Source organism: Bos indicus x Bos taurus, chromosome 2 (genome assembly GCF_003369695.1).
Source record: "Bos indicus x Bos taurus breed Angus x Brahman F1 hybrid chromosome 2, Bos_hybrid_MaternalHap_v2.0, whole genome shotgun sequence".
Classification (NCBI taxonomy): domain Eukaryota; kingdom Metazoa; phylum Chordata; class Mammalia; order Artiodactyla; family Bovidae; genus Bos; species Bos indicus x Bos taurus.
The window spans coordinates 89125934-89376306 of NC_040077.1; the positions used below are offsets into that span (position 1 = coordinate 89125934).

Genomic DNA, 250373 nt, shown 5'->3' on the forward strand with positions numbered 1-250373 from the left:
GGGCCTGATACAAAGCTTAAAGAAGTTTTCCACCCAATTATTATCTCTCTTGAAAGGATTTTGGAATTATTTATAGAGATTAACACAAAAGATGTGCTCTGTTTTTATTATAACAAGGTCCTTATGTTACAGATGGTTCTGCTAAAGAAAGCTGAGGCTACTTGCCACTAACCAAATCACAGGATCATGAAGATGGGAGAAATTATATTTTGTAGTGTAATGCTCAACTACATCTGATCTTTCAAAAATTCAGAAAATCCTGCTAAAGACTGTACCTTGTCTCTAGAGACTCAACTTTCTGCATAGAGCCGTGGCTCGACAGATGTCTGTTGATTCACCCAGAAATTCATCCAGCTGTCCTAACTACTTTCATTATTCAAGGAGTGCTCTGTCGGTGGTTTCTTCCCTCCGGCAGCAGATGAGAGCAGCCATGACATTCTCTGCTAAACAGCCCATGGCGTTTTCACAGTCCACAGTAGTCACCAGGCACGTCCTCAGTTTTCCTTTCTCCAAGCAGCCTGTCCCAAAGGTATCCAACAAGGAGAGGCTTTTTATTATTATTATTATTACTATTTAGAACTCAGTTCTTTTTTTAAGTGACAGAGCAATAAAGAATCTCCCAGCCATGATATGTGGCAGAAACTAACACAATTCTGTAAAGCAAGTATCTTTCAATTAAAAAATAAGTTAAAAAAAAAAAGAATCTGCCAGCCAATGCAAGAGACACAAGAGATGCAGGTTCAATCCCCAGGTCAGGAAGATCCCTGGAGAAGGAAATGGCAACCCACTCCAGTATTCTTGCCTGGAGAATCCCATGGACAGAGGAGCCTGGTGGGCTACAGTCCATGGGGTCACAAAGAGTTGGACACATCTGAACACAAAACAGAACTCAATTCTTTTTTTTTTTTTTTTAGGACTCAATTCTTTAGACTGATATTACTCTGTAAAAAGTACAGGTAAATAAAATCATTTAAAACATTCATTAGTCTATCAATTTTATAGTTATTAAGCACTTACCATCTGTCAGGCATTGGGCTATATGCTGGTAAATCAAGTCTACTGAAAAAGACACGATTTCTTCTCTAGGATTCATCATATGGTGGGAAAGATAGATGGAGAAAAAAGTAATTACACAGTGATGTAGTAAGTATGATACCCTTTGGCTGCACCACGTAACTTGTGGGATCTTAGATCCTCCACCAGGGATTGAACCTGAGCTCTAGGCAGTGAAAGTGCAGAATCCTAATCACTGAACTGCCAGGGAATTCCCAACATTTTCTTTTTCATCAGTGGAATCTTCCTCTACAATCTAAGAAGTGCTTTGAAAATTGTTATGTTTCTGGATTAGTCCAGTTACGATGATTTTTAAATTTTAGTCAAGGAGAATTTGGGGATTTTTAAGTAAGGAAAAGAGAAGAATAAATATCATTTAAAACACTGCATGCATATGAAACAGAAACAGACCCAAGGACATAGAGAACAGACTGTAGTTGCCAAGGAGGAGTGGGGTGGAGATGGGATGGAGTGGGAAGTCAGGGTTAGCAAATGTAAGCTATTATGTATGGAATGGATAAACAACAAGGAACTACTGTACAGCACAGAGAGCTATATAAAGTATCCTGTGATAAACCACAATGGAAAAGAATATATATATATATATTCATTGTATATGTATGTATGAGTGAAAGTTGCTCAGTCATGTCTGACTCTTTGTGACCCCATGGGCTGTAGCCCACCAGGCTCCTCTGTCCCTGGAATTCTCCAAGCAAGAATACTGGAGTAGGTTGCCATTCCCTTCTCCAGGGAATCTTCCCTCCCCAGGGATGGAACCTGGGTCTCCCACATTGCAGGCAGATTCTTTACCATCTGAACTACCAGGGAAGCCCATGTATATGTATAACTGAATCAATCATTGCTATACAGAAGAAAATAACACAACACTGGAAATCAACTACCTGTCAATTTTTAAAAAACAGAAAAAAACATCATATACATTAATTTTAAAGCTAGATACAGAGTTGCAAGCACTAGTTTAAAATAAACAGCCTGTGTTTTTTATGTTCTCAACATTTTTCTCTCAATTTCCTATAACAAATCTGTTTGACTTCGCTAATGCAAAAATAGAATGTTTTTAAGTGTTGTTTTCAATCTTGTAGAAATGAGATTAGAATGCAGAATTACTAATCAGACATGTATGATAAGGAAAATTCTGCCTCATATGCCTTTTCTGTCATTTTTTTTTTTTTTTTTTGGGATCAAACCATTTTATTGAGGGGCTTCGGGGGAAGATCGAAAAGCTGGGAGGACAATGACATCCGACGTCCTTCTCGAGCCATCCAGCTCTGATTCAGCAGCTGACTTCTGTCATTATTATAGTCTTCCGGAAAACAGAAAATTGTAGATCACATGCACAAAACCCCATCTGTTAGTGTTGCTGGGTTCACCTGTGGCTTCAGAATTGCTGAGTCACCTTCATGGTTCTGGTTCTTCATCTAAGAGATTAGTTCATTCTCTCAACCTTTATTTATTCTGCTTTTGACCTTGGCTCATGTGGTAGTAAACATTCTTTGAAGTCTAAATAAATATCTGTTTCATAATTTCAAAGGGCAGAGACCTCAACAAGCATGCATTCAGTGCCAAATCACAGTCATGTTCAGTTCAGTTCAGTTCAGTTCAGTTGCTCAATCGTGTCCGACTCTTTGTGACCCCATGAATTGCAGCATGCCAGGCCTCCCTGTCCATCACCAACTCCCAAAGTTTACTCAAACTTATGTCCATCAAGTCGGTGATGCCATCCAGCCATCTCATCCTCTGTCGTCCCCTTCTCTTCCTGCCCCCAATCCCTCCCAGCATCAGGGTCTTTTCCAATGAGTCAACTCTTCTCATGAGGTGGCCAAAGTATTCAGCATCAGTCCTTTCAATGAACACCCAGGACTGATCTCCTTTAGGATAGACTGGTTGGATCTCCTTGCTGTCCAAGGGACTCTCAAGAGTCTTCTCCAACACCACAGTTCAAAAGCATCAATTCTTCGGCGCTCCGCTATCTTCACAGGCCAACTCTCACATCCATACATGACCACAGGAAAAACCATAGCCTTGACTAGACGGACCTTTGTTGGCAAAGTAATGTCTCTGCTTTTGAAAATGCTATCTAGGTTGGTCATAACTCTCCTTCCAAGGAGTAAGCGTCTTTTAATTTCATGGCTGTGATCACCATCTGCAGTGATTTTGGAGCCCAGAAAAATAAAGGCTGACACTGTTTCCACTGTTTCCCCATCTATTTGCCATGAAGTGATGGGACTTGATGCCATGATCTTAGTTTTCTGAATGTTGAGCTTTAAGCCAACTTTTTCACTCCCCTCTTTCACTTTCATCAAGAGGCTTTTTAGTTCCTCTTCACTTGCTGCCATAAGGGTGGTGTCATCTGTATGTCTGAGGTTATTGATATTTCTCCCGGCAATCTTGATTCCAGCTTGTGTTTCATCCAGCCCAGCATTTCTCATTATGTACTCTGCATATAAGTTAAATAAGCAGGGTGACAATATACAACCTTGACGTATTCCTTTTCCTATTTGGAACCAATCTGTTGTTTCATGTCCAGTTCTAACTGTTGCTTCCTGACCTGCATGTAGGTTTCTCAAGAGGTAGATCAGGTGGTCTGGTATTCCATCTCTTCCAGAATTTTCCACAGTTTATTGTGATCCACACAGTCAAAGGCTTTGGCATAGTCAATAAAGCAGAACTAGATGTTTTTCTGGAACTCTCTTGCTTTTTTGATGATTCAGCAGATGTTGGCAATTTGATCTCTGGTTCCTCTGCCTTTTCTAAAACCAGCTCTAACATCTGGAAGTTCACGGTTCATGTATTGCTGAAGCCTGGCTTGGAGAATTTTGAGCATTACTTTACTGGCGTGTGAGATGAGTGCAATTGTGTGGTAGTTTGAGCATTCTTTGTCATTGCCTTTGGGATTGGCATGAAAACTGACCTTTTCCAGTCCTGTGGCCACTGCTGAGTTTTCCAAATTTGCTGGCATATTGAGTGCAGCACTTTCACAGCATCATCTTTCAGGATTTGAAATAGCTCAGCTGGAATTCCATCACCTCCACTAGCTTTGTTCATAGTGATGCTTTCTAAGGCCCACCGAGAGTGCCAGGCTGTAACGGCGCAGGAGCGGCTGAGAGGAACTATCCCACGTCTGAGATCAGGGGCAGCAGCCAAGAGGAACTACCCCACAGTCATGTTAGAGCAAGTCAAATAAGTCCCTGCTCTTCAGAGTGCATTTTAGCACAAAGGTGGACTAGTGGACCACCGTCTTTTTTCTAGATGAATCCTTGGTCTGCTGACCTGGGAGACCTGTTCCAAGTTAGCCTATTTGACCTGTAAGATAGAACCTTATTAAAGAAAAGTCTACCCCGAAATAAATTCATCAGTCACATCTATTTACGTATGTAATCAGATGGTCTTAGCTCCAAGAAGTACTCAAAGAAAACTAACTAGAGTTGCAGTGTTTACTTCTTTTTAAAGAAACTTATTTTTTAAAGAAACTTGCCAGTTTCCCAAAATTAAAGCATGAGCTCCCTCTGCTGAGTGAACGAATATATGAGACAGAATCTAAAACTTTTGTGCCATGCCTGTGATGCCAGTAACTTCTTAGAAACATAAGCGATTATGAAGTGTAAGAAATATTTTACTTTTTAAAATCCATGACTATAATATGGGGTAGAATGGAAAGGTAGAGGAGAGTCATTTACAAGATTAGTTAGATTTTTCATTAGTTGAGATTTTACCCCTATGCCTGACTTCTGCATGATACTTTGTAACCACCACTGATGGGGGCACCAGGAAGTGTATATACACCCACCCTATTACCTGGCTTTGATCCTTCATAGCACTGATCATATCTGATTTTATTGTACTTATTTATTCATTGATCTGGTGATGACTGTCTGTCCCTGCTAAAATGTTGGCTTCCTATTAGAGAAGACCTTGTCTGCGCTCAGCCCCTAGAACAGTGCCAGGCATACAGTAGGTGCCCACAGTAGGAATATTTGTTTACTGGGTGGAGGAAGTAAGGGAGGCAGGGAGTCAGGTCAGCATTTGCTGAAAGTGTCCCCTAGGAATATGATTCCATTAGAGGACAATTCAGTGCCAGTCATGCAGGACTGGACACAAATTAGTAGGAAATGAGAGAAAGAGAGAATCACTGAAGGCATAGCGAAGTGGGGTAGATCTCAAGCTCCACCTTAAAGATGGGGAGGGTTTGGTCAAGTTAGACAAGGAAACAAGCACTGTGCACAGCACTGGGATGCGATAGTCTTTACACAAATGCATAGGCCCCACCCTAAGGAAATCTACAGTCTAAGAGTGCAGACAGATGGAAAACAAATAATCACACAAACTAAAATTTCAACCGGACAAGTGCTCCAAAGCAGAGGTGCACAATGCTAGAGGAGCAGACAGCAGGACGGTCAGTTTTATAGGGGAGTTAGGGAAGGCTTTTCCCAGCTGAATCGAAGGCTGTGTGCATGCATGCCAAGTTGCTTCAGCCGTGTCCAACTCTGTGACCCCATGGACCGTAGCCCACCAGGATCCTCTGTCCGTGGGAGTCTCCAAGCAAGAATACTGGAGCGGGTTGCCATGCCTTCCTCCAGGGGATCTTTCCAACCCAGGGATCGAACCTGCTTCTCTCCTATATTGGCAGATGCGTTCTTTACCACTAGCACCACCTGGGAAGCCCAGTCAGAGGCTAAGTGGGGATAATCAGGAAATGAAGATGTGCTGTGTTTGCTAAGTCGCTTCAGTCATGTCCTACTCTTTGCGACCCCATGGACAGTAGCCCACCAGGCTATTTTGTCCATGGAATTCTCCAGGCAAGAATACTGGAGTGGGTTGTGATTTCCTTCTCCAGAGGATCTTTCTGATTCAGGAGTCTAACCTGCATCTCCGGCAGTGGCAGGCGGTTCCTTACCACTGGCACCGCCTAGTGCCACACATTTCAAGGGGTGGAGATGGAAAACAGTGCCGCTGCAGGACCACGAGGGGAGAGGCTAGAGAGGGACACAGCACCGAGGAGGAAGGGCCCTCTTTGTCCAGAGAGAAGGAAGGGCTCTAATGGCTTCCATAGTTTTTCAGGGATTCTAAGCTATTTTGACTTTCTTTTTCCACAACAAGTGGGCTTCCCAGCTGGCTCAGTGGTAAAGAATCCGATGCCAATGCGGGAGACAGAAGAGATGCAGGTTCCGTCCCTGGGTCTGGAAGATCCCTTGTTGGAAGAAATGGCAACCTACTCCTGTATTCTTGCCTGGAAAATCCTATGGATAGAGGAGTCTGGCAGGTCACAGTCCGTGGAGTTGCAAAGAATTGGACACAACTGAGCACACACACACACATCACAACAAGTATGTGTTACTTTAATTTTTTTTTAAAAAGGGACATTAAAAAAAGGGGGGGGGACATTTATGAAAGAGAAAATGTCACCATATGCCCACTGGAGCTTCTTTTGCAACTTGCCTTCTTCCTCTCCAGGCCTACAGCAGCTGATGAAGAGATCTCGCTGTCAGGCAGGAGAGCCTGCCAGGGGCCACCACACAGTTCCTGGAGTGGGAGGTCGGGGGCAGGGAAGTGAGATGCAGGCGCCACCCACTTAAGGACCTGGACTGCACAGAAGATAATGGCTCTGTGCTCTCTTGGCCTCCCTTCCGAGTGTGGGTACCTTAGTGAGGAAAGGTTGTTTCATTCAGTACTGCTGCTCTTTCCCACTACATCCATCTGTGCTTTCCACGTGGCCAGGCTTCTTAATTTCTGATCTTTGTGGCATAAGTCACTTAAATGACCAGGTTTTAAAGGGGGAGGGGGGCACGACCTTCATGGTCTCCCCATGCAGGCCCCAAATCTTCATCTGCCATTTTCTTGGGGGGGACGTCTATCCTGTTCTGAAAGTCAGTATCAACAGCCCCCAAAGGGGATTGGGAAGATCCCCTGGAGGAGGGCATGGCAACCCACTCCAGTATTTTTGCCTGCAGAATCCCCAGGGACAGAGGAGCCTGGTGGGCTGCAGTCCATGGGGTAGCAAAGAGTCAGACATGAGTGAGTGACTAAGCACACAAAGAGGATCTTTAACTTGTTGCCTTAAAAGGACAACTAGAGGGATTATTGAGATCTGGCAATAAGTATCAGTGAGAATGACATAACTCATTCAAACTTTTAGGGTAATTCTATACTATAGTAACTACAATATATCATATATAGCTACAAAATATTAACTATGAAATATAATCTGCATGTGAATAACGTACTGCAGAATTACCCTTGTTACCCCTCCATGCTTCGGTAGGAAAGAATTATTGGGTTGTGTCTGCAGCCCAGTCTAAACCTTCCTCTTTGAATGCTGGGGCTTTGCATTTCTGTAGGCTCCCTCTAGAGCCTATTCTGTTCACATTCTACCTGCCTGAGTTAGACTGTCTGTCTCTGTGAGGGCCTTTAACTGCTGATGGTAATCCCAGTCTATCTGCAATCCACTGTTTAAAGTGAATTCCTCAAAGAAGGAATCCTCACCCCTGGCCTTCCCTGGGGTGCAGCTTCCCCAGAAGGAAAGTTGTGACTGTGTGTTGCTCACAGGCCATGATTTTCCACCCCCATTCACATCTGACCCCCTTAGTCGTTATTAGCTCTGTGCTGCCTGCATCTGCACTGCAGCCACAGGGAGGGTTCACAGTGTCTTGCTGGGAAAAGTTTTACTATAGTAGAATCCCCAGAAAAGGATTCATGAGGATCACAAGACATCTTACCTGGTGTCAAGAGCCTTCTTGTTGTTGTTCAGTCACTAAGTTGTGTCCGACTCTTTGCAAATCCATGGACTGCAGCATGCCAGGCTCCTCTGTCCTCCACTGTCTCCCTCAGTGTGCTCAGATCTATGTCCATTGAGTCAGTAATGCTCTCTAACCATCTCATTCTCTGCCATCTTTCTCCTTTTGTCTTCACTCTTTCCCATCACCAGGGTCTTTTCCAATGAGTCGTCTCTTCACAACAGGTGGCCAAAGTATTAGGAGCTTCAGGTTCAGCATCAGTCCTTCCAGTGAATATTCAGGGATTTTTTTTTGTTTTTGTTTTAGGATTAGCCATTTTGATCTTACAGTCCAACGGATTCTCAAGAGTCTTCTCCAGCACCACAATTCGAAAGCATTCTTCAGTGCTCAGCCTTATTTATAGTCCAACTTTCACATCTGTACTTGACTACCGGAAAAACCATAGCTTTGGCAATATGGACCTTTGTCAACAAAGTGATGTCTCTGCTTTTTAATACACTGTCTAGGTTTGTCATAGCTTTCCTTACATGGAGCAGCTATCTTTTAATTTCATGACTGCAGTAACTGTCTGCAGTTATTTTGGAGCCCAAGAAAATAAAATCTGTCACTGCTTTCACTTTTTCCCCATCTGTTTGCCATGAAGTGATGGGACTAGATGCCACGAGCTTAGTTCGTTTAATGTTAAGTTTCAAGCCAGCTTTGTGACTCTCCTCTTTCACCCTCATCAAGAGGCTCTTCCATTCCTTTTCACTTTCTGCCATTAAAGTGGTAACATCTGCATATCTGAGGTTGTTAATACTTCTCCTGGCAATCTTTATTCCACCTTGTGATTCATCCAGCCTGGCATTTCACATGAGGTACTCTGCATGTAAGTTAAATAAGCAGGGTGACAATATATAGGCTTGACGTACTCCTTTCCCAATCTTGAACCAGTCAGTTGTTCCATGTCCAGTTCTAACTGTTGCTTCTTGGCCCTCATCAGGTCTCTCAGGAGACAGGTAAGGTGGTCTGGTACTCCTATCTCTTGAAGAATTTTCCACAGTTTGTTGTGATCCACACAGTCAAAGGCTTTAGTGTAGTCATCAAAGCAGATGTTTTTCTGAAACTCCCCTGCTTTCTTGATGATCCAACAAATGTTGGCAATTTGGTCTCTGGTTCCTCTGCCTCTTTGAAACCCAGCTTGTATATCTGGAAGTTCTCGGGTCACTTACTGCTGAAGTCTAGCTTAAAGGATTTTGAGCATTACTTTGCTAGCTGAGAAATGAGCACTATTGTGTGGTAGTCTGAACATTCTTTGGCATTGCCCTTCCTTAAGATTGGAATGAAAAATGACCTCTTCCAGTCCTGTGGCCACTGCTGAGTTTTCCAGATCTGCAGGAGTCAAGAGCCTATTGAATATAAAATACCTAGTTTTATACCAACCTTGTCAGGTAAATTAATTGGAAAAGAAAGTTCCCACAGAACCAGCCTGTGATGAAACTGAAGGCAAAACATAGCACATCTTGTTACAAACTACACAAGAAAAATTGGTCTCTTTTCACTTGACTTTTAACCAAAAAATATTTTAGCCAATCTTATCCATCAAGCTGGCTTTTGAATGTCTTTTACCTCTTACCATAGATCAAACCCCCTTTGAAGGATAAAAATTTATTGCCACAAAAGCCACGGGTTTTGAAAGAACATCCCCCACAAAGGTCTCCCCAAATGTCTTGAGGAGGACAGCACTGCTGAGATAAATGTGTGGTCTCTGCGTGGAGACTACTTCAGGGAACCTAACATTTAGTAGCCCGTCTGTGGTTCAGGATTTGGGCTGAAAATAATCACTTGCCTTCATAACTGTCTTTCTCTGATTGATGCTATTTATCATCGTTATTGTATTTCCTTTGTTCTCATCACCGCTCTCATAAGTAACACACCTGTGTTTACCACTGACCCTCTTGAGATATTTCAACTCTTCCAGCTCACCCACATGCTCTCGCCCTCAACGTACCATCTGTCTGCCACGGTCGCGTTGCCTCTGTGACTCAGACTGTTCTGCCTGCTAACTCAGCCCCTGTGCCTCAGTAGAGTGCTTCCCAGAAGCTGGCTGAGTCCTGCTCTGTTAGCACAGGTGGAAGGCTGCTTCTCCAAGGCAGGGCCCCAGGATACCTCTGGTGGCAACTGCATCAGTGGAGAGCCAGCATGCTAGGTGTGGTCATTTTCAATTCCATTTTCACTTCAGAATGCCTTTTTATCCTAAGATTACCACTGGTTAATAAGGTGTAAAGCTGTTTCAGTAGTAGACTCCTCTGTCCATGGGATTCTCCAGGCAAAAATCCTGAAGTGGGTTGCCATTTCCTTCTCCAAGGGATCTTCCCAACCCAGGGATGGAACCTGGGTCTCTTGGACTGCAGGCAGATTCTTTACTGTCTGAGCCACCAGGGAAGGCCTTTCAAAGTATACAGTGCCTTTAAATGAATGCTTCTCCCTCAACCCCACCATGGAAGGAACACAGCAAATTCCTTTAAATAATCATTTTCTTGCTAGAGCAATACATGCAAGCCTTAAGCCAGGTCGAATCTAGTTCTGTTTTCATTCCTGTCTTTTACAAGGTGCGAGATTATTAGGTTTATCCATTTTCATCTGTCTTGGTTGCTTTATCTTGAACTGGATTCAACATAATAAAAATAGTGTTTGCAGTAGATATTTTATACATACTTAGGTGAAAACAATAACAGATTAGATCTACATCATTCGAGAGTTCCAGATCATTGCACTATTTTCTTATACGTTTTCTTTCAAAGTTCCAAAAATGTAGAAGTCTTAGCATCACAAATCACATTATTGAAAGAGACTAATAAACCTATGATATAGGTGAAGAGAGTTAAGGTCCAGAGAAATGTAATTATTTCAACAAGTTCTCATAGTGAATGGGTGGCAGAGCCAAGACCCAAATTCTCAAATAATAAAAATATTGAAACCGAGTAGCATATTCTTAAATGTTTGAAATAAAATATTTGGGGTTAGCAGAAGCCCACCAACAGAGGGCAGCAGAGACCTTCTCTCCCACCTCTGTGAATTTTATGCTCTAGTTTGAGAAAAGTGGCTTTTTCTCCAATGTGACTTCTGTGGTGACAGAACCAAAGTAGCAGATATGTTGTCAGTCCCTGCCTTAGTGACAATGAGGAATCAGGTGGTGGCTGGCCAGATGCTGTCTCCAAGTCAGAATGTCTTCTACCCATCAGAGCCCAGTGGATGACAGCACCTCAGCTCATAGGTGGTTGTTGAGGGGGGCAGCCGTCTAAGCAGGAAGACAGCATTTAAAGCGCTGGTGCTTGAATCTGGAGTTTCTCACTAAGAATTATTTTCAATAGTCAATAAATTAGAGCAAAGGAGAGCAATGAAACTAAGAAACTGCCCGAAATTCTTATTTGCATTTTCTAAGCAAATACTGGGGCCTCCCTGGTGGCTCTCACAGTAAAGAATCTGCCTGCAATGCAGGAGACCTGGGTTTGATCCCTTGGTCAGGAAGATCCCCTAGAGTAGGAAATGGCAACCCATTCCACTATTCTTGCCTGGAGAATTCCATGGACAGAGGAGCCTGGCGGGCTATAGTCTATGGGGTCACAAGGAGTCGGATACCACTGAGCGACTAACACTTTCAAGCAAATACCAGCAACTAGAGCTACATCAGCTGCATGATTTAGGGGGTTGGAATGAAGTGAGACTGGGAGGGGAAGATAAAAGATAAATTCAGAAGGTAGAGGTAAAGGACTAGGCTGAATCAGCTCCCTTCCCAGCTTCCAGGGTTTCCACCAGCTCCCCCTCCAGTCAGCTGCCTCCAGTTCTTTCCCATGCTGGCTGCCTTTCCTCCTCGTGTCCTCTCTGCCCTCCCCTGGGTCTCCATTTCAGACCTTCATGTGCTTCCCAGTCCCTCACTCAGGACTCAGACTCCAGCTTCCATCAGTGAAGTAGGGGGGTGAGGGGACTGGAAGGTGGGGGGACTGTACATGTGCCTATTCAGACACTTGTCCTCAACTCCCACTAAAGCAGTTAGTCCTACAACCAACTCAGCTGACAGTGGAGACAGATTTTATTAACCTACCTGTGCTTCCTCAGCAACACAGATTAGTGTTCTGGGAGCATTGTTGTTTATCTCAGTGCCTGTACACATGGCACTTCAAGTCATGTTCAACTCTTTTGAGACCCCGTGAACTGTAGCCCACCAGGCTCCTCTGTCCATGGAATTTCCCATGGCAAGAATACTGGAGTGGGTTGCCATTTCCTTCTCCAGGGGATCTTCCTGACCCAGGAATTGAAACCACATCTCCTGCATTGCAGGCAGATTCTTTTACCACTCAGCCACCCGGGAAGCCCCTTTAGGGGCATAATAATACCTTTTCTTATCCATCCCCTGGAGTCAGAAGCTGCTGTGTCAGTGGCTCAGACTGTAAAGAACCTGCCTGCAGTGCAGGAGACCCAGGTTTGATCCCTGGGTCAGGAAGATCCCCTGGAGAAGGGAATGGCAACCCACTCCAGTATTCTTGCCTGGAGAATTCCATGGACAGAGGAGCCTGGTGGGTTACAGTCCATGGGGTTGCAAAGAGTCGGACACAACTGAGCAACTAACAACTTCACTTTCAGATGCAAAACCACTTTAAAAATCCTCAGGGAGGTAGGCCCTTCCCTGGGTATAGGGCCAGGAAAACTATGGACTGAAAAATCAACTTAGAATGTATGTGTCTGCATATGCACATACATTTTGTGCTTTCTTTTTATAAAAGTAAGACATGCCCTTTCACATTTGACAAATATGAAAGGACATAAGGAAGAATACTGAAATCTCTTGTAAACCTACCACCTATATACAGCCACGGTCAAAGTATTTTGAAAATATTAAACTCTTAATTCTCTTACAGATCTAAACTAAGCACACAGGAAAAATGTATTGAACTCGTTACTGAGGGAACCAGCAAAATGATAAAACTGAATGAAAGTGAATTGGAGAGACCATGTGTACAGGCACTGAGATAACAAGGAAGGAAGACTGCTAGATACAAAGATGGTTCATATCTTGCAGAGAATAAAATCGTAATCTTTAAGAGCAGATATAACTCGATTAGCTACTGGGGGAAAAATCCACATGTTGTCATGTAACTTCAGAGTTCAGGCTCTAATCAGTAGTAAATACAGTTGTTCTGCTTATCTGCAGTTTCACTTTTCCAGTTGCCCCTGCTCACCCACACTAGGGAAATGTTACATGGAAGTTTCCAGAAATAAGCAATTTGTAGGTTTTAAAGTGCACCAATTTGAGGAGCATGATGAAATATCTTGGAGTCCCACTCCATCCTGGCAGGGACAGGAGTTAGCCCTCAGCTCAGCATTTCCTTCCTGTTAGTTACTTACTAGCTTTATCATACGTACGTAAGTATTGGAAGAAAACAATATGCTATTATTCAGTACTATCCACAGTTTCAGGCAACCGCTGGGGTATCTTGGAACATATTCCCTTCAGATGAGAGAGAACAACTATATTAACTTAAACATGGGAATATTTCCCTAGAGAATCAGATAATCATTGGGCAAATCTGCTAGACTGTTCTGATGACATGGAAAGGACATACAGTCCTGCTTTTTTCCAAGTTTTGCATAGTTTTTCTTAATACATCATTATGATTTTAATAGATTTCCTCTAGTTTTAAAAGTTTTTATAGTGTATATAAATACGTGAATAAATAAAACACATTTTTTCCAAGTAATGATGTTGTGTATATAATCATACCTGTTTCTTATTCTCACTTTACAGTGTACCATGGACATTTTTCCATGTCACTAAATATTTTTCAAAAACAATTTTAATGGCTATGTTTTTTTATTCAGATGTGCTGCAATTTATATAACCAATCCCTTACTGTTGAGAACAAGTGGTATTTTAATGAATATTCTAGTACACAAATCCTTGCATTCATTCCCACTTATGTCCAATTCCAATTAGTTCCTAGAAGTGAAGTTTCTGTCCACTTTTTAGGTCCTTAATACTTATTGTCTTTAGAAAGATTATTTCCACTTACACTTTCAGCAACTGAGTATGATTACATTTATTTCATCACCCCTTACCAACATTGGGGACATATAATTTTGTTACCTCCCACAGGATATAATGCAACACAGGTCATTCATCAGGCCTGAAAAAAAAAAACAACAAGAGAACAAGGAAGCATGCAGGAGGCACTTCAGTCATTGATCAAGTCATTGAAGATCAATTCTTAAGTCCCTCTTCATCATGAAAGTTTTGAAGATACTGATGCTGTTTTAACTGTTGATGCCACCTCTATAGAGCTTGGGTACAATCGACATCTTAATTCTTCTCATGCAAGTTAGTAAAGAGATGGACTACCCAGAACATCAGACTCAGAGAGGAGTGTGGAGTTTTATGAAGGACCTTGAGTCCTTGGTCAAAAATACTACTGGTTCCACAGACCATGGTAGACATTTGAGAGTCTGAATAGGAAGGTGATAGGATCAAAATTTCCCTTTAGTGAACCAGGCAGTGCAGTTTGGATTAAGTGTCCACTAGAAACAAGGTCAAAGGTCCTTATAATATGCCAAGTGAGAGATGGTGGCTGGTACCTTGGAGTAGAGAGGAGAATATAGGTACAAGTCATTGACTAAGAGTAAACAAGAATCAAAGAAAACCTTGAAATTAGAGGTTGGCAAGAGATGAGGGTTCAAGGGGCCAGTAAGGTATTTGGGGTACTGTCCCCCCAAATTAGAAGTCAGTTAGAAGGAAATTCTGGTGCTTTTGTTACCGAAAGGTATGGGGTCTGGGCGCTCCATGCTCAAAAGCCAATAAATATGCCAAGTTCATGGAAAGGAAAGTTTGCTTTATTTCAGATGTTGGCAACTGGTGGGGTGGGGACTATATGCAGAAACAGCACAGTCATCTCTGAAAGTCATCTTCGAAGTGGTCATCAGTGGTCTGACCAGCGTCATCTTGGTTGTTTTAGGTACAGTTAATCTTCAGTTCCAGGATCCGTTTGTTTCCATTTCTTTGAGGCCAGTTCTTGGAATTGTAGCAGCTTATGTCATGGGTACAGTCTGGTCATCACGTAGTTAACTTCTCCACCTGGTGTTTTAGTATGTATAAGAGAGCTCACAGGATATGGCTCAGAATAATATCTATAGCCCTTGAGAAATAAACGTCCTTGACTATGCTTAATGAGTGCACTGATATTATTTGGTCTTCTTTATTTGGACTATTTTCCTTTTTTTATGCATTTCTCATTTCTCTGATTAAACTTATTTTTCAACTAAAGTTTTCCATAGACAAAAAGCAGGCAAAGGACATGGGGGGAGTGGGGGCAAGGACCATAGAGTCTTGCTCTGTTTCACTCTGAGAAATGCTAAGGGTGGAGATGTGGTTTTGGGAGAAGCCACATGAGTGAATGATGTCACCAAAGGAGAGACTAATATCTGAAAATCAATTTTTAAAACATATATCTCACCCCCCTCAGAAACTTTCAAGTAAAGAGACAAATACTTTAAGACCAGAATCTGAAGTAAAGGTGTGGGGAGAAAGGGAATTGGTCCTGTGATGATTAATGAAAATTATAGCCATCAAACTCATGGAGATGAGATGGAGAAAGAGAGAGAATGAGAGGCCTGAAGACAGAATCTTTGGCACCACTTTTCATTGGAGTTACTGTTAGAGTCACAGTCTTCTATCACAGGAAGAACTAAAATTGGAGAACCTAATAATTTTAGGGCTTCCCTGGTGGATCAGTGGTAAAGAATCTGCCTCCCAATGCAGGAGACACAAATTCAATCCCTGGGTCTGGAAGATACCCTGAAGGAGGAAATGGCGCCTTACTCCAGTATTCTTACCTGGGAAATCTCATGGACAGAAGAGCATGGTGGGCTACAGTCCATAGGGTCACAGAAGAGTTGGACACGACTGAATGACTAAAACAACAATAATGATAATCCCAGGATACCCATCCTAGACATTCTGGGGTATGAATTCAAAAGCTGCCCATTTAGAAATATTTCTGATACCAGGTCAGTTTAAAGATCATGTTGATGAGTTGATCACTAAATGATTTTCCTATTGCCCTGATACTTTTCTGTACCATCTCCACCTTCTTGAAGGCAAAAAAAAATTTAAATTTCTAATATTTGTGATTAATTATAGATTCCTGAAGTTTTTACTTTCCACTTCAGTGAAATTTAGAAAAAAAAGATTTTATCCTCCACCCCTTCCCTCTCCCCTCCCTTCACATACCACATCTATTCTCAGAGCTGAGGCCCCTGTACATTTTAAAGAGGCCTCTTTCTTATTTTAAAATAGCTTTTATTTATTTTTTTACTTTTCACTGAAGTATAGTTGAATTACAATGTTGCATTAATTACTGCTGTACAGAAAAGTGACTCAGGTATACATATACATTCTTTTTCCTATTCTTTCCACTATGGTTTATCACAGGGTATTGAATATAATTCCCTGTGGTATAAAGTAGGACCTTGTTGTTTATCCATTCTGTATATACCAGTTTGCATCTGCTGACACCAAACTCCCAATCTAACCTATCGGGGTCCAGCCCCAGTTGGATCCAGGGATTCCCTCAGGAGGACGGCGCTGGTGAAAGGATAGATAAAAGGAGAAAGAGATAAGGAAAGAATTTTGCAGTTAAGAAAATAGAGGAGAGAAAAGAGGCTGATATTCCTTGGTTTATGCAGAAAGCCAATAAAGCCCCAGCACTGGACTTGCTGTGTTCATGTAGGCCGCAGGCACCCTCTCGAATCACGGAAGGTGCCCCACCTTAGGCACCTTCTCGAGTGGGTCTTAGAAGCCCAGGCAGGAAAGTGAACGCAGAGAGCCCCTGTGCTCCATGGAATCAGCCTGAATAGGAAAAGGAAAGAGAAAGAACGACATGGGGAGACCAAGCTTCGGTGAGCAAGGCCTGCACTTTATTTTCCAAAGTAGTTTTTATACCTTAAATTGTGCCTAGAGGATAATGGGGGAAGGGGTAGAGTCATGCAAGGTCAGCAGTCCTTGATCCTTATCGAAGCCAGGCTTTCTTTCTGCAAACTTATCATATGCAAAAGCTCTAGGTGATTTACATCATCTTCTGGCCAGGAGGCCTGTTAACCTTTTATGACCCTTTCTTCAGAAAACTTATTTTTCTCTAAAGGTGATTATTCTAAAGTCAGGTGCCACCCTCCGAAAGCATTAGATAAAGTTGCTTTCCTATAGGGCCAAAGTGTGGTGGGCTATAACAAGAAAAGAATTAACTCAAGGGTCCAAGGTTACAAACATTAAAGCTACTACTTACATTTCTATACACCAACTATATTAATCAATACACTCCCAGGGACACAGCAGGTAAGAGATATGGAAACTTGGCAGCAAGCATTAGCTCAACAAAGAAATCTTCTACTAGTTCTATTCTAACAATTTTAACTCTGAGAAGCTCTGCATTGTTAGAATATCTTAAGCTTCTCGTGCCTCTTGTGGTTGGGAGGCTGTGAATCTGAACAAACCTGCCAGGCAAGCTAGAAAGTCATCAGAGGGGTTTGAATTGAAACACTCCTATTATGCCCAGGAGACTTATTAACTAGAGTTTTAAGTTGATTTTCTTACAGAGAAGGGTGGTCGGGGATAGCCCCCTGTTAAGGTCAGAAGAGTTGGTGAAAGTCGTAAAATAGTAAAACAGACAGATTTTGGTTTTGGGGTAGATGCTCGGGCAGGTCCAGGGGGGCCCCTTGAGCCCTGACTCGCCTTTGCATATCAGGCCTCTCTGAATGACCTTTGTCATGGGTGGGGACTCCCGTGCTGGCTCCCGGCACTAACCCTTCCCCACCACCCCCGCTTGGCAACCACTAGTCTATTTCCTGTGTCCCCGCTTCTATTCTGTTTCACAGATAGGTCCATCCGTGTCATATTTTAGATTCCACATAGAAGTGATATCGTATGGTATTTGTCTTTCTCTGACTTCACTTAGTATGATTATCTCTAGGTCCATCTATGTTGTTGCACAAGATATTATTTCATAATTTTCTAAAGTTGAGTAGTGTTCCATTTGTATATGCACCACATCTTCGTTATTCACTCATCTGTCAATGGACATTCAGGTTGCTTCCATATCTTGGCTATTGTGAATAGAGTCGAGTTGGTGATGGACAGGGAGGCCTGGCGTGCTGCAATTCATGGGGTCGAAAGGAGTCGGACATGACTGAGCGACTGATCTGACCTGATCTGATGAACACAGGGTTACATGTATCTTTTTGAATTATAGTTTTGTCTGGGATATAGGCCTGGGGGTAGAATTGCTGGATCATGTGGTAATTCTAGTTTTAGTTTTCTAAGGAACCTCCATACTGTTTTCCACAGTGGCTATATCAACTTACCCTCCCACCAACAGTGTAGGAGGGCTCCCTTTTCTCCACACCTAAAAGGCCACACCCTTTCAATGGGAGCTGGTTGTGGTTTGGGGTGGGTTGAATCTTTCTAGTAAATGGATGGAAGATGAACAACTGGTAGGTGTGACTGCTAAAGTGCAAGTTTTTATGGGCTGGGTAAAGCCACACCTGCCTCCCTGACCGTTTCATTGTAGAAGTGGATTCATGCTTAGGCGAGAATTATTATTAGGTGAGAATTATTCTTATCTAATGACTAGTTATCTAGTTCTTGAGAACACACCAATGAAACCAGGTAGGGAAATGGAGCCAAATGTGTGGGTGTTTTTTCAACTGCACATAATTGCTCAGTTGTCACGTGTATAATAATAGCTGCCTGTGAGAACTTCATCAAATTAAAATGACTCTTTGTGATCAAAACAGGAAACCAAATGTTTCTCCCATGACCTAGAAGAAAACAATATTAACACTTAGGGCTTCCCAGGTGGTGCTAGTGGTAAAGAATCCACCTGCCAATACAGGAGATGTCAGAGACACGGGTTCGATCCCTGGGTCAGAAAGATCCCCTGGAGAAGGGCACAGCAACCCACTCCAGTGTTCTTGCCTGGAGAATCCCTTGGACAAGCGGAGCCTGGTGGGTGACAGTCCATAGGGTCACAGAGTTGGACACAGCTGATGCGACTTAGCATGCAAAATGTACTATATTCAGTTTTGAATATATTTAAATTAACTGTTTCTAAAAATAAGACCCTCTGGGAATTGCCTGGCCATCCAGTGGTTAGGACTCTGTGCTCTCACTGCCAAGGGCCAGAGTTGGATCCTTTGTTGGGAAACTAAGATCCCTCACGCCCCATGGCATGGCCAAAATCAAAAGACTGTTTTTAAATAAATAAATAAATAAAATAAAAGACTTTTTAATTTAAAAGTAAGACTCTCATCTGCTTGCTGTGTTTAGCAAGGGAAACACACTTTGGAGGATGGAAACATTTTTACATGGTGCTGAAGCAGAGGATAAAGAAGTGGACATACATCTGTCAAGCCAGCATGCAGCATTTACACAGGTGAGTACCTTGCTAGTCATGACTTTGAGGTCACAATGCATTTCTAAATGAGGTATTGTCATTTTCTTGATTTATAGCTGTGGAACCCAGGTATAAGAGCTAGTGGTTAGTCAAATGTTAAACATCAAAATAAAGGCAAAGCCCAGTCCCAATTTGTACTCATCTCTTCTAGTCTCCTCGAAAAGTCCTCCTCCCCTTCTTCCCTAGCTGCCTCTTCTTTAAAAAAAAAAAAAAAAAGTGATAATAATAATAATTGAGGTCATCAGATAAGAACTGCCCCAACCCTGTCTCCCCACCCCAACCCCCATCACGCACATGATCTTGGATGGTGAGGGGTCCTCCCTCCTTTCCAGGGTCGGTGTTGACACTGGCTCCTTGTCCCTCTCACTCTCCACAATTATCCCTTCAATGTTCCATACCTTTAACTTCTCTTCACTATCTCATTCTGATAATCTCAGGTCTGTCCCATCCTTAAAAGCGACCTCTCTTGATTCTGCTTCCTCCTCTAGCTATTGCTTCTTTCTCCTTCCCTTCAAAGACCAGTTTTTACAACAGTTTCCTACATTCTCTACTTCCTTACCTCACTGCTCTGCCAAGGCCACGAGTGGCTTACTAGTTCTCCAGTCTGAGACTCTTCAGCTCTTTCTGGGCATTCCTGCTGCCTTCTACACTGTGGACCATTTGGTCCTTGCAAATCTACTCTCCTGGCTTCTCTGACATTAATCTCTCAAGTTTCTCCTTATGCCTCTTTTCTCCTTCTCTGGCTCTTGCACCTCTGCCTAATCCTATTATCCTTCTGGAAACCCAGACCCCTTAGAGTATAAAGGTATAGACCTTTCTCCCAGATAAACTATGTCCTATATAAGTTTGAAGGTGGGAGGAGAAGGGGACGACAGAGGATGAGATGGTTGGATGGCATCGCCAACTAAATGGACATGAGTTTGAGTAAACTCCAAGAGTTGGTAATAAACAGGGAGGCCTGGTGTGCTGCAGTCCATGGGGTCACAGAGTCAGACATGACTGAGCAACTGAACTGAACTGAACCAACTTCAACAAACCCCAAATCTTCATGGATTAGCACAACCAAGGTTGATTTCTTGATTTGGGCAAGTCAATGTGAATGTTCTCCTAGGTAGCTCTCCTCCAAGTGTGATTCAAGGATCCATCCTCCAACATTATGTGGCTCAGCCATGTTGGAGTTTTAAGCTTCCAGTTGCACAGATGGGAAGTCAGGACAAGTGAAAGATGCATATGATTCTGCCCCCATTCCATTGATCAGAGCTGGGTCACATGATGTCACCTAGAAGCTAGGTGCTTCTAGGCAGGGGAAGCAGCCTGCCTCCATTCCAGGAGAACCTGAGAAAAGTAGCTAGCTATACATATAGAAGGGGCCTCCATAGTGGTGCTAGTGCTAAAGAATCTGCCTGCCGATGCAACAGATGCAAGGGATGCAGGTTCGATCCCCGAGTCTGGAAGATCCCCTGGAGGCGGACACAGCAACCCACTCCAGTATTTTTGCCTGGAGAATCAGAGGAGCCTAGCAATCTACAGTTCATAGGGTCGCATAGAGTCAGACAAGACTGAAGCAACTTAGCATGCATGCATACACATAGAAATGATGCAGACTGGATACTGGCAAACACCACAGAACTGTTTTAAATGTTAGGATTCCTCTGGATCCAACAGTTCATTGCTCTTCTCATTCTTTAAGGTCTCACTGATGCGCTCATTGTCTCTCATCATTTCTCCACCCTCTCCATGCTAGTAATTAAGCACTTCAGCTGAACTTTCCCATGAAGATCTGACTTCTGTCTCCAACATATTTCATTTGGTTGGGTCATGGACACTTTAAAATCAACAAGATCAAAAGTCAACTAATCATCTCCCTCTTTAAACCAATCTCTTATTCTGTTTTGACCTTAAAGAATGACCTTATCATTTACCTACTCACCTAAGGCAGGAAGCTAAGTGGCATTCTCAATCTCTCACCTTCACTTTCTGCAGAAAATCCTCCCAATAACCTCTTACATGTTCTTTTAAGACTATTTAACATGCTTCTTGGAGAAGGCAATGGCACCCCACTCCAGTACTCTTGCCTGGAAAATCCCATGGACGGAGGAGCCTGGTAGGCTGCAGTCCATGGGTCGTTAAGAGTCAGACACGACTGAGCGACTTCACTTTCACTTTTCACTTTCATGCATTGGAGAAGGAAATGGCAACCCACTCCAGTGTTCTTGCCTGGAGAATCCCAGGGACGGGGGAGCCCGGTGGGCTGCCCTCTATGGGGTCGCACAGAGTTGGACACAACTGAAGTGACTTAGCAGCAGCAACATACTTCTATTAAGTTTGACTAAATTTTTTTTGAAAAATTTCAATCATTTGGGAAAATGAACACCTGTATGTTCCTTCCCTAGATTCACCAATGATTTAATATTATTATTTAGCTGTATTGGGATTTGCTCTCTCTCTCGCTCCCCTCTCCTCCCTCCACCCTATTCTATCAGTGTTTATTCTTTGAATGGTTGAAAATTTTCAAACTAAAAAATTAATAGTAAAACATTAGAAGAAAATAAAATGTTAAATACACACATATATTCCTATGGTATTTTCCTTCATAATTACAACACAATCATTCTTGGGAAATTTAACATTATATAATACTATTTCTCTCATGAAAGTGAAAGTCACTCATTCATGTCCGACTCTTTGTGACCCCATGGACTATACAGTCCATGGAATTCTCCAGGCCAGAATGCTGGAGTGGGTAGCCTTTCCCTTCTCCAAATGATCTTCCCAACCCAGGGACTGAACCAAGGTCTCCTACATTGCAGGCAGATTCTTACCAGCTGAGCCACAAGAGAAGCCCATTTCTCTCATTTATAATTCATGATCAAATTTCTCCAGTTGACTCAATAATGTCCTGGGATTTTGTTTGTTTGTTTTTTCTGGTCTAGGATTGAATCCAGCATCATACATTGCATGTCTTTTTTATATCTTGTATTCTAAGACAATCTCACTTTTTTTTTTTAATGGCATGGATATTTGTGAAGAGCCAGGAGGGTTGTTCAGCAGAAGATCCCTTTGTTTGGATTTGATGGTTGTTCCCTCCTGACTGGATTCAGGGTAAACATTTTTGGGAGGAACATCAAGTATGTCTTTTGAGCACAACTAATCTGGAGTCATAAGACCATAATGTGGTCCATTACCAGTGATGTTAAATTTGATCATTTCATTAAAGTGGTACTTCCAAATTTACCTAGGCAAAGTAATGTTTCCCCTTTGTAATGAATAAGCTATTTGTGGAGTGACAGTTCAAGACTGAGTGAATATTTCGTTCCCCTCAAATCTTTCACCCATTTGTCTAATATCACTGATGACTCTTGCCTGGTGATTTACCTTTATTACATATTAGAGAAATGTATTTTTATATCAATATGGACTTTAAAAAATTAATATGTGAAAATTCATTTCAATCATATGTTTTCTGATACTCAAACTGTCCCAGATTTGGCCAGTACAAGCTGCTTTTGGTAGACTTTTGACATAAATCCATCAGTTTTTGAGCACATTCTTACTTTCTAACTCAACAAGACTGAATGCCCCAAATCTGGAATTGACCTTTCTCCAAGGAACCCTGGTCACCTTTAGTGGGAAATGGTATTTAGAAACCAGATCTGCTGTTAGGTATGTTTGTTGCTACTGGAATGTCTTTATTCTTGGACTCTTTGAGTGGAAAACACAAATTTTTCAGCTAGGAAAAACACACTTTATGAAGAAAATATGTATTTGAAAATAAATTTTCAATCCAGCACTGCAGAATTCCTCCTGACTTTCTCCCATTCCATATTTTTATCCCCCTCATCCACAGTGAGAACTCTGGTTCCCAAAAATATACATGTATGTATTCATTTGCTCAGTCCTGCAAACACCCACACCAAATAGATTCAAAATCACTACACTCAACACTACAAACCACAAACTCACTAAGTTGAAGCTTTCTTTTTATCCTAACAATTGACCCCAGTGAGAATGTATAGCCTGAAAATCAAGTTCAAAATCTACTTGGATTAATGTTTTGTGGTAATAGTATCAGGTCTACATACAGTTAAATTATTTGCTTCGGCTTATATATTCAATTTTAGAGAATTTTTCCCATCTCCATTTATGTAATTTTTATTATACAAAACATCCTCATGACTATTAATGGCTGTATATAGTGCTTCAGTTGTTGATATTTCACTAACAAGGTGTTAGGGAAATTAAAATGGAGGAAGTCTTGTTCAGATTTCAGAAGCAGGAGAGCAGGCTTCTGACCTTGCCTCTGATCTGCCTGGATACTGTCGAGATTCCATGCCTGCCTGCCAGTGCAGCAGGTCAGGTGGCACTTTAGATAAGAAAGGAAGTGGGTCTTAGAATTCTTGAGTCCCTGGAGGTCTGGTCAACCATTCGGGGTATAATGAAATCCTATGATTCACAAGATAAAACAAACAGCATTGTAAAAAGGTTAAAGGAAAACGAGAGTTGAATTTTTGCATGCAACCAATGATGATATCAGTTTGTGGGCTAGGATTACAAGTGGGAAACCCTGAAACTGCAATCTGAAGTCTCACCCATATTTGGACACACCATTCAGGACCTTTTCCCAACTGGAAATTCAGATTGCTGTTAAAAAGGGACTTTACAGAATGTTGTTTAAGTCTGGATCTTGGTTGGTCCAATTTGGTGATGTATGTGTTGTGACTCCTTTATTGTTTTTATTTCTTTTCTTTTAATGATTGAATATTGAACTAAGTTAATTCTCTATTAAATATTGAAACTGTGTAACTAATGATTTGTTTTGTAAATGAATCTTTCAAATCTGAAACAAAAGTAATAAAACTTTTGGCAAAACACAAGGTATTTGGACTTAACTTCACCTAGAGCCAGACATCCTGGAACGTGAAGTTAAGTGGGCCTTAGGAAACATCATTACAAACAAAGCTAGTGGAGGTTATGGAATTCCAGTTGAGCTATTTCAAATCCTAAAAGATGATGCTGTGAAAGTGCTGTACTCCATATGTCAGCAAATTTGGAGAACTCAGCAGAGGCCACAGGACTGGAAAAGGTCAGTTTTCATGCCAATCCCAAAGAAAGGCAATGCCAAAGAATGCTCAAACTACCACACAGTTGCACTCATCTCACACACTAGTAAAGTAACGCTCAAAATTCTCCAAGCCAGGCTTCAGCAATATGTGAACTGTGAAATTCCAGATGTTCAAGCTGGTTTTAGAAAAGGCAGAGGAACCAGAAATCAAATGGCCAACATCCACTGGATCATGGAAAAAGCAAGAGAGTTCCAGAAAAAATCTATTTCTGCTTTATTGACTATGCCAAAGCCTTTGACTGTGTGGATCACAATAAACTATGGAAAATTCTGGAAGAGATAGGAATACCAGACCACCTGACCTGCCTCTTGAGAAACCTGTATGCAGGTCAGGAAGCAACAGTTAGAACTGGTCATGGAACAACAGACTGGTTCCAAATAGGAAAAGGAGTACATCAAGGCTGTATATTGTCACCCTGCTTATTTAACTTATATGCAGAGCACATCATGAGAAACGCTGGGCTAGATGAAGCACAAGCTGGAATCAAGATGGCTGGGAGAAATATCAATAACCTGAGATATGCAAATGACACCACCCTCTTGGCAGAAAGTGAAGAAGAACTAAAGAGCCTCTTGATGAAAATGAAAGAGGAGAGTGGAAAAGTTGGCTTAAAACTCAACATTCAGAAAACTAAGATCATGGCATCCGGTCCCATCACTTCATGGCAAATAGATGGGGAAACAGTGGCTAACTTTATTTTTGGGGGCTCCAAAATCACTGCAGATGGTGACTGCAGCCATGAAATTAAAAGACGCTTACTCCTTGGAAGGAAAGTTATGACCAACCTAGATAGCGTATTAAAAAGCAGAGACATTACTTTGTCAACAACAGTCCGTCTAGTCAAGGCTATGGTTTTTCCAGTGGTCATGTATGGATGTGAGAGTTGGACTATAAAGAAAGCGGAGTGCTGAAGAATTGATGCTTTTGAACTGTGGTGTTGGAGAAGAGTCCCTTGTTGAGAGTCCCTTGGACTGCAAGGAGATCCAACCAGTCTATCCTAAAGGAGATCAGTCCTGGGTGTTCATTGGAAGGACTGATGTTGAAGCTGAAGCTCCAATATTTGGCCACCTGATGCGAAGAGCAGACTCATTTGAAAAGACCCTGATGTTGGGAAAGATTGAAGACAGAAGGAAAAGGGGACGACAGAGGACGAGATGGTTACATGGCATCACCGACTCAATGGACATGAGTTTGGGTAAACTCCAGGAGTTGGTGATGGACAGGGAGGCCTGGAGTGCTCCAGTTTATGGGGTCGCAAAGATCAGACACGACTGAGCGACTGAACTGAACTAACCATTACTTCTCAAAGTCTTCTCTAACCTGTAGTACCTGTCCTGCACCACACACTTTTGATTCTTACCTGATTACAGTCGCACAATGTCAAAATTATCATGTTCCCTTTAGCATTTCTCTCTCCAGGCTTATAAGCTCAGCCCTTATCTTAGTCATCTCTTTATCCCTTTGCTTAGCACAAGGCATTATTATTGTCTGAATAGAACTATATAGATGGTTGGATGAATGGATGATGGACGGTTAAATGCATTGTTACATAAATAAGGTGAAACACTGTTTGTGGGTATTAGGTCTTCTTTTGTAATTTTTTTGAAATTACTACTTCTAGAAAAATAAGATGGATTGTACAGTCCATCTTACAAAGACACAGTGGAATAATTAGAAAACTACAGAGAAGATACCAGCATTTCGGTCAACAATTTGTTGCTGTTGTCTGTAGATTTCCCAAAGAATATATCCCATCTTGGCAGTGTGGAAGTTGAAGCTAATAATAAACCTTTTAAAATCAGTGCCATTGAAATCTAGGTAAGACAGATCCCTGAAAGGCAATGTTAACAGTGGGATTTTAGAACCATTTTAGATTTATAGTATTGCACTAAATTATTGGGGAAAAGATAAGGCTATATAAACATTTCTACAGGGAATGCCCATGGGCTCCCAGTTTAATAGGTAAGACTCTATGAGACACTTACCATGCTTCCAGCAATGGCTTTCCCACAGCTGACCCTGGGAAAGGGAGCAACTCTGATAAGTTATATCACCCCAAACTGGGTCATGTGTTTATTTCAGCAATTCTATTTTGCCACTGGATGATTTGGAAACATAATCTCTACTTTGTAAACAGAGACTTCTTTCAGTAATCTTGTGGTTGTAGGTCACCAGGGAAGACAATGACTAGGTTAATTGGCTTTTTTCTAAATTAATGTATATGTATATTTATTAACATGCCCAGATGCTGCCTAAGTCTGACCTGCTTTTTAATCACACCTGGTCTCCCAGAACTTTATTTACCCCTCACACAATCCACCTGACCAGGATTCTGCTTGCTTGAGAGAAAATAACCTAAGATTATAGATTTAAATATTACACTCACCTGCTAAAATCTGTATTTTAATGAGGGGTTTCTAGAGTAGTGCCTCCCTAAATCTCCATGTTTCCCTCAGTTTAGGGGCCTGTGACTCCATTCAAGGCCCCATTGAAAAATGCTTGAAGAGAGGATGTCAAGTATCTTTCACACCCAACCACACAGATGGGTGCTGAACATCACTTCTTCAAAGAAAAATTGTTAACATATATATATTTTGTGGGGATTCCTAAGTACCACTAGTGGTAAAGAAGAACCTGCCTGCCAATGCAGGTGACAGAAGAGATTCGGGTTCAATCCCTGGGTTGGAAAGATTCCCTGGAGGTGGACATGGCAACCTGCTCCAGCATTCCTACTTAGAGAATCCCCATGACAGAGGAGCCTGGAGGTCTACAGTCCATAGGGTCACACAGAGTCGGACATGACTGAAGCAACTTAGCACACACACACACATACATTTTAGTGGCCAAAATTTTTTCCTAATGAAAATAACTTTTATTGCATTTATTTGTAATTATATAATATGTGCTTATTATTATTATAAAACATTTTAATAAACAGTAATGTCCTCTCCTACATTTCTTTATGCATATTTACATGTCTATATACCCTTGGGATCACTTTGTACGTGCTGTGTTTAGTTGTAACACATTTTAAAAATGTTTTTCCTTTTTTGTTTTGCTATATTTGGTTGGGGGGTGGGAATGTTGCCTCCTCCAGCACCACTTCCCCCAGGTTCAGTTCAGTTCAGTTCAGTCGCTCAGTCGTGTCCGACTCTTTGCGACCCCATGAATCGCAGCATGCCAGGCCTCCCTGTCCATCACCAACTCCGGGAGTTCACTCAGACTCATGTCCATTGAGTCGGTGATGCCATCCAGCCATCTCATCCTCTGTCATCCCCTTCTCCTCCTGCCCCCAATCCCTCCCAGCATCAGAGTCTTTTCCAATGAGTCAACTCTTTGCATGAGGTGGCCAAAGTACTGGACTTTCAGCTTTAGCATCATTCCTTCCAAAGAAATCCCAGGGCTGATATCCTTCAGAATGGACTGGTTAGATCTCCTTGCAGTCCAAAGGGCTCTCAAGAGTCTTCTCCAACACCACAGTTCAAAAGCATCAATTCTTCGGCACTCAGCCTTCTTCACAGTCCAACTCTCATATTCATACGTGACCACAGGAAAAACCGTAGCCTTGACTAGACGAACCTTTGTTGGTAACCAATGCTAATAGTCTTGTGTCCATCCTTCCATTTCTTTCTCCATGTTCATATAATAAGTAAACATTTATACACACATATGGAGTTTGGGGTGCAACATCTTAATGTCTTTACATGAAAATGTTCCTCTCATCTCCCATTTACTATCATTTCTCCTCCCCTAGAGAATAAGTTGAAATTTAGTGTTCACCTGAATGAAAAAGTAGTAGCCACAAGGGAACTTTCTTGATTCAGAAAAGATTGAGATGACTAGAGAGGCAACATACAAATAGAATCCAAGGGAGGCAGAGAGTCTTTAGCACGCCAACCCCACCCCTCACCTCATTGTAGTTCCCTTGTAGCTACACCCCAAACTCCGTCAGTTCAGTTCAGTCGCTCAGTCGTGTCTGACTCTTTGCAACCCCATGAATCGCAGCACACCAGACCTCCCTGTCCATTACCAACTCCCAGAGTTCACTCATACTCATGTCCATCGAGTCGGTGATGCCATCCAGCCATCTCATCCTCTGTCGTCCCCTTCTCCTCCTGCCCCCAATCCCTCCCAGCATCAGAGTCTTTTCCAATGAGTCAACTCTTTGCATGAGGTGGCCAAAGTACTGGAGTTTCAGCTTTAGCATCATTCCTTCCAAAGAAATCCCAGGGCTGATCTCCTTCAGAATGGACTGGTTGGATCTCCTTGCAGTCCAAGGTACTCTCAAGAGTCTTCTCCAACTCCATATGTGTGTATAAATGTTTACTTATTATATGAACGTGGAGAAAGAAATGGAAAGATGGACACAAGACTATTGGCATTGGTTACCTTGAGGGAGTGGTGCTGGAGGAGGCAACATTCTCCCCTCCCCAAATATAGCAAAACAAAAAAGGAAAAACATTTTTTAAAATGTGTTACAACTAAATACAGCATGTACAAAGAGAGGATGAGAATGGTTGGATGGCTTCACTGACTCAATGGACATGAGTTTGAGTAAGCTCAGGGAGTTGCTGATGGACAGGGAGGCCTGGCGTGCTGCAGTCCATGGGGTCACAAAGAGTTGGACAGGACTGAGCGACTGAACTGAACTGAATGCCTATGCCACTGGACTGCATTCTAAGTAGCAAGAGCGGAGGCAGCACACCTATAACCATATCAGATACAGATCAGCAACACACCTCGCAACCAGCTTTTACAGAACAGAAATATCTGATTCATCTGATACCTTTTCACACCTGGAGAAGCAGTTCAGAGGTGTTAAATGCTGTTCTCATTGAAATGTACCTTAGTGGGTGTAAGGCGAGTGCAGAGAAGAGAGCAAGCTGGGCAGTCAGGCAAAAGGGAAGTTTAATAGAGGGAAATGAGAGGTGACTGGCCCTTAAGGAGAACCAGTGTCCTTCCTTTCTGACAGGATCTTTCTTATACCCTGACAATGAAAAATTCTCTGAAGGGATAGTTAATTTTTAGCCTGTAGTTGAGTCCTGTGGTACGTAGCCAGAGGTCTGGAATCTGGTGGTCTCATAGCTTTGAGAAGGTAGGCACCAGTGAGAAAAGAGAATGTTGTTTGGGCAATTTGGTCAGTCTCAAGGGTTACTGTGATTTTATTCTTTGTTTGCGAGGTCCACATAATGAGCCATTTCAGCCATAAGCCCCCATGTAACCCCTATCAGTATTCTCTTTGCCCACTTCCCTTTCCTTTTCTTTTCCCCAGTCACTGTGGTGTCTCCTGAGAGAGAGCATCTGGTCCCTCCAGCTCAGCGCATGGCCCAGCTCACTACCTTTACCTTCCACTCCCTCTGCTAGAAAAGTCATGCTGGCTCACAGCCTTTTCCTTCTTATTGGGAATACCATTTTGCTGAGTGAACAGAAAATAGAACAAGGAGACACTGAGTCAGTGAGTGAGGAGACAGAGTCACTGTTTCAGTGAACTGACTGAAAAACAATTGTTAAAGTACTGAAGGTCAAGGTCTCCAGTGGATGTTGAAATGCAGGAACCCCAAGCAAAATTGTCCTGTCCTCATTCCTGGGCCTAGGGTGGAGCTATAATTCTGGGCTAAGTTAGAAATATACATAGTATAATTCTAAATTCAAAGGATCACAGTGATAAAAAGGGGTAACTTTGGAAGATCTCTTGTGTCGCTGCCAGTGTGTCCATCCATCCCTGCTCATGGGGCCCCATGTAGCCCCACGTATTTCCCCTATCAGGAAAAGCAATACTTTTCCCTGTAGATTCTTTTTTTTGTTGTTAATTTATTCTTTAATTGGAGGATACAGGAAATTCTTGCATAGAGAAGCTACTAAGTTGGATCATGTTTTGAAAAACATCTTCAACTAATTAACAAATATGTGTTACTTTCCACACGCATGTTTTACACTTTCATGGGAAAACTGGATAGGTATTCCCTGGGTGGTAGTTCTTGCTCTTCTTTCAGGAATAAAATTTTCAAATTCCAAAATGACCCAGATTTGAAACTTGAGGGAGGCCGAGGTTCTGCAAAGCCACATGAGTGCTTAATTAGTGCTGTTTCAAAGTGACTCTGATGCTTCAGGTGAGGCCCTCAGGGAGCAGGGACGGACGGACACACTGGCAACGACACAAGTGATCTTCCGAAGTTACCCATTTTTATCACTGTGATCCTTTGAATTTAGAATTATACTATGTATATTTCTAACTATAGCCCAGAATTATAGCTCCACCCTAGGCCCAGGAATGAGGACAGGACAATTTTGCTTGGGGTTCCTGCATTTCAACGTCCACTGGAGACTTTGACCTTCAGCACTTTAACAATTGTTTTTCAGTCAGTTCACTGAAACAGTGACTCTGTCTCCTCACCCACTGACTCAGTGTCTCCTTGTTCTATTTTCTGTTCACTCAGCAAAATGATATTCCCAATAAGAAGGAAAAGGCTGTGAGCCAGCATGACTTTTCTAGCAGAGGGAGTGGAAGGTGAAGGTAGTGAGCTGGGCCATGCACTGAGCTGGAGGGACCAGATGCTCTCTCTCAGGAGACACCACAGTGATTGGGGAAAAGAAAAGGAAAGGGAAGTGGGCAAAGAGAACCGAAGAAAAACGTCTTCTGTTCGCTGCCCCAGGAGGCAAGAGGAGTCTGTCCAAGGACCCCTGGGACTCATCCACTGGAGGACCTGCCTACTGGGCATGGGGACACCCAAAGCCCCACATGCTAGGCTCTGCTGTCACCTTTGCCTTTTTTTTTTTTTAAATATACTTTTCTATCTCAGCAATTAATTAGTTCTGGTAAGAGAAACCAAAAACTTTTGCTATACCATCACTTCTGGAAAACAGAAGGAAGGCCCTTAATTATCTATCAGATGGTTAAAGTCAAAATAATCAAATCCTTGCCTAAATGAGAAATTTACTACTTCAAATGCAGCGACAGAGGCACCTTTCATCAAACAGCATGAAAAATCGGGGTAATATGGTATCACAAAAAGAAAAAGGCAATTTTCTAGCAAGTGAACCAAAGACATGGAATACTGTCATCTAACTGATAATTTTAAGTAGCTATTATGAAGAAATTCAATGAGCTACAAGAAAATTCAGGAAGATAATATGATGATCTCGGGAATAAGATTAGTGAACAGAAGAACTACTTTACCAAAGAAGTTGTAATCTGAAAAAGAACCAAACAAAAATTTGGGAACCCAATAAATAAGTTGAAGAATACATTATAATATGCTGGAGATAGAGCAGATCATATGGAAGAAAAGATTAGTGATCTCAAGACAGGAATATAGAAATGACTCAAGTGGAAGAGGAGAGAGAACTAAGATTTTTAAAAAGTGGAGAAACCTTATGAGAACAATCTGATTACATTAGAAAAACCAACATAAGAATAATTGGCCTCCAAGAAGGAGAAGAAAGAGACAAAGGAGCAAAAAACACATTTAAAGGAATAATAGCTGACAGCTTCTCAAACCTGGGGAAGGAATTGAATACAAATCTACAAAGCTAACAGAACACCTTATTATTGCAACACAAAAGACTTTCCCCAAGACACATTATATTAAAATTGTCAAAAGTCAATGACTTTCAAAGGCAGACAGGGGAAAAATGCATTACCCTATAAATGTATCTTGATTGAGCTATCAGCTGATTTCTCAGTAGAAATTCTATAGGCCAGAGACAATGGAATTAAATATTTTAAACAATGAAATATAGGGACATCTCTGGTGGTCCAGTGGTTAAGAATCTGCCTTCCAATGCAGGGGATGTGAGTTCAATCCCTGGTCAGGGAACTAAGATCATATATGCTGCAGGGCAACCAAGGCCCAGGGTCACAATAACTGAGCCCGTGCACTCTAGTGTCCATGCTCCACAACAAGAGAAGCCTGTGTGCCGCAAGTGGAGAAGCCCCCTGTGCTGCAACTAGATGCCTGCCTGCTGCAACAAGGAACCCAAGCGCCACAACAAAGACCCAGAGCAGCCAAAAAAAACCTAGTGAAAGACAAAAAGTATCAGCCAAGAATACTTTTTGGCAGTTATCCTTCAGATATGAAGGAAAAGTAAAATCTTTCCCAGACAAACAAAAGCTAAGAGAGGTCACACGACTGAACCTGCCAAGAAATGTTGAAAGGAGCTATTCAAGCTGAAACAAGAAGTACCCAGAACTCTGATTAAGGTGATAAATAGAATTAGAGCACTGTAACTTGTTTTTAGAATACTATATTAGACTGTTACCTACAGCACAAAAGTTAAAAATCACTAAAGACAACTTATAGCTATTACATTTTGGTAGTGAAATTACAGCCTAAAAAGAGACAATTTGTGATATCAAGATATAAAAAGGGAAAAGTTAAAGGATGAAACTTTAATAGGAGCATGAAAGCAAAATTCTATCAGAAGAAAAAGGACTACTATGAGATGTTTTCTGTAAACCTCATGATAACTACAAAACAAAAATCTAGAGTAGAGACATGAAATATTTTCTAAAAAGGAGACTGAGCAAATCATCATGGAAAACCACCAACTTCAAAGGTAAACAGAAACAGAAGGACAAGGAAACAGTGGAGAGACAGACTAATCATTCCCTGCCTATCCTGTCAATGCTGATATTCCACAGGGGGGGTGGCTGACAAATATTTGTAAATAGTGATGACATGGAATCCTAAACTCCCTGACCCCTGCCTTTAAAGTCCAAGACACTGATGTACACATAAGTTTATTTTCCTTTCAATCTTTATTCCCAAGCCCTGATGTAGAATGCTGGGAGCTACATTGGCATACACAAGGAAATTCCTTTGCACTAACTGGAGGTAAAAGTTTCTCCATAAAATCTAGAGTTTAATCCCCACCCCAGGCCTTCTGGCATTTGGAGAGCTCCCTCAAGGGCAATGCCCCCAGTTCTCATTCCTTTACCTAATGAGAGGAAAAGTCATGGGTGCAAAGAAGAACCAGAGAGGAAAAGAGAGCACACCTTCCCAGGAAAGGAGGGGATTAAGACCTGGGGCCCCTTTTTAATATGCATGGAGCTTAGGGGCTTCCAGCCCCTGGAGAATGTAGTCTTCCACTTGATTTTTCATTTTTTTCTAATTTTTAAAGACTGACATGGCAAGATCAACATCCTTATCCTGATCTCAGTTATGACCCTGGATATAATTAGCCCAAAGAAGCTAGGTTTATCACCCTTTTAATAACAACACCTTTCAATCAAAGAATTGGTTATTGTTTGTGATGTGACATCAGCCCACACATGGGGTGTTGAAATAGAAAATTTGATAGAGCCAAAGTGATGTTTCTCAGAGCTTATCATTTCAACAGTCATCACCTCTGAATAGCATTTCACTAAAACTGATTTATAGGCTTCCCTTGTGGCTCAACTGGTAAAGAATCCACCTGTAGTGTGCGAGACCTGGGTTTGATCCCTGGGTTGGGAAGATTCCCTGGAAAAGGGAAAGGCTACCCACACCAGTATTCTGGCCTGGAGAATTCCATGAACTGTATGGGTTCACAAAGAGTTGGACACGACTGAGAGACCCACTTTTCAACCCTATAATTTGGCCTCCACTCTCACCACACTACTAAAATAGCTTTCCCCAAATTCCCCAATATCCTCTGTGCTACTTTAGCGCTTAATCTTGACCTCTTAGCAGATACATCATGGTTGGCCCCTCCCACTCCCTCCTTCTTAAAACATTCTCCTGCCTTGGTTCCTGTGATGCTTCACCCTCCTGGTGTTCCTGTTCCTTCTCAGGCTCTTCCTTCTCTGTTCACTTTTTGTCTGTTTTTGCACATTCCCATTTCTCTGCCCATCCTGTCAATGTTGATGTTCCTCAGGACTCCATCCTGGGCTTCTTCAGTTTCACTCTGTGGGTGTTCCCTAGACTGCCTTATCTACTAGTCAGTAGCTAGGGCATCTTAAGGCCAAGATCTATGTCACTCATCTATATCCTCAGTCCCAGACACTCTGCAGGCCTGTGAATATGACCCATGATTCTCAACTTCTACCTCCTCCAGAGGGTTTACGAGAGAAAAAACTAAGAATATATTACAGGTCCTAAAAATAAAAGTGGAGAAGAATCTCCTTTCCAATGGTGATGATCATCTGAAGTCCTGCAATAGATATATCTGGTACATGGGGACCGGTCACCTTGTGCAGTTTCAGAACCACAAATGGAAAAGGCCATAATGATGCATCACAGTTCTCTTTCAGTGTGCTTTTTCAAACATGACATAAAGGTTATGAGAAGCCTCTTAACCCAACACAACGAACACTGTTGTCTCCCAGTTTCCCCCTCCGCTCAACATCATACCCATCTAGGCCATATGTCAGACAGTAGGGAACCTCACTGGAGAGCTGGAACTATCAACCTATTGTGAAGACCTTGCCTCCTGCCCTGAGGAGCATGTGCATCTCTTCCCTGAGAGATCTTGACCCCTTGCAACTTTTCATTCAGAGGTGCAGGTAGACTAGGCTTCATTACCTGTGTTAGGTGTTGAGTTTCTCCCCTAGTCCAGCACCCAGAGGGATAAACAACTAAATTACATAGCTGCCACATGACAATCAGGAGAAATGCGAAAGCCCTCTAAGGAAATAAGGAAAGCTCTGTGCAATAAGGGCAGTGGGCATCTGTAATATCATTTGATGCAGAGTGCCAGAAAATGAGATGGGGGAAATCCCCACATAACCTGGAAAACTCAGCCCTCTCAGCAAACATGACCACACTGCAGATGAAATAGTATTCCCATATCAAAGAAGAGTGTGTCCATAGAAGAGGCGAGTTATGATCAACTAGAGCAAAAGAGTCTCTCAAAGGAAAGACTGTAGATGCAGTCTTATTGAGGGGAGAGTGAGGCTAGATCACAGCACTACACAGCAAAGGTTCTGAAGTGCGACTGAATTGAGTCCAGTCCTGGCTCCCTCACTTCCTAGCTCTGGGGCCTTGGGCAGTTAGTTACCTAACTGCTCTGAGTCCCAGTTTCCTCATCTAAAATGGGAATGATGGCACTGCCTGCCCCACAGAACTGTTGTGAGCATGAAGGGCTGCAACCCACGCAAAGTGCTGGGCAGGTGCCTGCAAAAGGTCAACTGACAATAAGAGTTAGCTGCAAGTGTTACTTCGGAGAAGGCGGTGGCACCCTACTCCAGTACTCTTGCCTGGAAAATCCCATGGACGGAGGAGCCTGGTAGGCTGCAGTCCATGGGGTCACTAAGAGTTGGACTTGACTGAGCGACTTCACTTTCACTTTCACGCATTGGAGAAGGAAATGGCAACCCACTCCAGTGTTCTTGCCTGGAGAATCCCAGGGACTGGGGAGCCTGGTGGGCTGCCCTCTATGGGGTCGCACAGAGTCGGACATGACTGAAGTGACTTAGCAGCAGCAGCAGCAAGTGTTACTTATGTTATTGTTAATGCTAATAAGCCGCTTGTCCTAGACAGGTGTTTAATCATATTTATTCATTTATATCAAGCACCTGTTATATGGGAGTTCAGACCACAAACATGACCTGCACGGTCCCTGTTTTTGACTGAGATGGTGCATTGTTCATCAAGCTTCTCAATGGCTAGAGTGAAATATCACTCAAATATTTCTGCCCCATGTTAAGTTGTTTTGATCCAAGTTTGACTTCCCCTTTACATTTGCCTGCAGGAAGAGTGCACTGGTCCAACACTGTACAGAATGATTTCTCCTTGTAAATTAGTGTAATGAGTCTGCACTCTAAAGCAGTCCCTGGGGAGTCTGAGCTTACTTCTAGGGGCCACTCAACAGTCTGGAGCTCTGATTCAGTTAGGTGTCTGGTGGGTTAAGCAACCAACCCCAGGTTATAATGAATGTCACCCTCCAGCATCCTGTTTCCCCCCATGTCTTTTCACCCGATGAAACTTCCCAGCCCTGGACACTGCCCAGTGAGCTGGCATCTGCCTGTTTTCATGTGCAGACAGCTGAGGCATGGGGCAGCAAAAGCCCTAAGCTTGGACTCTGAAAGTCACTCAGTCATGTCCAACTCTTTGCAACCCCATGGACTGTAGTCTGCCAGGATCCTCTTTCTCCATGGAATTCTCCAGGCAAGAATACTGGAGTGGGTAGCTTTTCCCTTCTCCAGGGGATTTTCCCAACCCAGGGATCGAACCCAGGTCTCCCTCATTGCAGGCAGATTCTTTACCATCTGAGCCATCAGGGAAGCCCAAGAATACTGATATGGGTAGCCTATCTCTTCTCCAGGGGATCTTCCCAACCCAGGAATTGAACTGGGGTCTCCTGCATTGCAGGCAGATTCTTTACCATCTGAGCCACCAGGGAAGCCCTGAGGAACTCCAACTGAGCCCCAACTCCACCACACCTAGCTGCCTGACTCTGGGCAGGGCACTCAGATGCAGGGACCTCATTCCCCAGGGCAGTTGACAGGATTCGATAGTAGAATGTATGTGAAAAGGCACTGGTGGCATCACACAGAAGGTAGGTCACAACGATGGGATCCCTGCCACCTCCCTGGAGCACTCTCGCTTACCCAGACTGAGGGAGGGGAGACCTGAGTCCCTCCAGCTTCAGGGAAGAGCTGACCGCTGGTGAGGACAGAGATGCTCCATGGTCATTGCTGCAGGCCCCGATTGAACCAGTATAGGTGGGGTAGTAAGCCACCTGTTGATGTCATATGAAGGCCCTTGAAGCTTTCTTGAGCAAAAAGAACTCCCTCACCTGCCTGTTAACTCCTAGGGTTAGTCACTCACTACTTGAGAGATATCTTAGGTGTATTATATGAATTAAGGTATAACTGATCTGTTAGGCCACAGATTAGCTATAGAATACATGAATAGAGAGAAAGCTGTGTAATTCACAGTGGAAACCCTTTGATGGTTTCTGCTGCTGCTGCTGCTAAGTCGCTTCAGTTGTGTCTGACTCTGTGCGACCCCAGAGACAGCAGCCCACCAGGCTCCCCCGTCCCTGGGATTCTCCAGGCAAGAACACTGGAGTGGGTTGCCATTTCCTTCTCCAATGCATGAAAGTGAAAAGTGAAAGTGAAGTTGCTCAGTCGTGTCCGACTCTTCTCGACCCCATGGACTGCAGCCTACCAGGCTCCTCCGTCCATGGGATTTTCTAGGCAAGAGTAATGGAGTGGGGTGTCATCGCCTGATGGTTTCTATTGATAATAAATTACACAATTCTTAATGCGATTTCCAAAGCCTTGCATGGTCTGTCCTGCCAACCTTTCTCAAGGATCTTTGTGCCACAATTACTGCACTAGGACCACGTGGCCTTCAACTCCTTGAATGGACCCAGTTTTTCCTCCCTCAAAGCCTTTGCACATGCCATCAGCATCAGTCAGGGTGCATACACATGTGCGTGCTGTGCTAAGTCACTTCAGTCATGTCCGACTCTTTGTGACCCTATGGACTGTAGCTCGCCAGGCTTCTCTGTCCATTGGATTCTCCAGACCAGAATCCTGGAGTGGGTTGCCATTTCCTTCTCCAGGGATCTTCCCAACCCACAGATTGAAGCCAGGTCTCCTGCATTATAGGTGGATTCTTTACCACTGCACCACATGGGAAGCCTACATGTGTATGTGTAGGTATGCATACACATACATACATAAACATGCATACACATACCTATATAGATATGCCTGTATACATGTATTGGAGAAGGAAACGGCAACCCACTCCAGTACTCTTGCCTAGAGAATTTCGTGGACAGAGGAGCCTGGTGGGCTGCTGTCCATGGGTTCGCACAGAGTTGGACATGACTGAAGCGACTTAGCAGCAGCAGCAGCATATATATATACACATATACCTATATACACATATCCATACATACAAACATACACACATATATGCACAAAAAAAAATTCTTTTAAGAGACTGGCTCATTCAGTTGCGCAGGCTGTGAAAAGTCCAAACTCTGTAGGGGAGCAACCTAGAAAACAGGATTTCTGTTACAGTTTTGAGACAGAATAATTTCTTCCTCTTTAGGAAACCTCAGTTTCTGCTCTTAAAGCCTTCAGCTGATTTTGAGGCTCACACAGTGTCAAAGGCTCTCTCCTTTCCTTGAATTCAGCTGATGTTAACCACATGTACAAAATATCTTTACAGCAACACCTAGACTGGTGTTGGACTGAACAATGGGCGCCATCACCTCGCCGAGCTGATACACAGGGCAACCATCACACTGCCCCTCTGTATGGGATTTCACCTCCCTCCCTCACCTGACTGGCACCTTCTTGCCTCCTGGTGTCAATTTAAGTATCACTTCTTCGGGAAACCAATTCTTCCCATCACCGTATGTCACAGTTGTTCTGTCTCTTAACACTTTTCACTTTAGTCCTCTGTTGCCCTGATCCAGTTCTAAGTATACCTTTGAGTCTGCTTATTTCCTCACTGTATCTCCCCACCTGATCCTAGCTCCATTAGGGCAAGGCCACGTAGGTTCTGGTCGCCTGAAGGCTGCTCTAGCCCATACAGCTTTGTCAGGTACCTTCAAAAAGGCTCCCTTCCTTCAGGTGGCTGTGCCCCTCACTGGTCAGGGCCTGGGGAGCAAACTGGGCTTCCACTGCCTGAAAGCCCCTATGCAGGAGTCAAGCCATGCAGCCAGGCAGAATGGAAGACAGTGCCTGCATGAGGAGATAGGATGAATGAGTGTCCCTGACACAGTTGAACAGGGCACATGTTCTGGGATGCTTAGTCTCAACTTGAGAAAAAGACATGTAAAATCATAAGGATCTTGGAGGTGAGGGAGCAGGATTTAGGGTTGTGTGTGGGAAGGGAGTTGGGATTCAGGCAGCAGGAGGGGCTTAGACTAAAGGGTGAGAGAAATACATCAAAGAGGAGGACCACGAGGAGGAAGGAAGGACAGAGTGGGGGTGTCAGTGGCAACTGGCAATTGGAAAGGACACAGAAACATACCCCGTCAAAATTAGAATAAATGCCCGGGGATACCTAATCCCAGAAACCCTCAATGGCAGGCACTGTCCAACAAGAGGACACACTAGAATCCCCAAGAAGGGGCATACTTACTTCATAAAAACACTGACTCGTTATCATAGTATTCCAAGTTATTCTTTGAGGAAAGCTTTTAAAAACTTCTTATTTTCTGAATTCAAAATACAAAGCATAAATCTTTACATGGGCCTTAGGGGGAGTGTCACTTAAAGCCATGCTGACTTACTGGAAAAGGCTGCATGATATAGTGGCTTTAAAATCAGATTTTTGTTGTTCAGTCGCTTAGGTCATGTCTGATTCTTTGTGACCCCATGGGCTGTAGAATGCCAGGCTCCTTTGTCCATGGGGTTTTCCAGGTAAGAATACTGGAGTGGGTTGCCACTTCCTTCTCCATTAAAATCAGACAACTGGGATCAAATTCCAGCTCTGCCACTTAAACTACCTGTAACTGTTTGTTAGCCTTGGGCAAGCTTTTGACGTATCGATGCCTCTGCTCCGAATTTGTTATATAGAGAAAAAATGGTGGCTACCCAGGAGAGGCCCTGCATGAAATTAGCTGAGCTGTAAAAGTGTTTAACAGATTCTGACACCTATTAACAGCTTAATAAGTGCTAGCGATGGATATTATCATGATGATTATAACTCCTACCCAACCAGTCCTTTGTTTCCAGCCTTATGTTTTCTGATTTCTCTAGCCCAAAACATCACAATGGAGATGTGAGCAAAGAAAGGTTTTTTTGACTAGGTCATAGAAGGGGAAGAATATTGATATCTGAGGTTTGGCAGGAGTGCTATAAATACTAACCCATTATTCCAACTTAGTGTCAGCTGAAATTTCCTTTACGCACCAGGGCATATCCAAACCTGACCTGATTAAACAACAATACATTTTTTAAATGCCTGTGAAAAAAATGTAGTATATTTTGAGAGGGTAACAGGCAGGAAGGCCAGGGGTCTCCAAACAGAGGAAATAGGCTGCAAGTGTCAGACATTTTTTAATCTCTCTAAGAGGCAGGAGGAAACAAACTAGTGATATATAGTTTCCCCTTCTCTATACAAACTTAAAAGGAGGTTCCTCTTAAAATACTGTGTTGCCGTAATGACACCTGGTTTCACCTGAAGTTAACTATTCTCAAACCTTGAGTTAACCAATGCATTTTTCTTACGGAAATGTTTGTCTTAAGCTACGTTAATGTACTGGAAATGTTTGTCTTAAGCTACGTTAATGTACTGTGCATTTACCCCAGACTCTGTCTTCAAGTCGGTTCTGCCTAATGGCTCAGAACCGACTTGACAAACCAGTATGTTATACTCAGACATTGTTCCCCTAATCTATGTAAATGAAACTATTCGTATGGTGATGTGCCCTTCTACAGGATTCGAGTCAATCGTTTTATGGCCCAGGATGACTTGTCTGGTGCCAAGATTATCCCAAAATACATCTTATGGTTGAGGGGCCTGGTGCCATTCTCTGAGTTTTAAGACATTTCTTTCTTTCATTAACAGACTGCTAGTGACTATATCGGAGAAGGCAATGGCAACCCACTCCAGTACTCTTGCCTGGAAAATCCCATGAACAGAGGAGTCTGGTAGGCTGCAGTCCATGGGGTCGCGAAGAGTTGGACACGACTGAGCAACGTCACTTTCACTTTTCACTTTCATGCATTGGAGAAGGAAATGGCAACCCACTCCAGTGTTCTTGCCTGGAGAATCCCAGGGACAGGGGAGCCTGGTGGGCTGCCGTCTATGGGGTCACACAGAGTTGGACACGACTGAAGCGACTTAGTAGTAGTAGTAGTGACTATATACCTGGCCTGCCTCTTGAGAAACCTGTATGCAGGTCAGGAAGCAACAGTTAGAACTGGACATGGAACAACAGACTGGTTCCAAATAGGAAAAGGAGTACGTCAAGGCTGTATATTGTCACTCTGCTTATTAAACTTCTATGCAGAGTACATCATGAGAAACACTGAGCTAGAAGAAGCACAAGCCGGAATCAAGATTGCCGGGAGAAAGATCAATAACCTCAGATATGCAGATGACACCACCCTTATGGCAGAAGGTAAAGAGGAACTCAAAAGCCTCTTGATGAAAGTGAAAGTGGAGAGTGAAAAAGTTGGCTTAAAACTCAATATTCAGAAAATGAAGATCATGGCATCTGGTCCCATCACTTCATGGGAAATAGATGAGGAAACAGTGGAAACAGTGTCAGACTTTATTTTGGGGGGCCCCAAAATCACTGCAGATGGTGATCACAGCCATGAAATTAAAAGATGCTTACTCCTTGGAAGGAAAATTATGACCAACCTAGATAGCATATTCAAAAGCAGAGACATTACTTTGCCAACAAAGGTTCGTCTAGTCAAGGCTATGGTTTTTCCAGTGGTCATGTATGGATGAGAGAGTTGGACTGTGAAGAAAGCTGAGCACCGAAGAATTGATGCTTTTGAACTGTGGTGTTGGAGAAGACTCTTGAGAGTCCCTTGGACTGCAAGGAGATCCAACCAGTCCATTCTAAAGGAGATCAGCCCTGGGATTTCTTTGGAAGGAACGACACTAAAGCTGAAACTCCAGTACTTTGGCCACCTCATGCGAAGAGTTGACTCATTGGAAAAGACTCTGATGCTGGGAGGGATTGGGGGCAAGAGGAGAAGGGGACGACGGAGGATGAGATGGCTGGATGGCATCACTGACTTGATGTACATGAGTCTGAGTGAACTCCAGGAGTTGGTGATGGACAGGGAGGCCTGGCGTGCTGCGATTCATGGGGTCGCAAAGAGTCGGACACGACTGAGCAACTGAACTGACTGACTGAGTGACTATTATAACATCCAGCTAAAAACTAGCAGGGGGGTATTCTTTCTGCCCCCTTCTGATGTCTATGTCAGAAGCTTTCTCTTTCTCCATTATACTTTAATAAAACTTTATTACACAAAAGCTCTGAGCAATCAAGCCTCATCTCTAGACCAGGATTCAATTCTTCTCTTCCGGAGGCCAAGAATCCTGGCATCCTTTCATGGTTCAGCAACAACCTTTCAATTTCTGCATGCAAAAGGCATCCGGCAACCAGTCAATAATTGTATTGCAGTATTTGTGGCTGAAATTGTTAGGCTCACTCCTCTTCAGGAGCTAAAGCAAAAGAGGGAGCAGAGAGCAGGCTGAGATACATTACCATTCTTTTTACTTTTCAACAAATTTTTATGAAGCCCCTAAAAACTCATAGCCAAGCATGTCCAGAATGGAGAAAATAAATCAGAGATCTGACCTCTTGGAGTTTATAATTTAACTACATGTGAGTCTATGATGAAATTAACAAAATAGTAGAAAACATTATGCCAAATATGACCCAAATAAAGTTGCATGGTAAGGGAAGAGGAATGATATGAAGCTATTGTTGGTAAAATCTAGACAACTGGCCTTAAAAGAAAAGGAATTCCAGCTGGAGAAAAATGCAAAAGCAAAAACATGAGGGTCAGAAAAGTATCAGGTACATATCAGGATACATAAAAATTGGTTTGACTGGAGGGAAATCTGGAGATAAACTTAGAAAACCAGTCTAGAACAAATCACAGAGATTCTAAATATAGGCTAAAAGTTCAGATTTTATTATGTCAACAGTGCAGACCTTTGAAGGTTTTATGAAAGAATAGTATAAGGCAGGTTTGCTCTGACAGATTGTGTAACATTAATTAGCCTGGAAGACAACAGCTAGAATGCTAAGACAAAGACGCTGATGCTGGGAAAGATTGAAGGCAAGAGGAGAAGGGGATGACAGAAGATGAGATTGTTTGATCTCATTGAGTCATCACTGACTCAATGCACATAAGTTTGAGCCAACTCAGAGAGATAGTGAAGGACAGGGAAGCCTGGGGTATTGCAGTTCATGGGGTTGCAGAGAGTTGGACATGACTTAGCAACTGAACAAGTTAGCCAAGGGATTTACCTAACAGGCAGTCAATTCAGGATTGGCAAGAGGTCTGGGCTGGGCTGCAGACAGATTTATGAGTCAGTGCAATTAGAAACTGGATCTGTTGCAGGAAAGGGGACCCATTCCAGGGCCTGAAACTGTTGTAGGAAGGCGAACCCCTTCCAGGGCCCGAAACTGGGCTTTTGTCTAACACTTGGAAATGAACTGTCCAAGGAGACACATCTGCTGACAAAGCAAGAGATTTTATTGGGAAAGGGCACCCGGGTGGAGAGCAGTAGGGTAAGAGAACCCAGGAGAACTGCTCTGCCATGTGGCTCGCAGTCTCGGGTTTTATGGTGATGGGATTAGTTTCTGGGTGGTCTTTGACCAATCATTCTGACTCAGAGTCTTTCCTGGTGGAGCAGGCCTTGTTCAGCCAAGATGGATGCCAGAGAGGATTCTGGGAGGTGGTCGGATATGTGGTGTCTCCTTTTGACCTTTCCTGAACTCTTCCGGTTGGTGGTGGCTTCTTAGTTCCGTGTTCCTTAGCAGGACCTCCTGTCATAAAACAGCTCATGCAAATGCTTACTATGGTGCCTGGCCAGGATGGGTGGTTTCAATCAGTGTGCTTTCCCTAAACAGATACAGGAAACAGCACAAAACTCACTGGAAGGTAAAACTGCAGATGCGGAAGAAAGAAGAAACTGTAGAAGAGGAGGAGAGAGAGGGAAAAAGAAGTAAAACTGAAGGAGAAAGAGAAGAAAGGATAAACCAAGGATGGCTCCCATGGGAAAGGTAGATCTAAGAGGCAGAAGTAGAGGGCAGGAAGTGCTGAACCTCTTGAAAGAAGTGGGGCATGCTGGAGTCTGGGCACACACTGGGGGTGTTAGCAAATCACAACTCTGTGTGCCTGACACACAATGAGGCCAATCAACACTAAAACATCAGAGTTTGGAACAGAGAAAGGTTTATTACAGATTCATACAAGAAGTGTGGCTCATGCCCTAAGAACCCTAAAATTACTGAAAGCTTTCAGCAAAGGCTCTTTAAAAGCAAAAGGTGAGGGAGGGGCGTGGTTAGTTGTTACAAACTTCTTAGTGTCAGATCCTCTGTTCTTAAGGTCAGGTCATGATCAGGTAGCAATGTTTCTATAAATCTCTACCATACAAATGTTATTCTGTCTTGACAAGAAAGGACAAGGTCCCAAGGCACAATTTTCACCCTTCAAGGTCCCAGTCTTGGCCCAGTGGAGGCAGATTTTGGTTGGCAGCTGTTTCAGGCCCAGATTCCAACACCCTGCCCAGCTGTCATCTCTGAAAGAGCCAGGCACTTCAACCCAAATGTGTTCTCAGGCCATAAAAATGGGATAGACCAGATCTCACAGACTGCGACCCAGGCAGATGGCCACTGCTAATAGGATTCAGAGATAGGGAGGAGGGAGAGGTTCACCACTGCTTCAAGGACAGGGCCAAGGCTAATATAGGGCCTTAGTGAGGGCTCAGGAATCTTATAGGACATAGTCCCCAGTCTGTTCCCAGGGCCCTCTATCTTACCTGCTGGCCCAAGGCTGGGTGAGCTGGAGGGTCTCCAGGAGAAGGCCTGAATCTGCCTATTACCTCACTTTCCACCTGATGACCATCACATCACTGACACTTCCCTAATGGTCCCTCATTGACAGTTACTTGTGAGCAGGGCACACTGTGGTGCTGACCAATAGCTAAGCATGACAACGAAAGGTGGCTCACTGACAGTTAAATGCTTGTGGGCAGGGCCCACTGAGGCACCTGAGCAATGGCTGAGCAAGACCAGTTGGCCACCTGCTAAAGGCTGTGCTCATCCTGCTCTGTTATAGAAGCAGGAGCATACCCTTGGATAGAGCCAGTGCCTGCCACCTGCCCAGGGGAGGAGGTGACCACCAGACAGCAAGACTTTAGAGGCCCTAAAAGTCCCCCACTTTATGCCCCCTACACACCTACACATCACAATAAACTGTGAAAAATTCTGAAAGAGATGGGAATACCAGACCACCTGACTTGCCTTTTGAGAAACCTGTATGCAGGTCAGGAAACAACAGTTAGAACTGGTCATGGAACAACAGACTGGTTCCAAATAGGAAAAGGAGTACGTCAAGGCTGTATATTGTCACCCTGCTTATTTAACTTATATGCAGAGTACATCATGAGAAATGCTGGGCTGGAGGAAGCACAAGCTGGAATCAAGATTGCCGGGAGAAATATCAATAACCTCAGATATGCAGATACCACCCTTATGGCAGAAAGTGAAGAAGAACTAAAGAGCCTCTTAATGAAAGTGAAAGTGGAGAGTGAAAAAGTTGGCTTAAAGCTCAACATTCAGAAAACTAAGATCATAGCATCCAGTCCCATCACTTCATGGCAAATAGATGGGGAAACGGTGTCAGACTTTATTTTGGGGGCTCCAAAATCACTGCAGATGGTGATCACAGCCATGAAATTAAAAGACGCTTGCTCCTTGGAAGGAAAGTTATGACCAACCTAGACAGCATATTAAAAAGCAGAGACATTACTTTGTCCACAAAGGTCCGTCCAGTCAAGACTATGGTTTTTCCAGTGGTCATGTATGGATGAGAGAGTTGGACTGTGAAGAAAGCTGAGCACCGAAGAATTGATGCTTTTGAACTGTGGTGTTGGAGAAGACTCTTGAGAGTCCCTTGGACTGCAAAGAGATCCAACCAGTCCATGCTAAAGGAGATCAGTCCTGGGTGTTCATTGGAAGGACTGATGTTGAAGCTGAAACTCCAATACTTTGCCCACCTGACGCGAAGAGCTGACTCATTTGAAAAGACCCTGATACTGGGAAGGACTGGGGGCAGGAGCAGAAGGGGATGACAGAGGATGAGATGGCTGGATGGCATCACTGATTGCATGGACATGCGTTTTGGTGGACTCCAGGAGTTGGTGATGGACAGGGAGGCCTGGCGTGCTGTGGTTCAGGGGTCGCAAAGAGTCAGACATGACTGAGCAACTGAACTGAACTGAACACACCTACTTAAAACAGAGTATTCTCCACTGGTCTGAAAAGCACAAGCTCATAACCCTGACATGGATGAAGGCAGCCTAAACCCCAGAAAGCCTCGATTAATGTGTCCCTAAATCCAGGGGGTGGGCTGTGAAGTTCTCAAGACTTGGGTAAAGAGCCATGGAGTCTGGTCTGCAGGCTTCTGGGAAAATATAATCTGGCAGTGGCATGGATGAGGCCACCCACGTGGGACCTCGTGCCGAAGTGTGACAGAGACTGCAGGGCAAGGTCTTTATGGGACATGAGGAAGGGGAGGTCACAGGAAATGACCCATGGGAACGTCTGGTGATTTGCAGGGAAAACATGCACAGACTCAGACCATTTACGGCCTAGGAGGCATTTGGTGATGTGCAGCTAACCCAGCCTGGGTCTGAATTCACTGGCCATTCTGACTAGCCGCTCCCGGTGCCCAAATACCCATGTCTCCATGAATCTGAGCCCTCAAAGGCCCGGGTACCTTACCTTGAAAGTTGTTCAGTTGTGTCCAACTCTTTGAGAACCCATAGACTGTAGCCCTCCAGGCTCCTCTGTCCGTGGAATTCTCCAGGCAAGAATACTGGAGTGGGTAGCCGTTCCCTTCTCCAGCGGATCTTCCCAACCCAGGAATCCAACCCAGGCCTCTCTCATTACAGGCAGATTATTTACTGTCTGAGCCACTAGGGAAGCCCACAGGCGTGGCAAGGGCCCCGCCAAAATGCGAAGCGCCTGGTGATGAGGGAGCGCTGAATGAAAGTTACCAATTCAACCTACAGTTTCCCGCTTCCCACCATCACGAATGCTTTGATTTTCCAGATAAATGTCAATGGAGAGCACGACCCTACCCTCCCATCAGGCCCCGCGCGGCCGAGCTTCTGGGATGCGGAGACCCCGGGCGCGGGGGGGCGGGGTGCTGGGTGGGTCTTGACGCGCATGCACAGAGGCCAGGCGTCTTCAACGTCTGTCCTGGGGGGGCGTGGGGCCAGTGCAGCGGTTGAGCCATTGACCCCCAGGTGTGGGGAGGACCAGGACCTAGAGAAGCCAGTGAGCACCACCAGAACCCCACTCGCAGGGACCTAGGAACAGTGACCAAGCCAGCAGCTGCTGCTGCTAAGTCGCTTCAGCCGTGTCCAACTCTGTGCGACCCCACAGACGGCCGCCCACCAGGCTCCAGCCATCCTCAATTGTACATCCAGGACGTCCTTGTAAAAAGCGCACCCGGTGTCTTGAGGACCCATGACCACAAGGCGACAGTGGTGGCTTTTATCGTCGTGCTCTGGAGCAAAGAGAATTTTAGGCAGAACAGTTTGTCTGTTTTCTGCAGTAGATTCAGTGCTTCTTGGAAAATACTTTGGTAAGAAACAGACTGAAAACCATACTTGACAAGAGCCGAAGGAAAACTGTTCTGGAAAGAGAAGTGCTTCAAATAGTAATAGCTGCAGATACCTTGATGCTTCTGAAACCCACTTGTCAAGCTTTGCAAAAACTAGGAGTAAATCTCACCAGACGATTCATCTCTGTTGTATCAACCCAAGTACAAATGGATGTATATTCTTTTTTCAAGTGGATTTTTCTTCACCTAGTGCCTTCTGCATGCAGGGAAAAGAGTTTAATTGAAGCAGACACCTAGTTTCCCGAGTGTAGGGAAGATAAATTTCCTTCCTTAAAACAGCAAGGACAAAAACGTGCCAGCATTTATTTGAGGATTTTATCACCAGTATAATGGCCTCCCTGAGAATACTAGGCAAAGTATTTCATTATTGCAGGAGGGTTGTCCTCTTTTTCAGAGAGTGGGCTTACTATGCTCTGGAAAGAACCATGTAGTGGGCTGGACCTGGGAAATCGGTAAAGAACATGGAGGGAATAGCCTGAGATGTGGGAGGCCCAGGATGGTGAGTATAACTGGTGTACACTGACTGACCCAATTTGTTACTTAAATTGTTAGCATTATTGTTCTAGCTGGAGACACTGATGAGCCATTTGATTGATCTGTGTGCTTACCGCCCTGAAGAAGCAACATGCAGATTATATTGACTCTTTTTCCACAGCAGCGGGTATTGAACTTAGCAAAATTCTGATCTTTGTGTGTCTACTATAACTTCCTGTGTGTATAAGTCACCAGAAAACTGCAAATGATTGTCAGCTACAAAATACAGAAAGCGGAGTCTCATCAGCTGGAAATTTACAAATTTGTTTTGCCTCCTTTATATTTTAAGGACTTCACTAAACTAATTAAGCTAAAGTTACTAATAGTGAAAAAGTTATGTTTGAATGTCTTCTCTTTATCATGCTCCTTTGCATATGTAAAGAGAAAAGATTTAAATCCAAGAAAATGTCTTTTAAAGTAGAGCACGTGTATACCTGTGGCAGATTCATTTTGATATTTGGCAAAACTAATACAATTTTGTAAAGTTTAAAAATAAAATAAAATTGTAGTTGGAAAAAAAAATAAAGTAATTGTGTTATAAAGACGGTATCTTGTGCTTTTGGTTTATCATTAACAAACAGGTACTGAAGAATTTGGGAAATAGTATACTGTGCAATAAATACTATACAAATTTTCATTTTAGATAAATTTTGACCCTACCAAATATTAGTGAATTCTAGTTATCTTTATGTAAATGTTCTCTTATTTAGATAAAATGTTGTTAAAGAAAGAATTTTATAGTCTAAATATAAAGTCTGTTTTACTTGGTGAGTTTAGCCTTTTGTTCTTACTACATACTGAATCTCCTCAGTTTTCCATATCCCTCCAGTAGGTTCTTGTTTTTAAAAATTACATAACTTATGTAATTTTTTTACATAAGAAATGTTTTTAAAAATTACATAATTTCTTAAATTTTTATCAGTTTAAGATAGTTTTATGCTTGTTTGACTTTTTATTTTAGCTTTAGATGGCATTTCATTCTTTTTATGACCGAGTAATGTTTTATTGTATGTATATACACCACATCTCCTCAATCCAGTCATCTGTTGGTGGGCATTTGGGTTGCTTCTGTATCTTGATTATTGTAAATAGTGCTGTTGTGAACATTAGTTAGTTCAGTCACTCAGTCATGTCCGACTCTTTGCGACCCCATGAATCGCAGCACGCCAGGCCTCCCTGTCCATCACCAACTCCTGGAGTTTACCCAAACTCATGTCTGTTCAGTTGGTGATGCCATCCAGCCATCTCATCCTCTGTCGTCCCCTTCTCCTCCTGCCCCCAATCCCTCCCAGCATCAGAGTCTTTTCCAATGAGTCAACTCTTCGCATGAGGTGGCCAAAGTACTGGAGTTTCAGCTTTACCATCATTCCTTCCAAAGAACACCCAGGGCTGATCTCCTTTAGAATGGACTGGTTGGATCTCCTTGCAGTCCAAGGGACTCTCATTGGGGTACATATATCTTTTCAAATTAGTGCTTTCATTTTTCCTGGATATATGTCCAGGAGTAAAATTGCTAAATCATATGGTAGTTCTTATTTGTTGTTTTTTAAGGAACCTCCATACTGTTTTCTATAGTGGCTACACTAATTTACATTCCCACCAACAGTGTATGAAGGTTTCCTTTTCTCCACATTCTCCAACATTTGTTCTTGGTAGATTTTTTTGATGATAACCATCTGACAGATGTGATACCTCATTGTGGTTTTGATTCTCATTTCTCTAATAATTAGCGCTGTTGAGCATCTTTTCATGTGCCTGTTATCCATCTATATATGTTCTAGAAGAATATTTTAAATAAGAACATTTGTCATTATTTGATATGTTGATTCCCTATGTTACTGCTCTATTGAAAAAGTTTTTTTTCTTTTTAGCTAGAGTAAAAATTGTGTACATTTAGTCTCTGCTCTGGTATGTGAAAGAATTAGGGATCCTTTCAGTTTATCCACAAAAATAATGAAAGAGAGAAAACAAGCTTATACAAGTTAAAAAATTCTTAAAGAATAAATTAAATGTTCAAAAAAGAAACTATTTTGCAGCAAATTATAGTTAGTAGTTTTAAATTTTCTTACTGTTTTTAAATCATATTCCTTGTCTGCTGAATTCTCCTTTTAGATTCCGTTTACTGATTCTAAATGCTGTTATCTAAAGTGTGGGGCTTGAGAACACAAGTTGATTTTCTGAATGATTTAAAGACTTGGCAGATCATTAGCATACACCTCTTCATCTAAAATACATAAGATGCTATCAGTTCAGTTCAATCGCCCAGTCATATCCAACTCTTTGCAACCCCATGGACTGCAGCATGCCAGGCCTACCTGTCCATCACCAACTCCCGGAGTTCACTTAATCATGTCCATCGAGTCGCTGATGCCATCCAACCATCTCATCCTCTGTCGTCCCCTTTTCCTCCTGCCTTCAGTCTTTCCCAGCATCAGGGTCTTTTTCAGTGAGTCAGTTCTTCACATCAAGTGGCCAGAGTATTGGAGTTTCAGCTTTAGCATCAGCCCTTTCAATGAATATTCAGAACTGATTTCTTTTAGAATTGAATGGTTTGATCTCCTTGCAGTCCAAGGGACTCTCAAGAGTCTTCTCCAACACCACAGTTCAAAAGCATCAATTCTTCAGTGCTCAGCTTTCTTTATAGTCCAACTCTCACATCCATACATGACTACTGGAAAAACCATAGCTTTGACTAGACAGACCTTTGTCGGCAAAGTAATGTATTTGCTTTTTAATATGCTGTTTAGGGTGGTCATAGCTTTTCTTCCAAGGAGCAAGCATCTTTTAATTTCATGTCTGTAGTCACCATCTGCAGTGGTTTTGGAGCCCAGAAAAATAAAGTCAGCCACCGTTCCCAGTGTTTCCCCATCTATTTGCCATGAAGTGATGGAACTGAATGCCGTGATCTTAATTTTTTCCCTTTCCTCTTTCACTTTCATCAAGAGGCTTTTTAGTTCCTCTTCACTTTCTGCCCTAAGGGTGGTGTCATCTGCATATCTGAGGTTATTGATGTTTCTCCCAGCAATCTTGATTCCAGCTTGTGCTTCATAGTCTGGCATTTCACATGATACTCTGCATATAAGTTAAATAAACAGGGTGACAATATACAACCTTGACATACTCCCTTCCCAGTTTGGAACCAGTCTGTTGCTACATGTCTGGTTCTAACTGTTGCTTCTTGACCTGCATACAGATTTCTCAGCAGGCAGGTCAGGTGATCTGGTATTCCCATCTCTTGAAGAATTCTCCAGTTTGTTGTGTTCCACACAGTCAAAGGCTTTGGCATATTCAAAAAAGCAGAAGTGGATGTTTTTCTGGAACTCTCTTGCTTTTTCAGTGATCCAACAGATGTTGGCAATTTGATCTCTGGTTCCTCTGCCTTTTCTAAATCCAGCTTGAACATCTGGAAGTTCTTGGTTCATGTACAAGATGCTATGCCTAAAAGTTATTTTTATTCAGCTTTTATCAGTCTATATTAAACATGACAGTATGATAAATGATAGTCCATAATGATTGTGAAAGCAAATACTCATTTATTTTAATGCACACGTTTGTTGGCAGCTTGCTTGACTTTCTAAGGCTCTCAGTTATCAAAGAATTATTAATTCACTCAATAAAATGTGAGGTAAAGCAGAGTCACCTTCTAAAATGAAAGGGAATTGTCACGCGAGTGTATGTTCCTTGGCTCTTTGTCTCTTCACAACAAAGATTTGGAGTGACATTAAAGCCTCCTCAGCGTGTCACAGCTCTCAGGTCTTGGATAGACCGTGTTATAGCTCTCAGGTCTCAAATGGACCGTGTTATAGCTCTTAGACAAATCAGTGTTACAGCTCAGTGTTACAGCTCTATTTTATTTAGAAGATAACAGGAAAATCCATCTTCGAGGCGTGAGGGCACGTCGATCCAAAGACGCGAGAAGAGCACCCCAGCACGCGCGGGAGAGAGAGAGCTAGCTTTGGCTCCTCTGTTTGTATGTTTATTTCTCCCTGGGCCTGTCCTATGTAAATTGGGCCAGCCAGGAGTGTTGTTTGTTTTACCTGAGGTCTTCACTCAGGTCCTCGGACCTTCCTTTGTTCTATTTTCGCGGGCTTTTCCCTTCTCTGTCTTTTAGCCACCACCATTTTGGACTCCTTTTCCCTATTCTACCTACCTAACAGGAATTTAAGAGAACTATAGAAATAATTCCATAAAATCTGTGGAAATATTTGCCACCATAACTTCAACAAAGTAATTCTATTCATTGACTCTTTTTCCCCTGTGTGTGTGCTCAAAAATGAATATTGGTTGTATTCACTACTAAAACAGATCTACTGTGTTAATATGAGAGTGACCAAAATACTTGCAGCCAGTATTCTTATAGGTTATGTTCAAAAGGCATAAACACTCAATATTTTTAATAACCAAAGCATATTTAAAAATTCTGCAGTCTGTAGTATTCTAACCTAAATGTTCAAATACTGAATAATGCCTAGTATCAAACATTATTCTGTAAAATTTTTGTAATTTATACAAACAAGCTGATTTTCCTCATGGCATCACCATAAATCCATTCAGCTCAATAAATCCTCTTTGAATTCTCACTCATTTCCTTTCACTTTTTTCTTTTGAGATTCACTCTTTTGCATCCATTTTCAAAAACTAGAGCTGCCATCTGAGGGTCATGTGAAGAGTGAAGAGGGTGGCAGGCTAAGCATGAGTTTGAAATTAGGGAGGCAATTTATATACAGCGCAGGTAGTCAGGAGTTTTGTTGAAACTATAGCAAAGAAAATAATAACTACAATAATTATAGCCAATATTTGCATGTTACTGTCAAATTTACAGAGTGTTTTCATATGTCTCACCCACGTTAAGCCTTATAGTTTGCCTCTGGGTACTTAATAAGACTCACTTTGTAATTTTTACTAAATCATTCATTATATCCAGCTGTCACTTTGTGGGAAATGACTGTCTTATATTTCATGAAAATACACACACACCCTCTGAAAATATATGTTCTTAAGGTGATTAGCAAGTGCTTAAGAGCTTCATGTGGAAGATTTGCTGGATTTTGTGATGAAAGGGTGTTAAGGACACGAGTGACATCATCAGAGAGAACTAACTATAGGAAAATCTGTGGTGAGTGGGCCAAAGTAAGGAGATTGGACACAGGGAGGCCAGGAAGAGGAGAGAAGACTCCAGGAATTCTCCTTGGAAAGATTAATCCTGGACCAAAGTCCTTCATTATTTTTAATGGCTAAATTGTTTTCCATAATATCTATATTTCATAATCAACTATTTTTTCCATTGAAGTGCATTTGTCCTACTACATTGAGGAGCATGTGGACTAAATTTTTTATAACATAAGCAATGCAGATTTTTAGGCATGAAGCTGAATATAATGGTTATATCCTAGTTCTTATTCCTAATTCTGTTTATTTGAATCATCTCATTTTTTCCCTTGAGCAGACTTGTTAAATATTTAATTACTAGGTTTTCACAAAAAGTTTTTCATTTATCATTTCAACACTTTTCACATTTTCTAAATATTTTTTCTGCATTTATCTTTGTTATATCTTTCTCTTTTTTTTTTGGATTTATGTTTATTTTTCTACCTTTTTGAGTTGAAAGATTAGTGCTTTTATTTTCAATCATTCTAGGTTAAAAATAAAACATTTCAAGTTATAGAATTTTCCTCCAATACAGTTTTAGTCACATCTCATTGGTTTTGACATATAACTTTTTCATTGTCATTTATTGTTATGTCTTTATTTTCTGTTTTTAGTCCTTCTTTGAACCTAAGTATTAAGAATTTAATTTTAAAATTTATCTGTGGTTAGATGGTTTTTGTCTTTTTATCATTAATTTCCAATTTGATTGCATTGTGATCACTAATGACTGTTGACAGGGAAAATAAATAGAAAAGGAAATAAGAAACAAACTGAAATGGGGGGATGGGGAGCATATGCATGAGACATAGCATTAAAGAGTAAAAGAAAAATAATGAGAACAAAGCACAAATAGGAAGAGGAAGTAAAAGGGCCCAAATGACTGGACAGATTAGAGGACTGAGTCTGTCAGTTACTACCTTGGCAGGAGGTTTGGATTGTTGAACAGGGTACATGATTCAAGTCAGCGTTAGGAGAACAGAATGACATAGAGAGGGAGAGTAAATGCACAGGCAACACAGTCCTGCAAGAAAACCCAGCTACTCTTTGGTTGTGAAGGTTCTTTGAAGACTAGCAAGAAATGCCTTACTTGATCTGCTCTGATGATAATCTTTTTCTGCCATCATCCCTTGACATATTAGCTTCTTGGGTAGACTTACTATTTCTTTATCTTCCACTAAATTGGAAGATTTCAATATAGAAAACTGAGGAACCCATCCCACTCATACTATTTTCTTCATCCAACAGTCATTTTTCAGTTCCTATTATGACCAGTACTGTAAAGGATTATCCACTTCTAAACATCTAACATTTACAGCCCATGTATGCATTCCAGTTCTCTTTTTGCCAAGCCAAGAGAAGCTGCTCCTACTTGAGAAAGAGTGATTGGCCAAGGTTGCAGTTATTTCACAGCCAAAAGAAAATTCCATATACCCACTATCTACCTGCAAGACCCAGTCACTGGGGGAGTGGGAGAGGAGACAGATTCCCCAAGCCACTCCCTAATTATTTATTTTAGTGAAGAAATAATGAAGCTGCCCAGAAATGTCATGGTATCCACAAGTCGTTAGGGAGGAATTGGTGGTGAATACTCCTGCCTCAATTTTTCAGACCCATAAGTGGGGATTGTAATAATCCTTATCTAATTGTTTTGAGAATTAAATGAGCTAATGCTTTAGAACAGTGTCTGGCACATAGTGAGCACTCAATAAAATGAACTCTTATTGTTATCCCAGAATGCAGGTACCCTCACCAGTGCACAGTCATGAAGTCATTGCCAGTCCTGCAGAGAGAATGAAGCTACCAAAAAGAACACAGATAAAAGGATGCTGAAATTAAACAAAGCCACAGCACCATGCAGGCCTTTTCAGTAAAGAATTAAACAGCCGTACAGAAAGTTGTGAAGCAAACTGGAGAGAAGCCAAGATTTCAGCAGACATCACTGAAAGGGATTTTATACTTAAAGACTTTTCTTTGGGCAACTTAGGACCTGTCTGTGATGAGCACTGAGAGCCCTGAAAAAAGACTTCTAGCAGGACAAGAACACCTTAGATCATCCAGAAAAAGGTCCAAAAAGAACTTAGATTATTCTTTGAGCCACACTGCATAGGCTTATTATCAGTTCTTTAGTAAGAAAGAATAGGACAGTAGTCCACTCTAAAATCTTTATCATAAAGCTCACCACAGTATGGATTTAGTCCTTCTTTTTACAAAAGTATCCTTTGTCTTTATAAAGTCATAGATGAGCTGGGCTTTGTGCTAGACATTGGAAACACATGGTGAACAAGACAGACCCACATGAGTTTATGATTCAATAGGAGAGACTGACATTGACCAAGTAATCACACAAATGTCATTGCAGGGTTGATAAGTGCCCAGAAGAAATATAAAGTAGTCAATGAAGATAATATCTGGGACTTTGAGACTTGGGGGTCCGACAGTTTTCTGACAGTTTTCTTTTCCAGACAGTGGCCCCTTATCCTGAGGGTGTGGCAACAGCATTGCCACACCCTCAGGATAAGGGGGCACTGTCTGGGCAAGAACTGTAGCAGATGGTGCCAGGGAATAGAGAGTGTGCTTGAAGGCTCTGGGGTGGGGCTCTGGCTGTGGGCCAGCAACTGGAAGAAGGCTTGTGCAAGGAGCATGTCAGCAGGATAGAGAGCCTGCCAGGCAGGGCCAGGTTAGCATCTTTGCTTTCTTCCAAATACAGGGTAGGTCATTGAAGGGTTTAGGCACACACAGTTGATGGTGACATATTTAGATTTGTGTTTTCAATGGATCCTTCCAACTGCAGTGTGGAAAGGAGTTTGAGGGACTAAAATGGAAAAGAGAAGTCCATTTTGGGAGACTTTCAACCTGGCCATTAGAACCAAGATTATGGTGAGCACAACCAAACACAAAGACCCCTTTACTGAATCAGATCCCAAAAGGCTCATACCTGAATGGATGCTCCATGTGCTGGAGAGACACCCAAACTGTAAGAGTCCAGGTGACCACAGTGAAACTGTTATTTGGGTAAATTTAGTTGAATCAGAAAGTGTCAAGAATAACACTTAGCCATATAGAAGTTCATGAAAATAATGGGCTTGACCCAGCAAAATAAGTAGCTGGGAATGTGAGACTGAAATGATTAGCCAACATACTGGGGTTTTGAACAGGCCACCTGGATTCAGAGCAGCTTAAAAACAAGAGAAATTAGACAGATGAAGATCAAATTACTCCACCAGTTTTATTAAAAGCAGAGTTGAAGAATTTGGCTTAGGTCTATGGGCAAGCCATGTTGCAAAAATTTCACTTCTAAATTCACACTCTGCCTCTCAGAGTGTGCCCTGTAACTGAGGGAGGAGGTGCAGGATAGAGCCTGTTTGGGGAACTTTTGCCTTTTGTGGGCTCCTTCCATAAGCAAACATTAGAAATTATATTTTACAGCTGCATTGGTACAGAACTATAAGCCAGGGTGGTTTATATTCACTTTCTCTTCTGATTTTAAAAGAAAAAAACTTTTTTTGTGGCCCTCTAAACCAGGATGCATCAGCCCAGCACAGGGCAGAATCCTGGTGTTGCAGGTACATTGGTCCTGAGATGCAGGAAAGGGGACTTAAGCTGAAAGTGCCCATGATGGACAGTGCTAACCTTCATGGGATCTGCCTATGGAACATGACTGGTTGTCCCGCCAACAAACTACACTAGGATCCAAAGACATGTTCTGGTCCTGGATGACCAAATTTCTGTACCAGCAGATTCTGGTTCCCTCAGTTCCACATACCAAGTGGCATTAAATACAGTCTTGGGACTTCCCTGGCAGTCCAGTCGTTAAGACCACACTTACAATGCAGGGGGCATAAGTTTGATCCCTGGTAGAGCAGACATTACTTTGCCAACAAAGGTCCATCTAGTCAAGGCTATGGTTTTTCCAGTGGTCATGTATGGATGTGAGAGTTGGATGGTGAAGAAAGCTGAGCGCCGAAGAATTTATGCTTTTGAACTGCGGTGTTGGAGAAGACTCTTGAGAGTCCCTTGGCCTGCAAGGAGATCCAACCAGTCCATCCTAAAGGAGATCAGTCCTGGGTGTTCACTGGAAGGACTGATGCTGAAGCTGAAACTCCAATACTTTGGTCACCTCATGTGAAGAGTTGACTCATTTGAAAAGACCCTGATGCTGGGAAGGATTGGGGGCAGGAGGAGAAGGGGACAACAGAGGATGAGATGGCTGGATGGCATCACTGACTCGATGGACATGGGTTTGGGTAGACTCCGGGAGTTGGTGATGGGCAGGGGGGCCTGGCATGCTACAGTTCATGGGGTTGCAAAGAGTCGGACACAACTGAGCAACTGAACTGAACTGAAGAGGAGCTAAGATTCTACATGTCGTGTGCTGTGTGGCCAAGAAATAAAAATAGTCTAGTAGCCAAAAATAATGTGTTTTCCAGTCTTTGTGTCTCTTGGAGAATGTTAATTAAAATCTGTAACTCGTCACAACACATCCAGAAAGACTGTTCCTTCCTAATTCTGTCAAGCCCTGCAACTGACTGCCCTTACAGCAAACCCACCTATCTGACCCTAGTCTGGCTTATCGGTTTCTGTCTGGGTGTTTGAGTTGTTGCACTTGGACAAGTGGCACATGTGTGTTTCAACAGCTGGTGCTTTCAAACTCCAGAGAGGGGTTCCATGATGAAGTTTCCAGGCCTGTGATGCAGCCCAGCTCCCAACATGACCTGCATTTCCAGGGAGGATAAGTAGGCCATAGTCTTACATCTTTGACTAAACAAGATCCATGCCTTCTGATAAGGCAAGAGCTTAAGAAATAACTAACTCCAATGTGTAACTGCCTGTTTTCACATGATGGGAGAAACCACATCTCTGTATTATTACAAGCTTAAGTAGGCTCTGGGAGTGACTCTGTGCTATTAAATCTTTAAGAACAGTTGGTGTTCTATATATGCAAATTTCTACTCACCAGGCAGACACTGCAGCTCCGTTTGCTTGAAAAAGATGGCAGAATAGCCTGGACCTAGACTTCCCAATACATCTCAGGAGGCTGAGTCTGGGTCTTCCTACCATGCTCCATCAGTGGTGAAACTAAGCCAACCCAGCCAGGGGCTGGAATGCACCTGCTGTCAGATGCCCCTACAGTTCTTAAAATTTTGATGAATAAAAGCTAGGGGGTAAATTGCCCTGGCATTTAAAAGCTCCAGTAGTTTCTATTTCACAGGCAGTGAAAACTGTGTTACTTTGTTAGGGTAAAGTGGTACCAGCCTTCCAGGGAAACCAAAACATGTGAAATTATAAGTAGGAATTTCATAGGGCACAGACTCACCTGTACAAAGCATGTTAACTGTCTTTCTTTGGGTGCCTCAGATCCTCATTTGTAAAATGGAAACTATTCCTACCTTAAAGTTTATCACAAAGATTAAATGAACTAATACAGGGAAGCTTTTCATTCAGCATATACTTGAATACTGAACAAAGGTTAGCTATTACACAACTGTAATATATTTTATATACTCACTTACTCAAAAAATACATATGTATATATATTTAAATTCTATCTCAAGCACTGTTCCAGCTGGCAGCAAAAACTCGGTCCCACAGAGAGGAAACCCAGCAGTACAAAGTCCCTGTAGAAGATTTGAGCCAGTGGCATTAGGAAAGGACACTTTCCTTGACATCCCTGTCTTTGTTCCTGGCATTTCTGCATTTGTCTTTGCTTCCTGATGTGAGAACCCCACTCGGAAGCCTGGGAGTGTGGCATGGCCTCCCCAACACCTGAAAGTGGGAAAAGGAGTGGCAAGGGGGAAGCATGTCAGCTGATATTTCCTGCTGCAATAGAAATACTCTACAGTTCCCATGTAGCTTGTGTTTATCATCCATGAGCTGATAGTCTCCAGTCTGGATGAGTCCTCTGACTTCTAGATTTCTGTACCCAACGGACATGTGCACTTGCAAGTCAAATAAGTGGCTCACATTGAACAGACCCAAGAAAAGACTCTTGGCTCCCTTGCCCTCCTCCCCAGTGTTATAAACCCAGTCCTGCTATCTCAGCAAATGGCCCCATGGTTCACCCAGCTGCTCAAGCCAGAAACCTAGGACTGATCTTTGAGACCTCTCCTTTACCCCCACCCATATCTCATCTATCCAGTAGATTCTGCCTCAGGAATTCATACCAATTCTGTCCTTGTCTGTCCATCTCTGATGCCACCACCCTACACCCTAGTCTGATCCTCCATCAGCCCCATCAATAGCTTCAGATATCGTCTCCATGCTGCCCTCTTAGCAGTAATAACTCATTTCTCTATACAGTGGAATGATCTAATATAAACCATATTATATCCCAGCTCAAAACTCTCAATGGTATCCCTTCCCACATAGAAATGTACAAATTTCTCCCCCTGGCCATGTCATCTTTCTGACCTTCTCTTATGCCATCTTCCTCCTGCTCTCTGCACACACCCACGCTGGCCTTCTTTCTGCTTTTCAACATGACAAATTAATTTCTTCCTTGAGGTCACATGGGACTCTTTTTCTTGTGCCTTCTCTCAGTGGGTTGGCTTTTTGGACTCAATTCAAGAAAGCACCCTAGTGCTAACTACCCAAAACTAAGTTAGTCTTTTAAGTCTGTTTGTATCACCACCCCTCCCGTCTTTATCATATTGCTTACCATTCATTTCTTGAAGTTAACTTATTTCTCTAGTTGTTTGTTATCCCATCATATTAGAAATACATGGCATTTTATCCAGTACTTTACAGTTCACACACACATTTGAGATCCAGGAGAACAATGATCTTGTCAGGCACACAAATATTTTTTAATAAATGAATCAGCTTATTTGATACTCATGTTCTTCTCACTCAATCTCATGCAATTCATACACAAGAATAAAATAAACTACTTGTAAATCTCTGAAACATAATAATTTCAAACTTCCTTGACTTTACACAGTAGTTCCCTCTGCTGAAATGTCCTTTATTTGTTCTTCTGTTCATCCTTCAAATCCCTGTTTGATAAGCAGCATGCAGAGGGATGTGAATAGGAACCATGGAGGTGATGAGGCAGGGAAGTAGGTAGCCTGCTGCCAGTTGGTGAGGTAAGAACTTGGGGCTTGAAGAAAGACTGGAATCTTTGTAGGGAAATTCTGCCCCAAACCTGGAGCCTTCCCTTTCCTCAAGACAGGAAGCAAGGGGGTGAGGGACTTTGAATATTCAACAGCCTACTCACCATCTCCATTTGTGTGTTTTTTTAGGTTCCCAAACTTTTACTGTCCAAATAGAACTTGACATGTAAGATAGCCCCAGTCACCTGCTCAGCCTAAAAGCCGCAGAGAAAATTTTGACTCCACCCCCCACATATACAACACACACACACACACACACACACCTCACATCCAATTTGTCAGCACATCTGGGCCCTTCTTAGTGCTGCCCCCCCACCCCCCCACTGGCACCCTAGACCAAGCGTCATCATCCCTTGGCTGAGCCACTATCATAACTTCGAATTATCTCTCTTCTCTCTCCCCTTGTCCCGACCCTTCATTCTCTGCAAACAGCCTAGCAACCTTTTTAAAACCTAGACCCTGGTAGGTGGTCCTAAGATGGCAGAGGACTAGGACAGGGAGACCACTTTCTCCCCCACAAATTCATCAAAAGAACATTTAAAAGCTGAGTAAATTCCACAAAACAACTTCTGAATGCTGGCAGAGGACATCAGGCACCCAGAAAAGCAGCCCATTGTCTTCGAAAGGAGGTAGGAAAAATATAAAAGACAAAAAAAGAGACAAAAGAGGTAGGGACAGAGCTCCGTTCCGGGAAAGGAGTCTTAAAAAGAGAGAAGTTTCCAAACACCAGGAAACACTCTCACTGCCGAGTCTGTGACAAGTCTTGGAAGCACAGAGAGTAACATAATAGGGAGAAAAATAAGTAAATAATTAAAACCCACAGAATACGAGCCCAACCATAACTCCCCCAGTGGAGAAGCAACACAGATACCTGCACCCGCCACTAGCAAGTGGGGGCTGGGCAGGGAGGCGTGGGCTGCATTGCTTAGAGTAAGGATCGGGCCTGAATGCCCCGAGGGTAATCAGAGCGAACTAATTTGGCCTAGCAAACCAGACTGTGGGATAGCTACCACGCGAAAAGCCCTAAGACACCACCAGGCCTGCACACAGAACAAAGGGCTGAACAGAACTAGCCGGCTTCAGACCATCCCCCTCCAGTGACAGGCAGCCAGAGCTGGAAGGGGGCAATCGCAGCCCCAGAGAGACATTATCTACCTAACTGCAAGCAGGCTTCTTTGCTAACTAAGACTTCTTGGGGTTCTGGACAGTCATCATCCGCCTGAGAAGGTGCGCTGGTTGTACACCCAGAAAACCAAGCAGCAGGGACAGGAGAGGCAATAAGTCTCAGTGACTGCGCTCGCCAAACACATCACCCAAGCTGCTCAGAGCTGGGAAGGGCACAAAACGCAGGCCGAACGGAGTCTGTGCCTCTAAAGACTGCCCGAGTGCCTGAATCTGAGTGGCTTAGACCTGGGAGGTGCATGCAGCCCAGGGCCCACCTCGGATGGTTCCCAGCGGAGCAACCTAGAGCCTGAGCTGTGTGGGCAGGGAGGGTGCACGCGCCATGAGCGGGGGCAGGCCCAGTGTGGCTGAGACACTGCAAGCACATGCCAGTGTTATTTGTTTGCAGCCTCCCTCCCTCCCCACAGTGTGACTGAACAAGTGAGCACCGCCCCCCCCCCCCAAAAAAAAGTGTCCACCACCGCCCCCCTTGTGTCAGGGTGGAAATCAGACACTGAAGAGACCAGCAAACATAAGAAGCTAAAACTGAGGGAACCGCCTTGAAAGTGACACTGCAATAGATTAAAACCCTGTAGTTAGTACCGACTACATAGGAAGGGGGCATATAGATCTTGAGAAATATAAGCTGGACCAAGGAACTATCCGAAAATGAACTGACCCCACACTGCCCACAACAACACCAGAGAAAGTCCTAGATATATTTTTACTATTTTTACGATCATTCTTTTTTTTTTCTTTAACTTTTTTTTAATTTTTAAGTCCTCTATTACTCCTTTAATTTTCATTTTTATAACCTACTATTACTTTTCAAAAAAAAGACTATTTTTTAAAAGCAAATTTCATATATATTTTTTAAAAATAATTTTTGTGACTTTGTTTTTTTCTTCTTCTTCTTTTCTTTAATATTGTATTTTGAAACTCCAACCTCTACTCTAGAATTTTAATCTTTGCTTTTTGGTATTTGTTATCAATTTTGTACCTTTAAGAACCCAATCTTCAGTACCCATTTTTACTTGGGAGTGAGATTACTGGCCTGACTGCTCTCTCCCCCTTTGGACTCTCCTTTTTTCCACCAGGTCGCCTCTGTCTCCTCCCTCCCCCTTCTCTTCTCTACCCAACTCTCTGAATCTCTGTGTGTTCCAGACGGTGGAGAACACTTAGGGAACTGATTACTGTCTGGATCTGTCTCTCTCCTTTTGATTCCCCCCTTTTATCCTCCTGGCCACCTCTGTCTCCTTCCTCCCTCTTCTCTTCTTTGTATAACTCCATGAACATCTCTGAGCGGTCCAGACTGTGGAGCGCACATAAGGAAGTGATTACTGGCTAGCTTGCTCTCTCCTCTTTTGATTCCACCTCATCTCATTCGGGTCACCTCTAACTCCCCCCTCCCTCTTTTCTTCTCCATGTAACTCTGTGAACCTCTCTGGGTGTCCCTCACTGTGGAGAAACTTTTCATCTTTAACCTAGATGTTTTATCAAAGGCGCTGTATAGAAGGAGAAGTCTTGAGACTACTGTAAAAATAAAACTGAAAACCAGAAGCAGGAGGCTGAAGTCCAAATCCTGAGAACATCAGAGAACTCCTGACTCCAGGGAACATTAATTGATAGGAGCTCATCAAACGCCTCTATACCTACACTGAAACCAAGCACCACCCAAGGGCCAACAAGTTCCAGAGCAAGACATACCATGCAAATTCTCCAGCAACACAGGAACACAGCCCTGAGCTTCAATATACAGGCTGCCCAAAGTTACTCCAAAACCATTGACATCTCATACCTCGTTACTAGACACTTCATTGCACTCCAGAGAGAAGAAATCCAGCTCCACCCACCAGAACACCAACACAAGCTTCCTTAACCAAGAAACCTTGACAAGCCACTGATACAACCCCACCCACAGTGAGGAAACTCCATAATAAAGAGAACTCCACCAACTGCCAGAATACAGAAAGGCCACCCCAAACTCAGCAATATAAACAATATGAAGAGACAGAGGAATACCCAGCAGGTAAAGGAACAGGATAAATGCCCACCAAACCAAACAAAAGAGGAAGAGATAGGGAATCTACCTGATAAAGAATTCCAAATAATGATAGTGAAAATGATCCAAAATCTTGAAATAAAAATGGAATCACAAATAAATAGCCTGGAGACAAGGATTGAGAAAATGCAAGAAAGGTTTAACAAGGACCTAGAATAAATAAAAAAAGAGTCAATATATAACGAATAATGCAATAAATGAGATCAAAAACACTCCGGAGGCAACAAATAGTAGAATAGTGGAGGCAGAAGATAGGATTAGAAAAGTAGAAGATAGAATGGTAGAAATAAATGAATCAGAGAGGAAAAAAGAAAAATGAATTAAAAGAAATGAGGACAATCTCAGAGACCTCCAGGACAATATTAAATGCTCCAACATTCGAATCACAGGAGTCCCAGAAAAAGAAGACAAAAAGAAAGACCATGAGAAAATACTTAAGGAGATAATAGTTGAAAACTTCTCTAAAATGGGGAAGGAAATAATCACCCAAGTCCAAGAAACCCAGAGAGTCCCAAACGGGATAAACCCAAGGCAAAACACCCCAAGACACATATTAATCAAATTAACAAAGTTCAAACACAAAGAACAAACATTAAAAGCAGCAAGGAAAAAACAGCAAATAACACACAAGGGGATTCCCATAAGGATAACAGCTGATCTTTCAACAGAAACTCTTCAGGCCAGGAGGGAATGGCAAGACATATTTAAAGTGATGAAAGAAAATAACCTACAGCCCAGATTACGGTACCCAGCAAGGATCTCATTCAAATATGAGGGAGAAATCAAAAGCTTTACAGACAAGCAAAAGCTGAGAGAATTCAGCACCACTAAAGTAGCTCTCCAACAAATGCTAAAGGATATTCTCTAGACAGGAGACACAAAAACAGTGTATAAATTCGAATCCAAAACAATAAAGCAAATGGCAAAGGGATCATACTTATCAATAATTACCTTAAACGTAAATGGTTCGAATGCCCCAACCAAAAGACAAAGGCTGGCTGAATGGATACAAAAACAAGACCCCTATATACGCTGTCTACAAGAGACCCACCTCAAAACAGGGGACACATACAGACTGAAAGTGAAGGGCTGGAAAAAGATATTCCATACAAATAGAGATCAAAAGAAAGCAGGAGTGGCAATACTCATATCAGATAAAATAGACTTTAAAACAAAGGCTGTGAAAAGAGACAAAGAAGGACACTACATAATGATCAAAGGATCAATTCAAGAAGAAGATATAACAATTATAAATATATTTGCACCCAACATAGGAGCACCACAATATGTAAGACAAATGCTAACACATATGAAAGGGGAAATTAACAATAACACAATAATAGTGGGAGACTTTAATACCCCACTCACACCTATGGATAGATCAACTAAACAGAAAATTAACAAGGAAACACAAACTTTAAATGATACAATAGACCAGTTAGACCTAATTGATATCTATAGGACATTTCACCCCAAAACAATGAATTTCACCTTTTTCTCAAGTGCGCACAGAACCTTCTCAAGGATAGATCACATCCTGGGCCATAAATCTAGCTTTGGAAAATTCAAAAAAATTGAAATCATTACAAGAACCTTTTCTGACCACAATGCAGTAAGATTAGATCTCAATTACAGGAGAAAAACTATTAAAAAATTCCAACATATGGAGGCTGAACAACACGCTGCTGAATAACCAATAAACCACAGAAGAAATCAAAAAAGAAATCAAAATATGCATAGAAACGAATGAAAATGAAAACACAACAACCCAAAACCTATGGGACACTGTAAAAGCAGTGCTAAGGGGAAAGTTCATAGCAATACAGGCATACCTCAAGAAACAAGAAAAAAGTCAAATAAATAACCTAACTCTACACCTAAAGCAACTAGAAAAGGAAGAAATGAAGAACCCCAGGGTAAAGGAAGAAATAGAAAATCTTAACAGACCCATCACAAGCACGGAAATTGAAACTGTAATCAAAAATCTTCCAGCAAACAAAGGCCCCGGTCCAGACGGCTTCACAGCTGAATTCTACCAAAAATTTAGAGAAGAGAGCTAACACCTATCCTGCTCAAACTCTTCCAAAAAATTGCAGAGGAAGGTAAACTTCCAAACTCATTCTATGAGGCCACCATCACCCTAATACCAAACCTGACAAGATCCCACAAAAAAAGAAAACTACAGGCCAATATCACTGATGAACATAGATGCAAAAATCCTTAACAAAATTCTAGCAATCAGAATCTAACAACACATTAAAAAGATCATACACCATGATCAAGTGGGCTTTATCCCAGGGATGCAAGGATTCTTCAATATCCACAAATCAATCAATGTAATACACCACATTAACAAATTGAAAAATAAAAACCATATGATTATCTCAATAGATGCAGAGAAAGTCTTTGACAAAATCCAACATCCATTTATGATAAAAACTCTCCAGAAAGCAGGAATAGAAGGAACATACCTCAACATAATAAAAGCTATATATGAAAAACCCACAGCAAACATTATCCTCAATGGTGAATAATTGAAAGCATTTCCCCTAAAGACAGGAACAAGACAAGGGTGCCCACTTTCACCACTACTATTCAACATAGTTTTGGCAGTTTTGGCCACAGCAATCAGAGCAGAAAAAGAGATAAAAGGAATCCAAATTGGAAAATAAGAAGTAAAACTCTCACTGTTTGCAGATGACATGATTGTCTACATAGAAAACCCTGAAGACTCCACCAGAAAATTACTAGAGCTAATCAATGAATATAGTAAAGTTGCAGGATATAAAATCAACACACAGAAATCCCTTGCATTCCTATACACTAATAATGAGAAAGCAGAAAGAGAAATTAAGGAAACAATTCCATTCACCATTGCAACGGAAAGAATAAAATACTTAGGAATGTATCTACCTAAAGAAACTAAAGACCTATATATAGAAAACTATAAAACACTGGTGAAAGAAATCAAAGAGGACACTAATAGATGGAGAAACATACCATGTTCGTGGATGGGAAGAATCAATATAGTGAAAATGAGTATACTACCCAAAGCAATCTATAGATTCAATGCAATCCCTATCAAGCTACCAACAGTATTCTTCACAGAGCTAGAACAAAGAATTTCACAATTTGTATGGAAATACAAAAAACCTCGAATAGCCAAAGCTATCTTGAGAAAGAAGAATGGAACTGGAGGAATCAACCTGCCTGACTTCAGGCTCTACTACAAAGCCACAGTTATCAAGACAGTATGGTACTGGCACAAAGACAGAAATATAGATCAATGGAATAAAATAGAAAGCCCAGAGATAAATCCACACACATATGGACACCTTATCTTTGACAAAGGAGGCAAGAATATACAATGGATTAAAGACAATCTCTTTAACAAGTGGTGCTGGGAAATCTGGTCAACCACTTGTGAAAGAATGAAACTAGACCACTTTCTAACACCATACACAAAAATAAACTCAAAATGAATTAAAGATCTAAACGTAAGACCAGAAACTATAAAACTCCTAGAGGAGAACATAGGCAAAACACTCTCTGACATACATCACAGCAGGATGCTCTATGACCCACCTCCCAGAATATTGGAAATAAAATCAAAAATAAACAAATGGGACCTAATTAACCTTAAAAGCTTCTGCACATCAAAGGAAACTATCAGCAAGGTGAAAAGACAGCCTTCAGAATGGGAGAAAATAATAGCAAATGAAGCAACTGACAAACAACTAATCTCAAAAATATACAAGCAACTCCTACAGCTCAACTCCAGAAAAATAAACGACCCAATCAAAAAATGGGCCAAAGAACTAAACAGACATTTCTCCAAAGAAGACATACAGATGGCTAACAAACACATGAAAAGATGCTCAACATCACTCATTATCAGAGAAATGCAAATCAAAACCACTATGAGGTACCATTTCACACCAGTCAGAATGGCTGAGATCCAAAAGTCTACAAATAATAAATGCTGGAGAGGGTGTGGAGAAAAGGGAACCCTCTTACACTGTTGGTGGGAATGCAAACTAGTACAGCCACTATGGAGAACAGTGTGGAGATTCCTTAAAAAACTGGAAATAGAACTGCCTTATGATCCAGCAATCCCACTGCTGGGCATACACACTGAGGAAACCAGAAGGGAAAGAGACACGTGTACCCCAATGTTCATCGCAGCACTGTTTATAATAGCCAGGACATGGAAGCAACCTAGATGTCCATCAGCAGATGAATGGATAAGAAAGCTGTGGTACGTATACACAATGGAGTATTACTCAGCCATTAAAAAGAATACATTTGAATCAGTTCTAATGAGGTGGATGAAACTGGAGCCTATTATACAGAGTGAAGTAAGCCAGAAGGAAAAACATAAATACAGTATACTAACGCATATATATGGAATTTAGAAAGATGGTAACAATAACCCGGTGTACGAGACAGCAAAAGAGACACTGATGTATAGAACAGTCTTATGGACTCTGTGGGAGAGGGAGAGGGTGGGAAGATTTGGGAGAATGACACTGAAACATGTAAAATATCATGTAAGAAATGAGTTGCCAGTCCAGGTTCGATGCACGATACTGGATGCTTGGGGCTAGTGCACTGGGACGACCCAGAGGGATGGTATGGGGAGGGAGGAGGGAGGAGGGTTCAGGATGGGGAACACATGTATACCTGTGGCAGATTCATTTTGATATTTGGCAAAACTAATACAATTATGTAAAGTTTAAAAATAAAATAAAATAAAGAGAACCCCAGGGTTAGTAGAAGGAAAGACATCTTTAAAATTAAGGCAGAAATGAATGTAAAAGAAACAAAGGAGACCATAGCAAAAATCAACAGAGCCAAAAGCTGGTTCTTTGAAAGGATAAATAAAATTGACAAACCATTAGCTAGACTCATCAAGAAACAAAGGGAGAAAAATCAAATCAATAAAATTAGAAATGAAAATGGAGAGATCACAACAGACAACACACAAATACAAAGGATCATAAGAGACTACTATCAGCAATTACATGCCAATAAAATGGACAAGGTGGAAGAAATGGACAAATTCTTAGAAAAGTACAACTTTCCAAAACTGAACCAGGAAGAAGTAGAAAATCTTAACAGACCCATCACAGGCACAGAAATTGAAACTGTAATCAGAAATCTTCCAGCAAACAAAAGCCCAGGTCCAGATGCCTTCACAACTGAATTCTACCAAAAATTTAGAGAAGAGAGCTAACACCTATACTACTCAAACCCTTCCAGAAAATTGCAGAGGAAGGTAAACCTCCAAACTTATCCTATGAGGCCACCATCACTCTAATACCAAAACTTGACAAACATGCCACAAAAAAGAAAACTACAGGCCAATATCACTGATGAACATAGATGCAAAAATCCTTAACAAAATTCTAGCAATCAGAATCTAACAACACGTTAAAAAGATCATACACCATGATCAAGTGGGCTTTATCCCAGGGATGCAAGGATTCTTCAATATCCACAAATCAATCAATGTAATACACCACATTAACAAATTGAAAAATAAAAACCATATGATTATCTCAATAGATGCAGAGAAAGTCTTTGACAAAATCCAACATCCATTTATGATAAAAACTCTCCAGAAAGCAGGAATAGAAGGAACATACCTCAACATAATAAAAGCTATATATGAAAAACCCACAGCAAACATTATCCTCAATGGTGAATAATTGAAAGCATTTCCCCTAAAGACAGGAACAAGACAAGGGTGCCCACTTTCACCACTACTATTCAACATAGTTTTGGCAGTTTTGGCCACAGCAATCAGAGCAGAAAAAGAGATAAAAGGAATCCAAATTGGAAAATAAGAAGTAAAACTCTCACTGTTTGCAGATGACATGATTGTCTACATAGAAAACCCTGAAGACTCCACCAGAAAATTACTAGAGCTAATCAATGAATATAGTAAAGTTGCAGGATATAAAATCAACACACAGAAATCCCTTGCATTCCTATACACTAATAATGAGAAAGCAGAAAGAGAAATTAAGGAAACAATCCCATTTACCATTGCAACAAAAAGAATAAAATACTTAGGGATATATCTACCTAAAGAAACTAAAGACCTATATATAGAAAACTATAAAACACTGGTGAAAGAAATCAAAGAGGACACTAATAGATGGAGAAACATACCATGTTCATGGATGGGAAGAATCAATATAGTGAAAATGAGTATACTACCCAAAGCAATCTATAGATTCAATGCAATCCCTATCAAGCTACCAACGGTATTTTTCACAGAGCTAGAATAAATAATTTCACAATTTGTATGGAAATACAAAAAAACCTCGAATAGCCAAAGCAATCTTGAGAAAGAAGAATGGAACTGGAGGAATCAACCTGCCTGACTTCAGGCTCTACTACAAAGCCACAGTCATCAAGACAGTATGGTACTGGCACAAAGACAGAAATATTGATCAATGGAACAAAATAGAAAGCCCAGAGATAAATCCATGCACCTATGGACATCTTATCTTTGACAAAGGAGGCAAGAATATACAATGGATTAAAGACAATCTCTTTAACAAGTGGTGCTGGGAAAACTGGTCAACCACTTGTAAAAGAATGAAACTAGACCACTTTCTAACACCATACACAAAAATAAACTCAAAATAGATTAAAGATCTAAACATAAGACCAGAAACTATAAAACTCCTAGAGGAGAACATAGGCAAAACACTCTCCAACATAAATCACAGTAGGATCCTCTATGACTCACCTCCCAGAATATTGGAAATAAAAACAAAAATAAACAAATGGGACCTAATTAAAATTAAAAGCTTCTGCACAACAAAAGAAACTATAAGCAAGGTGAAAAGACAGCCTTCAGAATGGGAGAAAATAATAGCAAATGAAGCAACTGACAAACAACTAATCTCAAAAATATACAGCAACTCCTGCAGCTCAATTCCAGAAAAATGAATAACCCAATCAAAAAATGGGCCAAAGAACTAAACAGACATTTCTCCAAAGAAGACATACAGATGGCTAACAAACACATGAAAAGATGCTCAACATCACTCATTATCAGAGAAATGCAAATCAAAACCACTATGAGGTACCATCTCACGCCGGTCAGAATGGCTGCTATCCAAAAGTCTACAAGTAATAAATGCTGGAGAGGATGTGGAGAAAAGGGAACCCTCTTACACTGTTGGTGGGAATGCAAACTAGTACAGCCACTATGGAGAACAGTGTGGAAATTCCTTTAAAAACTGGAAATAGAACTGCCATATAACCCAGCAATCCCACTGCTGGGCATACACACTGAGGAAATCAGAATTGAAAAAGACACGTGTATCCCAATGTTCATCAGCAGCACTGTTTATAATAGACAGGACATGGAAGCAACCTAGATGTCCATCAGCAGATGAATGGATAAGAAAGCTGTGGTACATATACACAATGGAGTATTACTCAGCCATTAAAAAGAATACATTTGAATCAGTTCTAATGAGGTGGATGAAACTGGAGCTGATTATACAGAGTGAACTAAGCCAGAAAGAAAAACACCAATACAGTATACTAACACATATATATGGAATTTAGGAAGATGGTAACAATAACCCTGTATGCAAGACAGCAAAAGAGACACAGAGGCATAGAATAGTCTTTTGGACTCTGTGGGGAGGCGGGGGCGGGGGGCGGTGATTTGGGAGAATGGCATTGAAACATGTATAATATAATATAAGAAATGAATCGCCAGTCCAGGTTCAATGCAGGATACAGGATGCTTGGGGCTGGTGCACTGGAATGACCCAGAGGGATGGTATGCGGAGGGTGGTGGGAGAGGGGTTCAGGATTGGGAACACGTGTACACCCATGGCGGATTTATGTTGATGTATGGCAAAACCCATACAATATTGTAAAGTAATTAGCCTCTAATTAAAATAAATAAATTTAAATTTAAAAAATTAAAGAAAAAAAAAAAAAACCTAGATCCTGTCACCCCTACTAAAAGCCTTCCAGTGGCTTCCCATCATATTTAGACAGTTCAGCAAAACCTTCATCATGCCTGCCAAGCCTCCCTCCATGCTCTGGCCCAGACTCTGGCCACTGGCCACCTCTCCAGCTTCATTTCCTTCCATCTAGAGCACAGAAAGAAGGTCAAAGACACGGACTCTGGAGCAACTCTTCCATCATTGCCTGTGTGACATTGGACAAATTGCCTGATGTCTCTGTGCTGCGGTTTCTACATCTCTAAAGAGAAGATGACAACACTTTATCAAGCTGCTGTAGGACTAAGGGAGTCCTGAAAAGGGTCTCCAGCCCATAGTAAGCTTCTGTACATGTTTCTGGTTTTAAGTAGTTCGATGTCTTAACCCTCAAATTCAGAGAAGAAAGTGAGTACGAAAAAAAAGATTAAGAAAATATACTTGCAGTTTGCTTAATGCAGTTAAGGACACATTTTTATGAAGTCTCGATAAAGAAGTTATGAAGGTATGTACATAGTGAAATCTCCTTTTGCCTTTTAACTGTAGAAAAACCTAAGAAAGTGTCATGAGTTTTAATAGCATTGAATTAATCGATGGTGTAGTTAGTTAAAAAAACAATAATAGTCTATTTAAAACTCTCTTTTATTTTTTTCATTCCTGATGTTAAACACCTTCCCCAGTAAAACCAGTCTTGGATTCCAAAGGGGACTGGCAAAATCACTGATCTGACTGACATGGGAAGGGAGGAGAAGGGCACACCTGTGGGCTGGGCGGGCCGGGAGCTCTGGTTGGTGCTTCATGTCTGCCAGGATGGCTATAAATCACCTCTTCTCTTCCTGCTTTGGCAGCTCGGGCTTCCCCAAGGCTGATAAGCATCCAGGTTTTTGCCCTAACATATCTGCTCTCCAAGAAAAAAATAACCCTCTATCTTGGTGGAGGTATTTTTTCTGGCATAATGCCTTCTCTTTCCAATTCTGATGAGTTGATTTTTTTTGTGAATGGAAGAAAGGTAAGTTTATGATATGATTAATATGAATTTTCATATGTCAGAGATAAAAACCAAGCTGATTTTCTTTCACTAATACTGTTTCTTATTTATTTAAACTCTCTTTTCTGTCTTTTTCAAGTCATATGTAGTAGTATGAACTTGACCATGGGTCGTTAGTTTAGGCTTTAGTGCGAAATTATTAAAGCTTGGGAGTGTTTGTTCTTTTCTTTTGGAATCAATAAGGAACTCTCATTTTATTTGTTAAATTACAATGGTAGTGAATTCTGACCCAGGCATTAAAAACTATGTCATCCTCCCATTACATGGATGTTAGCTCTGCTTGAGTTTAGCAATACTATTTTATTTTATTTATTTTTTTACTTTGGAGGCTTGTGTTTTATTCATGGGCTATCAGCCTCCCTCCTGCCCACCGGGGCAGGTAGGAGGAGTGAGGGAAGGGAGGGCAACTGGGCTAGGAGGGGGCCGACTGCCACTGCCCTTTGTAGATGTACTTCAGCATGGTGGTGATGGTGCACATGTCCAGCTCGATTTTCTGAGCCCAGTTCTGCACATCCCTGATTTGTACCTGGTTGAAGTTCTCCACCATCCCAAGCCACTGACCTGTACGCTTGGCAGACTGGGCAGCCTGAATCTGTAGGGTCTTCACCTTGTTGTCCAGCTTTCTCTGGCTCCTGTTGGCCTGGGCCACACCCACATTGAGGTGATCCACCAAAACTTCTGTCAGGCAGGTGGCTGGAGTGATGGCCTCTCGCCTCTTCGGCCGCAGCTTTTTGCATTCGTTCTGCTTGGCCTGGTGGTCTTTCAGCAGGTGAGACAGCATGGTCATGGTGGGCTGGGGGCAGGGCACACCTGGCACCCTCCCAACAACACTGTTTTAATAGAAGGAGTATATGACATTGGGGATAATAATAGCAAAGGAGGATCTTATTTTGCCCTAATAAATACTTTCAGGCTGATCCATGAACCTTGAGGCTAAAGCATCCTGGCCTGCTACTTTGGGCTTGGAGCAGTATCGTGAATGAAGACAACACTAAATCAAGTGTAGCAATGATCCGGCAATTAGAATGGTTGAGAAACATTGACCTGGAATGTTGCATCAGGAACATCGATGTCTTTATAGCACAGAATGGTGTCAGCAGGCTGTGTCTCCTCAATGTAAGGGCACACAGGAGGAAGGGACAGTGGTCCTGGCTTGCAGGCCATCACTCCCGACCTTCATCTTGTTTCCACCTTGGAAATAATTTCTGTAGCCACACAGTTAAGGTGTTAGAGCAGTCTAGGTGTAATGCTTTGCTTCTGCGATGACATTTCACTCAGCCTGCTCTGCACGCTGAGATTCTGAATGGGGAGCACTGAGCTCATCTGTGGCTGAGTGAATCTTCTGAGGGCTCAAAAGGAGACTTGAAAATAGGAGGCAGTTATGAAAAACAATGTGGTTTGTTACTTTTTCTGGGGTGATCAAAAATACGTTTAGTGGAATAAGGTCCTGTGTCTCTAGTCTCAGTGTTGCACCTCTTCCTGATGGGTTCCGCTGCAATTCTCCTCTCTAATCTTGCCTGACTGTACCCAGCAGAGATCTGCCTGAGTCAGGGAGGACAGATAACTTTATCTCATGTGCAGGCTTCAGTCTATTGGGATTAGCAGCCTGGAGCGCCATGTGACAGGCAGAGGGGAGATTCCTGTTCCCTTAAGCTCTTCCTTCACCCAGGCACCTCTGTTTCAGTGGGCAAGGGGAGCTGGTGGGGACAGAAGAGGCTCCCTCATAACATACTCTCCTATGACTCCTTTAGAGAATCTTCTCTAGCTAAGCTATTTCATGACTTCATGTGGCTGAGTTATCCTGAGTCAATTTTGGAATCTGTTTCCCTATCTGGATCCTTTCCGAGTAACTCTAAGGAAAAAATAAGCCAGAACTTACAGTTGTCACATATATGAGAAAGTTCAGAGACAGTGAAACAGCCTTCCATTATTTCTCCAGAATTCTAGTTCCAGTGTTAGAAAAGGCTTCTTTTGTTGTTTTTGGTCCTTGCAAAGACAGCACCTTTCAAAACATGCCCCCAAAACAACAGATAGGATTGCCATAACATGCTGGTATTATCTTCCTAAAATCCCTTCTTATTTCACAATGTAGGTCATAGAGAAGAATGCTGATCCTGAAGTATATCTACTATTCTACTTGAGGAAAATCCGTATCCTTTTATTTTACTGTAATAAATCTGGCTTTGGTGGTAAAAAGAAAACATGCTAAGACTTCTAAAAGAAGTCATTCTTCCTTTTGTATTTGCTCTAGATAAATAACCTTGTATTCAATTTGCACAGTCTAGTTGGAGTTCAGAGAATGCATTTAAAAGTGACAGATATGTGCTATATTCATTGTATTTTTTGCCTGGGCAAAACCAAAATGATCATCCAGTGAACCATGAGTGTGCTAACGTTGGAAATAACTTTTTGACTTTTGAGCCCCCATGGTCACCTTGATGATGATTTTATATTCAGCAGTGTGAATGTGAAAATGTCGAGCCAGGAACTTCCCCAGTGGTCCAGTGATTAAGACTTCCATGTCTGGGGGCATGGGTTCAATCCCTGGTTGGGGAATTAAAATCCAATACGGCAAGCCAACCAAAAGATTAAATATGTCCAGCCACTTGCTCAAGGATATGTGCCACTGACAATGACAATGTGTGTACCTTCCCACAAGCGCATTTCATTGACTTGTCATCTATGCCTTTTAATAATCCTTATCAGAGAAAACAAGGTTTTATAAGCATATTTCAAAATTCCATTGTATAACTAATGCACTCCAGCTCTTCACTTCTGATCTGGACCCTTTTTCACATCTCACTACTCCTGCACCTTCAGTAAATATTCAAAAAGAATTTCTTGGGCTTGAGTGTAACTGTAAAAGCACAAGAGAGTGACTGTGGCAGTGGTTACACAGATCTATGAGATACAGTTGCATAGAGCTGAGTATACCACATAGTATGAGAGCATGCATAAGAGGCAAAATCTGAAGAAACTCTAGCCTCTGGTTATCTGTCTTCGGTATGATACCCGTGTCAGTTTCCCGGTTTTGGTGTTGCACTGTAGTTCTGCGGGATGTCAGCATTGGGGGAAACTAGGGAACAGGTCCATAGGGCAGTCTGTACTATTTTTGCAACTTCTTATGAAACTACAATTGTTTCAAAATAATTTGGAGGTTTTTTGGGCAGAGTTTCCTAGTACCTAGTGGTTAGAATTCCAGGCTTTCACTGACATAGCTTGGGTTCAATCCCTTGTCACAGAACTGAGATCCTGTAAATCGACAAATTATAAGTTAAAAATCAGTATACTTAGTCAGTGTCTACTAAGAACAAGGCACTGTATTAAGCTCTGAGGAATCAGTGGTGTGCCAGACAATCCTCTCTCCAGAATCTTCGTTTCCTTCTGCTTCTGGCTCTTGGCCTCCCAACACACACATCTAAAAACATGAAGCATGACTTCCTTTCTCCCTGACCTTTCCTTGCCAGACTTATCTAATAACTGTGTGTACCTAATGTCTCATTTCTCTGCTGACTCCATCTCTCACTATTTAACATTTCAACCTGGTTTCCTACCCCCATTATTCTACTACTCTAGCCAGTATAGCCCCCCAGTGTCCCCATTGCACTCACTATTCAGGGAATTGGGATTACAGTTGAAACAAAACAAAAAAACCAAACAGGCCAAATCCTTCCTCCTTGGTTTTGCCACCTCCCATTTACCCAGCTTTAAAATCTGTGTTAGTCAGCATACCCTGTCACTTCCCTTTTCTTACCTATCTACATCTGTGCCACACTTTACCAAGCTTTCTCTAGACTCCCAAAGTGAAGAAGCTCTATATTAGGAACAAGCTGAAAATTCATGGGCTCCCAGGTAAGCAAGGCTGATAGAGCCCTAGACAGAATCATCCCCAGCCTCCCATTTCCCTGGTGGCTCACACAGTAAAGAGTCTGCTTGCAGTGCAGGAGACCTGGGTTTGATCCCTGGGTCGGGAAGATCCCCTGGAGAAAGAAATGGCAACTCACCTACGCTGCCCAGACCTGCTGGGGTGCAACCTCATGTTACCTCTCCTTCTACATGACAGATCCTGGCCTGCTGTTAAGCAATCTGACCTGTAAAAGCAAGATACTGCACCAGCAAGAGTTGATGTCCCACAGCTACATGGATTAAAGAGGATGTGCCAGGGTCCAGCCCCAGTTGGAGCCAGGGATTCCCTTGGGAGGATGGCATTGGCGAAAAGGATAGAAATAGAGAAAGAGATAAGGAAAGAATTTTGCAGTTGAGAAAATAGAGGAGAGAAAAGAAGCTGATATTCCTTGGTTTACACAGAAAGCCAATAAGGCCCCAGCACTGGACTTGCTCTGTTCACGTAGGCCGCAGGCACCCTCTCGAATCGTGGAAGGTGCCCCACCTTAGGCACCTTCTCGAGTGGGTCTTAGAAGCCCAGGCAGGAAAGTGAACGCAGAGAGCCCCTGTGCTCCATGGAATCAGCCTGAATAGGAAAAGGAAAGAGAAAGAACGACATGGGGAGACCAAGCTTCGGTGAGCAAGGCCTGCACTTTATTTTCCAAAATAGTTTTTATACCTTAAGTTGTGCATAGAGGATAATGGGGGAAGAGGTAGAGTCATGCAAGGTCAGCAGTCCTTGATCCTTATCGAAGCCAGGCCTTCTTTCTGCAAACTTATCATATGCAAAAGTTTTAGGTGATTTACATCATCTTCTGGCCAGGAGGCCTGTTAACCTTCTATGACCCTTTCTTCAGAAAACTTATTTTTCTCTAAAGGTGATTATTCTAAAGTCAGGTGCCACCCTCCGAAAGCATTAGATAAAGTTGCATTCCTATAGGGCAAAAGTGTGGTGGGCTATAACAAGAAAAGAATTAACTCAAGGGTCCAAGGTTACAAACATTAAAGCTATTACTTACATTTCTATACACCAACTATATTAATCAATACACTCCCAGGGACACAGCAGGTAAGGGATATGGAAACTTGGCAGCAAGCATTAGCTCAACAAAGAAATCCTCTACTAGTTCTTTTCTAACAATTTTAACTCTCTGAGAAGCTCTGCATTGTTAGAATATCTTAAGCTTCCCGCGCCTCACGTGGTTGGGAGGCTGTGAATCTGAACAAACCTGTCAGACAAGCCAGAAAGTCATCAGAGGGGTTTGAATTGAAACACTCCTATTATGCCCAGAAGATTTATTAACTAGAGCTCTAAATTGATTTTCTTCAGAGAAAGGTGGTAGGGGATAGCCCCCCGTTAATGTCAGAAGAGTTGGTGAAAGTCGTGAAATGGTAAAACAGACAGATTCTGGTTTTGGGGTAGACACTCAGGCAGACCAGGGATGGAGCCCTTGAGCCCTGACTCGCCTTGCCCGTCAGGGCTCTCCTGCATGACCTTGTCATGCGTGGGAACTCCCGTGCTGGCTCCCGGCAAGGATGTGTCATTAGGGAGTTGCTTTAATGCAACTGTGAGATCCTGGCTCTAGGATAAAACTGGAAACGCTTATCCTCATTTTCCCTCACTCTTCACATACCCAGCCCTATCACTTCTTGCAGTTCTTGAAACAACTCTTCATTCAGTAGATGAATTTTACCAAGCACCACGTGTGCAGAAGTAAGCTAGAAGACACAGCCTCCACCCTCAGTCTAGAGAATGAAGAGAGAGATAGCGGGTGTGATGAGTGCCGTGTTATGGGAACATGGACAGGGCACTCCCACCAGGCTTGAAGAAGGAAGGGAGAGAGAAGGGCTGTGTAGGAGTTGCTGGGAAAGGGGAATTCTTGGGGAAAAGGGTATACTTGGTGGTGGTGTGGGGGGGATGGGGTGGTGCAGAGGCAAGAGAATATATTGCTTTAGAGGAACCCAAAGCAGTTTATTCCAATGGATGTACAGCTTTGGGGGAAGGTATAGCAAGAGATGAATGAGGAGTGAGATCCTTGAGGCAAAGAGTCAAGTTTGGCATGCAAGACACAATCACTCACTGATGAATGACCAGAGGTCAGTGGAAATTCCAGGGTCAACTGCACACGCTGGCCGTGAGCATTTAGTCTCAGGGTAACTTCTGTATATGCCCATAGTGTTGTGTATCTTGGTGCCCTGAGAAAGCTCTTTTCTTAAAGGACCAAAAAATAAACTTCTGATATATTATTGTTTGTATTTGACTTATGTGGGGTTGTCAGCTTTAGCATATAGAAATATAGTATGCCCAGGTAAATTTGAATTTGAATGCATGGGACATACTTACACTAAAATATAATTCATTTTTTATCTGAAATTCAGATTTAACTGGGTGTCCTATATTTTGTCTGGTCACCCTACCTAGCAAAGAGCTTTAGGATGAGTCAACAGAACATGGAAGAAACTGCCTGAATCAGGCACTTCTGGCGGGACTGGAGGAAGGAGGCATCAAACTACTTGTGTGGTAACCAGAGGGCAAAGCAGCTGGTTGAATCAACCTTTCACTTTTCACTCAAGGCAATGTTAACACAAGAAGCAGAGAGCTGCTTTAAGGTCTGACAGAGTGAACAGTCAAAATTTGACTCTTCTTTGAGTCAGACGGCTCCTGGATTCCTTTGCTTGAAAATATCAGGTCACCAAAGGCAAAGAGAAGGGGTTTCTCTGACTTTTCCATTCAGGTCAATGGAACACTCTAAGGCATCACCCATGAGACTCTGCCTGAAGAAAGCAAGCTTGACTTGCCTGAGTGGGCTCAGACGAGGGAACAGAGGAAGTGGGGTGCCACCCACTCTGAACCTCTGCAGAGAATCTCAGCTTCCTACTCTGCGGTGTCCTGACCTGTTATTACCTCTTCATGGGCAGAAATTTCTAAGATGAAATTATTCTCAGCCTCCACCCAAGCCAATGATAATATGCACCCATGAAATCTTTCTTAAACCTCACCTGGAAAGGTCCCAAGCAAATTCTAGTAGACTCTAATAGCACCTGAAGCAAAAGGATCACATACGTTATTTGTTCTTTCTTTGTGGAAACATGCCAGTATCTTACAGGGAAGAGGTACGAAAGAGTTTGTTGATATTACTGGTTCAGGAACCAAGTTATCAATTCATATTCTCTAATCTTGTAATCCTATAAGAAAATAAAAGCATTACATTGCTGAACCAGGAAAAGTTAAACTTCCTGGTGGGGGTTTCTAAGTTTTACATATGCACCACCTCCCAGCACCTCCACAGCAACAATATGAGTGTAGAATCCATTGTCCCCAACTCTGAATTCAACAGGCTTTTCCCTATTCATGTGGATGAAGACTATCATCTAACTGGCATGAGGCTCTTTGTAGTCTTCACGTGTCCCACTCAGTGTGAATATCCAGAGAACTCACTTTAGAAGCATGAGCTTTTGATTATAAGGTGCTGCCCTCACCCCACTGGAGAGCTACCATACTGTCTTTCTAAAATCAAGAAAATGCCGCATTCACAAATGCATCGGGGATTTCAGATAAAGCCCTGTGATGTAGGTGTGTAGGGATATCTTCTCACCTGTCATCAATTAGCTCACTTATGTGCAAAAAGTGGAACAGCTCTCTTAAGCAAGGAATCTTTTCTCCAGAAAATGACTCACTTGTTATCAGTATCTGAGGAAGAAAAGTATAGAAAGCATAGCAGCCTGGGTCCTTCTTTTCCTTGACCCCCTTCCTTCCAGTCCACCTCACCGGCACCAAATACAGCTGTGGGAGCGGAGGCTGCGGTGCCTGCACTGTCATGGTGTCCAGATACGACCCAAAGACCAAGAAGATCCAGTATCCTTTGCATTGGCCCAAGCACTTCTGAAAAGAATGCAGAACCTCCACTTCCTGTCCCTGTGTCCCCTCTCCTCTCTCAAGGTGTCCATTGCACTCACATGGCCTCTGGACCTGCTCTCCTGTGACTTACCATGCTCCAGATCTTTCCTATGGACTTTCTTCCCATCAGGGTGTATCTGTCCTGGATTCCAGTCTCTCAGGGCCACTCTGTCTCTTGCTGTACAGATATTTACTTTGCTTTTGAGCAGATCTGACTGAGGGCCAGGCAAGAACGGGTTTACACACAAAGAAGTGATGCATTGTCCTGGGAGAAGGTTTAGGTCAACATACATTAGGAAAGTTATTCCCTTGAAGGGCTGAGACCTCCCATCATGCTGTGTGACTGAGCTAACGTCACCTTGACCTAAAGTGTAAATTTGCTCACTGATTGCATGCGGTAGCAGAGTTGTCAAGCATGATTCCGAAGTTTTTTGTCTTAAGTCTCTGGATTATGCTGTTCACAAATTAGGAAGAGGAGAAGCAAAAGAAAGGAAAGGGGTGAGTTTAGCTTTGGATGAATAGCACAGCAATTACTATGGGACATGCGAGAGGAATTGTCCACAGGTATCTACATAGACAGGTCTACTACTCAGAGGAGAGGTCTCATCTGGAACTAATTTGTTGAAAGTTATCAACATAGATACTAACAATGACAATAGAAATAGCTAATGTTTATTGAATGCTAGGCACTGTTCAAAATAGTTTACATCATGTTATCATATTTAGTCCCCAAAACAACTTTAAGACAGACTCAACTGTCACTCATATTGAAAAAAGAGGGAATGGAGGCAAAGAGGGTTAACTAACTTGTCAAGGTTATGAGGACCAGTTAGTGGTAAAAGCAGGTTTTCAACCATAGTCGTTTAGAATGTAGCGGGAATCACAGGAGAGCTTCCAAGCTCAGGACACTGCAGAACAAGAGACAGGGAGATGGGCAAAGAAAGACACCCCCCAAAGGAGACCAAGAGGGGGTAGCCAGGGATGAAGGAGGAGCATCCAGAAGAGAAAGTTCCAAGGTGGTAGAAGTGCAATAGTATGAAACACCAGGACATGGCTCAGAGCCATTAGATTGCTCCCAGAGCACTGTCAGCAGACTTGTGGGGCTGGAAGATGAGGTACAGATACGCAGGAGTGACTGGAGGGCCAGGAAGGCATAGATAGCTTTTGAAGAAACTTGACTAAGAAGGGGAGAAAGATGGGCTGGAGAGAGACATTGGCCTGGGGATTTATTGTTAGCACAAAAAAACACTTGAACTTCTAAATTCAAGGGAATTTAGAGAAATGAGACCCTAGAAAGGAAGAAGTTAGAAGGGCAATTGATAATGAATCAAGTCCTTGGGAAGACAAGAATAGAAAGGATTCAGGGCACAGGGGAGGAGGAGGGGTGGGGTGTCCTCACCCTCCAGGCTTGGACTGGGGGGTGAGGCTGACTGTAGCTAGAGATGAGTAAGTGTGGGCTGGGCAGTGACAGGAGAATATGCTTCTATTTCCTGGATGAGGCATAAGGCTAAGACGGGAAAGCAATGAGCCCTGGGAAAATTGAGAGAAAAGGGAGAGGGAGATAACATTAAGAGAAACTAAACTTAATGGAGGAGGGCAGCTGGAGGACAAAAAAAAAAAAAAATGCACAATAACCCAGGGTTCACTTTTGCTCTGTATACCAAGCACTCTTCCGAGAAACTAAACTGGACTAATGAAGCCTGGACCCCATTCCCAACCAGTGGGATGAGAATCTGATGAAACCACATCTGCTGTGTCAATAATACAGACTCTAGTGTGAGAGAGATGGTCAAGACAGGGGCATAAACCCATGGCTTTCATACTTGCCCATACACTGGAATCAGCTAAGGAGCTTTGAAAAGTGATGGAGTGATTGCATCCCAAAGATTCTGGTTTAATTAGGCTAACCTTGGACTTCCCTGGCAGTCCAGTGGTTAAGACTCTGTGCTTCCAATGTAGGGGGCCAGGGTTCGATCCCTAGCCAGGGAACTAAGATCCCACATACTGTGTGGCATGACCAAAAATTAATAATAATAATTAGGCTAGCATGCAACCAGAGCTTTTGTATGTTTAGAAACTTCCCACAGTTGAGAATCACTGGGGTAAATTATCCCATGATGGTTTACATGAGTCAGTATATCATTTTATGATGAGAAAAAGCCTTTTTTCTCTGAATGAGAAAAATAAACAAAGAATGAGGGTCTCTTGGAGGTTCTACACAAAACTCATTTTTCTTTTTTTCCATTTCTCTCTACCATTCTACTCCAGCCATATGTTAAGTCCTTTCTTGAACACTTCCAAAAAGTTATGGTTTTTTATCTAGTGTTCTCTGTTCTCAGGGAAATATAGTCTCAAGACCCTTTCTAGAAATAGCTCCCTGAATTATGTTACCCTCTGCGTGTGATTCCAATGTGTTCTCTTTACAAAATCCCATCACAGCCATTATCCAGTTACAGCGTGCCTGGTGCCCATCTGCTCTCTGCATGGGGCTGCTGTCACCACTGTGGAAGGTGTAGGAAGCATCAAAACCAGGATTCACCCCGTGCAGGTAAGAGTACAATGTGGTGGGGACCCAGCGCTGGTATCGGCACCCTCCATAATCTAATGGACTCCAGTTAGGTCATCAATTTTGAGATTTTTTTGTGCTTTTAAATTCTCATTTTGTGGGATTTAGTGCTTCATAGCTAGGGATCTTTTCAGAGATTGGTGTATAGGGACTTCCATGGTGGGCCAGCGGTTAAGATTCTGTAGTCTTCCACTGAAGGGGGCATAGGTTCCATCCCTGATGGGGGAACTAAGATCCCAAAATAAGATGCCCAAAATAAAATAAAATTTTTTAAAAAGAGAGAGAGATTTGTGTATAAACCGAGATTTCATCTTCATAATTTTAATATATCTTAACTTCTCAGTCTCATCCTTGCCCTAAACTAAAACAAGGACAACCCAGTCTGATAAGAGAAGAAAATGAGATAGGAAACTAGAAGTTTATAGAAGATACTACTTGTCTACCACATTTCAAAATTACTAAACTGTGAATAAGAAGCTAATCTTGTATACAAATACTCCCCAAATGTCTCATGAGAAGCTGAACACCATGCTACAATAAAGCAGAACTAAAATGACGAAGTATTTATTGATACTAATGTTCAGAGGACTTTTTAAAAGAAACTGCAATATTACTTTTATGTACTATTGAACAAGAGTTTCTTCGGAGGTTAAGTTTTAAAAGCAGGGTGTAGAAAGAAAATTATGGATTGCTGTAATCTCCTTGGAAATTTCTTCCCCTAGAAGGTTGTGTTAGAACATGGAGGCGCAGAGCTTCCTCTGTTGATATGTTGCATTTATGAGCACTTTTGGTAGTGCTTGTCTTTCAACTGTAAACTTAATGACTTTTTGACCTTATTAAGCTCTTACTGCACACTTGGCTCACCATCTTAACAGTTATGGAAACAACCTAATGCTGCAGCTTATCAGATTTCTTCCTCCCAAATTCTGACAATACTTGATAGTTCAGGAGTGTCCCAAACAGGCTTTTACTGGCATGTGAGAGCCGCTTCTCTTGTGTTGTTGGAAGAGGGTGTTTGCTATGACCAGTGTGTTCTCTTGTCAAAACTCTATTAGTCTTTGCCCTGCTTCATTCTGTACTCCAAGGCCAAATTTGCCTGTTACTCCAGGTGTTTCTTGACTTCCTACTTTTGCATTCCAGTCCCCTATAATGAAAAGGACAACTTTTTGGGGTGTTAGTTCTAAAAGGTCTTGTAGGTCTTCATAGAACCGTTCAACTTCAGCTTCTTCAGTGTTACTGGTTGGGGCATAGACTTGGATTACTTCTGGGAAAGATTAAGGGCAGGAGGAGACGCCCACGACAGACGATAAGATGGTTGGATGGCATCACCGACTCAATGGATGTAAGTTTGGGTAATCTCCGGGAGTTGATGATGGACAGGGAGGCCTGGTGTGCTGCGGTTCATGGGGTCGCAAAGAGTCAGACATGACTGAGTGACTGAACTGAACTGAACTGAGAGCCGCTTGGTAAATGTTAGGGATTTTGTGAGCCAGGCTTTAAGCACAGCTGTTACTAAAAACTAAACTATACAAACTTAAAAGTAGGTAAATGATATTAAAAACGTTAATAAATAGTAACTTTTACTGTATCCCAATCATTTTACTACATTTTTCTATCACCTATGCTTTTGAGGACATTTATGTCTATTGTAGCTACACAGTGGAAGTACCTTGTAAGTGTATCCACATTCAATGACATCACATCAGAAGTTTAACCTCAGCCTCCATGGAAATATTTATATTACCAAAAATAGTAGAAGCTACAAATAAGGACTGTCTTCCCAGAGATCCAGTTGTTAAATATTCACCAGCACATGTGCTGTGTCTGTCTATATGACACATCTGAAACAACTTGCCTTCTAGCAGTAAACCCAACACAGCCATATTTTCCTCTAGCACCAGAACAATGTCTTTCCTTTCAGTTGAACCACAGATGAAGTATTTGGCTTCCATCTTAAGGGTCATGCTGTTTGAAAAAGGTTTATTTAAAAAACATATGAATCACATTCAGGCCAGTGAACTGAAGTATCCTCAACTCATTGAGAAAGACATGGGACAGAGACACACAGTGGGACCCACAGAGTCATGTTTCCCATTCGTTCATGGATGGGGTCTTTGTATAGAATGGACAAAGTAAATTGTCATTTCACATTCTATTTCTATTTTGCACTCTCTTTTTTTTATTGTTTTGTTGTATTTAAATGCATAAAGTTGAAAGTGCATAAATTATGTAAATGGTACAACACTACTAAATTATACTTCACAATTTTCAAAGCATGTATATAGATTGTCATTTAATCCATAAAACATTACAGAATATAAATGAAGAAGATAAAACTTACTTGCCAGAGACTGTTAAATGATTGTATATACTCATTTATTTATTCTCAGTTATCTTGTGCCATAGATACCATTATTATTCTAATTTAAAAGATGGGAATAACTTGTGGACACAGGGTGGGAAGGAGAGGGTAGGGTGAATTGAGAGAATATTATTGACATATATACACCACCATGTGGAGCCTGCCAGGCTCCTCTGTCCATGGGATTACAAAGGAGTCGGACATGATTTAGCAACTAAAATGACAACAATGTGTAAAGTAGATAACTAGTGGGAAGCTGCTGTATAAGACAGGGAGCTCAGCTGCATCTCTGTGGTGACCTAGAGTGATGGGATGTGGGGTGGGTTGGGAGAGAGGTATATGACGGAGGGGATGTATGTATACTGACTCACGTTGTTGCACAGCACAAACTATTAATAACACAACATTGTAAAGCAATATAATGTTGTTTAGTCACTAAGCTGTGTCCAACTCTTTTGCTATCCTGTGGACTGCAGCGCCCCAGGATCCTCTGTCCATAGGATTTCCCAGCCAAGGATACTGGAGCAAGTTGCCATTTACTTCTCCGGGGAATCTTCCTGACCCAAGGATCAAAATGCATCTCCTGCATTGACAGATTCTTTACCACTGAGCCACCAAGGAAGCCCCAAAAGCAATTATACTCCAATTAAAAAAAAAAAAAAGTCTTTTTAAAAGGAAGTGAAAAAGATGAAGAAAGGAATAAAGTAAAATAAGTCATCCAGAGACCCACAATTAATGAATACAGGAAGGACCTAAACCCACATGAACATGACTTCAAAGCATTTTACTCATTACTTAAACTATATTCTTATTTCACAGGAAAAGAAACCAGAGAGTCTAGAGAGTAAAATAACTTAATACATGCCAATAGGCTTTTCTTGAGTGGGTAGGCGAAACATGATTTCAAGAAATAGAAATATTCTTCCAGAATGACATTTTTCACCCTGCAGTTATCTCTAGAAAGCTAAATATATAAGCTTTGCTCCTATCTGGTATACAAGGAAGGGAAATGGGAGGTTTAAAGTAGAAGTAATGTACCATTTTTCCCCAGGAAAGACTTGCCAAGTGTCATGGGACACAGTGTGGCTTCTGCAGCCCAGGAATGGTGATGTCCATCTACACGCTGCTGAGGAACCACCCGGAGCCCACCCCTGAGCAGATAACCGAAGCTCTTGGAGGTGAGGTTTCTCAGCCCTCAGCAAAGCAGGACTTCTAGAGGGAGGTGCCCAAGGAAGGAGGGAAGAAGGCCCCAGCTGGTGGAGAGAAGCTTTGGGGTTCCAGGCACCTGGTCAACAAGTAGGCCTCATTAGCCCTCATCTTGACCTCAGTCCTCTCTAGGAAGGGCCGCCTTCATTGGTCAGCATTGGTGCCAAGAATTGGGGCAATACTGTTTCATTACAAACCTTTCTCCTTTAATGGAGCCTGTAGTCACTCTGCAAAAGCATTCAAACAGGCTGTTTCTAACATTTTTAATACAATAGTTTCCAAATGTGGAAATCTGGGTAGTGTACAAGAATGAGATTTTTTGGTTTATTTTTAAATCAATCTGTTAGAATCATTCATTAACTTTACTTACTAAAATTAATTTTACAAAGAGAATAGATTTCTGAAACTTTACCTTTTTCTGTTCTGGTTGGGTTCATTACAAGATCAAGAAGCCCATAAACAGGAATTAGTTATCACAGATAAGCTTGGTGAGCAACTCAATCTCCTATGACAAAAGAGCTATCGAATTTAAGTGAATTTACTACCAAAAAAAAGCATTTTATCAAATGTAGTTTCCTTCAATTAACATACTAGGTTCAAGGTAAGCAGTTACTAGTTCTTTGAAGAAAGCTGTGGAAGAAAACCTCGAAACGTTGTAAGAAAACTCTCTGTCCCTTTCGGTAAACAAACCTACACAAAAATTCAGTTTTATGATGAAAAGATACAGACTAAAACAAAGTAAAATTTCAACTTAAGTTGTATGATAACTAGAATATAAATATTCACTAATATTTTCCCTTATCTCTCATCAACTTCTACATTCAACATTTTTCAGTTTCTCATTAAGTATTATAAGAATTTTGGCCAATGGTTTCAATTATAATTTTAGCTAAACCTGAATAAATTTGAATAATAGATTATCTTTGTTTTATAAAATAACCCACACTAACGAGATATTTAGAGCTTTGAAAAGTAAAGTTCTTGTGATTTGCCTTACTTTTTGTATGTGTCTTTGAATATGCACAGACAGCCTTATAAACATGAATTATTTCCTCCCAGATTCTATGCCTATAACTCACTTAACCACCAGGAGATGGCTGTAAAGTTTGGCTAAATTATAAAGATAACTTTATTCTAGGCAAGGATAACTTCGAGAGTATTTTTTGTTTCACACTTCATTTACTTGATCTCTTTCTAGAATTATAAATGCTAGGCACACTGATAACCTTTATGTTCATGTTTGAAGAAAACTGATCAAATAAAAACTCAAAAGGAATGCAATTAGACATGACACATACCTTCTATAATGATCAGCTGATACAAATGACCACTTCATTTAATCTTGTTTTTTTCTTCAAGACTAAGAAAAGAAAAATTTTGAATTTCCATATTTTTCTCCCTTAGAATCAGAAAATTTTCTGTAATGGGTGCTATTAGTTTCCCTCGGTGGGCTTTTACTAGCGCTTCTGATTATGTGGCAAACAAAACTAAAAGCTTTGATATAGCTCTATCTAGCTTTTAATGCTTTCTCACTGTTTATCAATGAGAAATTGTCCTTTGCCTCTTAAATAGTTCAATCTCATGCCCTACAGCTATGTTCTAGGTATTTCAACTCCTTTTTTCTATGCCAAAGAGAGATTTATAACTCACAAACTCCTGTATTCTTTCTTCTTAAGCAAAAGGAAAGATAAAATATGGAATCTAAATCCATCCTTGTGCATGTAGTTTCTTTCTAAACAATTTTTGCTCAAATAAAAAAAGAGAAGTAAACCTATTATCCAGTTTTTCCACATGACTCACTGGCAACAAGTTTCCAAATAACACTTTGCTTCTAGCTAACTAAAGCTGCCCAGTTCACATATATACATTGCTTCTGAAATTTTTAAACTGTATTTGAACATAATAATCTTAAATTTATTTTTAACATAAAAATGATGTATTTCTATTATGAAAAATGAAAAAAAAAATGAAAAGATAAGGAAAAACTCATTCATATTCCTGCTACTAGAAGACAACCACAGTCAAGATGCTTCTCTTTCAGTCTCTTCTGTACATAGTTTTTGTAAGGCTTATTTTAAATACTTGTGACTATCATGTATGCAATTGCATAGTACATATACAATTTTTAACTATACAACATAAGAATTTTCCCATATTACTAAAACCTCTTTATAAATATCATTTATACTGGCTTCAAATTTGAATATACTTTTTTTTTAATATTTTATTTTATTTTTTAAACTTTACAATATTGTATTGGTTTTGCAACATGAATCCGCCACAGGTATACACGTGTTCCCCATCCTGAACCCTCCTCCCTCTTCCCTTCCTGTACCATCCCTCTGGGTCGTCCCAGTGCACCAGCCCCAAGCATCCAGTATCGTACATCGAACCTGGACTGGTGACTCGTTTCATATACAATATTATACATGTTTCAATGCCATTCTCCCAAATCATCCCACCCTCTCCCTCTCCCACAGAGTCCAAAAGACTGTTCTATACATCAGTGTCTCTTTTGCTGTCTCGTATACAGGGTTATTGTTACCATCTTTCTAAATTCCATATATATGCGTTAGTATACTGTACTGGTGTTTTTCTTTCTGGCTTACTTCACTCTGTATAATAGGCTCCAGTTTCATCCACCTCATTAGAACTGATTCAAATGTATTCTTTTTAATGGCTGTGAATATACTTTTTTTAAAGGACAGTGGTTTCATCACCGTTTCTACCATATTTTGAAATGACTAATTAAAACAATACCATGTCCTTATTGAGCACCTACTATGCTGTACTGGGAGGATTCAAGAACATCTAAGACTGTCTTTGCTTTCTCCATGAGCTTAAGAGCCAATGAAGGAAATGAAGTACGCACATAAATGACCCTACTCCAACATGGTCAGCGATATTCCTGGGGAAGGATCCAGACAATGAGTGTACGGCTCTGGCTGGGGTGTTAGAGTGGACTCCATGGAGGAGGGGGGCTGTGGCCCTGATAAATGGACACACTCTCCCCAAGAGGACCTTTGAGGCAGAAGAGACTACATGAGAGAAGCTTAACAAAGGGGCCCATGTGAGATGTTATGGGGGACGGTGGTCACATGTTATATGAGTTATGGCAAGGGTGGGAAACAATGTAGGAAGGGAAAAAACTATAGAGATCTCTGTGATATTTCAGGATAAAACTGTAATCACAAGTATATTCTAATTTTTGAAGGGCATTTCTGTTTCAAAGAACCATTTTGTTGGTTTGAGAAACAAAAAGTAGAAACCGAAAAACTACTAATATAGCTATTCCAATGAAAAAAAGCACAACTATGCAATATATCTCTATCATTCCTTAAACATCAATTTCTTCTTCAGGTAATTTGTGCCGCTGTACTGGATACCGACCAATTGTAGAAAGTGGAAAAACTTTCTGTGCGGTAAGTAATGATAAAAAATATTTTTTCAGTTGATTTAACATATTAAAAAACCTTTGTGTAAAACTGTCTATTGCATTCAGTTATCTCTAAAATGTGCTTTCTATCCACTGAAAGTTATTAAATGCCACTATTGTTGTTTTTAAAAATAAATCTTTAATATCTATCTTGTTTACAGCCCTAAATTAGGCACTGTCTTTAGAAGTAAAGTATGTGGTCTATGACTTCAAGAAATGCAAAGCCTATAGAAGAAAATTAAATATATAGATTAAAAAACAATAAACACATAGTTGAAAAGCAAGATATTAAAAGCTCAATATATCCTCTCTAGTGGGCTTCCCAGGTGGCACAGTGGTAAGGCATCTGCCTACCAATGCAGGAGATTTAGGAGACTTGGGCTCCATCCCTAGGTTGGGAAGACCCCCTGGAGTAGAAAAATGGCTACTAACTGCAGTGTTCTTGCCAGGAAAATCCCATGGACAGAGGACCTGGTGTGCTATAGTCCATTGAGTCACAAAGAGTCAGACACGACTGAGTGCAGCACAGCACAGCAGCATAGCCTCTCTACCTTGTAAATAAATTTTAGAGGAATACGGATTAAACAGAATCAATGAGTGGGGAGGGAAGATACAGAGGAGACTTATTGGAGAATGAGAGTTATGAGCCAGGTCTTAAAGGAAGTGATATTAACGGATGGGTAAAGAGAGGCCATTAGAAAATTTCCAGTAAGAAAATGTATGGAAGTAGAAAAAAGAAAGGATGTCCAAAGTTCAACTAAGAAATTGAAATGGCTGAAGCATTAAGGAATTTAGGCTCAAAGCTGATACCTACTATATAGTCATTGTTTATTCTCAAGCTAGAAGTCACACAAGAACAATATTTCAAAATTCTTGGCACCTGTCTATAAGAAAAATAAGCCTGGAAAGAGAGGATGGGGATGAGGGCACGGACTAGTGCAATATCCCATGAATGAGGGAATGAGGACCTAAACCAGTGTGGTAGATATGGGCCCAAAATGATAACTTTCAGGAAGAGGATTGCCAGAATCATAACCTCTAGATGATAAAGGAGGCAGTGAGAAAGAAATCCAAATCAGCTTCCAAACTGAGACATCAAAGAATCAAATAGGTTGAAGGAAGCTGTAAAAGAATGATTTAGTATATGGCCTGGAGGGGGGTGATGTCTTGAGATAGATTTAGTTTTCATAAAGTTAAAAATCAAGACTAGACATCATCATGACAAGTATTCAGTTGTGTTTTTCATCACCCATTTTTATGTAAAAAATTATTTTTATATAATTTTGATTGACCAAAACCAACTCAAAGGGTGCAAGTTCATTCCAAATACTAAAACATCTAAAAGAAATCTTTGTTTAGACCAGAAACAAAGAATTTCAAAAAAATTTCCAAACTACAGGCTAGTTTATTTTAAATCCTGAGTAAGATATTTTTTATGTTGTGCTGTATGTGTGGCCATTTTGACTCATGAGAACAGCAATTTCGAATGATTCAATCTATTACTATTTTCCTGGAGGCAAAATACATACAAAAGTAGACATTTTGTCACACTCACTCAGGGTCCCCACATTCAGCCACTAGTTGGTCCCTTTATTGTGCATGATGTTGTCACAAAGTCCAAATGCCTTCTCAACTCTGGACAGTTACCTTATGAGTGAAAATACCCACCACCATTCCTGCAGTGCTTCCTGTGTGTCAGATACTGTGCACACCTGTCACATATTTAAATCTGACAAACCTCTTGGGGCGGGTTTTATTTTCCTAATTTAACTAATTCAATCCAGCTAGTATGTGTTAAAGCAGGAACTAGAACCCAGGTCTCTTTGACTCCACGTATAAAGCCAAACCATAGGTCTCCAGACCACCACAGACCCTTAGGCTGTGTCTACATGTGAAAACGGCAAACAGGAATGATGATTTGTTTGAGAGTTGCAGGAACTGACCGGTGAATTCAGGCCAAAAACACTACTTTGACTCTACATGAAATGTCCTGAAAATTAAGGCAAAATGTTTTGGGACTTGCGTTCTCCAAATACTTTGGAATAGCTCCAAAAACATTCAAAGAAACTCAGGTTTTTCAGTCTATTTATATTTATATACAGGACATCTTAAAGGCAGTTTGTCTTCCCAGGACTTCATTAAAAAATACACATGCATCACCCTTCTGATGAAAAGCCAGCTGTTTGTCTTTCTAATTACCACCTTGTAACTATACTCCTTTGACCTCACTTCCAGTAGGAAGCCTTAGCTGACTGACCCACCTTCCTCTAACCACCTTCATCTTCCCCTGAAACTCAAGCAGAACCATTTATAAGACCCTAGCAGGAACATGGTTGCACACTCCATGCATTTTGTCTGATCCTTCAGTTATGGAATAGCTTATACTCTGTCCCACTCCATTACAGAGTCCCTGAGCTTCCCTGGTAGCTAAGATGGTATAGAATCTGCCTACAGTGTAGGAGGCCCCAGTTCAATTCCTAGGTTGGGAAGACCCCCTGGGGAAGGGATAGGCTACCTACTCCAGTATTCTTGGGCTTCCCTTGTGGCTCAGCTGGTAAAGAATCTGCCTGCAATGTGGAAGACCTGGGTTCAATCCCTGGGTTGGGAAGATCCCCTGAAGAAGGGAAGAGCTACCCACTCCAATATTCTGGCCTGGAGAATTCCATGGACTGCAGTCCATAGGTTCGAAAAGAGTCAGACACGGCTGAGTGACTTTCGCTTCACTGAGGGCCAGGATGGGCTCTGTTACTTCTTCCATAGCTCCTCTGGGGCCTGGGCACTGCTGGGTGCTCAGGTTGGTGTTTAAAAATCAACCAATGGATTTGTTATAAACTGTATTACTTCCTAAGGAATCAACTGTTTGTCAAATGAAAGGATCAGGAAAATGTTGCATGGATCAAGAAGAGAAGTCTTTCACAAGTAGACAGGAAAAAGTAAGTATCTATTATTCTACTTAAGTTGGAATTGACTGAAACATGCCCACATCAATCCAAATTTATTATTCTAGTCTTTTCAGTGAATAAAACGTAAAGTTAGTGAATTCAAGGCATAAACAGCTTTTACAAGTCCCCCAGATTAGCAAGCCCATGACTTTCATGAGGGGCTTCCCAGGTGGCACAGTGGTAAAAGAATCCGCCTGCAGTGCAGGAGACGTAAGAGACGTGGGTTCAGTCCCTGGGTCAGGAAGATCCCCTGGAGGAGGAAATGGCAACCCACTCCAGTATTCTTGCCTAGAAAATTCCATGGACAGAGGAACCTGGTGGGCTACAGTCTATGGGGTTGCACAGAGTCAGACATGACTGAGCATACGTGCACAGACTTTCATGAGGCTAGTCACCACAGAAGACTATTTTCCTTCAGAAGCACTACAAATTTCTGTGCCTTAATCTGGGCTTACCCCCTCTGTAACCCCCCAGCAAGCACTACAAGGGATGAAAGCAGGGACACATCTTCATGCCTGTGGCAGATAAACACCTGCCAGTGATACCTGAGACCCAGACAGAAGTTAAAATCCAATTCCTGACACCAAAAGAGGAAGCCCAGAGCCCAGCAGATCTGCCAGGGAAACCATCAGTGTCCGCTGAGGGCGGGGAGGAATTCTGCCAGGGCTGCCCTGTGGCTCTGGGGCTTCTATTTTATATACAGAATGTCAGATGCAGGCTCTGACTCTGAAGTTTCACACTGAGAGACTCCTGTGCATCTCTCAGCATCTCTGAAGTTCCATTTGTGTTTTGTTTTGTTGAGATGTGTACCAAACTGTACAACGAAGATGAATTCCAGCCCTTCGATCCAACCCAGGAACCTATATTCCCTCCTGAACTGATAGTAAGATACTTTACTTTTGTTGTCTTATAACATGATGTGGTTTAAGCATTTTGCCTTATACTATGAGACTACTGAGTTTTAGATCCTAAAAGTTGGGAGTGTGTCCAACATGATAACCCATTTTTAGAAACATGTTCAGCTCTGCTGTGAATAGTATAAAACAGACAGCTTAGGAAAGCGGTGCTGCCGGGACCATAGGGGTGCTTGGGTCCACCCCTCCACTGAAGATCCTGAGCTCAGAGAGTGTAGGTGACTTAACCAAGATCACACAACTACACAGTGAGATGCGTCAAAGACATTTTGTAAAACTAGTAAAGTAAAAATCAGATGATACTTATTATAATGGAATTTCATTATTCCTACTCTTAACCTCTGTGTTCTCAACTCAGTGGGGAGAGAGAGAGAATAACACAAACAGTGTGATATGCCCATCATTCTATTCCATGGCTCTGTCCTGGAGAGAGCATGAGGTGAGGGCTATGATTCTACTGGCTTCTCAGAAAGCTTCAGTCCCTATGTTACCAACCAGGGTTCTTGGCCTCCTTAATCAGTAGAAACCTATCAGAGGCCAGACAAGAAATTCAGGTAAACCTTTACTACAGCCCCTGCTGCAGCATGGGGGAGTCAAAACACACAACAGGTCCCCTCTCTGCTTGCTTGCTCCCTGAGGGGGCGGTGAGCTTGTTCCTTATATGGCATGAGGGTAGGGGTGTGTCCAGGGGTCAACCCGAAGGGATGGCTTAAGTGGTTTGCCCACCCCTTAGGCGATGTCATGTGCAGGGGGTGTGCGCAGTACCTGCTTTTTCTCTGGCTCTTCAAAAGCGGCAGCTGGGTTTTTGGGTCTCTTTGTATTATTTGTTCAGAATTTGCCTCAGTTGCGCATGCACGTAGTTATTTTTGACCCATGCAGTTTCCTTGTATTTTGTTACTCAAGGAGAGATCCAGGGGCAAGCATTACAGCACTCGAGCAAAAGGTCCCAGGTCCCCGCCTGTCTCACACACACACCCCTCAGAGCGTGAGAACCTGGACGCACCTCGTGTTTAACGATTATTTGTACATGTAGATATGTAGATAAAGATAGATATTTTAAATATATTAGTATATTTGATCAGAGAAGGCAACAGCACCCCACTCCAGTACTCTTGCCTTGAAAATCCCATGGAGGGAGGAGCCTGGTAGGCTGCAGTCCATGGGGTCGCTAAGAGTTGGACACAATTGAGCGACTTCACTTTCACTTTTCATTTTCATGCATTGGAGAAGGAAATGGCAACCCACTCCAGTGTTCTTGCCTGGAGAATCCCAAGGACGGCAGAGCCTGGTGAGCTGTCTATGGGGTCGCACAGAGTCAGACACAACTGAAATGACTTAGCAGTAGCAGCAGCAGTATATTTGATATATATTTTAATATTATATATATGTACAAAGTTGTAAAAGTATCCATTTATACTCTACCAGATGAATGATTTAAGGGATTTTTTTACCCAAGGATAATATTGCTAATAAGCAATTTCTGTCCTACCGAAGAATCTAATTTCCAAAGAATCTAATCTCCAAAGGAGGGGCCCCTCTGAGTCACCATTACGGCAGAATTAGAGCAAGAAGCCTAGCCCTTTAATTCCAGGCTAAGATACCTTCAAGATGCCATGCTGCCTCCTCTCTGTGTAGTCACTTCACAAATGCAGAGTTTGCTCTACTCTATATGCAGCTGTTGATGTACAGACACCTATTATGAGAGTTATTCAGTGGTGCTAAGACACATCTTCTCAATCTAGGTAGCTTCAAACAAGGCCACCTTCTCCTGATACCTAGAAGTTAGGTTGTCTCAAAAAGCTAAAATAAACAGCAGGCTACTTAGACACCCAGAGCATTACTTGGAAGTCTATTGGCTTTGCTTCCCTGTAGAGAATGGCAGAAGACCCGAACAAAAGGAGGCTGACGTTCCGAGGGAAGAGGACCACCTGGATCACTCCTGTAAAATTGAATGACCTTCTGGAGCTGAAAACCAGTTTCCCTGAAGCCCCCATCATCATGGGGAACACTGCAGTGGGTAGGTGGTCTAGGGGCATGTTTTTTTAGTCTAGATTGGGGTAACTCAAACGTGTCTCTTTTAAAACTCTGCACAAATGCGATTCACTTTTATTAGTGAGTGCCTATGATCCTTTAGAATGTTGTGTTGTTTTCTTTTGCAAGTGAGTTGCCATGTAATTTCCACTTTGAATTATCAGCAAGCCACACATTACTGTCTTTCTTTTCTAATTGCTTTACGTATTTTTCTCCTTAAGGACCCAGTATTAAATTCAGAGATGAATTCCATCCGGTTTTTATATCTCCACTTGGGCTTCAAGAACTATATTTCGTGGATAGCACAGATGATGGTACGTACCTTTTTTTTTTCCAATTAAGAGGTAACCATTGGCTGCTGCTGCTGCTGCTAAGTCGCTTCAGTCATGTCCGACTCTGTGCGACCCCATAGACGGCAGCTCACAAGGATCCCCCGTCCCTGGGATTCTCCAGGCAAGAACAATGGAGTGGGTTGCCATTTCCTTCTCCAATGCATGAAAGTGAAAACTGAAAGTGAAGTCGCTCAGTCGTGTCCGACTCTTCTCGACCCCATGGACCGTAGCCTACCAGGCTCCTCTGTCCATGGGATTTTCCAGGCAAGAGTACTGGAGTGGGGTGCCATTGCTAGTGGGCTGTTAATCAATTACAAAAACTGGACTAATTTGAGATCTTCATAGAATAGCTGACCTCATTTACTCTTTCAGAAATATGTATTGAGCACCTATGTGAGTCTTCTATGAGCTTTATCAAACTGCCCACCCGGCTGTGTCACCATGGACTACATTGTCATAGAAGCCATAATGGCAGGAGGATGGCACACAGCTCAGCCAAGTATAGAGAGAGTGACTGAATAAGAAGGCTTAAGACATTATTGGAGAAGGAAATGGCAACCCACTGCAGTGTTCTTGCCTGGAGAATCACAGGGACAGGGAGCCTGGTGGGCTGCCGTCTATGGGGTCGCACAGAGTTGGACACAACTAAAGTGACTTAGCAGCAGCAGCAGCAAGACATTATTTGGCCAGTAGGAAAGGTTCTTGCCTGATATTACTCCCTGATTCACAAATTTGCTTGAGGCATATCCTATATACATGCACACTCACCAAAAAGAGAAAAGATCTGGGCCATAAGATTTGAAAATGTAACTATAAACAACAACCTTATTTATTTTTACAGTCCTCACAATTTACTAAGGGTCCTCACATCTCTTATTTGTTTTGATTCTCATGACAACCCTGGGAGGTAGACATAGCAGGTAGTCTTGAAATCCCCATTCTCCTAAAGAACATGCAGGATCAAAAGGCTTAAGTAACTGCTGAACTTCACACGCCTAACACATGGTCAAGTCAGGACTAGATCCTAAGTCTTCTTACTCCAAGTCAAGTATTCCTTCTTCATCATGCACCAAATAAGGCTATCTGAGACATATGTACCACTGTCTACTATCCAAACTCAGCATGTGAATGGATAAAAATCATCAGTTCAGTTCAGTTGCTCAGTCGTGTCCGACTCTTGGCAACCCCATGAACCGCAGCATGCCAGGCCTCCCTGTTCATCACCAGCTCCCAGAGTCTACCTAAACCCATGTCCATTGAGTTGGTGATGCCATCCAACCATCTCATCTTCTGTCATTCCCTTCTCCTCCTGCTCTCAATCTTACCCAGCATCAGGTCTTATCAAATGAGTCAGCTCTTCGCATCAGGTGGCCTAAGTATTGGAGTTTCAGCTTCAACATCAGTCCTTCCAATGAACACCCAAGACTGATCTCCTTTAGAATGGACTGGCTGGATCTCCTTGCAGTACAAGAGACTCTCAAGAGTCTTCTCCAACACCACAGTTCAAAAGCATCAATTCTTCAGCACTCAGCCTCCTTTATATTCCAACTCTCACATCCATAATGACTACTGGAAAAATCTTAGCCTTGACTAGATGGACCTTTGTTGACAAAGAATGTCTCTGCTTTTTAATATGTTGTCTAGGTTGGTCATAACTTCCCTTCCAAGGAGTAAGAGTCTTTTAATTTCACAGCTGCAATCACCATCTGCAGTGATTTTGGAGTCCAGAAAAATAAAGTCATCCACTGTTCCCACTGTCTCCCCATCTATTTGCCATGAAGTGATGGGACTGGATGCCATGATCTTAGTTTTCTGAATGTTGAGCTTTAAGCCAACTTTTTCACTCTCCTCTTTCACTTTCATCAAGAGGCTCTTTAGTTCTTCTTCACTTTCTGCCATGAGGGTGGTGTCATCTGCATATCTGAGGCTATTGATATTTCTCCCAGCAATCTTGATTCCAGCTTGTGCTTCTTCCAGTCCAGCGTTTCTCATGATGTACTCTGCATAGAAGTTAAATACGCAGGGTGACAATATACAGCCTTGACCTACTCCTTTTCCTATTTGGAACCAGTCTGTTGTTCCATGTCCAGTTCTAACTGCTGCTTCCTGACCTGCATACAGGTTTCTCAAGAGGCAGGTCAGGTGGTCTCATATTCCCATCTCTTCCAGAATTTTCCACAGTTTATTGTGATCCACACAGTCAAAGGCGTTGGCATAGTCAATAAAGCAGAAATAGATGTTTTTCTGGAACTCTCTTGCTTTTTCCATGATCCAGCAGATGTTGGCAATTTGATCTCTGGTTCTGCCTTTTCTAAAACAAGCTTGAACATCAAGAAGTTCACAGTTCACATATTGCTGAAGCGTGGCTTGGAGAATTTTGAGCATTACTTTACTAGCGTGTGAGATGAGTGCAATTGTGCAGTAGTTTGAGCATTCTTTGGCATTGCCTTTCTTTGGGATTGGAATGAAAACTGACCTTTTCCAGTCCTATGGCCACTGCTGAGGTTTCCAGATTTGCTGGCATATTGAGTGCAGCACTTTCACAGCATCATCTTTCAGGATTTGAAATAGCTCAACTGGAATTCCATCACCTCCACTAGCTTTGTTCGTAGTGATGCTTCCTAAGGCCCACTTGACTTCACATTCCAGAATGTCTGGCTCTAGGTGAGTGTGAGTGATCACACCATCATGATTATCTTGGTCTTGAAGATCTTTTTTGTACAGTTCTTCTGTGTATTCTTGCCACCTCTTCTTAATATCTTCTGCTTCTGTTAGGTCCCTACCATTTCTGTCCTTTATTGAGCCCATCTTTGCATGAAATGTTCCCTTGGTATTTCTAATTTTCTTGAAGAGACCTATAGTCCTTCCCATTCTGTTGTTTTCCTCTATTTCTTTGCATTAATCACTGAGGAAGGCTTTCTTATCTGTCCTTGCTATTCTTTGGAACTCTGCATTCAAATGGGAGTATCTTTCCTTTTCTCCTTTGCTTTTCACAGCTATTTGTAAGGCCTCCTCAGACAGCCATTTTGCTTCTTTGCATTTCTTTTTCTTGGGGATGGTCTTGATAAAAATCATACGTCTGAGTAAATCTCAGATACGTAAATAGAAATCAAATGGAGAATTATCTGCTTTCCCCTCTGATCTTCCCATCTTAGTCTGCTCATTCTTTTCTTATTTTTTTTCTTGTTGGAAAGTCCATATTAATGGAGCCACAGAAGGAGATGGAGCAAGGAAAGATCAGGCTGTATGGGGAAGGGCTAGAAGGAAGGGATGTGGTTAGGGTGGGGTAGAGATGGAGGGACTGGATGTTAGAACCTGGAAAATTAAGTCAGTATTTCTCAACCTTTTCATCATTTCTCACTCTAAGGAGTGATGGACATTTTTTCTCTCATCGTCCTCCATAAAATTTTAACATCACAGATAGACCATATATCTGTATGGGTATCAGGGCTTTATAAATAAAAAGAATAAGATTTTTTTCACTGCCTTGGTGGCAGTATTGCCCCCATTGAGAATGCATGGACTAGAAGACATCACTACTCAAAACACTCCCTGTAAGCTCACAGACAGATAGAACTAAGCCAAGTTTCCAGCAGGTGTCTCTTCTTGTTAGGATGAAGGAACAACAGGAAGAGATGGTTTGGGAAAAGGGCAAACGGGCAGTGCAGATTTGGAAGTCAACTTCCACTCAAGTGTAATGATCTTGTAAAAATCTTACAGGATCTTGGTTGAAATTTTCACACTTGATCCGTCTATTCAGGACAGCACTACACTGGGAATAAACAGAGTAATGAGTTTCAGATATCTATGGTTGAGGTGTCCTAAAATCTAAGGCAGATACAACTGTGTACATGAAAGAGAAAAGTCTTTGGTACTTAATATTTGAGAATAAAGCAAATCGCCAAAATATCTTTATCTTTGTTTCTGTCCTTCTAAGTTTATATGAAAAGAGAAGATATATTTGAAAGAGTGTTTCCAAGCAGCCCATGCATCTTGTTACCTTCCACTTTAAGTTTAAATTCCATACCTTACTTTCAGGGGTGACGATAGGCGCAGGATACAGCCTGGCCCAGTTGAATGATGCCTTACGTTTTATTGTTTCTGAACAACCAAAGGAGAAGACCAAGACCTACCACGCTCTCCTGAAGCACCTGAGAACACTTGCTGGAGCCCAGATTAGGAACATGGCGGTATGTTCTCTAGTGTCATATGAGATAAGACTGTGTCAGAGCGGCTTTAGAGACGGTTTTGGGACAATGAGAATTGTATTGACAGCAGCACAGTGCATATCTGAATTTAGAGTTTCCTCAGGCTCCAGTCTCCTCACTTCGCCATGTTATTGGACACGTGCTAGGGTCAGTTCTGAAAGAGGTTTTTTTCCTCATGACACATGGAAAGGCAATATTTTCTCAAGCTATAAGTTCGAATTGGCGTCAGAGGAGTGGGACTCATGCACACTGTGTTGTCTGACTGTATTTAGCTGCACGCCCCCAGCCAAGTTTGCCAGATCTTTCTCTGAAACAAAGAAGAGAATTTTTAAAGCTTACACAAGATCCCTGTATACATAATTCCTTATTTTTCAAATGACTGAGTGTAGCTTTAAAAATGCCATCTTTTCTTTTTAATCTAGACTTTAGGCGGGCATGTGGTGAGCAGGCCTAACTATTCTGACCTGAATCCCATCTTAGCAGCAGGAAATGCTACCATCAATCTGATATCTAAAGGTAAGAGACCAAGCTTTAAGCATTTGATTTTATAATTATCACATCAGTTACGTAGCTCCTTTGCAAACTATGAACAAGGAACCCAAATATATCTCACTTAGACTCACCAAATATATCTGGTTGTATCTACATTACCTCAAACATAAGGATGAAACTGAGATCAATCACCTTGTTTTCCATATGTTCTATATCTTGTAGATCACATAAGTTACTGCTCCTGACAGTTTTTCTGAACTAGTTGGCTGTATTTATGCATAGTCCAAATTGTACTATCAAGGCAGATAAAGGAAAATTTAATGAGGTATATGTATGTGATTTTAAAGTTTTATGGCATATTTTATTTCACAGTTTCATAAAGGTGAAATTTTTCCTTATAGTACTTTTCGTTTTAAACAAAATCAAATTTGTGGGGCATATTACTCATTTCTTCTCTCTTTAGTCAAAGATAGCTTAAACTTTGCCAAAGGAAAATGATTTAAACTTAAAGAAATAAAAATAAAGACAAATGTGTGTTATTCACAGGTCTATTGATATAAGATACCTTCTCTTTGATTAAAATCAGATTTTTAAAACTATGGTGGAGCAAAAGAGAGAGTATGGTAAACTGTTTAAGGGGGGGAAAGTATATATCAGGCATCCCACCCCTGCCATTCATCCCATCTCTATCTCTTTGGACAGGTCATCTATCCTTTCTTGACTCAGGGCCTCAGTTTTCCCATCTATGAAATACACTGGAACCAGTGTACCCATTACCCATTTGTGAACCTCCTTTATACTAGGCCTTACTCTTTGCAACCACGACTGAGCGACTTCACTTTCACTTTGTACTAGGTAGTTTCCAAATAGCTTTAAAGTTCTTCAAAGCCCAAATGTTGTGAGTGGTGTACAATGGGCAATAAGAACAAGAAAGGACATGTTAGTGTACTGGGTCCAACCCTGCCATCATGTATGAGAAACCAGAAGCCCAAGGTTCCAGGACTTGCCTCAGCCAACCCAGCCCGGGAGCTAGACGAAGAACCCACATCTCTGGCTCCCAACTGCACTCTCTTTCCACCAGTGCATCATATCTGTCCCTTTGGGCATATTCTCCAATTTGATAACTTCATCCTAATCAAGGTCATTTTCTCTAATAGAAGGAAAACGGCAGATTCCTTTAGATGGCCGTTTCCTTGAGAAGTCACCTGAAGCCAACCTCAAGTCAGAAGAGACTGTGTTATCTGTGTATATTCCGCACTCTACTCAGGTAAGGGCTCCCTGACCCACCGCCCACCCCAGGGAAGCCCAGCTTCACCCTGAGCAGCAGGCCACATGTGGGCTTCCGAGAGAGAGGTGTCCTCTCCTTTCCAACCAGCTGCTGCAGGGCGCCTTTGGGGCTGCTCACAGGAGGGGTGCATTCCCAGGTGACCATCGGATTTGCTTTCTTATCAGAGCCACGGTATGAACTCAGGGGCCCTGGGTGCTTTGCCTTCTGTTAGTCCTTTCCTCCATAAAAGATAAAGTAAAAAATATATATGACTGTGTCAGTATAAAGATAAATATGATCCAGGCTACCTTCAGTGTTATATATTCATTATCATTATATTCATTTTTCCTTTTGATTTTAAAAGAAATGAAAACATTTCCATGAGCCTTATCTCTCTGCCTGCAGGGAACATTAGCCCTGTAAAAAAGAGAGCCCTTTGTGTGAAGAGCTGAACTGGGAGTTTCAGACAAAGATGAAACTTAGCCAAGATTGAGTAATAGTCTGTTGACTACAGCAAGTTTCTGGTAAACTGAAAGTTTATTACCATAAATTTACTACCAAGTCAACCAGGTATTTATTAACCAGATATTTTAAGTACAATTTTCTATTTATTAACTATCTACTACTTTACATGCCTGGCACAGTGCTAAACTCCGAAGACTACGAGACACAGCATTCAGTCTTTAAAGGTCTCTACACCTATGAGGAAGGGCTTGAAATAGGAAAAAACTAATCTCAGACAGGAAATGAGCGGACAAAGAATTGAGGTAGTTTCGGTGATGGGGAGAACCCTGCCCTGGTGTTGTTAACCATGAAGGAAGGCAGTTGAGATCAGCATAGGTCAGTGTAGAGAAGGGGGTGGTCTTTCCAGGATTTTTATTTAATTTAAAACCTTTTTTTTAGTTTTGTACTGGGGTATAACTAATTAACAATGTTGTGATAGTTTCAGGTGAATAGTAAAGGGACTTAGCCATACGCAAACATATATCCATTCTCCCGCAGACTCCCCTCCCATCCAGGCTGCCACATAATCATTCAACTTTTTTTTATTCTATGAAACAAATAGTCAAAGAGTTAATAGTCTCACGGGGATGGGGGCTGGGGGGCATGGCAGGCTGAAGGCCAGATGGCTGGGCAGGTTATGTGGAGCAAACTGAGAGATGAGTCTGGAAGGGAGATTGGGGCTCCATCACCAAGCATATCTATTGCTCTATTAAGGAGTCTGTATGGGTCCTAGCAAACAGTCACCTCTGAAGGCTTTAAAGAAGATCCAATCTTAATGAAAGGCGCTTTTGAGAAACATTGATCACTAGAAAGATAGAGGATAAGTTGATTGGAGGATAGCCTAAAAGTCGAAGGGCCAGTTAGGAGGCTAATGCAATAGTTCAGGCAAGGGAAGGTGATGAGCAATGAGAGGCAAGTCCCCACCAGTCAGTGCAGTACAGCAGGAAAAACCAGTGTCTCTCAAACACTTCTTTATCACCTTACTTTCTAGATCAAAAATGTGTGCTTCTTGTCAGGGTCCATGATGGTAGGATCTAATCTCTCCCCTGCCCCCTACCAAGATGCTGGCCACGCAAAGAGGCTTTCACGCTTTGTGGCTCCAATGTTTCAAACTAGTAATGAAACTCAACCTAGAATGACAGATTTAAACTTGGCAAGCACTTTGGAGACCGTTTGTCCTGTGGGTTCCAAGGTTTTTTCCTACAGTAGAATTCTTTATTCAGATAAGATTTACATAGAACACCAAACTAAAACTGCTACAAGTGGAAGTGAGGAAGTTCACCCTGAGAGGCACCCCACCTCCTCATCCTCCACTCAGCCCTCTCAGCAGTCACCAAGGTGCCATCTGATCAAATTAAACCTTGTCGTTTTAAAGAGAAGTAAAACTGGAACAGTTTAAGTCCCCTGCCCAAGGCCACACATGGATTCACAGAGGAGGGTAGATGAGCACAGACCCCAGAGCCGGCACTGCCGCTTCCTGTGTGACCTTGTGCAGGCGACCCAGCCTCGCAGTTTCCTCATCGGGAAAGTGGACGTGAGCAGAGTTGTTGTGAGGATTAGATATTAACACATAATATAATACAGAATAATTAATACTTAATGTAATACATAACAATAAATACAAAGCACACGGGCAGTATATACTCCACAGTCAGTTCCATACTCCATAACCACGCCTGTGTGAGAACTTATATCATTCACAAGATCTTTTTCAGGATCAATACCAAACGTCATTGTTGCTGTACATCAGACAGTGAAGCTAAGCACTACACGTTGTTTTTCTGTCTCTAGTGGCACTTTGTGTCAGGACTCCGGATAGCCCAGCGTCAGGAGAACGCCTTTGCCATTGTCAATGCTGGGATGAGCGTGAAGTTTGAGGATGGCACAGACACCATCAAGGAACTTCAGATGTTCTACGGAAGTGTTGGCCCCACTGTTGTCTCTGCAAGCAAAACCTGCCAGCAGCTCATTGGGAGGTATGTCATAACACATCTGAAGCATGCAACCCTGGCCTTGCCATTTTAATATTTCAATGAAAATAGCACTTGGAAAATTTTTTCTGATCATAATATACATATATATATATACACATGCATATAATGTGTTGAAAATTTAATCACTGCAGAAAAGTACAAAGAAAATAAAAATCACCCAAAACCAACAACCTTCAAGATACAATGATTCTTTTGTTGTAGTTTCTATAATAATAATTCACAAATTAATCTAAGATAATCTAAGAAGATAGTATCTCCAAAATTCCACTACAAATTAACCTGAAAAATAAGTAAATGTTTCTAATACTGTGTCCTAAGACAACTGAAAATGTCCTTAAAGAGCTTAAAGAAGATGAAATAGTCCAAAAGATGAATTGGCCTTCCTCCTGTCATTTGCATTATTTCTAGCATTTGGACAGCAAATTTTTGAAGTTCTTCTAACCAGTAATTTTATAGTAATTTTCACCCACCCATCATGTTTTTTGTCAACAATTAGAACTTAAAGCAAGTTTTTTCTGATACTGAAATAACTAAAATAAGTGTTCGCAAAGCACTTATATAATAACTTTCAGCCATGAAAAATGTTGCAAGTATCATCAATAATTCAGTCATTTACTAGTCTTTAGTCAGGAAGATCCCCTAGAAGAGGAAATGGCAACCCACTCCAGTATTCTTGCCTGGAAAATTCCATGGACAGAGGAGCTTGTGGGCTACAGTCCATGGCGTCACAGAGTCAAACACGACTGAGCAACTGAGCATGCATGCGCTTGGGCAGGTGTGGTGTCATTGTTGGAGACACAGCCACGAACAAAACAAAGTCCCAGATCCTGGGAAGCTTGATTTGAGTACTTTTTTCATCCAAGCTATTTGAGGTAAATCAACATTCCCAGGCCATGACATTAAAAATAATAAAAACCATCTGATTAAAAAATAGGCAGAGGATTTGAATGGACATTTTTCCAAAGAAGACATACAGATGGCCAACAAGTGTATGAAAAGATACTCAACATCACTAATCACAATGCAAGTCAAAACCACCATGAACTATCATCTCACGTGTTAGAATGAGTATTATATAAAAGACAAGAAATAACATGAATGGAGAATAGGAAACCCTTATGCACTGTTGGTGGGAATACAAATTGGTGCAGCCACTGTAGAAAACAGTATAGAGGTTCCTCAAAAAATTAAAAATAGGACTACCATATGATCCTACAAAGAAGATGGAAACATCTACTCAAAATACATAAGCAATTCCATGCGGCTTGCAGCATTATTTACAATAGCCGAGATAATGGCAGCAACCTAAGTGGTCATTGATGATCAATGTATAAAGGATATATATATATATATATATAATGGAATATTATTCCATTATAATAAAAGAAGGAAACCTTGCCATCTGTGGCAACATAGATGGACTTTGAGGGCATTATGCTAAGTATGATGCAGAGAAAAACAAATACTGTACGATCTTATATGTGGAATCTAAAACAAAGCAAAAACTGAGCTTGTAGATACAGAGAACAGTTCGGTGGCTGCATAGATGTGGTGGGGTGGAGGATGGAGTGCAAAATGGATGGATGGGGTTAAAAAAGTACACATTTCTAGTTACAAAATAAATGTCATTGGGATGTAATGTACAGCATGGTGACTATACATAATAATACTATATTGTATATTTGAAAATGGCTAAAAACAAAACTAGATCTTAAACGCTCTTGTCCTAAGAAAAAAAATTTGTAACAACATATGGTGACGAATATTAACTAGACTTATTGTGGTGATAATTTCACAATATATATAAATATCAAATCATTACGTTGTACCCCTGAAACTCACATAATGTCATGTCAATTACACCTCAATTAAAAATTAAAATTTTTTCAATAATATTTTTGAAAGGAGGACTTTGTAAGAAAATTTGGGAGCCACTGCCCCAGATTCTAAAGAAAGCTAGTGAGGGATTTGAGAGTCTTTTGTGTAGACTTCAAAGACGGATACATACTGCTCTCCATCTTTTCGTACTCTGCTGGATTAGTGTTTGTCTCTGCCTCTTCTGTGAAATGTTCACACTCTTTCCTACTAGGAAATGGAACGACCAGATGCTGAGTGATGCTTGCCGATTGGTTCTGGATGAGATTTACATCCCTCCAGACGCTGAAGGTGGCATGGTAGAGTATAGGCGAACCCTCATCATCAGCTTACTCTTCAAATTCTACCTCAAAGTGAGGCGAGGGCTGAACAAAATGGTAAGGACTACTTCTCTGGGTCTCTGGGCCCCCTGGCCTCCTGGACATGAGCCTGCACATGAAGGGCCTCCATGGCCTGGTTTTAATAATACACAGAGCGTGTCGAGGGTGGGGCCTTCCAGTGGCGCTTCCCCGCCTCCAACAGCTTCCTCCTCACCCTTTTTGTTTCTCTCCTTCCCTCACCCTCCTTCACTCCTGAGCTGAGAAGGGGATGGATGACCTTGTTATTCCATTTGCTTTATAATTTGTATGACAGAGGCTAATATGCAGTGTCAAGTTGATTTATAGTAGTGAAGAGCCTTCAGTGAGCAAACTATAATATTTTCCTTAAAGTAAGACCTATTTTAATATTTTAAAAATATGAATAAGACAAAAAGGAAGAGAAAATCATCTATAATCCCATATACCTGTACATAACCATTATTAGTATTTTATTATGTACTTCTTCAAACAACAGTGCTAGCCCAGGGAATTCAAAGCTCAGGGCTCTCTCCCAGCAGAACTGGTATCTCATGTCTGGAAGAATAAATAGAATAGCCTATTTCTGACATGTGTTTTTCCAAGTTAGTCACTCAGATTATAAAATTAAATGTGAAAAAAATCTTCTTTTCAGGACCCCCACAAGTTTCCTGATATTCCAGAAAAGTTCGTGAGTGCGCTAGAAGATTTCCCTATAGAAACACCCCAAGGCATTCAGATGTTCCAGGTTGGTGGCTGGGGTGTTTTGCTTTTTAATCTGTCTGTGCATGTAAGTGTATGCTATTATGCATATATCTTCCTTCTTTTCAAGAACTTATTTTTTATTTTTATTACTTGTACAGACAAAGTCTGCTAAAGCCAGTTGATGGGTAACATTGTCACCCACACATGGCTTTCTTGGTTTAGCTTCTATGCTTTTACTAAAGGCTACACAAAGAATTAGATTTTGTATCTCCTTTACCTTCTATTTTCAGTTTTGCTGCTTAAAATTTCCTCCTTTTCTTGGCCAGTGTCTGTCCTTTCTTTAAACTCTGACTTAGCATTTACTGCTTCTATAGAGACTTCCCAGCTTTCTTATAATTGAAAGTTTCTCAGTCCTGTCTGACTCTTTGTGACTCCATGGACTATACAGTCCATGGAATTCTCCAGGCCAGAATACTGGAGTGGGTAGCCTTTCCCTTCTCCAGAGGATCTTCCCAACCCAGGGATCAAACCCAGGTCTCCTGCATTGCAGGTGGATTCTTTATCAGCTGAGCCACACGGGAAGCCCAAGAATACTGGAGTGGGTAGCCTATCCCTTTTCCAGAGGATCTTCCCATCCCAGGAATCAAACCAGGGTCTCCTGCACTGCAGGCAAATTCTTTACCAACTGAGTTATGAGGGAAGCCCCTGCTTTCTTATAATCATCCTAAATCTCCCAGAAATTTGTGTATATTTCTTGCACCAAATTAGTTGATGTCAACTGTTCTTTATTGCTATACAAAGTTGATCACATTATGTTAATGTGTTACTGTGTATTCTGATACTTCAACAAGGTTGTAGAGTCTTTGAGGGCAAATTAAAAAAGTCTTCCTTTTTTGGGGTGAGGGGGTGGTTGTAATCAGAATTTATCCTTTATTGTATGGATCTTTATTAATGTTGACTCACAGATATGGATACCCAATTGCTTATAGTTTTTTTTGACTTTGAGGTAAGCCAAGCTATATCTATCTATATATATATAGATAGATATAGATATATATCTATATATATATATACCAAGCTATATATATATTCCCAGGTTTCAGTGCTTGAGGATGCCTGGTAATAAAATAACTTGCTTTGTTCGTGAACAGTGCGTGGATCCCCACCAACCCCCACAAGATCCAGTTGGCCACCCAGTCATGCACCAGTCAGCCATTAAACACACCACAGGGGAAGCTGTGTTTGTTGATGACATGCCCCCCATCTCCCAAGAACTCTTCCTGGCTGTAGTCACCAGCACCAGAGCTCATGCAAAGATAATGTAAGAAAACAAAACATCCCTATAAGTTACTGGAATGCATTCACAATTTTGTATTAGAATTGAAAATTTATTATATATTTGGGTCAAATAAGAATAATTTCCTCTTTTGGATGGGAATCAGTCATTTTTTAAATATAGTTAAGAAAAAAAAAAATCTATGACCAAAAGTAAGAACACCTACTAACTGCTGGCACTTTCCACATGGAATACTGCCCATGACTTGTTATGTGGTCACCAATTTTTCCTGGTGTTTAGGAATCACTTGTATTACCCTGAGCTTACCTCTGTAACTTCAGTGTGTGCTTTCAAAATTTCCTTCCTAGATTAATTGATACTTCAGCAGCCCTGGCCCTTCCTGGTGTTGTTGATGTGATAACAGCAGAGGATGTTCCAGGAGATAATAGCTATCAGGGAGAGATTTTCTACGCACAAAATGAGGTGTGTGATTTGTGCGCCGCTTATCATTCAAATGCTTTGCTGGAAATGCCAAAATCATTATTGGTCATGGGCCCATGTTCACATCACAAAGACCTGCAGGGAACCAGTGACTCCCCCTCAAATTCTCTCTTGAATGGTGGACCCTTTTGAGATTCTGTTAAAAGCCATAAGCCTTCTCAGGGAAGGCTTCTAAAAAACCATCAAGTGGTAGAAGCAATACAGAGCATAGGACATTAAAGGAACCAGCATTATTTCAGGACAACCGGATTACTGGCTGTGATATGGGAGTGGGAAGGAATGTGGCTGAAGACAGTCACAGGCCAGGTCCTTAAATTCTTCCTCCAACCTATGTATCCCCTGAACCCCATTCAAGTTACTGTTTTAGATTTATTCTCATAGGTTGAAAATAATACAACATGTGGCTTTTTGCCAGGTAATTTGCGTGGGTCAGATCGTCTGCACTGTGGCTGCTGATACCTATGCTCATGCAAAAGAAGCTGCTAAAAAAGTGAGGATTGTTTATGAAGACCTAGAGCCCAGGATTATAACAATAGAGGTACGCAGGCCATTCCATGTCTTCTAGAATGACTAGGGTGGTATAATTTTGACAGAATTCAACCCATGGGGTCACAAAACAATTTAGGGCTCACCTATACTGGGTTTAGAGCTGTCCATAGTTTTAGAGAGAAGGCTCCAACAATCTGCACCTCGAAACATAATACAGAGAATTTTCCTGCCTGGAGCTCTCTCCCTTCTTGTGTCCATTTCTCCTCCCTTGATCTCTTGCTAAGGCATGGCCACAGAATACAGATAAGGGATACCAGGGGGATGTTCTACAACCTCACATACAAAACTAGTCATTGGGAAATCCAGAGTATGTGAAACTCAGAACAGTTGTAACATTTACTATATTACAGCTTGGGTCCTCTGTCTCCCTGCCTACTTCCTGCTTAAACACAAGCCCTGGAGATAGTACTCTGACTGACAGTCTGACTCTATTGTCTGCTGCTGCTAAGTCACTTCAGTCGTGTCCGACTCTGTGCAACCCCAGAGACGGCAGCCCACCAGGCTCCCCCATCCCTGGGATTCTGCAGGCAAGAACACTGGAGTGGGTTGCCATTTCCTTCTCCAATGCATGAAAATGAAAAGTGAAAGGGAAGTCGCTCAGTCGTGTTCGACTCTTAGCGACCGCATGGACTGCAGCCCACCAGGCTCCTCTGTCCATGGGATTTTCCAGGCAAGAGTACTGGAGTGGGGTGCCATTGCCTTCTCCAGACTCTATTGTCTAGTGGGACCTTAATAGCAATGAAAGCATTGACAAGTTGTTTCAACTCCTCATACCTCAGTTTCCTCTACTGTAAGATGGGAACCATGAAAGTACCTACACCAAAAGGTCACTGTGAGGTTTATTTTTTTATTTTTTTCTTTTTCACTGTGAGGTTTAAATGGAAGAATTCAAATGCCTGGAACAGCACTTGGGACATGGGACCCATTCAATAAATGTTAGCTGTCATTTTGTTTCAGCTGTTTTTGTTAACAAGGACAAGAACATATTCTCAGTGCTTTATAACCCCAGTGCCTAGTGAAGCACTAAACCCATAGTAGGTGCTCAATAAACATGTGTGATGGAAGGATAGATGAGTCCATAAGCAATGTGAATCCCAGCCAATGGGAGGCAGTCTCCATCATTTTCTGTGATTCTCCTCTGTTCTTCCCAATGGTTACCGAGGTCAAGTATTTCCCAATTATCCTCTGAATGCCTCTTAATTCTGTCCCTTTCTTTCTATTCTCATTTTGTCTCCCATCTCATGGTTTGGCCAGATCCTCATCACCTGTTGTCAGATTAATTATCATAACTGCTTTAAAAGGAGTTTTGTACTCTGTTTCAACCTATCTGTCCATCACATTAACTTTCTAAGCCTCAAAGTTCATCAGATCACTTCTTCCACACAGCAACATCCCCTTAGATGAAGTTCTTAGTATGGAACTCAGGATCTTGTGGTGGGGGTGGGGGGCTCTTCTGGTCTTCATTGCTGTGCACAAGCTTTCTCTAGTTGTGGCGAACAGGGGCTACTCTTGTTGCAGAGCACGCGCTCTAGGGCATGCAGGCTTCAGTAGCTGCAGTGCATGGGCTCAGTCATGGCGGCATGTGGGCTCAGTAGCTGTGGTGCATGGGCTCAGTCGCCCTGTGGCTTGTGGAATCTGCCCAGATCAGGGATTGAATCCATGTCCCCTGCATTGGCAGGCAGTCTCCCAACCAGGACCGCCAGGTAAGTCCTCAGGATCTTTCTTAATCCAACCTCAAGGCACCTTTCTAGTCCAATCTACTGTTTCTTGATAGAAAATCCCCACCCTTCCAGTTGGCTTGTTCTCATTTTGGCCCCTCAGCTTGGTTTCAACCTCAAACTATTGCTTCATGAGGCGCTTTTGACTGTAAATGATTCTCCCTCTCTTCTCTAGCTGTCCTAATCCCATTCAATTCAGCACCTAACTTTCATCACCTACACAACGTCACCCTTGAGCGTTCCTGGCCCCACCAACCTCCTCCTCTTGTCCTCTCTTTATTCTGTTATTTGCCCCCCTCACCACAAAGTTGGCACCTTAACACCAAACTGCCTCAGGCCCTCACTGTAGGACCGCATTGTATATATCTATCCTTGTCTCCCTCTCAGGTCTTCCTCAGAGCCCTGAACGAAACTAAGGCAATACCAATGCCTGTAATCCATTTCAACACAACATCTGTTGTCTCTCCTTACAGCTTGGATTGTCTTTGTGTGTGAAGATCTGATTGAGCAGGAGCTTGGGGTTTTGATGGTGGGTGAATGGCTTATTAGAATGCTTTTAAAAAAACAACACCTTTTTCTTGTTTGTTTTGGTCTGCAGCAAGCCCTAGAGCACAATTCATTTCTTTCTGCTGAGAAAAAAATTGAGCAAGGAGATGTAGAGCAAGCCTTTAAATATGTTGACCAAATCATTGAAGGTAAGTGACCTTGAGCCAAAAAGGTAAAGCCTTTGCAGTTGAAGACTTAATTGAGTCATCTGGCTTGAGAAATACTAGAGCTCTCAGGCAGAGTTTCTCAACCCTAGTGTGATTTTTGAATCACAATTTTAAATGCACAAATAATAAACTGACTAAGCTCAATGAAATTTTACATATGTATAAGTCTATGGATGGGATGGTTAGATAACATCATCAACTCAGTGGACATGAATCTGAGCAAACTCCGGGAGATAGTGAAGGACAGGGAGGCCTGGCGTGCTACAGTCCATGGGGTCGCAAAGAACTGGACACAACTTAGCGACCAAATAAGAACAACAATAGGCCTATGTAAATACTACCCACACCAAGATATAGAATATTTCCAGCACCCTGAAAGCTTCCTTGTGCCCCTTCTCAGTTAGTAAACCTCCCAAAGATTTTTGTTTTAATTTTACTTATTTGGCCGTGCTGAGTCTTTGTTGCTGTGCAAGGGCTTTCTCTAGTTGGAGTGTGCAGACTTCTTTTATTGAAGAGCATGGGTTCTAGGGCTCTCAGCCCTCAGTAGTCGTGGCATATGGGCTTAGTTGCCCCTCAGCACATGGAATCTTCCCAAACCAGGGATCAAACCAGTGCTGCCTGAATTGGCAGGTAGATTCTTAACCATTGGACCACCAAGAAAGTCCCCAAAGATATTATTCTAACCTTTACCACTGTAGATTAGTTTTACCTCTTTTGACCTTCATATAAATGGAATCTTATAGTATAACTTTTGTGCCTACTTTTTTTATTCAATATTGTGTATGGAGGGCTCATCCATGTTGTTGCATAGATCCATAATTCTTTTTCATTATTCAGGAGTATTTCATGGTATAAATATTTATATATCCATTATATCTGTAATTATACCCATAACTTATTTATCTATTCTACCATTGATATGCATTTGAGTTTTTTCAACTTGGGGCTTTTATGAATAGTTCCTGTAAACACTGTTATTATACATGTCTGTGGTAAGCATAAGCACTCATTTTCAATAAAATATACTCAGCAGTAAAAATGCCAAATAATAGTGTTTTAATATCTTTTACTTTTAGTTAGTGCCAAACATTAAAAAATGTTTTTCCTATTTTATTCCTAATAACAATTGTAAAAGTTCCATTGTTTGTTTATTATCATCAGTCTTTTTAGTTTAGTTCTTGTACACCCTTCTTAATATTTCTTTCTAGTACTTGATACTTTATAATGTTATTGTAATGCTATTGTAAGTTATATTTTTATTTAATTTTCTACTTATTTATGTCTAGTATATAAAGACAGTTGGTTTTTGTATATTGATCTTATAGCCAGGAGTTTCACTAAATTCCCTCACTATTTTAATAGTCTTACAGAGTCTCTTGAATTTTCTGTGTATAAAGTTGTTTCTTAACAGTTTTATTTATCTTTCCTAATCTTGATACTATATTGTTTGCTTGCTTGCTTGCTTGTTTTGAATTGCTGCACTGGGTAAGACTTAGTACAGTTTTTTAAAATACAAATATCCAGATCCCACCTCAGACTTGTGAAATCAGAACCTTGGAGTATAAGGTCAGAGAGCATCTGTATTTTATAAAAGATCTCCATGTGGGTGAGTCTAATTTGTAGCCAGAGTTGAAAGCTGCAGTTGTCTTTACTAAGAGAATTGCTACAAGTCTTAAGTAAGAGAAAATAGTGATTTTTACAGTAATTTTTACCTACTTCTAAATAAGTGGAATGGCAAGTGCTATATTTTTTACTGAAATGCCTTCAGAATGCTTGTTTCCCAGCATCATTCTGTTTAAGCAGAAAATGTAGACTAATTCCCAATCATAAAAACAATTTACTACCTCAGAAGAATAGTTAAATACAAGCAGGAAAGCTAAGAAAGATGCTCAGAGATTTGACAGCATCTACTCTTGTGTCAAACACTCATTACTCCATAATATATTTTATAGAAGAAACTAAATGAGATTTTACAAAGACTATAAATTTAAGCTAATGGTTATTTAGTTATGATAATAATATCAGTTACCATTTATCAGGTACTCATTGTGCCAGGCACCATGCCAAGCATTTTACATGTTTTATGTTATTTAATCCTGACAACAACCCTAAGAAATGAGTAATATTATTATTAAGTCTAGTTTAAGTTCCTAAGTATTACTGCTTACTATTTAATATGTAAGTAGAACACTGCTAAGAAAGAACATATCAGTAGTTGCATTTTACAGATGATGAAACTGAGGCTTTGAAAAGTTAAGTAACTGGTTGAGATCTCATAACCAGTTAGCAGTAGAACGAGGACTGGAGCCCAGAATTGGCTGAGCCCTAGGCCCTTGCTGTTAACCATAGTAGTATATTTTCTTTGAATTTCTGTTCTCACTGAGGATAACAGAATGACAAGATGCTAGGTAGCTATTTGTCATTCAGGATTCTGGCCATAGTGGGAGTTCAAGTGGGAAGTTTGAAAGACAAAGGGAATTTAAAATTTGGGCAGAAATGACGAAAAATTGAAGACTCTTGAGAGTCCCTTGGACTCCAAGGAGATCAAACCAGTCAATCCTAAAGGAAGTCAACCCTGAATATTCATTGGAAGGACTGATGCTGAAGGTGAAGCTCCCATTCTTTGGCCACCTGATGATAAGAGCGGACTCATTGGAAAAGACCCTGATGCTGGGAAAGATTGAGGGCAAGAGGAGAAGGGGATGACAGAGGATGAGATGGTTGGATGACTTCACTGACTCAATGGACATGAATTTGAGCAAACTCCAGGAGATAGTGAAGGAAGGGAAGCCTGGCCTGCTGCCGGGGACCAGCCCCGGCTGATCCAGGGTATTCGAAGGAGAGACGGCGTAGGCGAAGATCAGAAAACAATTGCTTAATTAAACGTTAATTAAGGATATAAAGAGTAATAGAATGAGGATAGCTCAGTGAGGAAATTCAGTGGAGAAAAGAGGCTGAAATAAGGATAGCTCAGTGAGGAAATTCAGTGGAGAAAAGAGGCTGAATAATTCAGCCAGAAGGTAAGAGAAAGAATGACATGGTGAGACCAAGTTTCGGTGAACAAGGCCCGCACTTTATTTTCCAAAGTAGTTTTTATACCTTAAGTTATGCATAGAGAATAATGGGGGAAGGAGTAGAGTCTTGCAGCAAGCCAGGCTTTCTTCCTGCAAACTTATCATATGCAAAAGCTTAGGTGATTTGCATCATCTTCTGGCCCGGAGGCCTGTTAACATTTTAAGACCTTTTCTTCAGAAAACTTATTTTTCTCTAAAGGTGATTGGTCAGGAGCCACCCTCCAAAAGCATTAGATAAAGTTGCATTCCTACAGAGCAAAGGTGTGGTGGGCTATAACAAGAAAAAGAATTAACTCAAGGGTCCCAGGTTACAAACATTAAAGCTACTACTTACACCAATTATATTAATCAATACACTGCCAGGGACACAGCAGGTAAGGGATATGGAAACTTAGCAGCAAACATTGGCCCAACAAGTGAAAATCCCTTCACCAATACAATTTCTAATCAATCTTTTAACTACTCAAAAGAATCTGTGTTTAGACAGTTTAGAACATCTCCTGCCTCTCACAGTTGGGAGGCTCTGAACAATCACATGTGGCCGGAAAAACCTATTCAGGGAGGCTAGAGGATTTCCAAAGGAGTTTGTAGGTTGAAACACTGTCACACCCAGGAATTATTAACTGGAGCTGTAAGCTAACTCTTTTTTCAGAGAGGTAGTGGGGGACAGCCCCCCGTAAAGTCAGAGGTGTAGGTGAAGGCACAAAACAGAAAGTAGGCAGACTCTGGTTTTGGGTGTAAATGCTCGAGAATTTCCAGGGGGACTCCTGAAGCTCGATCCCGCCTTTGCGTATGCCGAGCCTCCTTCCTCATGACCTTTGTCATGGGCGGAGTTCCTCACGCTGGCTCCCGGCAGTGATAGAATTCCAGTTGAGCTATTCTAGATCCAGAAAGATGATGCTGTGGAAAGTGCTGCACTCAATATGCAATATGCACTCAATATGCAATATGCCGGCTCCCGGCAGCCTGCTCCAGTCCATGGGGTCACAAAGAGTCGGATACGACTAAGCAACTGAAAAACAACACAACTAGGAGTTATTGAGAATATAATGTAATAGTTTAGAGCATGGATCCTGGGGTCAGGCTGCCTGGGTTTGGATCCCAGCTCTGCTCTTTACTGGCTGTGTGACCTTGGGAAGCTTACTAAACCTTTCTATGTCTCAAATTCCTAATAATACCTGCCTCATAGGATTGGTACAGAGATTGCATAAATTTATTATCTATAAAGTTCTAGGCCTCAGAATAATATCTATCATATGTAAAAACTGTTTAATTATTAAATAAATTTGAATTTAGATTAAAATCAGTATATACATGCTGAAAGCAAACTTTTTTTGTAGGGGAAAGGGTGCCTTTTTACATGACTCACATTCTGTCATCCCAAGAAGTAATTCAAGAAATCCTTTGTTTTCTGGCAAAGCAATTCACTTATTTTTAACTGCACGGGGTTCCTTTGGTTAGTTTTAAATTAAAAATACTACCTTTCAAATACTTAAATAAGGGCTAAATGCGTCTCTAGTACAACCTACAAAATAATAAGGATGAGGAACTTATTTACAAAACAGATACAGATTCACAAACTTAGAAAACAAACAAGGTTGCCAGGAGGGAAGGATGGGGAGAATGGATAGTTAGGGAGTTTGAGATGGACATGTACACACTGCTATATTTAAAATGGATAACCAACAAGGACCTACGGTATAACACAGGAAAGTCTCCTCAATGTTATGTGGCAGCCTGGATGGGAGGAGCGTTTGGGGGAGAATAGATACATGTATATGTATGACTGAGTCCCTTTGCCGTTCACCTGAAACCATCACAACATTGTTAATTGGCTATGCTCCAAAATGAAATAAAAGCTTTAAAAATAATAATAATAAGGATGTGAGCCAGAAAGAAAAACACCAATACAGTATACTAATGCATACATATGGAATTTAGAAAAATGGTAACAATAACCCTGTCTGTGTATGAGACAGCAAAAGAGACACTGACGTATAGATCAGTCTTATGGACTCTGTGGGAGAGGGAGAGGGTGGGGAGATTTGGGAGAATGGCATTGAAACATGTATATCATGTATGAAACAAGTCGCCAGTCCAGGTTCGATGCATGATACTGGATGCTTGGGGCTGGTGCACTGGGACGACCCAGAGGGAGGGCATGGGGAGGGAGGAGAGAGGAGGGTTCAGGATGGGGAACACATGTATACCTGTGGCAGATTCATTTTGGTATTTGGCAAAACTAATACAATATTGTAAAGTTTAAAAATAAAATAAAATTTAAAAAAATAAAATAAAATTTTTTAAAAAAGGAAAAATAAATAAATAAAATAAGGATGTACTGAACAAGCCAAAAATCTCAGCTAAATCAACAAGAGCAGGCTGGTTTTACAGTAGGTACCCTCTTTGTGACCCAATAATCCTGACATCACCTAATTAGGGTACATACTATTATTACCTCCAATTTTCCAGATGAGGAAATGAGGATTTACTAATTTGGCCAAATTCACTGAGTGAGGATATAACAGAGCTAAGAAATGTGGGTCATATTGGCCTGTGTACTCAAGTCCAACATATCACAGATCTCACCACCCACTGGACAGGCCAAGAGAGGGGAATGAGCCAGCCAGAATCAGGCAGCTGGTGAGGCACAATGAAGATAAACGGAAAATGTGATTTAACCAAATGATGCAACGTCAAACTCTATAAACTAAAGCAACGTGTTCTGTACAAAGTAAACACCACCAAGAGTCCCCAGGTTGGAACTTTCAAGTAAACCTTGTCCTGTGTTTATGCTTTATAGGTAAGGTCCATGTGGAAGGACAGGAACATTTTTACATGGAAACACAAACTATCCTGGCTATCCCCCAAGAGGAAGATAAAGAAATGGTGCTACACCTTGGGACACAGTTTCAGACCCATGTGCAGGTAACAGAGTGTTTTTGGAAAACGAGGCTCCAAACGGCTGTGTGACAGAGGCCCTTACAACCAGGCTTTCCACTCTAGGGGCCTTTTGATGCCTACACTCCCTGCACACTTGCTATTAGCAGAAGTCCAGAATGAAGGAAACGGGGCAGATATTTTCCTTAAAGGGCAGACCTTTCAGAGATCTGAAAACTGTGCTGCCTTCCCAAAACAGAGAGCAGAGTCTATCTTTCCCTTCTAACAACTTATAGTGTAAAACCTAATCTCAGGGAGGTCAAAGCCTTAATATTGCATTTACATTTCCCTTTGTGGTTCTTCTGAGTTGCATCTCTGTGTGAATGTTTTTATAAATCGGTGGCATATGGGTAAAGTGATTGCATCTTCAAGACATTTTCAGCCCAGCGCAGCAGCATGTGAATTCCAATCCTGTTCTGGTGGTTGAGATTTAACCTCACTGAGGCAAGTAAAGAAAATCCTCTGACATTCCCCTCTTCTGAAAAGTGGAGCTGTAGGTCCTAAAGCAGTGGAGGGCATAGGGGATACTTGGCCAGTTCTTCTGGGAGGGGGAGTAATGCCAGCCTCACTGAAGGAAGGAGCTGGGGGCTTCCTGGTGGAGCACAGTGAGTGGGTAGCTTGAGGTCCTGAAGGATGGCGAGCCTCAGTAGGTGGAAGAAGCTCCCAGCTGCCATTCAAAGAAATAAACATGTATAACAGAACTAGCAAAACAGCCTATCAGCAGATACTTAATCCAGAGCCCTTGAGAAGATGCTGATGCTGAGCTGAGATGTAGCTGTGGCCTCCACTGTTGCAAATTTTGGAGTGGACAGAGATGGAAATATAGGCTTTGATGCTAATCTGCTACATGATCTCTGACAAGCAGCTGGATATCAATATCTTCTGTAAATTGAGGAATTTGATAAAGATCACCCCTGAGATCTCTTTTGGAAGACCGTATGTCACTCTGGGGTCCAGAGGAATAATATGTATGTCCCAAGGTCCATAGTTATTTTCCATCAACACCTTCTGAGGTGCAATCAGTCATGACAGCAGGCATTTCCCAGGGATAATGGGGGCACTGGGTACTCACAGCCCAAAGCCCATAACCTGGGCAGCATCAAAGGCAGGCCCAGTAAAGAATTTGAATAGATATTTCTCCAAAGAAAGTCTATGAATGACTAATAAGCACATGAAAAGATGCTCATGCGTGCCTGAATATTAAGTCTCTTCAGTCATGTCCAACTCTGTGCAACCCTATGGACTGCAACCCACCAGGCTCCTTGGGTTCAATTCCTGGTTGGGAAACTAAGATCCCACAAGCCTTGTGTGAGTGTGTGTGTGTGTGTGTGCACGTAAGTCACTTCAGTCATGTCCAACTCTTTGGGAACCTATGGACTGTTGTAGCTCGCAAGGTTCCTCTGTCAATGGGATTCTCCAGGCAAAAATACTGGAATGAGTTGCCATACCCTTCTCCAGCGGATCTTACTGACCCAGGGCTTGAACCCGCATCTCTTAACATTTCCTGCATTGGCAGGCTGGTTTTTTTTTATCACTGGTGCCACCTGAGAAGCTCAGCATCATTAAATCACTGTGTGTGCATAGTCGCTCAGTCGTGTCTGACTCTTTGTGACCCCATGGACTGTAGCCCACCAGGCTCCTCTGTCCATGGGATTCTCCAGACTAGAATACTAAAGTGGGTTGCTATGCCCTTCTCCAGGGGATTTTCCCAACCCAGGGATCGAACCCAGGTCTTCTGCATTGCAGGCAAGTTCTTTACTGTCTGAGCCACCAGGGAAGCCCACTAGAAAAATGCAAATGAAAAACACAATAATAGCAGTTCACTAGACAAACAGAGGACAAACAGTAACAAGTGAGAATGTGGAGAAATTAGAACATTTATTCGCACAACAGAACATGAAAAATGGCAGAGCCACTTTGGAAACAGCTTGGCCGTTTCTCAAGATGTTAAAGATACAGTGATCATATAACCCAGCAATTTCACAACTAAGTATCTGTCCAAAGTGGACTTCCCAGGTGGCTCAGTGATAAAGAACCCACCTACCAATGCAGGAGATGCGGATTTGATCCCTGAATCAGGAAGATCCCCTGGAGAAGGAAATGGCAACCCACTCCAGTATGTTTGCCTGGAAAATTTTCCAGGGACAGAGGAGCCTGGCTGACTATAATCCATGAGGTTGCAAAAGAGTCGGACATGACTTAGCAACTAAATAACAACAAATATTTTCATTAGGAGTGACTCTTAATAGATATAAGTGTTCTTTGGAGATGCTTAAAATATTCTAAAATTAGATTACAAAGATGGTTGCATAATTATGTGAATGTTGTTTTTGCTCAATTACTGAATTTCTCTTACTAGGTAGAGAGGAAGTACATGAGTGATGTACAATAAACCAGTAAGTTGCACTTATGTGACTTTGGGAACTTACCTCTTTCAGGAATATGTGGCTGCAGCACTAAACATCCCAAGGAACAGAATCGCCTGTCACACGAAAAGAGCTGGAGGAGCATTCGGGGGGAAAGTGAGCAAGCCTGCTCTGCTAGGAGCTGTCAGTGCCGTGGCTGCCAAAAAGTAAGAGTTACAGTGGCCGCAGGGCAGACGCCACCTCTGTCCCCCCAGCCCCACACCCCAGCTTTCATCCCACTGCTCATGGCCCTTCATTTCCAAAGGGTGTGGTTAACACGTGGCTGCAGAAACACTGGACCTAGAGCCAGAGGGCCTGGGTGTAAGCCCTGCTCTGCCCACTCATTCACGGGGTCATCTTGGGCAAGTCACCTTGGTTTCCTCACCAGTAAAGTAGCGAAAGTAATAGCTACCTGTTTCCCAAGGTGGTTGTGTGAAATAAATGTAATCACTATAAATTTTGACTCACTGCACAGATGTAACTTGGGGTTACTTTTATGAGTTGCATTGACTTTCACTCGTTTAAATGTTTATGTTTCAAATCATTAAAATATATCAAGCTGAGGTTGGCTGAGTGGAGGGAGGGTCAAAATCCCAGCCTAATGAGGGGCATGTTTTTTCATGAAATAAATCAGGTCTGTTGCTGCCTGGGAATGTTCTCTTAGCCTCTGCATGTTCTGGATGGAATAACCAGACTCCAGGAATAACCCCAACTTCTGTGAATTAACCTTGTAACTACTAAATTTCACTAAGTATATTCAGGATAAACCTAATTTACCCCTGGTTACTGCTCCAAAAAGAAAGACTATGAATGTTCCAGCTTGTTGGCACTTCCCAACAATAGAGAAGACTATCCAGTAAGTACAGGTGTGTAGGCCTTGGGAGCACTCCCGCAGAAGCGGGAGGAGTGTTCACTAGGCACTTGAAGAAGGAAGAGTCTGAAACATGAAGAGTCTGAAACATGAAAATTCTGAATGCAGCCAGGGGAGGTTGACAAACGATTGTTTCTCAACCCTTTCAGCCTCCACATCCCACTTATAACAAATATATTATCCCCCTTTTAATGTCCCTAGATGAAATTAATAATAGTATAACCTGGTTAACATATAATTGCAAAATAATCATACAATTCCTTGATGTAACATAAAAAGAAATAAAAAGGAAGGAAACATAACTAAATAATATGTTATTTCAATATCTGAATTCTCAGATGTGACTAAACCAAAATGATTACAGTAATAGGGGTTCTTTTCCCACATTTTAATACCCGCACAAATTTTCAGAATGTTAAGGCCTGCAACTACCCCCAACCCCGCATTGAGAAACCACAAAACTGGATTATCTTAAGCCTTCTTTATTTTAGTGCATCCCCCCGCCCCCCCATCATGAAACATCAGCAGGTTAACAGAGTCATCTCCTACAGGACTGGCCGCCCAATACGGTTCATTCTGGAACGTGGTGATGACATGTTGATAACTGCTGGCCGCCACCCACTGCTCGGAAAATACAAAGTGAGTGACAGCAACAATTTCAGGGGACTGCTTAAAACACTGTCCAGTGATAACCAACGTATAGTACAGACAATTTACTAAGTTCTGTGCCACTTGAAAGGACATTGGGATGCTGCCTAAAACTAATCAGAATTTCCTATTGAGTTCATGGTCTACTTGGGCACCATCTTCAGTGTTCCTCTGGTGACTTTCACATCAAACCATGAGCATAAGCTGGGTACAGATCGACAGCTGTGATCAGATGTGTTTGTGTACAGCATGGTCTGGTTGTAAAGGACTATTGAGAAAACGATTTACTTGTTCTATCACTTTGCAGATTGGATTCATGAACAATGGTGTGATCAAAGCTGCTGATATTGAATATTATATCAATGGCGGATGCAGTCCTGATGAGTCTGAGTTGGTAAATAAGAAATACACCTTTCCCTTAAGTTACCATTGCACTGTTCTTCTTATGAATAATCATCATACAAATTAGACAAATTCTGTGAAGCATTTGAGTTAGAGATGACATTTGGATAAGTGGTTTTGAATACTTGATAGATATGAAGGTTTGTGTTGTTCTGCTTTAACTCAGGTGATGGAGTTCATGGTGCTGAGAAGTGAAAATGCATATTATATTCCTAATTTCCGGTGTCGGGGTAGACCTTGCAAAACAAATTTGCCATCCAACACTGCTTTCCGAGGATTTGGCTTCCCCCAGGGCATAGTGGTCGGTGAAGCTTATATAACTGCTGTGGCTTCTCAGTGTGACTTAACCCCTGAACAGGTAAGTCATCAGTCAGAACACCCTAACAAAATTCCGACATCGCTGGCTCAAATATAAGTTGAATATCTATGTATATTAATAGATGATGTCAGCTTCCAGTCTTGAGGTGTCTGGTGCTAAAGAACCCGCCTGCCAGTGCAGGAGACGTGGTTTCATTCCTGTGTACCAAGTCAATCATAAAACTTATTAACCAAAACAACAAATAGCACTTCTGATTTTGTGGATCAGCTGGGTAGCTCTTCTGGTCTAGACTAGCTCAACTAGAGTTTTATAGTCTAAAAGATGGTCTAAGCTGGCATGTTAGTGGTCCTTGGGCTGATTAGTCTAGGGGATGTCTCAGCTGGGAAGGCTGTCTTTGCTTCACGCAGTTTCTCACCCTTGAGGAGGCTAGCCCAGATTAGTTCTCAAGGTGGCTCAGAGAATGAGTAGCAAGAATGTGGCAAGCTCTAATGCACAAACACTTTTCAAGTCTCTGCTTATATTGTCCCATTGGCCAAAGAAGTCTCATGGCCAATCCCAGCGTTGGTATGAAGCATCCAAGGGCATGAATAGAGAAAGTGGAATATTATGGCCATGTGTACAAGCATTCTAGCACAGTTCAAGATTTTGAGGAATTAATCTGAGAATGATTAAGAATAAAGAAAAACTGTGTATGAGTAAAAGGCTGTGGGATCAGGAGAATTTTGTCTCAGCACAAACAAATCTTGGGACAGAGTTCATAATAACAGTACCTACTATTGTTCAGAGTGGTAAAGTTAACTGAGGAAATGCACTTAACCTACAACCTGGAGCATATGAAGTGTTCAATAGTGGTTTCTATTGTTATTATTGTTAAGTTTATACATGTATGTTTGTACTTACATATCCATAGCCATTTCAATAATTGTTTTGTTTTTCAGAAAGACTTTCTTCATATCAGGTATATAGCAAAAATGCTAGCCTCACGCCAACAATAAACCTATAGCCTTGAAATTCACTTTATTTCCCTGTCTTTCAGGTTAAAGAAATAAACATGTATAAGAGAACTGGCAGAACAGCCCATAAGCAGACATTTAATCCTGAGCCCTTGAGAAGATGCTGGGAAGAATGTCTGGAGAAATCTTCCTTCTCTGCTAGGAAACTGGCTGCCGAGGAATTTAACAAAAAGAACTACTGGAAGAAGAGGGGGCTTGCTGCGGTCCCCATGAAATTTACAGTTGGGATGCCCACAGCCTTCTACAATCAGGTGAGGTCAAGGCGGGCGTCTCCGGCAGAGAGACGTGATTGTCTCTCACAATCATGTGTGAGGAGGGATGGCCCCCTCCAGGGAGAAAAAGAAATGGGGCACTTTCCTATAGCAGGAAACACAGTGGATTTAGGCAAACGTTGGAAACCACAGGTATTGGAGCAGACCTGGGGCAATGCAGTCCCAGGGACCTTAGAAACAATCAACAGATAAAGTCCAGCTCAGGGGGTTAGGCCTTGGACTGGGCCCCAAAAGTGATTATTGTAGTATGGCATCAAATTTCAAATCCATGAGAGAACTGGAGGAAATAAGGATCCCTTCCTCTCTTTTCTAATTTCTCAGTGGCCATAGTCATTTGAAAGTAAGAGATTTCAAAAACACACGAGAATAGAGCTCTCCTATCCATACAGAACTTGGAATTTCTATACTGAGGCTCAGTGACTACTATGCCTCCTTTTTAATTCCATCTTAAACAGTTTTTCGTAGAGTTCTTATTTCTGATTTTTTTTTTTTTTTGGCTTCTATTCCCATCAATCTCTGAAATATTCTCATACCCAAACCCATACAAAGACAGGTGCCCTTACTGGTGTGAATGAGTTTTGGCCAAGCTGTCTTTTATTAAAACTAGCTTTAATATACGCTCTTCCTCAGAGTCTACTAACAAGGTAGAAAGGCAAGTAAGAAGGAGGGAGGGAAGGTCAGGAGAGTTTGGAGCAGATGTTCAGTCTTTCCCCCAGGTAGTATTTCTCAAGCCAGAATAACAGATCTCCTTTAAAGGAAAACAAATGTATTCTTGTGGACTGTCAATGGGTGCTTATTTTTTTTAATATTTTTAACTGTGTGTAACCACAGAACAAATAATAAGCTTCTTATAGCTCTTATGCCTTTATAAAATACAAATTTGGAAAATTAATAAAAACAGTACTGATAAATGCCAATAATGTTCAGAACAGTAACATTAACTTAATGTGGTAAATTATATTGCTTTTCTAAATTAAATTCTCACTTACAAAATGATGATGGCTCTGCTGCCACTGCATGAGGCATTTTGTATCCCAAACACGGCCAATTATCCAAATGACCTGGGAGTTTCTTTAAAAATGGGTATTTGAACTCCAAGTTCAACCTTCTACTGAATTGGAATTTCCATAATGGGACCCACACCGCTCCCCAACCATGATTCTTAAGGTCAGTAGCATTTGGAAATTATTACAACATCCTGACTTTCTTCCAGCTCCTCTAGTATCCAGGGCAGGTTGTGCCTGGAAATTGACCTATCCAAGTTCCATTTGTTTTCAAATTAATCTTCCTGTTTAGGGAGGAACAAACAATAGAGTTTTGTGCAGGTTGGGGCTTTGGAGAGGCAACACGCAAGCCAACCACACAATGCCTGCAGTGGGCAGGACACTTGTGGGAGTGTGGCTGAGCCACACTGCATGCCTCTGCACTTGTGTTTGCAAGTCTGGGGCTTATTGACAGGGCTTGTCTGTAGCTATCTGTAAAGGCTTTCCTCTCCAGGATAAACAATGAGAGGTTGGCTCACTGAAGCAAAGCCATTCGTCGGGTAACCTCAGCTAAACTCATGGCAACATTTGGCCACATCAGCGTCCAAACTGGTATTATAATTATTATCCCCAGGCTGCTGCTCTTGTCCACATCTATCTCGATGGCTCCGTCTTGGTGAGTCACAGTGGCTGTGAACTAGGACAAGGTCTTCACACCAAAATGATCCAGGTGAGATATGTATTCCTTTTCTCCACTGTGGAAGAGCGTAGCTGGACCTCAACCTTGTCTGCATATGCTGTCCTAAACTAGATGTCCTAGAGTGACTGTACTGCTGTGCAGCTACTGTGAAAGAGGCATAAAAGAAAACACAAACAGATTCTTCGGTTGGCCACAAAGAAAACCGCGTATGCTTCACAGTGCCCATTTAAAATCTTCTGAATTATATAATCAACATATGAAATCACCAATGTTCCCTTAAATGTTCATCAGTACAGGGTAGCCAGGTTTTATACTCAGTTCAAAAAAGAATTAAAAGGTTTTTAACTTGTGGGGAGGGTAAAGTCAATGAAATAAACAGTATTTTTCTTCTGCTCCTGACAGGTGGCGAGTCGTGAACTGAACATCCCTGAGTCGTATATACACCTGTCTGAGACGAACACTACCACGGTTTCCAATGCAACCTTCACAGCTGGCTCAATGGGGGCAGACATCAACGGGAAGGCTGTGCAGGTGACTTTTTTTTTCATTTCTCAGTCACCCAGGTGACCGTGCTGGAAGGGACCTTGTCCCATCCCTTCTTTTATGGAACATGAAACTGAGGCCAAGAGGGGTCAAGCAGGTGGTTCTAGATCTCTCAGCTAATCACTGGCAGAACCAAGACTCCAAGTGGTTCCAGCTCCCTCTGTGGGCTTCTCTCCCTTGAATAAAATCTACCTCTGCTGCCGCCGCTGCTGCTAAGTCGCTTCAGTTGTGTCCGACTCTGTGCGACCCCACAGACGGCAGCCCACCAGGCTCCCCTGTCCCTGGGATTCTCCAGGCAAGTCTACCTCTAATTGTTCTAATAACTCTAAGATCACTTAAAATCCATTTTGGGGGGCCTTGCCACATGGCATGCAAGATCTTATTTCAACTAGGGATTGAACCCATATGCCCTTGCAGTAGAAGCACAGAGTCCTAACCACTGGGCCACCAGGAAAGTCCCCCATTGGTCTCTTTTATCTCATTTCAGTAATTTAAATGTCCAATCCAAAATTCCAAAATGTACTTCAAATTCCACTGTCTTTGCTACTTCCCAGCTTGGGCCTGCAGGCGTAAAGGGGCAGGCATGGCTTCTCTCCATTTCTCTCCCTACCCTTTCTCCCCCTGCCACCATCCTCCTCACCTACATTTCAGACCCTTATAAAGTCCAAGGAAGAGCGAGCACAGAGGTGAGAGGCAGAACAGGTCTTACTTGGCTGGCATCAGAGTAATCTGACTGTGCCACGTCTGATTCCTCCCCTCGTGGGTGCCATCGTGAGCTCCCTAGAGAGCCCCTTCCAGGCAGCTTTAACCTGGGCCATGCCTCTCTATGGCTTTAGCCACTTGTGACCTGCCCCAGCCCCACCCTGAGCCCCAGGCCAGCTGCCTCCTCTTTCTACTGAGGGGCCTCCCCACTTTCAGGAAGCTCTGATACAGGAAAGTAAAAGTGAAAGTCACTCAGTCCTGTCTGACTCTTTGTGACCCCATGGCCTATACAGCCCATGGACTTCTCCAGGCCAGAATACTGGAGTGGGTAGCCTTTCCTTTCTCCAGGGGATCTTCCCAACCCAGGGATCGAACCCAGGTCTCCCGCACTGTAGACGGATTCTTTACCAGCTGAGCCACAAGGGAAGCTCTGATACAGGGGGTCCTTTTAAATCTAGAGATTAGAGGTTAGCCAGAGCTGGGAGGCAGGGCAACAGAAATTATGTCATAACAGTTATAGAGTTACCAAAAAATACATACAAGAATAAGATTGCTTTCAAAAATCAGTGGGCAAAGTACAGCTTACAACATGGAAACTTCGTTTATTAATAGAACTATGTGGATATTGCTGGGCCACCTTTGAGACAAAATAAAATCCTTCACCTGAAGTCTAAAAATGTAGGAGATCTCAAAACGAAGCCTTCCTACACACTGGCTTCCGCCGTCTGATTTGGACAGAGCTGTGTCTGGCAGATCCAGAGAGAGCTACTCGGGAGGAAAGGAGGAGAATTTGGTCACCCAGTTGCCATCAGGCCTCCCACAGCTTTGCAGTGGGTTTCCATGGTGGGTTGATTACGAAGAGCTTTCGAGGTTCACAGCTTCCCAAGGCTCTAGACTCTTTGTCAGCCAACCATCATGCCAGATTTTCAAAAGAACCACGTGGAGCAGAAGCTGGGGCTTCATTGGCTGCAAAGGAGACAGTGGCTCTAGCCCTGTGTACATAGGCTGTCCGTTGGCTGAGGAAAGTGAAGTTGTTAATTTCAGAACCCCAGAATTCTTTTTTAAATCTCAAGTCATTTATATGGGAGTAAAGTATAGGAAATAGCTATAAAAAAGAAAAAAATGCCTTGCAGAGAAGTCCCGAATAATTTCAAATTAAAAGCATCAGTAAGAGGATGAGGTAAATCAATACACATTAGTACATTTAGGCCTACAGAAGTAGAGATTGACGAAGTATTAAATACCACAAAGCATAGAAAGCAGCAAGCAGAGAAGACTGCTTTCATTTTGATTTTGTCTTCTGAATTTTGTCTTAAAATGGAATGGTTAAATACAGAGAAAAAAAATATCACCCAGGGCGGCATCCACAGCACAGACACCACCCAGAACATGTGTACCTCTGGGGACTGGTGGTAAATGGGGGGATGGTGCCTCCCAGAGCTGGCCCTCCAGGGCCCCAGCCTGCCACTGGCAGCCTCTTACCTGCAGACTTGATTCAGAAGCAGACTCCGGTCTTCAGGGACCCGAGCTCTGGGGAATGCATATCAAGGTCTTGGAGTAACTCTGAAGCACCTCTCCCTGGGCTCAGCATGGGGAAAGCTCTGCCTGCCCCTCCTCCCTGAAGAGACGGAGACCCCAGGGCACCAACATCCTTCTCCTTGTGACACCCTCTCCCTCATTACAAGTTTCTAGTCTCCTGGCTTCAGCCCTCTGATCCCACTGAGGTGGGTGAGGGAGTGTGTGTGCAGCCACCCTTTCTCTGCATGACCTGCATAGGAGGTAGAGCACCTCGATTTGGAATGAGGGGCTGTTTGTCAGCTACCAGTCTCATTCTTGTGGGTCCTTAGCCTAAAATGAGTTAGCAAAGCCTTTTAACATCCTGTCAGTAAACAACAAATTATTAAATAATAAGAAAGAAAGAAAAAAAGAAAGGCAATGTCAGGTGTCATGAATCAGGAAATTATGAAAAGAGCAAGTGGAAGTGTTGAGAGTGCCATCTTAGGCGGCAGGGAAGTCAGGCAGGTGCTGACCCTGAGCCTGGTACCTGAACAGCCAGGAGGAAGCAGAGTAGGAGGCAGGCAGGAGAGGTTAGACAGAGAACTGAGGGCGGAGGCGGGCTGTACCTGCTCACTGTTAAAGCTGGATAAGGTTGTAAGTGGAGAATATTGTACTACCCTCCTTACTTTGGTGTATTTCAAATTTTTCTATAATGCAAAGGAAGCCATAAACATTAGTATCTGACATTTGGAGCTTCAATAGGAGGAGGTGACCTTATCGGAGAACGTAAAGTGAGAGAATTCTATGTAGGAAGAAAAGGCATTCAGGAGGTTATACAAGATGGCAAAATTCTCTACAACATCTCACTTTCTTAAGGGAAAACTTACCTCAGGAGCCCCTCACACTGTTGAGTGTAAAGCTTTGCACAGGAGCATGTGGTCAGGGTGCCAGTAAGGGGAAGAACAGCTGAGCTTCAGACAGGCGGGAACTCTGACTCAAGTTTGTCTTGAATGTGGCACCCTTGTAGAAGGTACCCGTTGGTAATGAGGTCAGTATTGAAAAATTGAATGAGCCAGCAAAGGCGGATTTATGAAAACAGGGATCTCCCTGATACATGAGAAGCGAGAGGCCATTTCCCAAAGACAAGAAGACAGAATAGAAGAAATAGAAACCAAGAGAGGGTGTGGGGGGGGGTGGGGCTCTGAGTCTGAGAGGAGTAACTAAGGGCAGACAAGTAAATAGATTTGTATTTGAATTGAGTGGAAGCCAAGCTGAGGCCCACCAACACCTGGGGATCAGTAGGGGTAATCTTAAGGGTCTGAGATTTCATCTCAATAATTTTTATCTTCATTTCAATGAAAATCTTTGAAAATTAAAGCAGGCATGTTTTGCATCATCAGAATGACCACTTTATAAGTGGAGTGTTGCCAAGAGATCTCTTTGTCCACATTTGGGACCAAGAAGTATACTTTGTGTCAAGGTAACAATAGCAGAGATGGACTTGATACATGAATGATGTTTCCTTGCCCAGTGAATAGCAAATGATGGCAAAGTACGAAGTGCAAAATAAAAATCCATAGCAATTTAAATAAGAGAGAAAATTGATCCATCAATTGGCACACGCTAGGCACATCAACTCCGAAGTATGTATGCCTCAGCACTCCAGACCGTTCTTCATTCCAAGCAGCAGTTAGGCTTCAGGAAAACAACATCAGCAACCCACTAAATTAATGTTATTCAGAATTTTATTGGTCTATAGATTGGTTTGCATGCTTTGTCGTTTTGTTTTTGCTTTAGAGTTATCAAAGAGCTATAACTATAAACAGACTTTATCTAACTTTATGTTAACACATATTTAAACAAGATGATAATAAAAATAATTTTCAGTCAACACCTCAGGAGCCACAGGATGTCTGTCTCCCTCAGAGGGGTTCCATCCGTGACTCACATTTAAGAAGCCCTGCCCAGAGGACTAGGAAGCAGGTTCACAAAACTGATCATCTACATTTGAATTGATTTAAGTATTTTGCTGTTCCCTGAGGCCTTCATTTCTGATATTTCAAATATTTCTTTTTAGAATGCCTGCCAAATTCTTAAGGCCCGTCTTGAGCCAGTCATCAGGAAAAACCCCAGGGGAACGTGGGAGGTGTGGGTAAGTGTTTTCTTTATCACCCTTGCCCGGAAAAGGGCAGATACACCCAGGTGGGTCAAATCCTGCGTACATGGACCAATTTGTGGTGCCCTTTCAAGAACAAAACATTTCTTAACATTACTTCTGCTTTTCCAAAAGAGTAAGAGAGATGTCTGTGTTCCCTGCAATGTGACTTTATTTCAGAGCCCAGTCTCACACAGAGCATGATGACAGCATAAGTAATAAGTGTTAGTCACTCAGTTGTGTCTAACTCTTTGTAACCCCATGGACTGTAGCCCACCAGGTTCCTCTGTCCATGGAATTCTCCAGGCCAGAATACTGGAGTGAGTTGCTATTTCCTTCTCCAAGGGACCTTCCCTACCCAGAGATGGAACCTAGGTTTCCTGCCTTGCAGTCAGATTCTTTACCATCTGAGCCACCAAGGAAGCCCTGATGACAGCAGAGGGTCTAAACAGAAACACACCCAGTATTGCTGCGCTGCCCTGTCACTGCCCAGGCCCCCTGGGCCTGTGCCCTGGTGCCTCAAGGCCTCGGTTTTCTCACCAGAGCAACAGAGATAACAGCAGTCCTAATATCAAAAGATTACTCTATTTTAATAACTTTATAATAATTATTTAATTAATATAATTATATTAAATATAATAAGCTATATTTAATTAATATAATGATTATTTTGTTTTTATTATTATAGCCATTAGTAGAATTATTCCCAGCCCCACCCAGTTTATTCCAGCAGGGAAGCTGACATAATAAACTGAGACAGCCATTCAAATTATTTGGGAAAAAGTCAGGGTAAGAATACATACATGAAAAAAAAAAGAATACATACATGCATATACACATATACATATATGTGTGTATAAAAATAGATATACATACCTGTGTGCATACCTAATGTACATAAGTGCATGAATGCGGCCTAGCCCGTTTTCTAATTTAAAAAGCCAAAAAGAGACACTGATGTATAGAACAGTCTTATGGACTCTGTTGCAGAGGGAGAGGGTGGGAAGATTTGGGAGAATGGCATTGAAACATGTATACTACTATCATGTATGAAACGAGTTGCCAGTCCAGGTTCGATGCACGATACTGGATGCTTGGGGCTAGTGCACTGGGACGACCCAGAGGGATGGTATGGGGAGGGAGGAGGGAGGAGGGTTCAGGATGGGGAACACATGTATACCTGTAGCAGATTCACTTTGATATTTGGCAAAATTAACACAATTTGTAAAGTTTAAAAATAAAATAAAATTTTTTAAAAAAGCCAAAAAGGGTGAAAAAATAATAAACTTCATACTACAATCTCAAAAAATAGAGAGTCCTGGAATACAGCCAGCAGCTGCCTTTAAGCGCCTCCCTTGGAAAGCCTGACCTGTGGCTTGTATGGCCGTGAATCTCACTCCAGGGGAACCTAGATACAGAGCTCAGTGCAAACTAGAGGAAGCAAGCCCCTCATGGAAGGCCTTTCTCTTGCTTTCCCCAAACTTTTATTTCTTTGTAACCAATCATCTCTTCCAGATTTCAGAAGCCTACAAAGAATCCATCAGTCTCTCCACTACTGGATATTTCAAGTAAAGGACATTCTTGTTTTGGCTTAGATTACACTTAGGCAAGGATGGTGTGCACTCAGCTATCTGACCAAGTGCCCTGAGAGCCCTGGAGCTCTTCTGGGCCCCTTGTCAACCCTCAGCCCTGGGTCATGGGGTGCGAAGGGAGGTGGGGGAGGACCAAGGACTCCCAGGGTCCGCCATGCTATTAACCAACCAGAAGGGACGCCATAGCTCCGTACATGCCACTCTGACCATCCCAGCAACTGTGTAGTGGAGGGCAGGGGTGGGACACCAGTGGACCTTCTCCCCACGTCTGCGGTGGTTCTCTTGCAACTCTGATCACTACCACCCCACTCTCAGGAAATGGGAAGAGAAGCATCAGCCACAGGGTGGGTGCTCTCTTCATCTCCAGGACCCAGAGCTCAGCGGGCGTTCAGTCCACTAGTGGGGAAAATGCCTTTTCTTTTCACTCCTGACTTCTCTTCTCAGAGGCTACCAGACAAATATGGACTGGAAGAAGGGGGAAGGTAACGCTTTCCCATATTTTGTTTATGGAGCATCCTGTTCCGAGGTTGAAGTCGACTGTCTCACAGGGGCTCATAAGGTAAAGAGCGGCGTTTGTGTTCACCATCTTCACAAACATTGTTTTCTGTGCTGTAAATGTTCTCCCAGTGGAAGCACCAGGGACAGATACATAATTGGAGTCCAGATCTATTTTAAGTAAACAGTGTTTCCCATTGTGCATTTTCTCTCATGTGTTTTCAGCTCCTTAGGACTGACATCTTCATGGATGCTGCTTTCAGCATAAACCCAGCTGTGGACATTGGACAGGTGCGTGATACCCGAACTGCCGCCACAGGGGCTTTTGGTCAGTTCCCTTTAGAAAATTCTTTCCCAGAGTCCTCTAAATGTTGTTTATGCCTGACACAAGAATTCTACAATATATAGTATACACTGCACACACAAATAGATAAGATATTGGAAGAATATTCAAGGAAAAGTTGTCTTTTCTTCAGTGGTTGCCTTTATGGCAGGAATATGTATGATTTCTAATTTAGCTTTCTGATTTAGCCTCAGTTCCATTCAGTTTAGTTGCTCAGTTGTGTCCGACTCTTCGTGACCCCATGGACTGCAGCACACCAGGCTTCCCTGTCCATCACCTACTCCCAGAGCTTGCTCAAACTCATGTCCATCAAACTAATGTCCATCAAGTTGGTGATGCCATCCAACCATCTCATCCTCTGTCATCCCCTTCTCCTCCTGTCTTCAATCTTTCCCAGCATCAGGGTCTTTTCAAATGAGTCAGTTCTTCACATCAGGTGGCCAGTGTATTGGAGTTTCAGCTTCAGCATCAGTCTTTCTGATGAATATTCAGGACTGATTTCCTTTAGGATAGACTGGCTTGATCTCCTTGCAGTCCAAGGGACTCTCAAGAGTCTTATCCATCATCACAGTTCAAAAGGATCAATTCTTCAGCGCTCAGCTTTCTTTATGGTCCAACTCTCACATCCATACATGACTACTAGAAAAACCGTAGCTTTGATTATATGGACCTTTGTCAGCAAAGTAGTATCTCTGCTTTTTAATATGCTGTCTAGGTTGGTCATAGCTTTTCTTCCAAGGAGAAAGTGTCTTTTACTTTCATGGCTGCAGTCACCAACTTCAAGAGTCTGTCACTGTTTCCATTGTTTCCATGAAGTGATGGGACCAGATGCCATGATCTTTGCTTTTTGAATGTTGAGTTTTAAGCCAGCTTTTTCCCTTTCCTCTTTCACTTTCATCAAGAGGCTCTTTAGTTCCTCTTCACTTTCTGTCCTAAAGGTGGTGTCATCTGCATATCTGAGGTTATTGATATTTCTCCCAGCAATCTTGATTCCAGCTTGTGCTTCATCCAGCCTGGCATTTCTCATGATGTAGTCTGCATATAAGTCAAATAAGAAAGGTACAGTATACAGTCTTAACATACTTCTTTCCCAATTTGGAACCAGTCCATTGTTCCATGTCCAATTTTAACTGTTGCTTCTTGATCTGCATACATATTTCCAAGGCAGGTGAGGTGGTGTGGTATTCCCATCTTTTGAAGAATTTTCCAGTTTGTTGTGATCCACACAGTTTCAAGAAGTAAATGTTTTTCTGGAATTCTCTTGCTTTTTTGATGATCCAAAAGAAGTTGGCAATTTGATCTCTGGTTTCTCTGCCTTTTCCAAATCCAGCTTGAACATCTAGAAGTTTTTGGTTCATGTACTGTTGCAGCCTAGCTTGGAGAATTTTGAGCATTACTTTGCTAGCATGTGAGATGAGTGCAATTGTGTGGTAGTTTAAACATTCTTTGACATTGCCTTTCTTTGGAATTGGGATGAATACTGACCTTTTCCAGTCCTGTGGCCACTGCTGAGTTTTCCAGATTTGCTGGCATATTGAGTGCAGCACTTTCACAGCATCATCTTTTAGGATTTGAAACAGCTTAGTAGGAGTTCCATTACCTCTACTAGCTTTGTTCATAGCAATGCTTCTTAAGGCCCACTTGACTTTGCATTCCAGGATGTCTGGTTCTAGGTGAGTGATCACACCATCATGGTTATCTGGGTCATTAAGATCTGTTTTGTATAGTTCTTCTGTATATTCTTGCCACCTCTTCTTAATATCTTCTGCTTCTGTTAGGTCCATACTGTTTCTGTCCTTAATTGTGCCCGTCTTTGCATGAAATGTTCCCTTGGTAACTCTAATTTTCTTGAAGAGATCTCTGCTGCTGCTAAGTCGCTTCAGTCGTGTCTGACTCTGTGCGACCCCATAGACAGCAGCCCACCAGGCTCCTCTGTCCACGGAATTCTCCAGGCAAGAATACTGGAGTGGGTTGCCATTTCCTTCTCCCTGAAGACATCTCTAGTCTTTCCCATTCTGTTATTTTCCTCTATTTCTTTGCATTGATCACTTAAGAAGACTTTCTTATCTCTCCTTGCTATTCTTTGGAAGTCTGCATTCAGATGGATATATCTTTCCTTTTCTCCTTTGCCTTTAGCTTCTCTTTTTCTCAGCTATATGTAAGGCCTCCTCAGACAACCACTTTGCCTTTGCATTTCTTTTTCTTGGGGATAGTTTTGATCACCGTCTCCTGTACAATGTTATGAACCTCCGTCTGTAGTTCTTCAGGCATTCTATCGGATCTAATCCCTTGAATCTATTTGTCCCTTCCACTGTATAATCATAAGGGATTTGATTTAGGTTACACCTGAATGGTCTAGTGGTCTTTGCTACTTTCTTCAATTTAAGTCTGAATTTTGCAATAAGGAGTTCATGATCTGAGTCCTCAGTGGACATTAATATGTTCATAATTAGGGAACATTATATAAATACCTAATAGAAAGTTACAACAGTATTCATATTAATATTGGTTTTAAGTAGACCACAATGTAGCAAAATAGAAGGGAAAAAGAAATGCTTAAAGTTTTTCCCCTCTTGCTGAATTTCTGATTTTTATCTGACAAATAAAATGAACATGACCAAAGGCTTTTTAAATTTAGAGTTAAAACCTTTCCAGCTGTTGGCATACTTTGCTTTTTTTCTAGCCTCTAACTCACAGTGGGTTCCCACAAACCAGCAGCATCAGCCCACCTGAAACCTACCGATCAGCCCCGTGACAGGGAGTCAGCTAGTGCCATTCCACACCTGAGGAACAGTCTACACCCGCTGAGCAGCTTGGCTTCACACCCGACAGACCTGTGGTGCTTTAGTATGCAAACAGCTTCCCGCTGTCCTAAGTCCTAGGTTTATATAGTCCTGGTTTGTATAGATTGATGTACTTTATAAGGAACAGATGGGCCACTCGGTATTTCTCAAAATGTGATCCTCAGAGTCTGCAACAGATCTGTAGAGTTTATTGGAAATGAGGATCCCTGGCCCACCCAGGCCCAGACTAGCTCCATCATAACTTTGCTAGGCTGGGACTGGATTCCCCACTTTTTTTTTAATTATTTATTATAATTGGAGGCTAATTACTTTACAATATTGTGGTGGTTTTTGCCACACATTGACATGAATCAGCCACTTCTGTACATGTGTCCCCCATCCCAAACCCCCTCCCACTCCCCTCCCCATCCCATCCCTCTGGGTTGTCCCAGTGCATCGGCTTTGAGTGCCGTTTCATGCATCAAACCTGGACTGGTCATCTATTTCACATATGGTAATATACATATTTCAGTGCTATTCTCTTAAATCATCCCACCCTCGCCTTCTTCCACAGAGTCCAAAAGTCTGTTCTTTGTATCTTTTTTGCTGTCTCACATATACGGTTGTCATTACCACCTTTCTAAATTCCATGTATATATGTTAATATACTGCATTGGTGTTTCTCTTTCTGACTTACTTCACTCTGTATAATAGGCTCCAGTTTCACCCACCTCATTAGAACTGATTCAAATGTATTCTTTTTAATGGCTGAGTAATACTCCACTGTGTATATGTACCACAGCTTTCTTATCCACTCGTCTGCTGATGGACATCTAGGTTGCTTCCATGTCCTGGCTATTATAAACAGTGCTGCAATGAACATTGGGGTACACGTGTCTCTTTCAATTCTGGTTTCCTTGGTGTGTATGCCCAGCAGTGGGATTGCTGGGTTATATGGCAGTTCTATTTCCAGTTTTTTAAGGAATCTCCACACTGTTCTCCATAGTGGCTGTACTAATTTGCATTCCCACCAACAGTGTAAGAGGGTTCTCTTTTCTCCACACCCTCTCCAGCATTTATTGTTTGTAGACTTTTGTATAGCAGCCATTCTGACCGGCGTGAGATGGTATCTCATTGTGGTTTTGATTTGCATTTCTCTGATAATGAGTGATGTTGCACATTTTTTCATGTGTTTGTTAGCCATCTGTATGTCTTCTTTGGAGAAATGTATGTTTAGTTCTTTGGCCCATTTGGAATTAAGCTGCATGAGCTGTTTGTACATCTTTGAGATTAATTCTTTGTCAGTTGCTTCATTTGCTATTATTTTCTCCCGTCCTGAAGGTTGTCTTTTCACCTTGCTTATAGTTTACTTCATAGTACAAAAGCACTTTTAACCTGAAATTCACTGCAAGCGGGTAAGGCTTAGGAACCACAAGCCCCACCTCCCATTCCCTTTTCTTCCCTTCCTCCCAGCTCATTCCTGCCTCTTCATTGCTTAAGCAGAGGCAAAAAGGGAGAGGTCATGATCAGGAAAATCTTGCATTTTTTCCATTGGAAAAGGAAAGAAAACCACAAGTGGGTTAAACTGCAACTCTTGGAATTTGATCTTTTCCTTAGGGACAAGCATTTGGAAATATTCAAATTTAGTGTTTAAATTTGTTTATCTTATTCTGTAATTTTACATTTCAATAAAATGCAAACTCTACTTCAATTTTTAACCTCCAGGAAAATACTCCTTTTAAACGAGACCTTCCTTTTCCTAAGAACAGTCATTTGTAAACAGGACACAGCATGGCTTTAATTTTAAAATATTTAATTTAATAAAAATATTTCTTCCAGCCCACCTTGTTTAACACTGATCTACTCTCCATAGTAATTTATAAAAGGAAATAATGAAGTGCAGAAATTATAATAAATACAATGTCATGGTTCCATTTATTCTAGTTCATGTTCCTTTAATGTTAGCTTCTTTATTTTTTTAATTGCTTTTAACTGCTTTTTTTTAATTGGAGGACAATTGCTGTACAATGTTGTGTTGATTTCCGCCGTACAACAAGGTGGATCAGCCATAAGTATACATACATCCCCCTCCCTCTTGAGCCTCTCTTCCACCCCCACCCTATCCCACCCCTCCAGGTTGTCACAGAATACCAGGTTGGGTGTTCTGTGTTATACAACAACTTCCCTTTAGATACCTACTTTACATACAGTAATGTCTGTTTCAATGCTACTCTCTCAATTCATTGAACCTAGAGTAGTCTGTTATACAGAGTGAAGTAAGTCTGAAAGAGAAAAACAAATATCATATGTTCACCCATATATATGGAATCTAGAAAAATGGTACTGATAAACCTCTTTGGAGGGCAGGAATAGAGAGGCAGACACAGAGAACAGACTTGTGAACCTGAGAGGGGGAGAAGGTGGGACAAGTTAAGAGAGTAGCTTCTTTTACAAGTAATTCAACAGACATTTTACTGAAAATCCATGTACCAGGCACCATGAATAAGACAGAATACAGGAAGGTCAGGCCCCGGTGTACTTACAAGCTAGTGAGAGTGAAGCAAGAGCAAAACCAGAACAGAGAGTATACAGGAAAAATGCCCTCTGATCCCACCTTGATAGGGTAACTTGTTCAAGATGCTGTGAACCTGGATGAGGCAGTTCCTAAGTCCACCCAGGATGGACTTGGATGGTTGGAGGACCCAAAAGTCTCCAAAGAGGCAGTTGTTCTTTGACTGGACTTGGAGGATGAATAGGCATTTGCCAGGTGGACAAGCGGAGTGGTGAACAATGAAGAGAGTAAACTGCTTTACAAAGACTTGGAGGTCCTGGGAATTCCTGGTGGTCCAGTGGTTAGAACTTGGTGCTTTCACTCTCCTGACCTGGGTTCAATTCCTGGTTGGGAAACTAAGATCCCAAAGCCTCATGAGCGTGGCCAAAAAAATATACACACACACAAAAACCATCAAGACTTGGAGATCTGAATGAATCTGGTGGATTTGGCACGTTACCCAGAATTTGAGAAGTGTCAGGTCCCTGGAGGGTGGGGTCTCTGGTGAGAAGAGCTGGGAATGAGACCAGGCTACCTCTGGATGGCAGGCTCCAGATCCTGGGGACCATTCATAAAGCTACCACAGTGCCTTCAAGAGTGGCTTACTATAGTGCAGAGCTCCATTTTCAGTCACATTGAAACACTTATTCAACCAATATCACATACTTACGAACTGGAATTTTTGCTGGTAGATTGAAGGAGCATTTGTCCAAGGCATGGGATTCTATACCATAGAAGAGCTGAAATACTCTCCAGAAGGCGTGCTTTACTCTCGAGGTCCAGATGACTACAAAATCCCCACCGTCACTGAAATACCTGAAGAGTTCAATGTCACTTTGGTGCATTCCCAAAATCCCATCGCCATCTACTCGTCCAAGGTAGGAACCCAAGACCTCTATGTGAGTTTGTTAGGGCTGCCTTAACAAAACACTACAGACTGGGTTGCTTAAACAATGGAGATACATTTTCTCACGGTTCTGGACGTTGGGGTCCAAGATGAAGGTGTAATTTGTTTTGAAGCCTCTATTTGGCTGGCAGATGTACACCTTCTCCCCGTGCCTTTATATGATCATGGGTTTATCATATACTAAATGTGTCTCTGTGTCATAACATTTTTTTTCTTAAAAGGACACCAGTCATACTGGATTGGGGTCTACCCCAAAAACCTCATTCCTTAATTATCTTAAACATAATTATCTTAGATTTAATTATCTTAAACTTAATTATCTCTCTAAAGACCTTATCTCCAAATATGGTCACAGTCTGAGGTAGTCAGGGTTAAGACTTCAGCATCTGAATTTGAGGAGGCACAATTCATCCCATAACAACCTACTCTGTCAATAAATAGTAAAATAGGGACTTCCCTGGTGGGCCTGTGGCTAAGACTCTGTGCTCCCAATGCAGGGAGCCAGGGTTTGACCCCTGGTCAGGGAACCAGATCCCCGATGCAGCAACTGGGAGGATTCACATGCTACAACTAAAGATCCTGTGGACCATGACTAAGGTCCAGCCCAGCCAAATAAATAAAAATAATTTTTTTAGAAAAAGAAATATAAGCAGTCCCATGAATTCACTTAACCCTTGCAATTGCAAATCCCAAAAGAAGGGAAAAAAAGCAAACATTCACTGACTTCAGAAGCCCAAGTAGAGTATTCACTCTCGGGCTGTTGTTCAGTTGCTCTCAGGAGAGATTATAAAATGAGTTTGAATCAGACAAGAAGGGCCAAGGAGTAAGCAGACATCTTGGGTCATTAGGCTAAGTGCCACCATGAGATTAAACTGAAGTAGACATATTTCACTGGCCCTGGACCTTCTTTTCTGCAACCTTTCCATGCCCTCCAGACTCAAGTCTTTCTTATCTACACTGCCTCTCCCCTCGCTCTCCCCAAGTCAGGATAAACTTTCACACAAGCTTCTCACTGACAGTTTACTCTGAGGTGTTAATGCCACAAATACAGGAGGTGTTGACCCCAGGCTCCATAGAGCCAACGAGCTCTCACTGGCTCATAAAGACTTAGGTCAAGGTCCTCAAACACATGTAGAAAACACACAACTTCTCCAATGGAAGTTCTGTTCTCTGACCACATCTGGCCAGACAGATGGCAACTTTAACCTCAGGCTTTCAGAGAATTTGCTTTCTTTATTAGGAGTAGGTCAGGTTGGGAGGAAGGTGAGACTTCCTGTCCAAATGATCTCTACCTCCACTTCGCCAGACATTGACCAGGGACATCGCTAAAGACCATCCTGACACAGGGCACAGCCCGGGCCCTCAGGACCTAGCCACCTCTCTGCCCGGTCTACTGCCTGCTCTCCCTGCCTCCCCTCTCCTCAGAGGAAAACCCTCCTTCTGCCAGCTCCTCCTCTCCCTTTCTCCCCTACATTTGCTTCAGAGAGAACACCACAGACTGGGATAGCCTTTATCTGCTTGGGCCCTTGGACCCATCTCTCCACTAAGGCCCTGGACACAGACCAAGGACCAGAACATGCTGAAGAAAGAAAGAAGAAAAATTAGTAAAAAGAAGCATTGCTGAATTATTCAGCATGTAATGCCACCACATCATTCATTCAAAAGCACCCAACACACAGTCAAGGAAGTTAACACATACAAAGACTTCCACAGTCCCCCCTCCAGGGCAACCATCTCACTGTCTTTCAAGCTCAGCTACAAATATTATTGTTGTTTTGTTGTGGTCTTGAGTTCAGTAAAAATACTCTGGAGCTGCAGTTGGAATATCCTAGAGGGCCCTGAGGGCTTCTGTCTCCAGAACTTTACCTGGGTGGGGGGAGGTGCGGTGGGGGGCAGGGAGAAACAGATTTTAGCTGTCCACTGTCCTGATGCCCCTGGGACATTTCCAGGAGCCACTCTGAGGAGGACCCCCCACACACAAATCAGCAGGTGGGGGAGTGATGGCGGGAGTGGGGAGGGTGGGAAGCAGCGGGGTAGGGTGGGAATTCGATTCTGGTAATTCTGATGCAATACATTCAGAGGGTTGTAAAGTCAGGAAGAGTGAGTGTGTATGTGTGTGTGTGCGTGTGTACATAAATTAGTCTTAAAAGAACCATGCAATTCTGATAGCCTTTTACCCTCCTTCTCAGGGGTTAGGTGAGGCTGGAATGTTCCTGGGATCCTCCGTGTTGTTCGCCATATATGATGCCGTGGCTGCTGCCCGCAGAGAGAGGGGGCTGACCAAGACTTTCACCCTGAGTAGCCCAGCAACCCCTGAATTGATTAGAATGACTTGTGTGGATCAGTTCACTGACATGGTAAGGCTGGTGAGGAGAGCTCCCTGTTAGAATCACCCCTTATGTGAACTTTCAGGTTCTTGGTATGGATCTGACAACCATGTAAAAATTACAGGGCAAGTTCATCTTTTCCATTGAAAATTCTCATTCTGGCTTCACTTACTACTTCTTATATGCTTCAAACTGCAAATACAGCTGCAAAGTGAGCGACCCTCTTCAAATGATGGTTTAAAGTTTCAGATGCGAAATAAAAGCACACAACTGACCCAGTGCTCATATCAAATGGACATGCTAGGTTACTTTAAACATTTTGTAAGATGAAATTGATGTGCTATTTTCATTGCCTTAATAACTAAATTAGATTAAATAGACATCAGATCTGGTCAATTATTCTGAAAATATCTGTTAAGCAAACTAATAAAAATAATTTAAATGAAACTATCAAGTCACAGGGCTTCCCAGGTGGCACTAGTGGTGAAGAGCCTGCCTGCCAGTGCAAGAGACTCAAGAGGCACGGCTTCAGTCCCTGGGTTGGGAAGATCCCCTGGAGGAGGGCATGGCAACATGCCAGTATTCTTGCCTGGAGAATCCCATGGACAGAGACTAGCAAGTTACAGTCCATAGGGTCGCAGAGAGTCAGACACGACTGAAGTGACTTAGCATGCATGCACATCAAGTCACTGGGCACACTTTGATATGCCCTGTAATCACACACTAATAGATAATAGGTCCATTTTCCAGCTGCTAAAAATACATCTACAACTATCATCAGAGACTGTTTCTATACTGAACTGCTTACTGCAGCCCTAAATGAGTCTCTGGTGTAAAAAAATTTCATCTCCTCAAGATGGAGGAGATACATGCATACTTACAGCTGATTCATGTTGCTATATAGCAAAAACCAACACAACATTGTAAAGCAATTATCCTCCAATTAAAACCTTTTTAAGAATTAGATTGCACTTTATGCCTTTGAAATTACAGGGCTTCTAAATAAGATGCATCTTATCCCAAACATAAGAAGTATATGAGAATAAGGAGATTTAAAACTCAAGGATTGAAAGAAATATGAAAATTATCTAATTTTGATAAGAATAAAATGGATATTGACTTTTCTTTTTTAAAAAAAATTTGTCTTCTGAATTACAACTTATTTCATATAACAACATTTTATTAATAATTTTTTCTTTTGATCTTCTTTAGATTCCCAGAGATGATCCATCAACATTTACACCTTGGTCCATCCATGTGTCTTAATCCTCAGAAAACGTCTTTTCCTCAAAAATTGCAAGAATACATGTTTGACCTTAAATTTTTCAAACCCAAGCAAAATGTAGGTTGGCCCTCAAATTTTCGAGGGTAATTTTAGCATCTTTTCATTATTCTCTGTGGTTTAGACCACTGTATGATTATGTTTTAGGATTCACATTTTCACCAAAATGTATAAGGAAGTTTAGAGTCAAAAATTCTTCTTTTCATTTGTATTATCATGAATATCGAAAGCATGAGAATTTTCAACAGTGGTGGAGTTTTCATTACCCAACAACTCAATAGAGACTGCTCGTACTTTGTTCTACACAAGTTTGCTCACCCCCAAAATCATTCACCCCCAAAACTCTTGGGATTCCCCGAAGCCAATGGTGTGCCTGTAGTAGCCAGTTCCTCTCGAAAAATCAATGATTTGTTTTATTTGCCAATTTCCACGTTGTAAATACCCCACGTCAGCCAACTCCAAACCACAGACAAGAGGTCTCTGAAGGCAGAGTTGGAAGAGATGCTTGAAACCTGCTCATGATCTCCAACTTGAAAGCCCAGCACAATCCTTGGTTTCTGCCATTCCTCCCATGCAGCCCATGTAGATGCGGCTCAGAGAGGCAAACTATCCAGAGCCTCCAGCGGGTCCTCGTCTGCCATGAGCCATGCACATGGCACCATGTCTTCCTTACCTGGGAAACAGCACAGAGGAAAACGGCTCTCTCAGATCACCCTGGTGTCCCTTCTTTTGGCTTAGTGTCTAAAAGGTGAAATCAGAGCCCCCTTCCTTTTGCCATCAAAGGGCCACAAAATCCTCAGGGTTCTCTTACAGTTATTTCTTAGCTATTTTACATTGCATTTTCCTGAGGAAATGTAGTCTTATGCCAGAGAAGATGTTCAGTCTCCCGTGAAGTTTGGAAACACGAATAAACTAAATCATTTGTTGGGATCTGTGTGCTGGGTATCAAAGCTCTGCATTTGCGTAGAGAATGGACATGGAAGGAAGGGAAGGAAGGAGAGGGTGGGATGAACTGAGACAGTAGCATTGACCTATATACAATATCATGTGTAAAATGTCTAGCTAGTGGGAGGCTGCTGTATAGCACACAGAGCTCAACTCAATGCTCTGTGGTGACCTGGAGGGATGGGATGGGGGTGCTGGGAGGGAGGCTCAAGAGGGACAGGATATACGTATACACATAGCTGATTCACCTTGCTGTACAACAGAAACCAACACAACATTGTAAAGCAATTATATTCCAATAAAAAAAAGCTCTGCATTTATTAATTGTAATTTTGTGGTGGAAGAATAAGTTTGTAGCAACTCTTTGTGTGTGTGTAAAACTAGACTGGAAGAAGAGAAGGTTGGCAAATAGAAAGGAAAGGCTCACCAGTCAGCCTCTTATTCTGTGAGGAGTAGGGGTGTGTGTGTATGTGTGTGTACATGTGTTTTTAACTGCCTTTTAATTCACCTGCTAAGTCACTTCAGTCGTGTCTGACTCTGTGCGACCCCATAGACGGCAGCCCACTAGGCTCCTCTGTCTCTAGGATTCTCCAGGCAAGAACACTGGAGTGGGTTGCCATTTCCTTCTCCAATGCATGAAAGTGAAAAGTGAAAGTGAAGTCGCTCAGTCGTGTCTGACTCTTCTCGACCCCATGGACCGTAGCCTACCAGGCTCCTCCGTCCATGGGATTTTCCAGGCAAGAGTACTGGAGTGGGGTGCCATTGCCTTCTCCATTAATTCACCTAGTAATCTAAATTACCTGGAACCCAGCCCACAAAAACTCTTTGTCCCAGGCAAAACAGTAAAAATAAGGTAGCTGATATATTTTTCTAGCAGTAAAATAGGAAAGACACATTCATCACAAACATAATTTTAAGAGTGTTATACTTCTTAGACTGTGTGAACAAGACTTCTGATAACAGAAACTGGATTTTTACAAAATAAATCTGATCACTTCAGTAGTATTTAGTTAAGTAGAAGAACTAGAGTTGGGGAGGAAGAATTTATAAAAATAGTACAGTTTAATGGATAGCAAGTTTCAAATATAAGATTGCTATATTGATGCCTTTAAAATTTGACAGTTTATATTATAAACAATCTATATTACTAATTTAGATAAATATCTGTTATTGTGTGTCTAATTTTAGATGTTATTACAGTGATAGTTGTATGAGAAATGTAAAATACAAGCTTTCAGCCAGAGGACTCAGTAAACAGTCAAGCATACTCTGAGTGATAGAGTACATGATCATTATTAATTCTGGGCAAAGCTGCTAGTGCTTGTCACTCATAGAAACTTACCTTTACTACTGCTTAACTGTAAGCTCAATAAAAGTTTGTCAGAACAGAAATAATATTATGTGGCAGGTACTATGCTTGCTGCCTTTTTCCTTTCAACTTAAAAGACACACAGGGCCCAACTGTCTTACTTCTCCTGGACCGAAAGTTTATGATAGAACAGTTTTGTGCAACCTTACAAAATACTAGAGAAATGGAATTGAGTGAATAGTGGCTGGGAAGGATTTGATTTCATTTCAGTATCTTGACCCTGAAGCACCGGGCATGATCTTGGCTTTTAGAAATGGGGGAGGTCAAAAAGAGGGAGAGAGTAAATGCTTGGATATAAGAATGCTTGGATATCTACATTGTTTCCTTCAAGGGAAAATCTTTAACTCCTCTTCGCTTGATACTTTTTATGGTGTAAATTAGCCATATTCTTAACACTATCAGAGCCAGGGGATCACAAGTTGACTTTTCTGAAAGAAAGTGCTGAGACAGAGTTTAGGGAGCACGATGTTTCTTAGGGCTCAATACTTTGGCCAACTGATGTGAAGAGCTGACTTATTAGAAAAGACCCTGACACTGGGAAAGATTGAAGGCCGGAGGAGAAGAGGACGAAAGAAGATGAGATGGTTGGATGGCATCACCGACTTGATGGACATGAGTTTGAGCAAGTTCTGGGAGATGGTGAAGGACGGGGAGGCCTGGCGTGCTGCAGTCCATGGGGTCACGAAGAGTCAGACACGACTGAACGACTGAACAACAGCCTGGGAAGGAAAGGCTGAGGAAGCAGAACTGGGCAGAGGGAGAAGTCTAACTGATACAGGTCCCTCTAAGCATCAGGACCCTAGCAGGGAGCCCTGGACCGAGCACTGAGCCATGGAGCAGTCCTGCTCAGGCTGAAATGGACAGGCCTGTATATCTCCTAGTGACTGGTTCACTGACTACAGGCCTGCCCTGGAAAAGCTTAACCTTGAACAAAGAAACTCCTCTGCTCTAAGGAGACCCCGAGGGCACTGACAGCTGGAGACCACACTCCAACAACACTCCCTACAGCCGGGTGGCAGGTCCTTCCAGGAAGGGGCACTGAGAATCTCACCTCCAGTCTACCACACACATCTCCCAAAGTGATCCTCCCTGATTCATGAGTTTATTAACCTGCAAATTCTACATAGGTGTACGTTGTAACTCACAGTTATACATTGGATTAATTACCTTTATAAAAAAGAATAATTCTGATACTTTTGAAATGTGGTGTTGGAGAAGACTCTTGAGAGTCCCTTGGACTGCAAGGAGATCCAACCAGTCCATCCTAAAGGAAATCAGTCCTGAATAGTCATTGGAAGGACTGATGCTGAAGTTGAAACTCCAATACTTTGGGTACCTAATATGAAGAACCAACTCTTTGGAAAAGACCCTGATGCTGGGAAGATTGAAGATGGGAGGAGAAGGGGACAACAGAGGATGAGATGGTTTGATGGCACCACCGACACGATGGACATGAGTTTGACTAGGCTCCAGGAGTTGGAGATGGCCAGGGAAGCCTGGCGTGCTGCAGTTCATGGGGTCACAAAGAGTCAGACACGACTGAGCGACTGAACTGAACCGAATTCTACCTTCAAAGAAATACACAATTTATGTATATATAACATTTCAATATTTTAAGTCAGTACTTGCCCCAGAAATTTCATATCATTTGTTTGCTATATGCTTTCCTTACTTATTCAGTTGAATTTGATTAAATTCGGTTATTATCACACTGTACCAGATGATGTTATTAATTACAAATAAAACCTCAGGGAAAAAATATGAGGTTTTAAAACTCATTGTTGTTGTGTAGCCACTAAGTCTTGTCTGCTTCTATTGCCACCCCATTGTAGCCTGCCAGGCTCCTCTGTCCATGGGATTTTCCAAGCAAGAATACTGGAGTGAGTTGCCATTTCCTCCTCCAAGGGATCTTCCCAACCCAGGGATTGAACCCAGGTCTCCTGCATTGCAGTGAATTCTTTACCGCTGAGCCACAGGGAAGCCTTTTTAAAACTCTTACCTAAATTTTATTATCTAGAAATTGATACTAGGTCAAGAAAATCAATTTGCTCTGAACCAGTAAATGACTGGGTAGAAGTGTTCAAGAAGGTACAATTTCCTGCAGAGCTCTACAACTCTGAGCCCTGGTTGACAGGTATAAGAGCAGAAGTATTATATTAATAAGAAAAGACAAATTTTGTTGTTAACATTTGCCTGATATGTCTTTCACCCATCTATATTTAATCATTTCCTTTTTCACTTTAAACATGTTTCTTAGTACACACACTTACACACATATATAAATACATACATATATACATGTATGCATGCTAAGTCACTTCAGTCATGTCTGACTCTTTGCAACTTCATGGACTGTATGTAGCCCACCAGGCTCCTCTGTCCATGGGGACTCTCCAGGCAAGAATACTGGAGTGGGTTGCCATTCCCTTCTTCAGGGGATCTGCCCAGCCCAGGGATCAAAACTATATCTTTTATGTCTCCTGTATTGGCAGGCAGGTTCTTTACTACTAGTGCCACTTCAGAAGCCCTGTATATCTATATATATCTTAGTGTATATATATACGTATACATATACATGTGGCATGTACATACAAATAGTATATGCTAGGTTTGGGGTAATTTTTCTCATCAAATTTCTAGTCATCATTTTTAAATGGTAATCCATTTCATTTGTGCCTTATAATTGTTTGAAGTGTTCAATTTTTCTATTTATTTATACATATAATAAATAACAAGTTATATAATTAATGTCCTATGTTTTTATTATTCAGACTTGCACTCCCCTTCACCTTTCTTATCAGGGTTGTTTTTTGTGTGATCCTTCTCCTCAGGTAAGGCGGTTGTTACCCAGGCAGGAATACTTATTTCCACCAACAGGGTCTCCAGTGCCCTTCTCTCCTCTCAGAAACCAACCTACAGCTGCTAGTCTCCTGCCCTCTAGCGTCCAATGTGGCAGCAAGCACTTCGATGCCAGACTGAGTCTTTTTCCTTCATAGAAAACTTGATCTTTCAACCTGAAGTGCAGTGAAAGTCGCTCTGTCGTGTCTGACTCTTCGTGACCCCATGGACTATAGAGTCCATGGAATTCTCCAGGCCAGAATACTGGCATTAGTAGCCGTTCCTTTCTCCAGGGGATCTTCCCAACCCAGGAATTGAACCAGGGTCTCCTGCACTGCAGGAGGATTCTTTATCAACTGATTTCTTTCAACCTAATACCTTGTAAGAAATTCTTTTTATCCTCAGAGTTCCAAGATGCTGTCAGCGGATGTCAGGTGTGTGTCTTTTTCTTTAACCTAGCGTGGAACTTGAGGAGAATGTCCAATCTCTAGACTCAGATCTCTCTCAGCTCACAGAAAGTGTCTTCAAGTGTTCATGGTTGCTTCTCCTCCACCTCTTCCTTTTACTCCTTTAGCTGTCCTGTTCTTCAGGCTTTATCTCTCCCATCTAGGCTCCAGGTCTCATTTCTTTCTTTAAGATTGCTTCTTCTGCATGTCTTTACTCTGTGCTCGGGTTTATGTATTGCACTTTGTTTTCCAAGTCACTAATGTGGGTTTCCTTGTCTCTCCCAAGCTGGTGGTGGCTGCCAGCATTCCTTGGTGTTCCCTGGCTTGTAGACACATCGCTCCAATCTGCCTCCATCGACTGAATTGTTGGTTGGTTGGTTGGTTTTTTCCCTTGAGAAAGTCTTGAGGGCAGGGGTTGTCTTAGTCCATTGGAGATGACAATAGTATGTTCTGTTTTGAATGATCCTCTCTCTAACTCTCGGGTATGTATGAATTCCCAAGGGCTGCTCTAACAAAATACCGTACACTGACTGGCTTAAAACAACAGATATTCATCTTCTCACTGTTCTGAAGGCTGTAAGTCTGAAATCACAGTGTCAAAAGGACCATTCTTCCCCTGAATGCTGAGAGACAGTCTTTCTTGCCTCTCTAGGTTGTGGTGGCTGCCTGCGGTCCTCAGTGTTCCCTGGCCTAAGGACACATCAGTCTCTGCCTTCATCCTCAGACGTCTGTTTCCCTCCCTGTATGTCTGTCTCCAAATCTACCTCTCCTTATAAGGACACCAGTCACTGGATTTAGAGCCCACCCTAGTCCAGTGTGACCCATCTTCATTTAATTACATCTATGAAGACACTGTTTCCAAATAAGATCACAATTGGGAAATGCATGCAGCTCAGTCCCCAACTGGCCTCCTTAAAATTTTATTTGTCAGCTCACTGGGCTCCCACCTAGTTACTGGGATACCTAAGAGGCAACAGATTATAGAAGCCAACATGTTCCTGATCCACCCCATGGGCTGGTAGGACAGAAGCAGGGCCAGTGCCCTGCTTAGGAGACTAGAGGCGGCCACACAGCCCTACAGCCCCTTGATTCCCCTCATAATTGCCCAGACACATGGGAAGGAAGGGCTCAGACAGCCCATGTGGCCCCTGATCTCCTATTCACACCAAAGTCAAATATCCTCTCCATGCTTCACCCACAACCCAGAGGACAGCTGTCCTCCAGATTCATGGTCTTCAAGATAAAGATTTCCAGGTTCTTCCCCAGCCTAGCACTCCTCCCCCACACAGCCCCAGGCCTTACTTCCCACAAGCCTAGCTGGAAGGGGCAGGGAAGGGGTCTCACAGCCAAACAGGCTGAGAATGGGGGGGGGGGGGGGGGTCTGGAATATGGACATGTAATAACCAACCCAAGGTCATTTAATGACCTGCCTAGGGGGTCTTCAAAGTGACCACTGTCAGTCTGCTTGCCCATGTTCCATCTCTGGGTTTCAAAGAGCTCACACAGAAGGGACACCCCAAAAGCAGTAACCAGTACTTTCCCATATACATCAGCAGGCAACACTTGTTACAGCTTTTTCCCCAGAAACAGGTGTGTTTCAATTGTTGGGGAGGGCAGTATCATTTCCAACAGTAATCCTTTCATTGGGTAACAGGAATTCTTTGATGTTAACTCCTAAGACCTTTTTTTATAACAAACATACAAGTACCTGGGTCAATAGACGTGGAACTTTTCTCACTCACAAGAACAATCTATTTGAAAGTAATGAAATTCAATCTCCCCCTTTCATTAAATTAAAAAAAAAATCAGTGGTTGCTTTTTCCCCCACTGTTTTGAATAAGATCTGAGAATCAGAAAAATTTGGCAGACATCCTCTTGCCTTTCTACGGGGAACAGCCTTTGGTCACTCTGCCCTGAGTGATCTTTAGACTCAGCTCCCCAGAGCCCCAAGAGCTTCTGAAGGAGAGAAAATGTGAGGACTTTAGGCCTCACCCCAGCCCTCCAGGCTACACAGTGACTTTTTAAAATTTGTTTACACTTCTCAGGATATCATTCAAACAAAACTTTGCCCGGCTGAAACATGTTTGGAAAAAGACTTCTCTAAAGCATTTCAAGATAGGTTTCCAGATTCCCAGAAATTAATGAATTTGGTTGCCTAATCCAAAGAATTTAGACCTTCCAACTCTAACACTGTAATCTGACTTCAGTATTCTAACACTGATCTTCTCCATTTAATGCTTGTGCCTTCTGTTGATGCTGAAGGAGTTATTCCTATAAATATTTTTTTATGAATACTTGTTCCTTTTTAAAATTATTTGTTGATTCATGTGGCATGCAGGATCTTTAGTTGCAGCATGCAAACTCTTATTTGCAGCAGATGGGATCTAGTTCCCCAACCAGGGATCGAACCCCGGCCCCCTGCATTGGATGTGCAGAGTCTTAGCCATTGAACCACCAGGGAAGCGTTCTTATAAATATGTTCAAGCAACATGCTTTTTGTTGGCAGTGGCCATGCTCCTGTAAATGGGAACCATGTGCTCTTTGCAAGCACTGGCTACCCTGTTTTAAAGAGCAGAGTAAGGGAATTCCCTAACAATCCAGTGGTGAGGACTCCATGCTTCTACTGCTAGAAGTCCAGGCCAAAAAATAACAAATGACAAGGACAGGGTAAGATAGTGAACACACTGTGGACCCATAACAATGCCTGTGTCAGTCTTGCCCTCAGCGGAAGCAGCCAGAGGAAGAGCTTCTCCACATGCCCCTTTCCCTCTCTTTGCTCCGCTCCATTCCCATTTCTCATGGAATCAGCTCCTAGTCCCTTCCTCAGGGAGGCCTTCTCTGATTCCTCTCCCCAAACAAAGCTAATCTCCCTGTTCTATGCTTCTCACAATGGTTGATTTCAGTTACATGTAAATTGTTTCTCATATGAACCATAAAGTCTCTGGAGAAGGAAAACCAGTAGATCTTGTTCCCCATTGTGCTTAATACTGGGTTGGCCAAACACTTTGTTCGGGATTTTCCATAAATGTAATGAAAAACCCAAATGAACTTTTTGACCAACCCAAATGAATGAATGATCACTGACGCCTCCTTCAGTTAAAGTATCTGGAGTAATCAGTCAGGCATTGACGAAGCCCTGCAATGAACAAGTCATCATCCATGCTGAGTATCGTGGGGAACACAGCCAGCTATTTAACCTCCAGGAGAGTATTACATAATTGGAAAAATGAGATACAGACACTAATAAGACAACCGACTATTAGTAACAGATTAGAGACTAGTTTCCTGGTTCCCAGTTTATTCAGTGGAAAGTAAAGAAGCAATCGGTTGGAAATGCAGATGATTTTAAAGGAATTGAGAGAAAGGAGAGAAGGGAGGTTTGCTTCTCTTCTTGATGATAAACAGAGAAGGGGGAGGGTAGGAAGACAAACAATCACAGGGAGGCAGGAGCAGGGTTGCTGTCCCTACAGACATAGAAGTGCCTTCTTCAGTCACTCAACAGTTGTTCAATAGGCAATTACTCTGTGGTCAGCACCATTCCAGGCCCGAGAGACAGTGGTGCCCTCAGGGAGCTCACCTTCCAGTGGAGAAAGCAAATAACAGGTAAAGAAGCATCCACGTTAGTGGATGAAGTACCATGAAGAATATGAAACAGTGGTTAGGAGAGTGCTCCTTCAGACGAGAAGGTCAGGTAAGAGCTCAGACCCAAGTAGCAAGAAGGCACCGCCAGGCCAACATCAGAGAGAAGAGAAGTCGAGGTGGAAAGGGTCACACGCACCAAAGCCTAGGACAGGAAAGAACTCCGTACGTTCAAGAAGCAGGGGAAGGCCAGTGTAGCAGAGACGACAACCAAGGGAGGAAGCGATGAAGCTGGTCTCAGAGAGGGTATGGGCCCGTCCCACGGGCCTCCTCAGAAAGCCTGTGAGGTTTTGCTAAGTGCAGTGGGGACCACTGGAAGGTTCCCAAGAGAGAAATGCCAAGGTTAAGCGGAGGAATGATGATGAGGGGATAGTTTGGCTGGAGCAGGAGACTTTTCTGAAGAGAAAGAGAGTCTGAAGCCTGAAACAAGGACAGATGGTAGAAGGCTTTGGACACTAGGCTGAGGAGTTTGGAACTTATGCTCCATAGGCTCCAGGCCTCAGAGGGCTACTGGGGTATTTGTAGCAGAAAATGTCAGGATCAAAAAGGCTGACCTGGGGGCTTCCTTGGTGGCTCAGTGGTAAAGAATTCACCTGCCAATGCAGGAGACAAGGGTTCAATCCCTGATCCGGGAAGATCCCGCATGCTGTGGAGCAACTAAGCCCATGCACCACAATTACTGAGTCTGTGCTCTAGACCCTGGGAGCCCCAGCTACTGAGCCCACATGCTGCAGTTACTGAAGCCTGAACTCCCTAGAGTGCATGCCCCACAACAAGAGAAGCCGCTGCAATAAGAAACCTGAGCACCGCAACTACAGAGTAGCCCACAAAAAAGCCCTCATGGCAACAAAGACCCAGCACAATCAAAATAAATCAATAAATAAAATTATTTTTTAAAAAGGGCTGACCTGAAGGTCTTACCTAGTTCGCAGTGTGATCTCCAACTTCTCCCATGGCCCTGTTGTGCATTTATTCAACAACTTTCTAACACATGTGAAACACCACATACATACCCATACACGTACACATGGGTGTGAACACTTGTCTCCACAGGTATATGAAGCAGGTATGCCTGCGACCCAGGAATTAGAGCTGTGAAGACAGTTGGAAGCTGTCAGCTCCCTTCAACCAGGAAGTGTTTTCTGGACTAGCTCTGCTGGAAAGAATCTGAAGCCACATCCAGATCAACTGGGAAAGAGCATGCATGCGTGCTAAGTCACTTCAGTCATATCTGACTCTTTGTGACCCCATGGACTGTAGCCTGCCAGGCTTCTCTGTCCATAGGATTCTCCAGGCAAGAATACTGGAGTGGGTTGCCATGCCCTCCTCCGGGCGATCTTACCAACCCAGGGATCAAACCTGCGTTTCCTGCAGCTCCTGCATGGCAGGCAGACTCTACTGCTGAGCCACCAGGAAGTGGGAAAAAGGATCTTCCTCAATCAGCCAGGTCAGGAGGTTGCCAGGTCTTCACTATCCCTGGCCTGAGGCATCGGCACACATTGAGTTCACCTAAGACAAGGGGTTGATAACATCGGTGAGCCAGGAAGGGCTAGCGAACAGAGAGGTCTTGCCTTCTCTCCTGAAACCAGACCACACAGGCACGAAGGACCTGCTTCATCCATCCATGAGGCCAACCCTGGGCATTCATTTCATTGAAAGAATAAGAACTGCTTGATTTTATCCATAGATATCTAACTGGAATTCTTCAAACAGATCAAAAAGGATATTTTTTTTTAAGTAATGAATCTGTCAGATGTTTTAAGCCAGAGAGCTTGGTTTTAGTTCCCATTTTGCCATTTACTCTTGCATGACCCTGAGTTACTGATGTCACTTGAGTTCAGTGGCTTGGTCATGTCCAACTCTTTGCAACCCCATCGACTACAGCCTACTAGGCTCCTCTGTTCATGGAATTCTCCAGGCAAGAATACTGGAGTGGGTAAGCCATTCCCTTTTCCAAGGGATCTTCCTAATCCAGGGATCAAACCCAGGTCTCCTGCATTGCAGGGCAGATTCTTTACCATCTGGGCCACCAGGGAATGCCATCACCTATCTGGGCCCCAGTTTATTTATCTGTTGAGTGGCTGACTAAACTAGACACTCTTTTCCAGTGGAATAATCCTGTAGGTGGAGAGGAAGGGCATCAAGGAGCTAAGTGGATGAGATATCCCACACCTCCATGTCAGGGCACAGACTGGACTGGTTCACATGATTCCCTATGAGGAGACATTTCTGCAGCTAGAATTAGAAAAAGGTTGGGGAAAGTGGGAGGTCTCAGAAAGCCCACTGCTAGCTCTCTCAGAGGAGAAAATCCATCCAGGACTTGTTCCTGGAGCTGAGTTAGCACGCAGAGGGGCTTTGAGTTTAGACAGTTGTTTATAGTTTTCACAGTGAAGCCCTCCAACTTCCAAGGATGCAAGAAGAGGCATGGGCTGGAAGCATGCCTTCCAGCCCAAGCCTGGGGGAAGCCAGGATTGGTGGAAGGCCAAGTGAGGCAGAGTTGGGAGGCTGGGCCACAGAGATGCCCTCGACTTAAAAGGCCATGAAGCCAGGTAGTCTCCACCCCCTTGCTCTGCTCCCTGGGGCTCCACACTGTCTGCTTCCACACCAGGAGAGATTTCAGTTGCTTGGACCTAAATCTTGTCTGCTCGTTTCTAAGGCTGGCTCCAGAGAGCACTCCCCCTAGAGCTGTAAGGCGAAACTTCATCTCCAGGCGCAATGCCTTGCCCATCGAGATCGGATGAGCTGGTTTTCTTTGTGAACGGGAGGAAGGTAAGTGTTGGGTATCACCACCACAGTTTGCAGAGTCAGCAGGAAACTTCTAGCCTGAGGGAAGCACATGTGACCTGTTTGGGTTGAGACCCCCTCCAATCAGGGACAAGAAGCCAGAGACTGGGAACCAGTCTACTTCGGCCTGTTCTACATTCCACCAGGGAGTGGGAGAGGTGATAGAGCACTGGGGGTAAAGACACGTGCCTCATGTCACCTGGCCTGGGTTCCAATCCAGCTCCACCGTTTACTGCACAACCTTCTACAAGTCACTTCACTTCCCTGAGTCTCAGGGTGCCCGTCTTTATGACTATTGTAGAGATCGAAAGAGAGATGCTTCTTTCATTGATTAGAAACCTCTAAAATGCTTATAGAGGACCTCAGCGCTGGGCCCAATACACCAGAAGCACTCTATTCTAGCAATGTATTTTGATTCTCAAATTCAGGAGGATAAGAAGTGGAGCATTCTTTATTTTTCTATTTATGAACTTAATTTTTCTGTTCAGTTTCCATTATACAGAATTAGTTGATATGTGCATGTGTGCTAGGTCACTTCAGTTGTGTCTGACTCTTTGTGACCTCTTGGACTGTAGCCCACCAGTCTCCTCTGTCCATGGGATTCTCCAGGCAAGAATACTGGAGTGGGTTGCCATGCCCTCCTTCAGGGGATCTTCCCAACCCCGAGATCAAGTTTTTGTCTCTATGTCTCCTGAGTCTCACTGGGTCATCCATTCAATCCCCATAATAGTCTCCTCTCTGTTTCCAATGCAGGTGATTGAAAGGAATGCAGACCCAGAAGTCACTCTCTTGAGCTTCCTAAGAAAGAACTGGATCCTTTTGGCCAGAGTCTTGGCCAGGTCTGTGTTTGCCTTAAAGCTTAGGCTAGCTGTGATTATGAAAATTAATCAAACTTCCCTATCTGCAAACAGCCAAGCCCCTTGGCCCTCATTCTCTTTTTGCTCTTGGCAATGGTTCTAAGGATATTAAGTTAATTGAGCTATTTGAAAAGGATGAAGTTTCCCCAGAGTTTCTTATATCTTGATTTAATAGCCATGAAATAGAAGCTAAGCTCTTTCCTTCAGCACTAATTATTCCTTTAAGGGCCTTCCAGCTTCCCAAGAGGGTGGTTATATAAGAGAGGTTTGTTTTGCAGGTACCTTACCCTGGAGGAAAACCAAATTCTCCAGATTTAGGGAGAGCACGTGTCATAGGAGAAGATTACCTTTCTCAACATCTATTTTCTCACAAGAGGTTTTCCCTCAACTTTCTATATTCTGAAATTTAGATTTTCATAATGGCTAACACATTTTAATTGATAAATCTAGTGGATCTTTCGAAGAAGCCAAATTTTTTAAAAAGAGACATTACAAGTTTTGTTTAAAAGCCCACATGGTTATCACTCACTGTCAAATGTTTGAAAATTAGGAAATCTCATTAAAAAAAGAAATAGGAGTTTCTCATGAAAAACAGTCATTCTTACCTGGCAGCAATCTTGCTTAGAGCTGAGTGGGGCTTGTCTGTCATCCTCCATCTAAAAGGGAGCCCAAGCTCTCCAGGTACACTCAGCCCACTCCAACTCATTCACATACTCTCTGATAAGCATTTCTGGTTATGACTTAATTTAGATGAACAAGCCATATGGCTTTTTTTTAAAAAGCCAGTGATTCCAAAGTCTTCTTAGCCAGTCTAGTTAATTACTAGTTTATCCAATCCATAAACTATGTGGAAATGAACCACAATCAGGGAGAAAGATGACTTAAGAGAGGAGCAGAGGCTGGGCCTTGGGATTGGACCTGGACCAAGAGGGAGCAGAAAGGTACTCCAGGTGGGGCACGAAAATAAGGATGCGAGTTTCTCTGAAGGCTCACTGACTGGGTTTCAAATGCAATACAAATAACTGAGAAGATCTAGCAATACATTAACCTGATAAAAATAAGTACTTCTCTTCCAATTACATTAATTGGAACCCAGAAGACTACCTATAATGAAATAGGATTTTTCTAAGGGCTTTTACTTCTGTTATCTGACAAGATGCTTATGATAAGCCTGTGAAGATCAAGTAGATAGTGCTTTTCCCTCATTGCTAGTGAGGAAACAGGTAGGGAGAGGTTTGTGTGTGCAGCGTCACACAGCTAGTAAGACACAGACTGGTCTTAACTGAGGCTTGGAGGCAGGGAAATGTCTTCTCAGACCTGCATCTCACTCCACGAAGGAGACTTTCCTCACTAGCAACACCCTAGGGAGGAAGCTCTAATGGCGGCGACATGTCCACCAGGAGGCTTTCCTTGACCGGCCCTCCCAGTGCGCCTCACCGGAACCAAGTACGCCTGCGGAAGAGGAGGCTGCGGTGCCTGCACCGTGATGGTGTCTAAGCGAGACCCCACGTCCCAGGAGATAAGGTATCCACACAGATGCCCGGAGGTCAGGCTCGCAATCTCCTCTCACAGCTGAGGACGATCTCAAAGGCCTTCCAGCTTTGTGATTCTAACTCTCTCTAGGTCTTAGACCTCTCTGAAAATCTGATAAAAGCTTGTGCTTTTACAAAAACTACTAATGCACAACACTGTAAAACAACTATACTCCAATCAAAATTAATCACAAAAAGAAACTAATAATGTTTTACACAGTTTCCAGGGGGCCATGGATCTCCCAAGGCCCATTGATGCATCCCAGTTAAGAAACCCCAACTTAGGGACCTCCCTGGTGATCTAGCAGTTAAGACTCTGTGCTTCCACTGCAAGGGACACAGGTTTGATCCCTGTTGGAGGAAGATCTGGCATGCTGCAGATCCCTCATGCTGTGTGGTGTGGCCAAAAAAAAAAAGAAACTCCAATTTAGGCCAAACATTCATTTGACAGGTGAGGAAACTGAGGTTCAGAAAGATGAAGTGACTTGTTCAGTCATACAATTAGTAAGCCATAGAACAAGAACTCAGGCCCACATTTTCTGGCTGTTTTTACTGTTGAACTGAACCCGGCCCATGATTTCAGCATCTCATTAAGGGCCGGATTCCAGTACTTGGACTGCTCCCAAATCTGCTGGCCCAAGATTGCAAAAAATGGCCTCAGGACACAGGCTTTCCAACTTTTCTAAATAACCTTATACAGAGTTTAAGATAAACAGTCAAAAAAATTCTCAAATATGGTTAAAAGACAAGGTGGGCCTTTTGCCTGTTATGGGATCAATGCTGTAATGAGTAATAATTGACATCCAAATTATTCCTGATGAGACAAGTCCATACCCACTGCATCCAGATCCAGCTGGGTCTGTTCTGGGCTTGGAAAGGGTTTCTGAGGTTCAGAATGCCCATATTCCCCCTAAGAACCCCAATTATTACAGATGATAGAGAGTCAGCAGAGAGGACTCTCATTCTCCCTCCTGGTCACCTCTCCAGTTCGCCCCCCTCTAGACTGAATGACAGGCTGGTTGAGGGGAGGGGTTCTGCTACGCTTCTTCGTTCCCACATTCCCACCAGGCAGAACTGTGTTACTCCTGTTGATTTTCCCTGTGCTTCTCACATTAAGACACTTCTCTGTCACCGCCTGCCTGGTGCCCATCTGCTCTCTGTATGGGGCTGCTGTCACCACTGTGGAAGGTGTTGGAAGCATGAAAACCAGGCTTCACCCCGTGCAGGTAAGAGCACATCCCAATTTTCTCACTTCTTAACCCTATCTTTGTAATCAAAGCTGTGTTGACTGTGCCTCCTAGGGCTTCTACGTTGTGGTCCAGAAAGTAGAAGCTTTAGATACACCCTGATCCAGATAATAATATCTGTTAAATGACTTAAAACAAAGCTAGAAATACATCCATATTTCATTAGCTGATCATCTTTCTTCTTATTTTGTCTGCTTGAATAGTAACAGCATGATCAAAATATTAATTAATGCATATTAGACTGCAATGCAGAATAAATATTACACAGAGGGTACTATGCATAGAATAAAATATCTTGAGGATGACAGGGTAAAGTTTAAGTTTATTCCCTCTGGTATGGAGTTTTAAGAGTACTGTGACACGTATGGGCAGAAACACACCAATCTCTCAGTCATCGGCACAGGGGTTCGGGAAGTCATACATTCAGACACACTAACGCTGCAAGTACGACCAGGCAGGAGTCAACTGAATTTAATCATAAGAATCAATTCCAGGAATGTCAGCAAAGGCAAAAGACCCAGCAGAGTTTACTAGAGTCTCTGAGAATGTCAGAGAAGATGCTTACCCCGAGACCGATAAGCCCAAATCCTAGGATTACACTAAGATCTGCATCCAGAGCAAGCCTTCTCAAGCTTTAATATGCCTAAAAACCAATCAGCCAGGAGCTTTCTAAAAATGCAGATCTTGATTCAGGAGGTTTAAAACAGAGACCTGAGGTTCCACATTTCCTACAAGATCACAGGTGGGACCAACAACACCACTGCCAGTCCACGGACTGCACTCTAAACAGCCAGGACCTAGAACACAGACCCGACTGCACTCTAAACAGCCAGGACCTAGAACACAGACCCGACTGCACTCTAAACAGCCAGGACCTAGAGCACAGACCCGAATCTTGGACCTTGGAAAGCAGAGCTCCTTTTGATCCACACAGAAGAATTTGGAGAAGAGAGTAATATAAGCTCCATAGTGGAGGGTCTCTCAGTTACTCAGAAAGAGGTGACCCCTGCTCAGAACCAAGCTGGGAAAGACGTGGAGGTGCTCGATAAAACTGTTTTTTAATTACACACACATTCCTTGTCATTACTGATTTCTGGAGAATTCTCACTCTGGGAATGGAGGTTGTGCACCAATAATTTCCTGTTAGAGGGATCTGGACATTTGAGCTTGAAAAGCAACCGTAATGCTAGGACACGGTTGCCGGCTCACCTCCCCTGGGAGCAGCCAAGGAAAGGGGATGCTGGCCGACTCTGCCCGAGGTGAGGGTGCACTGCTCAGGGAGGAGGTCCCACTGTGACAAGGGAGACGCTTGACGTGGACCCTGGTGGGAGGAGGTGACAGTGGGAAGTCAGGGCCTGTGACCATGCCTGTGTCCTTCCAGGAGAGGATTGCCAAGAGCCACGGTACCCAGTGCGGCTTCTGCACCCCTGGGATGGTGATGTCCATGTACACGCTGCTGAGGAACCACCCACAGCCCTCTGAGGAGCAACTGCTGGAAGCCCTGGGGGGTAGGTCTGACCTGAGGCTAGGCGGGGGCATGTGTCACGCTGTGCTTCCCCCTACCATGCCACCCCAGCCCCACTCAGGGACCCCCTCAATTGTTTCTGAAGTAACTGTTTTCACCAGGAGCAGAGAATGTCAAGCTTAGCAGCTGCTCACCAAAGCACTTGCTCCGCAAACAAGTGGCCCACACCCCCATCTTAACACCCTGCTTTCTCTTCCCTACCCAGTGACTTTACCTGGCTGCCTTCATTTGGGCTGTCATAACAAAGCACCACAAACTTGGGAAAAGAAAACAACAGGAATTTCTTCTCTTATGGTTCTGGAGGCAAAGAGTCTGAAATCAAGGCCCTAGAAGAGACTTTTCCTTTCGTCTTTCCAGCTTCTAGTGGCTGACAGCAGTCCTGGCCCTCCTTGATTTAGAGATTCATCACTCCAATCTCTTCTTCCATCTACATATGGCCTTCTCCCCTGTGTATCTATGTCCAGATTTCCCTCTTTTTCTAGTCCAGCCACTGGATTAAGGCCTACCCTAAGATGAGTAGGGCTTCCTCTTCACCTGATTACATCTGCAGCTCTGCAGAATTTCAAATAAGGTCACATTCACAGGTTCCAAAGATATCTTAGCACATCTCTGGGGACACGATTCAACCCATAACACAGCTCTTCACATATTGAAAGGATCTTTTCAAATTTACAATGGGTTTAAGTTACTAAAGAGGAGTTCATAGACATATCCTTTTTGCAGGAAACCTCATGGGTTTCCCAGGTGGCGCTAGTGGTAAATACCCACCTGCCAATGGAAGAGACGCAGGTTTGATCCTGGGGTCAGGAAGATCCTTTGGGGTAGGAAATGGCAACCCACTCCAATATTCTTGGGAAATTCCATGGACAAAGAAGCCTGGAGGGCTACAGTCTATGGGGTCACAAAGAGTTGGACGCAACTGTGCATGCACGCATGCACGCGTGTATTCACATACACAGCATCTTCTGCTTCCTCTCAACAAACCTCACACTGGGTCATCAACCATCACTAAACAATACATCTGTTAGACACATAAATCCTTAGTTTGAGGCCTGAAGTCTAAGCCCCACACACTCTCCTAGTCTTCCAGTTATAGTGGACTTCCTTTACTCTCTCTGCTCCGTTACAGGACATCCAAACAAGTCATCTAAAATCCTGCCTTCCTTAGGTCCTTCCACTACGTGAGGTCCTTCAACAAGTCCTCATCCCTCACATGACCACACCCACCTGCCTTCCCCCGGCATTCAGAGAAGCCCAACAGCTGGCCTCCCGAACTCATTCTTCCTCCTCAGCTGTGTGACTCCCTACTGGCCAGTCTCCTCTCAGCCCTCCATCCTCTGCACGTTTCCACTTTTGCCTGCACTGTTCCGTGAACCCCGAGTGCCCCTCCCGTGCTCTCCATCAATCCATTTCTTTCTCATCCTTCAGCATGAGCTTCTTTGTGAAGCCTCTCCAGATGACCTCGATTCCACACTAACCTTCCTCCACCGCAGCCTCCCCCGCACCTTCATCCCTTGGAAACCTGAGGCTCTCGTACTTTCCCATGCAATAGAATCACCACAGACCTCTTAAACGCAGATTCCTGGGCTTGTCCCCAGACATTCTGATTTAGAATTGGAGAAAGGCCAGAGATTTGCATTTTAAACAAATACCCTAGGAAATTCTGAAGCAATGACCTAATGTCCACTGAGGGGCTCTACTAACAAGCTGTCAAGGCATGATACCTCGCTCATATACAGCCTTAGAAACAATGCATATTTTCCTGTTTTAGGATCACTTACATCTTACATAGTATCTGAAATATAGTTGTTGTCAACAGATACACGTTGAATGAATGAATAATTTAATAGATGGATGCAACTGAGCTCACCAGATAGACTATCGTCTTCTTTCAAACAGAATAAAACTAGAATTGAGGTGACGGGAAGGGTATTATCTAAGAGGAAGGAAAAAGCAGTGAACAGCCTAGCAGATATTCAAATATCCTCAAAAACAAACACCTGTCCAACTTTCTAAAGAAAAATAAAGTAAAAATCACTAAAAATAAAACATACTGATAACTTTGCTTTTTCTCTGATTAGGTAACCTGTGCCGCTGCACTGGGTATCGGCCAATTCTCGCAAGTGGGAAGACCTTTTGTTTGGTGAGTAGGGGGCTGCGGGGGCACCCACAGAGCAAGAATGACGGTGACAAATGGTCTAGTCTGGGAACACAGGAGTCGCGTTTTTAGACCATGCAAATAGATCGTAAGGAAGACTGACTGAGTTATCAATAGCTCCATCTAACTCACAGGAGTCTGAGCTCTTTGTTGAGGGAAGGGTGGGTGTTATACTACTTTTCACCCTCGACATCACACCACCAGAAAGCCAGGTGATCTAGCCAGCCAGCTAGACATCTTCCATGACGATTTCAGCAAGGCGTCGGGACAGGACAGGGAGGAGGTCTCCAGCAAACTCAAGGAGACAAGCAAAGACACGGAGTTTGCCTGGGGGAGGCAAGGTTAGTGCCAGGAATCCAGACCAGCTGGGAAAGTGTGAGCAAATAAAGAAGCCAAAATGGCATAGTAGAATCCAAACTTCACCCCAACTACCAGAGTGCAGAGAGATTCCCCCACCAAATAGTGACACCTCACTGGGCTGCTGTGAAAATCAAATGAGAAATTGAAGGCAGGTAGCAAAGTCTTGAACTCAAGACTCACTTAAAACTCAGCACGTATTTACTACTGTATCGAGGATGCCCTCGACACTACAAATAGTGTTTGCCAGGGAGATCAAACACATCTGATCACCCTCTGCAGAGGGCAGGAAGGACATAGGCAGTACCACCCTTAGACCCAAGCAAGGAGGATCCCAAACTTCAGAGAACCCCTCTCCGGTCCCCTTACAGCCAATCTCAGGAGGCCACAGGGCCAAAGTGACTTGTTCACTTCAAGCCTTCACCCTTTTCTGGACTATGCTCCAGACATGGTCTTGACCCCATTCCCAGGAACAGGCCTCTTCCCCCAGTCCATCTTCCTCGAGAAGATCATAACAGCCAGCATGTGCACCAGAAGCCAAACACTGGCTATTCGGGGAGGAAGTAGACAGAATCTGGATTTGCAGGCTGGTTTACAGGTGTGTGAGGCCCTTCACAGTACAGACCTAGAGCCAGGGTGAGGAGGGAAGAGCAGCAAGCCCCAGGCCAGGGCCTCCATCTGTGCTCTTGCCTCAGCTCCATGAAGAGTGGACAAGGGCCTAGAAATGAACCAGCAGGTGTGTCCCGCTCCCCAGAGCCAGGCCCATCCCCCATGCCTGTCCCATCTTCTATTGCCACACGGGGGAGCCAGTGGTTGACAAGCTGAGAAATAAAATGTATGGCTTGTAAAGCCATCAAATTACTGGTGTAAACGGAAAAACACTTGTGAAATACAAATGAAGGAAGTTAAAGGCAACCTCTCTCCCTCTGGAACATGGATGTTATCCACCTTTCCAAGCACAGCCTTTGGGGGTAAAGGAAAAATTGTAGTCAGAGACCCACTGTGCAGCCAACAGGCCCCAGGAACCTTAACGGGTGAAAGGAAGCGAGTCCCAAAGCAGGAATACCCAAGGCTCTTATCTGCTAAGCAAGCGGAGACTGGCTTCCTCTGTTACCACTCACTCATGGTCTGTCATGAGAGCTCAGAGTTTTGAGTGAGAGAGGAAGTGCTACTGGTTTGGCTCAGCTGGTTTTGCTTCTTGGGCACAACTAGGAAGCTGCCAGCCTGAGACATTTGTGCAGAGACAACGAATTCAAGTATCTGGAAGAAAGTATTTTACTAGAGACTTAGGAGAGACTATTTGAGGAATAAAATACAAGAAGTAAGGTTGGAGAAATGGGAAATGAAAGAACCAGCGAATGGAAACCGGCTTTAAAATTCACTGATTGTCCTTTCATTCCCAGTCAGTGCCATACAGATTGCAGATGGTGGGGAGACCTGGCTCCAAAACTGCTTTCTTTCTTTGTCTTTCTTTTTATTTTCTCTTTTTTAGGTCCCTATATAAATGATAATAGTCAATGTTGTCAAATCTTGCAGAGAATGGATACTAGCAATGGTTATTGCTCTGAAAAACATCTTATCAAGTGATTCTACAACTAGGAATTCACCTTAAAAAAAATTCACAGATGTACACAAAACTATACCTGCAATGAACAGAAGTGTTTATGTTATTTGTAGTTATAAAATATAGGGAAAAAATTAAGTATACATCAATGGCAAATTTTACAAATATATTTATGGAATAGCCAGAAGATAGATTAATATGCCATCAACAAAAATATATTTTAAAGACTTTAATGACAGTAAATAAATGAACAAAAAGTCAAAATAAAAGGCATATTGTACTAACTATAAATATAGTACAAATATATATTATATAAAAATGTTTATCAGTAATGATAGTTTCTTTTATATTTCTTCATATTCTTTATTATTGTTTATGCTATTTATTACATATTGTGAATATATTATATATTCTATCTATATTATTTATCTATATTATATATTCTGTATCTGAATCATATTTTTAAAATAAAGCAAAAAGGAAAGATCTTCTGATTATCCCTATTCCAATAGAAACCACCGAAAGTGACTTAAAAAGCTTGGAGCCTCATTTAAATTGCCAAGCCCTTTAAGGCACACACTGATTTACATGTCAGAAAGTTTTTCATAGGAGAGGCAGGTGGTGAGAGGGAGGCTCAAGAGGGAAGAGATATATGTATATGTATAACTGAGTTGATTCACGTTGTTGTTGTATAGCACAAGCTAACATAATTATACTCCAGGAAAGCCAGTATACTCAAAATTTCATCTTTTTTAAATAGATATCTGTTTTTAAGTTTTTCATCTCAAGGCATTTCACTGTCCTAGGAGTCAAATGGCTGTCAACAGAAAGGAACAGGAAAATGCTGCCTGGATCTGGGAGAAAATGATTCTTCCTCGCTTGGCAGGAAAAGTGACGTGAGTCCCTTTGCTTTGTCTCCTCCCCAAGAGTATCACTTAACACCAACAGTGCTGAAACTGTGCTTGTGCGCTCTGATGGTCATTCTCTGCTTCTACAAACGTCCAAAGTGGAGGCATGAATAAAGCACTTCCCATTTGGGAGCAGGGTAAAGAGGTGATTGAAAGCTCGTGCTCTGATTTCCCTCTTCACTCTCTGGAAGGTTGAAACAGTAAAACCTAAGCCGGTTTAGGTCAGAGAACAAAGACTTGCCCCAGCTCTGCGAGTCCTGTCCTTGCCTAACCCGGCTCCTGCCGCCCTGTCTTCTCGCACTGTCTCCCCCTCTGCAGAGAGAGGGCACTGCTGCCTCAGGGAGGCTGGGGAGCCCGTCCACACTCAGACAGCGAGTTCACGGCCCCCACAGCTGGGACATCCAGCCTGAAACACCCCAGTCTCTGGCTTTGCTCTCTGACAGATGCTAGTTTCCCAAAAAAGACCCACTGCCAAGTTCTTACAGGAATTATTTAGAGAAAATTCCTAGTGAGAAGACAGGAAAAATAGAGTCTGCTCCCTGTAGACATGGAAAGCTAAACGAACAGAGCTGCCCTTACACAAAACTGAGCCCGTCATTCCCTGCTGGTTTTGTTTTTACCCTTAACACCTACCTTATTTCCATTCTTGGCCTCCCCTGTCACTTTATTTCTGTCCGGGGAAGCTGTGCAATGGAAGAGAGGGGTGTTCCTCAGGAAGGCAGGCTACACCACGGACAACCACTTCACGGAGGATCAGTGCCCCCTGGAGGGCTAAAAATATTCTAAAGTCTGGATTTTGTAGCCTCCGGAATTCAATCTGTCCCTGGTAGCTCAGTGGTAAAGAATCTGCCTGCAATATGGGAGATCTGGGTTTGATCCCTGGGTTGGGAGGAGGGCATGGCAATTCCACTTACCTGGAGAATCCCCATGGACAGAGGAGCCTGGCGGGCTAGTCCATGGGATCACAAAGAGTCAGACACAACTGAGTGACTAAGCACACAGCACACATGACTGGGCTCTGGCAACCACCTGAATCACTCTAACCAAACTCAAAAGAACATATTTAAACTGGACTGTGCCGCAATATTCATTTATAAAGAGAAACACAATTTTAAGGTGGATCTTATGGGCACTGAGCCACATCCTTTGCTGTAGGAAAGCACGCACAGGATGTCACAATATAAGGGGAAGATTGCTTGGTGAGCATGGGTGCAGAGCCATTGATAATCATAAGGGGAACAGCAGGGAAGACCCCTCTCCACCCATCAGGTAGACCTACTAGATGGCACGTGTCTGCCCCATGACACTCCCATCTCTTGAAGCTGTGCTACTGTCTTCCATGGGGTAACTGTGAAGTCTTGGCCTAGCTCCTGTTCAGGGGAATTTTAATTCCTCAGCTCAGATCCATTGTTTTCCATTTTAATTCTCAGACACTATCTTACTTCTAGGTTATAGATACACACCACATTATTGCCCCCCAGGTACTGCCTACACTTCTAATTCCAGCTAAGGCAAAAACTGGTCCTTCAGATGCTGGCAGGTATGTCTCAGTCTGGGATCCTACTAAGGACCTACACAAGGAATAATGCAAGTTTTCCTTCCAGAATCTGGGAAGACCTTACAGAGACAGAGGGAAAAGCAGGGGAGTGTTGGACAAATGTCAGGTCATTTCATCTACATGTCACAATTCCCCTTCAAAATAGTCCTTATTTCACTGGGAATTTGGGGTTGGTATTTACAGACTGTTACATTTAGAATGCATAGACAACAAGGTCCCACTGTATAGCACAGGGAACTATATCTAATTCCCTAGGATAAACCATAATGGAAAAGAATATTTTAAAAAGAATGTAAATACGTGTAAAACTGAGTCACTTTGCTGTACAGCAGAGATTGGTATAACATTGTAAATCAACTATACTTCAGTTTTTTAAAATAGGGTATTATTTCTATTTAATCTTTAGAAAGATTGAGTACATGTCTATTGAGAGGGTCCGAGAGCCAAGTTGTGGCAGAGCTGATAATGAACTCAAATCTGTCTCCCCCACCCCACCAGCCCCACCCACCGCCGTGCTCGGCCAGCCCATCTTCCATGGGTTTCCCCATTATATATCCTTCCAGCCCCACACCCCACAGTTCTCTCCTGATTTGCCTTACTCTTTAGAAAATGTCTTGAGAATAAGTGTTTCCAAAACTAAAACAGACTTAATTTAGAGAGGATTGCAGTTTGGGTAACTTTTCACTGTGCTTTGGTTTCCTAATAGATGAAATAGAGATGGCAATTTACTTTCTTTGTACAATTGTTGGGGAGGATTAAGTAAATTATTAATATGTGTAGAAAGCACATGGAATGTAAGCACTCCATAAATGCCAACTAGTGTTATTAAAGCAAGTGGGGTGTGTGTATGTGCTTACACAAGAGCATATATGTTCAGAGTCGTGTTTTACTTAAATTACAGGACTTCTCAGAGCTTTTCGCATTTTGAATCTTAACTTGACAGATGAGGGAGTAGTGGCTCGGACACAGTGAAGAGGATTTCCCAAACTAATTGACCTCTGATTGTTTTTCATAGACAGTCTTTGTATTTTGCAGGATACTATTTGAACTGGTTCATAGGATATCCTTTTCTTTAGTGTCAACACAATTCTTATTTAAAACTATTTGGTTTGAACTATTTTCCATACAAGGAGCGTCGGAGCTATTATTGTGTTCATTTTGCCTTATTAATGTAAAGAATTATGATGCTGTTTCCAATTGACCCCGACTGATGGAACCACCTTTTTCTGCCCTTATAAAGATTTGCACAGAGTTATTTGTGAAAGAGGAGTTCCAGCCCTTGGACCCTACCCAGGAGCTCATATTTCCCCCGGAACTCTTGGTAAGAGGAGTTGGGTGTTTTATGTGCTTATTGAAATGTCACTGGTTATAAGCTCAGTTTTTAAAAACCACTTTTTCCATCCTGTGAAATTATCAAATTGTAGAAATTCTTGACCAAATCAGAATGCTTGTCCCCGCCTGGCTCACCCAGCCCTGGCTGATGCCCTGTACACATTCCCCAAAGCCTCAACTGAGGCTATATTTTAACCATTTTTGTTATTACTTCCATCATCGTCATCTGCACTGTATCCCTATTGACTGTCCCAATCAATCCAGTTTTTCTCAACTTCTAACTCGATCTTTCCAGCCCTTCCCAGATACTGACCTCAAGTGGCACTTCCAGGGCCTCCCAGTTCTTCCCTCTGTCAGCATTTCTATCTTCCCTCTCTAACATCCAGTTGTTCCATTCGATAACATATGTATTTCTGAAGGGGTTCTGATATGTTCATTCATACATTCAACAAATACTAATCATTCAGTAACATGCCAGGCACTGTTCTAGGTACTGAATACACAACAGGGAACAAAACTCACCCAAGGACCTGCCCCCAAGGAGACTGTAATTTGATTGGAGAGACACATAATGAACAAGACAATAGATGATATCCCTTATACAAATAATCTTTTAAAAAATGATACAAATGAATTTATTTATAATACAGAAACAGACTCACAGACTTAGAGAAGGAACTTACAGTTACCAGTGGGGAAGTGTGTGGGAAAGGGATAGTTAGGGAGTTTGGGATGGACATGTACACACTGCTATATTTTAAATGAATAACCAACAAGGACCTACTGTATAGCACAGGGAACTCCGCTCAATGTTATGTGGCAGCCTGGATGGGAGGGGAGTTTGGGGGAGAGTGGATACATGTGTGTGTATGGCTGAGTCACTCTGCCATGTACCTGAAACTATCAACATTGTTAATTGGCTATACTCTAATATAAAATAAAAAGTTTAAATAGATAAATAGACAGATAATAGATAAGTTATATAGTGTGTCAGCAAGTGATAAGGAGAACAAAATAAAACAGTGAAGGGGGATAGGATGCAGGGGGTTGCAATTTTCAATATCTGGCCAGAGAAGACATCTCTGAAAAGGTAGTATTTGATGAAAGTGCTGAAGTAGGTGAAGGAACTGGTCATGGTGGGGAAGAGCAATCCAGGCAGCAGGGCAGCAAGTGCAGAGATACCAAGGAGAGGAGAACTCCTGTCCTGATCAAGGACAGAGCAGGGGCCAGCCTGGCAGGAACTCAGGGAACCAGAGAAGTCAGAAAGCTGCAGGGCTGGGGGCAGACCATCCTGGACTTAGACTGCTTGGCTTTTACTCTGCATCAGATGAGAAGCTATCAGAGAGGTTGGACATAAGAGGAGTACGCTCCTGTTAACCTTGTAATGGGTGGGATCTGGGGTGGTTTGGGCTGCTGGGACAGGAATAGCCTGGGAATGGGTGAGAGAAGGATCAATGAGCCCGTCAGGGCAGCTGTGCCCTCCTGAGGATGGTGGTGCTGGGCCAGGCAGCCAGCATGCGCCTGGTGAGGAGCCAGTGGAGTCTGGATACACTTTTGGAAGAGCCAACAAGATTTCCTGATGAATGTGATGTGGTGTGTGGGGAGAGAAAGGAGTCAAGGCTGACTCCAGGGCTTTGGGCAGCTGGAAAGGGGAGTGGCCATTTACTGAGAAGGGGAAGACCTCTGGAGGAGCAGGGGATTTTTCCCTTAGGGAATCCTTTCTGAGGGGGCTTGGAGGAGGATGGGGCATGAAGAACTCAGTTTTGGACATGTTAAATTTGAGATGCCTATTATACATCTAAGAAGAGACACTGAGCACTCATTCAGGTATGTGAGCTTGGATTTCAGAGGTAAAACTGAAGATTCTAATTTAGGAGTATCAGTATAATTATGATTTTTTAAGGCCATGATACTAAATTATGCTAAGTTAATCTATACTGAAGAGTCAATGACACATGCCAGCTCATATTGTCACTTTCCTCCAAAGCACTACACACGAACAAGTCTTAAGCTAAAAGGAATAAATATCTAATTATGGAAATTCAAGCATTAGCCAATGGTATAGTGAGTATCTTTTTGGTCAGGGGAAATCCAGAACTTTTGAAATCTCTCTAGAGAAACATACCTCCACCCGGAGTCTATCATAACCCAGGAATACAGATGTGCCCACGTGCACACACCTTTGTTATTTGCACTTAGAGAATGACAGAGAACCCAGAAAAACGAACCCTGACCTTTCACGGAGAGAGGGTTACTTGGATCTCCCCTGGGACCTTCAAAGACCTCCTGGAGCTGAAAGCAAAACACCCAGAAGCCCCGCTCATCCTGGGCAACACATCACTGGGTGAGTGATTACAACAGTTCTCACACCACCACCAGGCCTCAGTGCCGAACGGGACTTCCTGTCTCCTAGTCTAAAAAACTACTTTTTAAAGATAAAGACATCATCGTTTTTAATAAAAGTGTTATAGTAAAATAATGTATTATAAAATGTACTCTTATATTGTATATTATATAATAATTATTTATACATTACCTTTTATGTATACTATATATAAATATTAGTATATATATATATATTTCCTGGTGGCTCAGATGGTAAGGAATCTGCCTGCAATGCAGGAGACCCAGGTTCGATCCCTGGGTCAGGAAGATTCCCTGGAGGAGGGCATAGCAACCCACTCCAGTATTCTTGCCTGGAGAATCCCATGGACAGAAGAGCCTGATGTGCTACAGTCCATGGGGTTGCAAAGTGTCGGACACAACTGAGCAAAAAATATAATATACTGCATATACTTTTATATATACATTACATAAATAATATTAAAAGATAATACAAATATGATAGTATTATCATATAATAAAATAGCCTCCAAAATTCAATATACACAGACCCTGGGAGTATGCAGTGTAACCCCTTGAGGTGTGCAGCAGTATTAAAGGACTGTTAATTATTTAATTTACCTTGTCCTTTTAAATTTTGTTTCCATTAGGTATTGAGTAAATTAAATAGAATTTTATGAAATACGGTGGATATATTAACAATCTACACCCAGTTATCACCACCCTCACTTTGAGAACCAGAGCTTTACCAAGAAGTTTGCCCCATGGGCCCCCCGAGACGATAGTCCCCCCCCTCCCCTTCCTCTCAGGGGTGCTCATTGGACTGAATATGGTGTTGGTCCATCTCTTCTCTGTTTTTTACATGTTATACCCGTATATTTGAGTTCCTAAGCAATGTGTTGCTTAGTTTTGCATATTTTTGAACTTCACTCAAGTAGATGGACACAGTATTACTCCTCTACAGTTTGCTTTGTGCATTTAACATTCTTGAGCTGGGACCTGCCCACATGGTTGCACATAAGTGTGCTAATTCCATCCTGTGCCGAGGACACAGTTCACACTTCCATTCCATTGCTCAAGGCCATGGCATGTTTTCAAAGTCTTGGCTCTTTCAGATACCTCTATACACATCTCCTAAGAGTCTTCTAAGAATCTCTCATCCATTTTATTTCCTATTTTTATATTCACATAATGCTACTGCTAACTGCTAAGTCGCTTCAGTTGTGTCCGACTCTGTGTGACCGCATAGACAGCAGCCCATCAGGCTCCCCTGTCCCTGGGATTCCCCAGGCAAGAACACTGGAATGGGTTGCCATTTCCTTCTCCAATGCATGAAAGTGGAAAATGAAAGGGAAGTCGCTCAGTCGTGTCCGACTCTTAGCGACCCCACGGACTGCAGCCTAGCAGGCTCCTTCGTCCATGGGAGTTTCCAGGCAGGAGTACTGGAGTGGGTTGCCAGTGCCTTCTCCATTCACATAATGACTATAGATAAATACATATACTGGAAGCACATGTGCTATAAAATTACTTGGCAGGGTGTATGGCCGATGCTGTCACATATATATGCATTTATTGCCAGTGTTTAAAATTAGCATCTGAATATTTTAATGAGAAACTTTCAATGCCAAAAAATTGCATTTTCTTTTTCCTAACTCTCCCTCTCTTAAGATATATACTGCATTTACTTTCAGGACCTGCCATGAGATCTAAAGGATGTTTGCACCCAATTCTCCTCTCTCCTGCTAGGATTTCTGAGCTGAATGTGGTGTCTAAAACAAATGATGGTGAGTACCAGGTTTTCTTTGTAAAATATCCATGAACCAATCCCTGCACTAAACACTTGCACTAACTAAACACTAAATAGTTTAGAACCTCATCATACATTTATCTTGTCTGACTTGTTTCCAACTCTTTGACATTTTTCTGATGTGATATTATATTCCCACCGTGAAATTTTACTATCAAAAGCTTTGTACAGAATATGGGGTATTTGGATGATATCATTCAAGACCTTGTAGTCACCTGTAGGATTCTTGCCTATAAAGAGCCATGATGGAACTTCCTTGGTGGTCCAGTGGTTAAGACCACGCTTCTAATGCAGGAAGCGCAGCTTTTATCCCTGGCCTGGGGACTAAGACCCCACATGTCTGCCTCTCAGTGTAGTCAAAAAAAAAAAAAAAGGCATGGCGACACAAAGGCAATAAACTTGCAGTGTCAGTTTAAGGAGAAGACAGCAAGAGAGAAGTACTATCTATCAGTTGGATGGTCAGTTCCAGGGAGGGAGGCAGGTTTGCAGGAGGCATTTAACTTAGTGTCTGGCATTCAGATGCTATGTGTCTCTTAGGGGCAATGGCAAAAGGCCAAGTAAGACAGAAACCTGCCCAGGGTAGCACCCCTGGTCATTTGCAACATCCTTAAGGGCCCACTAAGTGCAGACTCTTCATCAGGCAAGGTGGCACCCACAGAGCAGGAAGAAAATATCCAAGACTTTGCCTTCAAGATGCACAGCAACCCCTTTAACGAAAGGACTTTTATTTTACTCCTTCTCTCATCCAGCAGGTCTCTTAGCATACATGTGCTTGTCTAAGGTACATGTGTATATGTACTAAATGACTTAGTGGAAAGAAAAAAAGACTAAATGAATGAGTGAGCCAGGAACTTGAATTTGGAATGCAGTGGTAATAATGATTTCCTTAACTCGGGCAACAGGGAGGTTGGCTGAACTGAAAGCTTTAGTCCAGACTGACTTGTAGACCATCACGTGTTTTTGGAGATCCGTGGTGGGCAGGAGAAGGGACCCACCTTGGCAGTATCACTGCCATCCCGGAGTCCTACCTTCCCGGCCTCAACCATTATCAGCCAAACTTAGACTGTGCTGCAGACCAGCAAGCCTGCCTTCCCTGACCCTGACCCACCCATTTGCAAGGAAAGGGACCCTTCCTGGTTTTGCACCACAGCCTCACAGCTTCAGCCTTGTGTTTAAGTAGCACATCCACACACCACTCAGAAAATGAGGGGAGTGTATATCTTAGATATATCTGAAATCTTGGGGTTGGAGAGAAGAGGAAGAGAGAAGAGTAAAATGGGTGGTTTGGGGGTATAATCAAGTACCCTTTTTTTTTTTAACATTTATTTATTTGGCTGCACCAGGTCTTAGTTACGACTCGCAGGATCCTCAATCATCACTGTGGCCTATGGGACCTAGTTCCCTGACCAGGGATCAAACCCAGGCCCCCTGCTTTGGCAGAGCAGTCTTAGCCACTGGACCACCAACAAAGTCTGTCAAATGATTTAAGCAGACAGTCAAGACAGGACAACCCTTTTCCTCATCTTCACCCCAGGCCCATGGTTTAGCCCATGATTTTCAAACTTGTTTAAGCATCACAACTCAGTCCTCAAACAAATCCTAATAGATGAAAATAAGCTCCTCTGTTTGAAGGAAGGGGAAGACTTTCTCCATCCCACCAAGCCCCCTATATTTCCTCCAACAGGGCCAGGACAAAAGGAAAGAGATCTGGCCCAAGGTCTGCAAACTGGCTGGTGGCCGGTCACCAAGGCACACGTCTCCCATGTCCAGTCCAGAACGCCCATCTTTACTGCCATTCCCTGTCCCCCCAGGCCCAACCCACTGGCTGTCCAACTGGCTTTTTGTCAGTTTAGACTCAGCAGGCAAGATAGAGGCAGATTCTAAAATCTTAACCATGTGTTTTCCTTGGGGGCCCTTAAACTTTAAGTGTGAGTCACCTCTAGAAGCCTCCAGGGACCTTTCTCAGGATGCCCAAGCTTTTCCTGAGGCCCAGAGGAGTGAAGAACACTTGTAGGGGAGGGTTACACTGGAGCCAGCTGTACCCACCACCACCACCAGCAACCCCAGGAAATAAATATCTGTGACAGCTTGCGTTTGTTTACATTTTGTGTGCTAATCCATGTCACCTACTTGTTTGGCTGGATATACCCCCCACTCACCTTCAAAATGTTTAGTACAGTAAGTGCTACAGGAAGTCAGTGCATCTTAAACCCATAGACCCTCAAACTCTGAAAAGCATGGAGTTAAAATAAACCCCATGTTCTGAGAATCATATAAAGATAAAGATCTTTTCAACACCACTGAAATGCAAGCTAGGTTTTGTGACCAAAGGTGGAATAAAACATGAATAGAAGTTCAGTAAATAGAATTTTCTCAGTACAGTTGTGTCATGCCTGACACAAAGTGAGGGGCTACTGTGAGCGATGGAAAGAATCAAACAGAAGTCTCTAAAATGGATTGTCTCGCCTCAGCCTGAATCCGAAACCCATACTTATGAGGACCTAGGCAATAGGGAAGACAGCTGACATACTCTCCCCTGGGACTGAACTGCATTGCCTGCCTTTTTTTTATTTAGGTTAATTACTTTATTTTTTATTTATTATTTTTGGGCACGCAACATGTAGGATCTTAGTTCCCTGACCAGGGATCAAACCCTGCAGTGAAAGTACGGAGTTTTAACAACTGGACCACCAGAGAAGTCCCTGAACTTCTCTTTTCTATCTATGTCAAATAACAGATGGTCGTGCTAGACTGTGTAATGCTGCTGACCATAACCAGATAAAAATCTTTGCCTCTAATTTCTTCCCTACTAATACGGCTCTGGGTCTATATGACAGGAGGAATTGTATGGTAGGCAACAAGCATGGTCTGCCCAGTGCTCCTGCAGGTAAAAGGAAGGCAAGATTTTGAGGAAGTTAAAGCTTTACTGGAACTTGTGGTGATGGGAAACAATAGACAATCACCGATGGGACCAGATCCCGTGTGCCTTTTATGAGATACTGATGCAGAAACAGGGTGAGGATTCTAAGCTGAGAGACATTCCAGGCAGAGGAGCAGTATAGTTACTTTAAGGCGTGATTTGCTTATGGGCTTCCCTGATGGCTCAGACGGTAAAGAATCCACCTGCAATGCAAGAGATCCGCGTTTGATCACTCGGTCGGGAAGATCCACTGGAGGAGGAAATGGCGATCCACTGCAGGAGGAAATGGCAATCGACTCCAGTATTCTTGCCTGGAGAATCTTATGGACAGAGTAGCCTGGTGCGCTGCAGTCCATGGGGTCGCAAAGAGTCGGACACGACTGAGTGACTAACACTTTCACTTTCAAGATTTGCTTAGCATACAGATAATAAGAAGCAGCTAGTAGTTTTGTTAATCAATTAGGTTAACTATGATCACTGAAACAACAGGCGGTGTTAGTTATGTGGGTATGTTGGTAGGACTGGGAAAGTATTGCACCAAGTACACTTTTCAGTTCAGTCATTCAGTCGTGTCCAGCTCTTTGCGGTACCATGGACTGCAGCACTCCAGGTTTCCCTGTCCATCACCAAATCCTGGAGCTTGCTCAAACTCATGTTCATCAAGTTGGTGATGCCATCCAACCACCTCATCCTCCGTTGGCCCCTTCTCCTCCCGTCTTCAATCTTTCCCAGCATCAGGGTCTTTTCCAGTGAGTCAGTTCTTTGCACGAGGTGGCCAAAGTATTGGAGTTTCAGCTTCAGCATCAGTCCTATCAAAGAATATTCAGGACTGATCTCCTTTAGAATGGACTGGTTGGATCTCCTTGCAGTCCAAGGGACACTCAAGAGTCTTCTCCAACACCACAGTTCAAAAGCAGCAATTCTTCGGCACTCAGCTTTCTTTATAGTCCAACTCTCACATCCATACATAACTATTGGAAAAACCATAGCTTTGACTAGACAGACCTTTGTTGGCAAAGTAATGTCTCTGCTTTTTAATATGCTGTTTAGGTTAGTCATAGCTTTTCTTTCAAGGAGCAAGCATCTTTTAATTTCATGGCTACAGTCACCATGTGCAGTGATTTTGGATCCCCCCAAAATAAAGTCTGTCACTGTTTCCATTGTTTCCCCATCTATTTGCCATGAAGTGATGGGACTGGATGCCATGATCTTAGTTTTTGAATGATGAATTTTAAACCAGCTTTTTCACTCTCCTCTTTCACTTTCATCAACAGGCTCTTTAGTTCCTCTTTGCTTTCTGCCATAAGGGTGGTGTCATCTGCATATCTGAGGTTATTGATACTTCTCCCGGCAATCTTGTTTCTAGCTTGTGCTTCTTCCAGCCCAGCATTTCTCATGATGTACTCTGCATATAAGTTAAATAAGCAGGGTGACAATATACAGCCTTGACATACTCCTTCCCCAATTTGGAACCAGTCTGTTGTTCCATGTCTAGTTCTAACTGTTGCTTCTTGACCTGCATACAGATTTCTCAGGAGGCAGGTCAGGTGGTCTGATATTCCCATCTCTTTAAGAATTTTCCACAGTTTATTGTGATCTACACAGTCAGAAGCTTTGGTGTAGTCAATAAAGCAGAAGTAGATGTTTTTCTGGAACTCTCTTGCTTTTTCAATGATCCAGCTGGTGTTGGCAATTTGATCTCAGGTTCCTCTGCCTTTTCTAAATCCAGCTGGAACATCTGGAAGTTCACGGTTCAAGTATTTCTGAAGCCTGGCTTGGAGAATTTTGAGCATTACTTTGCTAGCATGTGAGATGAGTGCAATTGTGCGGTAGTTTAAGGATTCTTTGGCATTACCTTTCTTTGGGATTGGAATGAATATTGACCTTTTCCAGTCCTGTGGCCACTGCTGCGTTCTCCAGATTTGCTGGCATGTTGAGTGCAGCACTTTAAGATCATCATCTTTTAGGATTTGAAATAGTTCAACTGGAATTCCATTACCTCCACTAGCTCTGTTTGTAGTGATGAAGGCCCACTTGACTTGGCATCTCAGGATGTCTGGCTCTAGATGAGTGATCACACCATTGTGGTTATCTGGGTCATGAAGACTTTTTTTTTACAGTTCTTCTGTGTATTCTTGCCACCTCTTCTTAATATCTTCTGCTTCTGTTAGGTCCATACCATTTCTGTCCTTTATTGTGCCCATCTTTGCATGAAATATTCCCTTGGTATTTCTAATTTTCTTGAAGAGATCTCTAGTCTTTCCCATTCTATTGTTTTCCTCTATTTCTTTGCATTGATCACTTATATCTTATATATATATAGATATATAAGTGATAAATATATATATAATATATATAGAGAGATATATATAAGATATATAAGATCTTATATCTTATATAAGATATAGATATAGATCTTATGTCTATATCTTATATCTCTCCTTGCTATTCTTTGGAACTCTGCATTCAAATGGGTATATCTTTCCTTTTCTCCTTTGCCTTTTGCTTCTCTTTTCTTCTCAGCTATTTGTAAGTCCTCCTCAGACAACCATTTTGCCTTTTTGCATTTCTTTTTCCTGGAGATGGTCTTGGTCACAAATCTCTGTGCATAGTTCTTCAGGCACTCTGTCTATCAAATTTAATCCCTTGAATCTATTTGTCACTTCCACTGTATAATCGTAAGGGATTTGATTTAGGTCATACCTGAATGGTCTAGTGGTTTTCCCTACTTTCTTCAATTTAAGTCTGAATTTGGCAATAAGGAGTTCATGATCCGAGCCACAGTCAGCTCCCGGTCTTGTTTTTGCCAACTGTATAGAGCTTCTCTATCTTTGGCTGCAAAGAATATAATCAATCTGATTTTGGCATTGGCCATCTGGTTATGTCCATGTGTAGAGTCTTCTCTTGTGTTGTTGGAAGAGGATGTTTTCTATGAGCAATGTGTTCTCTTGGCAAAACTCTGTTAGCCTTTGTCCTGCTTCATTTTGTACTCCAAGGCCAAGTTTGCCTGTTACTCCAGGTATCTCTTGACTTCCTACTTTTGCATTCCAGTCCCCTGTAATGAAAAGGACATCTTTTTGGGGTGTTAGTTTTAGAAGGTCTTGTAGGTCTTCATAGAACCGTTCAGCTTCTTCTTCAGCATTACTAGTTGGGGCATAGACTTGGATTACTGTGATATTGAATGGTTTGCCTTTGAAACGAAGAGATCATTTTTAATATTAATGAAAATAAAGTTATGTGGGAGAGTGAAATATTCTCCAAGGTTAATCCATAAGAGAAAAATCAAAGCCCACTCTGCAACCTGCTTAAAGAAAAACAAAAAAAACAGACTAACAGCAGTTAGAAGCCAGCCCTGGAAGTGACCAAATCATACCCTGTGTGTTAGTGACTCATTCCACAAACCCCAGGGGAAGTTGAAGATTAATTTTTTAAGGTCAACTAAGTCATCTCCTGATGGTTTGGGTGACTTCTTCATTTTCAAAGATTGAGCTGAATCCTTTACATCCCTACTACAGAGAAACCCAGAGCCCATGCTACTATCAATATCAATACTCACAAGTACGACTGAAACAGTTTTTTTATATATAAATATTTGCCATTCTCTTTTTAGATATTATTTATTTTTCTTTTGACTGCGCTAGGTCTTCTTTGCTGTGCACAGGCTTTCGTCTAGTTGTGACAAGTAGGGGCTACTCTCCAGCTGCAGTGCACAGGCTTCTTATTGCAGCAGCTTTTCTTGCTGTGGAGCATGGCTCTAGGCATGAGGGCTCTACAGCATGGGCTCAGTAGTTGAGGCACAGGGGTTTAGTTACTCCACAGCATGTGGGATCTTCCCAGATCAGGGATGGAACCCATGTCCCCTGCAATGGCAGGCAGATTCTTATACACTGTTGCAGGGAAAGCCTGCAACAGTTTTTAAATTCTGAGTTATTTCCTTGCCAGCTAGTGAATTAGCGAATAGTAGTTTCTTTTGTTTGTTTTGTTTTGTTTTCATTTTGTTCTGTTTTGCAAAGAGAAAAGGCTTTATTGCAGGGGCTAACCAAGTAGTATTGCCCTGATCCCGGGATGCTCTCCCATTTCTCCTGACTCCCTAGCCCCTCCCTGGGAACCCCACCCTCCCACACTCAACAACACCCAAAGTAATACCCGAGGCAGCTCCTTGTATGGACTGTATTCATTCTGATTGGCTGGTCCCCCTCCTAGAACTGGTGTTGAAGATTTTGAATGTCGAAGCCACCTATAGAGGGTCAAATCAGCAGTGTAAGCATTGTTGATTTACACAATGACCTTGGCAATTGAAAGACCTTTGACTTTTTTAATGCTATCAGTTTTATCCTCCTTAATCACAAAACAGCTTGGCATAGCTTCACTGTGGTCAGTCAGGAAGGGGTCATGGAACGTTCTAGTAGAGTCTGCCTCCTGCTAGCTGTTCCTGTCCTTCCTGCTCTCCAGGACTGACAATAGGTGCTGGCTGCAGTCTGGCCCAGGTCAAGGACATCTTGGCTGAGAGGGTCTCCGAGCTCCCGGAGGAGAAGACCCAGACGTACCGAGCGCTGCTGAAGCACCTGAAGAGTCTGGCCAGCCAGCAGATCCGGAACATGGCTGTATGTCCTCTGGGCCCATCACGAGGCCTGCTACACCTATCTCTTAATCTCAGCAAAATGTTGAAAGAGGCATTGGCAGAATCAGTGTGCACATGGGTCTCAGCTGATTGAAACAACAGCACAATATACATTTAATATAGCAACCATTATTTAATAACATATTTAAAGGAAGACTCTGAGTCAAGTTCAGTCATATAGCTAAGTAGCAATATAAGTGGGAAAAGAACGTCATGGTTTTGCTAATTTCATGATAAGACCTTCAAAGAAACTAATTTGATCTTAGGCTGCATTGTTGTTGCTAAGTCGTGTCCTACTCTTTGCAACCCCACGGACTGCAGAAGTAAAACACCTAAAACAAGGAGGGTAGCCTCCCCTACTCCAGACTATTCAGACCACCACTAGACGATAACGCTCAGAACAGGGAGGCAGACTTCAGGGTCGGCTGATTTGACCTCTGGCAAATGCAGATGTAGATATTCAAAATACACATGACCCCTTCCCTTACACACCCCCGAATGATGTATTAGAAATTCTTAGGATACGAAGAATGGAGGGAGAACAGGTTTCTACTGAAAAAGCTCTTCAATTGATTCCAAATGATTCCCTGTCATGGGTTCTGTCTGATACCCTGGACCCTGGTGAGGAGACGGTGACAGGAGAGTAAAGGGTTGGAAACCACCACAGAGAGAGCAGTGGTGGGGCATTGTGAAAGCTGCCTTACTCCTGAGAAGAGGTGTGATATATTTCATATGATCACCAAGGGTAGAAGTATGACCGATAAGTGAGAATCCAGGGGTGTAGATTTCAGCTCAGTGGAAACAAGAACTTTAAAATTAAGCTGTTCATAGAGGAATGGGAGTTCTGTGCCCTCACCCATGTTCCAGCCCAGATTACCCGCAACCTGGGTGGTCACTGTAGAGTCTGGCACTGTGTGGGAAGAATACTGAGCTGAATGGCCGGTCATTTCCCTGACATGTTCTGAGATGCTATAAGCTTAACCAGATCCAAGAGGAGTCTCTCAAGAAGAGGAAAAGGGAGACTCAGTGATAGATGCCCAGCACCCAAACCTGGCCCCCGGGAAGTCCAACAATTCAAGAGGTCATGAGATAAGTCTGAGATCCCAAGGCAGCATCGTGGCTACTTTTGTAGCCAGCACCGTGGCCATCTGTGCCACCTGAGTAGGGGTGGCTCAGAATTGGCCGCTGCACCTCAGTGCTTGCCTTTGCATCCCCGTCCTGCCCCTTCCTCACTGGGAGATCTTAATCAAGTTTTATAATTCCTCTGTGCCCCCGTGTCTTCATCTCTTAAAGGGGGACAGTGGCCTCATCTCACTGAGCTGTTGTGAGGACTGAGTGAGTAAATATGCATGAAGGAGTGAGACATCAGGTGAAACACACCACATGCCATTCAGTGCTCATTACCATCCATTCCTCACTCGATCCAAAGCTGTGGGTGGGTGGGGACCTCTCACAGCATCTGAACTGAGTCTCATCTGCAGAGGAGGCCAAGACTCCTCTAGACCCTGTCACCTGCCAGGGAGGACCGTGAGCAGGTGCCGGGAAGGGCGGGGGGCTCAAATTTGAGGGATCTAATGACCAAGGCTATAACTCTCTCTCCTTAGTCTTTAGGGGGTCATATTATAAGCCGACATAGCTACTCAGATCTGAACCCAATTCTGGCTGTGGGCAACGCTACCCTCAATCTGACATCAGAAGGTAAGCTACCCAGAGCCCTTTGAACAGCACCTGCAGCGTTTCTGTCTCTGTTTTAGGAGGTGCTATGTCAGAGCCCATGTCTCTTGCTCTCAGTCCACCATGGGGAGCTCAGGATTCTGGCTGAAGTCTTCTCACGCAGGGGATGGCACCTTCTGTACCACCCACCACATACACACGACACCCAGCCCCAACCACAGCTCAGCCAGCCCGCAGCAGCCAGGGCTGTCTAGAGGCTGACTAGAAGCCTCTCTGTGACCAGAGGACCACTTCCTCCTCCTCCTCATGTCCCCTCTCCAGTTGCCGTGTAAGAAGTCACAAGTCTAGTGAGGACACGCTGGGGACACTGTAGGGCCCCTGGGGGCAGGAGGAAGGCTAGCAACATTTTCCATGCTGGCTAAGAAGGGCGGTCCTTGAGGGCTGCTCCAGGGTATTCCACCCTTGTCTCCCTGAGATGCTCAGCCCTCACATTGGCTCTGGCTGCTCCAAAGAGGCTGACACTCCCATCCAGTGCGCACTGACTGTGCCAGGCTCTGCTGGATACTTTACACAACACATCTAATTTGTCCAACCCCCGCCGCCCGCCCCCGACTGAGGTCGCTTGCAGTAAGGGGTGAGGGATGGGAATCCAGTCTGCCTTGATTTCCCAACAGGAGTGCTCGCCTCTTCACCAGCAGCCACCTCCCCAGGTCTTCTAACTCCCCACTTTCCATCTCTCCGCCCGCTCCCTCCCCCACACCCCATCAAATACCCTCAAATGGGCTGAGTTGGACCCGGGAAACTGGAGTGCAAGGGAGCAGTCACACTGCCCCATGTGAACTCCAGGGTGTGGCCAACCAGGAATTATCTCACCAGCATCATAAGCCTCCCCAGGGGATTGCTGGCTGACACAGTCTGGTCCCTGATGGGTGGGAACTGAGAAGTGTTGGGAGGGACCTGCTGGCAAAGGAAAAGCCCTCACACTCCTATTCAGCTTTGTGTGGGGCCCAGGAGAGAAAATCCTTCAGCCCCGAAGGACCCTGTCAGCTGTTTTGCTGGGTCCGCCAGGCCTGTAGTCCAGAATCACCCCATCTTGAACCCTGAAGACTAAGGGAGAGGATGCCAAGGCTCTGGGGCGTCAGGAGAGCAAAGACGGCCTGGCCCCGACACAGGGCCTTCTACTTCAGGACTAGCGGTGCTAGCTGTGTTCCTCTGCTGGGATGTTGGTCGTCACCTTTGACTCAAGGTCTCTGTTTTCCCAGCTCTGCCAAAGCCACCTCCAATCTGCACTCAGCCCAGCTCCAATGAGGCCAGTAGCTAGCTGGCACCCGAAGAGGGAGGCCCAGGTACACAAGAGCCCCTCTGGGGTCCACCTTCCTCTGTCTCGGCCACACCTACCTTCCAATCAGCATCTCACTGCTGTTCCTGGACCTGAACACACGTTAGATTTGCTGGGCTGCAGTCTCCTCACACATTTCCCGTGGAGCCACAGCCACTTTTAAAGCCAGAGGGGACTGCTCTAACTATCGCCACCATGTAGTGACAATGGGGCTGAAAGGAGGTTTTGTAAATTGTTCACATTGCTTTAAAGATATGGGTATCCAGCTTAGAGAGCTTCCCGGGAGTCCACTGGTAAAGAATCCGCCTGCCAATGCAGAAGACTTGGGTTCCATCCCTGGGTTGGGAAGATACCCTGAAGGAGGAAATGGCAACCCACTCCAGTATCCTTGCCTGGAAAATCCTATGGACAGAGGAGCCTGTCAGGCTTACAGTCCTGCACTGTGCTTAATCGCTGAGTTGTGTCCAACTCCTTGTGACCCCGTGGGCTGTAGCCCGCAAGGCTCCTCTATCCATGGGGTTTCTCCAGACAAGAATATTGGAGTGGATTGCCATGGCCTCCTCCAAGGGATCTTCCCACCCCAGGGATCAAACCCAGGTCTCCCCCATTGCAGGCAGATTCTTTGCCAGCTGAGCTACCAGGGAAGCCCGGGCTACAGTCCACAGGGTTGCAGAAGAGTTGGACATGGCTCGGCAACTAAATAACAATAATCCAGTTTAGAAGCCAACGGCAGCAGCAAGAACAAAAAGCAAATCCAATAATCTGAGCTCTGTTAATAGTGGAAACAAACCTTAGCTTAAGCTATGCCCTAACATTGATCATAGTATTGAACAAGTTAGATTTAGTTCAACAGTCTCTGCTGAAAGATGAAAACAGGTCTGGTAGGCCTTGGGGACAGGAAGAGGCCCAGTTCACACAGCATGTGTGCTAACAAGAGTACATGTCCTAGGGATTCCCTAGCAGTCCATGAGTTAGGACTTGGTACTTCCAGTGCTGGGGTCTGGGTTTAAGCCCTGGTCAGGGAACTAAGATCCCACAAGATCCACGGAGCGACCAAACAAAAAAGTAAATGTCACAAAGCTGCCACCACCCTTCCCTGTGAGGAGGACGGGTTGGGGGCTGGTCCACCACACTCAGACCCCCACTCTGCTCCATGCGAGGAAGGTGACCTTTTCTTCTCCACTGCTGACATTTAAGAGTATAGAATAATCTCGCATTCCTTGTTGCAACTGTGCAGAAATGTCATTTTCTTCAACAGAAGGCACACGGCGGATTCCTCTAAGTGAACATTTTCTTGCTGGGTTGGCAAGTGCAGACCTGAAGCCGGAAGAAATTTTGGAGTCTGTGTATATTCCTCACTCTCAAAAGGTAAGACTTGAGAGTTGTTTTTCTCTTTCTATAACTGAGTTCAGTCATCTTTAGATGTTTCAAAACAGATGGAAGGAAAATAAGTCTGCCCCGAAAACCTGTTTCCTGTCCTTCGTGGCCTGGCGTGGCACCAAGGCCCGCAGCCGCCCTCGGGCCAGCAGCTCTGGGAGGCATGGAGCTGGGGTTGTTGTTTCAGCTGTGGGGTGGGGCCTGCCCAACCTGCGGTCATGCGCACACACCCGCTCGTGTCCAAGATCTGGGAGGCGGAAATTAAAGTTCTTTGGCTATGGAATGAGCTTCTCTGCCTGACCCACAAGGAGATAGAGGCTGGGGCTAGGCCTCCTGACTGCCCACTCGAGCTAACCCCCAACAGTTCAGAAGACCAGGAGCGCCTAACACATGATCTCTGGGGGAGACATGGCCACGCAGCCGGCTACAGAGGGGACCCTCTGTCCTCACTCCCTGTTCCTGGTGCTTCTCCCCCAAAGTGTACCTGAATCTGAGAGACCAGTCTTCCCAAGAGGGGCAACACAACAGATACACAGAGAGATCCAAAGCCAGCAGGGTCATGCAGGAAGTCTCATATTAAGTCATGCTTTCAGCCAAGTATGGTCTTCATTTATTTTTTCCTTGGGAATGGAAACTCTGAAGTGTGTTCCCAGTCCAGTGTGGATCAGTGTAAGAGACCCAGACAGAAAAACAGGCCGACCCAAACACAGTGCCCCCGGTGGCCAAAAACATGGAAACACATGCAAGGCAGCGGCCATCTCTGTTAACTTAGTCACCGCACCAGTGGTCCTGGTGCCAAGGATCATGGGGGGAGCCATCACCCTTCTGACTCTTGTCCCTGCTAGAAAATTCCCTAGTCCACTGTTGGAAAGTTCTATTCAGCACCTTTATGAACTTTACAGAATGAAAAAGAGATAGTATCTACAAAGCAAGAAATCCAGTGGATCTCTTTCACACTTTAAGCAAATCACCTTCCAAACACCTGTGTTGGAGGGATCCTCCATCCTCATGGGGGACAAAGGGTCTGGGGACTAGCCTAAATGGCACCTGGAAATAAGAGCATGGGGAAATGACACAGGGATCCCTTGCAAAGACATCCCGGCCCCAGCGGGAAAGCGCACAGTGACCCTGTTAACTGAGAGTCGCTTTGAACAAAGAGGCAGCCAAATTGTCCCAAGTGTCCTTTGCGTCCCTTTTGATTGAGTCTAAGTGATTAATTAGTGGCACCAAGAAGCAGAAAGCTCGCTCTTAGTTCTGACATATCAAATAACTCCAAATGGTCTTTGTCTCCACAGTGGGAATTCGTGTCAGCCTTCCGACAGGCTCAGTGCCAGCAAAACGCCTTGCCCGACGTGAATGCCGGCATGCGAGTCCTCTTCAAAGAGGGCACAGACATCATCAAGGACCTGAGCATCACCTATGGAGGGGTCGGGGCTGCCACAGTCAGTGCACATAAGTCCTGCCAGCAGCTCCTAGGGAGGTAAGCGACACACCCTGTACCCTGATGGTGAAGCTTGACATTTAAAAAAAAGTGGAAAGATGGAAACTCTTATATGTAGAATCGTTGCTTGTTCTTTCTGTAATTTTGCTAAATGACTCTAACCTCATTTGACTTTGATTAATAAGGCACCACCCTTTGGGTGAGGTGTACAATGAAAATGGCCCAGGAAAGTGTTCAGCTCCGGTGCTCCTATGCACATCAATGCTCTGGCAAACCCACACCAGGCAGCTTCCAAGCGCTCCCCATCGCTCCCGCTGCTCAGGGGCACTCTGTTTCCTTCTCAGCAAAGGCAGTGTCCAAGTCTGAGTCCTGTTCAGTTCACCATGGGATTGGCCATGGTGGTCTCTTTATTTAATGCCTGGGTTCTAGCATGTCCAGGCTACTTAGTGCAGCCTCCCAGGCCTCGGTTTCCCTGAACAGCTTATTTAAGTGATTTCTAAGTTTCCATCCAACTCGTAAAGTGAGACCCTGGGGGTCTTTGAACCATCTAGCACAGGCCCCTAGTCACAGAGACCTCTGGTCATGGAGACTGCCTTTTCTCACTGGTTCCTTCCTGCCCCCAACCCTCCCAGGCAGTGGGATGAGCTGATGCTGGATGAAGCTTGCAGGCGGCTCCTGGACGAAGTCTCCCTCCCAGGCTGGGCTCCAGGTGGGAGGGTGGAATTCAAGAGGACTCTGGTAGTCAGCTTCTTCTTCAAGTTCTACCTACAAGTTCTGCAGGAACTGAAGAAGCTCATAAAGCCGTTCCCTGTGCCTGTAAGTGCTCTGGCTTTTATGGGCTCCTGGCAGCATAAGCTCCCACCTTCCTCGCTCCTTTTGCAAACTATCAGTTCCAGCTTTTCCTTCTTCCTGGGTTCAGCCCTTCAGGGTTACTGTGGGGTGAGGCTCAGGATGCCAGACTGTCTTTGGTGCACAGATGCTTACCAAGTGCCCTGAGCAGGGAAACATGATGGGACCCCTGCTTCCGTGTGCAATTGTTTTTCTTTTAAAATCAACTCTGTTGAAGTATAATTACATAGAACAAAATACACCTATTATTTAAACTCAGAGGGTTTCGGCAAATGTGTAAACCAGTGCAACCACCACTTCAAACAAAAGTATTTCCATCATCCCCAAAAGTGCCCTTTTGCCCCTCTGCTCTCAACACTCTCATCCCTGCCCCCAGGCAACCCTGATCTGCTTAATGACACTGTAGATTAGTTTTGCCTATTTTGGGATTTTATATTCAATATGAAATGTTAAATAAAATTTTATTTTTCAAAAAATCAAAACATTTATGAGTGCATGCTAAGTTGCTTCAGTCACATCCGACTCTTTGCAACCCCACGGACAGTAGTCCCCTAGGCTCCTCTGTCCATATCAGGAATACTGGAGTGGGTTGCCATGCCCTCCTTCAAGGGATCTTCCTGATCCAGGGACTGAACCCCTGTTTCTTTTGTCTCCTCTGTTGGCAGGTGGGTTCTTTACCATGAGCACCACCTGTATGCTAATATATAAGTAGCTTCTTCTCAGAATTTCTGATTATGAACTTCGGGAATAAGTTACCAAAACAGAACATTTTTTCTCTCTTTCTCTCTCTTCCCCGCTCAATCCATCTTTCCTCCCCAGACTATGACTAGAACTCTCACCCTACCTTGCACCCGTGTTCCCCAACCACACCCCACCCCAACAGCCCCGTGTTCCTAAACTGTCTGGGTTTTATTCATTCAGATGAAGACTCTCACAGGACTTCCCTGGTGATCCAATGGTTAAGACTCCACACTTCCTCTGCAGGGCACACGGGTTCAATCCCTGGTTGGGGAATGAAAGAAAGAAAGACGAAGACCCTCACAAACCACATTTACTTGAATAACTCTTGCCACCCTTGAATTTCCGAATCAAGACACTAGATATGTTTCAGTGACACCCAAAGAGCCTTCCCAGTCTTACTGCTCTCCCAGAAAAGCTGAGGAAAATAATTAAATTTGAGTTTTGTGTGGGCAGTGAACCACCCCAGCTCATTCTAGAATGGCTCCCCCAGCCCCTAGTTTTCTTGATTCTCCTGCTGCCTCTGCCCAGCTTGCTGCCAGAGGGCCTCTCCCTCCTTGGGCTAGCTTGGCTCCAGGATCAGATTCAACCAGTCTGTCCAGGTCCTCCTAGTGTGGAAAGGGAGGGAGGGCAAGGAGCATTTGCCAAAGCGAGAGTCTGGGAGGCGTTGTGAATTTGCATCATCCCTGCTAACTGAACTCATGGTTTCTCGGTGACCTTCGCCAAATCCTTTTCACAGAAATCAAAGCCCAGTTGAATCATAGACTAATCAGCTTATCTTTATTGTTTTGAATCATCTCTCAGAACAGCCGCCGTTATCCTGAAATTTCAGACCGATTCCTGAGCGCTCTAGAAGACTTCCCGGGCACGGTTCCCCAGGGAGTCCAAAGGTACCAGGTCAGTGAGTTTAATCTAATGGAAACCGAGAAACTACGAGACAGTGATAGCTGTGTGAACAAGCAAGCACTTCAGAGTTGCACATTTCCCTTCTGACTTTCTGAGTTTTGCCAGGACATTGGCCCTTTGTTTCAGGCCTATGCAGGAAGAGCCTGGATCTAAGATCAGACCCAAGCTACTGAAGCTGGATGCCCTCAGGCCAAAGTCATCTGAAGCAGCTTGACCATCCAACTAATAACTGAGAGTCTCTTCCAACTGCCGTTCTTTGGGCAAATGTTTGAAGAGTAGCTTGGCTGGGCGTGGGGTAAGGACAGAGCAGGAGAGTAGCAAGGGTCAGTCTCCAGCCCCTGATTGCAAATGCTTAACCTCCAGTCAGCAAAATGAGAGCCTGCAAGCAACTGAATCCCTTCTCTCCAAGAACAATGGAGAAAGTATCTATAATTTTCCACTGGAGCACAAGCCCTCCCACCACCCAATCTCCATACTCCACACACATCTTCCGGTAGAAGAGTTCCAGAATAAACACTTCCTCCACTTACTACACTCCCAGGGATATTTTGTTGCCACTCGCAAGGGCAGAGAAGGCAGCTTAGACCAGATCTGGATGGGCTCCATTGCCATTGGCCCCCCCAGCCCCCCCACCAGAGGCCCTGCTCCTGTCAATAAGCAGGTTTTGGCTTAGATTTTGGTGCCCCGCTCTCAGGAATTATATCACTCCAAGCCTCATCATCATGATGGCTTTATGTGTAAACAGGCTGCTCCTTAAAAAGGTAAGAAAGCAGGACAGGGAGACCCCTGAATTCCAGAAGTCAGGGATATGGGCCACCACTCGGGAAAAGAAGACGCCAAAAGGAGAAGCCAGGGTGTCCCTTCACTGACTTCACAATTTTGCTAAAACATTGGCCCCATCTAAAGCATAGCCACAGAGCTGAAATGACAGCTCCCCAATCAAGTTACATCATTAAACTCTCATGCTCATCTGACCCACTCCAGTGTTTGTTGACTGAGAGTGACCATCTGATTTCTCAACCCTGAATCAGGAGTGTTGGCAATTGGCCAGGCCACTTCTGAAGATGGAAGTTTCCCAGGGAAGCTCTTGTCTTTCTCTGTAGAGTGTGGATTCTCACCAGCCCCTCCAAGATCCAGTCGGACGCCCTGTCATGCACCTATCGGGTCTCAAACACGCCACCGGGGAGGCCGAGTTTTGTGATGACATCCCCATGGTGGATAAAGAACTCTGCATGGCTTTAGTGACCAGTACCAGAGCCTATGCAAAAATCATGTAAGTAAACGAAAAGCTTTCCAAAAACTCTTTCTAAAGCACACTTGGGGATTCCCTGAAGCAATGTGACCGCTCTTTTGAAATGTCATAAACCCAAAGAACCTAATGGAAAGAATGTTTAAAAGGTCACCAGCCCTAAGACGAGGAAAGGAATGTCACTAGAAATGATCATCATGAAAGGGAGAAAAAAACTCACAATTATGGGCTCTTGCTTTCATCTCCCTGCTGCAGCCTCAGGCATGGCTCAGAGGAGTAACTCTGAGTAGGGCTAATATGCAGCTGGTGATAAAACCCTGAACTAGGTTATTGCTGAATGGTAAATGGCCACTGTCCTAAACTTCCTTAGGATGCCCCTTGCCACAGACACGATGGCCACCCCCCTCCTCTCCCCTTCCAGCAACTACAGTGTTATCCCTGGCCCAGCAGGGAGGCTCCTGGACCCTGCTCTCTGGCAGCTCAGCTCTGATTGGTCAGGGCCTATAGTCCAGTTGTCATATATTTTGACTTTCATCCATGGTCTATCCCTCCCTCCCTCAAAGCTTGCTGGTTTCTACTTCTCAAATATATCTCTTTTTTCAGATCAATTGATTTGTCCGAGGCCCTTGAAATACCTGGGGTGGTTGATGTGATAACAGCGAAGGACATTCCAGGCACCAATGGCACCGAAGATGACAAACTGTTGGCCGTAGATGAGGTGAGGTACAGAGCGTGCTGTCTCATGTGACTTGGCGCAGATGATCACCAAGGTACCACCTCCAGGCAGCTTTCCATGCCCTCCCAGCCCTCTCTGCCACTAGGGGCCAGAAAGCCAGTTCTTCCAGCTTCTCTCTAATGCTTCTCTCTCTCTCTTCTAATGCTTCTGTGTGGGGCTTCCCTGGTGGCTCAAAGGGTAAAGAATCTGCCTGCAATGAGGGAGACCTGGGTTCTGTTCCTGGATTGGGAAGATCCCCTGGAGAAGGGAATGACTACCTACTCCAGTATTCTTGCCTAGAAAATCCCATGGACAGAGGAGCCTTACAGGCTATAGACCTGGTCACAAAGAGTCAGACACGACTGAGCAGACACGCTTTCACTTTTCAGTGCCTTTATAGACCTACTCTTCTGGAATCAGGAAATAACATTGCAAAAAGGAAATTTATTACAGAAAAACAACAAATACTCATTTTCCCACTGTGTACTGTTGAGTCAGTTTACTCTTATTTGAAGAATAAATGCAAGAACTGGCATGTATCAGGATGGAAAATCCTTGAAAAAAATCTAGAAAGGAGAATACAATATACAGCCAGTCTCCATTATTTACATTGAACTCTCTTCCTTCCTGGACCAACCCTCTCCCTACCACCTCCCACTGACCTTCATATATTCCATTTTTAATAAAGTTGCTCATATCATTCCTGACCTTTAATTCAATTCTACCATCATTCACTGGGCACTTGCTTTTGGAGCCAAACTATCTTGGTTCATGGTCTCACTCTGCCACTCTGTATCATCACCTGTGAAATGGTGTCTTGAAACCTGTAAAATATCATCACCTGTAAAATGGGAATAATCAGAGGAACCCAACTCATTGTGTTGTTATGCAATTTAAATGAGCTGATACATGTGAAGTGTTTACAGCATTGCTTGGCATGTGAAGGCTCTCAGTAGATGTTAGCTACTATTGTCACATTTCAGGCTGTTTCTCCTCCAGCCATGAAATAAACCACTGTTCTTTCGGTTGAACTCCAGATGAGGAAGTTGGCTATTGCTTAGGAGCTATGTTATCTTCTCAGGCTGCCAAAACAAAATACCACATAATGGGTAGCTTATAAAGCAAAAATGTATTTTCTCACAATTACTAGAGGCTAGAAGTCTAAGATCAAGGTGTTGGCAGGTTTATCCTGAGGTCATTCTTGCCGGTTTGAAGATGGCTCCCTTCTCCTGTGTCCTCATAGGAGACGGCCTCTTCTCTGTGTATAAGCCTCCCTGGTGTTTCTACCTCTTTTTTTTTGGCCACGCCTCATGGCATCCAGGATTTTAGTTTCCCCACCAGGGATGGAACCCGTGACCCTGCAGTGGAAGCGTGAAGTCCTAATCACTGGACCATGAGGGAATTCCCTTTTCTCCCCCTATGTCTTCTTATAAGGACACCAGTCACACTGAATTAGAGCTCCAACCTTAGGACCTCATTTCACCTTCATTACCTCTTTGAAGGCCTTATCTACAAATACAGTCCCACTGGGGGTCAGTGCTTCAGTTTGGGGGCTGTAGAGGGAGGCACAGGAATCATAGTGTTCAAAATATACTCCCCTTATCTTTAAAATGACTCCATGAAGGCATCCCACATGAATGAATCACCCTCAACAGAGGACATAGCAAATTCCGGTCCCAGCCAAATTCACATCCACTCTGAGGCTTACATTCAATTGAGTAAAATGGCTAATGAAACCATATGTATGATTTAAATTAACTTTTAAATTAAAAGTTTAAAGAATTTTTTTTTAGCCAAGCACATGATGTGACTCCAGTCTGGTTACTCTTGGTCAATAATGGTAACTAAGGCACCAGCCACTGGTAAGTTTGGACTGATAGTACTTTTACCCAGAATTTCCCCCCGGCTTCATGCCTATACTTTTTGCAGGTACTCTGCGTGGGCCAGATCATCTGTGCTGTGGTTGCAGAAACAGATGTACAGGCAAAACGTGCTATTGAAAAGATAAAGATAACTTATGAAGAGCTGGAGCCCATAATCTTCACCATCAAGGTAAGCAGAGTGCCTGGGCTCTCCTATAAGGTTGTAGAATCAGAAGTCCCTTGTAAACTTCTTAATGTGAGACTTATTCAGGGTTCTACTACTTTTTCATCGCTGGTTTACTCTGGAAAAATCAACTTTTCTGGAAGGCATTACTTGCATGAATTAAAATTAGCTTTGGTTCCAAGAAACAGGAAAAAAATAGAAGTTTCTTTGTCCTGCACATTCAAAAAAGTCTAGAAATGGTCAGTTTCAAACTTACATGTGACTCTAAGTGTCAGGGTCTGGGCTCCTTATATCTATTAATAGTCGCTCTGTCCTGCGTGGTTTCCATTCTCTAGATCACACTTCGGTCCACAACAGTTACTGAACACTGACCTTTGAGTCCACACTTCTGTCAGCAGAGAGAATGCGGCAATGATGAAGAGTATATCCCCTCCCCTTAAAGACACTTTCCAGAAGCTGCACATAATCTTTCTACATCTCCTTGGTTAGAACCTAGTCATGTACCACACCAATACTCCTAGAAAGGGGGTCTGGGAAACATACATTTTATTCTAGGTGGCCAGGTATTCACTAGAAACTGGGGGTTCTATTACTTGAGGAAAGTGGTGGGAATGGATATTGGGAGTAATAATCTTTTCAAAACGGAGCCCCAAAGCAGTGGGACCTTCATGATAGAATTCCATAGAAATTTCCATTCTCGCTTCTGGTTCTAGATGATGGAAAACAAATGCAACTTCCAGCAAAAAATAATGAATTTAGATTAGAAAAATCAGATGTAGATTTATGGCATTTGTGTGCTCTAATTCAATGAAAGATAAGTTCATATCAATTAAATAGAAAAAAAAAGAGTACTTAATTTTTGCTTGTGAAAGAAATAAAATTTTTTCAAAGGCCCTAGTGAACCATTTGAACATTTTAAAAATGTCCCTAAAAGGTACAACTTGCTCAATATTCAGAGTGTTAAAAAGGTCATGTTTCTAGTTCTTTCTAAATTAAATCAACTCTATTCCAAATTCCCATTTTGTCAAGTTTGCAAGAAGTTCAGGCCATTGTTCTTGGCTCACACCCCTTTCTAGAGTTGTACTAGGATCCTAACAAGGGTTTTTGAAATATCAATTCCAATCCCATTTCCTCAAGAGGGGAAATGGCACCCAAAGGATATCCTCATGAAATATCCTGGAGCTCAGAACACTTAGAGATCTAGGGTTCCCTCAGAATAGGACTCTCCACCATCAGTAAAAAGAGTTCTTCTGTGAAGAAAAGTAGGTAAAAGAACAGTCATATATACCAATGCTCATTCATCCATTCATTCATTCACATGACTATATATATAAGAAGCAATATAGAGTTCTGTCTAAAAACACTGGTTCTAGAACTGTGATTCAAACTGCCAGGCTTGAATCTTGGCTGCACCACTTCTTAGCTATGTGACCTTGGACAAGTTTCTTAACATATCTGTGCCATAGTTTCCTCCTTTGTAAAAAGAAGAGAACAGTAATAAAACCTGCCTCATCAGGTTGTAAGACTAAATGAGTTAATATTCAGAAAGCATGTAGAACAGTGGCTAGCACCTAGTTATAGCATATATTATATATAAACATAGCATATATTATAATAAGATTATACTAACTTAGGACATATTTACAGATGACAATAAACATACTTCCACACATACTAGATTGACATACTGAGATCTTGGTATAGCAAAAAAGTGAAAACTTCAGCTATATTCTTCATTTTCTACTGCTTTGAGAAATCAAGCATTTATTATTAGGCAAGATGTTTCTGAAAACAGCCAGGCTTGAAAACTGCCTCCATCACTTATTTGAAGCATGACTTTGGGAAAGTTATTTTAACCTCCTTAAGCCCAGCTTCTTCATCTGGAAAGTGGAGAGAATAATAGAATTCATGTGAGAATACATGTAAATACACTATTGTACAGTGTTTGACACAAAGCATGCACTCAATAAATATTAGCTGCTTTCACTATTCACATTGTCATTAACAAAAAAGGCCACGGACTTGAGATCATTAGGGAGTAAGAACACAAGAGTCAGGTGTCCTTGTGAAATATGGAAAACACCTGTATCTAAAGGTTATTAGGTGTTATCATTACAGGGTAATAATCCTAGATTTCTTAACATTTGGAAAATTCTGTTATTAAATTAGTGAGTAATTTGAGGAAAACTGTTTTCTGGAGGGGGGAGAAGTTGCTTTGCATTTTGTTTCTTTAGTGGGGGGTTGATCTTCAACACTATACTCTTGACAAATAGACATATTTGTGCTTACGTTGAACAAAGTAAATTAAATTTTTTTAAAAAAGGAAATAAAGGTTAAGCAAGAATCAACTGCCATAGATCAACCCACAGAACAGCAGGACAGGATGGCTTCCAGTATTCATGTGTCAGTCAGTTCATAATATTGTTGCCAAAAAAAACCCTAGCATAAAGGGCTAGGAAGCCCTTATGAGATATGCCAAATACACAAAGAAATGAACAAACTGCCTACCATATCTCTGTTGGGTTTTCTTGCCCCAGAGGTGCATTAGGACTTGAGTCCTCCCCTTCAACATGAAGTCTGACACAAGTATTTTTATTCATGAAGTGGGGAAAAGGGGAGGGCCCTGAGCCTCACTCTTACTGCATTTGGATCTATCACCTGCGCCCTGGACATCCACATTGAAATGGAGAAATGAGTAGTTATTATCCTGGACCATCATAGTATCCCCAGATCTCAAATCATAATGTCTCTCTAACCCTTGCTGGTTTTCTCTGCAACTGAGAAGGCATTTTCTATGGCATCTCGGCTCTGCGGGGAGTCTGCTACTCAAGGACACACTCCTTTGCTGGCCTGACTCCTTTCACGTGTCCTAGCAGATGGCGATTGTCGGAGTTTGCCGGCTTTTGAGTAAGAAAAATTTGCCAGTGGAAGAAAACGACAAAAAGAATTAGCTTTTTTTTCTTCCTGTCACTCAGGATGCCATAAAACACAACTCATTCCTGTGCCCTGAAAAAAAACTTGAACAAGGAAACATCGAGGAGGCATTTGAAAAAGTTGATCAAATTGTTGAAGGTGAGTGACTCAGGATTGTTTCCTAGAATATTTGTGCAATTCTCTTCTGAAACAGACTGGAGAGCATGTGATTTCCTTTCAGAAAGACCACCCCCTAAAGTCGTGGCATTTTACCAAAGTTCTCCTCTCTCGCTTCCTTTCAAATTGTGCATGTGTTGCTTGGGGTTGGGGAGGGGGGCAGGTAGGGAGCAATAGAATAAATAAAAAATTCCTAAGACTTTGATTAGTCAAGGACAGAATGAAGAACAAAAGCAGAGATTTTCAACTTCTTATCCAGAACCGCAGTCTCTGAAACAGATGACCTCAGTTGTCACAGGACAAAACACCTGATCCATCAGTTTCTCAATCAGGACAAATCCAGCCAGCCAGTCCATGTCTCACTTGCTTTTGAATTCCCCAACCAGAACACACCTTCAGGCACTTTCCTTTACTTGCCCTTAACAGGAGAGGTCCATGTCGGAGGACAGGAGCATTTTTACATGGAAACACAGAGAGTGCTTGTTATTCCAAAGACAGAGGACAAAGAACTGGACATTTATGTGTCAACACAGGATCCAGCCCACGTGCAGGTGAGGTCCAGGATCTGCCCCACCTCCTCCCCAACTTTCCAGTTCCCTCATGGCCTTCAGCCTTCACAGCCTCACAACGGCTGCCATTTTACCTGCAGAGTCTTAGAATCTAAGTATTACACATCAGCAGAGCAACTAAGACCCTGGAACCATTTTTTATGTTTTCCGGTCTTGTCAAGTAAATGAAAGAACAGCCACAACCATTTTCAATTTAAAGTGAACATTCACTGGCTTCATGCTTAAATGTGACAGTGATTGGATGACACAATTATTTCTGTACTTGATTTTTCCCTAAAATAATCACTACAGGCAACCTTTGGAGTAAACACAGCACTTCATAACACAGTATCATTTCCCCAGTCATAAAGTGTTCCGGGTTTTAGTTGCAAACATTTCTTCCTGTTTAATAAATTGTCAGGAGTTTGCAGGTTTTCATCTTACTGGGACTTTAGGTGTAAGCATTTGGCTAGGATCCAGGTTTTGACAGGAATCCAGGACTCTGACAGTTTCCCTTTTGGAAAAGACCACTTTTCTGCTGGAAAGTTTGTTTTATGGAGATTAGCAACATTAATGAACTCAGTAGAACGCTGAAAGATTCAGACTGTCTCAGCTGTTTATTTCTTTGTTTTTACTAACAGTAGGGGTGGATGAATTTTGCTGTTGTGTTTTAGGAAGCAAAAACCTTCTTTACCACTTTACCCTTGTAAAACTTTCCCATTACCTACCTTTTACAGAAAACAGTGTCCTCCACTTTAAACATCCCCATCAACAGGATCACCTGTCATGTAAAGCGAGTGGGTGGAGGTTTTGGCGGGAAGATAGGAAGACCGGCTGTCTTCGGGGCTATTGCAGCTGTGGGTGCTCTCAAGTAAGTGCACCTAGGGACATGGGAGGGCGTGAAATGCACAGAGCTGAGGGCATATCGGCAGCCCGAGGGTCACCTGGGCTGCTGTCATCACCAGCTGAGTATCCTTGGGCACCTCAGCCTCTTGTCTCTTTTATCCACCCTCCTAAAGTTATTGAAAAAGTCAAATGCACTTAGAAGTTTGAATAGGCTAATTTGCTCTATAAAGGAAAAGTGGTACTATTAGTTGAACACCTCCAGAGCTGACACTGCCCCATCCTTGAGCTTCATGGAAGATGACCCATTTAGGGGTGGGGCAAGTCACCTGCCCAAGTGGAGTGCCAAGGGAGAGGCTGCTCCCCCACTTTTCCTTTCTACCACCAGCTGAAGACAAAGCAGGGTGAGAAAGAAAAGTCTCCTGCTCCTGGGAGGACGCTCATTCAATGGATGTTCAGTGGACACAAGACATCCTCAAACAGAGCTCCTGGTCTAACCCCAGCCAGAAGTCTTGCTCCTGCACTGTTCATGCTGTTCACATGCTGACTTTTCTATTCCTTGTTCATTTTTATGGCTGTCTTGTCTTGTTTTACTATGTCAAAGCCCCAACTGTCCTGCAAATTTCAAAGGTCCCGCTTCCCTTGACAGTTTCCATGTAATTCAGAGGTCCCAAAGCACTCAGACATGTGCCTCATTTTGCAATGACAGGTGGGGAGAAGGCAGAATCTGAATCGCATCCCCAGTTTTTTCATAATGAAACTCGATTCACACCCACCAAGGACTCAGCAAGGAATAATTAATTCATTGTATTCCCACCAGGCTTTGTGCATTTAAGGCTTCTCAAACATGACTGTATGTTAGAATCATCTAGGGAGCATTTAAATCCCAATACCTAGGCTACCCCTCATTGACCCTGGCATCAGTCTATTTTAAAAATTCCCCGGTAATTCCACTGTGCATCCAAGTACGAGAACCATTGCCTTAAGTTACAATACCTGCTGTGCATTAAGTACTTCCCAGAGCAGTGTTCCCAACCTATTGATAATAAGAGTCTCCCAAGTTCATAGAAAGTCCTGCTTCCCCACCCCAGACCCAGTGAATCAGGATGACCGGGGGATATACTGGAAACTACATTTCACTGATGCTCCAGGTGGTCCTCACCATTAAAGAAAAAAGGAAATTCTGGTAGAATCGTGGGTTTTCAACATGTACCTGAAGACCCCTGCATCAGAATCACTGAGAAAGAGGTTGAGTCTAGAGCCACTCCCACCCAAATCCTAGTGGTAAGGCCCAGGAATCTGCACTTAGGCCCAGATGCTGCAGAATCCACCAGCACTCCAGATGATTCTTCTGCACTTCAAAATCTGGGAACCTCTGCCAAGGTAAACAGAAAGCCTGAACCTCCTAGCTACCCAAGAGCCCAAATTAGCCAACACAGTAGGATTTATGACTGAAAGTGAAGATTCTAACCCAGACTTCCTAGGCTGTGTGCTTCTTGTTTTTCCAGTTGTGTTGTTAAGTTTGATCTAGATGTTCACACTCTTTCTCCTTTGTAACTAGTGGCTGCTGCTGCTAAGTCGCTCAGTTGTGTCCAACTCTTAGCGACCCCATGGATGGCAGCCCACCAGGCTCCTCCGTCCATGGGATTTTCCAGGCAAGAGTACTGGAGTGGGGTGCCATTGCCTTCTCCGGTAACTAGTGGCAGGGATATGAAAAAAGAATAGATCTGGGTGAGAGTCACATTGGAAGCATAAGAACACAAGTTAACTGACATGTGACATTAATCTTTTTTGGCTAGATCTCCAAACACTGAGTTCTAGAACATAGAGGTAATAGTGATTTGGTCATACATCAATTCGTATCAGTGCCTAGCACACCGTATGCACTCAGTGAATATATAAGTGATGGGTGGATGGTTAAATGAATGCTTGTACATATGAGTGGGAGGGTGGATAGATGGGAGGGTAGATAGTTAAATGAGAGAATGGATAAATATGTAGGTGGATGGTAGATGAGTAGATGGATGAATGGATGGGTGGGATGGAAGACGAATCTAAAATTTGTTTTCTTTAGAACTGGTCACCCCATCCGTCTTGTTCTTGATCGTGAAGATGATATGTTAATAACTGGGGGAAGACACCCATTATTTGGAAAATATAAAGTAAGTATTAAAGAGGAAAATACTAAAGTACCTCATTTTATTTGAATGGTTTTACCCTTTCCTATTATTTTTATTTTGCCAAATTCTAAAAACAATCATCTTAACATCTACAATATTAAAATGTGTATTTGAATACTCATAACGTTTTGTGAGGAGCTTTTAGTAAATCTATTATAAAATTATGAAGAAGCTAAATGATAAAAAATACAGTTTCCAATAATGATAAAAACACTATTTAAGGAACAGGATTTATGTTAGTGATTCCTCAAAGACAAAAAATAAATAAATAAAACTTCAGACATTTGTTATACCAAAGCTTCTTGATGATAAAAATATTATTTTACAATACAGATGTTTGGAGATAATTTGACCAATTTAACTGCAAAATCATTTTTTACAAGTGGTCCCACCAAATGGTTATGAGTGTCACAAAAAGCTCTTTTCAAATAGGAAAAAGAATCCACTAACTAGTGAAATAATTTAAAATTGTCTCAAATTACATCCTTTGTATTTTTGTGCAACTATAGCACAAACACTGTGATAAATAATTGCTGGGATCTGGTTGACAACAATACTTCAAATTTGTAGCTGAGTTGTTAGGACAGATCTAATGTAATTGTTCCCATATCAAACATGCTTTATTTGGGAATTGCTTATGGCATACACATGGGCTTCCCAGATGGTGCTAGTGGTAAAGAACCCACCTGCCATTGCAGGAGACATAGGAGACACAGGTTCAATTGCTGGGTCAGGAAGATCCCCTGAAAGAGAGCATGGCAAACCATTCCAGTATTCTTGCCTGGAGAATCCTGTGAACAGAGGAGTCTGGCAGGCTATAGTCTGTAGTTTCACGAAGAGTTAGACACAACTGAAGCAACTTAGCACACACAGCATACACGTAGCTAGATTTTTCTGTCTGATTCTGTTGTTGCTTTAGATTACTAAATTATTCTATTCCCTGTGACTAAACCACAGCTTTCCATAGCACAGCACAATTTTATTTCTTCCACTGATATTAGTAATTTTTATAATTAGAGAGGAAAAGACCATAGTTGGCCATTAAACCTTTTTTTTCACCTTCAAATAAAAAATAAATGAATACTCACAACTCTTATTATCCTCTAGGCCCAAGAGCAATGTGAAGGCACCCTCTGGGATTGTGGGAGTTGGTGTTATGGTAGCTGTTGAGTTCTTTGGTTTGGGCTGGATTATAAATCAGGCTTCAATTATACCATAGTTATGAGACTGTTTTAGTACTAGTACTTATTAAGAGGGTTCTAGACTATAAATATTTTGGTAATTATAGTAATATAAAATATAATTTTAAAAAACAGACTTTTTGAAAAAAAGTTTTATTTTTAAATATAATTTTGCTTCCAATATTATAATGTGTATGTGTATGTATCCTCAAAGTTTTGCTTGGTTATTCAGAACTATTCATAGACTAGCATAATAGATGACTATGTGTGCATAGGCCCTTCCAAAATCCTTGAAAAGTTTATACTGAACAGTTTCAGAATCCCTCTGCTCCCTCACTTATGGTACTGCTTTGCTTAGCAAGCCTTCCTTCATGAAAACTTCAGCCTAGCATTTGTCAAAATTACCATAAATTCTGAACTTGTACACTTTGCTCCATTTCCTAACTTCTCTGATTTGTTATCCAAAATTTCCCTTGTAGTATGAATATGTAAGTGGCCCCATATAGGTAAATGGTTCCATCGACGTATTTATCCCTGTTTTCAAAAAGGCAAAGGAACCACGGCCAATTCTTTCTTGGTGGAACTACATTAGGAAGTGGTAATTTTTCTTTTCATTCTGGGCTGTGCAAACAAAATGGTCTAGGTGGGAGGAAGGGAGTGGCAACTTCAGAAAAATACGAGGTGCACTCAGTGAGTCCTGGTAGTAACAGCAGCTCATATTCATGCCATCTTTCCAGAGTGACAAAGTGCTTCACCAGTTCAGTAAGATGAGGGCAGTCCCTCCTGTGTCCATTCCGCAATCTCCAAGGCTTTCTCATAACAAGAGGCACTTCTATTCCTTCCGACACACTCTGGAATCCCAGAGACTTTTCCACAAGGCGGAAAACCAAAGACTAAATTAGAAGGAAAATCAGTAAAAAGTGAGAAGAATCTTCCAAGAACAAGGAAGAAGCGGGTAGCAATTAAGTGCTGGGAGACAAGCAAGGATTTTAGAATTCCATACTGACTGTGAAACCAGAAAATTACACGGTGAAAGAAAAGGGCTCAGCAAAATTCAGGTCAGAGGAGGTCTTTGTCTGCCAAGCACTGAAAAACGAGAGACTATCCAGACGTAGTCCACCACAGAGCAAATGGGAGTGGCCTGTCTTCAGTCCTGCCCATGGAGGAGCAAACTTAGCACTAAATTCCAAACATATCGTAAAATGTCCATCATTTGGTGACAGGTGGGATTCATGAACAACGGGCGAATCAAAGCTCTAGACATCGAGTGCTTCATTAACGGAGGGTGCACGTTGGATGACTCAGAGCTGGTACGTATATCAGAAACCAGGACTGTCCTGGTTTGTGAACAGAATGCAGAATTTCTATATGAGTCTTTGTGGAGCAGTTTCTTCAAATACTTACCTCGTTCCACAAGCAGTTCAACACTGTAACTGACTTTTAGAGACAAGGAAAAAATGTTGTCCGGAATATGTAAATATCTCCTTTTACTTTAGGTAACAGAATTTCTTATCCTGAAGCTGGAAAATGCATATAAAATCCGCAACCTCAGGTTCCGGGGCCGTGCATGCCTGACAAATTTACCATCCAACACGGCCTTTCGAGGATTTGGCTTCCCCCAAGGAACCCTGGTAACAGAATCATGCATCACAGCTGTGGCAGCCAAATGTGGCCTTCCGCCAGAAAAGGTAAGGTAGAAATCGAAGTCATAACCAAGGCTATTGAAGAATCAGATGAGGTAGGAAACCAGCTACCCAAGGAAATACCCCGGAAGAGCCACACAAATTAGACCTGGCTCAGAACTCAAGGTAAATTAAGGGCTATCTAAAAGAGTTCACCTCCACATATTGGCCTTCCTCTTTTTGCAACAATTTATTTCCTTCCTTTCTTGTTTTAATTTGTACAAAAGGAATTACTCTTTTTAAAATTCAAGCCATACTGAAGTTATTAAAGTGAAAAGTAAACATCCTTCTTTTTTATCCCCATCCCTATTGGTTGAGGGTGACCATTGTTAACAATTCTGTGTTTACTGTCCTAGCTCTTTCTCTGTTTACCCACCCATCTGTATTTCTACATACATAAACATTAACATATGATGGATAGCTACACTTATATGCTTATTTTCAAAATGAGACTATAATAAACACAGAATTCTGCCCCTTACCTTTTCTACTTGACAGTACGCCTGGCCATCTTCCCATGCTAGTAGAATGAACTACTTCATTCCTTTTCGTGACTGAATAGTACTATTATGTATCTAAATTTATTTAGACACTGCACTATTGGTACATATTCAGTTTCTTAACCATTTTTGCTATTTAATTGGTACTGGTACAAATGTACCAAGGTTATATCTTTGCCTCATTGTGTATATCTGTACAATAAACTTAGAGAAGTGGAATTGCTGGTGCACTTGAAAACTTTTGAGAGATACTGCCAAAAGAATGCCCTCCAAAAATACTATTTTGTGCAAGATCCTAAAGTGTTCATAATATGTACAATATGCCAGACCAAAGAGAGGCAGCCACTGACAAGTGAGATAATTGTTGATAATACTTTTCCAACTCCTCACGCATTCCAAGCAAATCCCAGCCTACTTTTTCCACTTCTATCCCCTGTATCCCCCAATAGAGACCCTCTGCTGCAGCAAGGCTCTCCATGGCTTTGAACCTCTTTGTCTTTAAATGCAACAGGGAGGACCACCAGGTCTGTGAATTGTAATTGTTGGGGGTACTTCTTATGCACAGTGGAATGCCTAAATATTGAACAAGAGAGATGATGGTTATCCCAAGAGAAGTCACATAAAGTGTTCTGTGGATACAAAGGAGACAAACGTCACACTGGCTTGGTGGAGGGGTATGGAGCAGAACTTCCTGGAGAAGATGACACTGGGGTGGCCTTGAAGAATAATAGCACAGAGAATGAAAGGTCATCTGGGCCAGTGGAACACTTGAACAATGAGAGGCAGCTTCATTGTGGCTCCATTTCTTTATCTACAAAATGAGGACAATATGACCTCACAGAGCTCCCACAAGAATTAAATGAGTTAGCATTCATGAAAATATTTGTTTCTATAAACCGGTAGTATTCCAGTGTAACTGCTATTAGTCGTAACTCCTTTATCATTAGAGTGATTGGGGATGATGAAAAACCTTGAGCATATCTCAGTGGGCTCCCCTGCTTCTTTGTCAGATGTTGCAAGTTTCCAGGACATGACACACCCATATTTAAATACATTTTTTAAAGATTTGACCACACATTCCAAAGGCAATTGGAAGGCTTAGAAAAGATCTGCTATTTGTCAGTAGGTGCACTGTTCTCCCTCTCTAGCAAAACAAGTCTTCGTTATGACAATAAATCCTTGCTTTAACATACTGTCTACTAACTCTTCTCCACCCTTTGAACTGTGAAAAAAAAGGATACTCTTCCTCCTCCAGCCCCTTCATCCCACTGCCCTTCACAGATCAGTCACTACCTCTACTCTCCACTTTAAGGAGACAGAAACCCTGATTGATGCCTTGAAGAAAAGAAATCATGCTTCATTATTTCTATAAAAACAAAGACTGAGCTCAAAGAAAAAGAAACAAAAATCCTGTCTTCTCCCCCCACCGAAGTGCTTTAATGGGGAGGCTTTTCAAATCTCTATTTCACAATCACTTTCTGTCTTATCATAACTGCTGCTGCTAAGTCGCTTCAGTCGTGTCCGACTCTGTGCGACCCCAGAGACAGCAGCCCACCAGGCTCCCCCGTCCCTGGGATTCTCCAGGCAAGAACACTGGAGTGGGTTGCCATTTCCTTCTCCAATGCATGAAAGTGAAAGTGAAGTTGCTCAGTGGTGTCTGACTCCTAGTGACCCCATGGACTGCAGCCTATCAGGCGCCTCTGTCCATGGGATTCTCCAGGCAAGAGTACTGGAGTAGGGTGCCATTGCCTTCTCCGCTAATGATTCCATTTCTCACTCACTTCAGATTAGGGAGAAAAACATGTACCGAACAGTTGATAAAACCATCTACAAACAAGCATTCAACCCTGAGAGCCTGATAAGATGTTGGAACGAATGTCTGGACGCGTCTTCCTTTCACAACAGAAGAAAGCAAGTGGAAGAGTTCAATAAGAAGAACTACTGGAAGAAAAGAGGCATTGCGGTGATTCCCATGAAATTTTCAGTCGGCTTTGCTGCAACAAGCTATCATCAGGTGAAGCTTGTATGTGTGGGTGGTAACCCTCCTGTTGGACACACTTGGCTCTGACTTGGGGAGAGCGTCACATTTCCCTGGGCCACTGAGCCCCTCCCCCAGCACCTGGGAGAAGTAAGCAGTCCCCCACCTGCAAGCACTTTCAACACAGCACGGTAGAAAAACACCTCAATGGCAGAAAACAGCAGCCGCAAGCATGAGAGCCACAGCAGCAAAACTGCCGAGATGGGGCAGTGGCCCCACTGAACCCCCACTATTCAAATAGGAAACAGGAGTAGGAACTTCCTGTGGCTAAGTGATTCCTGTAATCTGGTGGTTAAGACTCTGTGCTTCCAATGCAGGGGGTCCAGGTTTGATCCCCAGTGGGGGAACTAAGATACCATATGCCCAGCAGCCAAAAAATAAATTTGTACTTTTTAAAAGGGGTACAGGAGCCCACAAGGTCCAAAGAGGCAGGAGGAGGCTAACTGTTACATCTACAAGTCTGGACTGTATCAATCAATGGAGCATAAACGATCCCAGATAGCTGCCAGTATGGTTTTCCTCTCTGACACCAAGTGTTGTCTTTTCTCCATCAATTCCCCGACACCAACTGGGTGTCCAGCAATTCAGTTCTGGCACTAACTACCCAGAGTTAGCACAGACCCCGAAGATCAAGGGCCAAGCGTACATACTCTCTCTGTCCAGGCATGCCCCCTCCAGCTTATGAATGTGTTCACCAACCCAGAAGCTCCCAGAGCACTGACATTTGACAAGGAAGGGTAATGGATTCATTATATAGGTATGGTTGATTACATTATTGACCATTGGTGGCTGATCTCAATCTCCAGTTGCTCTCCCCTCCCTGGAGACTGGGAGACAAGGCTGAGAGCATCTTCTGACTGTGTGTGGTTGATTTTTGTAGTAATGAGCACCCATTTTGAAATTATTTAGATTCCCTCCATGAACCATCCCATGAGCATATAGAAGACAATAAATTCCAAGGGTTTTAAGAGTTCTGTACCAAGAACCAGGGCCAAAGACTACAGTTTTGGGGAAAGGGGGATTATTATTTTTTATTTTTTTTTATTTTATTATTTTTATATTTTATTATTGGGGAAAAGGGGATTATTATTTAAGTATAGTTGCTGCACAATACTTAACAGGTATACAGTATAATGATTCACAATATGAAAGGTTACACTCCATTTATAGTTACTATAAAATATTGGCTATACTCCCCGTATTGTATAATATATCCTTGTGCTTCATATTTATTTTTTATTATACTACATCTCCTCTCACTTGTATGGCCCCCATATCCTACTCTCTACCATCATCCATGTGAGCAAATTTCTCATCTTGCTACAAAAAAAACCAGCTTTCAATCAAGCACTGACTGTCTCCATTTGAAAGGCCTCCAGCTTCCCCACAGAGTTCTAAATTGAGGCACCCGAGAATCATCTGCTTGGGAGTTGAAGTGTGTTATTCCAGGTCAGCTGATGACTCACAAAGCTGGAACACTCACTCTCTCAATTAGGTATGAGAAGCACTGTCCTCAGAGTCAATGGGCCCACAGTGAATAAGTACTATTATTAGCACCCACAAGCTTCAGTGCTCTGGAGCTGCTCCAAGCCACCCTGGGCCTCTGGGCATCTCCAGACATGAACAGATTAAAGTCCCAATTCCTCCTCCTCCTGGAAAGGAAAATGCCACATTTCCATTCGTCCAGTTTAACAAATACACATTTAGTGTCTCTGTGATTCAGACCTGCTCAGAGTTCTCTACAGCACTCGGAGATGAGCCAGACCAGGGCTCCCTCCTCTGAGAGACACTCAGAGAAGAGCCTGTCATGCTAGTGTTCATTTCCCATGGCTGCTGTAACAAAGAACCACGAGCTTGGTGGCTTAAAATGACACGTTTGTTCTCTCAGTTCTAGGGGCTAGAACTGCAAACTCCAGGTGTCAGCAAGGCCTTCTGAAGGCTCCAGGGAAGACTCCTTTCTTGCCTCCTCCAGCTTCTGGGGGTTCCTGGAGTTTCTTGGCTTGTGGCTGCAGAACTCCAGTCTCTGCCTCCATCTTCACGTGACCTTCTTATGAGGACACTACTCAATGAATGTAGGGTCCACCCTCATCCAGAATGGGTGTCTGTAGTGGCTCAGACAGTAAAGAATCTGCCTGCCATGTGGGAAGCTTAGTTTCAATCCCTGGGTGGGGAAGATTCCCCTGGAGAAGGGAATGGCTACCCACTCCAATATTCTTGCCTGGAGAATTCCATGGACAGAGGGGCCTGGCAGGCTACAGTCCACGGAGTTGCAAAGAGTTGGACATAACTGAGTGACTAACACTTTCACCTTTTTTTCATTTTCTAATCCAGTATGACCTCATCTTGACTAATTACACCTTTACAGACTCTGTTTCCAAACAAGGTTACATTCTGAGGTTCCAGGTGGACATGAATTGGGGGTATAGGCAGGGACACTATTCAACCCAGTGCACCCCCATAAGAGGAAGTGCCAAGGAGGGGTGACTGATCCTTCCCAGGGGGAATAAGAAGGGTTCAGGGACATTTTCACAGAACAGGCCGGAGGTCTGAAGGCCAGGGAAGAGGCCAGGAAGAGAGAACCACATCAGCAAGAACACAGGTCGGCAAGGAGCAGTTGTCAGGCTTGGAGACAAGGAGGGAAAAGACAGAGCTGAATCTGGGAAAGTTCTAGAGACCAAATCCCAAAGGTCCTCATACTGTAGTCAGGAGCCAGTTTTCCCTGACACACAGTGGGGATCTTTTGCCCACCTTACCCAGTGGTGAACCCCTCTTCCCTCTGATTCCATTCAGTGGTCATTTAGGGGCACCCTTCCCGGGCTCAGTGGTAAGGAATCTGCCTGTCAATGCAGAAGCCACAGAAGATGCAGGTTAGATCCCTGGGTGGGGAAGAGGCTCTGGAAGAGGGCATAGCAACTCACTCCAGTATTCTTGCCTGGAGAACCCCATGGACAGAGGAGCCAGCAGGCTACAGTCCATAGGGTTGCAACTGAGTGACTGAGTATGAGCACAGCATGTTCCCAGGCTCCACAGAAGCATCTGGATCTGCTCTCCCAGGGCCCCTCTGCCATGTCCATTATCTCACAGAACATTGCTCACAATGACTCACTCTCCAGCCTGTCCTCCCACTACACTGTGAGCTACTTGAGGAAAAACCACATCTTATTCATCTCTACACACCGAGCTGAGCACAGGTTGGCACGTAATCTGTGCAAACCTGCAATGTTTCAGAAGCTGGCTGAGTGGTCAGCCAGAGAATCGAAGTGGAGAAGAGGCTTTCAAATAGTTGGAACCAATACTCACAACTCCCAAGGTATCCAAAGGGGCTCCCACTGAAACCAGGCTCAGTAGGAATGTTCTTTATGGGCGACTTTAGCACTTCAGTGTCCTACCAGGAAAGCTATCTCTCTGACCCTCGCCACTCTGTGAGCTTGGCGTCTCACCACCTCAGTTCTGACACTGAACCTCCCTAAACGCTGACTTGCACTAAGTTGTACCTTCTGTGTTGTTTCTCTAGGCAGCTGCGCTGGTTCATATTTACACTGACGGGTCTGTATTGGTCACACATGGAGGCAACGAACTGGGACAAGGTATTCACACCAAAATGCTGCAGGTGAGGGAAATAAAATTCATCTCTCTATACACTGTTGACATGACTGACTTTTGGCACTAATTTTAGAGTTAATGACAACCCCCTGTACGTGCACCCTAAGATCTTGACTATTAAGTTGAAAAACTTCTTACATGCCAGCTAGAATGGCAGAGGTGGTAGAAATCAACACGTGTACAAACATTCCTGGAGCTTGGCCAGGGTTTATGGACGGAGGTGGTTCTTAGTGAAAACACCATTGGTGGGCCTGCAGAGCACTCAGTACTTTGGCCACCTGAACTGACTCCTTGGAAAAGACCCTGATGCTGGGAAAGATTGATGGCAGGAGGAGAAGGGGATGACAGAGGATGAGGTGGTTGGATGGCATCACCGACTCGATGGACATGAGTTTGAGCAAGCTCCAGGAGTTGGTGATGGACAGGGAGGCCTGGCGTGCTGCAGTCCATGGGGTCGCAAAGAGTCGGACACGACTGAGCGACTGAACTGAATTGACAGCACTGTTGTGGGTACACATGCAGGTTTATCCAGAGTGGGAGGTTTCTCAACTTTTCTATTTTGAGACCAGTATGTATAATTTTTAAAGTCTGGACAATAATATTGGGTGGCTAATATATTGTTTTGACCATCAGGGACAAATAGTTCATCAACTGTCATCATCCTATAATTTTTAAAAGATTTGTAACACACACACATATATACAAAGTAGGAAGACATAGCCCCAAAAGAAAGAAAAAATAATACTTTAAATTGAATAAATTTAACTGTGAAACTGAAAGTCAGTCAGTCATGTCTCAGACTCTTCACGATCCCATGGACTGTGGCATGCCAGGCTCCTCTGTCCATTGGAATTTTCTAGGCAAGAATACTGGAGTGGGTAGCTATTCCCTTCTCCAGAGGATCTTCCCTATTCAAGGATCGAACTCAGAACCCAGGTGTCCCGCATTGCAGGCAGATTCTTTACTGTCTGAGTCACCAGGGAAGCCCAAGAATACTAGAGTGGGTAGCCTATCCTTTCTCCAGGAGATCTTTCTAACCTGGGGATCGAACCAGGGTCTCGTGCATTGCAGGCGGATTCTTTACCAGCTGAGCTAATAGGGATTTATGTATAATTTACTAGATTGTTATAGTGCACATCTGCAACTTTTGACCATTCAGTCCCTCAGCTCCTTTGGAATACCTCTCCCAAACTCTATGTAGTTTTGAAGGACACCTCAATTCTGTTACCTTTTAATCTCATCCCCCTCCTTGCCTCAACACCTGCCACAGATATAGACATAGGCCCCTGGTCTGGCCAGGCATGGTTCCTGAACCCTGCTGGCTGCAGAGATCGGTCTGGGAAAAAGACATGGCCGAGCAAATCTAATCAGCATCCTTTCCTGGGGTGCTGTGTAGATGCCAGGAGAAAGGAACTATTTTTCCCTTGTGGTTGCTTAGCCACTGTGCTTAGGCCAGGAGTTGTTAGGGGCAATTCTGTGCCAAAGATGAAACTCATCTACGGTTGGAAATAACATGGCCATTATCATAGAAAGACTGTGAAAGACTGTGAGGGGAACTGAATGAGACCACAAAGCCCCTAGACACAGATATACATGACACTAACTCCTCCATCCTTCCCAGGTGTGTGAACCAATAAATTCCTTTTGGATTTTCATCACCAAGAATTAATCAAATTGTCCCCTTTTTTTTCTCATTTTGCATCTTTCTGGAAAAATTCAGTCCTGAATAATATTAGTTTGAAGATTAGCAAGTATGAATAGGTTCATACCTGCAGACATTTAGAAAAAGCCTTTTTGCAAAAACTAAAAAATAATATCAGCCAAAATAACGTTTTTTTCTTCCTTACCTCTCTTTCTTTCTCATTTCTTCTTGGTTAAACATCTTCATTGCCATATGTGTCCGCTAGAGAAACTGGAACGAAAATAACAGAAAAGGAAGACTGAACAGCACACACTAGAGGAGTATAATCAGGTGGAAACAAATAGAAAAAAAGAGTGACATGACATATGAGCTCAGTCTTGTCTGACTCTTTGCGACCCCATGGACTGTAGCCCCCCAGGCTCCTCTGTCCATGGGATTTCCCAGGCAAGAATACTGGAGTGGGTTGCCATTTCCTCCTCCAGAGGATCTTCCCAATCCAAGAATTGAACTGGAGTCTTTTGCATCTCCTGCATTAGCAGATGAATTCTTCAACCCTGCACCACCTGGGGAGCCCCAGAAGAAAAGAAGGAGGAAGCTAAAGTTAAACTGGGGGCACTTCCCCGGTGGTCCAGTGGCTAAGACTCCATACATGCTGCTACTAAGAGTTTGCGTGCTGCAACCAAAGGTCTGATGTGCCACAATGAAATAATACATATTTTTTAAAAGCACTGAACTGAAGGTGGGAACTAGGGCGAGACAGGCCCTCACAGTCCTTCCAAGTTCATCTGATACCGGTACCAACAGACTTAAGACCAAACTCTGAATCAATCAATTTAATTTCTATCTCTCTTCCTGCCACCGTCACCAAGTTAATCTGAATAATCTCAACTTGGCCTATTCTCTACACATGCAAAATTTAGAAAATAGGAAATCCTTAACATCCTAAGTACACTAAATTTGAATTGAAGAACTGCTGTGGAATATTACCAAGAAAATGCTTCAAAAATTAGCATGAGGTCTTACTAAAAAGTGGTTTTAATTGTTATAAATGCATTATGTTAGGCTTTAGAGGATATTGTGGATGTAATAAAAATAAAATTTTAACTAAGAAAAAGAATGACTCAAGTCTTAAAAAGAAGGTCTTACCAGGTTTAAAATTATTTCTTTTTCTCATAGGTGGCCAGCCGTGAATTAAAAATACCCATGTCTCACTTGCACATCTGTGAAACAAGTACCGCCATGGTGCCTAATACAATCGCTACAGCAGCATCCGTCGGAGCAGATATCAATGGCAAAGCCGTGCAGGTGCTTCCTTCTGTCTGTCTTTCCCTGGGTGCTTTCTCCACATCTCTGGTTTTCGTAACTGGATACAGGCACAGTGGTTGGCTTCAGAGAAGTCATCTGTGTCACAGAATGTAGGCTTGGGATCACCAAAATGCCTGGAGAGTGTGTTAGTTGGACCCAAACTGAGATGACAAATAGACCCAGAATATAATGACTCCAACACAACAAAAGTTCTTTTTTTGTGTGTGTATAATACTGCAGAAGGAATATTTGGTCATTTGAGCACCCAGAATGATGGCAGTTCCTCCATCTTCAACATGTGGCTTTCAAGATTGCCCAGAGTGTCATCACTGGAGTGAGCCAGAGAAGGGAAAGAGCATGGGGGAAAACCCGGGAGGAATACAAGTCACTTCCCCTCAGCATGCATTAGCAGAACAGCCTCAGGCAAAGTCCAACAACAAGGGAGGCTGGGGAAACTTAGAGCAGTGGGAAACCATAGGCCCAGCTCTATGGAGGAGTAGATGTTGGCAAACAGTCTCTGTCCCTGGGAGATACAGAAAGAAGAAATCTGGGTACTGCATAATGCAGACCTGTGCAAGTTTCCTGTAAGCAAGTTCTTACAGGCAGGTAGGCAAGCAGAAGCCCAGCCAGGTAGACATGCTGCAATTAAGGTTTCTGCATCAGTAAGAATTCTACCTCAGTACTTCCTTTTTCTTTGTACTTATTTTTCTAAATGATGTATAAAAAGATAAATCTTCACTAATTCAGAATAGAATGATGACTTCATATTTCTTAATTCAAAGATCTTACTGCATATATTTTTGAAGTAATATCTATTTTTCATGTTTCTGTTATAAACTGTCCACTTTTTCCACTGGGACATTGAGGGGAGACATATGTCCTTACTCCCAGGACACTGCAATTATGCTACCAAAAGAGACCACTTTCAAATCCATCTTATCATTGTGGAGACATCTCCAAAGACTCAAAAAATAGACTCATTTTGCTCAGAACAAGTTGGGAAACCTCAAATTCATGAGATCCAATTTTAGGTAGAATCAAACACAAAGCAAGAACTGCTCAGTGTGTATGGTGGGTGTCAGCCCAAACTATGCATTTGTCTTCTAGGGTTTTAGGTTTCTGTATCAAGAATCAGAAACTTTGTCGATCTAGCTTATTACAAAAACAAATTTATTTTCTCACTTCACACTCAAAGCCAATGCCTTAACTGAAGTAGTTTGGTGGTGGATGGATGAACAGACAGAGGGATAAAAGGACAGACAGAGAGTTGAACAATATTTCAGACCCAGAGGGATACTGGCATATCATTGTTATAGACTGAAAAGCACAAATTTGAATGAAAATAATTTTGTTCCACTGATCGTAATGGCTAAAAAATATGAAAGAAGGTTAGGGTTAGAAAAAAAGGGAGAAGGAATTAAGAACATGAATATTCTTAGAAAGGGGATCTGAAAGTAGAAATTCAACTGAGCCCATATTTTCACAGGAAATGAATGAGGAAGAGAAAGCACTCTCTATAAAAGATACTCTCCTCAAGGTCAGGAGTGGTGTGATACCATCCCTGAGTTCCCACTGTGTCAGTGTCAAACACTTCATAAGCATTCACTGAACTGGTCAATTATCCACCAATATTCTTTCAAATTATTTTCAAATTCTTTCAATATTCTTTCAAATCCTAACCTCCAGTCTTCTCTAATGAGCATTCACTTCTTTACTCCTTTAAGAATGCTTGTCAGATCCTTCTGAAACGCCTTGAGCCCATCATTAAGAAAAATCCAGAAGGTACCTGGGAAGAATGGGTAAGTGTTCCACTCTGTCTGTCACTACAAATGAGAAAGTAGTCCACACCAGTGCTGAGAGTGCTATGGTAGTGCATAGCTGCCCCATGTAGACTCAGTCCTAGGAGCAGGTGGCTGTGGGAGAGGGCGGGATTACCTGGCTGAGATGGCTGCTTTGTGAACTATCCCAGGCAGTAGTGGGGTCAGAGCACAGGAAACAGCATCGCTGAGAGGAGGAACAGAAGTGTGTGAAGAATTACCAGAGACTTACCCTCTCTTCCTAAATAAGAAAGAGGAAAAGACTGAGCCTTCCTAAGCCATAAAAAGGTGATGCTTTAAGTAGGGAGGAAGAAAACAAAAAAGCCTAACTGTGAATATGCCTCAAGGGAAATGACTTGCTTCATCCAACTTTACAATGTCCTATATCTTATTTCATTAAAACAATTATCTCACACTGGCACACACATTGGCCAGAGTTTTAACACTTAGAAATGAAGCTGTAAATACCTTGAGAACTAAGCCCCTATATCATGATGTGCAGCAAGATTCCATTTTATTTGCTTAATTTAGATTTCTGAACTCAGTCAGAAGGAGATTGTTAGTATACCAGCTGAGGAGCAAAAATATTAGGATAGGTCCTATTATTGGTAACAAAGCACCAGTAACAATTTTCAAATGTCAATTTTGGTGTATAGAATATTTTCATTTTCCCCTCTCAGATGGTATGTTTATCTTATTCTGACTAAATATGCCCATTCTGCAGATAGAAGCTGCTTTTGAACAAAGAATCAGTCTTTCAGCTACTGGATACTTCAGGTAAAAATTACAATAATGCCTTGACCTGGCTAAGAAAATATGAGGCCATCAAATCACTCTGGGCCTCAGTTCCCTCATTTGTAAAATAAATCTTTATTTTGTGGTCCTTAAGGTTCCCTCTAGGCTCCAAATTCCATGATTTCACATAGGCCTTTGAGCTATGTTCAAAGAAATAGTAAATAATAAAAATATCCCTAATTTGTAAAAATAAATAAACAAATATGAATTGTAACATCTAATCATTATTTACTATTCTTTACCATGAGTAGTAAGAAGATACCATTAGAAATAAGTTGCAACTCAGTTTTACAAATCTCCTTCCCTTTATCATAAAACCTTTCTATTTTGAAGCTCCTTTCTGGGCAAGAGAGATGGATAAGATGCTTAATTTGACTTCTGAACTCAATCAGAAGGAAATTGTTAGTGTATCCGCTGAGGAGAAAAAATTTTGAATGGGCTCTATTATTGGTAACAAAGCAAGAGAGATGGAGAGACGGATAGGATGGTGATCACCACTCATCATTGGTGCAGTGGCTGGCAGTGAAGGCCCTCAGTAGATGCATGTTAATTAAACAAAACACGAAAAGGAGCATATGTGAGTGCTCAGTCGCTTCAGTCACGTCCAACTCTTTGCAACCCTATGGACAGTAGCCCTCCAGGTTTCTCAGTCCATGCGATTCTCCAGGCAAGAATGCTGAAGTGGGTTGCCATGCCCTCCTCCAGGAGATCTTTCCAACCCAGGAATCCAACCAGCATTTCCTGTGTCTCCTGCGTTGCAGGCAGATTCTTTACTGCTGAACCACCAGGGAAGCACACACACAGAGGAGAGCTGATTGTCAAATGCAAGAAGTATTGACATTAGTTTTACAATCAAATGAAACAAACTAACACACACACACACACACACAGAAAATCTCATGAAGAAAGGAGGTAACAGCCAGCCCAATGCCCTGTACATGAGTTCCAAATTCCTGATTTCATCTACCCAACAAAAGGGCAGATCAGCCCTCTAGCTGGGTCCATCTTCCATTAACAACACATTGAATTACCTGCCCTTTTTCACCAGCCCTGTATTACCATCAGTTCCTTATGAGTTCAGTTAGCACAATCTAGGGGTCCCTCACAAAGAGTCAGACACGACTGAAAAGGCCTAGCAGCGTAGCAGTCACTTCCCGGATTCTGGGAATCCTAATAAAATCAATTGAGGTTTTCAGTGTGCAGATCTAAAACTCAAATCTTAATTCCTCAAGATACAGTGAGGTCCAGAGCAAGTGAAATAGTTTGTTGGTTTCTCCTTTTTTGGCATCCTAACTTGAGCACAAAGCATTTCCTCTTTAAAAATGGAGGCAAATGTTAGGGTTCCTGTAACAAGCTAGATTGCAAACACAGGTAGCAGTTTAATTGAGCTTAAAAGGTGGTCACAATCAACATCAATCAAATAAAATGCTAATGAAAATTTTGGTAACTTTTAAAACAAATCAATATTGTTTGCACCCCCCTCCCAAGCTAAAGGACTTTATTTCTTCCATCAGGGGCTACAAGGCCTTCATGGACTGGGAGAAGGGAGAGGGAGACCCTTTCCCCTACTATGTCTATGGAGCTGCCTGTTCTGAGGTTGAAATTGACTGCCTGACAGGAGCTCACAAAGTAAGTCATTTGACAGCTTTCCTCTTGGCAAGTTAGAACGACAACAACAACAAAATGTATTTACATTAATAGCCCCCTTTCATTATGTAATACTTGTACAATAAGAACAAGATTCTTTCAATTACATGGGAATGTCGAGAGATTCAGCTTTATCCTAAATTTCCACTCAAAAAGAGGTAGTTGAGAAAGAATTGCTCATGACAGCCTAAAATGCATTAAGTTTTTTATTCTATTTCAGACAAAATTACATTCCAAAGTTTTGTGGGGTTTGGGGGTTTTGTTTTGTTTTTTTTCTGTCAAAAAAAGGATCTATTCCTAAAGGAAGGTCAATTTATCTATTTCAGTTCAGTTTAGTCGCTCAGTCGTGCCCTACTCTTTGCAACCCCGTGGACTGCAGCACTCAAGGCTTGCCTGTCCATCACCAATTCCCAGAGCTTGTTCAAACTCATGTCCATTGAGTCGGTGATGCCATCCAACCATCTCATCCTCAGTCATCTCCTTCTCCTCCTGCCTTCACTCTTTCCCAGCATCAGGGTCTTTTCCAAGGAGTCAGTTCTTCACATCAGGTGGCCAAATTATTGGAGTTTCAGCTTCAGCATCAGTCCTTTCAATGAATATTCAGGACTGATTTCCTTTAGGATGGACTGGTTGGATCTCCTTGCAGTCCAAGGGACTCTCAAGAGTCTTCTCCAACACCACAGTTCAAAAGCATCAATTCTTCGGCCCTCAGCTTTCTTTATGGTCCAACTCTCACATCCATACATGACCACAGGAAAAACCACAGCTTTGACTATGGACCTTTGTCAGAAAAGTAATGTCTCTGCTTTTTAATATGCTGTCCAGGTTGGTCATAGCTTTTCTTTCAAGGAGCAAGTGTCTTTTAAATTCATGGCTGCAGTCACCATCTGCAGTGATTTTGGAGACCAAAAAAATTAAGTCTGCCACTGCTTCCATTGTTTTCCCATCTATTTGCCATGAAGTAATGGGACTGGATGCCATGATCTTAGTTTTCTGAATGTTGAGTTTTAAGCCATTTTTTCACTCTCCTCTTTCACTTTCATCAAGAGGCTCTTTAGTTCCTTTTTGCTGTCATAAGTGTGTACAAGCTGCCATCTGCATATCTGAGGTTATTGATATCAAGTTATCTATCTGACTAGGTAATTTAGTAAACTGTCTTGAGTAAATGCTTTAAAAGCATATAGTGATGTGATATCTCCCCAAAGTCAATTATCCCAAGGTAGTACTGAGATCAGTAGTACCAGAGATATTCCTGAGATGGATCACAGACATGCAGGGCTTTGTGTGGCGTCTCCACAATCTGTGTGCACGTGCCCAATAACACAACACAAGGGCCAGATTAGTGTGATGTTTCTCAGGGAAGGAAGTAAATTGGTCTCAACAGTTACCCTTAATAAACCCAAGATCTTACAAATCCCCAAATTCATACATGCCACTGTGGCTACATGATTTCCTCAGTAAAATGGCAACAATACCACCTATAGCAAACCATTATGAGGCTTAGATGAGCTCATGATTTTAATTACAAATCCAGCTTCAGAATCTGATGAATAATCGGGCTCATTTATTTACTAAGTGATACCCAGACACACCCACATATCATGGACTTTAAAGTCACTTAAGATAAACCAAAACTATGAAAACGGAAGACCTTCTGGGATCATCAACAGTCCTCCTAGCACTAAATTTGAAGAGCTTAGTAGATGTCTTACCACCTCTAATGTTGATGGGATTCCATGTAGTGCTAATCAACTAGCAAGAGTCCTGGAATAAATTGGAACCATTTGAATAAACCCTAAAATAGTATTTTTAATTCAAGTTTTTAGGGTCAGGGCCTCTTGAGAAACCTATATGCAAGTCAGGAAGCAATAGTTAGAACTGGACATGGAACAACAGACTGGTTCCAAATAGGAAAAGGAGTACATCAAGGCTGTATATTGTCACCCTGCTTATTTAACTTATATGCAGAGCACATCATGAGACATGCTGGGCTGGAGGAAGCACAAGCTGGAATCAAGATTGCCGGGAGAAATATCAGTAACCTCAGATATACAGATGACACCACCCTTATGGCAGAAAGTGAAGAACTAAAGAGCCTCTTGATGAAAGTGAAAGAGGAGAGTGAAAAAGTTGGCTTAAAGCTCAACATTCAGAAAACTAAGATCATGGCATCCCAGTCCCATCACTTCATGGCAAATAGATGGGGAAGAGTGGAAACAATGTCAGACTTTATTTTTGGGGGCTCCAAAATCACTGCAGATGGTGATTGCAGCCATGAAATTAAAAGACACTTACTCCTTGGAAAGAAAGTTATGACCAACCTAGATAGCATATTCAAAAGCAGAGACATTACTTTGCCAACAAAGGTCGGTCTAGTCAAAGCTATGGTTTTTCCAGTGGTCATATATGGATGTGAGAGTTGGACTGTGAAGAAAGCTGAGTGCTGAAGAATTGATGCTTTTGAACTGTGGTGTTGGAGAAGACTCTTGAGAGTCCCTTGGACTGCAAGGAGATACAACCAGTCTATCCTAAAGGAAATTGGTCCTGGGTGTTCATTGGAGGGACTGATGTTGAAGCTGCAACTCCAATACTTTGGCCACCTGATGAGAAAAACTGACTCATTGGAAAAGACCCTGATGCTGGGAAAGATTGAAGGCAGGAGGAGAAGGGGACAACAGAGGATGAGACGGTTGGATGGCATCACTGACTCGATGGACATGGGTTTGGGTGGACTCCAGGAGTTGGTGATGGACAGGGAGGCCTGGCGTGCTGCGGTTCATGAGGTTGCAAAGAGTCGGACATGACTGAGCAACTGAACTGAACTGAATTTTAATTTTGGCAGAAAATCAGAACGGACATCATCATGGATGCCTGCTGCAGTCTAAATCCGGCCATCGATATTGGGCAGGTAGGTGCTGCCCCACCTGGATGGATGCCTCTTTTTGAGAGTCATTGTGGGGTCGGTAAAGGCCTTCTGAAAAGCACACAATATCAGAGCTTGGCATTTTCCCTCTTCAGATTGAAGGTGCGTTTATTCAGGGAATGGGCCTTTATACCACTGAAGAGCTGAAATATTCCCCAGAAGGTGTCCTGTACTCTCGAGGCCCAGATGAGTACAAAATTCCAACCATCAGCGATGTCCCAGAGGAATTTAATGTCTCCTTGTTGCCATCATCACAAACTCCACTAACCATCTATTCATCCAAGGTAAGCATTCAAACCTACAACTACACAATGTGCTTTTAAAAACACACACTACCTTTCCTGTAGAACAACTAGTTAACCCACACAGGATTTTTACATTTTAAGTGATGCTAGGATTTCTAAGAGTATGCAAGCTTCACTCAGTCAGTCAGTCAACAAACAATTATTGAAAATTATTTTATGTAAGATGCTGTGCTAGGAGTTGGTGAAAAAGACCTGCCCTTCAACTACAGTGGCTGATGGTCTAGTGTAGAAGCCTCTAAAACAAATGTTCTTCCTTGCAGGGCCTGGGGGAGTCTGGGATGTTCCTGGGGTCATCCGTGTTCTTTGCCATCACTGATGCTGTGGCTGCAGCTCGCAAAGAAAGAGACATAGCTGAGGACTTCACAGTGAAGAGCCCAGCGACTCCAGAATGGGTTCGAATGGCCTGTGCAGATCGGTTCACAGAAATGGTATGGAATTACTGTTTATTTTCCTAAAAGGTGATTTTTCTATATCTTGAATCTTAGACTACTCAGGTAAATTATAAGATTATATATAAATTTTATATATAAATTATAAAAAATTTATAAGATACAAAATATATGTTATATTATAAATTATATATAATTTACTTGGGTAAATTATCATCAAATTATAAGAGCACATTATAAGATACAAGCTCATCAAGTATAAGATGATAAAAATAATCACACAAATACCTTTTAGTATATGTAGTAATTTAAACTTTATGAAAAGCATTTCCCCATCTGTTATGTAACTTAATCATCTGGGCAACCTTTTTTTTTTTCTGTTTTTAAATTTATTTATTTTTAATTGAAGGATAATTGCTTTAAATATTGTGTTGGTTTTTGCCATACATCAACATGAATCAGCCATAGGTATACATATGTCCCCTCCCTCTTGAACCTCCCTCCCACCCCACCCCATGGGCAATCTTTAAGTAGGATAATTTATGGTGCTTCAGAAACAAATAGCTAAATATGAAACAACAGACCATTTTCACCAAACCATTCTAAATATTCCCTCCCTCTATCCTACCTAATCTATCCAATTCTTCAACAAAAACAAATACACAAAAAATAACCCAGGTCAAGGAGAAGTATTTGATAATGTCACTTTCCACGTCCTCTGTACAAACACAGAGTATACCCAGTCTGTCTTTTATTCAGGAAACATGTGGTCTCATGTCCCGCTGATGCTTCTCCACTTCATTTCATTTCATAGCAGTGCCTCCCAGCCCAGGGGTGAGGATTTGGGAGCCATCTGCTATACACATGTGCACACAGCAACGCCAGCCTGCTGGCTGGGGCAGACACTCGGTAGTGGGTGGGTCATTGGTTCCACCCTGCACTGATTTCCTCATAGCTTCCTTACATCAACAGTAATGGTAGTTCACACTGACTAGATATTTTACAGATTATCTCACTACTCATTCCTACAACTCTATCAGGTAACTACTATGATTTTCTTCATGTTACTATTGAGGAAACTGAGGTATAGTAATTTACCCAAGGTCAAGACTCAAGCCCAGACCATCTGGCTCCAAAGAAGTAATAACTGCCTCCTAGAGAGAAAAGAACTGATTCTCTACTTCTTAAAAGAAATGTGTGTTTTCATAACTATATTAAAGGAAACCCAAATACTTAACTGACCTCCTTAAAACAGCCAGCCATAGAGTGAAAGAACAAAGTGACTCAGGATTTAGGAATATTACTTAAAGGAATGTTTCATAACTACTCATTCCCTTCCCCTGCGTGATCCAGTCCTCTCCCCATCTCCAAATCTGACTCAGCATTTCATGGACTCCAATAATACTGACCATCCTGGATTTCCCTCCGTCTCCCAGAGATGGTTCTGCCCCTCAGGCTGACCCTCAGCCAATTGCACTGTCCACAGAAAGAATTCCAATCATCTGCCTCAGGCCAGTCCCTGCTCAGATGGTCAAGGCCAGAGACCCCACCCTCCTTCACCGCAGGGACTCCTCTGGGCTGTTCAGGCCTGGAGAGCCATGTCTGCCCATTCGCAACAGCACCAATGACACGAAACTGCAGAATCATGTGACCTCCACTCCCAAAAGCACAAGCATTTCTGACCCTTAAACAGAAGTCCTCCATCACCTTTTGCAGTAATAAATATCCTTTTCTGAAATGGGGCAGATTCGGGTAACCAAAAAAACACAACAGAAGATACTAATCTTCCTTTCTTGCCTGGTTGAACATGTTCAGCCTTCAAATGTCCCAGCTTTTAGAAAATGAATTTCTTCATTTCCAAGACTTCAGGCCGCTTTTAATAGTCCAGTTGTCTGGCAGTCACTCCGTCACATGCAATGATAAAATGTGAATCACTTTAATTTCATTCACCATTTGAAACTCAGCCTGTCAGCTACCTGGCCCATGTAAGGAGGCCACATTTTCTCCCAAATCTGATGGTTTCATGGTAAGATTAATAAATGTCTTCATGGATATAAAGCATGTACTGATTTGTACACCCATCAACTAAATGATCACAGTCAATGTGAGAGTGACCTCTCATTTTCTAAAATATAAGTATTTTAGAATGAGTATTAAAATCAGAGATCAGATCAGTCGCTCAGTCGTGTCTGACTCTTTGCGACCCCATGAATCGCAGCACGCCAGGCCTCCCTGTCCCTCACCAACTCCCGGAGTTCACTCAGACTCACGTCCATCGAGTCAGTGATGCCATCCAGCCATCTCATCCTCTGTTGTCCCCTTCTCCTCTTGCCCCCCCAATCCCTCCCAGCATCAGAGTCTTTTCCAATGAGTAAACTCTTCGCATGAGGTGGCCAAAGTACTGGAGTTTCAGCTTTAGCATCATTCCTTCCAAAGAACTCCCAGGGCTGATCTTCTTCAGAATGGACTGGTTGGATCTCCTTGCAGTCCAAGGGACTCACAAGAGTCTTCTCCAACACCACAGTTCAAAAGCATCAATTCTTTGGTGCTCAGCCTTCTTCATAGTCCAACTCTCACATCCATACATGACCACAGGAAAATACTCATTCTAAATATCACCTCATATTATAATCTATATTTCATATTACAAACCTCATTTGCATAACAAGTATTTTTATCTTCATAAAAGTCACATATGTCCATTATGGAAAAACTAGAAAATGCTGAAAAGAATAAGATTAAAGTTAAAATCAGCCCTAATCCTGCTAACCAAAAATAACCATAATAACCATAACATAACCATTTGGGTTATGTGTATATATATTTATAAATACACACATATGCACACTTTTAACCACATTTTAAATCATATAGGGTTTTTTATTTATTTAAAGTTTTATTGTAGTTTAGTTTGCTTACAATGTTCTGTCAGTTTCTGCTGTATAGCAAAGTGAATGTTATACATATTCATATAGGTTTGTATATATATATATCCTATTTATATACTCATTTTACAAAATCGGGATATCCCTAATATAAATATTTTAAAATATTTGAATAGTATAATGGGGAGTGACTCGGTTGAGCCTGCATTCACAAGAAATCTGGATTGAGAAGATCATTTTCCCATGCAACGTCACTCAAAAAATATAGTTGCTTAAACCCAAAGAGAAAATACCTGGCAAAAATTGTTTATCCTCCAAACTTATCATCTTTATTTATAGCCACTGGAACAAGTTTTAGAGGCAGGAACAGGGCAGAAGTTTTAACTTCTTAATACCAACCCTCCTGTTATTAAGGTTACTTAGAACATGTTGAGAAAGACCATTTATCTTTCATTCTTATCCAACCCTCAATATTCCTAGCAATTCCACTGACCTCACGTATATCTGAATCAATGAGAATACAGCCTTCTTCAAATTCTTGACAAGACTTGGGTGACCCAATGGTTTCTCTCTTCTAGCCTACAAACCTCCTCAACTGTAGGTCAGCAGAAAGAGAACAATTAGAGCCAGACTTGAGTGGAGCCTCCTGAAAGAGACAGCGAGGAGGAAGTCCTGGTTCTCAGTTTAACAAAGGGAACCAGAAACACATGAATATAGATTCTACTGCCACTTCCTGTCCCAGGAAATGTCAGTATTCCTCCATCCATATAGTAACACAAACCGGAAACCTTGGACTTGGCTCAACATTTCTCTTTCTCATACTCAGTAGCTAGTCCCTCATCACACCCTGTCAGTTTGAGCCCCTAACAATCTCTTCCACCAGTCATGTTCCTGTTGTTGTTCAGTCACTAAATAATGTCCAACTTTTTGTGACCCCATGAACTGCAGCATGCCAGGCCTCTCTGTCCTTCACTTTTTCCCTGAGTTTGCTCAAACTCATGTCCATTGAGTCAGCTGCCATCAGATGCCATCCAACCATCTCATCCTGTGTTGCTCCCTTCTCCTCTTGCCCTCAATCTTTCCCAGCATCAGGGTCTTTTCTAATGAGTCAGTGCTTTGCACCCTGGACTCTGCAGGTTTCTAGGTTGCAGACCAGTTACAGACCTCATAACTGGTCTGTAGGCTAGAACAGAGAAACTGTTGGATCACCCAAGTCTTGTCAAGGATTTGAAAAAGGCTGTCTTCCCATTGATTCAAGTATACATGAGGTCAGTTTATTTTCCTCCATTTCTATTGACTTCATGTCTAACCACTATGTCATTCATGCATTAAACATTTATTGAGGATCTAATACATGCCTGGCATTAATCTAGGTGCTGAGAATACAGCAGTGAATCAAACAGAGAGTGATCTCTACCTTCAAGAAGCTTACTTTCTAGAGACTCTAAGTCCAACTTCCATCTCTCTAGCCTGGGTCAAAGCAGCCTTGTAACTGGTCTCCCTACACCCACTGCCACCAGAGATGTGTCGTATGACAAACATGATCGTGTCCTTCTAGCATGTACACAAGGTGAGAAATTTCCCATCACTCTTAGGATAAAGATAAAGCTGTTTATGTTGCCCTGCCAAGCCTATAAACCTGCAGAGTTCAGCCTGGCCAGCACTCCCCCACTTCTCCAGCCACATGAGGTACCCTACCTTGCCTTGTCTCTCCACCTCAGCTACACTTGCTTTCATCTGTCTGTTCCACATGTCAAGGACAGAGGCCTCCACCAGCTCTTCCTGCTGCTTGGAATCATCTTCTTGCTTTTCCTCACTCAGCTAATCCCCCTCCTTACCTTTCATGTCTTATTTAAATTCAAGAAATTAAATGATATTTCCCTTCTTCCACAGTTTGAGGTTCAGGAGTATAGTGGTGAACTAGACTCACAGGCACCTCTCTCTAGCTGTTTACAGCATAGCAGAGAGGGAAGATAATTGCTGTAAAGTATAAGTGCTTGCCCAACTCTGGGTTATCCCTGAGTGTCAACAGGACAAACTTTTGTAACTTAACCTTAACCTTTTCTTACAGTCAAAGGGGTAAGAGATGAGGCCCAGCTTTGATCATTCATCCTACAATCCATTCATTCATCTAGCATACCTACTCAGCCCTTTCCATGTGCCAAGCACTGCTGGGAACTAAAAAAAACACTGAGATAGTCAGTCTCTGCCACATGGATCCTACATTCTATTGGTAAAACCAGACAGTCAACAAGTAAAGAAATACACAATATAATTTCAGGTGGTGATAAATATTGTCACACAAAACAGAAGAGTAGGTGGCTAGCATGTGATAGATTATTTTAGATTATTAAAGAAGCTTTCTCTGGAGTATTCATGTTTGATCTGAGGCCTAAATGAAGTGGAGGAACAAGCATGAAGCTGGTAAGGGTGTATTCCAGGCAGAGAATAACCAGTGCAAATGCCCTGGGGCAGTTCTGATCTTGGCTCCCTGGTAGAAAAAACTTACAACTGAAAGGCTGCAGCTGTTGTTTTCCATGGCAGAGAGATAAAAGAAATAGAAATATGTGGTCAAGCCACTCTATCTTCACATCTTTGGGTGAAACCTGAATAGTTCTTATCCAGTCAGCAGTTTCCTAGCAACTAGCCTCTATCACAATGCAGATCTACTGCTTCAGATCTTTAGAAACTGTTGTTCATTCACACAGCAGGCCTCCTAAAATTCTTATAGCTTGGCTCTTGACCAGTTTTTTTGGCACAGTAGAGCAAATTTGAACCTGCATTAGAATTTATTGAGATGGCCCAAAAGTTTCTTCAGGTTTTTCAAAAAGTTTGTTCGGGTTTTTCTGTGAGATGTCACCAAACGAAATTTTTGGACAACCCAATACATTTGCTCCAACTACAATGTAGCTTTTTAGTTGACATATGTAAGGATTCACACTGGCATACAACACTGTACTATGAAACCAATTTTTTTTAGAAACAGATACTGATACTTTTTGTATTTGGTCTGTGAATACTTTTGTCAAAAGACAATTTGTTCTACAAGTAAGAAGGTGAGACAGTCGGAAGGTCTGTATACTAGAACATGAGCATTGGAAAGTCCCAGATCTCTTCTTTTAATAACTTTCTTATAACCACAAGGTAAATAAAAACCAGTGTATAGCTACTTCTTCAACAGAAATGATGGTTAAACATTCTGTATTTTTCCTTTGGAATTAAGTAAAATAATGCATGTAAAAATACTGTGTGAATACAAGTCACTACGTAAATATTACAGTTCTGGTCTCCACCAAATATCCATAACTGCTAATGACCTTTTTTCAAAATATGCCTCTCCCAGAGGCTTAAAAAGACTTTCCACATTAAATCAAGCTGACCTGCTGAGGGCAGGAAAAAAGAAAAAACAGCCCTTAACACTTAGCAGCCACTTTCATGGATAACTGGCTTTAAGCATCAGTGAGAAGCAGGCATTGGTAAGAAGCCTGGAGCTTTTTTAAAAATCTTTCGTCTGCACCCAGCGGCCAAAAGGGACCTTGGTTCCTGGACCAGGAATCAAACCCATGCCCTCTGCATTGGTAGCATGGAGTCTTAACCACTGGACCACCAGGGAAGTCCCTGGAGCATTTTTGTTGTAAAAAGTTCTACAAATTGAATAATCATATGAAAAATTTTTTTGACCAGTATGACAAAAAAAAATGTATATGACGAGTATGGTTACCTTGCTTACAGTAGTTAACTGTTGCTCTTATCCATGGGCCCTTTCTCAGGGGGTTCCCTCCTGGTCAGAACAGTGTTGCTGGTGTTAGTTTCTGCTCTGAGCTCAACAGAGCAGCCTGGCTCAAACAGACACCATCAGAAATATCATTCCTATACAAAATTTCCTTTTTAGTGATGGGAGAGAGAGAATTGTAATTCTTGGGAAATGTATTTTGTAAAGTCATTTAAAATAGGACAAGGAACAAAAGAGGACATTTCCTTTAAAGGTATACAGAAAATGCCTAATCAACACTTTCAAATTAGGACTTTCCTTAGAAACAATTTCATTAAAAAACAACTTTATGATTCAGAGACATGAAGGAAGCCACAATCTTAAAAATTAGAAAAATTATGCTTTCTAGAATTTGTCCTGCCCTGTAATTCTATAAAGTTGGCAAATGTCTTTTTTCTGAAGACCTTTACCTTCTCCACTTTGAAAACCTAAAACATAACCAGTTCAGAGAGGGCAGGAGGGAGGAGTATTAAAATTAAAAGATACAAAAAAACTACTGGACTTCCCTGGGGGTCCAGTGGTTAAGACTCCACAATCCTAAATGCAGGAGGTGTGGGTTCAATCCCTGGTTAGGGAATAAAGACCCCACATGCTGTCTGGTACAGTCAAAAAATTTTTTTAAAGATACAAGCTACTATGTATTGGGTTGGCCAAAAAGTTCACTTGGGTTTTCCCATAATAACAACCCAATATAAAATAAATAAGCAACAAGAATATATTGTACAGCACAGGGAAATATAGCTACTATTTTGTAATAACTTTAAATGGAGTATAATCTATAAAAATGTTGAATCACTATGTTGGACACGTGAAACTAATAAAATATTGTAAATCAATTTATACTTTGATTTGAAAAAAACTAGAAAAAAAAAAAAAAAACCCTAAAACAGCCTCCTTTCACCTACTCTTCTCCCTCTACCTCATTAGGACCCATGTCTCATTTTCCCTCCCTGCTTCTTTTGCATTTCTAGGTGCACACACTCTGTGAGAGTTGGCAACATTAAAAGTGCCACCTGTTTAGCTCAGCAAAGGAAGCCCTTCCTGACGATGAAAAAGGAAAGGCGTGTGAGCATTTCCTGTGCTGTGACAAGCCTACTTTACTTGCACTGTTCTCAGCTGGTTTGCCCCCAAATGCTAGTCCTCAACCCCATATCCTACCCACACACAGGCTTGCGTTCCTCTGAGCAGGGGGAGATGTACTGCCAGTCCTACAAGCCTGTATGCCCTTTCCTTATGGTTTTGGAACCTACTCCAGCAACGTGTGGAAACATGCAGTATCTAGCCTGTTCTGCCGGAAGCTGAGCCACAGACGATCAGCAGGACCTTAAAACAGCACAGTCATGCCTCAGTCACATGGATTCTGTGATACAGAGCACAGATACAGATCGCACGACTTGGGCTACTGCAACAGCTTCCGCAGAACACTGAGCCTGTGATCCTGCTCCCATGAGAGGCACACACAGGCAGATAGGCGGGACACACACATACACACACACACACACATACACACACACACCTTCACACATTCAGACAGGCATGAACTCGCCCATTCTTCACCACCTCCTCCTCCTCCCTGCCTCTCATGGTGTCTTGGAAGACGTTGAACATGCTTGTTCCAGGAGGCAACACGTGGTAACACTTCATACAGTGACCTTTCTTACTGCTGAAGGGGATGATCTGATACTGTTAGTGAATATGTATTTTTGCATCTAAAAATTCTTCTACCTGGTCTCTGGAAGGTTGCTCCTTTAGTCTGGCAAAACTGGAGGCATCCCTCAGATTAAGAGAGGGAATAAGGGATGCAGAATGGGAAAAAGGAAAAAGGCAGCCATCTTACCCAGTCAGGGAAAGGAGTTATGACGCAATTTCTTAGCGTTGTGATTAAGATATGGCCCTGGAGTCAAAGGCACTGGGGTTGTGATCCCAGCCCTAATTTTTTTTTTAATTTGTTTTTAATTGAAGGGTAATTGCTCTACAACATTGTGTTGATTTCTGCCATACATCAACATGAATCAGCCATCCAGCCTACTTTTGATGATGCATTTAACCACTCATAATTTAATTTCTTTATAAAATGGCAGGAAACGTTCGTGGAGAGAATAACTGTAGTTTCCTTACAGCGTTGTTAAAAGGTTTGAATAAAACACATGAAAAGCATTTAGCAGCTGTCACACGTGGTAAATGGTCAATACACACTGATGATGATGATGACTGGGTCAGAAGTCCCCAGGGCTACCTTCAGTTCTGATGACTCAGTGATGGACTCACAGAACTCAGAAAGCTGTTATTCGTGGTAATGGCTTATTACAGTGAAAGGGTATAGATTAACATCTTCAAAGGCAAAGGCACATGGGGCAAAGTCCAGGAGAGACCAGGTGAGGCTTTCAGGTGTCTTCTTCCAGTGGAGTCACACAGAGAGCCACCTGCTTTCCCCAGCAACAATGTGGAAGAAGAAGATACATGAAGTATTGCCAGCCAGGGAAGCTCGGCTGAGCCTTGGTGTCCAGGAGTTTTATTAGGGATCAGTCACATAGGCACAGGTTGTGTGCAAAGCTGACCTTAGTCACTCAGTGTCCAGCCCTTCCAGAAGTCAAGTGATATTATTAAGACCTCAGGTAAACAAAGGCACTCTTACAAGGCAGGATAGTCCAAGGACTAGGGTGTTACTCCCAGGAGTTGGTCAAAGGCTAACCCTTTCTTCGGAATGTGCAGCGTTTGGAAAATGGAGGCCTCCTGAGTTCATCCTTTCCTGCACAATGAGGGTGATAAACAATCCTGGATTGATGACACTAGGCACTGAAACCAGTGAGACTGGGCACAGATATACTTCAGAAGGTTTAGCTATAAGTGGAATCAGTCTTGACCACCAAAGTCAATATATTGCCTTAGTCATAGCTATCAAGAACCAACAGGGAGAAAGAGGAAGAGGGAGAAAGGGAATGATGGCCCTAAACAAGGGAGAAGTGAAAGAGAAGATCATGAAAGGCCAGCGAAGATCTGTTTACATCCCAGAGCTGAGATCCTTGAGGGAAAAAGGGAAATTGGGTCCTTGCTCAAGAAGCTAGGGAGTCGGTGAGACCCAAGAAGACTGGGGTAGCAAGAGAATGAGTACTGATCTGAGTCCCAAAGTAGAAGAGTACCCCAGGAACCCAGGTCTGGTGACAAGAATAGGAAACAGGTTTTTGGAGAGACTAAAATTTAACAGAAGAGTTGACCTGAATCTACCTCAGACGAGACTGAGGAGCTTTGTCCTGCATCCAGCCCAGTCCAGGTGGAACAGGCTGACCCTAAATTAGACAGCCAAGTAAATCCTAGTGCAGCAGTTAGGTTAGAGAATCGGGGAAGTCCCTCTCAGGAGGGCAAACTAGCCCTCTGTTTACATTTCAATACAGTTTGAGAGTAAACAGTAAGAATGGGGCTGGTAAAGATATCCTGACACGCTAGGAGTTGGGCTGTGTTTTTGTTTGTGGTTTTCTGTCCTCTTTTTGTGTTTTTTTTTGTGTGTGTGTGTGTGAAATAAATATCAGGAGACAAGCTTTCTGAAATCTTCATCACTTTTCATTATTTACAGAAAGTTTTTTATGTTTTTAACACTTTTGTAACTAAAAGTCAACTCTTTAAACAAAAACATGAACGCAGAGGAGGCGGGAATGTACATTCTGTTTATTCTGCTTTGGGGCAAACCCAGCAGAGAGAATTCTGCAGATGGGAGCTGCGGACCAGAAGGAAGAAGGACAAATAGGTTAAATTCTTGGGGCTTCTAGCCTGGAATAGAGAAATGGGCCGGAGTTTAACTGGAGCCAAATCACTGGGCTAGGCATGTAGACAGGGCTCTTCTCAGATCCCTGCAAAGGAGTCTGGGTCTGTAAACTACAAGCAACTGTCAGCCTAACCACTTTGCCCTTCCCATCCTCCTCCCACAAAGTTTTTCGTTGGATTTATAATTCTTTTGGGGATTCACATCTGAGAGGCAGAGAAGATAGGTAAAAAATCCAAAAAAGTCAAAGTGTCAGTCGCTCAGTCACGTGCAACTCTTTGTGACCACATGGACTGTATCCAGCCAGGCTCTTCTGTCCATAGAATTCTCCAGGCAAGAATACTGGAGTGGATAGCCATTCCCTTCTCCAGGAGATCTTCTCAATCCAGGGATCAAACTGAGGTCTTCTGCTTGCAGGCAGATTCTTTCCCGTCTGAGCCACCAGAGTGTACCCTCTTAATTAGCAATGTAATGATCAGCAGAGATGACAGCACTGACCGCCTATCTTTTCAGAGTTGTCATTTGAAAGGAATGGTACAATCCCATTCCCCAGGAAAATCCTGCTGCTTCCCATCAGAAACATCTTTCAAAACCTACAGATTTGATATCATTTTCCTGGTGAAATATTACAAAGGTATTATGATGTTTAGTATTTAATTTACTTTCTTTCTTAGATCCCAAGAGATGATCCTAAGACATTTAAACCCTGGTCTATCACCGTAGCATAACACTGCTGTCATTGCCTTAAAGGTAAGATCAATAAGCTGAAAGAGAATTACTCAAAATGACAAGATCAGCTAGTCCAGTGGTTTTCAAGTTGTGTTCTGTGATATCTTAGGATTGCACAAGTGTGTAAATCAAGTTTCCTTTTTAAACCCCTTTTTTAAAATTAATATTTATTGGAGTATAGTTGTTTCTTTTTTAATCTTATCCAATATTTTCAATATTTATTTATTTGGCTGCACTGGGTCTTAGCTGCAACATGCAGAATCTTTTAGTTGTGGCATTCAAGATCTAGTTCCCTGACCAGGGATCGATCCTGGGCCTCCTGCATTGGGAGCATGGAGTCTTAGCCACTGACCCATCAGGGAAGTCCCTGAGTCTTTAACTATCTTCCTTTACCTGCAATTTCAAATTTTTGCACTCTTCAGAGTAGCATATGTATTTGCTTTATGTGCTGAACATTGACCTTACTAAATTTATTCCACACTAAAATCATATATGTGTGTGTGTTCCCCGTAACATTTTAAATCTCTGCTAAAAAAGTATCAAAACTAGATTTCCTTAATGGCTCAGTGGAAAAGAATCCACCTGCCAATGCAGGGGACATGAGTTTAATCCCTGGTCAGGGAACCGCCTTGGACCAACTAAGCCCATGTGTCACAGCTACTGAGCCTGTGCTCTACAGCCGGGGAGCCACGACTACTGAAGCCTTCCTGCCTTGGGGCCCATATTCCACAACAAGAGAAGCCACTGAAGTGAGAAGCCCAAGCACAATTAGAGAGCAACCCCAACTTTTCGCAAATAGAGAAAGCCAGAGCAGCCATGGAGATCCAGCACAGCCAAAAATAAGTAATCTTTTTTTAAAAACCTCTGATCTCATTTTATATGACCTCTCTGATTCTTATTTTATAAATGAAGATATGGAGGGCAAGAGAGAATAAATAACTCCCTAAATGTACTTATTCAAATCTGTGAAGCTTACAGTTCATTTTGTCAACTACTTATTGTTCTTTTCAAAGTTGAGATTTGTACCCCTTTATAATTATTATCTTTTCTTTTTTCCCAGGAGTTTCAGTTTTTCACAAGTGAAAAGATGGTTTGTTAATGCTAACTGGACTCCAAACTGATATTCTTGTACTGTTGTGTGGGGGTGGAACACACAAAATTTAGAAATATTATTCAGGTTTTATTATATTAAAAAGATGAATCATTACTTCCAAATTGTTGACTTAGACTTTCTAGCCTAAAGGCCACCAATCAAACACTGCACTTGTCACAGCAAGGAGCATAACGTTGATTTTTTCTGAAGATATCATGTAAATATTGCTGTGAAAGCAAAATTTCCCTTTGTGTACCCATCCAATCTAACTAAACTAGTAATCCAGGTTACAATTCTACAATGAAAGATACTTCTCAGCGGATGAACATGTGATTAGTTTTCCCAGAGATGTGTTTGATTCAGTTGTAAGGACACCATAAAAGTCCTAAAGGTTTTGTATCATTTTGTTTTTACTGTGGAGTAGCTATGAGCATTGGACAGCAAAGGAATATTTTCCTCATGTAGGTCAGCTATGCAACTGGTTAACATTCTTTTGGAATTTGGAGGGGAAAAACAATGTAAAAACATTTTTAATATATTATCACAAAACCCTTTATTTTTTTTTAACTTGGTTATGAAAAAGTATCCACTCTGTTATCAGTTTCAGAAATGCTTAATTGCTCAGTTTTCCATATATAGAAGTAGGTGCCATGGAGCTGGACCATAAAGAAGGTAGAATGCCAAAAAATTGATGCCTTTGAACTGTGGTGCTGGAGAAGACTCTTGAAAGTCCCTTGGAAAGCAAGGAGATCAAACCAATCAATCTTAAAAGAAATCAACCATGAATACTCATTGGAAGGACTGATGCTGAAGCTGAAGCTCCAGTATTTTGCTCATCTGATGCAGACAACTCCTTGGAAAAGTCCTTGATGCTGGGAAAGATTGAGGGCAGAAGGAGAGGAGGGTGACAGAGAATGAGATGACTGAATGGCATCACCGATGCAATGGACATGAACTTGGGCAAACTTCCAGAGATGGGAGGGACAGGGAGGCCTGGTGTGCTATACTCCATGGGGTTGCAAGGATTCGGAGACGACTGGGTGACTGAACTACAACGAAAACAACGTAGAGGAAAAGAATCCTGAATTGTAATCACCTTTATGCTGTAGTTAAAACATGCAGAATCCATCAGATTCCACTGACCTGCATTTTAGGGGCCTTCAGAGAAGGAGAAACCAGCGTATGAATTAGGCCTCATTTGACCAAAAAGTCAGAGGGTAAAATGATGTTCTGTCAACCAGAAGTCATACCATCAGGCTCACAGTCATCTGCAGTGACTCCTGGAGTGAATGAAGGAGGGGAGGCTGAACTGAGAGTGCTGGGTATCTGGGGAAAGAAGGCAAAGATTGGGCATGTAGTCTATTCTGAGGGTCGTTGAAGGCCATGAGCACGTCTTATTGGAGGGACTGGGATGTGGCTGTCCACAGGCCTGTCCAGTGGTGGGAGGCCCCACTGGGCCACAGGAGCCCAAGGGAGGAAGTGGGACAGGAGCACAGAGAAAAAGGAGACAGGAGCAGAAGGGTCATGGGCAGGGCATAAATGATACAAGACTCTTGCCCACTGGAGCAGGAGAGCTGGGAACTTAGTGGGAGTAGCCAGGGTGAAATAAGTTGAAAGTAATAAAGAAAAAATGTTTTGGCTCTTGAAAATAAAATCCTTAACTGTGTAATCTAATATGAATGTGAAAAATGCATGTGTTTTTATCATTTGTGTCATTTTAAATGATGATAAACATAATTTTTTAAAAATTTTGGCCTATTAGGGCTAAGGATTTTTCATTTGTCATGGTTGAGAACTATAAAGCACCAAGAACAGAGGGATCTGAATAAAAATTATTCATGTAAGTTTATGCACTAAAATCTGGATGGCATGGATATAAGTACTTTTTTAAAAAGACATATTTGAAACCACATCCTAAAAACCAGTTCCTTGAGCTCTATAAGGCTTGGTAAAGGATAAAACTTAAAACTTAACTAGAATTTTTGGATAAGTAATACATTCACACAGTTAAAAAAATATATGCAAAGGTGTGCAGGGCAAAGACTTATTCTAATATCACCATCTCATCCAGTTTTTACACAAGTGCAGGGTGTTAAGTGTTAACCATTTTTGTTAGCTACTTTTTACTTTTTTGTCTCCTTCAGAAATAGTTGGTCCCACAATGCCCAGTCACTCATGCCCATTATACCTGCTGGACCCACTGAGCAAGATGCTGTTCCCTTTCTCTGTCTAGACAATTCCACCCCCTTTTCCATGTAAGAACCCTGGTGCCCATAACAGTGAGAAACTGTAATCCTTGACACTCATCTGGACTCTATGAACCCTCCTAGTTCTTCCCCCGGGGTCCTGGGTACACAGAAGGCATTTGTATATTTGCCTTCAGAGCCTGGGTTCTCTGGGTGGGTTTTCTCTCATGTAAATGAAAAAATAGTCTGCTCTCAGCTCAACCCCGGAAACTGTGAAAAACACTTAATCAGTCTCACATAACTGGGTAGACAAGTAGCAAAAATTATGCCTTCTGATTTTCAAGATACCAAAAAGTAAAAAAAAAAAAAAAAGGCAGCAATAGTTGGAGACAGAAAATAAAGGTATCTTCTGTCTCCCTACTCAGGTTGAATGAGTCAATATTAAGAAACCACGGATTGCAAAACGAGAGCGCTGTTTCCCTGGCAGAGTCACTGTAGCAGGACAGATGCCTCCACCCTCTCTTAACTCCACACTGACCGACATCACTGCTAATTTTGCTCCAAACCATTTGGCACAGAGCTGCCAGGCCAATCTTTCTCAATATCTGTAACCATCCACCCTCCCTTGCTAAATGAGTAGCATGCAACAGGAGAGTTTCTTCTTCCAAAAAGGTCTATCCAAACATCGGCAGAGTAGTCATCTGTCATTTTTATCTGCTGGGGGTCTTTTCCTTTGGAAAGTCACCTGTCCTCCACCATGAGGGCTGCTGGGAAAGGCACAGGATAACCTGGGTCAAGAGTCTCTCCGATGAGAATCAGACTCTGGAGTGAGGTACAGAAGGGTAAAAGGATCTCACGGCCCTGGGCCACGTAGAGCACACAAGCTCCACTTACTGAGATCCTCAGATGGGCCCCTATTCCTACATATCTGAAGGCTGGCTTCTTCAGCCCAGCATTCAACTCTGTGAGCTAGAGGGTACCCTTTCCAATTGCACTACTTTCTTAAAAAAAAAAAAAAAAAGAAAAAAAGGGCAGGGGGCAGGGGTGGAATTCCCTGGCAGTCCAGTGGTTAGGACTTGGTGCTTTCACTGCTGTAGCCAGGGTTCAATCCCTGGTCAGGGAAATAAGATCCCGTAAATCGCATGACAAGGCCAAAAAAGAAAAAAAGGTGTTCTTTCCTAGAGCTGTTGCAACAAATAACCATAAACTGAATGTCTTAAATATTTATTTCCTCACATTTCTGGAAGCTAGAATTTTGAAATCAAGCTGTTGACAAAGCCTTGGGTTCTAGAGATGAGCCCCTCCTTGCCTCTTCTGGAGGCTCCTGGCATTCCTTGGCTTGCAGCTGCATCACTCTCTGCCCCCATCATCACACAGTCTTCTTCCCCGTGTGTCTATGCCTACCTCTCTCTGTTTTCTTATTAAAACGTCAATCACTGGATTTGCTGCTACTGCTACTGCTAAGTCGCTTCAGTCATGTCCGACTCTGTGCAACCCCATAGACGGCAGCCCACCAGGCTTCCCCGTCCCTGGGATTCTCCAGGCAAGAACACTGGAGTGGGTTGCCATTTCCTTTTCCAATGCATGAAAGTGAAAAGTGAAAGTGAAGTCACTCAGTCGTGCCTGACTCTTAGCGACCCCATGGACTGCACCCTACCAGGCTCCTCCATTCATGGGATTTTCCAGGCAAAAGTACTGGAGTGGGGTGCCATTATGACCTCATCTTAACTAATTACATTTGCAAAGACACTATTTCCAAACAAAGTCACATTCTGAGGTTCCAGGTAGACATAAATTTGGAGTGACACTATTCACCTCACTACGCCAATAATCTAAGGCTAACAGATACAGTTTGGGATAGAGTGATCTTCCCTCCTTTACTCCCTATTGTACTTGGTTCTTCTTTCTCTCCCACTATCTCTTTGTCTACATATGTATATGCCCTCCCTTTCTGGACAACAGACATTCTTACTGGTGGCAGGGACTATATTTTACTCATCCTTTACCACAGGGTCTATCTTAAACTGATGCTTTACATGTTTGACTACGGAAGAGCAAGCAAATATGCTCTACTCAAACAGAAAGTATTTGTGAAACCTATACTGTGTAACTCAGATACTCATCTAAGGAAGGTAACAAGAAAAAAAATATATTTATTTGACAAAGAAGTCAGGTTACATTGTTATTGAATTAATCTCTTGAATGCATTATTTATATTACTTGTACATGCTAACAAAAATTTCCCAAAACTTGGAAATAAGGGGAAAAAATACTGTGGGATGTTTTGAAGTCATACTCCAGAACTAACAAACCCATTAATGAGTAACCTGATGCTCCAGGGATGCTCTGCCCTTGTGGTGACTATAAGCCACACGTGGCTATTTAGAGCTTGCCTACGTTCGAGCTAAGTCACTTCAGTCGTATCCAACTCTGCAACTGCATGGACTGTAGCCCACCAGACTCCTCTGTCCATGGGGTTTTCTAGGCAAGAATACTGGAGTGGGTAGCCATTTCCTACTCCAGGGGATCTTCCCCACCCAGGGATGGAACCCACATCTCTTATGTCTCCAGCATTGACAGGTGGGCTCTTTACCACTAGTGCCACCCAGGAAGCATTTAGCATTTAATTTTAATTGATTAAATTTAAAAATCAGTTCTCTAGCTGCCTTGGCTACCTATCAAGTACTCAATAGCCATGTGTGGCTGGTGGTTATAATACTGAACAGCACAGAAGAGACCATATTCATCATCCCAGAAAGTTATATTGGACAGAACTGCTCTAAGGAAATGGAACTTCATGTATCTACTATGTATTAGGGTTTACACTCTGACCAAAGTTAGGTCTTGAGGTATGCCGTCGCTAGAAACTGGAAGAGGCAATGATATGGATTCACCCTCAGAGCTTCCAGAAGGAACACAGCCTTACTAACACTTAGATTTTAAGCCCACTGTGACCCATGACCTCCCAACTGTAAGATAATAAATCTGTGTTATTTTAAGCCACCATGTTTGTGGTGATTTGTTACAGCAGCAAGAGAAAACTAATACAGGTGTTAACTAGTAGAACACTGACAAAGTGCAAATGAATTCTGTATAGCTGAAAAGATAATGCCAGTGGCTTCAGGGAGGTTTCTGCCCTGCAGGACATGCAACAGCTTTGTTTTGGAAGTTGTTTGTTTTTCAACCTAACTGTATACCTTTTATTCTGGCATTCTTTTTTCCCCGTATCAGTCCCTCATGTCTTCCTTCCCAGATGTATTTTCTTCTTGGCTCCCTCATTGACTATATCTTTGACCTTGCTCACAACACATTGTGTGATATGAGTCATGGTTTAACATTTTTAAAGTTAGACACTGACATATAGCTAGCAAGGAAAAACAAACAGACACAGGACTCTGAAATTGTTCTATATGTCAGGAGAGCCTATGCAATTTATATAGTAATGGATCTGATGAAGACAGCTCATTTACAATTTAAATGAATAAATTTCATATCCTACAACAAATATAATTTATTGACTAACTGTAACCAGTAGATGACTACATTTCAGGGAGAAGATACAAGGAACTTTGTGTTAACTTTGAACAAGCCCAATGTGATTAACATTAAATGTATAACTAAGGAAGAGCTTCTTCCTTTTTTAACAAATATTACAAGAGCAGAAACTGTAATGTAAGTGAGATCTCCTTCCACCTGTTCAGTCTCTTGGCTCCTTGTGCTCAAGAAAGTACTGTGCTGTGATCAGTCGCTTGAGTTGGCGCCAACTCTTTGCTGCTCCGTGGACTGTAGCCCGCCAGGCTCCTCTGGCCATGAGATTTTCCTGGTAAGAATACTGGAGTGGGTTGCCATGCCCTTCTCCAGAATCTTCCTGACTCAGGGATCAAATCCTCATCTCCTGCATCTCCTGCACTGCAAGCAGATTCTTTACCGCTGAGCTACCAGGGAAGCCTGGCTCAAGAAAGTGCTTGGAGTATAAATGTTCTCCAAGGCTTATCCAACTTAGTACATAGAAAATGCAATGTACTTGCTTTTTCCCTCCCCAGGCCTTTCAAACACCATTATGACAATTATTTATTTATTTTATATTTTTACCCAAAGACAAGATGAATCAAAGTTTGTTGTTGTTTAGTCACTCAGTTGTGTCCAACTCTTTTCGACCCCATGGACTGCACACCAGGCTTCCCTGTCCTTCACTGTATCCGAGTTTGCCGAAATTCATGTCCATTGATTTGATGATGCCATCCAACCATCTCATCCTCTGTCACCCCCTTCTCCTCCTGCCTTCAATCTTTCCCAGCATCAGGGTCTTTTCCAAGAGCTTATTATTTCAATATCCTATTCTCAAGTTTGCTCACAATGCATAAATAGTGAGGAGATAAGATGTGCATATAAGCAAAACAACAACATCAAAACCCTGTCCTCTCTCCTGCCCTGAAGCTCTTTTCTCCACTCCATTAAATGCCTGGAGGAAGCAGGAGTAGACATATCAGAACCATGTAAGGAGCTTTATTTATTTATTTGGGTCTTAGCTGCACATGTGAGATCATTTAGTGGCGGCATCCTGGTTCTAGTTCCCTCACCAGAATTGAACCCGGGCCCTCTGCATTGGGAGAGGGGAGTCTTAGCCACTGGACCACCAGGGAAGTCCTGTAAAAAGCTTTTTCAAAATTCCCCTATCTGGCTGCCCACAGCTACCCTATTCTGAAACAACACCCCAAAGGGATATTGCCAGAATCTAGGTACTTTAAAAATTTACAGGATGAAGAAGACGAGCAAGTATACAAAACACATTGTAAAAAGCATATATCAACTCAGTTAAAATAGAATCCAATGGGGCGGGGGGGGGGGTCTTACCTTCCAGCCCACCAGGCCTCTTTCTTCCAGAGGTCTTTCTAAAATGCTGCTGGTGGCTTACTCTCTTTAATAATCTCCAGTGATCTCCACTGCATTAGATTATCACAAACTTACCTAAAGTAATTAGGGAAATGACAAATATAGCACTCGACAGATTCTTTTAATAAATATTGGCAGCCTCCACCAGTTGAGATAGGTCGAGCATGGCAGGTTCACTTTGAGTGGGCACAACACTCTGATGGCAGAATCATCTACCTTCCAGTCGGACAAGGGACAGCATCCTCTAAGAAGGCTCCCAGAACCAATAGAGCTCCCAGCACTGCCTGCTGAATCCCTCCACCTTCTTCATATGGCCAACGTTAGCTTTCTAGACAACCACATTATCTTATTTCTAACATCCCCTATGCCAATTAACAAAACCTTAAGAGAGAGTTTTAGAAAATTATTTGAACACTTAGGGAACTAGTCTTTGCTTTTTCTTCCGATTCACCAGGTCTTAGCTGTGGCACATGAGATCTTCCATCTTCACTGGGACATGAAGCATCTTTAGTTGCAGCATGTGGGATCTAGTTTCCTGACCAGGGACTGAACCCAGGCTCCCGCACTGGGAACTCAAGAGTCTTAGCCACTGGACCCCAGAGAACGCCCAGGGAACTCATCTTGAAGTGCAAATTCATGATTTGGATTCTTCAAAGGCAAATTTACTACACAAATTGATTATATAAAATTTTGTATATATACCAAAAAAATTATAGATAAAAGTTAATTATATTTAAATATATCACAGTTTATACTAAATTTCTCAAGCATATCAAAGCAAATACAGAAAATGGAACACAGATTAAGACCAAACTCTTAGCACAACCTTTTTCTCAATCCCCACCTCATCTCTGCCACCCTTCTCCCAATACCCACAGACACACACACACACACACACACACACACACACACACACTATACCAGACACACCATGCTGCTTCCTACTCTTAGAATCTGGCAGCTATGGTCACTTTTCAGGATTTTCCGTGTGTTGCTTCTTGGCTGTATTTCTCCATCTATCCAAATTCTCTTCCTTCAAATACCTCCTATTCAGGATCCTTTGCGAATCCCTTCCTTCCCAACGGTGGATTTGGTCTCTCCTTCCTCCGTATTCTGATGGCATCCAGTACAAACCTCGACATCTGCACACTCACAGTGGTATTGTGCCTGTCCTATGTCCCTCATTGGACAACGCACACCCTAACTACCACGATTTACTGCCTTCAGATCTCCATTACAGATCTCCACACATATGGCTGGTATTTATTGGATATTTATTGAATAAGGGAAATAAAAATGGAGATCGTAGAGCATATTGTTGTTACATCTTACCTGCCTTGAAAAAGCAGAGACCTTCCTAATGTGTGCTAGCAAATACATTTCTCATAGACAAATCTGTTACTTGTTATTTCTGCTTTCTTTCTAGAACAACTGATTCTCAAAATGTCATTAAATACCAAAGTTCCTTTTTTCTTCACTTTTACATGATTTTTTAGAAATTGAAGTATACTTGATTTACAATATTATATTAGTTTCAGATATACAACACAGTGATTCCGTATTTTTATAGGCTATACTCTATTTAAAGTTATCATAAAATAATGGCCATATTTCCCTATATTATATATCCTTGTTGCTTATTTATTTTATACACATTTAATTTGTATCTTCTAATCCCTGACCTGTCTTGCCCCTCCCCTGCCTTCGCTCTCCCAACTGATAACCTCTAGCTTGTTCTCTGTATCTGTGAGTCTGTTTTTATTATATTAATTCATTTTATTTTTTAGATTCCACATATGAGTGATAACAGACTCAGCCTTATTTCACTAAACATAATACCCTCTGTTTTTGTCTGCCTTATTTCACAAGTATAATATGCTCTAAGTTCATCCATGTTGTAACAAATGGCAGATCTTCTTTCTTTTATATGCTAACATTCCATTGTGTGTATATGTACACATATATATTTATTTCTCATACCTTTTAAAAAATAATTATTTATTTATTTATTTTAGGCTGTGCTGGGTCTTTGTCGCTGCTCGGGCTGCTCTCTAGTTGCAGTGCCCGGGCTTCTCATTGCTATGGCTTCTCTTGTTGCAGAGCACGAGCTCTAGGGTGCATGGGCTTCAGTGGTTGTAACTCGTGGGCTCAGTAGTTGCGGCTCCAGGCTCTAGAGCACTGGCTCAGGAGTTTCAGTGCACAGTCTTAGTTACTCCAAGGCATGCGGAATCTTCCGGGATCAGGGATCAAACCAATGTCTCCTGCACTGGCAGATGGATTCTTTACCACTGAGCCAACCAGGGAAGCCCTCTCATATCTTCTTTATCCATTCATCTATTGATGGATGCTTAGGTTCCTTCTATATCTTGGTGATTGTAAATAGTGCTGCTATGAACATTGGGGCACATGTGTCTTTTCAATTAGAAAACATCAAAGTTCTTACTGTTATTTAACCTTTTTACTTGGCTTCTAAAACTTCTTCATGACATTTATGTATTTTAAAATGTGAGATGAATTCAAAGAAATAGGTGTAGAGAACTGATGGAGAAATTCACTTTAACACTTCCTATAACAAGTTACCAAGTGCTAAGAATCTCTGTTGTGGGTAAGCCTTATTAAGTACTATTCTCTGAGGCTACAGCCTTCTGCACTAGTCAGGTTCTGAAAAGGATATGTTTTAAAATAAAAAAAATATTTTTGTCCCAGAAAGACCTGGGAAATCCTCTAAGACAGTTTTATACTGCATTTTAAGATAGAAACTGAAATGCATCTTAAGAAAAAGTTTCTACTTTTTCTCACCAGATAAAATGATACTAAATTTATTCAATGGTAGTCCATTGCCTTCTTTTGGAAGAATTAATAATCGTTAGCTTACTTTGAAAATAAAGCAGTCCTTCTTACAAAGTTTCTGTGAAAAGTATATAATGCATGTGAAAATATTCTGTAAACATTAACACCCTCTGTAAATGTAAGGCCTACTATGACCAGTGTATCACTGTTAATAGTAGTAGAACACACCAAGTGGTAGCAGCAGTAGTAGTGACTAGTACTAGTAGGAGTAGTAGTATGCTGCTGCTACTACTTTAATAATAATAATAATAGTAAAGCTGTTCTTTTGGTTGCTTTTTTATTTTTGGTAAATAACTTTACAACATGCAGAGAACTCTAAAAAGTGAAATTTGTTTTATAAAAAGACATCAAAGAAAGATGGCCATGTAAATATGCCAAGCAACAGTTTAACCTACATTTGAGATAATTTTCTAACACAGAAACATTTAAATCTGCATCATCAGTAAGATTTCTTCTTTTGAACAAGAAAGAGTTCCTTTGCATTTTAATATACCAAAGGATGTGACTTAATGAGCAATAAAGAGTCCTTCTTAAATAATTCAATAGCTAACAATTATATCATACGCTGTCACAGTTAACCTTGTTCAGTTTTGTTTTTTAATGAATGCTTTGAAAGTTGCATAACTTAGAATGTAGATATTGTGGTCATCCAAAATATTACTTACTTAGCAAGTTACCTCAAACTACTTTCTGAATAAACACTTTACAAGAACAAAGAGTTTTCCCCTTCACCTGTCATCATTCCTATGTGGAGAGATTGAATGCCAGGTTTCTTGGATCCCTAAGCCTCAAAAATCTAAATAATAGAGTGTGTTTGCTGATACTAAACAAATCCATTTTTGCTGGAGAAATAACTGCCAGTCTATCTGTTTTAGGTCAATGTTTTTGTAGCCCATATGGGGGCCAGAGAAGATCCTCAACAGTTCTGGGGCTGGTGAGCCAACAGGTGAATTACCCACAATTATGCCCAGTGAGCTCACTGCTTTTCTTGCTGACCCTTAAGTTTGAAGGTATGACTTTCTTTTGGACTCAGGCTTCTAGCCTCTTTGCAATAGAAGCTCTCCAGGACTTAACTCAGAATTAGTTTTAAGGTTTTGTCATTCTTGGTTAAGGTCTTGTTCTGTATGTGAGTACTCATTTGGCACTTTATTCTGATTCTGAAATCAAACTCTTTCAACTGAAACTGGATGTGAAGCCTTCAGCCCATTACTTCTGCAACAGAAGCTGTTTCACTGAAACTGTCAATTAAGCCATCAGCATCAAAGAATTAATGCTTTTGAACTGTGGTGTTGGAGAAGACTCTTGAGAGTCCCTTAGATAGCAAGGAGATCAAACCAGTCAGTCCTAAAGGAAATCAACCCTGAATACTCATTGGAACGATTGACGCTGAAGCTGAAGCTCCAATACTTGGCCACCTGATGTGAAGAGCCAACTCATTGGAAAAGACCCTGATGCTGGGAAAGATTGAAGGCAAAAGAAGAAGGGAGCGGCAGAGGATGAGATGATTAGATAGCATCACTGAATCAATGGACGTGAATTTGAGCGAACTCTTGGAGATACTGGAGGACAGAGGACTCTGGTGTGCTGCAGTCCAGGGGTTTGCAGAGACCTGTACAAGACTTAGTGACTGAATAACTATTCCATTGGAATAGGGGCTCTTCCATGGGAAGTGGCTAAGAAGTCATCAGTCTGGCCCCTCAGGAACCAACCTGTTTCCTTAGAACTGGCTAATATTAGGCCTGAAGGGTGTTTGAGCCATTAAGTTGAGATATTTGAACTATTTAAGCTGTTTGAAATTAGTTGTTTGAGCTGTAAGCTGTTGCAAATTATTCTTTTAGAAATGGAAAGATATCATATGCTCTTGGATTGAAAGAACTAATATTGTTTAAATGGCCATACTACCCAAAGCAATCCACAGATTTAATGTGATCCTTATCAAACTACCCTTGACATTTCTCACAGAACTAGAACAAATAATCCTAAAATTTCTATCGAACCATAAAAGACCCAGAATAGACAAAAGCAATCCTGAGGAAAAAGAACAAAGCAGGAGGCATAACCCTCCCAGACTTCAGAGAACACTACAAAGCTACAATAATCAAAATAGCATGGTACTGGCATAACAATAGACATAAGGGTCAATGGAACAGAATAGTGAGGTCAGAAATAAACCTACATACCTACAATCAATTAATCTTCAACAAAGGGGGCAAAGATACACAATGGAGAAAAGACAGTCTCTTTAGCAAGTAATATTGGGAAAGTTGGACAGCCACATGTAAATCAATGAAGTTAGAACACATCCTCACACAAAAAATAAACTCAAAGTGTCTTAAAGACATAACAACCATAAAGCTCCTAGAAGAGGACGTAGACAAAACATTCTATGATATAATTCATACTGACGTTTTCTGAGGTCAGTCTCCCAAGGCAATAGAAATAAAAACAAAAATAAACAAATGAGGAGTTTTCTGGTGGCCTAAGGGTAGGATTCTGGATTCACTTTCATGGACCAAGTTCAATCCCTGGCATCAAGGAATTGAGATCCCACAAGCCACTCAGTAAGGCCAAGAAAAAGGAAACAAAAAACAAATAGGACCTAACCAAACTTACAAACTTTTGCACAGTTACTGTACAGCACAGGGAACTAGATACAATACACTGTGATAAATTATAATGGAAAAGAATATGAAAAAGAAAGCATGTGTATGTATAACCGAATCACTTTGCTATACAGCAGAAATTAATATATTGTAATCAACTTTACTTCAATAAATACATATTTAATTTAAAAAATTTTTTTAATTATTCTTTTACTATGGAGAAAAACTTCTGAGAAATGGTACCCCAGTTATCTAAGTGTTTTGAGGATACCCCACCCTAGAGAGGAACTCTGGCTAATTTCATGTTTAAAAACCATTGTTATTTTTTCATGCATATTTCTGACCGACCTGACCAAAAGCAATTTAAAATAATGGGGATTCCCTGGCAGCCCAGTGGTTAGTACTGTTATTGCATGGCCAAATTAGATCTCGGCTCAAGAAACTAAGATCCTGCAAGGTGGGCAGTGAAGCCAAAACATAAAAACTAGAATATCAATGGCCATCATGGGAAAGTTTTGAAATCCAAACTTAATTTTCTTTCTTGTTTTGTTTCATTTTTAATATTTATTTATTTGACTGAGCCAGGTCTTAGTTGCTGCACTCTATATGTTTTAGTTGTGGCATGAAGGATCTTTAGTTGTAGCCTATGGGTTCTAGTTCCTTGACCAGGGATCGAACCCTGGTCCCCACATTGAGACCATAGCGTCTTACCCATTGGATCACCAGGGAAGTCTGAAAACCAAATTACATTACAATAGCTCTAAAATTTCCAGAACTGAGTGGAGTGATTATTTGCATTGTTATTTTGAGATTTCTGAACCTAAAAGTGCCTCTCTGCGAAATAAGATTTCAACATTAACTGAGAGGAATAAACAAATAATTAAGAAAAAAATGGCTCTAAAATCCTCAGGCTCTTCTTCCTCGTCTTCTTTGTCTCAGGCTCCACCTCCAATGCCTTCTTCCCCCTTCCTTTGCTGCCCTCAGTTCCTCCAGACCAATTCTTTCTCTGAACTTCTCTTTTTCTCTGAAATTCTCTCCACTCCCTCTTCCTCTGAACTTATCAGAATTTATCCTTTTAAAATTAAGCCAGATGAGAATCCAGAGGCTAAACCCTTAATTACTTACATTCCCTGGACTAACGCTGAACCATGAGCCATAAAGATTTTCCCAAAGTAACCAAACACTATCACAGATTTGCTGAGGATTTTACTATAGTCATTCAAACTTACCAACCTGGTTTCTCTGACTTGTATCAGCTAGTTCACATGCTTGTCAATGAAGGCCAGGCCACTAGTAGATGAAAACTGAAAGGTTTCTAGGATTACAAACAGGAAACCAGCCCACTATCTCGTTATATTATCAGGCACAGGCAATCGCTAAGGTACTTCATTGAGCAGTTCCTAGGACATTTCCAACGCCTATTGATTGGAAGAGAATTCAGACGTGCACAGAAAAATCTGATACAACTGTTCATGACTATTGTAATTGACTTCAGATTACTTTTAAAGAAAACTCTGGTTTTTCTTCAGATGTTGATTCCACCCAGGGGGCTTTTAACTCTATTAATGGGCTGAACCAGCACCTTTCAAGTAAAAGAGGCCAGAATGAAATGCAAAATTATGTCCACATTAACTAGATTTAGTCAATCTAGAAAACTAACTCTCTTGATCTTTAGATGAGTCACCTCAAGAGAAGACTGCCAAAATTCTTAATCTTCAACTCCAGCAACTGAAGGTCCCTAAACAAAACCAAAACCCTCCTAGTTTCTACTACTATTACAAAGAGCTATGCCACTGGAGAAGATAACTACAGAGTCAAGCACTTCTGGTGCCTTCAGCCCTCTAACCAGCCTTTCCAACATTCTCCCAATTCTCAGTGTTGGGGCTCCAAGGAACTACAGGGGCTCTTCTCAATTCTCCCTCAGAACTGGCTTGGAGAAACATTTCTCCAGGTTGGGGATGAATCTCTTCCAGTCCTAACTGACACTGGAGTCACACTCTCAGTGCTCAGCCCCACTACAATAAAGCAGCCCCTGCTTTGAGTTCTAACAGGGAGATCTCTTGAGTCACAAGAGATTCTTGTTTCTGAACTGATTTCCTTCATTTAGGCCCTTTGAAACATACACATCCTTTTCTCCATAGTTCCTCCTCCTGTGTCCATTTATTAGGCTGAAACTTAGAGAAGTATCATGGGCAGAATTTCTTGATCCCAAAAGGGGGAAATAATTCTAGAATTTGAGTCATCAAAGCAGCCAACCAGATGTATTAAATGATTCTATGGCATCTCCATCTCTCATGGCACTAGAAGTGATTCTGGCAACACTGATCATTTGCCCCTATTGAATTAGGAGCTACCATCCTCCTTATGGACAAAATCTCCAGCTGAAATTGGCAAAATTCACTGCATACCTCCCATCAAGATTCAAATAGAGCCACCAAAATCTCCTCACAGAATTAATTAATACTCTATAAGGAAAGAACCTCTTCAATGCACAGAGCCCATAAGAGAAAATTACAAGACTCAAGGCCTTCTTTTGTGCAAGTCTCTGTAACACTCCCATTTGTTTATTGTCTAGTCACTAAGCTGTGTCAGATTCTTTGCAATTCCATGGACTGTAGCTCACCAGGCTCCTCTGTCCATGGGATTTCTCAGGCAAGAATACTGGAGCGGGTTGCCATTTCCCTCTCCAGGATATCTTCCTGACAAGGGATAGATCCCGTGTCTTCTGCATTGGCAGGTGGATTCTTTACCACTGAGCTACCTAACACTCCCATTTACTGGTGAGAAAACCTAAGGGCTGAGGGTAGAGGTCTGTCTGGGACATGCAAGCAATAAGCGACATTGTTATCTCTTTACACCTGTTGTTCCTAACCTTTTGTTGTTGTTGTTCACTCAGTCACATCCGACTCTTTGCACCCCAATGGACTGCAGCACACCAGGCTTCCCTGTCCTTCACCATCTCCCAGAGCTTGCTCAAACTCATGTCCACTAAGTCAGTGAAGCCATCCAACCATCTTATCCTGTCATCCCCTTCTCCTCCTATCTTCAATCTTTCCCAGCATCAGGGTCTTTTCGAATGAGTCGGCTCTTCCATCAGGTGGCCAAAGTATTGGAACTTCAGGTTCAGTATCAGTCCTACCAATGAATATTCAGGACTGCTTTCCTTTAGGATTTACCAGTTTGATATTGCAGTTCAAGGGACTCTCAAAAGACTCTCAACACCACAGTTCAAAAGCATCAATTCTTTGGTGCTCAGCCTTCTTCATAGTCCAACTCTCACATCCAAACATGACTACTGGTAAAACCATACCTTTGACTAGACGGACCTTTGTTGGCAAAATAATGTCTCTGTTTTTTAATATGCTGTCTAGGTTGGTCATAGCTTTTCTTTCAAGGAGCAAGTGTCTTAATTTCATGGCTTCAGTCACCATCTGCAGTGATTTTGGAGCCCAAGAAAATAAAGTCTGTCACTGTTTCCATTGTTTCCCCATCTATTTGCCATGAAGTGATGGGACCGGTTGCCATGATCTTAGTTTTTTGAAAGTTCAGTTTTAAGCCAGCTTTTTCACTCTCCTCTTTCACCTTCATCAAGAGGCTCTTTAGTTCCTCTTGGCTTTCTGCCATAAGGGTGGTGTCATCTGCATATCTGAGGTTATTGATGTTTCTCCTGGCAATCTTGATTCCAGCTTGTGCTTTATCCAGCCTAGCATTTCGCATGATATAGTCTGTATATAAGTTAAATAAGGAAGATGACAATACACAGCCTTGACGTACTCCTTTTCCAATTTGGAACCAGTTACATGTCCAGTTCTAACCATTGCTTCTTGATCTTCATACAAGTTTCTCAGGAGAAAGGTCAGGTGATCTGGTATTCCCATCTCATGAAGAATTTTCCACAGTTTGCTGTGATCCACACAAAGGCTTTAGCATAGTCAATGAAGCAGAAATAGATGTTTTTCTGGAACGCTCTTGCTTTTTTGATGATCCAATAGTTGTTGGCAATTTGATCTCTGGTTGCTGCCTTTTCTAAATCCAGCTTGAACATCTGGAAGTTCTCGATTCACATACTGTTGAACCCTACCTTGAGGGATACTGAGCATTATCTTGCTAGTGTGTGAAATGAGTGCAATTGTGTAGCAGTTTAAACATTCTTTGGTATTGCCTTTCTTTGGGATTGGAATGAAAACTGATCTTTTCCAGTCCTGTGGACACTGCTGAGTTTTCCAAATTTGCTGGCATATTGAGTGCAGCACTTTAACAGCATCATCTTTTAGGATTTGAAATAGCTCAACTGGAATTTCATTGCCTCCACTAGCTTTGTTGTCATGATGCTTCCTAAGGCTCACTTGACTTCACACTCCAGGATGTCTGGTTCTAGGTGAATTATCACATCATCGTGATTATCCAAGTCATTAAGATCTTTTTTGTAAACTTTTGTGTATTCTTGCCACCTCTCCTTAATATCTTCTGCTTGTTTGGTCCATACCATTTCTGTCCTTTACTGTGCCCATCTTTGTATGAAATGTTCCCTTGTTATCTAATTTTCTTGAAGAGATCTCTAGTCTTTCCCATTCTGTTGTTTTCCTCTATTTCCTTGCATTGATTGCTGAGGAAGGCTTTCTTATCTCTCCTTGCTATTCTTTGGAACTCTGCATTCAGATGGGTTAACCCTTACACATTACTAATACCCATTCCCACCAACTATTACTGATTTCTATAGTGAATTCTTGCAAATTCTTTATCAACACTGACTGATTAAGCTAGTCAATACCACTTTGTCTTCACCTGGGAAGAAAACCAAGTCGCCTGACACTATGCCTCAGGGGTTTAACTGAGAGTCCTTATTTCTCACAAATCCTGAAGGCCATTCTGGATGATATAATTTCCCTAGAGGTTCCACTTTGTTGTGATATGTTAATGATTTGCTTCTTTGTTCTCCTTCTCAAGCCTCTTCACAGGAAGGCAGAATCCACATGCTAAAGCTTTCAGCCTCAAAGGGACATAAGGTCACCAAGGAAAAACTGCAGTTTGCCCAAACCCAGGTTTGATATTTAAGGCATCAGATACCGGAATAAGGACTACACCTATCCAGGTAGACTTCATGATGTCCTAAGTTTCCCAGACTCCCAAACAAGCACCAATTGTGAGGTTTTTCCTCAGGTTAGCTGGTTATTGCTGAAACTGGATTCTAAATTTCTCTTTTACGGCCAAACTTCTGTATGTTTCACTAAAGCACATCAATCCTGATCCAATTTTATGGCAAGAATCGAACAACATAGCTTTTAACTCCTTAAAAAAGAGTTTGATTAGCCCACCTGCCGTTTTGGCCTCCCAATGATCAGATTCACCTTTTCCCTTTTGTGTATAAAAAGGAAGGGAATGTCCTTGGGGTACTCACCCCAAAACACAGGGTTAACTCATAAGATATTATAACCAGAAACAGAACCCTGTGGTATGGGAATATCCCTCCTTGCCTTAGCGCCATTACAGCCTTTTGGTTAAGGTCACTGAGAAAATAATTATGGGATCCTCTTTATCTACTTTTATACCCCATACAGTAGAAGTGCTCCTCAATTCTCATCACATTCAACATTTTTCAGTCAACTGATTCACCTCCTTTGAAATCTGTTTGTTAATTGCTCCTCACACGTCTGTTTATTTGTACTAACTTTAACCCTGTTATTCTTCTCCCCTCCACCACTGGCAAAGTCCTTCACCCTCACCATAACTTATTTCTGACAGGTCATCTCCACACTCCCCATGATGATCTGCAGGAAATACCTTTAGGTAGCATTGACATCTCATGGTTCAATGACAGTTCTTACTTAAAAGGCAACAATGGCCAGTTTTCTGTAAATGTTTTATGTATTTTTTAGAAGATTGTGGATTTTCGGTTCATTGACTATGAGAACATATGTCCATTAAATTGTTAATCAGATCAGATCAGATCAGTCTCTCAGTCATGTCCGACTCTTTGCGACGCCATGAATTGCAGCACGCCAGGCCTCCCTGTCCATCACCAACTCCCTGAGTTCACTCAGACTCACGTCCATCGAGTCAGTGATGCCATCCAGCCATCTCATCCTCTGTCATCCCCTTCTCCTCCTGCCCCCAATCCCTCCCAGCATCAGACTCTTTTCCAATGAGTCAACTCTTTGCATGAGGTGGCCAAAGTACTGGAGTTTCAGCTTCAGCATCATTCCTTCCAAAGAAATCCCAGGGCTGATCTCCTTCAGAATGGACCGGTTGGATCTCCTTGCAGTCCAAGGGACTCTCAAGAGCCTTCTCCAACACCACAGTTCAAAAGCATCAATTCTTCGGCACTCAGCCTTCTTCACAGTCCAACTCTCACATCCATGCATGACCACAGGAAAAACCATAGCCTTGACTAGATGAACCTTTGTTGGCAAAGTAATGTCTCTGCTTTTCAATATGCTATCTAGGTTGGTCATAACTTTCCTTCCAAGGAGTAAGCGTCTTTTAATTTCATGGCTGCAGTCACCATCTGTAGTGATTTTGGAGACCAGAAAAATAAAGTCTGACACTGTTTCCACTGTTTCCCCATCTATTTCCCATGAAGTGGTGGGACCGGATGCCATGATCTTCGTTTTCTGAATGTTGAGCTTTAAGCCAACTTTTTCACTCTCTACTTTCACTTTCATCAAGAGGCTTTTGAGTTCCTCTTCACTTTCTGCCATAAGGGTGGTGTCATCTGCATATCTGAGGTTATTGATATTTCTCCCGGCAATCTTGATTCCAGTTCGTGTTTCTTCCAGTCCAGCATTTC

The 250373-nt window shown here is 42.4% G+C and overlaps 2 protein-coding genes and 1 long non-coding RNA gene across 5 annotated transcripts; 2 read left to right on the plus strand and 1 right to left on the minus strand.

The window, feature by feature from the left end:
* Positions 1-72543: 72543 nt before the first annotated feature.
* LOC113906095 (aldehyde oxidase 4-like) lies at positions 72544-144176 on the plus strand. Its single transcript, XM_027564076.1, has 35 exons — positions 72544-72694; positions 74826-74883; positions 80378-80474; positions 82956-83064; positions 86496-86622; positions 90011-90072; positions 92936-93019; positions 93831-93911; positions 95815-95959; positions 96195-96287; positions 100344-100495; positions 100936-101029; positions 102163-102272; positions 104568-104752; positions 106860-107022; positions 107636-107728; positions 108837-109006; positions 109330-109444; positions 109878-110000; positions 112328-112424; positions 118320-118444; positions 120895-121028; positions 122284-122371; positions 122688-122774; positions 122949-123140; positions 124138-124365; positions 126004-126099; positions 126472-126600; positions 130889-130963; positions 132482-132534; positions 133003-133117; positions 133279-133344; positions 139423-139608; positions 141827-141994; positions 143177-144176. Exons 1-35 carry the CDS (start codon positions 72641-72643, stop codon positions 143228-143230), a joined length of 4008 nt encoding a protein of 1335 aa, XP_027419877.1. The 5' UTR covers positions 72544-72640; the 3' UTR covers positions 143231-144176.
* Positions 143637-166142, minus strand: LOC113906111. Its single transcript, XR_003514802.1, has 2 exons — positions 166049-166142; positions 143637-143919 (listed from the first exon to the last, which is right to left on the minus strand). It is a non-coding gene; the product is annotated as an uncharacterized LOC113906111 (long non-coding RNA).
* On the plus strand, positions 155059-232898 carry LOC113906061 (aldehyde oxidase 2). 3 transcript variants are annotated; one of them, XM_027564071.1, is made up of 36 exons: positions 155059-155252; positions 156021-156078; positions 157552-157648; positions 158774-158882; positions 160285-160411; positions 162510-162571; positions 165314-165403; positions 168214-168294; positions 170505-170649; positions 172340-172432; positions 179828-179979; positions 181601-181694; positions 184268-184377; positions 185682-185866; positions 186460-186643; positions 188219-188311; positions 189424-189593; positions 190173-190287; positions 192214-192336; positions 195306-195402; positions 195847-195971; positions 196706-196839; positions 198886-198973; positions 201396-201482; positions 201669-201860; positions 204141-204368; positions 207907-208002; positions 210814-210942; positions 212667-212741; positions 213484-213536; positions 215069-215183; positions 218044-218109; positions 218220-218408; positions 218690-218857; positions 229907-229982; positions 231022-232898. In XM_027564071.1, the coding sequence occupies exons 1-35, from the start codon at positions 155199-155201 to the stop codon at positions 229958-229960; spliced, it is 4038 nt and encodes a 1345-aa protein (XP_027419872.1). In that variant the 5' UTR covers positions 155059-155198; the 3' UTR covers positions 229961-229982; positions 231022-232898. The 3 variants fall into 3 exon arrangements, with proteins under 3 accessions (XP_027419872.1, XP_027419874.1, XP_027419875.1); XM_027564073.1 differs by lacking the exon at positions 231022-232898 and adding an exon at positions 230619-231015; XM_027564074.1 differs by lacking the exons at positions 229907-229982; positions 231022-232898 and adding an exon at positions 226447-229541.
* Positions 232899-250373: the final 17475 nt, after the last annotated feature.

What these genes read in the sequence shown, in the direction of transcription:
- LOC113906095 (XM_027564076.1), top strand. Translation starts at nt 72,641, where the DNA reads ATGCCTTCTCTTTCCAATTCTGATGAGTTGATTTTTTTTGTGAATGGA. An exon ending in CGTGGATAGCACAGATGATG is followed by an intron (nt 96,288 to 100,343) that starts GTACGTACCTTT and finishes CCTTACTTTCAG; the next exon opens with GGGTGACGATAGGCGCAGGA. An exon ending in CACTGCTCGGAAAATACAAA is followed by an intron (nt 122,372 to 122,687) that starts GTGAGTGACAGC and finishes ATCACTTTGCAG; the next exon opens with ATTGGATTCATGAACAATGG.
- LOC113906061 (XM_027564071.1), top strand. Translation starts at nt 155,199, where the DNA reads ATGCCTTGCCCATCGAGATCGGATGAGCTGGTTTTCTTTGTGAACGGG. An exon ending in TCAGCTACTGGATACTTCAG is followed by an intron (nt 213,537 to 215,068) that starts GTAAAAATTACA and finishes TTCTTCCATCAG; the next exon opens with GGGCTACAAGGCCTTCATGG. An exon ending in TAACCATCTATTCATCCAAG is followed by an intron (nt 218,409 to 218,689) that starts GTAAGCATTCAA and finishes TCTTCCTTGCAG; the next exon opens with GGCCTGGGGGAGTCTGGGAT.